At 39.1% G+C, this 279,513-nt stretch overlaps 5 protein-coding genes and 3 long non-coding RNA genes across 19 annotated transcripts; 4 read left to right on the forward strand and 4 right to left on the reverse strand.

Moving 5' to 3' along the window:
* Nucleotides 1–6,382: 6,382 nt before the first annotated feature.
* OTUD6B (OTU deubiquitinase 6B) lies at nt 6,383–16,952 on the reverse strand. Its single transcript, XM_086883044.1, has 7 exons — nt 16,802–16,952; nt 14,099–14,253; nt 12,959–13,054; nt 11,220–11,532; nt 9,692–9,753; nt 8,984–9,090; nt 6,383–8,474 (listed from the first exon to the last, which is right to left on the reverse strand). The coding sequence occupies exons 1-7, from the start codon at nt 16,890–16,892 to the stop codon at nt 8,390–8,392; spliced, it is 909 nt and encodes a 302-aa protein (XP_086739170.1). The 5' UTR covers nt 16,893–16,952; the 3' UTR covers nt 6,383–8,389.
* Nucleotides 16,953–16,975: 23 nt separating this feature from the next.
* PIP4P2 (phosphatidylinositol-4,5-bisphosphate 4-phosphatase 2) lies at nt 16,976–58,429 on the forward strand. 10 transcript variants are annotated; one of them, XM_086883074.1, is made up of 8 exons: nt 16,976–17,211; nt 37,432–37,586; nt 40,750–40,898; nt 42,299–42,405; nt 44,116–44,239; nt 49,763–49,815; nt 55,623–55,713; nt 56,842–58,429. In XM_086883074.1, exons 2-8 carry the CDS (start codon nt 37,523–37,525, stop codon nt 56,983–56,985), a joined length of 732 nt encoding a protein of 243 aa, XP_086739200.1. In that variant the 5' UTR covers nt 16,976–17,211; nt 37,432–37,522; the 3' UTR covers nt 56,986–58,429. The 10 variants fall into 10 exon arrangements, with proteins under 10 accessions (XP_086739200.1, XP_023776556.1, XP_086739177.1 ...); XM_086883069.1 differs by lacking the exon at nt 16,976–17,211 and adding an exon at nt 34,656–34,840; XM_086883092.1 differs by lacking the exon at nt 16,976–17,211 and adding an exon at nt 34,729–34,840 and having other exon boundaries at nt 40,753–40,898.
* Nucleotides 29,271–33,906, reverse strand: LOC111924561 (uncharacterized). The gene is made up of 2 exons (XR_002861712.2): nt 33,816–33,906; nt 29,271–30,354 (listed from the first exon to the last, which is right to left on the reverse strand). It is a non-coding gene; the product is annotated as an uncharacterized LOC111924561 (long non-coding RNA).
* Nucleotides 57,663–74,056, reverse strand: LOC147655394 (uncharacterized). The gene is made up of 2 exons (XR_015285049.1): nt 73,386–74,056; nt 57,663–68,768 (listed from the first exon to the last, which is right to left on the reverse strand). It is a non-coding gene; the product is annotated as an uncharacterized LOC147655394 (long non-coding RNA).
* Nucleotides 74,057–74,184: 128 nt separating this feature from the next.
* C1H8orf88 (chromosome 1 C8orf88 homolog) lies at nt 74,185–84,510 on the forward strand. Of its 3 annotated transcripts, none has more exons than XM_086883150.1 (6): nt 74,185–74,290; nt 76,325–76,416; nt 77,224–77,300; nt 78,895–78,979; nt 82,421–82,527; nt 84,232–84,510. In XM_086883150.1, the coding sequence occupies exons 2-6, from the start codon at nt 76,329–76,331 to the stop codon at nt 84,268–84,270; spliced, it is 396 nt and encodes a 131-aa protein (XP_086739276.1). In that variant the 5' UTR covers nt 74,185–74,290; nt 76,325–76,328; the 3' UTR covers nt 84,271–84,510. The 3 variants fall into 3 exon arrangements, with proteins under 3 accessions (XP_086739276.1, XP_086739259.1, XP_086739269.1); XM_086883133.1 differs by having other exon boundaries at nt 74,201–74,290; nt 76,311–76,416; XM_086883143.1 differs by having other exon boundaries at nt 74,222–74,290; nt 76,214–76,416.
* Nucleotides 84,511–86,136: 1,626 nt separating this feature from the next.
* Nucleotides 86,137–137,689, reverse strand: NECAB1 (N-terminal EF-hand calcium binding protein 1). Its single transcript, XM_086883170.1, is given in 13 exon segments — nt 86,137–86,507; nt 89,313–89,404; nt 90,412–90,489; nt 92,486–92,601; nt 94,029–94,082; nt 98,187–98,388; nt 98,786–98,880; nt 98,882–98,959; nt 111,040–111,137; nt 113,473–113,498; nt 125,796–125,904; nt 134,278–134,302; nt 137,563–137,689. Coding segments are annotated over 13 exon segments (1,095 nt in total). The 5' UTR covers nt 137,605–137,689; the 3' UTR covers nt 86,137–86,427.
* Nucleotides 137,613–138,890, forward strand: LOC147655395 (uncharacterized). Its single transcript, XR_015285047.1, has 4 exons — nt 137,613–137,958; nt 138,495–138,544; nt 138,695–138,743; nt 138,857–138,890. It is a non-coding gene; the product is annotated as an uncharacterized LOC147655395 (long non-coding RNA).
* A 28,012-nt stretch (nt 138,891–166,902) lies between these two features.
* Nucleotides 166,903–178,861, forward strand: TMEM64 (transmembrane protein 64). Its single transcript, XM_023921072.2, has 3 exons — nt 166,903–168,181; nt 173,717–173,872; nt 176,237–178,861. Exons 1-3 carry the CDS (start codon nt 167,414–167,416, stop codon nt 176,429–176,431), a joined length of 1,119 nt encoding a protein of 372 aa, XP_023776840.2. The 5' UTR covers nt 166,903–167,413; the 3' UTR covers nt 176,432–178,861.
* Nucleotides 178,862–279,513: the final 100,652 nt, after the last annotated feature.

A 279,513-nucleotide genomic window follows, 5' to 3' on the forward strand; every position in this document is an offset into this window, starting at 1 on the left:
GTTGCTCCCCATCTGCCCAAATTGTTAAGCAGATTTCTTTGCCAAGGAATGTGCTCACAACCACCAGGGTACACAGCTGAGAGCTCCAGGAGTCTCAAGAAACAACTGATATCCAATTCTTCAGTAACTCAAACAGTCCCCAGCAGAAGGAGATTACAGTCTCTGTAACTCTTCAGCTATTTTCCAACAAAATGATTTAACCAAAAAGCACTAAGCATGATAGCTCATATGAGAAAGGCAGAGTTAATAAGGATGGAATGAAAGACCTATCTAAAGGAATAAGTATAAGGGGACTTAATTCTACTGAATACAACACAGCAGTATTATAAATAGGCTGAATAAGCAGAAATACCTTTAAAGCTGTTCCATCTGTCAGCTGGCTCTGTCAATCAAAGCGATCAGAAAACACCAAGCAAACATCTCCCTCACTGTGACCTAAGAGACTGAGCCTGAAGAAACTGGAAAACTCAGCTCAAACTGGGGAAACCTTCAGATAAAATATTTCTGAGGTGGCCCCTTTGACTGGCATGGACACAGAAATAAGGGAGCTGCAGCCTGAAGCAAACACAGAACATGCATTTCTCCTCTGACCGTGTCTACAGAGTTCTCAGTTGCCTTCCCTCCCCTTTTTCCACATACAAGATGATGCACATAAAACAAAAGACAGAATAATTTGCCCTATCTGAAACTAGTGCTTCTGTGAGTTTCAGTCTGGAGGACTACCAGAGATCCCTAAAAAACTCAAATATTCTATGAAAATCATGCTTCATGTTTGCTCATTTGTTTTACACTGCATTTAGAAAAATTAGATCAGATTTTGATATTTTGTAAACCAGCTGTTGGAAGGAACTTGCTCAGTTTTAAAATGTGTTATTGAGGCCACTAATAACCTCCTCAAGTATTTTTTTTCCCAGCTTTGAGATCCATACCCCCACCTCACATCCACCACCCTGCTTTTTGATTTATGCTATTATAAAAACAGTTGACTATATTTAAGAGATAAAAAGTTATTCAACACATATCTTTAATCTTGGTGTATAGTTCATCACATACTTGGTTAAACTACCCTTGAAGTCATTAATTGAATGGAAAGAGTTTCATGCACATTGTGTGCCAGTAATACTTGGTTAAACCATCCTTGAAGCCATTAATTGAATGAACAGAATGTCATGTGCATTGTGTGCCAGTGATACATTCAGCCCTGACATCAGAAATTTGTTTAACTATTGCATTACTTTTGAAAATGAACTGAAAAAAGTACCAAATATGTAGAAAATATGTTTTACATCTATGTATTTTTTTATGTCCATGTGCACGTGAGCAATATGCAGAATCTTAGCTTCAAAATTTAAAATATAATTTGAATTACCCAGAATAGTTATGTATTATCTATTCCCTCACTTCAGTACTTCAAAAGGAAATGTTTGTGAGATGTACTATATGCAAAATTAGAAGTGAAGTTACTTTAATAATTTTTAAGGCTCTTCAATTAAAATTTACTGAGAGTCAACACTGAACAATATCTAATTACAGTACAATCTAATTAAAGTACAGTGCTTTAATAAATAAAAAGTAGGCTTTATACCTATACCAGTTCATTCTCTTCTTGGCCTGTTTACTTAGATTCTAATATAATTGTCAGTAGTTCTCATCTATTTTTACAGTGCTCAGTACAGGATGGGATTTTTCCTCCCCTTATTAAAATGCATATTTGATTTCAGTCCTTGAAATGATCATAGAACGGTTCGGGTTGGAAAGGACCTTAAAGTTTACTCTGTTCCTACCCCCCTGCCATGGGCAGGGACACCTTGCACCAGACCAGGCTGCTCAGAGCTCCACCCAGCCCGGCCTTGAACGCTGCCAGGGATGGGGCTAAGTAAAATGATTTTTTTATGTCTTCTGACTGCAAACTGGTGCATACCAGTGCATTTGAAATTTATAAAGACTATTTCAATACTCATGTAACAAGGTAATAGTAATAGTAGCTTAGTATGTGCATCAGACAAACTTTAGTGGTACATGCATCATAGTGATGTATAACATACATTGTTATGTATGTGAGAAGTGAGACTACCAGAAATCCTATACTGAGACTTGCTTTCTCATGTTGTACAAATAGTCTGTCTTGTGTGTTCTTCAAATGTGTAAAAGACTTGCAGAGAAAAGATACAGAATTTCAGAGACAGAATTTACTGAGATTTCATAATCAAATGTATTTACAAAGCAAAAATTTTCAAATCTAGTTTGCTTTGCCTTTTTTTTAGATTAAGGCTCTGGAGTTGGCCAGGGACCTGAAGCTGTGCAAAACACCCACACTATTAGTAAACTTAACAAAAATATGAAATGTGTTTGTTGGTGTGTAACAGGGACCCACTACAAGCCCACTTTGGCCACCCCTCTGATGGTGACCCATGAGCTAGGAACAGACCCAGCACCTGTCCCACAGACGAGCACTAAGCTAACCCTCTCCTCCTCACCTTCCCAGCCTGTCCTTTCCAAAGGGTCTGTAGCCACACAAACTATTTCACATTTCTTTTTATTTCCAGTGATGTCTGTGGCAAGAACTGTAGACAGAAGGCTCTCAGCCAGGCACAAGTAGGACATAGCAATTATGTGGATAATTATGACAGCATCAAAAATGTTTCATGAAAAATAAGAGAATTCCCAAATGGCAAAAGCCCCTTATAGTTTTTGTAATGTGTCCTTCCACAGGAAGGGGAATATCACTAGTTAAGATGGGGAAAGCTAAAGTTCTTTTAGAAGTGACAGCATGTATTCAGGTTTTGCAGATTCTATCAGAGGTGTGATATCCAGCTGTTTCTCTATTTAAAACAGACAAAAATTTTACTTGATTGTAGCAACTAAAATGTGCAACCTAAAATGTAAAGGTTTGGAAGATCGGCAGAATAATTTTCCTTAATAGTCTCTTCATTGTTTTTTTTTTTACTGAACAGCTGTTTTTCAACTTGGATTTAAAGCATTTTTGCATTACATTCTCCAGCTCCTTGCCCCTTGTAGTTTTTCTCAAAAAGCTCCAAGTTGACTCTAATTCTTCAGTTGTTTGCAGAAGTTGTGATAAAATGTTCAGAAGTAGATGGATAACACACACAAGCAGCAGATCAAGCAGACAGCAAGCACTACAATGGAATCAGCAACATTAAGCACAGCATGTCTAATACTGATAAATATACCAGAGATCAAAACTAAGTTTTTAAAATCCATTGACACAAGTGATGCCAGTGAACCTACGGAACACTTTCAGGGAGCTCACCAAACTCTGAATGTTGGAGGCTGCTGATTACTATGGTGCAACTGTTGGAAAGCAATGAAGTGTAAAAGGACACTCTCAGCTGTTTGCCTGGGGTTCCAGTCACTTCCCCCCAGCCAGGGCACAACGTGTGGCACAGCCAGCCACCAGCACCCAGAATATTCCTCAACACTGAATAATTTTGTGCATTCCATGCAGGCATCCCCAGTTCACAACTACTTTCCCCATTCTGTTTCTGGCTTTTTGTGCCCCAACATTCTGCAAGACAGCTAAAAAAATGGTTCTTCATAGATGCCACTCACTCTTTTGCAACTCAGTGGAGTGTGGATTATTATTTAGGATAATATTATTATTAGAATGATATTTTGATTTATTATTTAATTATTAGGATTTAATGACAAACTATTGCAATTAATACTATTGAGGTTTTATTCATATTTTTAGAGGATAATATATATATAGATTATATATATATATATATAGATAAATATATATGTGCAGGGAAGAATTATTAGTTTAAAATCTCTACATCCTTAGCTTTCTCAAAAGAATATTCATATACTTTCCAGAACGCAATTGCCAAACTGCATCTTCATGATTTATACAATAATTTCAAATAAGAGATCTTGCTCAATAGTTGTCATAACACTATCCTTCAAAAGAAAAGAAAAAAAAGGACAATAAAAAATAAAACAGCATTACACACATCTGGAAGGTTTTAGTTTCTGGACAAACATAGCACCTTCAGATTCTTAATGTGTATAACTCCTTTATATATCATGACAAAATATTTCCAGAATTGATGAAGTTCAGGGAGCCTTTGCAGAAAATATAGCTTCTAGGAATTTTTTTTAATCTGCTTGCTATATAAATTTATGCACTCCAATTTTTCTAACTTGTAAAGAGTATAAAGCTTTTCAATTAATACCTTGATGTATTTATTTAATTTTCAACACAAAGACTACATCAGTTTATTCTAAATTTTACCAAATATTTTTCTGCATGAATAATTCTTTCTATGCTGTAACTGTTTCTAACATACAGAGGTAATTGCTAAGGATTTTAGCTGTATTCAAAAGTACATCTAGTGATCAATCATAACCCATCTGTTGCTTTTATTAATTGCTCAAAACAAAGGACCTGGTGGGTTGGCATTCTCACTGGAGCCAAGGAAAGTACAGAAAATGCCTTCTGTGTTTCAGATCCTATTTTTAAGTCTGCTTACCTTCTTATAGATTAAGTAATAAACACAGGCTGCTTGTCATTCATAAATAAATCCCATGAGGTCTGCTGGGAGACAAAGGGAAGCAGGCTGTGTTTCAAGGACTAAAAATGGAGAGTTGTACTTGCAATAATTCCATGGCCAATGACAGCCCAAAGTACCCAGATGATGCAGACAGGACACGCTGATGGCCACACTCACCAAAGCTTTCAGGCCATCTCCAGATGTTCAGGAAGGCTGCTGCACCCCTGCAGACACCAGCACAGCTCTGCAGGGCCTGAGCAGGACTGCCCTGCACACAGCTCCATCACACACATCACCCGCACTGCCCACCAAAGGGACACCGCCTGCCGTCACTCCGTCACTGCCACATCACCGAAGCCGTAAGCTGCAAGGCACCCAGTGCTGCTGAGGGAGGAACTGGCTAAAATCCACAGCCCAAACTGCCTGAGGGAGTGCCCCTCCTGACCCCACCGACTCTACTGCCACCCGTGCATTTATCCAGTAATTCTCACTGCTGTAACTCACACCTTACACTCGGGCATAACTCAGATGCACCAGTCACACTGCTGCCAGCACATCGTTCTCCTTGAGTCAGGGTAGCAGCAAAGGGGATGTGCTCTGCATACACCCCAAGTTTCAGCACTGTTTTTTGTTTCCAGAAGCCTACCACAGCCCCTGTGCAATTGCCTGTTAAAAAGGGGAGAACAGAGCATGGAAAGAAGGCAAAAAGTGCTCCTCCTGACAATTCTGCCTCAAAGCAAGTGGCTTGAAACAAATTCCCTCTTCACTGGGTTTTACAGAATAACTAGGTTTGGAAGGGACTGCTGGAGACCATCCAGTCCAACTGCCCCGCCAAGTCAGGGTCACCCAGAGCAGGTTACACAGGAACCAGGTGGGTTTTGAATGTCTCCAGAGATGGAGACCCCACCACCTCTCTGGGCAGCCTGTTCCAGTGCTCTGCCATCCTCAACATAAAAAAGTCCCATTTTAGCTTTGCTGCAATATTTTAACACACGTAAACATAGTAAGTTATGAGAATTGAACAAATGTGCACAAGGGACATCAATGCTTCATTGCATTTTATATAATTTCTTTCTTTAAAAAAAAATCCTTGATCTAATTTCCTATCTAAATAATAAATTATTAGAAAAATTAATGTACTGTTGAAATAAATTTATGACAGGTCTGCCCTCCCTCTGGCTGCCACCCACCTCCCACCCCCTTCCTGGGGCTGCCTGCAGCCCAATCAACTGGACAGGAGAGCAGAGACTGGTACAGAGCAAGTGAAGGGGACAGGGACAAGCCACATGTAACCAAGAGCCACATGTAACCACTGTTTTCAACAACAAATATGTTCTTCCCTTTCAGAATATTGTACACAACTTATTGCAGACCACTAGACAGCTTCCCTTCTGTTTATGTGAGCATTCCTACTGGCAACTAATCTCAATCTTGAAAAAAGTATTCAACACTCTTTGAAAGAAATAGTGGCTGAAGAAACTGAATTACAGATAAAAGCAAAGAAAGCTACTGAAATGCACACTCAAAGTAAATAGTGGTATTCTGCAGAGAAAAATGTAATCTGACAAAGAAGTTAAAAGCTTAATTGTGAAAAGACCCCCTCTCATTTCATCTTTCTAATGCAAGGGGAAGGTCAACAGTATTTTCAAATAGTTTTTCAGACAAGCTCAAGTTTAACTGCTAAAATGCTAAGGATAAATTTTGTTCAGAAACAATTTCATATGGAGTGAAGCTTTGTCTGCCTGAATACAATCAGTTGTTTTAGAATTTATATTACAGTAGGATCCTAAAACTTAAATGGATAAGCTTATTCATAGTAGGAAATAAGTGAATTATTTGAGTACAAAATAAAACTGACCCCAACAACATTTGCCACAAATAAACCAATTTATTACTTTTTGGCAATTCCCATACAGCATAAGCAAGGATCTTTCACTCACTGTATTAAATTATTTAACTTTATACAAACTGTAAACATCTTTAACATGACAAACTCTCGGTACAGGTTTTCCCTGATTCTAGAATCTTCTCTCTCTCAATTAAACAAACTGAAACCCAAATAAACCAAAGAACTGCCTATCTATAAAATGCAGCATGTGCATTTTATATCACATCAATTCTAAGCAATGCAGAGAACAGTACTATTTATTATTTTTAGTGAAATTTGTAATGGTATTATGAATAGAAACATTTTTCCATGCTGTTGTATCCTATTTTTTTTGTTTGAAATGAAAACCATCATTTAATACAATCAAGGTAGTAAACCAAATTTTACAGTAAGCCAGCTGGTTTAGTATATAAACCAGATGTATTTGTTATACTATAACAGATAAATAAGAATGTAAAAACTCCTGATCTGGTTAATACTTTGTTTTCCAGCAGGCACCAGCCTAAAGAACTGCTTGTCCAAAAACTCCTGCTATAATTATCTGATTTTTCTTTACTCTCTCTCTCTCAAAGTGCTTTAAATCAGACATAATCTGACCCATAAAGTGATCACTTATCTCCTTCTTAAGAGCAAATTTTTCTAAGTTCCAGGAATGTAAGTCTGCAGGCTAGCTTTACTGAAGGACTACAAGATACATACTGTTAGGTCATAATCCTCAAACCAGGGCAAAGGTGTTTAATCTTTCCATGAACCGCTTTTCTCCAAATCAACTCAGCAGCAGTAAATACCGACAATTCTTTTATTGACTAAGGCTTTAAAAAAAATTTAAAAATTACTTTTCTTGTTAAAAAACATTTGCATTAAAACTTTGGTTTCTGTATGCTCCTAATTTTGAAGTCACATTTACAGACAACAATCTACATTTCTAATGTATAAAGTCAAGCCATATTAAAACCTCTCAAGTCTCTGTGCACCATAAGAAGCAATTAAAATAAATGCAATTTTTTTTCAGATCATCTTTAGTTACTGACAAAACCCAAGGTGGTTATTTCTACAGCTGTGTGCAACCAGCTGTTTCAAGTATTATAAAACATCACACTTTAGATGACAAAGTGCTTAGATCAGCAGATCCAGAAATTATGAGTTCAGATGAGTTCCACTACCTGAAGTGAGCTCTGTAAGATTTCTGATTCACCAAAATGCACAGCTGAAAGACTATGGAGAATGAACAGTGCAGTTAGCTTGCACTGACAGAATAATGTACAATCATAAATAACAATGTGCACAAAAGTTGAATTTCTACCCTCAGCTGCAAAAGAAAAAACAACCCTACATCAAACCTTGGTAAAAATCTTATATGAAAGTCTCTAAAAAGACTGTGCAATTCCTTCAGCTAAGCAAGATATTCTGCTGCTGGATTTATCTCCAGATCTTCTCTGCCTAAATAAAGAAGGGAATCAATACTATACTGTTGATATTAGATCCTGACAGGACTACAGAAACACTGCAGAGGATATTCCATAACCAAAATACAATCAGTTATTTCAAATGCCTGAACTCTTCCATTATCGTGAAAATTTGACAGAAATAATGGAACAGGGACCTTCAGGTAACATTAAATCTTCATCAGAAATGGAGATTAACCAAAACAGATTTTTATTATTTGCTATTTTCCCTGTAGAATTGGGAGGAAGCTTTATTGAAAAAAACCTGATCTACACAGCCACCATTTTACAGAAGATCTTCTAAACATAATTAATACCAACAAATTCAAAATACTGTTGTGTTGTTTTGGTTTGGTTTTGTTTCAAATCAAGACCTCTCTGATTTATAGGCAAGCCTTGAAGGTCTCTTTTTTTTATTTTTTTTTTAAATTTATAATCCATTCCATTTACTTTCCATTCTTACTGGGAACTACCTGGAGCCCAACACATCATGATGCAACTGTTATCCATGTCAACTGTTATCCATGTACAACTTTCATATGCTAGCTGCTGTTTTCTGTAGCAATGTCTGTTAGAACTTTCACAGAATTGTAATGCTCTCCTAATCCATAGGCATGCCTCATATACCTAAAAAAAAAGTTACAGAAATAGTGTTCAGTTTAACAAAAAAGTATATATCACACCAAACAGTAACAGCACTGGAAGACAATGTAAATAAAGCCAAGTTTTAGCAACAAAAATATATAGGATCATTACATAGAAAAGTATTAACAAAGACAAATTTTAATTCTGGTGACTTCCAGGCACAGTTTGACAAATACTCTGAAGAAGGAAAAAAGTTTCCTCCATCTTGTATCAATGCCTCAATGTCATTATTATTTTGTAATTATTTAACAGGCAAAATGACCTTGCAGCATTCTCTAAATCAGTGACTAATACACATCAGACACTGTCTAATTACAGTTTCTCCAAAGTGTGCCAATCACAAACAATTTCTGACCTGCACAACCATTACTCAAGCAGTGTTTCAACATCAGATGTGTAACAGAAAATAAAAGAGCAGGTGAGAATTAAAGATGAGTCCTCTGTTACAAAAATAAGTGCACTAAATTTAAGTGATAAAATTACATACTTACACAAGTGTTATTGGTTTGCCTGAATATTCTTCACCAACAATAATGGGAGGAGAATCCATTTGCACTACTTCAATAGGTGTTTGCAAAATATGTGACAAAGCCCTTAGCTTTAAGAGAAAAACTATTTAGTAATAGGATTAAAGACAATGGAGGCAGGAGACAGGAAGGCTAGGCATTTAATTTTAGCAGACAGTTCAAGCATAACATTAGAAATATTTTCAGAAAATAAACTTTATTAAAATAAGCAAAATTATTTTAACTTTTAAAACTTTAACTGAAAACAGATTGCCTTGGACTAATCATTGTTCAGAGGATACAACACTGGGCTATTTTCATTAATTTGCTAACCATTCTTTCATAAAAAATAAGACAAACTGAAATAAATATGTATTTTTTTGAAGCTCAAGTTCTCATTTACGTGACAACAACCTAACAACACTCCCCCACTCATAGTGTCAGTCCTTCTAATGATATTTATACCAAATGACTTTGCTAACTTGCATGCTGTCAAACACAACAGTGGTGCACCATCAGAAAATATACTATTTTGGGTAAACAGCCTATAACCAGAAGGAAAAGTTCTTAATAAGCTATTTATGACTATGTCTCTTTATGCCTTCAGATATTCCTTCTAAAGAAGCCCTTTTTTATAGGTATATTCACCCACTTCAGAATTTCACAAATAAAAATAATCAATACAATACTTACTTCCAGCTGACCACCCCATGCAGCTGTATTTGCTATATCATCACAGTATTTCTCAAATTCCTCTGCAGGAAAAGAAAGACAACTTTTAGTTCTTGTTTGAGAACAAGCAGCTGAGGAAATACACTGACTGTGCAATGAAGAGCTAGAGCCAGAAAACTACAAACATATTATAAAGGAAAATATGTACATTCACTGAAGAAAAGCAGACAAAAAGAGTTGTCAAAGAAAACCCCCAAACTCATTCTGTTTTAAAAAGAAAATTTCAGACTGAAGAGAGGGATAAAAAAAGAGTGTAAATAAACTACAGCTAATATTTTACTTTTTTTATTCAGAGAACAACAGGTAACAACAAACATGATTTTGCATACTGTTTTCTTTCTGTTAAGTTTCAGAGGATGTTTAGAAACTTTAGAAAAGAATGTGACAGTGTGTAGTGTATCTAGTTTTTACATTAGCCAGGTGTCAGGTATGTTTTAAAAATCTTGCAACTGCATGTAGTCAATCAGTTGGCAGGGGTTCTTTAAATTTCCATATTAGCTGCCTTATTTTTAACCTCTGAAGTATTTAATCTCAATAGTTCCTTTGTAAATAGCTAAAGAAATTTTTTTCAGATCATGTTCTACAGAAACCAAGTTTAAAATTTGTAAATTACAAACCCTCAAGCTTTTGAACCTTACAAACAGATTTTGAGAAAGGAGAATCTTCAGATTTTCTGAAGACCACTCAGAATGACTTTTCATTCATTTCCTTTATAACAGAAAAGCACAATTCCCTGTTGCTGTGCAGAATTTGATTCAGTATTCTCCTGGGACACATTTAACCCGTGACGAAAATCTCTGTCAACGTGGGAATGACATCACCTAGGGACCACATGAAATCCACAGCAATGCCTATTAAACAAATGTAGCATTAAATTAAGGAAATTTACACAGTCATTTCTGGGGTGTTCCACACATTATGAATAAATTCTGTATTGCTCAAATAAGAGATACATAAACTCTGTTTTTACTCAACCTACACCGTTGCTCCACACTACAGCTTCTTTATATTTTTCAGTTTAGCCTATTTGTAAAAAAAAATGGTTCCAAAATACTTTGCAGTGAAACAACAAGGTAGAATAAGAAAATGCACCTATTCAAACTACTATTAAATAATTTTTAACAGATTTCCTATGTACATTGAAATATAAAACTTGACAAGCAAATCACTCCAACGTGGTAGCCAGGCTGTTTATAATAACAAATCACATCCCAGAATGAGTTCACATCATCTAGAAACCAGCAAGTTTTGTTCTGTTTTTGTTTTTTTTTAATGGGGAATATTTCCTAGATTCATTTCAATATATACTAATTAGAGATATCCAGGTGTACCAAGTTTCATAGCAGATCATAATTCTGTATTACATGAAACACAATAAAGTAACAAAGTTACAAACACCATAAAAGTCCCAATTCAGCTGTAACTGAGACTGAGCTGTATCAGAAGCAGTTTTAACAGTTCTTAAAATCTCTTATGCTACAAGTCTTACCTTTGCTATACATATCTCCAGTATTAGGGTTTGTAAGAAAAGGCAGGAAGTCATCAAAGTGACTTTGCATATACTTTGCTGTTTGGTTCCTCAGAGTTGCAACAGTCCAGGAATTTTGGTGATCCTTAAGCTGATCTTCAATAGCTCTGTACATGCAATGGCCATCTGAAGGGATTTGCTTAATTTCTAAGTGTCTTGCTGCCAATAGGGAGGCAAGTTTCTGACTTTCAAGATGTCTAGCACCTGTTAAATTTTGTATCTCAGCTTCAGCTATTCTTTCTTCTCTTTCTTTCTCCAAAGCAGCTTTTTTCTCCTTAGATTAAAAACACACAAAAATTGCATCAAATATTAAAATTTAGAATATGCCTATATCGTTCTTGGCTTAGTGCTTGCTTCTAACTCTTCCAATGTTTTCTCAGCACATTCTTATCTATAAAATATTTGTCTGAATCAGTACTACCAATTAGAGACCTCCTAAACCCAAAGTTTAGCAAATGCTAAGTGAACAATATAACCTAACTGCCTCTGATGCCACACCCAAATTTATATGACAAGAGAAATCTTAGTTATTATCAACATGCAAAATAACACCTTACAACACTCATATAAAGGCAGCCTTATTAATCATAATCCTTTCTTCAGGATCAACTATTTCAACACTCAAGTGTGGGAATTCTAATTAAACATCAGAAAATACCACTCTTTCATAAGAAGTGTGAGATCTACCAGTTAAGTATATGACTGCATAATGGAGCTCATGCCATGTAACTGAAACTCCCTCAGGACAGGTACTCTACATCATAAAAGACTGCTCCTAACATAAAAAGATGGCTAAGAATGCATGTAGAGAATATGTGATGTAATAATACAATAAAAAAAAAAAAAAAAGAAAAATTCATTTCATAGAATGTTTCGTAAATACATGCTGATGTTAATAAAGGAGCAAGAACCAAAGTAAATGAGCAAGTAAAAGGACACAGTACAAAGAATGATCTTTCCATTTTCACACTTAAAATTCACCACAAATCAAGATCAGACTGGTTTAGGCAATAAGAATATAGGAAAACTAGACCAGCGTTCCTGGTTTGCCTAGACATAGTGCCATGAATTATGAACATCCTTTTAACATGTTTGTAGTGATCATGTAAGAGGGGATGAAATATGCAATAAAGCAGTATTCCCCTGGCCCTGACCCAATATGCAGATTCATGCAGGTACAAGAATGTTAATCCATCATGACATCTGATATTGAACCAGACAGATCTAAGCTTAACAGACAGGACACTAGATAGTGTTTCTTAACAACTCAACAACAATTTAAAAAGAATTTCTTCAGTATTGATATTCTTTCATTGTATGTGTAAAGTACTACTAGTTGCATAATTTCCACATAGTATTATGTATGTAGTATAATTACTTTACTTCTTTAATAATATTTTTAGTGGAAGTCTTTCAAAAATCATTTGCTTTACATCATTTCTTTTTTTATGGCTCACATTTTCTGACATTCTGATTCCTGGCTCATGGCTGAGAGTAGAAAAGTACAACTATTTATAAAATCCTTACATATCTCTAGACAGCAGTTTAACAGATTTTCAAGGCACCCAGTAGGTACAGCATCAATACAGAATTACCCAGTAATGTCCCCTACAAAATTGTTTGCCTTTGGCTGTTAGAGTTAAGTTTAGTTGAACATAATGTCAATCATTATTTGCAAAATGTTCAACGTGAAGTCATACCCGCCTCTTCTGTGCTTTTGATATTCGATGATGCTGAATCTGCTGTTCTACTCCTTCAAGCTCTATATTTGCAACCCCATCAGCTATGGAATCTGTCTAAAAAGAAAAAAAAAAATAAAGTTAAATGTTCTTATTAGTATAAACAACAACTAAGATACTCATCTTCTGACACAATTTTAAGTTCTCTTCCAGGGTATTTTTATGAAGTTTAACCACATAGATCTGTGTATAGCACAGAAGCCATCAGAGCATTTCATGTCACAAATTTCTTGCATTTCATTACTTTTCTGCAGTCCTGACAGAGTTACGTGCATCTCAAATTTAAGCTGTATGTTCTCTTACATGCTGGAGTGTGAGCACTGCTTACTGGCTTTAAGAAAAAGCTCTCCTCACCATGCCAGCCATTAGCAAATTCTGTGAAAATTAAAGCAGAAGTGTCCATCCTCTGTATCAAAGCATAACCAGCAATTGAAAAAGATAGAGCTCAAACTTCTCAAAAAAAATGACAAACTTAACCCTAATAGTAACTGTATGACTGTTGACCAAATTGCAAGACAAAACACACTGGACAAGTCACATACCTGTTGAAGGTCATCAATACTTGAGTAGCTTACCTAAAATAACCAGAGTGGCAATACAAACCACTACAAATAATAATTTAAAAAAATAATTCTCTAACATAACTGAATTACTCATGTAGCCCTAAAAGCAACACCACATACTACTTGTGCACCTTTTCCCCTACTCTACATTTAATCTCTGTTACAGCCTGGCATTTGTGAAATTATTTTCCTTGTATGCCTCATCCATGGATTCAGGAAGAGAGTAAATCTTGCCATCAAATTTGGTCATGCTTTTGTAAATTTATATTAAACCTGCTATTGAAATATAATTTTACAGTGATTCTTTAAGTAACCAAACCACTCTCACAACAGTGCTCAAGAACAGAAACCCCCCACTGTTACATGTCCCTTCTATCACTGCCCATTTACTGTAACAGCTAAAGCTTTCCTAAGTTGTAAAGAGTTACTAGTACTGTGAAGAAATACTTTGAAGTGTTATTTCATCGATTTTTAAAAGTTAAAAAGGCCCTAACGCAAACTGTACCTGTACAACTTCAGCTGAAGTTAGGGTACCTACCTTATTCTGTTCAAGTGAAGCTTCCTTCAGCTGCTTTAATTCCTCCTTGTGCTTCTGTTCAAGTTCTGCCTCTAGTTTGGCAACTTCATCTGCCAGCTGTTTTCGTCTCTTCTTATCATTCTTGGGAACAGCATTTTTCATGCCTTGAATTTTTGCTGTTAGAGAAGCATTGCAATAAAATATTATTTCTTAATATATGAGTGTATATATATATGAGTATATGAGTATATATGAGTATATGAGTATATGGTCATTGCAGAAAATGACTGGAAGTCACACAGAAAAACTAATTTACAAACATCAACAAATCAGTATAAGAGTTTAGCTGCGAGACTGCCAATTCTAATCCTCACATTTTCCAAATAGCTATATTTTTTCTTAAAAGATGCAAACTGCCTTCTCTTTCTTTCTCTAAAGACGAAAAAAACTTATGCCAGGTTACTAGTAAAAATACATATGAACTTCATTAATGCAGCAGACCAAAGTTGGCCTGTTGCCTTCAAAAAGATTATGTGGGCATCAAAATATCAAATCTCACAAGAAAGATGTGCAATTTTTAATCACATAAGCAGCAGATTAAAATTAAAAACCGAGTTTACCCATCCTTAAGACAAAGTTTCTAAAAGCAAAAAACAAAAAAAAATCTTAAACTGATTAAAGTCCCTAAGTATTTTGAGGCTGTAAGTCAATGTTTCATTTCTAAAATCACAGAATAGCTTGGTTAGAAATGGTGTCCAGAGGTTACCCAGTTCTACCTCCTGCTCAAAGTGGGACTCAATTCAAAGCTACATCAGGTTATGTTAATTGAGATGCACCTGAAATTTACTTGGGTGACTATGCAATCTCCAGGGACAGGCATTCAGCAACCTTTCTGGGAAACTTCTTTCCCAATATTTAATGATTCTTGCTATGAAAATATTTTCCCATTCTCTTCTCATGAAGATTTTTCTTGTTAATCTTCAGCCCGTGTCTCTAGTCCATTCTCTATCCTTTGATGAGTCTGGCTCCATCCATTACACAGTGGAAACTACAACCAGATTCATCCATAGTCTTCTCTTCTCATGTGGTCTTAAATGAACATTCCCCGCTACCTCTGTCACTTCTGTATTCACTGTTTTAGAGTTACAGCAGAAATTATTTAACACCCTGCCTGCTATTCATCACCTGTACATTTTCCTGTCCTTCACCCTTGACTGACACAATTGAGCTGAAGATGATGGCAATGATAATGAAACTTTTCAAAGGGAGGCAGGAAGAATGCTCATACTGAAAGATTTATGTTAAGCATTCAGCTCCAGATATGAATAAACTGAGTATGACAGAAAAGCAGCTTTGTTCATTAAAATTAACATAATAGAGGGGAAGGGAATCCAGAGCATAGAAGACACACACAAATACACAGCTGAGAGTATGGCTGGTGGAAAGGGGGAGGGGGGAGTGTAGAGACAAGTACCATCAACCAGAGAAGGTGTTGGATTTTCAGAGGTTGAGATGCACCTTGTGTTAAATCTTACAGAGAGTTTTGCTCTCTGGTAAACAGTAATCAATGCATATTCCAGGAATGTATTTTTCTAGTAAGCAAATATGTACCTATAAGTCACTGCCGCTCCCTACTAGGAAGATTGGGGCTCTGCCTTGTGTATATCCCCCCAACAACTGGTAGTGGAGAATTATCTTCTCCAGGTGTAAAACCACCTTCTCTAGGTGGAAAAACCCTCTGTTCCTCAGCCTCCTCCAGTTAATGTGGTTTTTTACCCCAGCTACCTATGTCAATGCTTGATTCCTACCCTTCTTAGATTTGAACCTAATCTGAGAGGAACAGGCATCTCAAAGCAGTAAATTCCTATAGATTTAGTGACAGTATGCAACCTGACTCCTTTCTTCTTTAATCCTCTGATAAAAGGTTACATATGAGCCAATTTCATTGTATACCAAAAAAAACCCAACCAAACAAAGAAAAGGCCGTATCAGTATACCAGCAATGAGAAAGGCTTAACAAAAATGTCATAATAACTATGAAACTCAACAGAATCTGTCTATCAGACATCCTTAATTATATTAATACATCGTAATACGGCAGGTCGAATGATGTAAAGTGTTACACTTTCATACTGAAGCACTGTAAGACCACCCAGGTCTTTTATTACACTGATAATTATATTATGGCTGGACAGGATATGAAAATTCGGTTCAGATCAACTGTACTTGGAATGAAGAAACGTAACAGGCTGGGCAGGAAGAGTCCCCATACAAGCTTTTCAGTCTAAAATGCCTTGAAAAAACACACCTCCTTCAAGTAAAAACCAAAGCAGCACAACGCGAACATGACGGCAATGGCTCAGCATTAAGCCGCAGCTCCCGCGCATGGCCCGGCTCCCGAGGCCAGGGCAAGGCGAGCTCCGCAGGCCGCCGGCAGGACCAGCACTGCTGCCGGCAGCACAGCCCGGCTGCCACACCGCTGCTCGCACGCACCATTTGGCTACCGCCGTGCTCATCCCCCTGCGAGGGCACTGCCTGGGCCGCTCCCCTTCTCCACAGCCGCCGCCGTCCCTCCCGCCCCTCTGAGCTACTCGCGCTGCCGAGCGGGGTTTCCTGCGAGGGAAGGCGGAGAGGGGACGCCGAGCCCAGCCGGCCCCGCGTGTCCCCGCCGCCGCTCCCCAGCCTTCTCCCCGCCCGCCCTGCGCCGGGCACGGTGCCCCTCACCCTGCAGCTCCCGCTTCTCCTTGCGCTGCCGCTTCACCAGCTGCTGCAGCGGCCCCTCGGGCCCCGGCTCCTCGTCCCCAGAGCCCTCCATGGGCGCCCGGAGCCGGCGGGCACGCCTGACCCCCGACCCCGGCGGGAGGCGGGAGCTCGGCGCGCTTCCGCCAGCGCCGCCCCGCCCGGCGCCGCCTCAGCCGCGGCGGGAGAGCCGGAGCGGCCCGGGCCCCGCGCCTGCCCCCGGGCCCTGCGCTCGGCTCGGGGGACGGGGAGGAATCCTCGCTTTGTTCCAGGGCTGAGAGCGTTCCTGTCCGCTGATGTCTGTGGGGTACTCGCTCCTGCCCTAATGGCCCGGTAAAGGACTTCTGTGGACAAGTCTGCACTAGGGAAAAACCGCATGTTTAACTCAGCTAGAGGTAGATACTGTTAAAACAAGGCGGTGAGAAAGCAATCGGTTAGGGTTTTTACGCAATTTAGCAAATAAAGGAAAAAACCCGGTATTTAGCCTGTTCACTTCTGTGCAAAATACACAGAGTGCTGCATGTGCTGCTGTGTGTGTTTCTCTCGAAACCCGAAAAGACCAGAAAGGCTCACGATTTTATAAGTTGCGGTGTTTGTGTGTCTTCACCATTGTGAAATTACTCCTCAGGCAGTGAAACATTTGACAGTAAAAAACCCCATTTTACAGTAAAAAGCAGACTTCGTGTTTGGGGTCAAATAAGCATGTCAAAGTGAGAACTACAAATTGTTGAGTAGTGAGATGCTTCTCTGTTCAGTGCAGACACCAACACTGTGGAACATTTGGTTGATATGGACAAAATACAGCCTATAAAAATTAATATTTTAATGATGAGTAAATTACTCAAACTGAGCAAAAACTGAGAGCAAAAACTGGTAATGGAACTGCATTTGTTCTTAGCTCTTACGGTCATTGCTGTTACACTTTTTACATTCTTATAAACAGAATGTCTACAAGAATGCCTCCCTGGAGGTATTTAAAAAACAGTAAATATGTTTCTTAGAGATATGAATTGGTTAGGGACTTGGCAGTGCTGGATTAACAGCTGGACATCATACACATCTTTCCCAACCTAGACAATTCTCAGTTTCTATGGAGTACAATGCCAAGTGTAAAGAAAGAACACAAGTCTAAACCAGAGTCATAACATGATATATCAAACTCTCTTGCTGTATAGAACCACTTATTTTTTTAGATCCCCTTTAGAATTATGTTGAAATGTAAATGATTTTCAGATTCATATGTTCGTACCTGAAAGTATCATTTTCTTTTACTCCCACCTGCTATTCACATCTTGTTAGAATAAAAGACATCACAGATCAGCTAGGAAGAGAGAAAGGGGACAACTGACTTTTAGCTAGTGTAGCACTGGAAAGCAGTAGGATGGCCTTGTAAATATTCTTCTAGTCCAGAATAGGGGCAAATCCGTGTTGGATTTGGTTTGATTAACATATATGTGCTCTGTATCAGCTTGTCTGTATCTGTATGTGTCTGTATGTATACATCTACATCTACATGTATATATATGTGTATATCTCTATATATATACATATATGATATAGATATAGATCATATCATATAGACATAATATAATATAGATATATGTGTATATCTACGTGTATCTATATGTTTCTATTATTACATTTACTACATGTTCTTGAATATACTGTCTATTTAAAAATAGAATACCGGTTTATACTGTTTGAAAAGCACCCTTTGCAGATATCTCGGTGTGTCCTGGCTGGGGAAAGTGGCTGGGGACCCAGGCAACAAGCTGTGAATGGGCAAGGCCGCTTTGGGGACCTGCAGCACCAGCCAGGGGGTGGCCGGTCACCACCAGGCTCTGTGGGACCTGATGAACACCGAGGAGACCCCAGACCAAAACCCACCGCTGGACCAAGAGCTGTGTGAAGTGCGGGCGCGCAGACTGTGAGGGAGTAAAACTCCAGTGATGTTTTTTTTGGGGAGGGTCCTTCCACAGGGGCACCCAGCTGCACCACGATTAAATAAGAGCACGTCTGGGACTCTGCTGTTCCTCGAAGAGCAGGCAGTAAGTGTGCAGGAGCATTGCCTGGCTGTAAACTGGAGTGGTAACTCGGCAGAACAACAGCCATCACGAGGCACTTTTTGATCTCCACAAATTAACTTTCCTGTGGCAATGTCTGGAAAATGGATTCCCAGATCACATTGTTATGTTTGGAACAGCTGTGCACAGCTGAGAAGTCGGCAAAGGGAAGCTGAACCGGCGGTGACGCTGGCAGTGGCAGGGGCTGAGCCCCAAAGCAGGAACCCTGGCACTCTTCCTGCCTCAACACTGCCCTGTCCTTTAAATACTACTTCAATACCGTCTAACTTTCCTCCTGTGGGGCTACTCCAGGTGTTTATCAAACACCCGTGGGGTCCAAATGATTTTGCATTATAGGGAAGTGAGATGCCAAGGCTGAGGGAAAATAGCAAGAAGTGTGCTCAGCTGTAATATATGTACTGGATATGACCCAAGCTGGGGGGACATGCCTGTGCTTTTGAAAGAACTATTGTAGCCAGGTGAAAGGGAAAAAAATAATAGCAAAGCAGAACTATCACAGGAGCCAGGAGGAAACAGGAACCCCTGGCCACTGAATGACCCAAATTGTAATAATACCATGGAAGACAGGCCTGCATGTCAGACAAGAGTTCAAAACCTTGTTGAAGCAATTTTATCATGAGGAATGAAAGGTTAAATGGACTAAAATAATGGAATGGAAACAGAGAGTGGATGACAATCCTTGAGATTTTTGGGGCTGCCTCAAACAGGTTTTGCTAGAATATGGGGGAATGACTTCACAAAACTTCAATGGTACACTTGCAATTAGTGTCTTTGTAGGTCAGGCAGCACCAGACAGCCGAAAGTATTTTTAGGAGCATATGCCAGGGTGGCAGGGAGTAAAATCCATGAGTTGCAGTATTCATGTGTGATGGGCAAAAGAAAAAAACAGAGGGCAGAGCAAGTAGAGGAGAGAAGGGAAATTGGAGAAAGTGGAAAATCTGATGGCTGTTGCCTTGACAGGAAATCTCCAGGGGAGAAAATGAAAGAGAGGAAGACCAAATACAATTAGTGGACCTAAACCAGAAAGCAGAAAGAGATAGAGAAGGGATGTGGAAATGGAGTGTAACTATTGTGGAAATTTAGGACATGGGTAAAGAGTGTGGCCTTTCCAACCAAGTGGGGGAGTAATTGTGCAGGGATAGATTGTCACGATGACTAGAGGCCAGCAATTCTACTGAATTTGAGGGAGCCATACAATTAGAAATATACAATTTGTGGAGAACATCCAGATCAACAGGGACATACAGTATGTGGGGAGTTGGTGTCATTGTTGAATTTCTGGTAGATACAGGAGTCACACTGCCTGACACAGTGCATGTGGACCTGCAACACCAGCCAGGCAGGGATAGTCAGTCACCCAGAGACTCTGCAGGACCCAGTGAGCAACAAGAAGACCCCAGACCAAAACCCGCCATTGGATCAAGAGGTGCCTGAAGCACAGGTGCACAGACTGTGAGTGTCTAAAATCCCAGTGATCTTTTCATTGGGGTCCTTCCCCCAGAGGCATGCAGCTCTGTAAGTTAATGCACCACAATTAAATTACTGAAAAAGAAAGGACATCTGGGACTCTGCTATGGGAAACCTGGGTTTGAGCTGATGAGGGGAACTTAGGTCTGAGTGTGGGGTATGCCGGGAATCAAACCTGCCAGGTCACTGGATCTACTTGCTGCAAAGGGGCTTCTGTCACAGCATTAAAATCTAAAGTGGTGCAACTGGGACTCCCAGATTGCCATCAGAATGGCCAGATGGGAGAGTTTCCTTAACATATAAACCTTCTACATTTCTCAATTTTTTTTTCCAGAATGTTAGAAATCACAGCAAAGTAAAAAAAAATCCTATTTTTACCATGTAAGACACTATAATTAGATGTTCAGACATATGACACACTGTCATTTAAGCAGGCTGAGTTCTGTTTTTTAGGAGACTACAGCCTTAAATCTTTCAGAAAAAAAAGGTAGCTGAGGTTCCTTCCCTCCAGCAGAACTATCCCTACTCAAAGGATAGTCACTACAGGGATCCAGTGAAGTCTCTGCAGTGACCACTGTTTTTAGTCCAGGCTTCTGCCATATTTTTAGGAGTAACCCAAAAGAATATAGAATAAATACCAACAACCAAATAAATACCTCAAGTCACCAAATGGACAGTGCTGGGTTGATTAAAGCTAGCCTTATTTGAACACCACTTAATATAACTGAACTCAAATTTACACAGGAGTGGAGATTTTAGTGCACACTAAGTATGAGGGAGTACATGTTTGGTAACAGCAGTACCATAAATGCTGCACAGCCAGCTAACGATGAGTTTCCTCTGCTGCCATGAAACCTGGAATAAATAAAAGCTATTAAGAAAAGCACTTCTGTCGTTAGCAGCAGGCCACAGGCTCAGTGCCCCAGTTCTGGCCTGCAGCATTTGTTATCAGCCTGTGGTGAGAGCCTGTCCTGGGAACTGGAGCTTTGTGCCAAGACGGCTGTTAGGAACTGGAGTTTAATGTGGGATAACAGCAAAGGCCTTGAAAATACTGAAAACAGTGCACCCAGCATTATAAACTAACTGATATCAAATTACTGCTTAAAAAAATCCACATCACAAGTTATGGAGAATGCTTTGAGCTATCAAAGGAAGCAGCAGCTGAGCTAGAGAGGATCAGCCAAGCGGCAGAGGAGGAGGCATTTGCTGAGACCTGCGAAAATGACACTCTCCGGTATCGCCAAGTGTGAGTATGCCCTAGCGGGTGGAGTCCAAAGGCTGCTGGCTGATCAGAAATCTCCTTATAAAAGGAAAAAAGTCTGAATTTGGGGAAACTGCCATCATGGGGATCTGCAGTCAAGACGTCTCTGTGGGACTGCCAGGGTGGCATGTGTGCCATCTTCTCTCCCTGTCTGTTCCTGCCCCGGCTCCAGGGGCTCTCCCTGTTCCTGCCTGCTCCCTGCCTGCTTGCACCAGGATCTCTGGTTCCTCAGGGACCTCTTGATCTGCCAGCTCATCAGATCATCAGCATTTTCCCCTCCACAAATTCTGGTTTTCCTCTCTGAAAGTCTTACAGCATCTAGCCTGAGCCTTCCTGCATGTAAACTCAGTTTATCTAGTTCTTGAGTAGAAAGGGTGGTTTAACAGGTAAGATCATAATGAAACATAATGGTTAGAAGTTGAAAGGAAAAACAAACAAACAAACAAACAAACAAAACTCTCTGAAATCTGAGGTAACTAATTGTGAAGCACTTTATCTAGGTTTTCTGAGATGTTTGCTGTCACACAAGTCCTTAAATTTAGACTAAAATAGTTCCTATGGATATATGTTAGCTCAGACCTAAGTTACAGCAAGCATGCAAGCAGCATTTACTGACTTTCAGAATTCAAGCAGAGTGGTTTACCATTATGGCCCTTTCTGGTATTAGAATTTATTTCTTCGTTAATCCATTCTGTAGGAATTTGAGCCTCCCATTGAAATCAATGAGAGCTAAGATGCTCTGTACTAGGCACAGTCTGTCTTACACACTGACAAAATTGAAACTTTCAGAATTAAGGGGTACTTTTGCAATGTGACTGAATATTGTCAAGTTAGTCACTGAAATCAATAATGTCATACCTGTGATATCAGCTGATTTGGACAGCGAATCAACCATCTGCTGTGTTCCCTTTCTTTCATATTTGTTTTTTTTCTGGGTAGGAAAGCATGCATGGCTAAAGTACTGCACTTTGACATCCTTTCTGTTATCGTTCTCTCAGTGGTGTCACAGTGTTTAGTTGCATCTGAACTTCAGGAAGGTTGTTTGTTCATTCATAAGTAAGCTGGGGTGGGACCCTTGATACTTCTGTTACTCTCCAAAAACCTTGATTTTATTTCTTCAGTTGCAAAGCCAATAAGCTGTCTGGGAGACAGTTAACGTGACAGCAGTAAAGACTACCCAAATCTTACTCAGCTAAATGATGTAAATCATTGGTCAAACAAAGAAGCTATTTTACTGCTTTTACATCAGCGTGTATCTCATTCCCCTCTATTATCTACAACATGTTTCTTGCAGAGCATTTAAGTGAATTATAGGCTGGTTACAGCTATACATGAAACTGCTGAAATGGCTCTGTTGTTTTGCTAAGGTTTAGTTGAGAGTTTTTTGATTTACATGCTATATAATCAGTCAGTCTGGGTTACCTGAGCCCAGATACTGAAGCAAAAGTAATTAAACTCTCATTTTCCTTATGCCCTAAAAGTGGCTTGCAGTATGGTTTGCAATTAGTCTACATGAATAAGGAGACCTTGCAATGAAGCCTCCACAGAACATTAATCTCAGTATGGCAAGTGCTCTTAGGCTCCTAAAATGTCCCAGCATGATATATACACTACAGACTTTCTGAAAGTTCACTTATATCAGTAAATGAACTAGCTGAGATTTTCCTATTGCTTGGTTGTGTTTGCTGGAAACAGTGCTAGTGGATTTTTGCAGCAGGACATCTGCAGCTGAGATCTCTCATCTGTGAAATTTTTCTAGTAATTTTTCAATCCCAATCTGACAAGAGTCAGGACCTAATGTATATAAAATCACTTAACATCTGTAATGAATCATTTATCAGTTAAAATAGTGAGGCTTATTTCTGATTTGATATTTTTGAGCTTACAAAGACCAATGCATTTATCTTTTCTATTTGTAAATTTAGAAGATGTGTAAAAAACCTTAGGTTTCCATTAATGCAAGTAGATTCAGGGTCGCTCACGCACAGTTGTCTTACTAATGCTGGGATACAGAGAAACTGTGACTGTTACCTGGAGATGTCCTTGGTTTCTGTGAAGATTGTTTTTGAGAAATGTGCCTGGTAGTGCTAGCACATTATCACCAACCTCAGCAGATGGATTGTGAGCTTTGCAGTGTTTTGTTTTCTTAAATTTTAGCAAGTTAGAAGGATGAAATTTCAAAAAAAACCCTCGAGTCTGGATTTTTAAGCAGCTTTCTTGGCTGTATGACTGAGACGTAGTCTTTGTTTAACAAGAGGTGACTTGAATGCATTCTAGATGCTCAGAAACAATAAGCAGAAAGTAAAAGCCCAGCTATAGCTCTTCACAGTGCTGTTCAGGAGGAAGAAATATTAAAATTGGACTTTTTGAGATTTCCAGTATGTAAGTACAGTTCCTTGATGCATTCAGCAGACACTATCAGTCAGGTTTCACAGGGCTAGCACTGGATGTCATCACATTTTGCTGGTGTAGTCCTGGAAAGAATCTTGGCCAATAATCCAGGCTCTAGTAAACCCCTGTCATTTTCAGGTGAAGGTGCTGTCATTTTCACTATGCTCTTTTATTTTCACTATACTCTTTCTTTACTTTCTACACTGTGGAGTTGCTAACTGTAGCTCATTTTATTGTTGTAAAACAAGGAAAGAGAGTGTCACATGTTAAGCAGCCTTTTTTTTTTGCCAGGTAATCTTCCCATATCTCATGATAATGAAAGAAAAGTCAAAAGGAACCCTAGGTACTCCTTAAACTGCTGAAATGAGTAACAGGACAGTTATTGCAATCTCTGAGACTCTCAAAGTAGCATTCAATAGTATGCATTGCAGCTAAAGTTGGATTTTACTTGTACATAGACTTCAAGACAAATATATGACTAAGTATGCACTGTGATTTGTGCACTATAAATTCTTATATCACTAAAATACAGTTATACTTTTGTATAATTTTTCAGCGTAAAGACATTTCCATCGTTTCTAGGTACATAATCACTGTCACAGCTCAACCAGAAATACTTGGCTATGTCAGACAACCTGCTGGCCAGAGATGAAGTACCAATCTAGGCCTACCCTCTAATCCCAGCCCTGGACTGCCAGAACTGTCCATAGGGCTGAGTACTGGAGCCCACCTCTAGTGCTCTCATCTCTGGATACCCTGGGTAGGGGGAAAGAAAGGAATCTGCCTGAGTGCCCTAAGGACAAGGAAAGACAAAGGAGTTTGGTGACCCTGGCACAGGACAAGGAAAGGGAAAACTCTGAGAGCTCTGCAAGGAACTATAGAGGTGATTGTTGGAGAGAGATATCATGGCTTTGACAAGAGAAAGGAATGTATGGATCCAATAGAGAAAATTGTAGAGAAAATGTTTGACAAAGGGAGAGGAGTTTGAGGGGAGTAAAACACTGAAAGGAGTTGCCCTGAGAGGTGGTAGATGGCCCATCCCTGGAAACATTCAAGGTCAGGTTGGACAAGGCTTCCAGCAATCTGATCTAGCAAACCATGTCCCTACTCATTGCAGGGGGTTGGACTATACAAATTTTAAAGATCCTTTCCAACCCAAACTGTTATATGAATTCTAAAACTGGGGGATGAACAATGGGATTAGAAGTAGTCAGAGAAGGAGGCAAAGAATCACTGATGCCTATCATAGATAGGTGGAGTTAGGAGATATCTGGCAAGAAGCAAGGCTGCCAGAGAAAACTGGGGTAAGCTGAATGAGAAACGAGAGAGGAGGACAAAGCAAGAGGTAAACCAGGGTAAGGACTTGGAGTTGTAAATATGAGTATTGGGGCAATGAAATGGTGATTAACAAAAAGTGATTTACAAAACAGAAGAACAAGCTCCAAAATTCTGCAGTCCCAAAGTGAGTGGGCCCCACACATATTCAGATTGACATGCAGACACATTGCTGCGTGCACTCCAAAGAAAACTATCACACCAACTCCAGCATTTACAAAGAGCAAATTAAGAAGTTGAGTCTGACACCAGACTTTCCTCACACGTGGTGATTTACAACTAAGTTGTGGAGAGGGATGAGATGGAGTAAGACAACAATTGATTTGAAATGAGAAAATTGGATTATTTAAAAAGGTGCAGAACATGTAAAGGATACAGCCCTCTGTAAATGAAAGAAAAATATAATGTACGTTTTAACAACAGGGCTGTAGGTACAAAACCACTACTTTTAATGTTTCAAACTTGTGTTGGTACTTAACCTCAGTCATCATTCCATCCTTATCTAAAACTGCTTCATGAATTTTTATCTCCAGATTAACAGAACCCATTAATAAGCAGTCAGACAGATCTTTCTATACCTTTGCAGTGTATCATCTAGAAGAAAAAACAGTTTCTTCAAATCCAAAGCAACAAAAACTCAAAGCTGATATGTATTTTCATTCTTCTTATTTAACAGTTCACAAAAATAATTTTCCATACTTAAAAGCAAGTGATACTTAAAGAAACAAATGTATTATTCCTTCTGAGTCAATTTATTTGGTTTTGGGTTTTTTGTTGGTTTTTTTGTTTGTTTGTTTGTTTGTTTGTTTGTTTTTTAGGAGGAAAGAAAGCTGCTTTCAGAGCTTGAATCTGTGGCAGAACTGAATTTTCCATTTCCTTGGAAATCCTAAACCAGTGCCTTTGTACTCCCAACTCTCCAATTTCCAATATGTATTCCCCAAAAATATGTTGGAGAATTGTGTTAATTCTTGCTCTGTCATCTGTTCAGTAATGTGCCCAGAGATTTAGATCACTGTTAAATGACAAGGACATATCAAAGAACATAGAAATGATACATTTCGTACAGAAACTATTTGGTTTCTTTGTGATCTATAATAGATGCCATAGTAGGGACCTCAAATGGCACAGCAGGTCATCTGGGAGGGGTCGTGAAAGGAAAGCAGAGGTGGAATTTTAACAGCTCCCTGCAGGAAATAAGGGAAGTGGAATCTCTCCAAACTGCTATATGCACATTACATAGGAGCTCGATACAAGGTTTTCCAGCTCTACAAGGAGAGAGCAAAATATTATAACTTAAGTAAGTAACCTGATAGCAAGTTCAGAAAAAAACAAAATTGTTGCTGGCTTTCAAAACTGATGTACATCAAAATAGAATTTGCAGTGCAGCAACTAAGTCTCATTTCTTTTCCCCAGATAAAAGATCACAGGAATCCTATTTCAAGCATTATGTGCTAACAATGAGCAGCCTCCATATTTATTTGCTCTTTCTTGGGGGACCTACTTATAAAGATACTGCAATGGCATGAAATACACCAATTTCATCACAGCTTTTTCAATTCCATGGGTCTTGAAACTTGTTTGTATGACTGGTAAAGTTTTTTTTTTTTTCCTATTCAGGAAAAACCTTAATTGCACTATTTTGCATTCTTTCTCCCTGTCAGTGGGACCTGCATCTTTTCCTGACAGTCTTAAGATTGATCAGTTGATAAGGATAAGCAAATTCTGGCTCTGTTTTAATCTTTCCCAGAAGGATATTGGGTTTTATATAAAAAAGCTTTAATATTCCTCTGATGAAGTTCACAATAACTATTGATATGATTCCCACATCTTTTCCATCAATGGGAGAATAATATTTGTTTCTGCTCTTCCCTTTACAATTGATGTACTGATAAAATCTACATAAAGGCAAGATACAGGCAAAAAAATTAAGTTCTGTTATTTCTATTCTTATAGCGGAAAATTCAGCTTTCTAGTAGCTGGAGACCTTCCAGGCCTCTAATTTGTCTGGTTTCTCATTGCTACAATGTTTTGTGGTTAATTACAAATTCTTCTTTATTGGTGGCTGTGATTAGACTAGCTGTTGCCGCCCTTGCATTCCATGCTGAGAGGCACACAATAAGACTCCATATCTGTAAAACTAAATTATTTCTTTATGAAAAACATCCATTGAAGAGATTCTGTGGGTACAGCCAATATTTAGATGCAAACACGCAAACAGTTTAATTTCTGGGTATCTAGAGTAAACTCATTCTGCCTCAAACTCTTTTCTTTCCCATCTGGTTATATGGAGCTTTTCTAACTCACAGGAGCCTTGCAGACCCCCAAGCCATAGTGGAGATGAGCTCAAGGCACCCAACACTCTTTAAGAATTTCATTCATACTTCTGACATCTACACATTCTTCCTGCAGCAACATCTTTCTTGGCAGCTCCCAGTAGAAAAGCTTACCTTGGAGACAGGCCATCACCAGGATTTTCACTCCCCTGGTCTGATCTCAGATGTTTACTTCCGAAGTGCTGGTGATTCAGAGATCATCTGTTCAGTATGACTGCTCTTGATCACATTTAATTAAATCGTAGAATCACAGAACATGCTGAGTTAGAAGAGATCCACAAGAATCATTGAAGTCCAGTTCCTGGACCTGCACATGACAGCACCAGGAGTCACACCGTGTGCCTGACAGCATTTTCCAAATGCTCCTTGAACTCCATCAGGTTTGGTGCTATGACCACTTCTATGGGGAGCCTGTTCCAGTGACCAACCACCCTCTGGATGAAGAACTTTTTCCTAATATGTAACCTAAATCTTCCATGACATCCCTTGATGCTATTCCCTTGGGTCCTGTCACTGGTCACCAAAGAGATCAGTGTTTCCCCTCCCTCTTCCCCTCATGAGGAAGTTGCAGACTGCAGTGGGGTCTCCCCTCAGTCTCCCCTTATCAGAAGGAGGGGACCAAGGGACCTCAGCTGCTCCTCATACAGCTTCCCCTCCTGGCCCCTCACCATCTTTGTGTCTGTCCTCCAAACACTCTATGTACTATGTTAACAAATGAAGATACATTTAAAGAAGAGCACTGTGCCACTTCAGTCGACACCATCCATATCTGTGTGGAACAGTCCTTGCAGTACCATTTACAGTGCGGTCATAAATCTACTAAACATTATCATCAAGGAAGCTACTTATCTGAAACAGAGCTTGGCGTTCACATAAAATAACTAGAGTGACAGGCCTTGTTACTCTTTCTTATTGTCCTGGCAAAATCATGAACTGTATGTTTATCACTTTATCCATTCCTGAAATGGAGCTATGCTTTAATGAACATGTTGCATGAAGTGAGTTCCAGTTGAAATTGAAGAAGGCTGCTCATTGAGACTGAAATTGCAAAGGGAATTCAAGTCAGACGCTTAATTATCCAAACTGGAGTTTGACCAAGATACTGCTATGCTTGTGATATGTGTCATGGGATAGCTCGTGATCAAAAGCTGCTGTAACCTTGACTTGAATTCCTTTTTATACTTAGTGTCCACCAGGTGCCAGGAGGGTACAGCAGCACTGTTCTTCCTCAAAGCAAAAGGTGCTGTCTAGTGAAGCACCACAAGTTACTTCAGATCTTTACCTGCTTTTCTTCAATGTATCTTATCCAGGTATGGACTGAGCCTGATATTGTTTGGTTTCATGATCAAAGACTCAGAGGTGTTTCTGGCTAAAAAGTAACTCCCCTGGAAACTGGAAAAAAAAAAGCTCAAATAAAAGTGTAGGACAATGTTTTCCTCATTCCACTCAAACTGCCCCTCAGAACTAAAAATCAGAGATCAAATCAAAATTTTAAATGATGCCAACATTTAGAATTGTCTAACAAATTTAAAACTGCCTAATTATTTCTGTAATATTAATCCATTCAAAAATAGAAAATAAAGTAAAAAAAATATTAGAAGTTTATTCAAATACCATTTGACTAACATTAGTAAACAAATGAAATGATTTTACAGAAGAAAGGGATCTACATATTTAGATATGATATAGATATTTAATAATAATATAATACTTATTGGGTAGCAACCTCTGACAAATAACAAAGGCAATAACCTTGAGTATATGTAATGTGATTGAGAGGAGATTAATATATTAAATAAAGATTTCTGAAAGCAGTTGGTGTCTTCAAGACAACCAAGGAAGTGCTTAACGGTTATGGTAATACATAGAGATGGAGCTGGAATGTAAAGGAATTTAAAACCCATAAACAATTTTCCTGCCAATAAGGATTATATTTTCCAATGTGAACTGCTTCTTAATTGAGACTGAAAATTCCTCCATTATTCTAAAAATAAGGTTAACTGGAAATAGCACCAATACTGTAAAAGAAATGACAGATGTGCAATCAGAAAAAGATGATAACATGAATAAGCCTTACAAGAACTGCAATTCCAGTTACAAATAACAGAAGACGCCTCCCTTTGTGTAAATGAAGACTTCTTCACCATTATAATTTCCGTCTGTCATAATCTACTGTAGTAAAATTAATGCAGCCCGGGAAATTGCAGCTTTGTAACAGCAGCAGCCCTACATAGATTTGCATGAGTACTCTGTAGTGACAGGAATAGAATATATGGCATAAAAAGTTACTAAAAATAGACTTGTCTAGTCACTGGCCAAATGCTACCCGTTGCTTTTGGGAATGGAGGGTGTCGGCAGGAGAGGCTGTCAGTGCAGCGAGCATGACCCTACCCACAGCTCTGGTGTGCTGTTCTCCTGCCTCCGTAGCCCTGCAGGTGGGAAGGAGTGGGTTGGAAGAAGGACCATTTTCTGCAACATTAGGTGCTGTCAGCCTCCTAAGTCATCACTGAATAACATAATGTTCCTTGTCTGTGTTTCGCCAGTGGGAGGGGTGACTTACACAACTGTAACGGGATGAGCAGTGTTGATGGGACTCAAGGTAAAATTCTTCTGCAGATAAGAGGCTCATATTTAATTCCTGCGCTCTGTAGATCTACTGTCTAATTTCTGCAGAGAAAAAAAGCAAGTAAAAAAAAATATATGAAATTGTATGATGTCCCCATTTTCATGGTGCTTGTATACTTTTGCATGTGAATAAATTACAGACACATACATTAAAAGAAAAAAATAAAAGAAAGTTAAACATTTCAGCATACTAACTATTCCAGAGATTGTCACTTGGTTGTGCATATCAATGCCAAGTCATGATCCTATCTGGATATGGAAGTTTGTGCTAGGTTGTGGCATGGTACAAAGGACAGAACTGAGAAGTATTTTCAAAAGCCTTGTCTATCATTCAAAACATGCTCTGAAATGTTATTCTGGATGCTGTAGGATGCTGTATCATAGTTATTATATTAGTTTATATTGCATTGCCTTACTTGAAACCACATATTCAAATCTATAGTTATTATTTTTTTTTTGTAACTGGTACAGGATTATTATATCCTGCATCTCATGCTTTACACAGTGATGTAATTACATTTCTCAGACTATCCATGATATGAAATTTTATCTTGTCATAGACTTGATCTTGTGTCACAGGATAGGTTTGCAAAGGAAAATCTTGAAAGAATTTTGTGCACTTTGTATATGCTATTCCTCTGCACCTCCCTGTATTACAGTTTTAAAAAAGAAGCCAGGTCTTGTGTTAGCTTATTGTGCCTCTCCCAATGCAGTGAATCTGAGAAAATGTAATAATTAGCTCTTTTCTTGCTATTTTTATTCCATATACTTGCCATGAGGAAAAAACTTGGTTTAGCAAACAGTCCCTTGACCATACTCCAATTCTTGCACTGTGAGTGAGAAGTTATGGGAATTTGCATAGCCCATATTATGTCTGAATTTTTGTTTTTATCTATTTTGTCTTTTAAACAAGCAGTGTATTCCTCTGTGTCTTTGAACAGCTCCTATCACAGTGGGTTTAGGCTTGCAGACTCTATGCATTATAATAAAACTAAAAATAACAGACAGATAAAAAATTCTTATTGGAGGTTTTTTGTTCTTATATATAGCACAGAAAATTACAGTGGTACCTGAAAAAGTCTGCACCATGCAAACAGACTCCCTGAGATATTTTTTTACACTTACTACTTATTAAAGAGGCAAGATTAACAAAGAGTTGTTTTAATATTGATGCACAAATACTTTTGCACTTGACAATGAGCTTCAACATTTTCACTGGTTGGTCTCATGCAAAAGTTGAGATTATTTTATCCAGGGAAAATATAAAAAAAATAAAAAATCAATGAGAATGATAATTTTAGAATGGAGAAAAATTAAACTTGAGCATTACCAAGCTTCTCAAAAGGTGTCTCTAAGCATAGGACATTAATAAGAATAGAGGAAGGAAATATGTTGTACTCTTTTCATTTTATCTCTCTGCTAAAGGTAAGCCTTGTCAGTAGCCAATGTGCTGCCTTGCTCAGCCCTAATTTGTTTGATACAGAAGTTTATATGAAACAGGACTGGGGCAGGACAGAGAGGTACAGGTGTGATTCTGTTCTGTGGCACAGGTGAAGACACCTTGAGAAACCTTCTGTAGGGCTGTTCTCAGAAGTGTAGCTGGTTCATTTGCCCGTGTCATTTTCAAAGCTGCACAGTAGCGTATTTTCAGTAGGAGGCATTTCCCATGGAGGCACGTGCTTGGATCTGTAGTCTGTATCATTCAGCCTTCAGTGCTGCGAGCCCAGGAGATGCCTTGGCAGCACAACCAAGTACCACAGCGAAGGCTGAGGCATGTGCAGCAGGTGCTCTGACTCGCCAGTACAAGGAGCCCAGGGGCAACTAGTGCACAAAAGCACCTGTACTTGTGCTACAACACTGAACTCAAGTCATTATGTGTCTTCTGGGTAGTTCAGGCACAAGCAGGGCTGCTCAGAGCACAGCATCCCGCCCACCAGAGAAGGCAGGATTTTCATAGCAGGAAAACTGCACAGCAGTTTAATTAAACATGTATTGTAAGGCAGTTGTGTCCAGAGGAAGAAGAGCAGGAAAACAGTAGCATGTTCTCACTGCCTAAGCTGTCTGCAGACAGACAGATAATCAGATAATAAGAAATTATCTGATGCTTGAATTTTTCCTTTAGAGCCTGACTAGCATCCAAGGAAGGCTTGTTACCAGCCAGGTGCATCCCCTAGTTTCCTGGTACACATTCAGGTACCATCTAGCTTTCCATGGATACAGCAGAGAGTGCTAGCAGATCTGCACATCAGGCTGCAACGTTTGGGTTGGAAAGTCCTGTAGACCTTTGACTACCCTTAAACTCAGGGACATGAAATACTGAACAGCAGAGGCAGATGACTGAACTAATACCTAATTTCAGCTATTAAGACTATAGCAGCTCAGGTGACTAAGGTATAAAGAACTCTGAAAAGTCAAGTCAAGGAGCTATAGGAAAGCTTTTTTTTTTTTTTGGTCCCAAATGGGTTCTCATTTAGATGACAGTCATATTTCCAAGAGTAGGTCAGCACGCTGGGATGCTTAATAACAATAATTCTCAGCTGCATGTGCAGGCTTGAGCAGTCAGACTGAGTTGTGACATAGCTTTCCCTGCAGGTCCCTGGGAGAGAGTTTGGGTAATTGCTGCAGGAGGCATTGGTGGAACTCAGTGCAGCCTACTTGGCAGCTTTAACAGTGTATGAAATCTTTTCTGTCTTTTCCCATACAAGAAAAATAGTAAAGAATCTGGTTGCAACTACCAGTTCCAGCAATAGGACTCCAAAAGAAAGCCTAACAGCTCTGTTCTTGTTGAAAACTGGGCATGTGATAGCAAAATCATGTGCTAAAGATACAACCTTACTGCTAATATTTACAACCTACATTTGCCCTGCCAAGATTGGCTTCATGGTACCTTATCAAGAAGGAGTTTGGGGCACAAAACACCTTGAACCTTAGAAATCCTCACAAAAACAAAAAGTATTGATTTGAGCTTGAGAGTTATTTTGAAGCTGACTGACCAGCTCAATATAATTTATACTAAAAAGGCATCTTGCAGGTTAGTCACTGCATTTTCTAATAGAAAAGCTGTTTTCCATAGCATCACTGCATTTCATGTGTGATGAAGATGGCTGTCATAACACAACCAGCTGCCTTGTAGAACCTTATCCCTTATGTCAGAGCTCACTCATATTCAGAGCTTATTTCCACAGGATAATAATGTTCAAAAACACAATTTTGCACTGAATAAGTAGTTGATTAATTCAATAATACAGTTATTAAAGTAATAATCATTGAAATCTTCAAAAAATAAACATCAGCCCTGATTTAATTTAATGTTTTGATTATTTCTCATAGATTCTCAAATACATTAATCTGTTTTGTAGAACAGTTTGATTTTCTAGATTTGAATATGAAAACAAGCTCTGGCAGATTTTCTACACGATGCAAGAAATCCTGTTTTATTTTATAAATTGTATTATTAGAGAAGGAATATGACCAGTTTGTGAACTCCCAGGCCAGGGTCTCACCTTTACCCAGCTCTTAGAAAAACATTTGCCTTCCTTGCAAGTCGTTTCGGGGAGTGGCTTGGTTCTGGTTAATCGCATGGCATGGGAGCCGGTGCCGCCTGGCAGCCGCGTCCACTTGTGTGCAAAGTGCTTATCTTCTGCTATTACTGCAGCCTGGCGGTCTGACCGACGGACAGCAGAAGGACACGACACAAGGAGGACAAACATCAGTTTTATCTCGGTATGGTCTGAAAAATTAATCAGGGAAGGCTATTTTCCCTCTTTGCCAGAGACTTCCAGATGGTGCCCGAGTGGCAGAAGGAAATTTAGTCCTTCCGTCCTGGGAGCTCAGTGGCACCAGGGGACAGACTTTCCCTTTGAGCAGCAGATTTGATAACACGCAGATTCATCTCCTCACGTTTAGAGTTCCCTTGAAGGTTCCCACCTCTATCACCTCGGAGACTGCCGCCTCAGTCCATCTGCATCCCCAGAGTCCCGGAAAAGGCGACTGGTTCCAGCTAAACCGACTATAGCACTTCCCTGGTAACTGATGTCAATATCCAAACACAGAGCTTAAAAAAACCTTAACAAAACAAACAAAACCAGAAAAGAACGCACACAACTCAACAAATGCACTCTTTCTCGGGAAAAATTAATTTACAGCAGAAGGTTGTTACAATTCTCATACAGCCACCGCCCCCGGCCTGCCCCGCTCACTACCCCGTGCCGGGGGGCCGGCCGGCCTAGCTCCCGCCCCGCCCGGCCGGCCCTCCTCCCCGCCCGGCCGGCCCTGCTCCCCGCCCCGCCGGCCCCCCTCCCCGCCCCGCTCTCATTCATTCCCAGCCCCTTCCTCTGCGCTCTTCCCCTTCCCCGGCGCCGCCGGCCCGGCCGCCTCCCCGCCCCGCGCCCGGCAGCGGGCAGGGCCCTCCGCGCCGCAGCCATGGCCGCCAAGGGGGTGGACGAGCGCTCCCCGCTGCTCTCCGCGCCCGGCTCCGGCAATGTCACCCCGACCGCGCCGCCCTATCTGCCGGACAGCAGTCCCCGAGGTAAGGCGGCCGCCGGCGCCCCGGCGCTGTGCCGGGCGGGGGGCGGCCCTGGCGCTGTGGCTGTGGCTGTGGCTGTGCGTGGCGGGGGCCGCGGCGCCTCCGCCCGGGCGCGGCCGTGCGGGGCTCCCCGGCCGGGCCGGGGGCGGCGGGGCCGGGCCGGGGGCCGCCGGCGGGGGAGCCCCCGCCCCGCCCCGGCGGGGAACAACAGGTAACGCCGCTCCGTGCCCGGCGCAGGCCGTGCTCCCTCCCCGCCGCGCTCCGGCCTGAGCGGCTCAGGAGGAAAAATAAAAGAAATTAAAATAATTGTTTGCAGGGGCAGAACAAGCCCGAACCGGTCTGCTTATTATAACTCGCTCGCATGCCGCAGCTTGCGTGGTAATTGATGGACTTGGGTTTCCCCATTAATTAGGAGCAGGATTAAGTGGAAGATCCGGAGCTGAGAGCGGCTCGGCTGGGCACAGCAGCCGCGGGAGGGGCGCAGCGCAGGAGCTCGGCGGCTCGCCCTGGCCGGTGACCATCGCCGGGCCACAGCCCAGGGGTGCCCAGGTGTGGCCAGCGCCTGGCCTGGCAGCCGCGCCGAAATACCGAGGAGACTCGGTGCGGTGTGGTGGTTGAGGTCCAAAACCATCAGGATGTCCTTGCAAACGCATTTCAAGGCCGTAGCTGGTTTTGGCTTTATTTTTGAAGGAAGTCCGATACTGCGGTTACAGATCTGTAGTCGTGGTATAATTACATGGTATTATCTTTCTTGTACATACTTAGGAAAAATCATGTTGTTGATCAATCCTGACTATTTAATTAGTAGGTGGAAAAAAATTACTTAGAAAATATAAGTCAGAATACTATCAAAGTACATGAGTAGGGTTTTTTCCCCCCTTTGGGTTTTTTTTTCAGCTAAACGTTTTAGATCAGAAATTGAGGTGTGGAGAAAGCTGAAGGAATGAAGACTAAATAAGATTAGAGTAGCTTTGCTAGCAGCACCCTTTAAAATTTAAGATTACAATTCTTATCTCAGTAGTTGTTGTCTCAGTGTGTTGGTCGGTCCTTAATGATTTATATTGACTGTATAGATTCATGCATGTAACTAGAATGAGTGAGCATCTGTCTGTTTTGAATGATATTTAAACTTGTGGAAAGCTAGTCCTCTTGTCTTGATAGGAAAATGTATTTCACTTAAGGCTGTAGCTGGTAGTGACTGTTTACTTTGATTTGAACTGGACAAAGGAATATTGGCTTAAAAATCAGCAGAGGTTGGATGCTTTGGCTTTTTATTTGGAGTTTATTTGCCATCAGTTTTTTATTATTGGTATTATTGCCTAAGTAAAAAAAAAATTCCATATATATACCTTAGTTTACATTCTGATGTTTGATGTTTTTATTCTTAGTGATCCTTATCCTATAACCATTATTTTTGCATATGTTTCTATCTGGTTTTGGGTTTGGTTTTTTTTAAAGTCTTTATAAATGTAAAAAGTAATGAAAATGCATTAGATTAGTGACTCTTCTTTGACCACAGGGTAAAACTCATGACCTGGAAATGAGCTGGATCCTCAATGCTCATTTCAGTTGGTAGCCATGTGCCTGCAGTGGGCATCTGTTACTTGAGATAACTGGTTGGGCACCTGTGGTGGGACTTGAGATAAGTGAGTGAGTGAGATAAGTGGCTTCTCCTCAAAAATGAGGAACATAGAGCTTTCTTGAATGTCAAATATCTCGTGTTTGATCAGTCCATGAGCAAACATACTAGGTAGCACTTCAGAACTGCTCGGCACAACTTCCAGAAGGATAGCTGTGGGACAGAATTTTGCAGAGCTGTGACATGGGGCCAGTAGCTCTACGTCCCTTGCTCTGTTGGCTTTCCTTAGTGGAAGGATCTATGCAAGCTGAACCACCTTTCTAGCTGACTGGCAGTCTTTATCTCTCCCTAGCACAAAGCTAGACTTAGCGGGAAGAAGGATTCCTGTGGAAAAATTGGGTTTGCTTCCAGAGCTTTCTTGATTAACATCACCTGAGTATCGTGGAGTGGCGAGGAAGGAGGAAGAAGCCCTTTGTGTCAAAACTACCACCTGAATGTACATTAGTAGGTTTAACCCTGTAATTATCTACTGTGCCCAATGTATTGTGCTGAACTTTAAATTAGAGAGACCATGGTTTGAAGGTAGCCTTCTCTTCCCTTGCTGAGCTGCAGCTGAGACCCAGCTGACCCTTCCCTGTGTAAACTGATGGATGGTTGAATCCTGCTAATGGCTCGGTGCTTGTTCTTAATGATGGAAGCAAGCAAGCAAAAATCTTTCCAGTGTGGATGCAGGCCACAGTATTTAAGAAACTTTTCTCAACATTGTCAAAGGGTGAAACTATCAGTTATGTTCCCTGTGGTAGGTTGGTTAGCCAGTGTTTTTTTGTTTGTTTCTTTTAGGTTTTTTAGGCTTTTTCCAGGCTTTCTTTGTTCTTAACAACCTATCTCTGACATCAATCACTTAGCTTTTTCCCTTACCAACCCCCTCCCAGGTCTTGATAAATAATGATTTAGATCATGATAAAGAGTTTTTTTTTTTTTTTAATCGAATAAAACTCATTTCTGTTTGACCCAGGTAAGCTGCAAGTGGTTCTCTGTGGTTTCCACCCTTCAACTACCAAGGGAGGAAAGTGCATAAGCACCACAAGGAATTTCTCAGGTTGCAAATGGGATATCTTCCATTGCATCGCTGTTCTGTAGGGGTGAAGAGGGAGTCAGATGTGCTGCATGGTAGGGCACTTTGCTAATCTTGCTGAACTAATAATAATTACTGTTTTGGGGTTTTTTTTGGAGGGGGTGGGTTTGGTTGTTTTGGTTTGGTTTTTTTGTTGTTGTTGTTTTTGGTGTTTGTTTGGTTTTTCTAAAGAAAAATTGATAATATAGCTGTAAACTGGTATGTTAGCAGCAGGGAATCCAGTATCTCATTAAATGTCTCCTGGTATGTATGTGAAGCTTGCCTTGACCACACAGTCATGTCCAGCATGACAGACAGACAGACCTTTATGAGCTGATTCTAGATATTATAGTTACCCTGAAATTCAAGCTGTCAAAAAAAAAAAAAAAAAAAAATCATACCAAAGTATGCTAATGTGCTTTGAAGCCTTTTCCTTAAGGGGTAATGAGCAGCTAACTCTGAGACAATGTCTTGATTTTCCTTTTCACCATGTCACACCCCCTTACCCTCCCCCAATATACTTTTCTTTACATTTAATTTTGGTGGTGCTGGTTTGTTTTTTGGAGCTCTTCAAAATGCAGGTTTTCTGTGAGCATGAAGGTTGCAGTGCCAAGATACCTCACGCTTTCTGCTCCATAGCAAATGTTATTTGCTGCAGCACAGCTCTGAAAAGCAGCCATTATTCGCTTGCTATCTGATATTTGCTGAGCCAGCAGGACAGGAACAGCGAGGCTGCTTACCTGGAAGCCAAGCAGCTCCAATAGGAGGCTGAAGAAGTGGCTGGCACTGTGTATAGGGGCTCACACACCTTGGTTAACCAGCTTTCAAACTCATAAGAGTTATCACTTGGAAATGGGGTACAGAAAATTAAAAATGTCTAGAAAGTATGGTTGTCAATTTTTAAAGTATTCCAGGATCATGGAAAGCTGCAATGTTGGTGGCTGTGTATCTCTTCACTTTCTGGTACCCTTAAAATTATTGCTTGCCTTAGTATAGCCACCCTATTCCCAGCTCACAGAATTGAGCTGCCACACTTTAAATGGAGAGGACAAAGTCAAGAACTTTTGTAAAACAATTGTTGCTTTTCAGAAAAGCAACCTTAAAGCTGGGAGTGAACTGTAGAGGTGTCTTGACAGAGAGTTTGGTATTTAGTCTTTGGACCATGCCTTTTGTTTTCTGGCTGCCTGTTCCCCTTGCCAGAAAGTGTCAGCTGCTCACTGCAGGAGCAGTTAAGCAGGCTGCTGACTGCCAAAACCCCCTTGCTGCAGCCTTGACTTTGCCACGGTGGTTGAGACACTGCTATCCCCATCATCTAAGTCTCTAACCAGATTTCTGGACTGCTCTGGTAGGCTTGAGCTTGTTTCTACTTGCCAAAGTGTGTGGGTTGTGGTTTTGTCTTGTGTGTGTTTGGTTTTTAATGTCTTGTAATGTCTCATGTCCTGCATGTGGCAGCCTTACTTAAAATAGGTTATCACAGTAGTGCAAAATACTGATATTTAATTTTTTTTTTCTGGATGCTGCATTTTTTCAGAATGTATTTCCTCAGACACAGAAGAAATAGCAGTACTGTTACCTGATATTTCTTAAGGATGTTGTTTTCTGTAACCAGTGTTATCAGAGCTGAAGGTGTAAAGTTCACTTCCTCAAGAAATAGAGCATCAGTTAGTGTCATGAATTCAGAATGATATTGCTGCATATAAGTTATTTTTGTTTCTCGTCTGAAATAATTCAAGGATATTGGATGTGGCTTTGAGATTCTCAAGATATCCATCTTTTCCCTGCTGGTTCTGTGAGTTAAAATCAAACACAGGTCTGGGTCATGTATAGACCAAGCAGCAAAGAGAGATAGCAGCATGGCTGTTCAACATGCACTTCAAAGGTGTGTGATGACTTTTGGATCTGAAGGGCAGGCAGGGTTTCTTATATCCCTCCAGATTATGACATTCACTTCAAAACAGAGTGAAGGAGAGATGAGTGCTTTCTTACAGGCTTAAATTTAATACTCAGGCTTGTCAGCTTTGATAGTAGCCTGTGATTTCCCTCACCACCAGCAGATACTGCTTTGTTGGTATGGGAAGTAGGCTGATCTCTCATTGTTTCTCCAAAGATTTTGTTAGCTGCTTGGATGTAATTTTTGAAAAACTTGCCAAAGCTCAAGGCTGCAGGGCATTTCAAACTACTAGTATTTAAAAAAGCTAAATATCAGCTACTGAATATGTCTGTTCTGTACTTGCTTACCTGAAAAGCCCTGAACTTCTTGATGAAATAAAAGCCAGTGCTATTATATACCAAAGAACTGTGGTGATAAGCTTGTGAAAGATTGCTGTGTTGAATTATTTTCATTCCATGGATTCTTAAACCTCAGAGAACCTTCAGTGTTTCCTCCCTGTTATTTTTTTTTTGTGGACTCAAGACTGACAAAGCTGCCGTCTGAAGACTGCTCTTCCCTGGAGGCCTGAGGCCTTTAAAGCCTTGCTTGTGTTAGCCTTTCCAAAGTGACTGAAGACCTTCTTGTGAATTGATACTTTGGCTCCTGGACAAGAAATATATCTGGAACCCTTAAAAGCAGAAACTCTGAAACTTCAGGGTTTTTTCTTCAAGGCACCATAAATTTCCTCTTGTACTCAAAAAAGATGTACTCAAAAAACAAACAAAAAAAAAAGCATTACATGCCACTTCCTATCCAAGATCTGTTTTCTTAACAGGACTTTTTTTTTGTTTATACCTGTAGTATCTTTTAATATATGATAAACCTTTGTCTGTATTTCAGTCTTATTTAGATATTTGTGAATGTTGCTCATGACTCTTCCTACCTGTGTCTTGTTTTATTTTCTGGGGTCTTTTTCTTCAAAAGCCAGTCTCTACTGATCTGTGGTAGGCTTGGGGTTTTTTAGTGTTTTTCTTCAAGCATTTTCTAAGGACTGCAAAAAGTTGGCTTGAAATAAAGTTGCATAGATTAATTTTGAATCTGGATTTCTGGGGTGTTTTACTGTGTGTTTGTGTTGTGTTACTGGTTTTCTTTACCTACAACTATGGATGGTGTTTGTGTACACAGAAGTTGTGGAGAAGGGGAAAGCAAACTTGTTTTTTTTATGTTTATACTAAACACTGGCTTGGAAGGTTTGGGGTTTTTTTTCGTTTTTCAGCCTGTGGCTACTAGAAATGATACTTGGTGGAAGCATCCTCTGGTTTTTCAGCCAGGATTTCCTTGTCTTGCAGCAGAGCTTCCCCCTCCATACACTGCCATTGCAAGTCCAGATGCCAGCGGTGTTCCTGTGATAAACTGCCGTGTGTGCCAGTCACTCATCAATTTGGATGGCAAGCTACACCAACACGTGGTTAAATGCACAGTCTGCAATGAAGCTACGGTAAAATGGGTTTCTAGCGTTTTTGTGGGGGGTAGGACTCGTGTCCTCACCTGGGCAGGGTGGGTCCCTGCCTGCCACCCCTGGGAAGAGGCCGAGCCAGCCCGGCTGACTGCCAGTGTGGCTGGCGTGCGAGCTCCAGGCTGCTGGCACGAGGATGGTCATGAGCAGTTAGAATAAATCTGTGTGGTTGAGCTGGCTGTGCAGGATGTCTCCTTCTGAGGAGGACAGAAAGCAAAGATGTCATTTAAGTAATTACTCTTCTGTAAAGAAGGATAAAATTGGTTTTGATGGGATGAAGAGCAGTGTAGAATTGAGTTGTTCTAAGAATGGGAGAAACAAAGTAACCAACCCACACCTCGCCCTGGATGAATGCTTTTCTCCTGAAATACTGAAATACTATTCAATCACTTGGTTAGCTTGTAACAGACAGTTATAAAACAACTTTGAAATGTTTAAGTCCTCGGTTCTTTTCCAGTGATCAGAGACCTATTTGTTTCTTTTCCTCTTAATTCAAATCTTCACTATTTGACCTCCTGCTTTTATTTTTTTTCCTCCTGCCAGTGTTAATTTTGGGATGTGATACTGCAGGGCTCCACAGCTACTGCATGCATTTGTATGAAAAACACTGGATTAGATTTATTATATGGATTTATTATATATTTGTTATATGAAAAGAACTTTAGATTCTGAAAACAGGAAGCTGTAAAACTGCAGGAAATTTTTTTTCCACTTAAAAGAAAGTGGAAAAAAAAAAGGACCTGCCACTGATAGTCATTTTCCTGTCCATTATATAATGTTTCAAGCCAAACAAAGCATCGTGCACCTTTTGATTTGCTGCATGAAAGGGACATTGAAACTTGACTCCCGGTTGGAGAAAGATAATTTCAGTACAGTTTTAAATAAGATTACAGTTCCGTGGTGCCTTCATACTCTCTTAGTGACCAAGGAGCAGACTGTGATCCTTTCACTGTTGAATAAAGCCATTGTACAAGGCAAGAAGGGTTGTTTGATGTTTTGACTGATTTTGGGTGGTTGTTTTTTGTTTGTTTTTTTTTTTTCTTCTTACTATATCAGTATTTAAGCTCACATTTAAAAAAAAAAAATAGCTGAACCAAAGCTCTGAATTGTCGTTGCTAAAATATGATTATTTTGTTCCATGTGTTTGCAGAATTTGCTTGTTCTAATAAGGAAATTCTCACTTCTTAAGAAAGAAAAAATTTCTAATTTTGTGTTGACTCTGAAGTTTCCCCTGTAAGAGGAAGTATATTTCTCCATTAGCAAGAACTTTTCACTGAGGTTGTTCTGCTTTGCCATTCTGTTATGTGGAAAAAAATGAATTGCTATAACTTCTGATGTGTGTTCTCTGGTGGTTGTGGTTCTTTGTTTTTTCTTTCGTTTAGCCAATCAAAAACCCTCCTTCAGGGAAGAAATATGTTAGATGTCAATGTAACTGTCTCCTTATCTGTAAGGATACATCTCGGAAAATAGGCTGTCCAAGACCAAACTGGTAAGAATAAAACACTGAGTGCCTTGAGATGGTTTCTTTTAAAGCAGCTGTTGACTTTGTGTTGACTATTTAAAACTAAAAGAAGTTCAAACCTCAGTCCCTTTACACAGACACTTAGAGAGCATTACTGAATTGCTGCTGACACGAGTAGTGCTAGTGTCCGTTTTGAATCTATTCTTTAAGATTAAAGAGGAAAAAAAGTTTCTTCTTTTAGTCTCAGATCTGTGTCCCATTATATAACTACTTTATAAGTCAAAAGTAATGTAAAGAACACTAGAAGAAAATCCACTTCTCATTTCTGGGACTGAACATTTATAATTTCTTAGGGACTTAATTATTATAACCACACAGAATACTCACTTTGCAAAGTTCAGAGTAGGGATTCAGAGTGAAATAGGAGATGGAGTAGTAGCTTGGCTTCAGTCTCCTTCTTAGTTACGCTGAGTTTTCATTCTCCTCTCAGCTTTCAACTTTAATGTACACACTTGTTATAAAAGAAGCAATTGTGATTGCCATAGTGATTGTTCCTACCATTGGGCTTAAGGTGTTAAAGATTCCACTGAGGTAGGAGGAGTTTCATTGTACGTGGTGCAGCTCTGACAGGAGAAAAGGAGATGAAGGCTGAGTCTGCAGTGGAGTTCTACCCCACCAAGTGCCCTAGTCACCAGTCTATTGGCTGTTCTGGTTTTAAAACATAGTTTGATACTTGTGGGAATTACTCTTTTTTGCTAATGCTCTGTTGGGTAGGACTTTAAAACATTCCAAATATTTTCTCAGAGTGCAAAAATGTTCATGGGATAATGCAGTTATAAAATATCATATTGGTAACTAAGCTAAATCAGAAATTCATCAATTTCATTAAAATAATCTCAAAAGGCTACATCTAAGCAGTTTTCCTAAGATAGACTATGTATTTGTCTTGCTAGAAATTGAGAAAAATTGGTGTAGTGTACTTTGGAGGAGAGAGTTTGGAGTATGTCCTAAATGGAACACTCCAGATTGAAGGAAAGCCATTCAGAATACAATTTTGGTTGTAGATGGAAAAGATGCAATGCAAATTAAATATTGTTTTAATTTTCCCCTTCGCTTTTTTTCATTCTAAGAAGTCTCATTCTCATTCTGAGTTGGCTAATTTGGGTACAGTCATTTTGGACTGACAAATTGTGTAATTAAACTGAAAACACATTGAACATAAAAGCAAATATTTTAAAGTAAATTGATTTCATTAAGTCAACCTAGAGTGGATTTCCTTTTTAGTTTACTCAATTTGAATGGAATTTTTACTGTGCAAGTATGGATATGCTTTTTATATTGACATGGTTGTCAGTGGTGTGGGAAGGAGAGCCAGGTTATGGAAGATCCTTATTATTTCAACGTGTTTCACATGGGTATGTACATTTCAATTCTCAGGCTTGCTCAGCCTGGGTATGAAGTTTTCACTTTTCTGAGGAGCGTGTCTGTCATATGCTTGCAAGTCTTTGATCTCTATAGGGTTTAGGATTGTATGGCTGATCTTATAGGGAAAGAGAATATTTTTAAAACTGAAAACACTTTGGAGAGCAACCAAAACTGGGTGCATCAGCTGTTTAACAAGTAGATTATAGTTTAAAAGTGTAATAATATTTGGTAGTGACTGAGCTAATTGCTTGAATGCATCGTCCTTCTCTTTTGCTAGCTTAATCACATGTGTTTGTAATGTTCTTAACGCAGTAGACGCATCATTACTCTTGGTCCAGTAATGCTGATTCCAGAAGAGCAGCCAGCTCAACCTGCCTTGCCAGTTCAATCAGATGGAACTAGAGTGGTGTGTGGGCACTGTGGAAATACATTCCTTGTAAGTAAAACATCAGATTCTCCTTCTCGCCTCACTGTGCTATCCCCAAGCTGTTTGTTGTAAGCAGTTTTAAGAGTGTATTGCCTCACTCTCTGGCATCACTGAGGAACTAAAACTTCTGTACTCATTATTATGGATGTATGGTCTGTATTTGGTTATTTTTATATGTGTTTCAAGAAAACTTTTAGCAGTCATTCTGTACGTGGGTAGATAAAGCCCAAAGTCTGTCTTACTGTTTCGTGATGTGAGAGTGGACAGTGCTGGAAGATGAAGTTGGTCTTCCAGGTTCTGTTTATCTTTGCAGTGGTGGCTGTGTTCTGCAGTGGCCAAGAGATCAGTTCCATCATTGCTGTATGAGCCCTGGAAGCTGTTGGTTATGGCACTTGCCATTGACATAGCAGTCGGTTGTTGGAGATCTGGAGGTTTGGTTTATATGCGAAAGTTGACAGTTGATTTTGAAGTCCTTTTTTGAAGTGGAAGGATGCACAAATGCTCTTCTGCTGTTGAACTCTCTTTAGCCTTCTAAATGGACAAGGTGCTGCCATGCTTCAGTTTTGATTTCATTGCACAAGTAAACTAGCTTTGGCTTCATAATCCAGCAGTGATTGAATCTCTCAGATTTGAGTTGTAAGAAATGACTAGGTAAGGGGTACAGTTAAAGAAAACAGTAACGAGAGAGGTGGTATTTTCCTGAAACAAAGGATTATAAAATAACATAAAGATCAGAGAATACTCAAGTGTATGTTGTGCAAGGAAAAAGGAAGCTTAGGGGATGCCACTCCACGTTGGCTTGTACCAGCAGAGAGAGAAGGGTTGGCTTGTGATAGGCTCTGTAATGGAATAGGCTTGTGCCTTCAAGTCTTTACTTCAGATTTATGGATCAGTGAGCCGCTTTCATGGCTTAACCCCAGCCAGCAGCTAAAGTACCACACAGCTGCTCACTCACTGCAAACACCACCCAGCCCACCTGCCCTGGTGGGGAGGAGAACTGGGAAAAAGGTAAAACTTGTGGGTTGAGATAAATAATGATAGTAACAAAAAGAGAGAGAGGAAGAAAACCCAAGAGAAGTTAAGTGGTGTTCAACACAATTGCTCACCACCTGCTGACCCAGCCAGTGCCCCAGCAGTGATCAGCATCTCCCAGCCAAGTTCTCCCTCCAGTTTGTGTACTAAACATGATGTTCTATGGTATGGAATATCCCTTTGGCCAGCTCAGCTGTCTTGGCAGTGCTCTCTCAGCTTCTTGTGCACCTCTTTGCTGGCAGAGCATGGGAAACTGAAAAGTCCTTGACTTAGGGTAAACACTGCTTAGCAACAGCTGAAACCTTAGCTTGTTACCAACATTGTTACTGAATCCAAAAGAGAGCACTGTACCAGCTATTAAGAAAATTAATACTCTCAGCTGAATCCAGGACAGGTGTGCTGTAATGTCTTTATTATAGTAGGTGATGGTTTTTTTTTCTGAAGAGAAATAGGAATATGATGAGGAATTTACAAGTAATGTGCTAACTGGAAAGCAATTAGAGAGATGCTCAAGAAATACTCTATCTACTAATTCTGCATATATATTAAAAATTACATCAATTCTTATAACCCTTGCTGAAGAACAGTAGTGTGAAACTGAAGGTAGCTGAAGTGTGTTTCTGTTTGCCTTTTCAGCCTGTCTTTAGAGACGTTCACAGGCATGGGTGTTTTACTTGTCTTGAGCCCCTATTAACTTTATATAAGGCAGTCCAATTAACTTTGTAGTTTACACTGTGGGCTACTTCAGGTGAATGTAAGGGGAAAAAACCAAACCCATAAAGTCTGGTTTTGCCCATAACTACTAGACTATGCTTTAAAAGGCTAAGTTTTCTTATTTGGGATTTGTGCATGTGACTTAATATCTTCTGGTTACTTTAGGGAACTGCTTATTCCTGTCTGCCAGGATAAGACCTATTTGTCACGTCATGATATGTTGAGAAGAAACTCTCTGAACCATTAGAAATTAGAAGCTGGCTATTTTTTTATGCTGAGTTATCAAGAAACAAACCCGTTTTTTCCTCATTTTACACAGCTTTCCCGCCAGTCTTTTGCTTCCACTTTTTTCTGTAATTAAGTCTGAAATTCTGAAAATAAATTTTTTTAGTTAAGAAAAATCAGGAAATTCCTTGGATTTGAATATTAGCAGAGAAGCTACAAAAAAGTGTTTTACCCAGCCTGGAAGCTCAGTTTCTGAGTTAGTATTTATGCCATTTGATATCTCCATGGTGTGAAGAAAATACATAGTGCTAGATGCATCTCTCAGCAACTCAGTAGGCAATCCCTTTTACTTTACTTGGCAGTTAAAAAATAAATAAAATAGACAAGCAAAGCTAGAATCACTTGGATGGAAAAGTCAAATTGTCATGTTCTGTGTTCTTTTAAGAGTATCAGCTTGTTCCCTGTCTTTCCAAGTTTTTTTATTTTTTTCCATTTGCAGACATAACTATGGGGCCTGTGTTTAGTTTGCCTCTGCACATGGGGGAAGTACTTTTTACAAATTTTGACGTGCACACTCTTTGCTATAGAGTGCCTGAAAGTTTCTCTGTCTTAGCTGGAAGAATGACTTGGTACTGAAGTGAAATTGTAGCCAAACTATTGATACTTCAAATCTTGTTCATCAGATTTTTTTTTTTTTCGTTTGGTAACCTGATAGGAGTTCTTTCTGTGTTAAGTTTTCTACTGTTTCTGGCAGGTTTGGACTTCACAAGTGGATAAAAGGGATAGAATAGGAGGACAGGATGAGGGTTTAACTGTGTTGGATCTGGTTCAGGCTGTTTTGACAGCTTTTGGACTTGGGCTGTGAAGTTACTGATTTAGACAGCAGTAAGTCATTCCCTGCTACTCCTCTCTGAGGGACATCTGCCTGCAGTGGTCTGTGGCTGTCAGAGGCTGAGTTACCTTTGGAAATGAGGGCAAGAGAGGGCTGTCCCTGCATCCTCCCCCTCTCTGCCATCTTCCTGCTACTGTCCTGTTTTTGAAGGGACATCAGGGACAAGAAGCCAGGAGCAAGCCATTGAAGTCACAGGCTGTAGGCTGAGCACTGTGCTTTTCCCATTTTTTTTTTTTTTTTAAACTAATCAAATATGATAATTACTTATATGATTTTATGTGTATGTAGGACTGTGTATGTATTTATGTACATATGCCTTTTTTTGTTCTGTTCTGGGCTTTTTTTTCTTTTTCCACTGTCTTGTGTTGAATGCACTGAGAGCTATTTTAGGCTTCGAAGGAGAATGTTTGACTATTCTTCTAGTCATTCCTTTGATGGATGTCTGGTTTTGTCCACAGTAGAAATATTGACAAGCTCTGATTTCCTCATCTCTTCACCTATGTTTCAGTGCATCTAACCAGGGATTTAGGCTGTATGTTATATTGCTCCAATTAAAAATATCATTGTATTCTCAGCAGAGAACTAAATTTTATGTAACTGTAGCTTCTTAACAACAAGAATTAATATTAAGTACTTTAAAACACTCTGGAGTATGGGTAAAAAATGCCAGCTTAAGCATGATTTAGAATGAACATGAACATAACCTTTCCCCACTGTGGTAACATGAGTTGAGTTCTTGCACTTTGAAAGTCTCATCACAGTTTTGCTCTTTTTCTACAAATCCTTCTGGTCTGTGTAAAAGGCATCATAGCAGTTACTGCTTCTTTTATTTCCAGGTAAGTCTCAATGAAAACAGATTATTGCTGACTCCTTTTTCCATCAATATTTACAACCCAAATGCATTTGAGTTTGTAGCCATTAATAATTTGGGCTAATAATTAGAAATCTTAAAATCCTGGAAAGATCATTAATGAGTAACTAAGGAAATGGAGTTGCCTACATTGTGATATAGAATAAAAACTGGCATATATAAATTGAATTGCAGTTAGGTAAAATATAGGTCCTGGAATTAGACTTCCTTTTATTTCTGGAATTGCACTTTAAAAAGCTGAAATAACTTCTCTGGTGAGGCCTTTCTCTATCCCCAGTACTGACAATTGCATTTTACCCCACTTTCACTGTGTAGAATTAAGGGAAATTGAGTAGGTTTTTGAAAAGGGTGCAGAAAAATACTTCCTCCTCTGCCAGGAATGTGGAAGTAGAATTAATGCTCTTAAAAAGCTTTGCTTGGGTGGGGAGTATTAGAGAAGTTTTATTAAGGAATAAAATAGAACTCTGCTAAATCCGTTTGGTCAAGTTTTGTAAATAAATAATACCAGTTACATAGTTGTTCTGTAAATTTGTAAATGGATACTTCAGAAAAAGAAAATAAAAGATGGTTTTCTTTTTAATGGGGATTTATCCCTAAGTAAATAAAAGTGAGGGAGGTGTTCAAGAGGTGGAAAGATTCTCAATAAATACCACAGTTTGAAACTTTGCTCACAGCAAAATCTCTTCATACTGGGAAGGCATGAGAAGACATATCTTTCTTTGCTCATAAAATCATAAATTTCTTCTGAGCATTTAAATGGTGCTTGCTGTAGGTTGGTGCTGTTTTCCATGATGATGGGCTCCGGTTTTGATTTGAGGTTGTAGCAGTTTCAAAACACTGTTCACTTCACTAGGAGAGCTTCAGATTTCTCACAGAGATAAGGCAGGGACTAATAGAGGCACTGGAGATCTGCACTGTGGCTTCTTCCCCTGCTTTTAACTTTGTGTGACTTTTGCATCGCCAAGAAAACTCCCAGCTAACCTCCAACGAGAAGGGCAAGGGAAGAGAACTGCAGTTACAAAATAACTGCTCACAGGGAGAAGAAAGAGAGCCTTATTCCCTTCATCAGGGCAAACATGTTTAGAATGCTTGTTTAATACTGTTATCACAGAATGAAATTTAACAGAACTTGCTGTTTTTAAGTGAGTATATCACTGTGTTATCTCCTGCTTGAGTTAGTTCTAGGCATTGCTTTCACTGAGGCTTTTTTTCCAATGTTTCCCACATAGGTTTTAGTCTGAGCATGGAAGGTGGTGACCCTACCATGTACAATTTTACATATCATCTTTTTAACAGTAATGTAAAGTAGCCACTAGTGTTGTCTATTTCTTTGATGTAAAACCATGATATTTACTTTCTAAAATATTCTTTAACACATCTTTCTGTGTACCCAAACTTAGCTTTCACAAGTGATGCAAGGCTTGGGAAAAGATTGGAAAATACTTCTGTCTGTAATTGTGCCAAAGAAAATACACTTATTTTGATTCAGGGCATATTCCTAGTCTTTAAGTAAGAGAAGAAAACATATTAATATTATAATGTTGCCCATACTACGCCAGTGGATGCAACCACATTACATCAAGAAAATTTTGTAATATTAAGGCAAGTCATGGGAAATGTTCACATAGAAATCCCAGTCTGACGTTGCCACTGACAAAAGGGCATCCCATTTATAGGAGAAAACAAGAAACAAGTCAAAGACTGAGAAGCAAAATATTTTCATAGTGACATTTAACATTAAGTGCAACAACCATTTTCTCAGGTTGCTTTTCAACCTTTTCCTTTTTTCTTTTTACAGTGGATGGAACTGAGGTTTAACACGCTAGCAAAGTGCCCACACTGCAAAAAAATGTAAGTTCTCTGAAAGCAAGGTTATGTAAATTACTGTGAAGTAGCCAGTGTTTCTTCTGTAAGTCTTTGGAGTAAAATGTGTCAGCTGTGCTGATTATTTTGCTGTGCTCATCTGAACTTCAAGGCTAAAGCAGATATTGTGTGCACGTGAATTCTCCATTCATTATGCAGAAATCAGTAGCTTTGACAAATCCACCTGCATTTATGAAAATGCTCTGATTAAATTGATAGGGGCAAAAATAAGCTGCTAACAATAAACAGGAATGGGTTGTTGAAATTACCATTTTATGTCCTTGAAATTTTGCCTCTTCATAGTAAAAATAAGTTGTCATCTTTAAAGGTAGAACTTGAATCACTATTGTATGGGGAGGAAAGGAAAGAATCTTAATTTGAAAGAGGGTTTACTTACACTATAAACACAATTAATGCAATAGCTTGTTTAATGTTTATGAATTACTGTGGAATAACTTATCTATTCATTTGTTATTACTTCAAGAAGAACACAAAAAATTAGAATACAAGCGACTGTAAGCTTTTTTTTGTTTGTTTTGGGTTTTTTTGGGCCTCTCTTTTTGAGTATTTGTTTGTCCTTTCTTGTCTGGAATTCTTCATTTGAATTGTTGCACTAGTAACATACTTTAAATTTGTGTGGGATCTCAGCCACAGGGTGTGAAATAAGACACAAATATTACTTCAGAGACCTTCATGTTCTGCTCATTTATTTAAATATTTGTCTTCCTTTGACAAGCAAGTGTGACTTCCAGTTAAAGGAGCAAATGTGTTTTCCACTGGGAATGGAGAACCTCAGCTGTGTTGCATGCTGTAGGAAAACCAGCAGGTCCCTTAGGAAGGAGAAAGCTGAGGATAAATGTACTGTAGGTGTGGGCATGGCCTGGCCTTCGATACTGACTGAAGTCTTTTTATCGGAATATTTGATAGAGAAGTCAATCTAGTGCTGTGTTGAACCTCAGGGGTGTGACTGACCCAGTGTGGAGTTGTGAATGTGTTCTAATTTGCTTAGGTTAAATAAACTCAGTCTTGATGGGATGCTGCTTTGCAGGGGTGTTTGTACTGACACATTAAGTCTCTTCAGTCCTTGAGGAGGGGTTGGAGTTTTGCTCTTTGGTTGATTTTAAAACTAATTGCAATTATGTATTATATTTTATGTCATCCTTGTTAGCTGACCTTGGCTTTTTTCTTGACTCTCCTTAGGTCAGTGTTATTTGTTGTTTAACCTTTTAGACCAAAACACACAGTAAAAACCAACCAAACAAAAAAACCCAACCCTAATAATAGCAGCAAAATAAACCACGCCCCAAGCAACAGTCCAAACTCACAGCATGTGATCTTTTGGTCTGTCTTCTGTTGATTAATGTTGCTTCTGTTTTAAATCCCAGCCAAACTCAAAGGTTTTCATAGTATTTTCCTCCATAAAGTGCAAAGCATGCTATCTGTATGTAGGAAAGTGGGAGCCTCTCTGCAGTGCAATTTGTGATAATTACAGCTTGCGTGGCAACTGAATTGCAGAATGCAAAACAAATTTTAACAAGTGGGCACGTCTGTCCTTGGGCTGAGGATGCAAAATTTAGCTTTGAATGAGTTGTTTGGTGCTTTCCCTCATTTGAGATGTGATGGTTGGGCGTTCTGCACTTGCAGCAGCATAAACATTTCTGATACATGGATTTAGGGCACAGCATAGGTGAGACAGAGCTTTGAGTCACGATCATGGAATAAATAACAGTGGTGACCTGCTTTCTGTTAGGTCTTTGTCAGAGATCATCATAGCCAAGTAGCTAGAAGGGAATGTAGGGTTTCATCTTATGAATGCAAAACTTCTTTCATTAGTAGCTGAGTAGTAGATGTAGAACTGTTCATTCCATCTGTTGAACAAGTTGATGATTGCACTGAAAAAGGGATAGTGTAGACTAAGGCAAAAAGGCACCGTGAGTCACTGCAACATTAAGTTTTTCAAGGAGACATAGGCTGACCCTTTTAGATTCATAATTTTGTTTCAAATGTTTTTAAAAGTGCAATGAATCTCTGCAAATATATTGTTTGTGACCTTTATCTGGTTGATGGATACTAGACCTTTATATTAAGAATGTCTTCTAAAACTGCAGGGGAGATCAGAAGTTATTACATGAAAAAGTTAATAATGAAACAGTGTTCAGGGAGAAATAAAGCCATCATGCTTCATAGTACCCAAACAAAGGAACCTCTCATATCTGAATGTAGGGGGAAATAGGATCTTGTCTGTTTTTAATCCCATCTATGTGCTACCATTGTGATACAATTTTTTTGTGACACACTTGCCTTGTCTTGTAATTTAACTTTGTAAATGTAGGAAATAAATTGTAAATAAGCATAAATTGTGCTGTAGAGAATAAAATCTTATTTGGTAAATGACCAAATCTCCTTGGAAGTGGACTATAAACCTGTCATGTCAGTATAGGTAAGGTGTTTGCAGAAGCCTTACTGATGGGTAATGGCTGTTCCTGACACGGGCCCTTACTTGCATTGGGAAAATAAATGTAGCTAATGAGGAAATTGTCATGATACAGTTTTATTTTATAGTGACACCTGGGAATGGGGAGGAGACTGTTTCTTTTTGCTGATATAGTGTTCTTCTGTATTTTTAAATACCAGATGTTTATCAGCTTGTTTTCCAAGAGTGAGACATCCAGGGAAAGCTTCCGGTATTTTTCTTGTTTAATGATGAAGAAGCAGGAACTGGTTTTTTGTTTGCTGTTCTCTTTCTCAAGATGTATATTAAATCATCTAGAAAATTCAGTCCATTAATTCAGTTTCTAGAAGGAGAATCGAATGGTACAAGTTATTATTTCAGAATGTCAAATCTATTTTTTTTCTGTAGAACCTATCTCTCTTACTTGTTAAGGTCTGCCAAGACTATGAACCCTAATGAATTTATAACAACTTAGCCCCATAAAGGACTTCTAGGAAAGAGAGAGATGTTGGAACCACATCAACTGCTGTGAAGGCTTATTTCAGCAGTGCCATTCAGCTTCAAAATATTGGCACTTGAATTTTCTTCTTAAAAGCATGTTTGAAATCCTGGTCATAATTCCTATTATTTGGAGCACAACAGACCCAGCCTTCCTTCCTGTGCTACTTCTTTTATAGCCTTTGTCCCACATGGCAGTTTTCCCCTCTTGTAATTACTCCCTGATTCAATATTGAATTTTGCATCTTTAATGTCTGCTGCCCAGAGTTCTGGCAGGTGCCTTTGCTTCCTCAGCAGCAGCTCAGAAAGAAGGAACTGCTAGCCCTGTAGAGAGTTCCCTCATATTCTCACAATGGAACTAATTGGATGCTTCTGTGATATGAAAAAGTTCTTTTGATCCCATTTTTAATATTACCGGATGTGCTTGTCAAATTTCTCACAGTTGATAGGTTTTTGGGATATAGTTTCAACTTTCTTTATTCTAAGTTAGTTTGTGGGTTTTATGTGTAATTTGGGGTGGGTAGAGGAAGCCTCACTATGTAGAGAGGGCCAGTGGCTAACATCACTGTTGGAAGGTGAAAAATGAATGATTTATTTGGACTCCTGGGTCTGGTAGGTGACTGTGTAATTTTAATATCTTTATTTAATCATTGCTTTCTGTGGAAAGAGAAAAGCAGCTAAACTGAGACATTCTTTACGTTTCCCTTTTGTGGTATTTGAATTGATGGTTTCTCCCCCAGCCTTTTTTACTGGATAGGAGAAGACATGAGAAACATGGATGCAAAATATACACAGCACCTGCAATATTATGATTACAAAACCAAGACTGTAAGTCAGCTCTGAAAGTAAAAGTCTCTTTCCCAGAAAGAACTTTGTCTCTGTGTGCAATACACAGCACAGTAAATATCCTGTATGTTTTAGGTGTATTGAACATGACATTTTTACTAGCTTATTTTATGGTATCCAGCTCTGTGATAGAATTAACTTTGAGTACATAGCCACAAAATCCTGCAAAGGAGGGAACCTAAGGTCAGTTTGGAAAACTCAGTCTCTTCCCTTTTCGCCTTTTATAAAAGTACTGTTTGGTTTTATTATTTTTAACTCATGTAACCTGGAATTGAAAAACATCCCCCTTTTCTAGAATGGCAGTAGAGTGGCGTTTGAGGGAGTGTGTGGAGGTGTGTGAGAGGGTAAGATACCATTATTTGCCCAACTGGGAATTCTCCTACCCTCCAATGGCACCCTCCAGTGTCCCATTTCACTATATATGACTTTCCAGTTCCTCTGAAAATGGCTTGTGAGTAGTCACTTTATTCAACTCCTGCCTTGAAAGATGAAGCTCAGTGTGTTAACTTGAGGACTGTGGTGGTGTTTGTTTTTGTTTTTTTTTCTCTTGGAGCATTTCAGAAATTCCTTGTAAAGAAATAACGTTGAAGTAAAGCCGCTTAAAGCAATCTATTTGAAGGCTTTCTAAGACAAATGCTTAAAAAATTTTAGTCACATGCTAAGCATAAGATCCTTGCTATGTGGTTAATTAACCAGAGCCAGAAATTTGGTCAGTCATATGATGCGTGTCTTTCTTCAATTGTTTAGCAGTGCTTTTTTCTGGTCTGCATTTATCTTGAATAGGTTGAACTATCATGAGATGAGTAAAAGTGTTACACTATTTCCAAAGGTGTCTTGATCTCCCAGAATGGGATGAAGTACTTAGCTAATGATAACATGCTTCAGGATGCTTCAAAACACCTCTAAGATAGATAATAAATGTTTTATAAAACCACTTCTGCTTCTCTAGTCCTTTCAACTGTTTCAATTGACTTAATTCATGTTCCTGTTTTCCTCAGTAGTAAGCTGTATGTGATTGCAAATGTGTGAATCAAGATGAATTTCCTAAGCAATGCTGAGGTTCTAGAATATTTTTTTTCAACCTGTAGTAAATAATATAATGTTTTAATTGCATTTTATATTCTGTTTGAATGAAGCAATGTACTAGCTTGACACAGCAGTTAGAGACAGACCCGTCTCTCCTGGAGTTCATAGGCTAGATGATGAGTGACAGAACTTCCAGAGGATTTATTTACCTTGGTTGTCAGAAGTGATTTGTGCAGCTCATATAAATTGTGGTAGAACTCTGAAAAAAATTGCAAAGTAAGAAGAATTTGTCATGCTCTTCAAGTTGACTTAATGGCCTAAAGAATTTCAGTATTTGGAGATGTTGAACATGGAAAAAAATTACATGTCTGTGACTAAAATGATCTGTATTTATCTTCAGAGCAGTTTAGTCACTGAACAGTATTGAGTATCCAAGAAATGGATAGAGAAGGTTGTTATTAATGACATGTAGGGGTGGTAGAAGTTATTTTCAGTTACTTAGATGCAGTGAAGTATTGAAGCCATATGCTAATGTACGGAAAGTCTGAAGTGTGTCTTGAAACCAGCATGGAAGCTGACAAGCAAACTTGAGTTTTGCCACCCAAAGGCTATCCAAGACAATTTATTGGGGTGCACTATGGGTACAGAAGGTAGACACACTCAAACTGTGGGTGTGGCACCATTTCCTTTCTTGTAAGCATCTAGATTTTTAGGTACTAGATAATCACCAATGCTTCCCCTCTAAAATAAAAATGTGAACTCTGTACAGGTACTTTGTAATGTAACTGTAGACTTTGCTTACAACTTCTATAAACTCAAGATGGTGTATATGTACTCTCTTTCCATCCCCCCACTGAGACTGACCAGTTACTGTTGATATTAGTGCTGGTTTTTGTGGTGGTTCTTACTTGGTTGGTTGGGTTTGGGATTTTTTGTTTGCTTTTAATTTACAATACCATTTATTTTCTGACAGTTCTTCTGTTGGAAGTGCACTGCCACGGAGGCGCTGCTGTGCGTATATCACAATTGGAATGATATGCATCTTCATTGGCGTTGGATTAACTGTGAGTGATGTCCCATGATAAATTTGCAACTGTGTGCAGGGGTGTGTGTGTTCAGAACAGTTCTCTTAGTTGACCAGCTCTTCTTTTCCCAGCATTTGAGTAAAACTTCCTAAATTGGTGTGGTTTTTGTCATTTCTATCAAAACAGTGGACTTAATCATCTGAGTAAGCCAGAAAAATTATTTTATTTTTTTTAAAAAAGGTATTCTGGCACTGTGATAATCTTTTTTCTCATGTTAAATTTTACTCTTCATCTCTAAAAACTTAAGTTTTATGAAAAATGGTTCAGTTCACTGTAGAAATATTGGAACATCTTGCTCTTGCTAGAGCTCTCAAAACTTCCCAGTTTCCAGAAATACATGTTGCTGTCTAGCCAGAAATATAAGTTCCCCTGCAACAGAGGTGAATGGGATTCCAAGCACTAAAATATGTGTGTGTCTTTGTAATTTTTACAAGCTGGAAAAAGTAAAACCAGTTGATAAACTATTTACAAATTAAAAGGCTCACTCTGTTGTTGCTTGGAAAGCTATCCAGCTTACCAGTATCTCATACAGGTTACCAGAGCCAACTTTCTACCTGGCAATCTCAGAAAAGTTCATGTGAATTCACCTCCAGTGAATTCATACATGTAATTCTCATTTTGCCTTTAACTTCTGTTTTAAATTGAATAATTATTTGTGAGCTTAAATAAGTTATGAAGGATTTTCCAGGTTTCATAATAGAAACAAAGCCAGAAATAACAACAGTGAGACAAATTTATTTTCCTTTTTTTTAATGACCCTGCTGAATTGGAAAATTATGTGAAAACATTTTTCCATGAGGTTTGTCCAGAACCTTGTGTAGCCTCCATCCTTGTAGTTATTTGGGACTTAGCTGGGTTAAAACCATGAACAGCTTGGTCTGACCTTGGGGTTGACCCTAGTTTGAATGGGGAGCTTGCAGTAGATGTATCCTGATCACCCTTTCAAGCTCAATTATCCTATGGTTATGTAAAATAAAGCTAATAAAATACACAATTTACCCATACCAGAGTTGAAAAGGTGCTGAAGCGTTTCTCCTTAATATAACTTGCTCTTCCCTGAAGAACAGATAGTGCTGTATGTTTGACACTACTGTTTTCTCTTTTTAGGTTGGTACACAAGATTTCGCCAGGCGATTTCACGCAACATATGTTTCTTGGGCTGTTGCTTATCTCTTAGGTTTAATCTGCCTCATTCGAGCCTGCTACTGGGGAGCCATTAAAGTCAGCTATCCAGAGCACAGTTTTGCATAGAGAAATTGTTAGGTTATAGATGAACATCTAGTAGTTCTGGATATTACATCTTGGACACTTTTAAAACCTTTCCTATAAGGATTCCATTCTGTTCAAGGTAGTTTAAAGACTGGGGGTCTCTAAGAACAAATGTTCATTGCACTACATAATATGCAAATAGTTTGTTTTGCTGCTAGATTCCCTAGCTCTGAATACTAAAGCTGTGTTTACATGTTCATAACTCTGTCTTTATAGGCGTTGAATTTTATTTCAACAGACAGTATTAAGTTTTACATTTCCTTTGTTAAAATCCGTCTGCCATTTTTCTAGATGATCGGTAAGAATTCAAAAGCAAGAGTGTTTATAAGTGTTTCTACAGTAGCTTCACATTTGTACCTAACATTTTAACTAGAATTATATTCAAGTGGCTTGCTTTAAAACCTAAGCAATAAGCATTATGCTTGAACTGCTTTACTGCATCTTTTGCCTAAGATCATAGTGACCTTATTCAGGAAATGAAAGTTGTGTGTGTTTAAAAGACTGACACTGTTGCTAGAGAGACATTTGTAAACACTGTATGCTTGGAGACTTTTCAGGTAGAGAGATACTATTTTGGTAGTCCAATTAAATTCCCATTTATCCGGGGTTTGATTTCAGTTAGGATAAATGCTTTCTCCTCAAGGATCCTGGGACTGAGGTTTTGGGTTGTTTTAGTTTGTTTTTTATTTTATTTTTTTTTTTAACTGGCAAATCCTAAAAGCCATGCTCGGATTATGGAACTTAACTCTGGTTATTCGTACAAGTTCCTTTACAGGGTCTAAGGGAAGCATTTCATGACTTGGTTTGTAATACTTCAGCGTCATGTAGATGACAATAAGACGGTGATGGGTTGCCTCTTACTTTCCTCTGATCACATCGGATTTTCCCTGCTTGGGAGAGTTATGACACTGGTCACTGCAAAGGGAGACACTGTAAATTCTCATTAACTGCTGTAATAAGGAAATGAGTAAACTATTACTTGGACCATTCCATCAAAGTACATCTAGTCAATTTAGCACTGACTTGCTAAGAGAATACGGAAACAGAAAGTTTTTTCAAATGATGTATTCACAAAGGATTGAGGGACCAGTTCTTGCACTGCCCATCTTTATAATTTTAAACAAGTTTTTGCTAAATTCAGAAGGAATGTCCTGAGTGATTTAGACAACTGTAGTAATTTAGATAATGGGGTCAGATGGGTAAATTAATATGGATGTTTCAGGGATACATGTAATTTAAATTATCTATGTTCCTGCTAAGTCAAAATGATATTCGGATAAGGATTTTGGAGCACAATAAATGTAAATGATCGAACTGTAAATGATCTGTCTTTGTATGATGCTAAATGTATAAAAGCAGTAGCTCAGGATTACAATGTACCTTTTACAAATAAACTAATAAATAAAGATTATTATTCAAACTTAAATGTATTTTGTTATTTATATGTATGTAAAAATGCGTAAGTGGACAAATTTCCTAGTATGATACAGGAACCACGAAGGTATTGCACACCAAAGGTGAGCTCTGCATGTTTGCCAAATGGCAGCCTCAGGAATACAAAAGAGCAGTAAGAAATTGTAATTATCTTAATATTTTAGGAAGAATGAGGACATAAATTAGGGACTACTATTGGGATTCTATTTTCTTGGGTCAAATTATTGATGGACTAATATGCTTCCTTCTTTTTCTAGTGCTTTTTACATCCCTTCACTGTTGAGGTTTGTTGTACTCGCATTTGAACCCATGAATACTCTTTCCTGGTACTTTGTGTTTCAAAATATTGCCTGCACTCCACACTGTGAAATAAAGTAGCCTGGGGCTATACAGAAAATCATCCACTGCTTTTGTAACTTCAGTGGGGGTGGCAGTGGGAGTTGGAGGGGGCTGGGTATAATGTTATTTTAATGAATCAAAGGAATTTTTACTTTTCTCCTGTGTTAAGCTGTACTTTATTTCTTGTCTTGCGTTTCTTCTTTTTGTTCTCAACCTTTTTCAGCAGAAAGGATAATACATGGACAAAGTAACTTAATTTTTCCATATCAGGGTACTAGCACAATGTTTGCTACTACTTCCTTTTGCAAAATAAAACACTTTTGTATAGTTCTTTCTATAAAATGTCATTACATTTCAACCACTGCTGGGTAAATAGAATTGTGATATTTTCACCAACTAAGAAATCCAATGGTGGAATCTGATGGGACATTGAGGAGCTCAAACGGATGTTGCCATTTGTGAAGTGTTTATAGGCAGTTGTGATGTTCTGTGCTGACCTACATATCAATCCAATAAACTTCTCTGAACTTTAAATTAAAAAAAAAAAATCCAGTCCTGTGCATACAGACCTCTAGAACAACTTGCAGGTTTTATAATCACTCATTGTTTTTCTTGACTTTCAGTAGTCTTTTCCTCAAGATATTATTTCTGTGTTAGGTATAGGAAGGAGTTAGTCAGATTCAGAATTAAGGACTTCTGCACTCTGAGGTTTTAGTTCCCCCCTCCTTTGCTCTCCTTCCACTCCTTTCCACCAGAGCATTTATACAAACTGTGACTTTGACTAGGAAACACTTCACACCTTAAACTGTGTTTAATTTTTTAATTATAAACCTACTGATGAATAAAATTTTACTGTTTTTTTTTTTTTTTTTTTTTTTTTGTACCCACCATACATGTTGATATGTTGTCTTAAGAGTTTAAGAGTGTAGTGTTTCTGAAAATTAGGTTATTGGGAGATCTTTGTCACAAGTAGCATGTTGAAAAGAGCTAAATCTTTCAAATCAGCCTGATAAGAAATTCAGCATGAAGTGCTTGGAGAAGATGCTGGAGCAGCTGTGGACTCATTAGTGGTTATTGCTGAGAAATGGATGTTGTCTTTCAGTGTGTGTCTTTATGAACAGAGGGTATGCCAGGGCAGCAGCTTCATATGATGAAGGGTTAGAAAATCTCTGTAACTAACTTTAGGACTTGAATAATAAATAGGTGAGTAGCTGCAAGTTGATTTGTCCTGTTAGATCTGTCTCACTGCCTTTTCCAACAGCAGAAGTTCCACACTAAATGAAGTACACACTAAAAATATCTTGGAAATGTTCTTCTAAGCAAGCTTGAGAAACACATCAGTAAAATTATTCAAATATAGTGATTAGCAAACTGGGAAGATGTGGCAATCCATGTATACCAGCTTCTTGGAGATACTTATGGGGAATAAAACAGAGTACAAGAGAACTGATAAAGGGGCCTAATATCTTAGGCCTGATCAAGCAGAAACCATGGGAGAGGTAGACATGGATAAGTGCTCCCTGGGCAGAGAGTGACCAAGAAACATGTGAAACTCTGTGATGTTACCAGCTGAAGTGACGTTATGAAAAATGTGTACCCAATTGGAAATTGTTACCAAAAATAGAACCCTATATAAGTGCCATACAAGTAAAACTCTATGTAAACATCTTGTATACTCAATAAAATTGGCTTCTGATCTCAGCTCGGAGCATATCTTCTGTTAATGGGCCATTGAGTCTCACTGCATGACTGATAAAATCACATCATCCCATTGTGAGATGCTCCACCCAAGGGGAGGAACCAATCATTCCTACCTGGATATAATCTGGGATAGAGAACACTGCAGTCAGCCCTTCTCCACTGGATTCCCAGAGGAGAGACAGGACCCATCTACACCACTGAACCTTCAGAGGAAAACTACACCCTTCTACAGGATCACTGCTTCAACAGAACCACATCTGTCACTCCAGGACTGCAGCCACCATTTAATCAGACTGCTGCCAACACCCTGACCAACAGGGTGTCAGGCTGTATTCTGACTCTGTCAGTATTTTTTGTACTACTGCATTTTATTGTAATTTTCCTATTAAGTTATAGTTGTTTTTGTGGGTTTTTTTTTAAATTTATACATACCAGTAAAGAACTGTTATTCCTATTCCATTTGAGGGGAGGGGGTTTACATTTTCCATTTCAAGGGAGGCTCCTGCCTGTCTTTTCAAACTAAGACAGTTAGTATGCTGTTTCTTTATTATAATGCCACCTGTTAAAAACTGAGAGCAAGTTGAGTAACTACGTTGTATTAATGCATCCTGTTTTCCTACTTAATTTCCTGTGTGATTTGGGTTAACAGTGCCATGGACTAAGTTTTCCCTTTCAAAAAATCTTGTGGAAAAATAGATCAGTGTTGGGGAAACAAGTATCACTAAATTACTTGAAATAGAATATTGTAACCATAATATTTAGAATAAGATGTAGTATTTCAAAGCTGGACTCTCATGGTATTAAATCCCCTGTCATATGAGAAGTTAGTCTCTTTACAGGGTAGTTACAAACCATATTTGTCTCAGTAGCCAGATTAAATTGTCCCCATTCCTCAGCCTTCCAACTGTGCCTATCCCTATCCCAGGACTCAGCAGTAGAGTTTTACTGGAGGAATATGAGCAACTGCACTGTGCACATTGCTGAAGGGAAGTACCTTCGTTGAAAAAAACTTTGCAAGTGCCTCCTTAATTCAGTTTTCTTTCCATGATTTTATTGGTACTGTTTACCTGCAGCAGATTGCATGAAGGTGAAGGAGCAAAGGCTGGATGAAGAAGGAAAGGGGAGAGAGGAACTTAATCCGACTTAAGTTATTTGCAAGATTTTTGTTATGGATATTTGCACCAACAAAAAAAGAATATCGAGGCTCAGTTTCCTACAGCTTTAACCACAAAAGGGTTTTTATTTTAGAACAATAAAGCTACTTGTTAGCTTGATTACCTAGCAACTCATCATGTTACACTTCAGTGGAATCTGGGGGAACCTAACAGGGAGGTATTCCTGTATCTGCTTTAATATTCATTTGTAGGCATTCATGTTGGCTGCTTCTGGGGAAAAAGAGGGGGCATGACCATAACAGTCTTGGATCTGGACCTGTATAGTGGATTTTATGGTTCTTTTTAATAGAAAAAAAAGAAAGAAGTGTGTTCAGCTAAATCTTGTGGACAAAAGTAACAGGTACGACCATGGATTGGAAATTAATCCAGATGACAAGCTGTATGCCATTGCAATAACTTAGTAAAATGATAATCAAGTGGATCAGGGAACACTTAGAAGCAGTAGATAAAAGATAAAGCTGGATGAGGTGCATAGGGTCATAAAGACAGTTGCTTATTAACATTTTATCCAATGACAGCATACCATGTAATGGAGAAACAACCATTTATTTCAAAATAAATTTAATAGGAGCTCTTTTGCATGCATTTATATAAATTTCTAATTATATGGTTATAATTCCACCTTAGATTCACATGCACTGTTTAATGTCTAAAGCCACCCCAAACAACTGGAGAAGGGACTAAGAGACTGACGTTAGAAAACACCTCTAAGGGCATGCTGGGTTTGGGGTTTTCTTTGCAATATTTCCTAGGAAAAATGATTTGGCTGATGGAATTTCAGGACTGATTTGAGTTAAATCAGGTTAGAAAAAATTTGTTGACAGGCTGAATGGCATACAGCATATTACCCTCACAGAAAGATCAGAGTCAATTTTTAGTATTTCCAAAGCAATCTTTAAATTTTTGTTGTCCATTAACAAAGTCTCTCATGTATAATGTCTTTCTTGTCATGCTTTCAATTTGTTAAAAAAATTAGTAAAGTTGCCTAGATGGGAAATAGGTAGAGAATTTTATTTTTATGTTATTGTCTGTGTAGTGTTATTGGTGCAGATTGGGTCTTTACTTTTGTAAATGTGATTATGATATTTTTCTTCACCTATTTTTAAATTTTATATCTATAATGGATACCACTCTGTGTTGTACCTGCCAGTTTCTCAAGTTAAACTTGTGAAGTATACCAAATTCCTGCCTTTTTAAGGAATGCTTTAACAACACACTGAACATAATTTCTTACTATATCAGAGAGATAAAACACAGAATACCTTGAAGACATGAATCTTTAATACAGAATTTCTGTTCAACAGTAATTTGAAAGGTGTAACACATCTCCCAAAAAGTTCTTCAAGCTTGGAGCCCTATGCCCTGAGCAGGCTGCATAGCAAGGAGCCCCAAACAGCCACCAGATCAACCAGCAGATAGCATGCAGGTTTTCACAAGAGTTTTCAGGCTGTGTTTCATTGAAAATGCAGTCACTCAAGGAGTTTTCCATGAGAAATCTGAGTCTGACAGACTGGCATTCTCTGGTTTTTGGGTTTTGTCCTTCCATCAAAAATTAGTCAGCTCACTATAATCAGTGTGGAAGAGGGCTAAAAAAGTCTATAGTGCTATTTATAGTTTGTGTACCTTTCTTATTTAGGAGTAAGAAAACAGTAAATTTCTTTTAACATAAATGCACATTATTTTTATTTTTATGGGCAGTTCAATGAACTAGAAAGTGTGCTTTAAAAAATATTTAACTTGCCTAATGTTTCCATTCTCTGAGCTTTAATTGTCTCTTATTTTGCTTTGATGCTTACTGTGTCAAATATTAATATTTTAGATCAAAATTTTCCATCCCAAAAGTTATGTGTATATTTTCTGTGCAGTTTCAGTTCAAACAGTACTGTTTTGTGAGGAATGAGAACAGGAAAATACTGTTCATGCTTAAATAAAACCACGTAGCTCCATACAATTCCAGCTACTCCTGCTCCCTGCTTTGGAGCAGTTTGGTAGGATCAGTTGGCGTTTCTAACTCTCCTGCAAATTGATCTGAAATATGGCCAAGTTACAAGACTCGGGAGAAATCTCCCCTGCGTGCTCTCAGTAGATATTTGTTAGAACTAGTCAGCTAAAATCTTCAGAATATCTGTTTTCTACTGGGTATCTCTTTCCTCTGAAGTGGTTAAGCTGGTGCTTTCATTCTCGAGGTCCAGGAAATAGACACGGCTTTCCTCTAATTCCTCCTTCTGTTAGCGTTCGAGAACACACATAATCACAGAACGATTATATGCAGGTGCTTTTATTAAGGTGCATGGGAACCAGGGGTATCAGCAACCCAAATCTAGCTCCATTGTCTTTGTCCAAAGTGCACATATTTATACAATTTCAGCTGTAATACTCATCACCAATCACTATAACAACCTTATCGATATTGCTTCATTAGAGCATGGCCCAAGCTTGTAGGAACATGTATGAATCTTATCTGTAGGTATCTTAGAAACTCCAAATACTGCTCTCCATTACTATAAACATTTTAGCTTGCTAAACTATCCTGAATACCAAGCATTCTTTTGGCCTAGTTATACATGATTTTCAGAAGTATTTAACCCTGTACTAGTACTTCTATCATATCTAAAAGAAGAAAGGACTACCTCCCCCAGTACTGCAGGCTATTTTATTTGCAATTGGGCAACATGAAGGAGGAAAATATAGTAATGGAGTGTCAAGATGAAGAAGGAGCATGGAGGAGAATACTGAGTGATGGAAAACTGAAGCAGAAAACACAACCCAAGAGAATCAAACCAAGGAATTGAAACAGAGGAAATCACACTGAAAAATGAGGAAGAAACACCTAATAATTTATTAATTACACTAAATTCTGCTTAAACCAACCTTTATGCAGACTGCTACATTTCTTTGTGTGTGTGTGTGTGGTATGCCTCTTGCCACAGTATCTAGTCCATGAAGGATTGCAGCACCCTTGCAAAGATGCTTGTAGTACTCCATTGTCCATGGATCATTATCCACATGACTTTGCAGCAATTGGATGAGGATGGAGAGAACCTGGGATATTAGTTGGTCTTCTGGTCTTTGACACCGGTGCTATCTGCTTTCAGTCTACCTTTTATCAGGTCATGGAAGAGCAACAAAGCTTTCCTCTTTGTGATTGAGCATACACTCCACGAGTTCCCTCCATCAGCGCTGTCCTGTGTGGCTGAGGGACCTGGCAGAAATGTCCTGCGCTTGACAGCACCCAGGGACAGCCTCTGTGTTCCAGGAAGAAAGAGCCCATATAAACTGTGGAGTTAAATCGTCACCTTTTGAGGGCTGAAACAAGAACTACAAGGGCAATCTTATTTTTTGTAGGTTTTAAATGATAAATGAGTAAATGTCACTTACAAGGCTGCTGTATTTAATGCTGTATTTAGATTGTCTTAACTGGCCACTAGGGAGCTAACGGAGCTAAGAGGAAAGGTTTAAAATGCATGCACAGCATAAAAAAAACCAAATTACAGCCTGCTACAAAATGGCTTAGATTTTCCGTCAAGATCTGGCTCTCATACAGGTGCACAGACACACACAAAAGCTTCTCATAATTTTTATGCATTAATCTCTTTCTAAGCTGGTTTGCAGTCAGCTCTCTGACATCCCCAGAAAGGCTGATGGGGCACTGGTCATTGTAAGCTACTGTCCTATACAGTACTAACAGGACAACCAAATTTACCCCCAATTCACAAGATTTATTCTGATTAGAAAAACACTAAAGTAGCCTCATTTGCATATTGCTGAACAGGACAGAGGTTGTAGGTTTCCTGAAAAATCATTTGGATCTGTGTTTCTAGTCCATTTCCAGTTTTGTTTAAAATGTCCTGTCACCAGTATCAGAGGGAATGGACTCCATGGACTGGGAGTCTTGCAGCAGGTAACACCTTTTCTGTCTGTTAACAGTAAAAAGAAGACACAACCTTAAAAATGTGGTTTTCTTTCCAAATTTGGAAAACATACTGTAGTGGCTGTTTTTGATAGTAAGACCCCTATGTTCAAACATACTATAATTTATTTTACAAAGGCAGAACTGGCAAAGTCATAAGATACTATATAGATCTGGTATTAAATTTGTAGTAGAAAGCTTAACAAGAATGCTTTTTTCCAGTTTAAAAAAGTAATATTAGTGAGAATAAACCTTTTTTCTTCATCTTTGTTTTAAAGTAGAATGCAGAAAACAAAACCTGTTAAATATAGTGATTTTAAGCTAATGTCATTAATTCAGAACAAAACTACTCTGCAGCCCTTCTGTTTCAATTTCATTTAAAACTAAAAAAATCAGTACAATTGGATTGAAAAAAAGGAAGTATTTATTTGTTTGTTTTTAGAAATCCAAAGTGAAAGCTCGAAAGCTATTGACTTTTCCCATGCTTTAGCATAAGAAAATAGAGCAAGTCAGGAGTGTGGAGAGCTCACTCTGATGCATGGCTGCACATGAGGACAGCAATTTTTGTCACGCACAGGCAGTGAGGCACTGCTGGGGTGGGAGACTGCCCTTCTCTACTGCAGAGAAGCAGCCTGGCTGTCTCAGCCAGCCCTGGCTACACTGACAGGAGCAGGACAGTATTACCATCACACAGTGAAGAATCTTTTTATGCCCACAGCAGCTTCTGTACTTTAATACAGCATTAAGTGTTGCTAATACTGATCTGATTTCTGAGAGTGGGCAGAGAAAGAAGGTAACAATAAATTTTACAATCCCAGTGTTTGTATTTGTGAAATGTAATTTAGTTCCCTACTAGGATTAACTGCTTTTGGTCTCACACTTGTAAGCTCACAGGCTGGCTGAGCTGGAAAACTTGAATGGAATTTTCAAGTAACAGCAGATCCTAATCTTGGCTTGAAGGAAAGCCTTGGCGTGAGTTGATTTAATGAGATATTTATGTGAGCTGACTGAACCCTAAGTTTCCTATTCCATTATTATTTATGGAATCTCTGTCATTCTTTAAGTCTACAGTATTTTCTAAATTGGTGAGAAATATATGCTTCAGTGAATATAACCATTTCTTTTTCTGACACTCTGACTAGAGTGATAGAACATTTTCTGTTTAGTACAACTACATAATGTACTTTCAACAATGCTAACTGCTTGGATTCAGGACATGAAGTTTGGATTACTTCTCCTGCAAAAAATGGTATTGCTGAGAGAGACACGGATACCACTGTGGAGTCCCTGAAGTCACTTTCCAGAGGTGAGGTAAGATGGAACGAATTCCTGATCCAGGGCAGCACATGCCTAATGTTCAGTGGGATACTGACAGTCCTGTTTAACTTCCCTGAGTGGAGAAGGTGGGAACAGGTGGAAAGGGTCACAGCAGTTCACATGATTCCTGATGGAAACTGATACCCTAGTGATAAGACTTCTCCGAAAAATGTCTGAGAAGACTCTCTCGAGAACTCAACCTCCTAAATGCTCTTGTGTTTAATTAAAACCTTTGGATTAAAAACAAAATAAATCTCAAAATAGGTTAAACTTGTTGATTAAACTGCAATTAAAGTGTTATTAAATAGATTACTCCAGAAAAGTAGTTTTTTCATAAATGCTGGGTATGATTTGCAGTGGCAGTTAAAAGCATGGAAAGTGAAATACTTGTTTAAAAATAGGGTTTTTATATTTACAAACTTGGAGGGAAAATGTCTTCTTATTTACATAGTTTATACAAGCAGACAATTTTTTTGCACATTGTTTTCACTACACTCATATGATAAACACCTAATCCAGATTAAAGCTCCATAAAAATACATTTTAAAAAAAACTTCTAATATATGCTGTGGTAGAATAATAAAAAATAGATAGATATGATGTAGTGGTATAAATTTGTTCCGGACCAAAACATATTATTAATGTAATACTTCTAAAGCTCTAGAAAGTAAGACTTATTAATTAAAACAAGGGAACACCTGTAACTGCCTTGTGGGGCCAAATGTCTGCAAGCTTATGCTCACAGACTAACCAACAAACAGTATTTCCTATACAGAAATGAGAACTTGATCTGATTTTTTTTGACATTTCTTTTTTATTTTTAATAAGGTGAAGTTAAAATCCTTTATGTTTTGCCAGTTAGGGGATCATGATGTGTGCTTATTCTCACAACCCTCAAAGACTTCAACTCTTCATTTTACAAGCAGTGGATTACTTTTTTTTCAGTTATTTTACAGAATCTGTTGCATATTCAGAAAATCAAATGAATTTTTCTTCCTGGGGTAGTTATAGGGCTTCAGTTCCAAAATGGAATTTTTAGATACTGCTTTTGCTTCCATGTGTGTGTTTTTGTTCATGTGCTAGGGTGTTTCTAATTATTTCTATGTTTGGTTAATGACAGCAACAATTATTTTGTTTCTGACTTGATGCTGTTCCTTCTTCTCATTTACTTCTTGGTGACCTTTGCTTTTCCCCTGCCTTTATGTTTAAGAGACATACAGTAAATGATCAAGAGCATTTGGATGAGGAAAAAGCATCTTCTTGGCCAGAACAACCTGCTGTCCTGAGATACCAGAGAGCCAAATTTTGATGGGTCTACTGCCACAATGAAGTGGCAAGCTTCTAGATAGCTGAGAGTAAGTAAACGATGGGTGCATTGGAGCATAAACTGTGCAGTTTCTGGCTTCTTTTAGCAGGATGATCTGCAGTAGGCAATGCCAAGCTGAGGCACACAATGTGCGCATTTTCCCTTAGTGCACCCCAGTGCAAGTGTTCTCTTGCCAGAGCTCTCCTGCTTCTGGCAATTAGTTTCTATCACAAGGAGTCCCTGCACAGGCAGGAGTTACTTCCCTGTGTCTATGAAACTGCTATTTCTGGCAGAGAAAAAGCAGCTGCTAAGCAGACAGACAAAACCTGCTAGCCTTTGTTCTGCACTCCTCTGAACTGCTAGTTCTCAGATTGCTTCCACGCACTATCTTGGTTCTCTCATGCAGGTTCACATGGGAAGAGATCACAGTTCCACACAGTGAAGTGAAGCACAAAATTTTGTTCTTTCTTACATTCTCACTGTCTTCAACAGCACACACAGCCCAGATTATCTCTGTGCAGTGGGTAGGTGTATGCTTGAAACTCTGTTTTAGGACAAGACTGAGGTTCATCCCCTGCCTCTTCTGAAATAGAGACAACGTATTTCATAATGCAGAAAGATCAATTGCACACTGAAATTAGACTAGCTGCTGTCTTATTAGTTCATCTTTGCAGGCAGTATACTAGATATTCACTGCATAGAAGAATAGTGAACAGATGTAAGACAGGTACTAACTCAAAAGCTATGGAGACATTAATCTTCCTTATGTAAATAAATAATTTAAATAGCAATATAAGTAAGGAACTTTATTCTAATCCCTTGTAAATCAGCCAACCTCACATCTAGCAAAAGCTAAATGAGGTCATAATTATTCAATTCCAATAGGTAGCAATGTGCATTTAGTAATTTTACGCTATATTTCAAGGTGAAAAAGCAAATTTTATTTCCCAGTGAGCATAAAAATGGATTAATTTATGAAGGATTGATTTTCAATTAGGTCATTCTTAATCTCGTGTATATACATACATCTGAACACACAACAGTTGTATTAACTTGAAATTGTATTCCTTATTTGGCGTGTAAACTAAAATTGTCAACAATTTTGATGACCATGTCACAGCTATGATGCAAACAATTATCTCAGTCCAAAGAATCATGAATGCATAGTTTTAATGTGTGCATTTTTTATAATCACTACTCTTTTGCACAGTTAACATATGTTTCCTTATGTCACATACCAAACTTTGGTCTTTTTTTTTTATTTTTTCTTTTCTGTTATGCTCCTGACTATTCTGTCCACATTCTACTGCATTTTTATTTATCAGTATAGGTTTTGGTGCCATTTGCTGAATCATGCTGATTAAGTCTGAATCTAAAGGTAGCAATGTCTTAGTAATAAGACTCTATATGTACTTGTGGTATTAAAAGCTATGACAACAATCTCAGCCTAAAAACTAAACCAAACTCCCATGACTGAAATACTGGAAAGCAGAATTCTTCATTGCACTGAAGCATGACCTGATTTCTCTTGAAGATTTTTTTTCAGATTCAGGGACTAACTCCAGCATATATAAAGGTCTTGTAATTCAGCTATGATATATGCATCTGGTGTAAGAATTCAAAGAAAAGGAATCTATGCAAATAACAGGTGAAGTCCTGGCCCAGGAAAAAAGTGCAGAACTTTCACTAAATTTATTAATTTCACTAAATTTATTAATTTATTAAGCTGTGATTTCAGAATTTCAGCTCTCCCAAAGCAAAATGAACTGGTATAGGAATATTATTAGTTATTAAAGAGTCTCTTTCCCTGTGAATAGCTAAAACCACACAAGAGAACTGCATGTGTGTGGGTTTTTTTTGTCTTTTGTTTCATCTATCTGCTACTAAGTGTATGTGGTAGATTATAGATTTATAGATTATAAGACTTTGTCATGAATAATAACAGATGAATTTTTATTGATTGATTCTAAGCAGAACCACAAATCTTTCCTAACTTCTTTACCTTATTCTTTTGTTAATAAAAAAAAAAAAAAATAAAAAATTGATACTTGTTAATAGCCTCCTTTATATATGAAGTAAGTTCATCAAGCTATTAGCTGCAGTCTATCAGTTTTCCTTCTCTATGCATCAACTGTCCCATGGCATCTTTTTCCACTCTCCAATGAAATCACATAGCAAACTCAAGCTCTGCATCTGAGCTGTGCTCTCCACAGTCTAATTCTTCAACAGAGACACCCTTTTGGTGTATCAAAACAGAAGGGCAACACTGATAAAGGTGCATTGCAGGTCCTGGCAATAAGTGCACACTCTGCTGCCCAGCTACTCCATGACACAGCACAGCCTACAGGTTTCATGGGCCTTTCTGCCTTTTAATCCTCCTGCCTCTGGCTTCTGGGATCCCTTTCAAGTAGCAGGACATGCAGCTGGTGTTTCAGAGCCTACAAGGTAAGGTTGGTTGAAACACATGTTGAGTGTCTGCAGTTACTGAGAATATTCAGTGCATGCTGAAAGCACCTTCAGTTCAAGTGCAGTAATTTACTCTGCAATTCAGTACTGCCACCCTTAGTGACAGAGATGAACAAGGCAGACCTCCACCAAAATAACAAATGTTTAGTTTTGATATATATTTTATTTATAAAATAATTTTGTCTGTCATTTAGGGAGTTTTTGGTACTTGCACAGTGCTTTTGACCCATGTTGTTGAGTTTTTTTCTCCACATTTACAGGAATCAGAAATTTAAAGAAAAATACTGAGAATCTGTTAAAATGAATGTTACCAGAAAATTAATTTTAAAGGAAAATACAGAATCCTAATTTGAGAAGTGTGACAGTTGACAGACTTGAGAGAATTTTTGCATGTGAAGAAAATAAATTTGGTGTATTATTTTATATAGTACTATATGCTGATCATAAACATTCCTCTAGTTACACATAGTAGCACAAAATTCATCAATAACTTCCCACTTTTCATTCAACAGTTTCTATAGTCAAAAAGAACTAGATTAATACTCATGATTAATATTCTGACTTCTCAACTCTGTTGAAAGTTGAACCTCAATATATTAAGTAGCTCAATTTCAGGAACAGTCAGGGGCTAAAAGAGTTTTTGTGTTCTTTCCCTGGGCTGCCTCAACAGGGCAAGTCACTAGTTTAGCTGAAAGTAACCACTTCACAAAAGTAAAACCACAATAATTCTGTCTGTGCATATATATATTTACATATACATACTCATCTCTTGGTGTTTGTTCTGTTAACTAACTTAATAAAGCACACAGCATTGGAAATAATGGTTTGGGGGGAGGGTTTGTTTGGTTTTTTATTTTTGCTTTCAGAGGAAATTATTTTGAAAGCAGCTTTAAGAAAAAAAAGTCTCACAAAAAAGCACTGCTAAATAAATCACAATTACATATGCAAATAGACTGATTACATTTGGCTGCACAACTGAGTATTAAATTACACTGAAAATGGCTTTTTAAACTTGCAGCTACAAGTCTGCCCTCAGGCTGACCCAAGAGTCCTTTCATTTCAGTACAAAGCCATTACTTTGCTGTTAAGTGCCATCCACTACAAACCTAAAATCACGTGCAATTACAATTACACGCTCATTTAGATGTGCAATTGCTCGTTTTTACACGTGCAGTACTGATACTGTCTTTAACAAATGTTTTCTGCTTTCCTGAGCCATATCTAGTACAGAGAGCAAGAGTGACTGTCACTTTCTGCAATCCACAGCCTTTAGGAGCACAATCACTACGTTAAAAAAAAAATAAAATTTCCCTGATTAGTTCACCAATAGAAAAACCAGTTGGGTTTGGGGTGTTTTTTTTCCCTACACATAAGCATTTTGTTCACACAGCAACACAAACCTTTAAAATTTATATTTTGTAACATTCAGTAAGTCTTTCTTGGCTAGACCTGTCATTGGCCCTTCAAATTAATTACTGTATATATCAGGTATTTTAGAGAACATTAGATTATCATCATTTAATGTAAGAAGATAAACAACACCAACAAAATTAAATAGAAATTTTCAGTAGTGTAATTGTCAGCACCAGACAATCTGGGAGACAACTGACAAGCTAGTGTTTTTTCTACTTTGTGTTTTCATTTCCCACAGCCAGAATTCTCTCTAGGCACAGTGAATTCGCTTAGGAGAGCAGGTTGCTGGGGTCTGTGCAGTGGCTGCAGTCCAGCGCTCCTTAGGCCAGGCATTGCCAACAGCGTGTGAGGTGACAACTATTCCTGCTGGGATGGGCAGCGCCTTGCAAAACAGCCATTACCAGCCCTAATATTCCCATTTTCCCAGCAGGCCCAGCAGCAACAAGCTTTCAAAATACCTGGCACACTCCTTTTTTTTTTCCCTATATTTTTGTTCCTGCTCCTTCTCCTTATAACCCAGCAGCCCTTATGAAAAACACACATGAGGCCTTTTACTGTTTAGTTCATCCTTAGCATATTTAAATATGCAAAAATAATACTGTAAGAGTACTTCTATATCTGTACATGATACCATTTCAATATGTTAAGAAGGGTAGTGTTGATTTTGTGTGTGCACCACCTGACATGCCTCTTTCAAAAAGCACAACAGCCCCATGAAAAACCGTATCTTTATTTTAGTTGCCCCATTGACTTTCCCATCAGTAACAGTTCTGGAGTAACAGCCAGAGACATTTAATATTTATGGCCACTTACAGATTAATAATTTATAATTAGTTCTTATGTAGCTAAGGGAATGGTTGATAATAGGAGAGCAACTGTTTTACATGACAATCTTGTGAGAATGGATGATGGGTCAGAAGAAACAGGACATGTCTGAGTATAAACTAATTCACTTGGGAGAAATTACTTTAAATCAGCAGCAAATGGGTTAGTGAGTATGAAGATGTGCTGCAATGGTGTCTGCAAAGAGAAGGCTGATAGCACATCATGCGTGAACAGGTCAGGAAACCAACTGGAAGATGATGTGTCAGGAGAGAAGACTGAGGAGCTGGCATCTGTTTATAATAGCCACTATTTCAGGGACAGTATTCATTTCTGAATACCTAAGTTAGTAAAATTCAGAGACTGCAGCACAGCAGAGCCAATATGCTTGATGGAAACAATAAAACAGTCTTTACAAACTAGCCAGAACTATAAATCTTAGCACTGGATATTAATAATTAATTACTTGTTATTTATGTGATTATCTACTTGATGTTACCTTCCTATTCTGAACTTCTGGAGTTCTTAGTAGTTGATAGGAAATATATATGTTAAATATACCAGCAAAAAAATTAAGGACTTTCAGTTAATACTATATACTTAAGTAAGGTGAAGTCTAACATCAGGGAAGTTTAGTGTGCTCCACTGGGAGTTAGCAGGGTGAGTTCATTGTTACTGTCAATAACATGTTGTGTGAAAAAAAATGATAAAAAAAATCTGAATTTCCAAACCATACAGGATGCTGTCACTTCCATAACTGAGAAGCCAGAGGCCGTTCTCTGGTCCCTCCTGCCCAGTGCCATGGGGCAGATCGGTGAGGGCACTATTCCAATTCACTGACAGCTTTCCAAGGCCTGTGAATTGCACTTTTCTTTTTGGATGAGGTTAGCTGAAGAGGCCTCAGAGTTGTGTTCAAAACTCTCGTATTTCTCCCAATTTCCACTGTAAGGCCCTGTAAGGTACACCTGTACCTGTAAGGTATATGACTCCCTTTGCGGGACAAACGAGGACACCACCTTTATCTATTTCCAGTCCCCCTCAGGTCTAACCCCAGAGGAAGCTGGGCACCTCATCTCGCTTCTCGTGCGCCTTGGCAAGGCCTCGTAGGACAACTATCAGGTGTACCCCGCTTCCCTGAATCCCAAGGAGGTGCGTGAAGGGGTGGGGAGCGAAGGGAAGCGGGTGGGGAGCGAAGGGAAGCGGCTGGGAGCGAAGGGAAGCGGCGGCGCAGCCCCGGCCGTGACCGCCCCGCGGCGCGACGTTGAACGGCCCGGCCCGGCACGCGGCCGCGGCTGAGCCGCCGCGCGAAGGCCGCCCCGCCCGGCCGCGCTGAGGGACGGAGCGGGCTCAGCGGGACCCACGGCCAGCGGCATCGCGGGACAGGGGTGCTGCCGGCGGCTGGAGGTGGGCTGGGCGTCCCCCGGCCCAAAGGGGAGCTTGAGGACTGGGCAGGGGGCTCTGGGCCGGATGGCGGAGGGAGGTTTTGTTTCTTGGGATCTGTGGGGTTCCCAGTGCGGTGCCATTTCGGGCGAGGGGGGACGGTCAGTTTCTGATTACTCGTGGGGATTTTCCACGAAAATAGCGTCAAATCCCCTTCACGCCTTTAGACACTTGAGATAGGCTCTTGGAGGATGGCTGCTGTCAATGCGCAGCTTGTTAAGATACTAAAAAAAAATTTCTGGGTTCTACAGAACTGTTCCTAGGCCTGTTTGCTGGTGCCAGAAGGCTTCCCTTGTGCTGGGCAGGTCTCCCACGGGGTGACCCCAGAGCAGCGGTGTGGCCTTGGAAGGGGGAATTCTTGGGATGCTGCCCCTACTGCAGAAGTCTCTCATGGAAGCAGTTTATTTCTCAGCTATTAAAACGAATCTTTCTCCACTTTCCTTGATACTGGTCAGAAGGAACATTATTAATTGAGCAGATTGGGCTAGATAACTTGTTGAGATCTTTTCTAGAGTCTTCCTAGGGGAGGGTCAGGGAAGAGTAGAAAAATGTGTTGTTTTGCTGTCACCACACAACTTGTTTTCATTGTCAGAACACTACAAAAAAATAGATGTGTGCTGCATTCTAGCAGCTAGCCAGCCTCTTAAACAGGTTTCCTGTTTTTAAAAAGCGTGCATATCATTTGTCATCAGGGCATGAACGAAAACTTGCCTGTTTTGTTGGTTTTTTTTCACTCTTCTGATGCAAACGTGTATTATTACTGCATTGCTTTCTGTGGAAATTCACTAGCTAGGATGACTGTGATTTATACAAGCATTCCCAATATGGGTAAAATTAAATATGTCATCCATATTTGTAGTCTTAGTTAATTCAGCTGCAGGAAATTTCATTGCTGCTTTTGACTGCAGCTTTGAAGTCTTCCTTTTTTAAGATGATCGGGTAGGAAAATTTGAGAATCAAACCAGATTTTTTTTTCCCTAGCTTTAGTTAAATTGTTCTAATTCAGACAATAACCATCAAAGAGATGTTTTCTAGACCTGGGTGGGCTCAAACTTCATGTGTTGGAAAATTGTTATTTGACTATGTTAGAAGCGTTAAAAAAATTATAATGTAGTAAATTCTCTGATGATTTTTAGTTTTCTTCCTATAACACAAAGACCAGCTAAAGTTGGGTATGATACTGGGTCTGATATCCTAGCTTCTCTTTTCCTGTTTCATACTGAATATGGAAAATGTAGTTGTAACTCTTGCAGTCATGATTATTTAATGAATTTTTTGTTTTGCCATAACAATTATTCCCTTGTCTTGTAAACTTTCTTAGAGAAAAAAAAAAATCAGTATAATTTTTATAGTGGAGGTTGTTCTTTCTGGGATTCTTATCCTCTAAAAAAAGCTGAATCATAAAAAGCATAAAATCTCCCAGTTGACAAAAGAGATGGGAATGAGAAGGAGATACATAAAGATACAGGTACTACAAATGAACATTTTCCAACTGGTTGCTTATTTAAAGTGTGAGATTTTTCAGCCCAGCACCACCTTAGCTAATTAAGTAGCTATTAAAAAACAGTCCTGTAAATCTATATAGATATGTAAGGAACTCCTGTGCAGACAGCAGATTGATAAGGGGCATGCTGATGCTAATTAATTAAAAACTCACTGAACTGAAATGTTAGAAACCCCCTTATTTCCATCATGTCCCCATCTCCTTTCTCCAAACATGCACAGAGACATACAGGTAAAGAATCTTCTGGAGAAGAAACTAGGGTAGCTCAATTGGAAGGAAAAATGAGAGAAATGTCTGATTCTGTCTTCATGCAAATTTTATCCAGCATGTTCAATCATCTAAAAAAATTTACACATCAGACCTTTCTGCTTTTTCCTGCCCAGATATAATATTGCCTTGTCAAATGCAACTAACAAGGAGTAGGTAGATTGCTCTTCTTGCTTAACATCTGTATGTGAAACTGAATGCTAATGATTTCAGCTGCTTTTTTGAAGTGCGATGTTTCAAAATGTTACAGAAGCAAAAAAGTTTATTGGTAAATCCCTTCAGCCAGCACGACCTGCACATCAACTGTCTTCTAAACAAGGTGAGTAGCATGGCTCAGGTGCAGTTCACTTTACCAAGGTTTGGATTATGGTTTAGGGAAGTAACAAGGATTGTTTTGTTTTGTTCTGTTTTTAAATTACTTTGTTAAACTACAGTGAGTAAATACCTTGCTGTGTGTTGATCTTACTACATCATCTCTGTGATAAAATCTGAATTTAAACTATATTAGGTTTATGCAGAGCTCTTTGGTACTGCTCTTCTAGCTTGGCATCTGAAATGTAGCTTCAGAAAGCGAGATCGGGCTTCTCCATTAAATTTGGATTTCTTGGGGTAGCTGACTCCAACAATTGAAAACATAAAATACACATAATTTAACAGATTATTTAGGTTTTATTGCAAGTACAGTGCACTGCACTGCATTGTTCTTACCTAGCTTTCATACAAATTCAAAATGATAAAAAACCCCACAAAATTTTAAGAAAAAAAATCATGCAGTATTCACGTTAGGTGTGAATATTTTGGTTTAAATTTTAAACCTCTATAGATTAAAGCCTAGATATTGCAGTATTACAGTTGTTATTATTGTTAAGTTAGAAATTTTTGGTGGTCATAAAATCATCAGCTGTGCTGATGTGGACTAAAGCTAAGTGACATCATAAATTTTTACTTTGTATAAAATTTATGGAAGAAATGGAAAAGGGGTCTTGTGGTGATCTAGAGCTTCTAAGCTGTGAATAAATGCCCATATAGTCTCTGTGCAAGAAGGAGTGTTCTTGGGGCAAGTATCACAAAATAATACTGTGGAATCTACTGAAATTGTTTTTTCCTGATGTTTTATGCTCATCAGCATCACCCATTGCTTTAAACATTCGGACTGAATTACCCAGCAGCACTGAAGTATGTTTGCAGAGTAAGGTTAACTGGGTGAGTATTGACTAAATATATAATTATTTATAAATTGAAGATCAGCTGATCTGTTATGTAACCAGATGAAAACTATTTCCATCCAGGAGTGTCCTTGACTCTGAATGTTTTAAACCAGCAGTGTCAGAACTGTTAAAAAGTATTATAAGTTTCAGGAATGCTTTTCTCTGGTATTTGCAAGCATTAATATCTGAAAAATGCAGCTTAGGAATTTAAGATTCTTCTGAAAATCTGTGGCATTTCTTTAGTCCTCACTGAATTTAAGTCAGCTCTTTTAAATTTAGAATGTATGTATTCTGTCTTCACTTATTATGTGTAAATAAAAAAATAGGATTTTTTTTTGTTGTTAGCACATGCACAAATTCATTTGAGACAGCAAACATCATAAAAGTTTATGCTTTATTGGTGGAAGTGCTTGGCTTTGGACATGGTATGGATATGTTTTTCAGACTTGAAATTGGTTGTAGCTGTTTCCTGGAAAATGAAGTTTTAAGTCTTCCAACTGGAATGCATCATGTTTCATAGCTTGAATTTGCCTTTCTGTTGATTCTGATTTAAATGTTTTTTCAAAGCATTGATAGATAAGGGGTTTTGTTAGAACAAATGTTCCTTAATTTTTACTTTATTTTTTTATTATTTTAGAAGGGTTTTAGTAATTCTGTAGTCCTTCTTCATTGTATTAAGCTTCTGCAAGCTGCCTTTTACTTTAAAAAAATAATAAAAAAAAAGTCAAGGTCTTGCAAGCTTATCTTGAGTTGTCTCTTGAGCAGTAATTACTGAGGAGAACAAACTTCTCCCTTTTAAATAAGCCTCTGGTCATCAGTGTTGTAATACTCAGTTTCATCAGTGTTTAGCTACATGTAGCTGCATATTGCATTTGTTTGATATAAGTATAGATGTATTTTTTATATTTTTTAAAATGTCTTCTTTAATATTGTATACGGAAAAGAAATTTTAATAATAGTTTTGACCATGAACTGTTTCATGGGTACCCCAAGTATCATCTGAATAGTCTCCTATCTTGATGAGCAATTTTCAGTTTTTTCCCACTTCCCATCTGACTCAAAGTGATGTTAATATTCTTCAAACCTGTACAACCTTTTCAGAGCTAAGACAAGCTCTTGAGGATAAACTGCTTTTCAACTTTCCAAAACACGTTCTTCAAGGTTTTGACAGCTGGGAAAAACTTGGCATTATACTGTGGATATTCGGTCTTGGTGCTTATGAAGCAAACCTTTTTGCTAAGTGAGAGAATCCAAGTCCATCCTTGGGTCTTAAGGTCCTTCCTGCCTGTATTATTCCTGAATGTAGCTTGTGACTGTGTTCTAGGTGGGATAATAGAAAAGGAGGGGATAAATGTGTTTATTTTAAAACCTAGCTGTAGCACTGTAAAATTCTGTGTAAAAAATGTCTCTCTGGTATGTTCAGACATATTGTTTTATCAAACTATTTCCTTATTGTTTGCAGTCAAGAGTTACATTCTACAGGTTCCAATTAAGCTGTGCTACAACTGTTACTTTTAACTAAGAAACATATATCCTTGTTTTAGTATGCTTTAAGGAGATAAGCTTCATCACTTTCCTTCCTGTTTTAGTCATCGGAAATGACTGAAGTGAAGATCTTAACTCAAACTGTGATGCTCTGTCAACCAAAACAACATGAATCAGGAGCAAAAAAAGGTAAAATACTGCATGGGGAGCTGTGTCAGGACTGTATTTTCTGGATGGAGGACAACTGAGCTTTGAAGTGATGTGGGCTGCACTTTATGGTTTCTGATCAGCTAGCACATTAATATTTTGGAGAATATGAAACTTTTCTGCTTTTCACATAACACTCTAGGGAGTGTAAAAGGTGTAAAATTTGACCATAACTGAGGTGGAAAACTGGTAGACTTGCTTTCATATAGGGGTATAACTGTCTTAAAAAAAACCAAACAAACCAAACCAACCAAACAAATAAAAACTACAACCAACCCCCTGAAAAAACAGACTCCAAACATAAAAAGATTCTTCACACAAAATCCTTGGTTTGTATAGATTGCCTGTGTGTGTAGAAGTATGAATTTGATTTGCATCCTTTAGCCTGTTGCAGGGCTCAGTTGTGGCATACAGACGAATGTAATCAAGTTAAGAACTCAGGATTTCGGCTTTCTTGTAAAATAATAGTATTTGGGTGGTTAGATATTAATTAAATTTTTATTATTATTAATTTGGTTTATTGTTAATTTTTATTATTATCCTGAATGATTTGTTTTTGTGTCAGTACTGTCCTTAAGGTTAGCTTCTAATGGTTTTCTCTCTGTGATGCATGCCACTGTACTCATAGAGAATTGGTAGTTTAACCAAGTCAAAATTTTACTCCTTTTTTTCTTCATTAAGGGATAATCTCAGATTTCAAATGCATTCTCACAGTACTTCCTGCTTCTTACCTAATTCTTCATTCTTAAACATATCACAGAAACGGCATCAGTGACCCAGGTTAGGTAGCCGGTTTATTGAGAGTTTCTTTATTTTGTCCATGTCTGCCTGTAATCAGGCATCCTTCTGTAATCTCCAATCCTTAAGTAATCTCTGAAGATGTGGTTTGTTCTTTTATTCTTCATACTCAAAATTTGAAAGAATTATATTAAGTTTTAATGAGGCTTTTGTATTTTTGTCAGTCTTAGGTTCCCATCTCTCAGGGTCTTGAGCATTAGTTCTGTTCTGTTGTGTGTTACTGACTTGAAAATAAGTCTTCCATGTATCTCCTTTCAAACTCAGGTTAATTTCTTCTATTTTTGATCTTGATAAATAGAAGAAAGTTCGGGTTTTTGGATCTAGTTAGGTGACAGACTTGTCAAGTTCTATCGGTCTGGTGGTGTCTTTCTGATCCTTTCTCATCAATTCTGCTTGTGGTGGGTAGAGATTGTTTTGTTCTACAAGATCTTAAGCAGGTTCTCATCAGATCCTGGTCTCTTGCATAAGCCGTCTCTTTGGATCAGTTTTTCAGTGGTTAATTGTTCTGTGATGCCTCCCTGAGTCTATTCCACAGTTCTCCGCACTGTTGAACTTTTTATCACACTTTTTTTCAAAGGGCTTTTGTTTGTTTGCTGATTGTTGTAATATTTCCTTCAGAGTTACACAGCTTTAGAGGTCCTACAATTCAGCTACTGCTTACAAACAAGTATTTTGTTTTCTTCTTTTCCTAGCACAGTAAAATTTCTTCTAGAACTCTGTTTATGTTCAGCTGTACTTCAAGTTCCAGATAATAATTTCCATTTGATATCTCTTCAGCAGTACTGTGCTTTGAATTATCTGTCTCTGCAGTTCTTAAGTGCAGCATGGGGTTCCCATGGGCCCACTTCTTGAGCTTTTCCAGGTCTCTCTGGATGGTATCCTGTCCTTCAGGTGTGTCAACCACACCACTCAGCTTGGTGTTACCTGCAAATTTGCTGAAAGTGCAGTTCATCCCACTGTCTGTCATTGATGAAGACACTCAACAGTACTGGTCCAAATAAGAAACTCTGAGGGATACCATTCATCACTCACTGATCTACATCCAGACATGACCACTACTCTTTGGATCATAATATGGTTTGGGTTGAAGAGGCCTAAAACATCATCAGGTTCTGCCCCTCTGCCATGGGCAGGGTCACCTGCCACTACACCATGTTACTGAAAGCCCCACCCAGCATGATGCTGAACACTCCCAGGGATTGGGCATCCGTAACTTCTTTGTGCAGCCTTTTCAAGTGCTTCACCATCCTCACAGTAAAGAATTTCATTTTCATATCTAATCTAAACCTACTGTCCCTCAGCTTAAGGCCATTCCCCCTTTTCCTATCACTACATGCCCCTGAAAAGTCCCCCTCTCTATCCTTCTTGTAGGCCTCCATTAGGTACTGGAAGGCTTCCCCAAAGTCTCCCAAGAGCCTTCTCTTCTCCAGGCTGAACAACTATCTAAGCCTGTCTTCATAGGATAGGTGTTCCAGCCTTGTGATCAACTTAGGGACTCTGCTCTGGACTTGTTCCAACAGGAGATCAGATGCAGCAATCCAACCAGTTCCTCACCCTGTGAACAGTCCCCCGATTTAATCCACATCTCTCCAATTTAGAGAGAAGGATGTTGTGGGGGATTGTGTCAGAGGCCTTACAGAAGTCATTGTCTTCATAGGTTTTTAATAAAGGAGAGGAAACTACAAGCCATAAGTTTTGCACTATTCTTGTATTCTTTAAACTGTTTTTTTCAAAGTTCCTCACATGCCCTCCCTTAGGTTCACAAGTTACTGCATTGTTTGTGTTCAAAGGCAGGAAAAAATTCATGTCATAGTTGACATCAGTCTCTTTTCATCATTCTGCAGTCTGAGAAACAAAAACTGTTGTTCATCAAGTGACAATCTTGTAGGAATCCCATGATTCCTAAAGGAATAAGCATCAAGGACCAGAGATAAAATTTGTTCCTTCTTTGCCTAATTCCTTTCCTCTTGTTTCTTCTCTTGTTTGAGAATATCAGTTTAAATACAGACATTGCTAGACATACTATATACAAAGCTGTGACATAGTAGAAATAGTGCTATAAGCTCAAATGAGAAACCTGCATGTTCTGAGCAAAGGCTCTGACTCTTGTTGATACGGTATAATCCCTCAAAAGTATTTCACTGCTATAAATCTGTTTGCCATTTTACATGCAGCAGATCTCATCATTCCTTCTAGGTGTTGAAAGACATTTAACTGACTAGCTCCAAGAAAGGAGACAGTTATCTGTCCCTCAGAAATAGGTGCCACTTTGGAGTGAGTTATAAACATATTTTCTTGTGGGTTTCAAGACCAGTTTGTGGTGTTTCTGCTAATTAGAGCAAGATACAGGGAGTCTGTCTGGTGTATGCTTGGATTCACCTTTTTTCTTCTTTTGTGTTGATTTACTGTGTCAGTTTGATACAGTTAAAGTGAAATGCTCTGTAATTTACTTCAAATTTTCCTCATGCCAGATAAGACCTAAATCACTTCTGTTTTTAAAACTGATTTTTATATTCCACATGTAGTATTTCTACCATTTTATAAGTAACCAAATAATTTTTCTGAATTCCCAATCTTAATCCCTTAAACAAGAATGTTGAACTTAGTGATTTTGTATATTCACAGAAAGGATCCAATACAGCAGAGATTTCCTTCTGAAGCTTTCAAATGTTTCTCTCTCTCAGAAGAAACCAGAGTTTCTTCCTGATCACCCAATTGTACTTGAAAAGCCAGTAAGTGCATTTTTTTGTAGTAAGTGAAGTTATAAAATCATCCATGGAGGTTTTGATAAGCCTTTTGAAAGGAAACATTTTCCTTTAAACTGGCCTGCTGAATTGGTAAAACCTTCAAAGGACAGATTGTGTAGTTCAGCACAACTTTTGTATGTAACTTCTCCTGTTGGTATTTGACATCTTACCCTGGGTACCCCTTTGCCATATAAAGGAAAAGAGTTTTTAATTTGTTTACAGGAAAAAGATCAGATATACTTCCATGTTTTCAAAAGAAAAGAGAGCAATCTTGATAAATTTCCAGCTTGGTAAAAGTTTTAATCCATGTTGGAATTGTTTATGCATCAGTGTCCACTACAAAACAATTAATGAGCTCATTGCAGTTTGTATTATCATTATCTTTGGTTTTGGGGAGAAATTAATAGAAGTGAATGATGACTGTGAAGGATATCCATGTGTGCTACCTTTATTTTTGTGATGAAAGAGTCGTCAAATACTTCATACACTACGAGAAAACTGGATCGCATTCCAGTCTCCAAGTGTGGGAAAATCTTCTATGTAAACATCATATCAAATTAGGCTACATACTAGGTTGCTTTTGAGATCATTGAGATGTAGTCCTGTTAGAAATAGGATTCCTGTTATGGAGAAGTGTGTCCACATGATGATTGTGTAGGCCACATTTGGAAGCATTTTTAAACTTAAAATTTCTGTCCTTTGAAGAAACAAAAATTAAATAACATAGGACCATAATCAGCTTTCCCTGATCGTGCTTTTTATGTCTTTCTATTTACCCTCAAGATGAAAGCTTTATTTGTTTGAAAACCTGACTTCAGATTCAGAAGTCTTAGCTCTTTAATTTCCTGATTTCCTAAGGAAATTTCCTAATTTCCTTTTAAAGTTTAATTTCCTTTAATTTCCTAACTTTCCCCCACTCCTACCACCTGTATTTCTTAGAGTGGCAAATTTTGATGATCTGTTTGCTTTCAGATGTTTACATTCCTAGAAAAGGGAGGGTCCCTACAGAAATCAGTGAGATCACCTAGTTCATCCAAAATTCCAGCCTGTTGACTGATCACATCATCTATTTTCCTGCACAGAAACCAGAGGGATTGATGAGATGCATGTGTAAATTAAGTGAATTATGCTTAAAAGTGTCAGAAGGTGGCCTGCAAATAAATTTCTAATGATAGACAATCATACAGCGTCAGTGAGCTTGTATTTTGGAGCAGGTGGTTTTCTACAGTTTGCTGCTGAGCTGGATATTCAGGCAGTTCATGCTAAAGACTGGCCTAGTTCTGAATTTTTGAAGCCACTGCTGAAATATGTGCCCATTTATGAGTAACAGTTGTATTTTCAGATGAAGAAAACTTCCTAGAATTACTTGTACGAGGGAGATGCAGTTTTTACAGTTGAGGGACTGTGGACTGTATTTGTCCTGTAGGACACTGGGGTTTTTTGAGATGTGGAGATCAGGGCTACCAATACTTAGCTCAGCATTTGAATGTATGTTACTGTGTTGACACACAACAAGAAAATTTTAGATGAAGTCTCTATGATTAATGAAAATAGAACAGTTTCCATAATAAAAAAAAATCTCAATTGTGGAATGTACATGGAGTAGAAAAGAGTTACAAGCAAACTGAAATGAAAACTTGAAATGACCTATTATAGCTGAAGTAATTTGAGGGTTGGTTTGTCTTACAGGTAAAGAACAAACCTTTCATTGACATCTGTAAGAAGTGACATGTTGTTTGGAGGATCCAAAGTCCATAAATGAGGGAGCTACATTTGATGTAGGTCTTCAAGATTTTTGCAGGCACTTGGGTGCCTGCAGATGGAAGTACGACCCTGTGAAACGTATGAAAATGCCTGTTTCTTCCTGTAATTGCCTGAATGCTTTAAGAGACAAACCTTTAATTTGTAATGCCTGAAATGGTAATATGATTAAAGTGAAAATAAATAATTTGACATATTGGTGTGGCAGAATTTTGTCATTGAATTGTTTCTTTTATGTAGCCATATATTTTGCCTAACCATAAATTCTAAATAAACACTTGACTGGCACTTCTTGCTTGCTCCCAACTCCCTTCCTCAGAAATAAATATGGAACAATGAATACTGGCTGTGTCAAATCTCAATGTCTTAGGGTATCTACTCCTTAGTTTTTGAGGTTTGTTTGATGAAACTTGATTTGCTGCTTCTTAATTTGAAATCTTCATCTTGACACAAGATATTCCTTAATATTTTGTGGATACACATACCTCCTTTGAAGGTATGAAGACTCTTACTAGTAATAGTTTCACTAACAAGAGAAATTTTCTCTCATCCTGGATCAGAACAGGAGACCTGCCTATGCATTGCATTCCTTAAATTGGAAGGGTCTCATAAGGATCATCAAAGTCTGATTCCTGGCCCTGTGTAGTGCCATCCCCAAGAATCACACCATGTACCTGAGAGCATTGTCCAAATGCTTCTTGAACTCTTGGTGCTGTGACCACTTCCCTGGGGAGCCTGTTCCAATGCCCAACCACCCTCTAGGTGAAGAACCTTTCCCTGATAATCCAACTTGCCTGCTCCCCTGACACAGTTTAATGCCATTCCCTCGGGTCACTTGTCACTCTCACCAGAGAGAAGAGATGGCTACCCATCCTTTCTCTTCTCATGAGGAAGTTGCAGACTGCCATGAAATCTCTTCTCAGTCTCCTCCAGGCTGAACCAACCAAGTGCCCTCAGCAGCACCTTGTATGGCTTCCCCTGTAGGCCCTTCATCATCCTCATGGCCCTTCTTTGGACTCTTAAATAGCTTTATCTCTCTTTTACACGGTTGTGCCCAGACCTGTCCCCAGCACTGGAGCTGAGGCTGCCCCAGTGCAGAGCAGAGCAGGACAATCCCCTCCCTAGCCCAGCTGGCCATGCTGTGCCTGATGTACCCCAGGACAGGGCTGGCCCTCCTGGCTGCCAGGGCACTGCTGGCTCATGCTCAGTCAACCAGGACCCCCGGGCCCCTGGACGTGAGGGCAGTCTGGCTGCAACATCTGTCACCCCACTGATGACCAAGTTAATTGAGCTGACCGGGCTGGCTCGGTGGATGTCCCCTTTCCTCCCTCAGTGCTCCATGTACATCTCTACCAAAGCTGCATGCTGGTTGAAAAGGGTGATCTCCCTCATGGACATGGTGCTGTTCATCAGTCAAGGGTATACAGTAGCCCTGCACCCTGCTAGAACCAAACTCGAGGTTTGTGGCTATTTATGCTGTAACTGCAGTTTCTCTAACAATTTTGCAGTGACCTGCCAGAGATCTAAAAAATATTTTATGAGTGGTCAGGACATAGAAGTTGTGCAATGCTCAGTCTGGGGATCTGTAGTGACAACAGATAGGCAGATATGTTTCCTCCTGTGAGGGTAAGGGCTAAGAGTCTGTTAAAAGAAGATAGTACTGCCTTATCTCTTTGTGAGCAGAAAATATCCTAGGGGAAGTTCAGTATTAACACTAAGAACTGTCCCTATGTTTATTGTTTTCATTAATGGCTTACAGCTTCTCCACAGACATATGAAAATGTGTGTTCAGGTTCATACTTCTTCCTTTTGTAAAAGGAGACCACAGCAGCATTAAGTAATAGTTGTTTATTAATAGAGTAATAAAACTTTTCACAAATATTTAGTCATACATTCATAACATTCTTTCCTGTGACAGTTTGGACTGTCACAGAAATAAATAGTTTTTCGTATTTGTCTTATTTCAGTTTTTAGAATGCATCATTTCACTGAACTAGTCACAAGAAGAAAAGGGAATAAATGCACAGTTTTCCAGATTTTAGAATGGATAAAATTGAAAAGATCCCATCCATAATAACAAACGTTATCACATCATAAATTCACCTGTACACTGCAATATGAATGTTAGTGTAATGAAAGATAATACAACATTAACGTTATTTGGAACCACGGCTTGTAGTTGATATTGAGGACCCACCACGATGCTGAAAGAGAGCAGAATTTATTTATTTGCTAACATAAATTGCATTTCTTTTTTTCCCTCTGGTAAAAATTCTAAATAAAATACCTATAATGTGTATAATGAAACATTCATTTATATATGCAGCTAATACTGGTGAGAAAAAGATACTCAGAATACTGGGAGAACTGGGTGTAAGTGGTGGGAAAGCAGCTTTATCACGAGAATTATATCTCCTTTTGATAACATCCAAAGAAGCATTAACGTGTCATAGGCTGCATAGAATTAAGTGCCCAGACCCCTGAGAGTAAACTAAATAAATCCTCAGTCCTGTGCTGCTGTGTGTGTCAGTTTTTAAGACAAGTACTATGTTCCCTGGGTGGTTATGTTAGCTTTAATGACTTGCTTTCCTGGTGACATTATTCAAATCTGATGGGTCTTTTATACAACTCTAGGAATTAATAGCTTTTTGTCCTTAAAAGTAAGAGAATTGGTGGACTTGTAAAATATCATTCACATAAAAAGTTCTGTAATCACCAGCTCATAGGCAATGCTGGGGTGAAACCAATCTGTGTTTCTTCCCCACAATCTCTAGCCTTTGGCCTTTTGAAATGGAACCTTATGCAGAGAGGAACCACAAGATTTATGGAGAGAGAGATGGGAAGGAAGGAAGGAAGGGAATTGTGACTGCATCTGAGATGCTAAATGCCCTTAGTAGAGGGGTGTTCTAGACTACATAGGTTTCACACTACACAAATTCATTAGCAGAACTTAATTTCTTATGTATTAATTCCATTATTGCTATTTTAATCAAAATTATTATTAATGAAGAAAACATATGAGAAAATACTCAAGAGTCCTACCTGAATTCAGGCTATTAGTTAGTAGTCTCTAAAACATCAGTGGATTAATGCATTTCAGCCCCCCAAAATGCCCAATTTAACTATTTATTTCATGGGTTATAGTGTTCAGTGGTTCCCCCTTAGCTTGTTTTCTTTTCCCAAAGGTTCTCTAGAGTCCTCAATTCCAGATATTGTGTAAAAATGCGACTTTCACTGAATATGAACTGAGTGATTCATTCCACCCTGGTAGATTGGCTGAAGCAACTGGGTGAGTTAACAGGTGCATGAGTGGTTATAATAGCTTGTGGTTCCTCTTAACTGATGGCAAATTAATTTTCTTTAGGATAAATACTGTGTCATGGTGAGAACTTATCTTCCTGATTCATTTCTTGGCCACAAAAGTATCCTTATTCAGATTACAATTCGCAATTGATTCAGTTCTCAGCTACCCAGATGTGTAAAAGAAGTTGGGAAGTTTAGCTAGGGTAAATTTATTTTTAGAATAGAGCCTATCTGTGTTCTAATTGCAGATAGGGTTTAGGGTTTTTTCCTTCTGATTTTACAGTGATATCACTTTATGGTGTCTAAAATTCTTTTGTAAAGTGTACTGGTAGCATTGCATCCATCATTTTTTACTTCAAGATCATTTTCTGTCTTTCAAATACAAATATGATTTGTATAGATCAGCTGTAGGAAGCTCTTGCCATGAAACAGAGTTCAAATCATTGCACAGATTTCTAAACTACAGGTAATGTATAAAATTGTACAAAGAACTGTGAATGCATTAATTCCCATTGCCTCTCCCCCTACAGCCCCAGCAAGGAGTGCACAGTGAGAAATGCTGTTTCTATGGTAACTGTCTGCAAGGACAAAGTGCTGCAGACTGAAATCCTTCTTAGCAGGCAGAGTAAATGCTTTAATGAGTACTTGGAATCCAATTTCAGACACTTCCATATTTAGGCACGTAAAAATTATGTTTACATTTTATGTTAATTGTACTTTACCTGTGAGTAAACCACCCTGGAACAGTGATGGATCATGTGCAGTCTCTTGGACACAAAGAATTTTGGAAAAAGGCTTCATTGTTTCCTGCAATCAAGTTTGTCTTAAATCCAGCAGCATCCCAGTAACATACAAGATTTACAGAGATACTTGTCATTAATTTTGATCTCCTGATTCTGCAGGAATCCCTGACATATAACTTTGTGTCCACATCAGGCTCATGAGGTCTGAAGATGTCTTGGCTGGTTTCTTTTAAGGACAAACCCTGGGTACAGGACTACTTTTATTTTTCTATTGAGTGGGGTTTTAATATTTTAAATTTAGTCTGTGCTCAGACATAGAAACTTAGGACTTCATTGTAATAGATCTGTGTTCCCTAAAATAAAATAAAAAAAAAAATAAATTACTGTCCTCTCTTTGTAAGTATGGGAGTGATGCTTTCACTCCCATATGCTTTTTTGCTTCATCCTGCACCTGCACTGTGTCTTTTAACTCTTATTTCTAGGAGAAAGATGTGGCATGCTGATTGCTTTGTATTAAGAATAATAATTTGGAATCATTACCACCTTGCTTTCTTGTAACATAGCAGGAAGTGTGTACAAGTTGGTTAGTAAATATTAATTATTTGTAATTAAGGCTCCCTTAAATGTAAGTAGGAATAAATTGAAGCCTTAATCAGAAAGCATTTTTTTCCTTGAAAAGCTTAAATGGTGTCTATTTTATCATTCACAGATAGTATTGTTTATTCTAGATATTTTCTTAAATATTGTGTATTAGTGTAACTTCACACTGTGTGAAAGTACTGTGGGTCTTCTCCTTGCTGATGCATTTTATATTTATGTGGTTAAAATAAAAACATTTGGAATCCTTTTCTCCTCTACACTTTATCAAAGATGATCTGAATAAGGGTGGTCTTGCATATGGAACACACTAATAAAACCTTTTACATGGAACAAAAAAAAATAATGTGAAAAGTTGGTATTTACCAGGGACTAGCATTGTTGTGATGAGCTCTGGAGTTTCTAAGAAATCCACATTGCTTCTTTGGAATTCCTTGCCATAATTCATTTGAAGGTGGCTGAATAATTATAAAAAATAAAAATGTAGCAGGTTTTTTAAAGAGGCTCAATTTTTTTTAATGAGCATTAGAAATTTCACAGTTAATGCTGTACAGAGATTCTGTGCTTCAAAAGTTAAAGTTATAGTGGGAGAGGAGAGCAGATAAGCTATGAAGTGCCTGAATGTTCTATTAAACACAGGTTTTCTTCTGTGCAGCTCGCTGTCAGTCTGATGCTCATCTCTTGGTTGTGACCCAGTACAGTGCTGACATGGGTTGCCAGTGTTCTTGAGTCTTTGTGATAGGAAATCCAGTAAAACTGGGGCTGTGTTTGAAAGGAAGGCAGCAAAGCTGCAAGAGACTTCTCCATCTCCCTAAGAGCAGGCTCTCTCTACGGATTTGGGATCATGGGGTTGGTTTATTTAAGAGTTTTAGCTAAATGTAGATAAGGACAATCCTTTTGACTACTCAATTTCTTAGTCATCTGCTTGCTGGAGGCAAGAATTCAGCTGGTAGGATGTTTAATAATTTCTATTTTGGGCCCAAAAGAGATGCTCTGGGAGTCTGTTGGATGGGTTCCTTTGATGTGGATTGAGAAGTATTGGGAGAGCTCCCAATAACTACTTGCATGCTGAAGTGTGCTGTGGGCTGGCACATCTTCTGTTTCAATAATTGTGTATTTTTATTTCTTTACCATGAAACTGGTGATATTGTTTTCTTCCTGGTTTTCTGTCTCTGATGAACTAACATCCACCTAATGCTTTATCTTTATGTACTCACTTTCAGACTTTTTTGAATAATCACCATTGTCTTTCTGGCATTTTAATTTATATTTCAGTATATACAAGTCTTTTGCAGCTAAAGTATTGTTCTGAAGTATGAATTGTGACATATTTAGCAAAAGATCTGTTAGCAGTATTTAAAGTAATTTGTACTCAGTCCTTCTACACAATTGGTTTCTAACCTTCAAAACTTCATGAATTACCAAAAAAAAAAAAAGAGAAAACTACCAAAGTCCTGACACTTACCTATTCCAGGCATTGCTGTTTTCCCAGAACTCATAAACAATGAAGTGGAAATTACTTGGAAGTTTCCGTATGGAAACACTAAAAATTTCACAATAAAACTAATTTAATGAAAAACAAAGTTATTCGACATATACATTTTGGTCCTAACTGCTTATGAGTAGGAACAAATGCAGTGATTTAAAAAAAAACAAACCCACAGAACAAAAAAACCAAAAACAAAACCAATCCAATTAGTAAACTTAACAAATGAGTGATCATAATGACCATATACTGCAAATATCTGAGCTTTTAAAAATAAAGCCCTTGTATATTTATTTTTATTAATTAATATTTTTTATGAAATTAATTTTTTATATTCCTCCAACAGCAAAATTTCTCTATGCAAATGCTAAACACAAAATTAATCAAACAGCTGTTCAGGGAAGATCATCTAATAAGTTAAACATTTGTATGGGAGATGCATCAAAGTGTCATAGAATTTAGGTGCTTTGAAAGCAAATGGAGTAAATGAAGTATATGTATAATGGAGTATAAAGCCAGATAGGCTGATATGTGCTGCAGTTATGCTTTTTAAATAATATTTTGTGTACTAGTTACTTGTTCTTAAGTTATTCAAGTAAGAGTTTCTCAAGAGTGAAAAATGACCCATGGAATATCTATTGATCTTCTACACAGAATCATCCTGTTTATTATCCTGAACATAAAGGCTTTATAGCCTGTAGGGTACTTACTCATTTGGGTACTCAAATTAGTGTTTAGATAAATAGCACAGAACGTATATATACAGATTTTTCCATATGCCCAAGTGTGAGATTGCTGACCTCACTAATGATGGGCTTGAAAACTGGTCTCAGTTTATGCTTCAGAATGTAGTCAGCAATGTTTTATGATTTATTGGTTTTCTTCTGCTGTATGTGAAAGTGCATGGTAAAATGGTAAAAATATCAAAAGCTGTTGGAAAAAACCAAGTTGCTGTCAATTCCAGCTACAGCAAAACCCATCCATTAGGTGGCATAACAGGCTTGCAAGCCTGTAAGCTTGGCAAAGAAACTTTCTGCCACCGTTTGTTAACTTGCACTCTGAAGTCATGTAATCTCTCTTCCCTGACAAGTCTGCAGTCACCAGTCTCCAGTGTTTTGCTGGATGTTCATTTCTGGGAGGAGGCTGGGAGGACTTCTCATTGGGGATTTTTCCATCTCTTGGCCGACAAGAGAATTTTATTTTCCTCATCAGTCTGCCTTAACAAGTGAACCACTACAGAAAGATCACTCTTCTTCCAACTTAATTTTTCTGGTCTATGTGAACACTATTGATACAATCCTAAATGTGATAATCTCATAGCAATAAGACTCATAAATTAGGTGTGTGATAGGCAGTCTTTGAAATATATAGGGAGTCTCTGAATATATAGGAAAATCGTGTATTATGTACACATTACAAAAATATCTTTCCCATAACGGTCTGTTGTATGTATGATAGATCTCTCCACTATGATAAATTCAGAAACTAAGTACAGTGGTAAACCACTAAAATTTATTCTTAACCCAGCCCTAATGTTTTATTAATTCTAAAAGGAGCAAAGCAAAAGCAAAGTTTCATTGAAAATTTTGCTTTTTAATTTTTCTAATTCTTTATTATGAATTGAAATTTTACAATGACAGCCTAAAGGGAAGATTCTGAAAGCTTTCAAGCAGAGAACTGGCAAACAAATTGATAAATTGCTCCTTCTCCAGGTGAGCACAAATGAAGCATGTCAAATGAGTTTTCCAATAAAGAGTATCAGCCTAGGAGCTTCCAGAAGTCATGGACTGATGACCTGCAGAGCTAACAAGCCTGAAAAGGTTGTTTATCATCTTTGGGATGTACTGTCATTTTGTGACAGGACCTAAAATCTGCACATTTTGACTTATCTTTCTAGTTCTAGGTGTCTTTGAAAAGCTCTTTGAGAATCTTACACACACACATAACCCAGCAAGAAAGGTGTCATACGTATTGTCTTCATAAATAATCTGAGTTATTAAGGAAAAAGACTCCATTTCTTCCCTCAGCCCAAAGACAATAACATTGTACTTACTGCAAGCAGCCACCTTGAGCAGAAGCAGATTCCATGTACTGCTTCAGAGCAAGACAGAATTCCTTCACTTTTTCTTCTATCACCGACATTTGATGCTGAACAATCATTATGTGCTGCTACAAAATCATTACAATATTACTGAATATTACTGCCACATCTTCCTCTGAATTCCTTATATTTTAAACTCAGAAAAGCCTATCATGAAACAATACAAACCACAATCATAAAAGAAAACCCACAAAAGATCCCTTGAAGTTTGAAGTCCCTGTTTTAGTGATTTGGAGGTGGAGAAGCAGAAATGCTCAAGCATGGCTCTTATGTCTAGGCGAGAGTGTCCACTTCAGACAGTTGACCTAACTCTGGAGGAATCTTTTCAGAAGAGGGCAAAGCAAAAATGTGTTCAGTAATAAAGTCAGTGTGTTTCCTTGGATGAATCTGTCTGCCAGCAGCTGTGAGGTTTGGGATAGGAGCATATCCCCACAATCTGCACTGGATGCATTGTTGTTTTGTTAAGGGGCTTTGGTAGTTTTTACCTTTTAGAGCCCTGACCCTCACCTGAATGAGATGCCTAAAGTAACCCATGTTAAGTGATGAATAGAGAGGGGGGTTTCCCTCCTTAATTCTGCAGGAAAATGAACAGTCTTTATAAAAGGACTATGGAAACAGTCAGCAGTGCAGAAGACCTACTTATCCTGAATTAGTATAATTATCATTTAGCTCTTTCAAGTAGTTTATTTATTGATTAATCTATTGAAGCTTGTCAACTTTACTAATGGAATATTTAAAGCAACACTTTGTGCTGTGCTTCTTAAGGAGTACAACTTAATTTCTTGTACAGGTTTTTGACTTGGTTTCTGCCTTGATTATGAATACTCTTATATCATGGATTATAGGCAGTCTGTGTAGCAATGCTGCATAATCTCATTTAAAAAAAAATCTAATGCAACTCCCGTGATTGAATATTTTTTCATGTACATTTGTTTTGCATTTTGTTAGGTTCAAATGAAAGAATGTTAGGTTCATGAATTTAATATATCAATCTTGGGACATAAACTTGTTTAACAGTAAGTTTATTTTTGGTCATGATTTTGCTTTTGTAGGTTGTAATGAGCACAAGATATTCTTCCATTTTTCCTCTTAAGATTTCCTATAGCAGTTTTGGGAGGGAGGCTGTACAACAATGGTTAAAACATTCATGCGGCACTTGGAGCAGAGAAGCTACCACACCATAAACATTGCTGACAAATTTGAAAAATCTTATTAATGACACATTTTTCTCCTTATGTGTGTTAAGGTTTTGGCTCACTCCAGCCTTTGAAAACAATACAGAAAATTAATATAAAAGCTTTTGCCCACATATTCTAATTTTTTGTTCTGTTGACTTTTGCACAGTGTATTCTGCTAAGTAAAATGGATTCTTATCACTGGAAAAAGTGAGGATAAAGATTTTTTAAATTATTTTTTAACAAAAGAGACCAGGTGTGGTCTCAATGCCTGGTGTTTAAAATAAAATGTCAAAATCATTATCTCGAACAGTACTTACAGATTTTTCATTTTCTTCCAAAACTTCCTCTTCAAATGGCTGAAGCTTTAGGTCCTTTGAGACAATTGAAAATAAGATAGGAATTGTAAGAAGAGTCAATACTACAGCTGTGTTCTGCTCTTACATTTTTTAACAAAGTATTTGAATAACTAGATTCTGTTCTACCTCAAGAAATTAAATCCCTTCTTTATTAGTTCTAAGTCAAACACAAGTGTTTACAAGATCTTTCATTACTCAGTGGTTAATTCCAGCCTAGGCTGTCTTGTAAAGTTTTATTTATCGTGCTTGGCAGGTGATTTTTTCATTTTAACAAATCTGCTTGTTCCCAAATGTATGTTGGACTTAACTGAGGAAAGACAGTCATCCTCTGAAATTGTCACATGGGCTGTGGAAATGAGCAGTAATGGTAATTTGAAATGAACTATCAGCTACTATTTTGCAATCATAAAACTTTACACAGAAGAAACTTCCCTGCAGGGAATCTGTAGTTACAAGGGGCTGTTTTCTAGCATTGAAAGAGATATGCATGATGGTCCAAGTCAGGTTTCTGAACTGCTGCCCTTGCTGTGAGGACAGGCTTGGGCAGCAGCAAAGAGTTGTGTCTGTGAGTTCACCTGGTACATGAACTGGGTGTGCACTTCAGGAATCAGTGATTCACACAAACAACAACCAGTAGCACACACAAAATCATTCTTTACTTGCCAGGCACATGGCACATGCAGTACCTCCTGACCCACTGCCATTATGATATTCTGAAAAGTACCCATATGCCTGAAAAAAGCCCTGCAGATTGATTTGCAATAAGCAGCTGGAGCAAAACACACTCTGTTAGTGGTGCTTCACTTCTCGCTGAACACAGTTCTTGTGCAACAAAGAGAAAAATTTTCTTCCCCTCCCAGCATGGGGGAGGATTGATTAAGCTCAGGTAGCAGCTGTTCTGCCAGCACAGATGCTGTACTCTCTGAAAAGCCAACAAGAGATGTGCAGGTAGAATTCAAATGAACAGAGCACCTCCACCAGCAGCAGGTGGCAGAGCAAGGCAGGACTGAAGTATTCAGAAACTGCTGTGTAGTTAAAGTCATGTAAAGTGTGTGTGAAGGGAAAGACAGACAGCTTTATTGTAAGTGCAGACACTTTGGATTAAAAGACCAAGTGAAAAATGTGTATTCCTGAAGTGAGAGTTCACTTTCACTGCCATTTTTTTCCTCAGGAAACATATGAAAAAGAGGAAAAGAATGACTCAAGGAAGTAGTGCAAAGTTTCTTTAAATGTAGCAAGAAAATAATTGTTTTCTTTGCCAGTATATGTAAATTTAGAACTTGAGTGAAAATAGATAAATTTCAGGACTGATTGATGATTAAATTCCCCTTTGACAGAACACAGCAGAAGACTTAGAGAGCACTGAATCTACCCTTCATCAGGTAGTTTTCCAGTAGGAACACTGACTGATAGCGTGCTAGCCCTCTTTAGGAGTTAAAACTAATCTCTGGTAGTTCTGCAGTAATGTTGTATTGTCAGGCAGAGCGTGGCTGCACACTGGGTGACCTCCAAGTGTGTGAGCACTGGCACATGATCCCCATCTGTGTGGAAGGAGGGCTCGTGGCTGGTTGGCTTGGCTCTTGAGCCTAGTGCAAGTAGCCCAGTGCAGAACAGAGCTCCTGCCAGCCCCATACCATGCAGCCTAGAAATAAAAATGATGCAGCTCAGAGCTAGGGCTTTAAAATGCTTCTGCAATCCTACTTCACCTCAGCTCAGAAGTGGTGGCTTCTGAAATTGCTTTTTAGCATGGTTGTGCAATCCTTTCTAATCTGTTTCAGGGCAAAGTCAAAAAGAGGGGTTTTAGTAGCTGCTGAAAGGCAGCTGATATTTAATGTCTCTCGCAGTCTGACATGGCTGTGAGATACAAAGTCAAGCAGATGCAGAGTTAGGCAGAGGTGGATATAGGTTGTTAGACTTTTGTAATTGCTATGTTTTATTTATCAAGCTTTGTATTGACAAGGAGGTAATTATGGGAGGTCTATGTCCTGTCACTGATTGCTTTTGGCACCAATTCCTTTTCAGACTGAGGTTCTCTGTCATTTTTCTGTAGGACATTTGATCATCTTATAACATCCTTGTTGTAAGTTCATTTACCACAAAATGTTTGTCTGCTTTATGTAACATTTGCATTGCATTATTGCTGTGTGCCAGGTTTACTTATTTTTTAAGCAATATTCTTTTAAATGTTTTCTTTTGGCATCAGGCAATCAGTCATGTGGCAACTGTGGCAGAGCTGTGAGCTGCTGTTTCCAAAGCAGAGCAGGGAATAAAGCCAGACTTACCTTTCATAGTGGACTTTGACATTTCAAAATCCAATTTATATCTATTCAGAAAAAGATCAAGTTGCTACTAAAACCCCATTAATGCGGCAGCTGCTGTGTAACTGCCTTTTCCCTGCAGAAATGACCTCCAGGGGGAAGTGGTTGGATAGAGACTCACAGGTATTCCCTGGCCAGAGCTTACTGGACTGAGCAGACCATGAGGAGCTGTGGAGCGTGGCAAGGAGCAGGGTGAGAAGCTGACAGAAGTCATGGACAGTGCCACAAGGAATGGCCAAATTTCATGGCTGGTTAAGGAGAAGTGATGCGAGAGTCTGTCAGACTGCAGGGATAACCAAAGGGAATGCTGGGCTCCTTTAGGAGCAAGGCCAGCAGTGCTGGGGGTGACAATACGCAGCTAATCAGTAACAAGGCAGAGATAACAGAAATACCAAACTGGGACCAAGGGGAGAAAAGTAATCAGGGACAGTTTTTCATTTGTGAGGGAGGAATGGCAGAGAAATGTCAGTATGCTTCTCTTGCTGAGCCCTGTGCCAAGTCACCAACATTTATTGGGGTTTTTTTTGTTAAATCCTTACTTAACTATTTTCTGTGTATGTAACTTGTTACTGGACTCAAGTTGGACTAGTGGTTGAGTAACAGGAGACATTTTTGTGCCATGACCCAAGGTCTGAGCCAGTGCCTGGGTAAGGAGTATGGGTCTAACCACAAATACTAGATGATAATATTCATGGGGGAATATCCCAGTCAGCTAGAAAGAAAGAACAGGGTCAGGCAATTTCGTGACCCTGTGAGTGCTGCCTGTGTGTGGGTGCTGGTGAAGAGACCCATGCCAATGTCTTTGGTGTACAGGCAGAGTCCCACTGCTGGTGAGCACTGACCTGTAGGAACAGGATCGGCTGCACTGGGACTGGAGCTACTCCTGGGTCTGAGAGCACTTCAGCCCAAAACCTCACCTCTAGTGGACAAGGAGAAAGAAACATCCTGGGTCTCAAAATCCACTGAATTCAGCCACTCCCCTAGTGCCTACCTGAAATTATCTGTCTGTCCTTCAATAGGGAAACTTAATGCAGAGAAAAACTCAGGAATTTACAACCTTACTTAATAACCTACAACCTTAACCTCTGGTGCTCTTTCTTCTCCAAAAAAAAAAAAGTCATCACACATAGATTATAAAACAGCTTTTGAACACCAGGGTAGCAATCAAGTCTGAATAATAATCAAGAACAGATAGTTTCTGTACTGACTGATGTAGCTCAGGATTTTACAAGCACTGGGAAGCCCTGGTGTTGCTGGATCAGATGGGTTCTTTGTCAGACTCCTGGAGGACTCTGCTTTGGTGTGGGAACCACAGGTGGCTCTGGGGGCTGCTGCAGCCAGCTCCCAAGAAGGATTTGCATCAGATTTTGGTTGAACTGTACTGACCAGGAAAGCAGTTTAATCTTTATAAATGAGTATTCTCTGATGGGAAAGGAGGAAACAAAACTTTCTGTCAAGCTTTCATGGGAAAGCTTGGAGAGGAAGAGGAAAATATCAGATCCTAAAAGGGGAAGGTTGTAGCATGTTCCCCCAAACAAATATAACTAAACACATTAACATTCTCCAGTCATAAAATAATACATTTTTTTCACATCTTTATGAATCTGTGGTGATGGCAGGAGGAAAAGGAAGCATGTAAAAACAATGTCATGAGTAGGAAAGAGGAAGGTGGAAGAAAAATGTAGGCATTTAATGGGTGTTAGCTCTCTTAGGTAATGTTGCTGGGGCACTGAAAATATTTATGTTTTAAGGATTTCTTTACTGAAAGTGAAAGAAAAAACAGGTGAAAAAGCCCACACACCTTCTTTTCCAGTCTATCAGTTAGCTTCTGGAGTCTGTTTATCTGGATCACCCATTGGCTATCTTCCTCAATCCAACCTTTGGAAAATATAAATTATAAACATTTATGAAATGTTACTAAGCTGCTGGTAGACTGTTTATTACTGTATTTTATATTTCAAAATAAATTGCTCTGCAATTTATTTGGTTTCTCAAAGATTATGCTGCAACTAATATAATGTTCATTTAGGTGAAACTAAATGAAAATGGAGATCACTGTGCATGAAAAAAAAATCATAAAGCTGGAAAAACAAACAATACAGTCAGTCATCTTAGTAATTTCAGAGCTTTTCATATTGCAGTGGTTTGGTTTCTACATTTGATATTAAACTGCCCTTGGATTTAAAAAGAAGTTGTCAGAGCCCAGCATGTACCAAAATTATTGTCTTACAGGCAGCCCACCATATGATCATCTGGACATTCAATTTCAGGAAAACTCCTATTAGTGAGTTCTTATAGGGAATAAAAAGTGTATCCTTATTTCTCCTGTTACTCCCCATACCAGATTTCTGGGTGAAATGTAAAGCAGTCATGGAGGTTTGCAGTGACCTCACTCCTCACCCCCTTCCCTCAGCTGAAGAGGGGTTTGCTCACCTCTCCTGCCGGGTCTGCTCCTCCCTGGTTTCCATGGCACACTCCAAGATGCTCTGGAGGGATTCATTGCAGCTGGTTCAGTGTCTCCCTCAAAAGAAAGTGAATCACAAACTGCTCCAGGTTGGAAGCTTCCTGATAGTCCTAAGAATTACATGAAAAAAACCCCAAAAGGTCAGGCTCTGCTCACTGAGTTAGAAATACACGAGGGAAGGTTCAGGCTCCATACAGAAGGGAAGCAGGTTGGGTGTTTCCATGTTTATACATGTAAACCAAGTAAGCAGCCTTTGTTGACAGACAAAAAAACCTCTGAATTTCCAAGTGTAGACACAACTCCCACTCAGACTGAGAGGCCCAAGTACACAGTGACACAACACATTTTCTACTCAAAAAGACCCTTTTCTTTACATCATTTACTCCAGCTGATGGCAGCACCACATTACTTCTGAAGTGTGGAAAAGACAAAATAAGATTGACAGCTGCAGAACTGAATTTAAAGTTTTAATTCAGACACACCCTTATGAAAATGTGTTTCTCAAGCCCAGTGGCCTGTCTCAGACACCGATTATGAGAATAGTCTTTGAACAGGGCACATGCTTAGGATACTCCCTTGAAAAATCCCACTAGCACTTGGTTGAAGTACTGTGCAAGAGAGGTTGGAGGTTGCCTTCTGAATTTAACACTCTTTGACTCGTTTTTGTACCTTTAACTTGTTCAATTATTTTGAAACCATATATCTGTATATTTCACGATTTCATTAAATGCATCTGAATGTTATTTAAACTAGAGTTTGGTTATTATAAAAGTTTTCACCTATACTTAGCAATTTGTAGTGGTTCTTTGAATAATGACATTTCCAATGTATTGTATGTATCAAAATTATTTATGCTTTTTTTTTGTTTGTTTGTTTTGTTTTTTTCTTTGTGTAGATAATTTAAGAAACCAATTTTTATGCCTGTTCTCTCCCTGGCCTAATAAGTAATATTTCCATGGCTGGGGTCAAATTTGACATTTCTGGCTAGCCCAGATCTGCAAAAACCCACTGTGTTCCACCCTTCCAACCATGCCCATGATGTGATTTTGTGAATTGGCAGCTCTGCAGTAATATGTAGGTGATGCTTTGTGAGAGGGGTCACCTTTACAATAATATAAACACCCTCTTTCTTTTTTTCCCATTAATAAATGTAACAGAGAGGCTAGAACAGACCCCTAGAGCCTCTGCTTACTATGTTGAGGTCACATCAGGAGCAGAGATAGAAAATAGATTTACATCTCTTAAGTTTGGAATGAATTTGTTGTCTGCTCACTTAGCTGATCTTGAAAACCTTTGGGAATAATTCTGTCTAAAACAGGTTCATAGAATATGAAGTACCCCCAACAAGAGATTTCTTTAGTCACCACATCTGAAGAGAGATGATGGTGCCCTACCTCCAAGCTTTAAAGAAGACCTGTCACTTCAATGGTGCTGCCTCCTGCACTATCTGAGAACCCATTTGAGTATTTTTGGTAGTGCATGTGGATATTTTTAAAGTATTCCATGTTCTTTCCAATGTGAATTACAGCTGAAATGCCTTTCTGATTTTTAGACTTCTCTTAGAATATTTCCATATATGTCTTTGCAATGAGAACACAAATACAAGGTGTTTTGAAATTCGAATGTTAAATGAAAGATTGTCAGATAATAGCTTTAAAAACATTTTGCTCTCAAATGAGTGCAATCTTTTCACAATATATGTTAGTAAGTTAGTTTTTGTTGGGAGACTTCTGCCACAGGAATCTCAGTGGTGATGTTAAATGCCCCCATGAATCATCAGAAGCTGTTTATGTAGCCAGAAGCTTTGTGGTCTTTTACATTTACTTCTGTCTGCAGATTAATCAGCTGTGAGTCACTTTCCAGCAAATAATTTTTCATTGGTGCAATTTTAAAATAGATGCTCAAGAGAGATTGTCTGTCTACCTGAGGGACTAACACCAGTCTATAAATAATGTTTATGGCAACCATCTTATGATTACTTAATCTTTTTGTGCAATAGGAAAGCTGTTATTTTATTATTCTTCTAAACTGTCTCCATTGTAATTGATTTAAAACTTCAGTGAACCTGACAGATCATTTAATTTCCAAAAGTTTTGATTCTCTGGCATGTTAGAAGAGCATGTGTGAATCTGTTCAACATGGACAGATAATTAAAACCCTTCAGTAGAAATCAAAGCTATATTTTAATTTTTTTTTAAGCTTTTGTCATTGCTCTTGGAAATAAGTGAACAAATCATCCCAGAACTGACCATTTCTTTTAAGTTTTTGAACTGTGTTGTAAAATTCTGGGCATCCAGAAAGTAAATGTTGCAGATATGTCCACCTTGCTTCCTGCTGACACTCATGGTAAATCATTATGAATTACAACATAAATGTACATCAGTATTGTTTCAATTTGTAAACTGTTCAGGTGGGCTCTCACAGATAGGTTATTTTATCATATAAACATTAGCTGTGTAATACCTGCTGCTGTCTGAGGCTACTGCTTTCTAGCTCCTTCAGAAAAAAAAAAAAACCCTAAAAAAGTTTTCCTGCATCTGAAAGTTAATAAGTTTTTTTTTTTTTTCATTAGAAGTACTACTAGTTTTTGCATTGCACTGGGATTTAGACTTTTTTTTTCTTTATATACCTGTCCCATAATTTCTATATTTGAAGGCTTCCCTATGGAAGAGGACCTTGTGAGCTTTGGATATGTCTTAGAGTTCCCTTATCAGACTTACAGGGCTATTCTCATAAAGATGGGAAAGGTAGGCAGGATGCTAACATAATTTGTGGCAGTCTAGAACTATCAAAGTTTGGTTCCTTATGTATATTTAACCCAAATATTAGTGCTTACAAGTATTCTATGTGGAATTACTTAACTCTCTTAATGCACATAATTGAGCAAATAATTACAAATAATTTACTGTTTTCTTTAAAGAATTGCTGAGTCAAGAAAATTTGAGCTCACAGGATTGTTGGACAGTGGAAAATAACTACTACCTGTCTTCCTAGAGTTCTTCAGAGATCACAGAAGAAGGTATTCAGCATATGTAAATGATCTGAATAATTGTAATTTAAGTCATGGAGGAAAAAAAAATTGTCCATTACAATTCAATTTAAACCTCAAGCCCAGCTCTCAGCACTGAGGAAAAGTACCTTATCTTGTATTTTACTAAAAGCACACTGGTGCAACTTTTTTGTATCCATTTTAAAAAATATATTATTAAGTAATTAAATGAATAAAAATAATTTTAACTTTAATTTTATTTTTAATATTGTATTATTATAATATATTATTATATCTTAATTTAAATTATTATATAATTTTAAATTATTGGATATTATTATATAATGTTGTTAAATTAATAAAAAATAAACATTATTTATTTATTTACTTATTTGATATTATTTATTTATTATACTATTTATTACATTTATATTATGGTAGAATCAGCTTGAGTGGCATGCCCAGCATTTGTATTGCCAGTGCATCATGCCACCAATCAGTAAAGGGACCCAAGGGTGGTGTCTGTACATAAACTAGAAAAATGGCCCATTTCTTGAATGTCATTAGCTGTAAGTTGCTGCTCATTAGCATACACATTACACTGCACCACAGGCTGGGCAGTCCAGATGAAAAAAGTCTGTGTTAACATATTGTTCTGCTTGTTAGTTTTACTGAGTGTGAATGAATGAGGGTAATTTTCCACATCTTCCTCATCAAGAGGAAACTGTGACCTTTGTGAGCAGCAAAGATTTGTGTTTTCTTTAATGCAACTGAAAATGTACATAATTAGTGATTTTGCTGTGGAAAAGGTCACTGTGGTCTTTAAAAGTGTCTAAAAGCTATCTTTAAAAGTGCAGAAGATGTCCTCCTTTTATAAAGGCAGAGGAGGCAGGGTTTAGGAATCTCCTAGTCCCCATCTCAGGGCTACCAAGGTTCAACAACTCTTGATCCTCTCAGTCTCTGGTGCCAGCCTCAGCCCCCTCCCCTGGGTGACTCGACTGTGCTGTTCCATTTATCAGAAGAGCAGCATCTTGAGATGGAGAAGGAGTGGGACACTTCTTACTAATATATTACTTAGCAAATATTCTGTTTCCTATCTATATGTCATATTAAACATAATTTCACAAAAATATTTATGCTTATATTTACAGAAAATACCCTCAAGTCAACTGAAAAGCAGTTATCACTGAGTAGAACTCAGTAAGGAATAATTTATTTAAATTTCCCTTTATTATGGAATGTCTCCTGCCCTGTATGTTTAGATCCCAAATAAGAGGGACAATGCCTTGGGTTACAACTTTAAACTGAAGATATATAATTAGTCAGAATAACTTCACTAAAATTAAATCCCTAAGATCTAATTCTTCAGACTGCAGGAAAAAATCAAAACAACATCAGAATAAAATCATAATTTCACCAGAAGCCATACTGAGAGATTCTCAATGTATTGATGTCACACAAATGTAACCTTTACAGCATCCTCACGGTAAAAGTGATCAAAGGCAGGATGTGCCCAATTATTAGATTCAACTTTGAATATGGCACAAGTTTTACAAGTTTACCCAAGTACTGTATTTAGAATAAATTATGTGTTTAAATTCTACATAGAGAATTGGAGCAGTGACAATTTCTACAAACCATCTGCAGTGATAACATACCAGCAATGAAATAAAATAGGCAGTCATGGCTGTTTAGAAAGAAGATTGTCACACATTTGTAATAGCATCTCTCAGAACAGTCTATCACTCTCCTGTACTGGGATTACTGAAGGAGCAATTGTCGTTGCAATAATAGCATGCACAAAATCCATGCATGGATAAAAAGTAGCTCCTATTTAAGTGCTGTTAGGTGCATCACATAGCTTAGAGACAAGGAACTGTTTTGGCTGTGTTTGATATTAGCAGGTAGCAGGGAAATGTGTAATGCCTTTCCTCCAGGGAGAGGTTTGCAACAATACATAGAAAACATCAAAGCCACTGGAGGTTCTGATAGTTATCAAGAGGAGAATGGCTAGCTCAGTGTTTATTTTTCTGCTGTGAAGTAATTTCTATTTAGAGGTATGAATATTAAATTAAGGGGGTTTTCGTTTTATCTTTATTTCTGACTAAACACATCTTCTCTGCTACTGGCAAAAATTTTAGCATTGTGTCTTTCTGACCCAGTAGGTATAAAACTTCCACAAGAAAAGATCAAAGAAGTTCCCAAGAGTTTTCATTATTCTGATAAGGAGCTAGAAGAAGAATCTCTGAATCTCTGGAATATCCTTGCATGACTCCTCCAAATTAATTGCTTGCAGCTTTTTCAATTTATCTTACTTTGATTTGACTTGCACTAAGAGTCACAATTTTAAAATTAAACAAAAATAAAAATTCCAAAGTGTTAATTTAATAATGTTCCCGGATAAAAATAGCATTTCTTCATGGGGTCCTTTCTGCCTTGCAGCAGCTTGGAACTGGTGATATATTTAGCATTATCACCAGTGTTCCTCTCTTCAGTTGTGAGACAGGCAGTTCAGCTATTGACTGGGGCAGGCTTCTCAAGGAAGTGGTGGAGTCATCATCTTTGGAGGTATTTAAAAGATGTGTAGATGTGTCACTTGAGGACATGGCTGAGTGGTGGATTTGGCAGTGTCAGGAGGTTAATGGTTGGACTTGATGAATTTAAAGATTTTTTTCCAATTTGAATGAGTCTAAGCCTTAAAGATTCTATGATTTTTTGATTGACATAAAAAAAAATAGCTATAAATCTAAAGGAACAAATGAACTGTTTTCCAAGTCAGTGCATGAAAATTAATACTCAGGATAAACTGAGCAGTACTTGTTATTCTTGTGCAGCAGCTGTTCATTGCATTAATTCTGTGAAAGGTGCATTTGTAAAAAGTGCAATTACAAAAGAACAAGACTAGATTCTGTGAAAAATGTTAATAAATTCTAACCTCATGGAAAAATGGCTGCTAGCCAATTTAACACAGTTTTTGTGAGAACAAAAAAGCAATTTAAAACTTTATTTTTGCTCAAACAGAATGTTAGTTGTGGAATACCATTGCCAACAAAGGCTTATCTAACTTTATTCCCAGATAATTTGTTTTGAGCTAAAATTTACATAAATGCTACTGTTACTATTAGTCAAATATGCAAGTAAGAAAAATCTAGGTATTCTGGTTTATAATGACTATCAACCCTCAAGATTGCAGTGATTTAAATAATTACCATAAATGCACCATCACTAAATTTCAAGCCCTGTTACTCTCTCAGCTCCTATAATCTTTTATTTTACTAGCCCCTATTTTTAGATTATTCAAGTAATAATAAGGCTACACTGAATTTGCTTTGGGGTTTTTGAGCAAAGCAGAAAAATGAATGATTTCATAGAAGCAGATAATTAGACTTGCTGTGTTGATCCAGCACCTTGCTGTTGCACACCACACACTCCCCTTTCTATGTTTTTGCAAGCAACATGTGAAAAGATGTTAGGGTTTTTTTCCCCCAAAAAAAGACTTGGGAGGCTATTTGAGAACTTTGTAGCTCCACTGAAGAATTGTCTTGTTTTCATCCTAAAAGTAATGCTTGTGTCTTGCCTATGTAAATGCTGCATGAAAACCAGTCTCAAATAAACCAGTTTTGATCACTGCTGCTCAAATGCATTTTGCTAGTTCACCTAGCCTAGGTCCCTTGCTATCACAGATAGATTGTTAGGTATCTTTCATAAAAGAGATGTAAAGGAGGGAAGAAAATCCCTCCAAAGCAAAGAATCAAGACTTTTACAGAGTTCTGAAAAGGTGAAAATTTGTAGTGTCCCATCTGTCTTTTCCCGTGCTGTCTGCCATTCCTTTCCATGCAAGCCTGCTGTGCTTTTGTCTCCAAAAGAGCTGTACCACAGTAATTACAGGAGCAGTGTGCACTCAGAGGTCATCACTTTGAAAAAGTGTGCATTAACTGCTGTAGCCAAAGCACCTTCTGGCTTTAATCTGTGGAAGAAAGAAGTGTTTTCCATTGGCTGTTCAAAAATCCTGCCCAAGTCTATCCAGGAGATTGCTGTTGCGTTGTAGACATTGGATTTACACTTGAGATTAAAAGTTATATCAGGTCAAAGTACACTCTTACTCACTGGATCAAAGTTTCACCTTTATTAGCAGTGCTAACTGTAAAAAAAAAACCTGTAAAAAAAACAGTTTCAGGTGTTTTGTTTTGTTTTTTTTTCTTAGAACCTATAGCACTGTTTCCTTTTGAAATTAAATGAAATTTAATTACCTTTTTGAAAGTAATAAATATAACCAATATAATCTAAGTAGCAGCTCGGATATGAAGCTTATTGTTGCTGGAGGCTGGATCACATTTACAAAAGCTGTGATGGTCTTAAGTCACTTTTGAGGTAGGTCCCAGGCTGAGTGAGTGTGAGTGCTAAACAAACCCTGCACTTGCAAGGAAAAGAAACAACTACGTGGTCAGTGGTGTTGCTGTCCTGAGGAAGCAGCTCTGCCACACTCAGTGATTCCCAGTTCCCACCACTTTACCATTGTGCCAGTGCCAACAGCCTCAGCCCCAGCTCCAGTAAGTTAAGAGCTGACATTCTCTGTGTCAAGACCATTGTCAGTGCCACAGCAGACCAGCAGGTGAGGCTCAAGCCAAGAGGCACTGAAATGGTGGAGCAGGGAGTGTGTGCCATCCTGAGATCCCCCTGGCACAGTCACTTGGCCACCAGCCCTCCGTGGTTAGACTTCACCAACACAAACTGAAGGCAGGAGTCAGGCAGAGAGGGGCGTGCTCTTCAGCCAATGAAAAAGTGAACTTCAAATGGATGCAAGGACTGATAAAAGATACTGTAGGATCAGGGTAAGCATCACCAGCTCTTCCTCTGAGAGATGGCTCCTCTGGGGTAAAAACCCTTCAAAGGTCTCGGTGCTATTCAAGTATCTAAAACTGGAGTTGGTGCCCTACAAAGACCCACCTGGTGTCCAGCTGCTGCCCCAGGAGGAGGTCTCATCCTGCCCCTGGGTCTCCTAGAGGTCCTTTGTGCTATTTGTCAGACCTGTGGAGACATCTTGGACATCCCTGAATATCCCAGATCTTCTAAAATAACTTTAGATAACCTTTAAGATAAAAATAACTTTTTAGATAACTGTTTAAACCCCTAAATATTTTTATATTGTCAATTTAATTTCATATGGAAATTAGATTTTCAGTGATTACATGGGCCTTTGCTACCTTTATTGGGTACAAAATAGCTCTCCACCAGCAGAAAGTTACATTTGCAATAAACTATAGCAATACCAGAAATAAAAATTATAGAGCAAAATCTTGTTCTTACCAAATAGCTGACAAAGAGCAACAATCTTACAGCTTGGTAATTTAGGGAAGACATGTTCTTTAATATCTAAGTTTCTGATTTTTAATATTCACGAATCAATCGAACTGAGATGTCAAGCACTTTAAGCAAATGGTCTATTTTTATCTATCTACATCATTACTCAGTGACAGATTTTATTTTCAGAACTGTGGGTTGCAAAATGTTTCTTAATTATATTTATTTGTGACTGCAAGCTAGAGAATGTAATAAAAATGCAGCTTGCTGGAAGTGTTATGTTCACGTGGGTAATAAAAAAGATTAAGTATTTTAACTAAATGTGCTTTATAAAAGATGTCAGGAGAAAAAGGCCTAAAGAATGCATTTGTAAAGTTTTTCTGAGTTTTTAACTTTTAATGCTTCCTGTATGTAAGATGAAGAAATGCAATAAACAGAACTATCCAGGTAGTACTTTGATCTGGAAAACATCAACTTGGCAGGAGCAAGAAAACAAAGGAACACCAAAGATTAACCTGTCCTCACTACTCCAGCATAAGCAACTCATCCAGACTCTCCATCCTAAGGAGAGAAATGATCCAATATCAAATGCCACAAATCCCTCTAAAACTCCTCAGATGTTTTTCCTTCCTGCTGAAAGGATAAAACACAGGGAAAACAGTACTAAAACAGAGAGACTGTAGCTCCCCAACCATCTTCTGGTTAGATGGGGTTTGTATTGAAGTATATTGCTTGTAAATGCAACTCAGTCTTTTCCCTGCTGAAATATGTTCATGGAGAAATTGATTTCTCTGCATTTTTAGCTTATCACCCTTCCATCAAGCAATGGAGCATGAAAGGTTCCTACACCCTCAAGGGCTTCCTGTCTTCCCAGGCACTGTTTGGTGTGGTTGGCAGGAGGAATCTGGCCCCAGAACAGTGAAAGGAAGTCAAAGCTTCTTGAACTGCACACTGGAATGTTTTCTGCCAGACATGATGATGGTTTCACTTTCAGATAGCAGAGGACTGGAAGGCTGGAGAAAACTCAGTTCAAGAAAGCTGTGCTGACAGCTCTTCAAGCTACAGAGGGCAATAAAATACACAGAAATCATGCTGAAACTGCCTTGCAGGAGCAAGGCTCCTGCTAATCTGTGGGGAAAAATACTTAGACATGGAAATCATTTGGAGCAATGGGGACAATTTTGTTGATCTTGAAGAGTTTTTCTAGGGCTTCAATTCTGCAGCTGCCTCTTGTGCAAAGTACTTACTGGATATGGGCAACTTTATCTGATAGGGATTTTCTATAGGAAAGACTAAGAGGTGTTTTTTTTGTCTGATTCTAAAATCAATAAAAGTACCAAGTTGCTCCTTTCCCCACTAAATATTTAAGAATGAATGAGCTCTCCACCTGAAGTGGAACACACTCTGGAGAAGTTTAGCGGAGACTGATGGTTAGAAGTGCTGAGTTTTCTTTAATCCACAAAGTCAGAGGGGATGGAAAGCTCGAGGCAACTCTGAGGGCTAGGACTGTAATCAGTTCCATGCTTTGCAGGGTAGAGTTCAGATTCAATCTCCTCAGTCTTTACTCTTTTTTTTTTTTTTAATAGGACAAGTTAGTCCTTGGAAGTTTAGTCTGAGTCATTGGAAACTGACTCAGCCACTGTAGATACACCTTGTACTGGTGGGTCTTGCAGTGTAGGTCTTCAATTCCAGACTTCTTTTCTATATATGAATTTTCCAACTAGGGCATCACTTAGAAGACAATAATAAATTTACTACTCAGTGGCTGTTCAAGGGACTCAATGGCTGCAGTGGCAGAATGGTGACAAAGTTTGATGCTGCACTAGGAGAGGAAACCCAGGTCTTGCCTGGGATGCATGTCAATGGCCATTTAAAACCAGACCAACCATTTCTGAACATATGTTTGCATGAGCAAGAATCAGCTTGAGCTATGAGCTGCCTCACATCTTGGACATCACCCACTATGCTATCTCAGTGTGCTAATTAACCTTTGCTGCACCTCCAGCTCTGATTTTAGATGGCTGTAGTGCAGATTTTAGACCACAAACTTCAATAAAACTTGAATTATTTAAGAATTTTAATATTTGCACTCCAGGTATTTATCAGGTAATGAGATTGCATAACATATCTGTTTCCTGAGAACTAAGTTCTTGTTGAAAACAATCCAAATTTTGAAATGAAAATTTAATTTCCATACAAAGCTGTAGTGGCTGAGCATATCCTCGGCAGAAAGCTCTACTTTAGAATATTTTTTGTTCAAAAACCACCTTTTTTGTTTGACCATGTTCACACACAGTTTCTATTAAATGGAATTTAAAGTGCTTTTCCAGTATTAGCCTTGCTCTATTTCTGCCATCTCTAACAAATAGTCAGCTGAAGGATTCCTGAAAGATGGAAAACCCATTAGGCTTGAATCTTCAGTTAAGAAAATAAAATTCAAAGAAATTGTGATTTGATTATATTTTAGATGGGTTCTTCAAATAGACAAATGAAACACTTATTAATATTGCAGATTTTCTTGTCCATATTTCTAGTCAGGCCAGCACATACATTTTATAATCTCATTACTTTGCTGGGACTTCTCCTTGTAATTAACTTCTGAAGTAATTTTTAAATACTGTCTTATTTACTTCAAGTTGTTGTGAGAAGACGTCCTGCCCTTCAGCAGCAGTATTTTATACACATGGGTATTTTTAAAAAAATGTGCAATCTGTTGCTTTTTAATATCCAGCTCAACAAGACAGTGAGTCAGTGCCCATTCACTTCATTCGGAGTGGAAGATGCACAGCATGAATGAAGAGATTTTCAGCTTCCTGGTTCAGGCTGTAAATAATCTACATAATTACAAACAAGCTACACTTTTGGGTTTTTATTTTGGCAGGTTATGTAAAATGTATGAGTACTTTACTCCTGCAAACACCCAAATACCAAAGATAGCAGCTTCACTGAAGAAGCACAGCTTTCCTCACATTGATCTCTCCACTGATTGACTGAAAAAGAAAAACATCCCAGGGTTTTTTGACCCCATGGGGTCTCACTGAAAAATTTTTGCTGAAATTTCTGGTTTTGATGACTAACTTGGTGTGGATCTGTGGCTGGGTTTGGAGGATCTGAGTTCACTTCCCTGTTTTGTTCTTTCCCTCACCTTTTGAAGCTGTTCCACCTTGCACAGGATATTTAAGCGTTCAGCCAGGGAGGAGGAGTGAATCACCCAACGTATCGAGGCACTTTTGGTCAGGCATAGAGCTGGGATGTGGTCTGAGCATGGGAGCAGTGCTGTAATGAATTGAGTGCCAGGTGGATTGGCTGCCTGGCGTGTCCTGCAGCACAGCCACATTCCCAGTGAGATGTGCGTGTGGAGAAACCAACCTTCCTCCCCTGAGAAACCTCTCCTCCCTCCAGGGTAAAGGTCCCCTTGCTGTGCTGGTGGGAAACAGCCCTGACACCTCCTCTTGGCAGGCTCTGTGACCACTGCTTTTGTTTAAAGTGCCCCAAATGGAAATGAAATCTTGCTCTTGGCCAGGAGGTTTTGCTCAACCCACCACGTTAATTTTTCAGATTTGGTCTGTTTCCAAATGCTGCTGCTGATACTTACCCACGTTTGGCAGAGGACATAGAACCCTCTTCGTACAACAATGCAAAGAACATCCTTCAGACCATTCACTGAGACAAATTTGTCTCTGTGAATCACATATCCAAACTGCAATACTTTGCAGACAAGACTTTAAAGATTTCATATACAACCATTTTGACAAACCTTTTCTGACTGGATTTTGCTACAAACATGTATATTTGGAAGAACTTAAATATGAACTAGTAAACTCAGATAAGAAAACTACCAAAAATACTCCAAACAAACAAAATATACAATGTAAAGAAAATTTCACAATTTTTACTTACTTTCTTTGTTTTGTCCATTGCCTTCAGTATGGTTATGTTTAAGTCTTCCAAGACAGAGAGAACATTTTCATATTCTTCTAAATGCTTTGAAAAATAATCTGAAAGAAGAAAAAATCCCCCATCAAATGGCCTACAAATGGCTTGAAAACCAATATTTTGTTAAATATCAGTTTTATCAAGTCTGAATTCAGTTATGGCATTATTGAATATCTAAATACAAAATGAAAGGAATTACAATGAAAAGAATAATTTTGGTTTTAAATTTTGTACTTTTCCTCTGCAAAATCATTCCTGGTGTACTTAAAATATCTAAATCAGTATCTCAAAACATTTTCTTTCCATAAATGTGTTACCAAATTCACAAAAAATGTAAATATCAATTTGACAGCTGAAGCAAACTTATTTCCAAAATATCTATATCTTCTCTGTAAACTGAAATTGTAGTCTAATTTTCGTCTAGTTTAGTCTTCAATTACTAGCAGAAAATGAAGTTTTCATATGTATGTGGTATTGAATATATTGATACAATTGAATATATTGATACAAAAATGAGTAATTCTGGTAAAGCCCTTAGAGGAGATAATATCAAGTGGGGCTGTTATGAGCCAGGTTTGGTTGAGAGAGGTTGTTTCTCTGTGACATGAAGAGACCATGAGTTGGGACTTCTAGTCCCGGGTGCTGAGGTATTTTCAACAAATATGATGTATGCAAAATTGTTTTTAATGATAATCATGGAAATAGCAAATTTCAGGGTGTCTCAAAGGAAAAGATTTCTTAACAGAAAGAGCTGATGTAAAATCAGAGGGATTACAGCAAGAGGAGGAAGCAAAGATGGGAAATCATGACCCCAGTTCCCATTTTGTTGATGTGGTGAAATACAAAAGAGGGAAGCACAGGAAGGAAGCAGTGTGAAAAAAAAATAAATAAATAGAATTTTGTTAAAGCTTAGAGATGGTGTTAGACAAGGCATTTAGACATTACCTGGAAGAGCACAAAAATCAGCATCTAAATGGCAGGCGGGAAGAAGAAGATTAGATGGAAGCTTTTTGAAATAATAAATAGCAACTCTTTGGAGCTTTTAAGAGGTCAGCATGAGCTTCTCAGCTGAATCATGAAAATAGAAGTTGCCAGGAAGACTGTGATATGACCTGGTACTGCTGAGAGGATGAAAGAAATTATTTAGAATGAAAACATATTATTAATTAATACGCTGGATGTTTTTTAGCTTCATTTCTGATATGAACTGATATTACTCAGAAAGAGCTGTATCTCACAAGCTTAAATATGGATTGAGTAAATTCAGCACCAGATTCATAGCAGCAACATTTGAAAGGTTTAAAAGGCATTTGAAGCAGCCTGTATTTAATTAAAACAGACAATAAACAGAGCCAGTGCTGGACTGACACCCCCCAGCCAGCAAGCCTGTGCACCTCCAGTGCAACATCAACTGCAGTAAATCCCTTGGGGGATTTACAAAACCACCTCTCTTCCTTAGCCAGGTTTACACAGTTTTGGCCAGCAGAAGTTGTCACAGCCCAGCTCACTTCAGATGAGCCTCTTGTCATCTATTTATAAGCCACAGGGTGAGGTGTTTTTTGGTGGATTCTTGGCCATGTCACCCTGTGGGTGAGTAAACAAGCTGGTATTCAATTTGACAGTATGTTCAGCTTTTAAAGGTCTTCAACATTGTTGACCATTGGAAAACTTATCAGGCTGCCATGTTTCACTCAGAAATTGACTGGTGTTGACAAGTGTGATTTTTTTTCTGACACTTTGTGGGGAAACCTGCAAAAATATTTGTAAATTGTTTTCTGCTGCAAGAAGCATTCCTAAATCAGGTGCTGTAAAATAAGCTGGAGAGCAAACAGGGTGCTGGGGGAATGACTCACAGCTCAGAATGAGGTACAGAAATGGGTAATTGGGCCAAAATCTAGGCCTTGCAGGAGTTTTATTGTGACAAAGGATCATCAAACTTGTCAAACTTACTGTTCTCCCTGGCTCAAGTAGGAGGAAAGTAATGAATTTTCTTTTAGTGGGGTATATGAGAAGCATTAAATTGAGAAACTAACTAGAAAAAGTATCTCACACTAAAGAGAAATAAAATGCAAGTCATCTATCATCCATCTGTCTGTCTATCTATCTATCTATCTATCTATCTATCTATCTATCTATGTCAGAACAGATCTTGAATCTCAGAGAGTGTGAAATACTGATTAGGAAAAATATTTTCAAAGTAAATTCTGCACATAGGGGATAACAGAGTCTGAAAAGATTATAAACCATCTGCATTTTCTCAGGAGTTCTCTGAGTGGAAATTATTTTCTGTTTGAGCTACAAAGATTAAACAGAAAAAAAACCCAAACCACATTGCATGTTTGTTTGCACAGGGCTGCTGCAGGCGTAGATTATGCTCTTACCCAAAAAAGAATTTACCACAGAGCTCTTCTGTGTCAAGATTGCTGGAAAGATAAGAGTATAAATGGTTAGTGAGGTTAGTAATGTTTTTGTTTTTGTTGTATTGGCAAATAGTGCAACTCAAATATTAGCCTGAAAGGGATATGAAGTCCCCCTGCTTGGTCTGCAGCAGGAGGTGCAGGTGCCTGGCTCTTGCTGGCCTTGCTGTGCTGCCTTTCTGAAGCTGGTTGCAGGTGCAGCCTCCCTTCCTGAGCACGTTCCCACTGGCACCTTCCTGCTCACTGCAAACTCACTCTGAAACCCAGCCTTTGTCCATCATGATGCAGTTGCTGCTCCCCAGGCCCTACACATTTGGCTTCAGTTCTGGCAGGAATCCATCTAAACATCAGAAATGGCTGGTTTGGGGTTTTTTTCTCCACCTTTCTGCCAATACTCCTCTTCTGTGGCTGTCATGCTGACAGCTCAAAGAGGCTCAAAGAGCCTTCCATGCTAAAGAAGAAAACACCCAGTAACTTTCTCCAGTTTGCAATCCTTGCTGTGCAAGAGTGTTCTGTGTGTACAGAGTGTACAGGAGGAGGATAACACCAGACATAGCCAATGAGCACACAACTCCTAAGACTTTCTGGCCATTTCACCACCACTAACTCTGGCAAAATTAGTGAGGGGAAAAGTATAGATGTACTGCCATATTCCCATGCCAACACTGTATAAATGCATAAATACAGGGAAGTATTTTTTTCAATTCAAACCTGTTTGCTTGAAGCAGATTTCATCTTGATCAACTTTGAAGTGATTTTTCTCTCATAAGCAAGGCCTTAATAGTTAAAAGAAAAAAAACAAAATTGACCTACCGCTCATTACAGAAAGTTAACATATTGCCTTTCTTCCAAGGAGGAAAAGAAATAGAGTGTTAAAGAAACTTAAAAGCATGAATGTCCTCTTTGAATCTTGCTGAGGGGTGCATATTGAATGGCTGAATGCACTTAGCATTTTTTCGCTTATCTTTTTAACGAAATTTTTTAATTGACTTTTTAATAAAATGATGGCACAGTACTACCTTAAAATCACTTTCTCCACTGCTAACTTCCGTACATCTGGCTTTTATTTCACAAAGGAGATAAACTGATAGAAATCCTGGATTATCACAAACTTGCATACTGAGAGCTACAAAAACCTCTGAACAATTTTAATTGATAATGCAAATGAGATTTTCACACATTTATTAATTGAAGGTGATTCCTATCTGCATTCAAACTTGCCAAGTTAGATGGCTGCAAGTGAGACTTGCACCTGATTTCTCCAATGACCTTGGTGGCAGGTTTAAAGGAATGCACAGTCTTTAAGAATAGGTGCTGAAGCTATGAAACTCAACTCTTAGGTAAACAAACTATGTGATGGGGAAAAGTGTCTGCAACTCCTTAAGGCTGTTTACCTGTATCTATGATCAAATGTGTCTGACCAACACTTCTGCAGTTCAGCAGTCCATTTTGGAACAGGCCAGATGTTCACCTCTTAAATGTAAACTGAAACCCTGAAAGCTGGAAAATTGCCTGAGTCAAAGAGCCTTGCCAGGATATGATGTGGTTAAATGACAGGAGTTTGCTTTATAATGCCTACTCTTTTTTCATCATCCCTGAATAATTTTCTGCTCCTTACCATCATCTGCCCTAATGACTTAATGTAAAAGACACTTCTGCATTTCTTAGTGCACAGCTTGATAACTGTGTTTGAAACAGCCTTTCACATTGTTAACCAGTCAAATTCTTACTCCCTTTTCAAATTTTATATTTAAATCCATTCTGGTCTGTGTACTTTTGTACCATGTTAGTGACATAGAGAGTGGCTCAGAGGCTTTCAGTATCCCCATTTTCAACAGGCTGTTTGTACTGTTGATAGGAGGGTCACAGCTGCAAATGGACCATCAGTAAAAATGGAAGAGTATTCAGGTTCTGAATCCATTTTCAGTTAGAACTGGGCACCTGAATAACCAGAAAATATTATCAAAACCATTTTTTGCAGCCTGCGAAAAAAGCACAGAAAAGATATTAAGAGCATGGATTTCTGTCTAGCAAATTCAGTATTTCCTTCTGTTATAAATACCCTTGGAGGCTTCAACTTTCTTGGCATCCTGTTTGAAGGGAATGCTGTTCTAGGCAGGGAAGCTATAATTTTGTGTCAGTGATTACTTTGTTCTCTCTGAAATAATGACATGCCACTTCAAAAACCGTTGTGAACAAACCTAGGAATTCTTTTGCTGCATACAAACAATTTTGAGGTCTCTGCAAGATGCTACAGAAATAATTAAAGAAGTCTGGCACGATTTTGATAGTACAGGAGCGAGGTGCACACCAGAGGACTGTTTCTGTAACTCAGTACTCAGGTTTGCAGCAGGCACCTGTTTCTATTTCAGTGGCTACATATGTCAAGGATGCTTCTGCTTAGACCCATAATCTGGCAATGCTGAACGTTATTAACAATATTTGCTGGATGACTCACATCCAGCCACCAGCCTCCACTCATGATAAGCAACCAAAGCATAGCGTGAGGCAAATGCACTCACATCATGTCAGACTGTAAATTCTCAATTTGCTTTCTGACTACTACATGCAGTCCTTCTACCTGTCCATATCTAAATGTTCTCTGCCTAAAAAACATGAGCTATTTTTAAAAGACTATTACTGAGAAGTCTTGATCATTGAAAAGTTGATCATATTTATTGGTCAGTGACAGAAAAATAATCAAATTCACTTGAATGAACAATGGCAAAAATGCTTATTTGTGGTACCTCTGGAAGAAGTCCAAAAGTGGTCCAAAACATCTGTGCTCTTGTTCTGGCCACTACAGTTAGCTGTGGACTGTGGGCAGCCAGGGAAGAGAGGTTAAAGCTATTCCACTCATCCACTGCTGTGGGTCCATGGATCCATCCACTGACCTGACACACACTGTTCTATGGTACAGAAGGCACCTCTAGGAAGAGGAACCAGCAGAAGATCTACATATTTTCCCTGGACCACAAGAAAAGGCAATATCTTACAGAGCATGGAGTCTGAAATATAAAACAGTTACTTTATTGAAGAATTCAATACTATATGAAAGACTTTATGAACTGCGTTAATTTAGGCAAATCATTGTCATGAATTAAAACTAGAGAAGGATAACACTTTTTCAGATCTCTCTTCATTCTCAGATATGAGAAGGATTTATTTCAAAAGCTTGAACTAACTATCTTTTCAGTCCCATTTGCATGACTTTTTTAGGGATGAAAATTTGAAGCTAGTATCACTTATTTTTAAGTAGAACCATATAATTTTTGAGCTAAAGGAATTAAGCGTTACTTAAACTGGGCAAGGGTAACTGTGAAGGCATCCATGGACAATCTCAGCCAAAAAGGTCTCTGCAACAAGAAAGCTGTGTACCATCTCACTTTAAGTCAGCAAAGTGAGGTAACTGCTCCAACACTACTGAGGGTGTTTTGCAAAGGAGATCGTCCTATGTGTGCATTTCCATTTTTCTGCCTCACAGCTGCTTTGCAGCAGCAAACAACACCTTTTATTCAGGTTTGTCCAAGGTTTCTTACCAGTGGAGGCAAAACTGCTTCCAGTAGGATGCAGTGCTGCAAGAAGGTCAGGCCTCTGCCTCTGGTCACAGAAAAGGGAGAGGAGGAAGAGGGGGCAGAAGTGGGACAAGGCTTCTGTCCTGGGGGAGACAAACTTCCTGCAGCCCTGAGGACACTGCTGCTCTTCAACCTCAGATCCAATCTGGACTGTGCACCCTCTGGGCTCCCAAAAGCAGGAGCCAGCTTGGCTCTCTGGACTCTGACACTGGCAGTGAGGTCACAGCTCTTTTGCTATCTCACATTTTGCTTCAGTAAATAAGCAAATTACCTAGTTTGCTTAGCTCCTGGCTAAGTGATAACTTCAGAATCATCACTTACTGCTCTTCCTGTGGCAAGACTGAAGGAAAGAATAAAGGGGTTTTTTTCCTGACTAAGAACTCATCTGAAAAAAAACCCCTCTAGATGTTTGCATTCAGCAGTGATTCACAGAGATGACAACATAGCTGACAAGTCACCTTAATCATCCCAGCTGTAACAGTTTTCATGTTGGTAAAAGAGGTTTAATAATACTATTAAAACTTATGGTGTATAAAATTTGTAGAGCACTTTACAAGGGCTGCAGAGCTATGGTTTTTTTGCAGTCTATATGACATAAACCTAAATGAGGAAATGAGATGCAGCATCACGGTGGTTCTTTTGCCACAGAGAGCAAATTCCAGAGTTTTCACCCCATAGGAGAGGATAATGTTTCAATTTCTGGTTTTGTCACAAAGTGATTTTTTAAAAAACCAAAACCCTTTTATTCTTAGACAAAAAAAAAAAAAAGTTTACTTTGGTTACTTACACTCCTTGGAAATGCACAGGAGCAGGCAATTCCAAAATTCCAGAAATCAAGTGAACAAGGCAGAAGGTCAGCTTTGCTGAACAGGTATCCTCTTTTGGAAAAGGAAGGTGTATGCCTAGTGTAAGCAAGGTTAGGTGACCTGGAAGAATACAGAGATGCAGCTTGCTAGTGTAGGAAGAAAATTCATATAGCCAAAGATCAACTGGAGTTGAAGCTGCCCAGAAATGTGTGAGAAAATAAAAGGATATTTTAAATATATTGATGTAAAAAGGCAACATAGAAATAATATCAGCCTGTTACAGGATGAGGATGGGCACCTCACAAAGAGGGACATGGACAAGGCAGAGGTGTTTAATGCATTCTTTGCCTCTGTCTTCAGATGATGGACCAAGGGGGTCTCAGTGCCCTGAGCTGGAGGACCGTGGCTGTGAGAATGTTTGACTCCCAGCAGACCCTGAAATTGTGTGGGATCTGCTGCTTCAGCTGGAACCCTACAAATCTTTGGGGCCTGGTGGGAATCTTCAGATCTATCTGATGTCACTGTAACACCTCTGTAGGTGATTTTTGTGTAGTATTAAAACTCTCGTGGTTCTCTGGGAAAGCCAGATTATGGAAAGGTGTCCTAGGTTGCAACTCAAGATGTCTCTTCCACGACCCATCCTCCCTCCAGGGGGATATCTTCTGTTAATGGGCCACTGAGTCTCACTGCATGACTGATAAAATCACATCATCCCATTGGGAGATGCTCCACCCAAGGGGAGGAACCAATCATTCCTACCTGGATATAATCTGAGATAGAGAACACTGCAGTCAGCCCTTCTCCACTGGATTCCCAGAGGAGAGACAGGACCCATCTACACCACTGAACCTTCAGAGGAAAACTACACCCTTCTACAGGATCACTGCTTCAACAGAACCACATCTGTCACTCCAGGACTGCAGCCACCATTTAATCAGGCTGCTGCCAACACTCTGACCAACAGGGTGTCAGGCTGTATTCTGACTCTGTCAGTAGTTTCTGTACTACTGCATTTTATTTTAATTTTCCTATTAAGTTGTAGGGGTTTTTTTTTATTTCTACATACTAATAAGGAACTGTTATTCCTACTCCCATATCTTTGCTTGAGAGCCTCTAAATTTCAAGATTTTAATAATTCAGAGGGAGGGGGTTTACATTTTCCATTTCAAGGAAGGTTCCTGCCTTCCTTAGCAGACCCCTGTCTTTTCAAACCAAGACAAAGGGACCAGTTCTCCAAACTCCACCTTCCATTAGGCAATGAGCTTACTGCAGGGAAGCCAATGTTATCTACTGCAGAACTGAAATGAAGCACTTTAAGTTCAGTTCCATTTAGTTACAGGCAACTGAAAATAGTCATTACTGTTTGATTTTTTCGCTCCGAGGGATTGCCATTTGTTTCTGCAGAAAGCTTATTTTCCCATTAAAAATAACCACTCATATGGAAAACTTCCAAGCAAAACAGAATTTTATTTGCAGCTTGTCTGTCTGAGCAGAGGATCTGTTAGCATCAGAATTTTGTAAATCATTCTTGGTGAACTTGTTTTTATCAGTTGTGAAATGCTAAAACAGATAATTGCCACACTCTGAACAGTATCTTGCTTTTGTCTATGTGCTTCATTTCCAACTGATTTCTATAACTATGGTCTTGAGAAATCTGTGTTAAAACCAATAGGTGCAATTACATGTCTTGGATATTAGCAAACACATCTTTTTGATTCCAGTGCTGCACCGTGTGCCTGAAATTCTAATTTAATCTAAAAGAATCAGTTTTAAAAAAAATTGTCAAATCACAATATATTATTTTCCTCTTTCAAGTTTGAATTTAAAAATTCCATTTAAAAATAATTACCTGCAGTTCACCTAATTAAGGATCCTGTTTCTATGTCATATTGTTCTTAATATTTTTTTTTATTTTCCTGTTTTGCTTAGAAGATAATCTTATTCTGTGTACTTGTATTGATCTGTGAAAGATCAGCAATAGCATGAGACTGAAATATGCCTTCCAGATAAAACAAAAGGAAACCATCCAAGGCAGAGATAATTAGTACACTTAGAGTACCCTTAAACTACTGAGGACTTGTCATTATTTAACATTATTCTTAACATTATTACCAGAACCTTGAAGGAAGCATTCTGACCCATATAAACATGCCTTCCATTTTAGTTTCAGCCCAGCACAGTACTGGGCTCCAGGCTGATGGATTCCCACAGCTGCAAGGATTGCTAACCAGCCTCTTACTCTCAACATCCAATTGTCACTTTCTGGAGTTTACTGCTAGGGTAGATGATCTCAGCATTTCTCTTTTGACCCAGGGGAGGAACTAGGGCTCTGTTAATGAAGACCTGGTCAGGTGGGAGGAAGGTTTATTCACTTTGGGGATGAGTCCTAAACATAGATGTCCATATGTGCACTGACTGTCCAACCTCTCCTGCCAGGCAATGGAGCCCCAGTGTATTCAGTGGGGTTGAGGGGGTTTAATAGACCAGCTAGGAAGAGACTCAGGCAATTTGATACAGCACAGGTATCTAGTGTTGCTTCAAGTGCTCCAGCATTTCTCCCACCACCCACGTCCCAACTAATTCTCCCATAATAATAGAATAATGTTATTCTTTCCACCTTGCGCTGATTTTCAAGTGTGAGCATCTTAAATGCCTAATGCCTGGGTAACTGAGCTGAAGCCCAAGTGAACAGTATCACATCTCAGGTGCCAGTGATTTCCCTGCCCATGAGGGAGCCTCAGACACCCTGCTGACACACAGGCATGCGAGTGTAGATGTGTCTCCACACTGCCATGTCCCATCCCTACACCTGCTGTGCATGCAGGATGACACACTCACCAAATGCCCAGCATAATCTCAGTGCTGCAGGGGCCCAAGGCTCTCAGTTCCTCACCAAACTCATCTCTAGCTTTTGGACAGTTTAACTTATGTCACACACAAAGATTTAATGGGGCCTCCCTAGCTTTGGGAGATTACCTGTGCCCCAGGCCCTCAATAGTTCTAGCATCCCTCCTACCTTGTAACTAGGGTCCTGACTAAGGGCTTCATTTTACCAATGAGTAAAGAGAGAAAAATTAGTCTGATTATTCCCCACAGGCTCCTGTGAGTCAGTAATCAATGAAGCATTTATTGCACTATCTCTCCAGCAGATAGTCTGCTGTGCTGCAGACTAATTCCCCTTGAGACCTTCTGTATATCTCCTAGTTTGTAACTTAGCCAAATATTCTCATTATCTTCTGACACCTTTTCCCAGAGGATGCCATTATGCTAAAACAATTTCCATGTAAGTCATGAGTGTGGGGAGGGAAGGGTAGAGCATAAAAAGGAGGTTACATTTGCATTGACTGTTGTGAAGACTTATTTGCTAAACCATTAACCATTTGAAGGATTGCTTGCTCTGCTGAAACACAAACTCATCAGAACTGACATTAAAATTAAGTAGGAGAAAATTTACCAAAGAAATGAGTTCTAACAGTCTGCACCCCTTAAACCACCAATTTCAAACTTTTTCCTGTATATTTCTCTCCATGTATAAAAAGACCTGCACTTCTAGTACCTTTCTCTACTTTCAGAGCAATTATTCATGCAAACAGCACATGCAAACAAAGCAGCTGTATTTCTGCAGAGCTACCTCAACTGCTTCAACACTGTTTTACATGAAGGATGTTTTGCATTCAGTTAATAACCAGAATGCTCTGAGACAGCAGAGTATGTGGGTCTTCAGCTCTGAAATTACTTCTGCTCCAAACCTGCAGACCATGACCCTCCTGGTCAGCACAAAGAAAGTGTTCTGGTGTCTTTGCAGCACTTGCATTTGCTCCAACACCCTTCCCATTGTGCCCATCAGCCCTGCAGAGCTTCACTGAGCACTGTAATTTTTACTATTTTTGTCCTTCCTCTGAGCTTGGAGCTCTGGGGGAGGAGAGAGATGTGAAGACCCACACTGGGTTTCCTTCACCCTCACAAAAAGGTTAACTCAGATTTCCAAGCAGAGTGCATTGAGATTTTTTTAAGTGTTAGGGCAAGTACTGACCAGGTCCAAACTGACATTACAGATGTATAACATGGATGTCATGTCAAATATATGTCAGATCAGGACACAAAGCTCCTCCCCTTCCCTGCTCACAGACATGCACTCATTTTGGTCTAACTCTTACCCTGGCTGTGTAAGAAGAAACTGTGGGGATCTACCTTTGCCTCTTAATAGCTTAAAAAGAGACCAAGGTGTTGCCCACATGCTTAAAGTGTGTTTATACTGGGGCTACCTGCAAAATGCTTAAGCTATAATGAAAAGTGGGAGGAGAATTACTGTACAAACTCCAGGTTGAAGCTTAAGTCACTGCTCTTGATTTTTTGCCTATATTTGTTTGGTTGGGAGATTTTTAAGGGTCTTTAAATACAAGACACTACTTTGCAGTAGAAGAAAATGCATGCTAGGAAACAAGAACCTGGAGATGTGGCTGTTAGAGCCTAGACCTGATCTCTTCTGCATCAATGCAAAGCCTTTCCTTCCACTGGCAGAGGGAGGGCATCTGAGTGTGGACCCTCTGTAACCATTTCTTTATACTATTTAATAGCATGTGATTGCCCAAAGGTTTCATGAGATCCTGGAAAGCACAAATAGAAGTGACTCTCAGTGGCTTTCAGCTTCACTCTGCTGTCATGACACTACTGGAAACAGCACTAATAGGTTAACTTAATGGTTGACTGCTACCCCCCTGAAACAGTCACTTTGTACTAATTACATGTCAGGAATGCTCATTGTATGGCCTAATCAAAGCTTACCTTCAAGAAAGGTAAAATATCATAGCACTACTAAAATATGGAAAAATAAATTCCTTTTTGCATGGATACACTATCTCATTTGGTTGTCTAATGCATTTGTTTCTGGCTGTATCCAAAGGGAAAAGGAATGGAAGTTAAAAAATTTAGGCAATCAATTTGTACACTGTGTCTATAGTGGTATTTATTTAATATTTCAAATGTTATAAAAAAGTAAGGTATTTTTTTTTTAAATAGAAAGAAAAAATAGTACACATGTAAGTACATTCATAAACTGCAAAATATATGTCCAAGTTATATACTGAGGAAATACCCTTAGCTAATGCAAATTTTCAGTAAAAGCAATGATCTGTCCTGAATGAATAACTTGTACTTTAGGGTCTCTAGAAATAATCCAGTCATAATAAACTCCTATTCAACCTGTGTCTTGGAAACTTTATGTGGCAGTAACTAACTCTTACTCATCTGTTTTTCCTGCTGATTATGCACTAATTGACTCTTTTTTTACTTTGTGAGAAGAGAACATTTGACTGCTTCAAATACCAAGGTGCAGAGATCCTAGTCAGTCAGGCAGACACAACCTGATTTACTGGGAAGTTAAACCCTCTGTTATTTGCCCTGCTATCACATTGGAAATGGTAGTTACTCATTTCAGCAGTCTTCCACAGCCTATCTGCTTTTGACATGCGTGTTGCTTTAGCTTGGACTGGTCTTTTTAAAAGTTAATAATCTAAATCTCACTTCAACAAGACTGACATTAGGGCCTGTGTAATAGTGGGGTTTAATACCTGCTTAGTTTAGTTCCCTTAGAAGTGTTAAGCCAGTATAAGTCTTTCATGCTTTGAATATTTTATTGAAAAATTGCTGCAGCATAGACGAGAAGGGAATTCAAATTGCCCGAGTTTGTGGTCCATGGCTATCACCCCAAGGCCACATCTCCTTTCACATCTTCAGGCTTTAAAGTACAAGGACTTGTGCACACAAACAGTGAGGTTTCGAATGCTGGCAGAGCTAAAGGGTTTAACACAGGTGAAAACAACCCAAAGTCTGCTCTTGTGACAAGCTGGTTACGAAATCTTGAGATACTCCAAGAAATGAATTAAGGGATCACGACATGCTTCCCTAGACATCTGTCCTGGGCATTTATGTGCAGTGTAAATCACTGCAGAATCTCAACACTTAGGAAATATTTCTGGGATAGGGAGCTACAGTCTGCTATTTGTATATAGTGAAGCAGAGAGAAGATAAAAGATTTTCCCAGAGTTTGACAGTGTCTGCATTTTAACTGGATAAGAGAGACAAAAGAATCTGTGCAAATCTCCTACTAGCTACAAAATCGAGCAGAGTTTTTTGCCCTCCTCCACTGAAAACCAGCTATAAAATACTACTGAGTTGCAAAATTTACATTTCATTCCCTTGGATAATTTGGAAGTGAAAGCATCTAAAAATAGATGATTTGGGGATTGCTTGATATGTACATGATTCTCCTTATGCTTGCATTAAAACACTTCCCAAGGTTCAATGAACATTTTGCTTCTTTTCTTAGCTAGCTTGTTAATTTGAGACATTTTACATAACCTGCCCATTTCAGGAAATGCCAGTGAGTAAAGTTTTTGCCTCATTATATCTGCTCCATGTGATGTTTTTTTGAAAACTATGCTAGCAAGGAAATTATATTCTACTGTCCAAGCTGTCTCTCTTTGCTATATCCATCTGATGTTTGCCCTGTGACATCTTGCTGACAGGTTTCTCAAAAGCTTACAAAGGGGTAAGGGAAAGCCTTTAAAATTTATTTGCCTCTGTTAAATATCAGGCCTGGTAGAATACTTTTCAGCTGCAAAGTCACCCTAAAGCCTTGTATCAGTTAAAGATTCCATGAAAAAAACACTCAGAAAGCTTCTTGTTGCTGTTTTAAATCCAAGCTTCAAGTTCAACTTCTTACCCATATCTAGGTTCTCCTCCTGTAACAAATGTTAAACCATCAGTTCAGAGCACCCTTTCTTCTGGCTCAAAAAGGTAATTTAGTAGCTTGTATTAATCTTCCACCTGCTTCATTCCCTGAAATACATGAAAACCGAGCCCTTTACAGTATGTATTCTGCAACTTTTGTGCCTAGATTTTTTGCCAGGCTTTTTATGGACAGTGAGAATGATCTCTCTCTCAGATGGCTGCTATGACAGTTTAATTACCTGATTTCAGTTAATAGCGGCAGCCTTCAACAATTGCAACAATTCTTCACATGTGCCTATCTACCAGGAGGAAAAACATAATGTTATCCTCACTCTTCTACATATTTTTCAGATTTATATATTCTCTGTTAAAGAGAATATATGGTGCACAAATAATTAAAATAAAAATATTTTGCATATTAAAAAAGCTTTACAAATAAAAAAAAAAGAAAAATAGATGTGGTGACTCCCCCTCCCTGTCTCCATCACCCCATCCTGATAAAGGATGATAAAGCCTGTAGTATTTTTTATTTCTCACAAGTCCAACAGATTTAGTACCATTTCTTCTGCTTACTTTTGGCACAAACTCTAAACTCTTGTGAATTCTACTGCAAAACTACATTTAATTTGATTCCATTTCCCACAGAAGCTGGGAGCTGTTCCTCCCCAGAAGCAGACTTTGCATTTCTCCTTGCTAAGCTTCATGAAGTTCCTGTCAGCTTACTTCCCTGTGGCCTTGTTTAACCCAGCCATAATGGGAATGTCCCAAGGGACCACACCAGCACAAGTACCATGTCACCAGACAGGGTGGCTTTTTCAACTCTTCATTTATTTTATTTCCTTCTCAACATCTGCTCCAAGTATTCATCTCAGTATGACTCAGTGGAATTGAGAATTGAGGAATTCTTTTTTAAGCCTGAAGGAGGCCACAGTTCCTTTTCTTTCCACGGTGGGGGAATACAGAAAGCATCCATTTTCCACCCTGTGTTCTCAGTACCCAAATTGAATTTATCGGAACATGCAAATATTTCAACAAGTTTTCAAAACACTTCACTTGTATGGTTTATAGCCATATGACATACACATTGAGCAGCTTTCTACATAAACTTGTTCCCTAAAATCAGCCTGAGGTCTGTTTTCCATTCACAGGCACAGAAAGTGGCACTGGATTTGTAAGAAGAGGGCACTTACTCAGTAATGTGTGTATCAATGCTGCGAAAAAGTTCATGCGGTTCTTCTCCACTCAGAACTCTGTCAGCAAAGTAAGCTTTGATTTCATCAAAAGACAGTCTCCCATCATCTGAAACAATGAAGAAATTGAAATTTCATTCACTTTTTTCCTTGTTTACTTAATGCAGTAGAAGAGGAAAGTATTGAAAACCTCTAGGTCTTCAGCTTAAATGTAGAAATTTTACATTTCAAATGCAAGAGGGATAATCAGCAAACAAAAGTCAAATAAAGATTCACCTTTTCCTGTTATTATAAGAAACTTTAAAGATTAAACTCTAGTTAAGTAATAATTTATCTAAATTGATTGAGTCCTTTCATGATGCATAAAGAATATTTTTATGGCCTAACACTTCATAACTCTATTTTATGTAGCACGAAATTTAAGTTCACATGTTTCTTTCCCTTCCTTCAGTAACATACTAAATCCCTCAGAGGGCACTAAAAAATTGTAGAGGATAAGACTAAGATATCCTAAGCATCAGACTAATCTACAATGTATTGTGACTTAATTTTATAGTGATGAGGAATGTATTATAAAAGCAATATCTAAATATTGTAACTGCATGCAGTACTACTGCAGACAGATTTGAAGAGCAGAGCTGAGAAGTTTCCTTCTTCTTTAACTTGCTATTATTTAATAATTTTTTTGACTGGGACATATGGCTTCAGATATCTTGAAGATGTTTCAAAATTGTACAAATTAATCATCTGCTTTAACATAACCATTTTGAAATGTTTAAAATGAAAAGACAGACTGTAGCTGGAGATGATCATCATAGCAATCAAAATAAAATGTCAAGATCTTCAAGAGCCAGAAACCAAGATGACACAAAACTGCAATGATTACCTAGCTGAGAATCTAAATACTTTTGCCACTTGGCTCTGGTTACAGAGAAGGAATATCAAATACTGAGTGTGTTGCACTGAGTGTTCTCACAGCTATGCTCCCTTTGGCTCTTACAGATACAATCAATTGCTTAATCAAACCACCTCTGCAGCTTTATCCTTAGCTGGCAAGGCTGATTTGCATGCAACTTACACACATACTCAAGAAACTAGTGCCTTTTGGCAACTTTCCTGAGATAAACATATGAGTTTACCCATAGAACAGCCTGGGGTATGACACAAAATATTAAACAAGTCTGTGGTCCTTCAGGATCATTGGCTTTATCTCAATCCAGAAAATCACTGATCCACCAACAAATTAGGTACCTAATTAAATAGCTAAAATTTTAGCTATTTTCTTTAAATTTTTGTCATCCAAGAGCAGACACTGTCTTTTGGTTCATTTCTGTTTATTCTTAATAACATTATGAATGTCATTGATATTGAGTGACAAATCACTGAGATTGTTTCTGGCAAAACACAAGGGCTTTTGAATCTGTTTGATACTTACAGATTTCATACAGTTACTTTTACTAAAAAAAGGCTCTAATTATCCAGAGCATTTCTCTGATTTTGTACGAGAGCAACTGCTTTGCCAGGGCAGCTGGGGAGGGCTCCACTAGTGGTGGCCATCCTTGTGCTTCCTCAGTGCCCAGATGAAGCTCAGACCCAATGCTAAACAAGTTCTCCCTGTGCTGTTAAACTGAAAATGCATTTGCCTAGACAGGTGATCTGTGGTTTTGTTTCATTTTGTTTTGTTTGGGTTTTTTGTTTTGTTTTTATTTTATTTTTAATTTTTTTTTTAAAAAAATTATTCCCCCAAATGTCAAGAATAGCTTTTATTTGAAAGGTTGTGTCATGTGTCCTCAGCACCACTGCCCTGGGTACTCCTCTGGGCCCTTGGAGTGCCCAGATAAACACTATCTGGTTGAAGTGCTACAGAGGAGCTGAGCAGAAACCCCTATTAGAGATCCTTCAATCCTTGCCACTGGCAAAGTGACAGGAGAAGAATGAGTAATAAAAGGCAAACTTCTCTGAAGCTATGCATCCATCAGGGAAATCAACCTTCAGCTGTATTTGCCTTGGCAATGTTGTTTAAGAAGTTGTTTTGCCAGACTTGCTTGCTTTTGTCTGTCTTCTCTGGCATCTTTCAAAAGAAGGGCTTCTTCATAAACAGGCACAGTTGCCTGTTCTCCTTCGTCTCCCAGCTGGCAGACAAATAAAATGAAAATATAAACAATAAAATTAATCTCCCCACGTTGCACTTGCAAATTTAGAAATAGATTCACACAGTGGTTTACAGGAGCCTTCCTTCAGGTTACAATTGCATTCTCACATTTATTCCAGTAGAATTCCCCTGTCTATTGAACAGATGTTTTTCTGTGTAAAATATGCCCAAGGGATATCCCCCAGCCAGTCTGCTACAGAAACACTAGTATAATCTCCAGGATGTGCTTTGGATAGCTGATGACTTCAGCAGAGAACAGCATTTCTGGCAGAGGAAAGTTGCACACACTCTCTGAGCTGAAAAGTGGTTTCAGCAAGTCAAAAAGCATCAAGTGAATAATGGACAAGGGCATGGACATATTTGGAGCTTTTGTGCACAAAGACAATGGCAAATGGTGAGACTACAGCCACTGAAGGAAGTTACAGTGATGTAGAGAAGAAGGATGTCTCACAAATGATGCCAGCAAATGCTAGAGGAGCTAAAAGAAGCTAAACCACTTCCACTATCCCCTGTTTTGGGCATCCTGTTAGGATTGTGAGCCTTTCTTAGCAGTTTAAAAACCAGTCTTTTCATAGCAGGGACCACATCAGGTGGAACTCCTATGGCTGAATGGCATCCCTAGGGCTTATGGCACTTGGAAAAGCCACCTGTAAGAGTTTTTGGAAATCAGAGGGGAAAACCACACTTGGATAAAGCTCATCCTGGGGTTCACCTCAGAAGGATGTGATTTGGAAAGTTGAGCCCTCAGCACTGTCTTGGCCAAATCAGACAGTGTCTAACATGCCCACCACCAGGGCAGTGAGGTTTACGGTCTGGGGCTCTGTGAGCACAGATCTCTACCCTTGTAGGCCACCAATTAGCAGAGGAAGAAAAGATAACAAGTGAAACCAAAAAATAGAATTCCCTGTGGCAGAAAGTCTTTATTCACCAGGAAGGTACAACAGGGACTAGGAAATGACAGTGCTCAAACTGAAGCAGTCACTTCTGCTGTGGGAAAGCCAAGGGCCAAAACACAGCCCCCTCTTACAATTCTTAACGGGAACTCAGTTTCTAAATCTCTTGTGGGTATTGTGACAGCCCTTTATGGATTTTTGAATCCATCTGCCTTTATAGAACCTAAAGGGAAGTCAGTACAAACGTGGGTCTTCCTCCCAGCTCACCTTCTCCTGGGGACCTGCTGTGGGATTTGTCCTTTGGAAGGAACTGTCAGTCCCCAAGTCCCCACTTGCTGTAAAAGGTTTGGATCAGACTACTTGAGTGCTATAAGATATTGCCCCATACACAGAGAAAACAAGGTAGTGTGGGTGGGACACATCACAACAGACATAGATAGACTGAACTAGATGCAAAAAGATGAAACAGCATTCTTTGCTTTGGTATAACTCAGATTTTTTTCTTGGAAACAAGTTTAAGTCACTAAGTGGCAATTTTGAGAGCCTGCAGGCCAACTCTGACAGCTCACTTTAGGGAAGACTCAAGAGGTCCCTTTCCCAAAATGCTTTCTCTGCCTCTCAGAGGCATATTCCCTTAATCCTCTGGCACAATATAAACTAGCACTCTGGTAAACAAGCTAGAGCCACTGAGAAGTCACAGTCTGAGGACTGCTTCAGTGAGGAAGCTTTCAACCTGCCAGAGCTCACCTACAGACACATGAGCCCATATGGATGGTAGAACTCACCTGAAAAGTCAGTGTTTATTCTGCAGTGGCACTGTCAATAAATAATGAATAGGAAAACACCCATTCTGATCTCTGCAAAACTGACTCTGGAATAGGCATTGCAAGATTTCCTCCTGATGATCATCCAGATGCAGTTCAGAGGAGTTTTGGTTATCTTCTGTAAATCTTGTTGGGTCACTCAAAAGCCTGTGATGTGAGAATCAATCACTTTGGTCACTGACACCAGTGAAAGGGACAGGGTGCTAGTGCTGCACTTACACTTATTTTAAAGAATCCTTTATTTATGACCCACAGTTTTTGTTTGGCATGGTTTTACACAGTTTGTTTGCCTGATTTTAGAGCTGGGCTGAAATCCCCAGATTATTTTAATCAACATACTGCATGTATTATCACAACATTTTATATAGTTTCAGAATCCTACATTTAAAAGACTGGTGTCCCTGCTCTGTATCATGGACATCAGGGGTACTGAATGAAGGTATATGTCAGAATGCAAAGATTAGTCTCATCTGACTACTTTTCATTTTACAGTTCCTAGTTCAAATACAGCAAAAAAAGATATATGTTTTTAGGAGGGAAAAAATCTTTCAGTGAGTGCTTGTTTGAAATGTCAGAGGAAAAAAAAAATAAACCAGACATAAATGCGGTGATTCTGACATTAATAAGATTCTGTAGCAAGTCTGCTGGTTGTTTGATATTCAGGTTTGTCAATCTATGGAGTTTTAGTCTTTTGTTTAGTCAGTTTTAAAATTTTTTCCTCATTTGTTTGCAGTCATTCCTGACTGCCTGAAGCATACTGTTTATAGTATTCCTTATGGTTCAGGCTTTTTGGGTTTTTACAAAAATATCTGCTTCTGTAGCAGATACTAACAATGATGTTTTCATTGGTAACTTAGCCAATCTTCCTCTTAGGAGCTTTAACAATGTTTAAGGTATAGGTTTTACTTGGTTCTTTTTCATAACAGCTGACTTGTACTAGCAAATCAATGAAAGCATCTATATACAAACCATCTTTTCCTAACCTGTCATATTAGAGTTGCCCTCCTTAGGGCTTAGAGGTATCCAAGAGCCCGGGGGCAGGAGCTGTTAAATTTGGAACGAGGCCATAATCCAATACCACTTCAAATATTGTGGAGGACAGAGACAGCTGGGAGGTCCTCCTCCTGGGGGACAGGGCTGGGAGTCACTCCCTCCAGGTTTGACTGGGTGGACACTGAAAAGTACCAAGGGGAGTCTCAAATGCCAGAGCATGCCATGTTTCCAGTGCAGGAGAGGAGATCCAGAGCTGGAGATTACAGACAGACTCTGGTAAAAGACAAAGGCAGTAGTCCTCTTTCCCAGGGGGACAGGAAGAGAAATGACCCCTACCACAATGCCAGCAAAGGCAGGGCACTTTTCTCTAGTTATTTTGTGGTGCTCCTTGGCTTTGCTCTGTGTTGAACCATCAGTGTTGAGGCACCTTCCCCATGCTGAAGGAAGACTGCTACAAGATCAAGGGCTCTATTCTCAGTAGATTATTACCTTTTTTTTTTCCTTTTTTTTCCCATCTATTTTGAAGTCAGGCTGCTTGTGATTTGATTTCTGCAGTGTAGTCTGTATTTGAAATTCCATTCCCGTGCTAAGAGAATTCTGGTAGGAGGCAATTCTAATTGGGCACATGTCAGAGCTGCATGGTCAGGAGAGGCCCCTGGGTGACATCCACCACCAACTGATATAATTTCACTCGACTGCAGGTCACTGCAAGGCTAATGGGTGCCCCATTTTATCAGGAGATAAAAGATACTTCATGCAAACAAACACACACAGGTGCTGCATTCACATCTATGTGAGGCAACCACTGTTGCCTGTGAGATGGGGGAAGTAAAAATTTGGTTTTGGTTAGGAAAGACTGCATTTAGCAGTTCCAGTTTATCATTTTTCTTTGCTCCCTCCGTTGCAGGCTTGGGACAAAATTTTACTTTTTGAGAGGAATTTAATGAATTTGATTTTGTTTTAAGCAGCAAAAGAAATTAAACAAATTAATTCCTTTTAACTGGATTTTTTTTTCAGATTAGTTCTGTGTGAAACCCACATGCTTTCCTTTGAGCACATGTTGTTCTATAAAGTAAACCTGACCAAAATTTCATTTTGACATACAGACCTGAAACTTCTCCTTTCCAAAAAGGTCAATATGCAGCATCTCACCTTTGTGAAATTGATTGTTTTCCCTTCAGGATTTTCTGTTGCTTTTCTCAACATTATGAACTATATAGTTCTTAAAAATCCTTCTCTATGCCTTGTTCTCCCATTAAAAAAATCACATGACCTCTTTATTTATGGGAGATATATGGATTGGCTCCACAAAAAGCAGAGCTGCACAGCCTTGAAGTAAGAATTACAGACAGAGTTTATGAAGCTGGTCCTCTCAAGGAATCTCTGCATAGCTGATATTTCCAGAAACAGGACAGTAACAGAATGATATATGTACCTGGGCTGGCAAAGAAAGAAGTCATTTGTATGACTTCATTCACATGCTAAAGGACCTTCTTAACTGAACACAGACACCATAAATTACTGTAACATTTTTGAATACCAGCAGTTCAGTGGAATTTCTTGGCTCTTTAGATCTCTCATTTTATACTGCCTTTGCAAAAAGATTTGTCTTTCCTTGCTGTGGAAAGCTTACCTGAAGTCCCATAGCCCACGAATTCATTGTAAAAATGCTTATACAATACTCCTATTTATCACCTCAATCCACTTTTTTGATGTTTTTTTCCTTGTTGTCTAGCAAGAATCTAGTAAAGTTTTGGACAATGTTTTCTGTGAAGGTATTTTAATCTCACAAATGGAATTAATACAGCAGAGAAGGTTCTATTAAAAGTATATGTGAGAATTTAACAGGGCTGTGTCATGGACAGTAATGTAGTATTTGTTACTGAAAGGCAATAGCAATATTTCCTGTAGCACAGAAAGATGACTCTGAAAGTGTAAGTAGACCTGTCATTAACAAAAGCTAATAATTTATGGTGACAACAGTGTAAACATTTTCAGTAAGTGGTCACATATCCAATAACCTTTCTGAAAATGTTCTTAACTTTACAGCCTTGAAACAAATCTCCCTATCAATGTGGCACAAGCCTGTGCATTGCTAGATTAGCAAAGTGCAAGTCCCATGGGCAATTGATGGTTGAGCAAACACAATTAAGGCCTAAAAGCTGAAATAATTTCCAGTTCATGGACTTAAATTAATAGAACTGAAGTGACTGAACTTAGCCACTTTTCTCTGTCAATAATATGTCGTAAAGAATCCATATACAGGTAGGAATACCAGTGACCAAAGTCTCTGGGGCTGATATGGTTTTGTATTGTTCTGGAACATGCAGATTTGTCCCTGATACTGAGAGCTGTTCCCACTGTTTTCATAGCAATGTATGGCAATGAGTTGTGAGGAAACCCAGGTGAGAACTGAAGTGTTCCTAACCACTGCAGTGCAGCAGATCCAGCAGGGCTGGGACAGCATGAGCACAAAGTCCTGGGCAGGGACACAAAGCTCTAGGGTCTCTTTTCGACTCCAGGGGGGTGATGAGTTCTGCTCAGTGCCATGTGCTCTGACCCTCATCAATCTTCAGGGCAGACACACACACATTATTCCAAACACCACAAGGAGGTCTGAGAGGGATGCAAGAGAGCTTTGCTGTGGTTAGCTGGTAACTAAGCTAGAGATACACCACTGAAGGTGCACAAACCTCCCCATGCCAGCCCTCACCTTGGAATTCACCTTGCACCATCACTGCCCATGCAAACCACTGGCAAGCTGACTGAGGGAGATAACAAAGATAACAAACACCACCAAAAAACTCTTCACAGTGATGGATTCTGTGGCTCCTGAGCTCTCTAAAGGAGCCTACCATGGTCTTGTGGGAAGTGTCAGCTGCTGCACATGAGCTGGGGCAGGAATAGCAAGCAGGTGAGATTGATATGGAGGTGAGATTTCTCTCTCAGCAACAGTAAACTGTTATTCAACATGTCCAGTTATACCACCAAGCTGTACAGTAGCCACTTTCTGTCCAAGAGTTCTTCCTTTTAAGTTATTATCACTGATTTTCTCAGTGGTATTCATTTGCCTTCTCTTTATTGAATTCACACAGTATCTGCTTTCTGAGGATTGACTGGACTGGGGATTACTTGTCAGAGTTAAACCTGTCTGATCTGTGGGTTTGACACTGTTCAATACTTCTCTTGTTAATAAAAAACTTATGACTTCTGTGCTATAATATATGAGCTGGATCCAAGGGTTTATTCTTCCTACTGACACACCGAACAAATACAAAACTAAGTCTGATTTCTGGATGTAATCTACTGTGTCTTTAAGAAGTAGTGAGATGGAGCTACTAAGAAGTATTTCAAGTCGAGTCAGTATCACTAGAAAACACCCGCGTGCGCCCAAAGTGCAAATCAAACACAAATGTCAAATTGTGAAAGCAAAAGATATGTCCTTAAAGAAGAGATCAGAGCACAACATAATACATGGCACTGAATCTGCAGGAAACATAAAATGACATGAGGGTTGTCTGGTTTTTCTGTTAGGATGTTTAAAACATGACTTAAAATGCTGAATTAATGATGGATTCTTTTTCCCAAAGGAAGGGAGCAAGACATGCGAGCAATCTTACCATTCTTGTCTGCTCTTCTTAATATCTAAACAAAAAGAGAGACAGAAAGAACACAGCCAATTTCTTCTTTTGTATGGGTTAATAACAAACAATGCTTTTCTTAGTACACATTTACAGTTTGGGCTCTACATCATATTTTCACAAAACTGCATAAAACTTTAAAGTTCTTACTGTGTCTGCATCCTTCCCTCGGAGTATTGCTCTTTTTTAACTCCTCCCTTGTTGTGTGCAATAAAAACCAAGACTGTAACAGGAACCAGCTTTATTTTCTAGTTGTTTATGGATTACAGGGATGATGTTCAGGCACAAAACCTAACACTGTATGGCTACCATGATACTGGATTCAGGTTTGAGATGGGTGGCTTAAAGAAGCAGAGCAGGAATGATGGCTGGGAGGATGTGCTGAGCATCTGAGCTGGTGAGAAAGACTCGTGGTTTGTGTGGGTGCAGGAAGCAAAGGGATAAGTCAGGGGAGGAGCTGCATGGCACAAAGGATCAGACTCAGTGTCACAGGCTACTTCAGCCTGAACTGCAAGGGGGAGTCATCTAGGAAATGCTGCAGCGAGGACTGGCAAGGGAAGAAAGCAAATCTTCCAAATGTGGTTTCTGCTGCTGCTGTGAATATCAGTGAAGTGTTTCAAAATGGGCACATATATTTGTGAGAGCTGACAGCAGTGGAAACACTCTCTGGTTTATTAAAATGTTAGTAGCATTTAAACAGCTTCTCCAGCATGTGCCATGACTGCTCTGCTCCTACAAGTGAAACCAGACAAGATGGATCCAAGTGCCAAGCTCTGCTGGAGCACCTTCGTGACTGTTTTGTGTAGGGTGGGGTTGGCAGAGAACCAACAGAGTTGTGACCCACATCCAGGACTTCCCAGGTGGTTTCTAAGCTGAACTTTGCATTGGCCCAGATTTACAGCACATAAAATATGAAATAGACTTATTGAGATGACATTTCCCCTCCTATTTATCCAAATAAATCATACACTCAGTTTTCAGTTTTCAGTATAAGGATTGGACTTTTGAAGGGATGTAGCACTGGAGTTTCAATAAAATAGAGATGTCTCATGACCATGGGTCAAGTGGCAAAAGTTCCTGCATAAGTAATTTTAAAAATTGATGTAAAATAAAATATTTCATGTATTTATTATTTTTATAAATATTTAAATTTTATATTAATTTGTTTTAATTAATTAACCCCCCTGCCCCCAACCTTAAAGAAATATTAAAATTCTTTAGACACTTGAGAGGGGTTTGGTAGAAGACCAGGGAGGAGGTGGCTTTAGCAATCATGTGTCACTCTCATTAGGTCTCTTTCTCAGGAGAGAGATTATTTATAAGAGCATTTAGTGACAGGACAATGGGGAATGGCTTCAAAATGAAAAAGAATAGGTTTAGATTAGATGTTAGGAGAAAAATCTTTACTGTATGGGTGCTGAGGCACTGGTACAGGTGGCCCAGGGAGGTTGTGGATGGCAGTGCTCGAGGCCAGGTTGGATGAAGCTCTGAGCACCCTGGTCTAGTGGAAGGTGTCCCTGCCAGTGGCAGTGGGTTTAGAACTGGATGGTTTTTAAGGTCCTTTCCAACCATTCCATGCCATTTTATGATTCTATAATCCTGTTCCCCATTTGGATCAGGACCTCAATGCCTTCTCTTTCTGTGCAGTCTTACAACAACCCTCTTGCTGCCTGCTCTAATTTAAATGTGTTTATATAGTTGGGGGTACTTCACTGGGGAGTAATCATACACCTACACACCCTCAAATATCTAAAATATCTTTAACATGAATGTACTCTCACAGCAGGAAGGGCCCCCAGGGTCCAGTCCCTGCTTTGAAGCAGGCATGGTTTGGATTTAAGGTTTTCCTCCAGATATAAAAGAATCACTGAAACAGCCTCCCTCCTCTTCACAGGTTTGTGAAGGGTATCTGCTTTCCTATAAATATGAACCTGATACTGGTTTAAGAAAATGCTGAAAATTAAACAAATAATTTTATTTTGAATTATCTTTTCTACTTTAGTGAAATCAAAAGTTTTCAGTTTATCAGACAATCTGACCATGTGCAGTTTCCTAACCCAGTGTCCTGAGTTAAACTGGAGAGTTGGTTCCATTTAATGTTTTTTAACTCTTTCCCAGCAACTTAGATTTTTCTCCTGTTTTTGTGATGTATGACTGTAATTCTCCCATTTCTTTTACAAGTGGTATCTCTGAGACAAAAAAAAAAAAAAAATCTAAAAAAATCTGCATTTTCAATATGCACTTGAATTGAAATAATAGAAGTCAACAAAAAGTCTAATTTAAATGATTTCCTGTGGAGGCTAGGGAAATCAGGAGATGAGCAGATGAGAGTTGCTGGATATTTGGGGAATTGTTGGGGAAGTTGAAGTGGGCATATTAGAGAAAACATCTAGATAAAGATTCCTTTAATACAGGACATGCCACTTTCAGCTGATATTGTGAAATAACATCAGTACAAGAGCTGGATCAGAGTAGGTCTCAAGATTTGTAGGTCTCACCAAGGTCAGGGGCTGCTTTGAAGAGCTTTGTGTGGGAGTTTGCCTTTTACAAGGATTTACCTTGGAACAAAGAAATGCTCTGCGTGGTGCAAATTTAGACAAAAAAACTTTACAGCTGCACCTCGCAAGATGCTGAGCCCTGGTGACACTCTAGCACAGCATCTCTCAGGGACTGCATGGCCAGATGCACATCAGGGCACCTCCCTGGGCTCATCCTCAAAGGACTGAGGGGTTCAAGATTCTCACTGACTTTGAGCACCTCAAATTCATCATGGTCTGAAGGGATGAGAAAAACCTGCATGGTTAGTGAAAAAAACCCACTTTCATAGGGTGAGAAACTAGCAAAAAGTGCCCTTCTCTCCCTGTCCCAATAAAAACAATAATGCTTGAAGCAATTTATTTGGAAAGGTGACTGTTTTCACCCAGAACCTCTCCCAGCCACCCCCAAACACTGACTTGCTCTCCTCACACATGCAGTCATTAAAGCAAAAGAGGAAGAGGAAAGGGGGAAAGATAAGGGGAAGGAGAAGAGGAAAGAGAAAGAGAAAGGGAAAGGGGAAGATCCACAGTCTCTCTGGGCTTCACCCCCTTTCACCGAGGGAGGAGGTAACAGCTCAATGAAAAAAAAAAATTAAAATAAAAGCGGGGAGGGAGGGAAGTATGGAGAGAAAAAAGGACAAGAGAACAAGGCAGAACACGACAAGCCACTCTCAGCCGCCCTGTGCAGAAGGATGGGTTCCGCTCCGGGAATGTGTCGCGTACTCACATGGCGGAAGATGCGCAGCCCCGCTCCTCGCTCCGCCGCCATCCGCCCGCCTCAGCCTCCGCAGCTCCCGCAGAGCCTGCCCGGGCCGGGCCCGGCTCCCTGCCCGGACCTGCCCTGCGGGGGCCGAGCCGCCAGCCCCGCCTGGAGCCCGCCCCAGCGAGGGCCGGAGCGGGGCGGCCGCGGCTGCTGCTCCCCGGCGGGCCCGCAGCGACACGCACCCTGGAGCATCCTCAAAGCGTGCTCTGGCCACGCTCGCTTCCTCTCCATGAAAGAAACGTGCGTCTTGCGATCTGTCAGGCCACCTTTGCAACCTCGTTTCGGCTGCCTTCCCCTTCAGCACGGTGACTTTTGGAGATCTTTCTCCAGGAAGCGGCGGGACGCCGGAGCGAAGACGGGGTGAGGGGGCGGCTCTGCGCTCCCACTGCGCCGCGGGGACCCACGGCGCTCGGGCTGGCAGTGAATGAGTGCTTGAATGTGATGGGTATTCACTGCGGCCTGGCCAAGCACCGGGACAGCGGGGACGCCTAGCGCTGGTGCTCCTGCAAGGGAGCGAGGGGAGCTGAGGGATGGGGCAGGAGCGGGCTGCGGGTCAGGACAGGAGAGGAAAAGGGTCCCGGGGTGAGGGAGAAGGAAAGCAGCACTGGGGGCAGCTCCCTCCGGGTTATTTCAGACCCGCTATTGCATGGACGTCGTTTAACAGGGGCTTTGACTTTGTGCTCGCACCACACACCACGAGCAGATGGCAATTATATATCCTATATTGCAACAGTGTTATATATTATATACTACAGTTATTGATTACTATATATGATACTGTGCTTCTCAACAAATACTAGAGTGAAGTTTTTGTTTCAAAACACCTTAATGGATAAAAAGTCTCAGCCTCAGACTTGAAATTTTCTGCTTCTCTCACCTCCCTTTCCACATTTCAGAGGAAAACCTGAGAGAACTGATCAATTGGAAAGACAAGGTATTTCACAGGGTGAGCAATTTTTATCTCAATTCATAAAGATGGCTTGAAAAAGAGATGGAAAGATCATCTCAGGCTATTTTCACTTTTTAATAACACTGAAAGGCTTTTATTTAATCTGATTTTTATGATGGAAGTATGAGAATATATTTTTTTTTCCAGGGAGAGGAAAGAAGAAAAGATTGCAAAGGTGGTTCCAAGAGCCAGGAGGGTGAGTGGAAATAAGACCGAGTTTCTTTAGGCTATAGAGGGGCTTGTTTCTCTTAACTTTTATAACAACAACATTAATAATTTACGTATTTAACTTTTTTCACCAATTTCTAGCTTGGAATAAAAAGACCTTTGATGAAGAACCAGTATCTTTCCTTTTTGATTAGACTTAACATTCACTAAGAATATTTTGTTTGTCTAGAGAAATCTTCAAAATTGTAAGAAAAAATATTGTGCCATCTTGATATTTTTAGGGTAAAAATTAAAACATAAGAATCAAAAATGTCTCATAGGACTTTTATTATATGAGAAAGTTGTGAATAGAGTATATGTGAAATTCCCTGATGATAGTTTTTATACCACTTTAAAATTACCTGAAGCAATATTTCAATTTTAACTGCACCACAGTTAAATTTTAAGCAGAACCACAGCTCTGAATTTTACTAGGTTCCATATTCATTCAATGATCTCCCTCTGAGCAAGAAGATGAGAGGAGAGGGAAACACAGGCAGGGGTTTGTGACCTGCCCAGGTGAGGTTAGCAAAGGTCAGCACTCAGTGACATGCAGCCACAGACCTGTGCTGCTCACCATCTGTTACAAGAAATAAAAGTTGTTTTGTGTGTGCCTGAGGATAAAATCTAAAAGAGCCTGTTTTTTTCTTCCTGTGTGTCAAATAATTAAACTTTTATTTAGAAACCAGCTACTTTACTACATTGCTCATGTGAAATGGTCAGCCAGTGTGTAATGATTTTGCCCCTTAATCTGGGAAAAGCAAACAAATGAAAGCTGGCAGCAAGAGCCACCTTCCACTTACTGTGCAATGAACTGTGATGTGCAACAAGAGCCATCGATGCTGAGATAGATAAACAGCAAAATTTACTTTTTACTGAGGAAATGCAAGCTGTCCAAGTGTCTGATTGAGTTACCAAACCACTCCATGATTCCACACTCTGTGTGTGTAGCTTCTAACTGACAGGAAAAACACTAAGTAATGCTTATGTCAAAACAGAACCCTTCCAGCAGAGGAACAATACTATTTGCACTTGGCTGAGGGAGTGGATCTGCTTTATGGTCTTTTTTTCTCACTGCAGGAGCTGACTGGTATGTATTCAAAGGGTCAGTATTATACAGAGTCCCCCTTCAGTTTTCAAAACTTGTTGTTTTGTCATGATTTGATCATCTGGTCTGTTGATCTGTAGGCCAGCCCCAAACCAGCCTCTGGTTTGGGTACTCAAATGCTGCACCTGTAGTTGTTCCCTCCTAATTTTTCTTGGCCATTAAGTAACACAGAAAATTCAGATCTAGTATGTTTGTTGCCATGTCTTGTAATATGAGCAGAAACAGAAGAAGCAAGAGGCCACCTTTCTTTTCCTTCACTCTGTGTCTCACACAGGGACTAATCTGACCCAAGTGAGAACCCAGTATCTTTAGAACTTGGTGTTCTTAAGAATTGGACTCTGATGATGAAAAAGTAAGTCTTCCCCTATAACACATTGTGCCAGTGGCAGCAAGGGTAGATGTTTGAAATCCCAGGAGTTTTGGTGTGCCTGGAAAACCATTAGGTCAGCCACCTATGCAGGAGCGTGTGGCTGGGTATGGTTCATCAGATGAAAATCACCTCAAGGTTCCCAGCTCTGGGAGTTCTCTTTATCCTCACTGTGACCCCTCCTGGAAGAAGGCCTGACTCTGCCCTCCTCCTTTCCTTCTGGCCCCATATCCACTAGGGGGTGGAAAGGAAATCCAGACAAAGGCCATACTGGAGCCCCAGTGCAGTTCAATGGCAAACCAGTACACACAACAGGGATAAACATCAGCAGGTGAGCCTGAATGCAGTCTGCGTGGTTTGGAACTCTTTCCTAAACCACCAGGAAAACAAATAGAATGTATATTTATTTACATTACTCGTCGTGAGAGACTGAGACGTTAGTGGTTAATGACTCAAAACAATCAGCCACGTGTGGAGGCAGCAGGGTGCTTTACTGAGGCTGGGTTTGCACCCCCTGGCCAAGGAGGAGGAGGGAGGGCACCCAGCAGCGACTATGGCTCATGTTGAGAAAAAGCCTGCTGTGAGACTGGATGGATAAGGCAGATATCTACCCATAAGAGCTAAGAAAAAGAATTAAGGAGAGGATCCAAGCATAAGGGTCAGAAGCAAAACAACTTGAAAGCACAGTGAAAAATTTGTACCTTTATTCTTTGTATTTGCAACGTTCCCCCTCCCCCCCCCCCCCAAAAAAAAAAAGTTAGAAGAAAACTGCTATAGTCAGTCTGCAGCTAGAATGATTTCATAATGTCTTTGTTCTGGCCAGGACAGGGTTAATTCTTTTCAGTATCTGGGAGGGGGCATGGCTAGGGCACTGAGGTTATTCTGAACCACATGTTATTGCTGGGGGCAGGGGAAAGGGACACTTGTACCGAGAGAATGGATTCCTTCCAAGCGAGAAAACATCGTGTTTTCTATTATTTGGGTGTTTTTTTTTTTTCCCCATATGAATTGTTTCTTTTCTTATAACCTCTGCCATTAGTATTGCTGCTCTTACTGCTCCTGTTCTTATCTCATTTCTTTTTCCAGTAAATTTTTCTTACCTTAACCCATAATCTTTGCTTTTTGTGCCTCTGATTCCCATGCCATCCCAGTGAATTGGGAAGGGGAAGGGCAAAGGGGAGCGGGTCTGTGGTTTGGAGAGTCTGGGAGGGGACAGTGAATTGGAAGTACCCTTTGTAAGCCATGACATATATTTAATCCAAACCCAAAGAAGTTCAGTTCACAGTACCTGCCAGGCTCAGGTATAAGCAATGGTCCTGCCTGAGCAGTCCATACACCCTGCTCTGCTCCCCCTAAGAGGGGAAAACATCATAAGGTTATTGGTATTGCAAAGCTTTAGTCATTAGTTGTTTATCAAGCCTGGAAGAACACTTTCCCACACAGCTGAAGATGGGAAAGAGCCTCGCCCAAAGAGTTAATTCCAGTCTTAAGTGTCCTGGTCTATGAGAGCTCAGAGGGAGCCATTGACTACAGAGCACTTTTAGGAGTCTGGTTAATTTATTCAAAGGCTTGAGGCTAGTTAGAGTGTGTAAATAATTACAGTTTCTTCCATGCATCTGTGCCCTCCTGCCAAATGGCAGCCTGGATGTAACATATTTTGTTACTGTGTCTGCCCCTGAGAAAAATGCCAAAGGCCTTGTGCCTCACACCTGGGCCAGAAATGAGCACAAATATATATATATAATAGACAGTACAGCAATCTGGGAGAGTGTCTAAGACCTGTGACATGGAGTCATGGTTTTGACTTCAGTGCCTGAGCTCTGCTTTAGGTGCTCAGATATTTTTCTGGGTATAGGCCATTGTCCTTCCTTCCTGTTCAACTGGGATTTAATTACATGAATCAAACAAAAAGATCATGGATCTGAGAAGGGTATCTCAAACTCATTTCTGTATCTGGATTTGAGATTTTTTTAAAAAAGAAAAATTGTATTATTCCAGTGGTTTTTTGAACTGAAGAATTTTCTCCCTACCTTTCCCAGGCTGATCCTCAGATATACATCTCCCATGAAACAGTACATCATGTGATGATTCCAGCTCTTTTCTTTGCTCTTCAGTTTGAAAATCGCTGTCAGTTGTTGAAATTCTGCTGTCTGAAATGACCCCCTGGCTCATACCAATTCAGTGATTTCACCTCTTGCAGCCAGGCTGACAGCTCAGAATATGCAGGCAGAACCCTCTCCCCAGTGCTCACAGCCTAGTGGAACATCTCCTGGTACTTCTTACCTCAAGGAAAGCAAAGGGCTCTTCAAAGCCCTTTTGGCTGATGTTTTGATCATATTGCTACAACTGTAGATGAGACTGTTTTGCTTTCGGTGGGTTTTTTGGGGGAACTGAATTCTTCCAGAAAGTGCAAATACGGCACCATCTATTTAAAAATAAAGTCTCTAGCAACTTTATACTGGCAGAGAATTCAGTGCCAAGCCCTGTCTGCTCTCCAGCTGTTATCATAGGTTAAGGAGAACAATGCAAGTTAATTTAAAAAAAAAAGGAGGGAGAGATTTGATTTTATCTGTTGTTGGTTTTAACAATAAGTAATACAATTAATAGTTAAATATTTAGTACAAGAATTAACAGATATCTACTTGAAATAAAAAAAATCACTTCTGCTATTTGACAGAAACAAAACCTTTAATCCAAACAGAGCGTATCTTTGGAGAAACTTCCATCCAAATGCAACTCTGAATGAGAAACTGAAATAATACCTAGTAACAAATGTCAAAGTTTTGGCTTGCTTCTGAACATTGTGCTTCTTTGGAGAAATTCTACCTAAAATACTCCCAGAGAATTTTTACTTATAGATGGGATTTGAGATTGAGAATAACAGAAAGTGATTTGAACAGACATATCCCACAAATGCTGCCATTATCCTGGTGCCAGACTTGGGGACTGGGCTCTGGTTCAATGCCCCAGTGCTAGCCCAACCCAAAGACAACTAGGTTAAATTCCTGGACATATTCTGTGGGGTCCTAGACAAAGAATTTAGGAGTTAATTGTTAAAGTTTCAGATCTCATTAAAAAAAAATAAAAAAAATACTTCTTATTTTTTATCACAGAAAAGACTTCTGTGAGTCTCCTCACTGTTCAAACCAGAGAATAGTTTGCCTATATGAAACCTAGCAAATTCGGAAAGGTCAGTTTTTAATTTGAATGCTAATCAGGAATTCTGATTTACTACAGAACTGAATAATGAAGTTATTATTTTTCCTCTCTTTGGATATAGATTAGATGACTAAATCTAGATATCTTTGGCAGATATATATATATATGTATGATCTATCTATCTATCCATCTCAGTATTTAAATTATTTTATATTTACATTTTGATTATTCTTCCATAAAGGGGACTCCCCAAATCCCTGACATTTATGAAAATTATTGACAAACATGGCAGCACATAGATAGAAAGAAAATATTTTTATTGCAGATGTCCCTAGAAATCTTAACCATGGAATATCAGTCTGCTATGCTAGATATGTAACAGCTTCAAGACAAATGGCAAAACTCACTGGTGAATAATATAAATCACATAATTTTTGTTTGAAAAGTCCATATCAGAGATATAAGGAAATTCTTCCTCCCTGCATAGTTCCTGATATATGTCTGCTTCCCTTTACCTCAAATAATGTCCTCAGGTGTTAAGGGATAATAACAGCAAATCTTATCCTGGAGACAGTACACTTGCACTGTCCAGTCCCTTGTGACACACTTTCAGAGTACTGAATCTGGAACCTATAAATCAATATCACTAGCTTTATTGTATCATAGAGTGCATTCGTTGCCTTGTGGTTGTGTCATAAAAAGGCTATTTTCAAAAGGTCATTGGTATGTGACATCTGATTAGGGATTGTTCTCAAACTCTTTTGCTATTAAAAAATTGAAAATGGTTGCAAATGGAATTGTCTGTAGGATAGACAGGCTTTGATGGTATTAAAGAATTTTCCAGCTTAAGAAAATAGATCAATAAAAAGCCATTCTATAATGATTGTACCATTTGACTGAAAAGAATCTAAAATCACAAGATTATGTTAGATCTCAAACAAAACTGATTACCTTGTTCAAAAGTAATTTCTGCTTTCAGTTATTTCATTCTAAATATATAAGCAGTTGTTTCGATAAATGAAAGATTTCAGCATTGTTGTTGTTTATAGTATCAGAGAACACTGTCCTTCCAGTATAAATTAAAGTTTTTTTTACCAAAATAGGACGTTTTTCATTCCACTCCAACTCCAAATTGATATTATACCCTATCTTAATTTTTATTTCTAATCTGTTCATGCAGGGCTGCCTTATGCAGTTCCATATAGCTACTACATCTGTGCCATCTTGTGGTCTACACAAAGCTTGTAATGATTTTTACTTTAATCAGAAGTGCAATGACTTGTCTTCAGCCACAGCCAAGGGGGATGGCTCAAATGGCACCCCCTTAAGCCGTGGTCCAATTGCTCTGCTAAGGAGAGGATGCTTCACACACAGACACATGCCCAAAACAATGTTTCAAGTCTGCAGGCAACTGGTTGGCAGGCACAGAGAGCAAGGAATGTCAGGATGTCATTGTGGTAATGACCAGAGATCCTTTCATCTTCAAATTGCGTTCATTTCCTACCTGGAGTTTCGATAGCTCATAGCTAAAGTATATGTAAGCTTTTCTATAAGGTCCTGTGGTATTTTCCAACACAGAGGATTTATAACCAACCTCAGCCATTGCAATTCATCTTCAGCTGTGGATCTGAATATTGGCTGAAGTTCCTTATTGTGGGCTTGCTGCTCCTCTTACCATTCTTTTTGTTCTTTGCTTTCAGGAGCAGGAGTAGATGGATGCAAAAAGGGCCAGATAGATATGATTCCAGTTTCACTTATAACCCCAGAGCCATGGAATTGCTTGCCATCATGTAGGATTGGCCTTTTAATTCCAGCATTAACATACTGCTTTGAGAGCAGTCTCTTCCATTGAGAGATGAAGTAGTTTTACCCAACTGCCATGCAATTTGGTATCCTTTTGGCTTCTGTATGTCCAGATGCAAACTAGAAATGCCTTTAGACTAATCAAGTTTTCTTTTTCCTGCTGCAGTATGGTGGTGTTCCAGGTGTCTCTTCCATATTCTTAGTATCTGTTGTCCTAAAATTGTAGACACTTTTTTTTTTTTGCCTTTATTGGGCAAAATTTATACAAGTAACCAATAGGGGAGTAGAAGTTGGACTAATGAGCATAACAGCTCCAAAAGGCTCTTGGGAGGAGATTTCAGGCTTGCCCTGAGTTAATGTTTCTCAAGGCTTAGAGCTGAGGCTCAGCTTATCAGCGGTGAAGTCTGGCTGACCCTGTGTCTTAGTCAGGCCCACTCCCACACCTACCTGCACTTGCTGGGTACTGAATCCCTTCCTGGAGCACACTTACAGCCCAGGGGAGGGTTTGCCCAGCAGGAAGGAAGAGAACAGCCTTGTAGCATTGGCTCCCACTGGCTGAGTAATGCTGCTCAGGGTCCAGGGCAGCATTGCATTCATTTGCTGTGCAGCCCTGGAGCACCTGGTAAGAAAATCCCTCAGGAACCTATCCAGTTGAGAGGGGAGTAACAGTACAAGTGCTGTTACAGAAAAGTACTAACCCATCAGAAACCCACAAGAATCTCCAATACTAACCTCCTTCAGGCATAGTAATTTTCTTTTCAACAGAATCAGTTTGTCATCTGTCTTGTTCCAAACTTCATGCATTTTTCCATTTCTCTTGTGAGTTCCTTTACCATTTATCTAGCAGATATAGTCCCAAGTGACAGCACATTAAATGTTTTCCTGTAGTTCAGATAGATGAGATCTGCATTTCCTATTCAGATCTCTCAGCACATCAAAGAAGCTTGGTCTGGCATGATCTACCACTGGTAAACACAAGCTGCCTTTGATCTCATTTTCTATTAACTTCTGTGAACCAAAATTATAAGAGATGTGCAGTGTTTCTAATTAGAAATCAGAGTTCCCACAAGTCTCATTTTTTATTTTTATTTTTGTTCCCTTCACAGTTGCTTATACACTCATGAGTAGCAATGCAAGTGTAAATAAGTATACATATCATGTTCCTGAAAAGCGGGAGATTAACAGCTGAGATTGCTGAACTCCATTAATCTACAGATCAGGTACAGCACAAACCACAGCCTTAGGAAATGCTTCTTCTCTGGAGAAGTCAGGACAGGAATAGCTCATGCAAAGGGTCTGGAAGTAGGGCTCTCCCCTGCCCAGCTGGGTGGCTTGGGCACAGGCTGTCCTCTGGCCACAGGGGCAAGTGCTCTGCACAGCGTGGGCCCTGCTATGGAATTAGGAACAGCTCTACGGTTTTTATTTTCAGTAGCTGACTCTTGTCTTAATTTTCATGGATCTGCTATTTGTCTCCTTTCATCTGGTGCAATTTTGCTGTAAAAAGCATACAAAATCCTAAAGGTTTTCACCTTTTAGTAAAATGACCCAGGCTGCAGGCACATTCTGCTCTCCTTTTTGAACACAAACATGACATGGGGCATACACTCCTTCATCATTTTAGATTTTATTTTTTACACTACAGCCTAATACTAACTAGAAGCTTTAGGTTATTTTCCCCAGTCTCTCTAAATTAAAGTTCTAGAACAGGATATTTTCAGCAAACATGCCTTCTGCTGGCTGTCAACCAGAATTAGTTGAATAGAATAATTATATTTGAATAATCTTTCCCACTTTCCACATTAAAGTATTTGCTCAGAACTAAACAAGTAAATCATCAAACATGTTTATGAATAATGATTTAACAAAAGTTTTAAAACATTAAAATGACATTGACAAATACTTTAACTTAACATGTAAAAGGGACAGAAAATACATGTTACTTTTTTTAGAAAACAGAGTTTATAAACCTATTAATTATATTTTGGAGTACAAATACGATACCTATATTAATTTTAACTCATTTTGAACTTCTCATATTTAGATAAAAATCAAAATTGTCATATGATGAAACAGCATGAAGGTGGTTTGAATAACATCCTTCAATAAAATTCTTCTTTGTTTTATTTGCTTTGTTATTGCCAGTGAGTTTCTGACATGGAACACTTCACAAATTCTAAATCTTGCCTAACAAGTCATTAAAACAAGAGATTTAAAGCTGTGCAAAGCTAGTCTCCTATTTCCCTCTGCATGACATTCAGCAATTTTGTTTAATCTTTAGAAAGCTGTGGTGCATGGAAAGAGGTTTACTAGTCACATCTGGTCCCCATCTTATTTTCTTTCCCTCCATTTTGTATTTCCATTCCTAAAATTCAAAGGGCATGAACAGGTTAAATGAGAGTAGGAGAAATAAATGCATACATGTACAAACTCCATCTGCACAAAGAACATTGCCCACACTAAGCCTTTCTCATGGATAAGAATTTGGGAATTAACAAGGGTTAGTAGTATTTGTCATGTATTTGATTAAAGCATGGAAGCTATTAACAGGATGATGACCTAAGATAACTACTAATGGGCTATCAATTTCTGCAAACCACAAATTAAAGCAGGGAAAGTGCTTACAGAGAGAGAGAGACAGGGGCAGTGTTTGCAGAAGCTGGCACGGTCTGTTGAACACTCCTGTCTGCTGAATAGCACTCTGTGTTTAACTGCAGCATCTTTAATAACTCAAAGCTGGTAGCTCCCGATTCTGTTTCTTAAGGTAGAAAATGATTTATTTTCCAATGAGATTACAAGGACGGAGCTTTAATTTTGATGAATTAAAGATTAAATCCTGTGATGGATGCAATCCATAAAAAATTACAATTATGGCAAATTTAATAATTTCCCCATTTGTCTTTTCTCAGTTTTTTGATTTGTCAGTATGATTATTCTTAGGCAATTCCAGTTTCTTGACTGAGCAAGCATTTAATGTCTGAAACCTTTGTAGAGAGAAGAATCTTTATGAAAATATGTAGCAGATGTATTTTTGCCCTTCTATTATTATTTTTGTAAATACTCAGAGAAGCCCAGCTGATGTCTCTTTCATCTCTAAGAGACAAGATTCTTGTAGCCTCAGGATCTTGGTCCAGAGAAGTCTCTCCCTTCAGTTGCCTCTGCAGTTATGCTATTCTCATGGCAGCCTCCTTCCCACAAACCTTGTTGCTTTGCACTTTGCAAAGCACTGGATGGTCCATCCTGGTGCTGCCTATCCTGCCTGCCTGCTCAGCAGACATAAATGGAGAACAGGAGTCTGCCTGGGAGGTGGCATGCACTAGAGGAAAATCAATGCTGAATTTAAGGATAGCTGGTGGATGAGTTATATAAATTCTCCTTTCCTGTTCTGTAGCTCACACTCAAACAGTCTGCACTGCTCTCCTAGCTTCCTATTGCACGTGGCAATAAAACAGGTATTTATGACAGAGTCCTTGACTCCCAGCATAGCCTTAATTAACAGCTAAGGTTTACCCCCCTTACTTGCTTTGTCTTGCCAACAATGAGGAACACAAGGCAGCTGAACAGTTATCAGAGGTATTTATCCAGTGGATCTCACCTGAAGAGAGTTATGTGTAAGACATTTCAAAGACACCAAGGCAGTCCTTAGAAAAGGAACATTACCACAGCCTGTTGCAGCCTGGGAATAACTCCCTTGCCAACTCTGGACTATCTAGAGTAAGGGCAAAGGTGAATCCACAGAAGACCCAGGACCTGGAGAGGGTGTAGCCATGTCTCACCGACCTGGCAAGGTTCCTGAGCTGCACAGAGTGTGTGCACCCTCTTCTCCTCCCAAGGACAATGGGCATTATTTGCTACACAGGTGACATACTCCCAGAATGTGCTGCTCTCTGCATTATAACCCCAGAGCACCTCAGCCCCTGCTGCTTCTCTCACTGTCCTTCGGGGGAAAGCCACTCTGCCCACAGTGTGCAGTGTCTAATTACATCTCCTTGCCAAAGGTCAAATTTTCATATGTGTGATCAGTAATAAAAGTCACTAATCTCTGGCAAATAAGCCTTAATTCTCGTGCTGGTATTTGTTTTACATTTTTTTTTTCCCTGTCCTTCAGAACATTTGTTGCTTTAGAATCAACCAAAACCAGCCTGACAAATATTTGTCAGTAGTTGCCTATTTGACAGTTTCCCACCCACAAATCTTTTGCTTCAACTCTCTTTGGCCCTGCTGTGTCCTGCCTGTCCTGAAAGCTGAGCATTATTTCTTAGTTCTTTTCTTTGTGTTTGTGAAAATGGGCTTCCAGCTAAACCAAATCTCCATCCACTTCAATTGTAAAAGCAGGCAGGGAAATTACACAACAAGTCTGCAATGCGACTCCATCCTCTGTCTAATTCCCTATTAACCTCAAGAGAACCAATTAATTTTTTTACCATGCTTCAAGTACATCCATTCTTTGGAAAGCTTTTTCTTGTTAATTGAGATACTGTCTATGTATTTTTCAACTTCAGGCCTTCCCCCTCCTTCCTAATTTTTTTTATATAAGCTTCTTTTCCTAATCTACCCATTTCTCTCTGATCACCTCTTTAAAAGCAGAAGGGCCTCATTTATCCAGCACTCACTTCCAATATGAAAAACTAGATTAAAGCTGGGGTGTGCTGTAAGTTTATAGCATTTACAAGTATATTTTGGTATCAATATTTAACCCTTAGAGAACCTTCCATTTGTAAAACACATCAAGCTGTAATGTCTGTCTTGTAATACACTTTTGTACTGACAGATGGAGTAAGAGATTCATGCCTAGAAACTGTGGTAGTGGTGCAAGTGTCTGTCCAGCATTTGTATAATTGTGTCAGATGAACAGGGTATAGAAAGCAAAGGATAAAGTTAAAAAGGTAGGAAAATTTATCCTTTGGGAAATGAAACTTCATTAAAAACTGAATCATCTGGAAAATGTGCCGTTTTTCAAGAAATTCTATGAAGAAAAGAATTGAAAAGCATTTTAACAATGTCAGTGTGATTAATTTGGATCCTTTTCAGAATAAATTGTTTCATGATTGAAACTCAAACCTCTTTACTAGTTGATTATCTTAGGGTAATGCATTAAATTTCCTGAAACAGCATCTCCTCTAGAAGCTGTCTTTTAAGAAACTATAAAAAGTTGATTTTGTTCCCATTCAGAATGAGCACAACTTTCAAGGAGTCAGAACTTCCCTACAAATTCTAATTGGAATGATGTTATAGCAAAAGTAATTTGAGAGCCTCAGTGGATACTAGAGGAAAATTCAGAAATTAATTCCAAGCATTATGAGTTAGTACCTACATGCTTCCATCACTTCTGCTTGTATAAAATTTTGTGGGAAAGGTAGTGCTATGCTTTTGGTTCTGTGTCTTTCCAGAAGAAAAGCCAAGTGCTTTTGATTTTTCTCTCTCTCTTGCTAATGTCTTAATACTGATGTCAGTCTAGATCTATATTGTAAATGCTGACTGGACCTGACTGTGTTGTCTTATTTTTAATGCTGGTGACCTTCAGGCTACCTCACAGGAATGTGCTGGTGGTAAATATGGTAAATGGTAAATATGTACCACTGGAATACATTACTGGGACACACATTAGTTAGTTCATCTTACGACCTACAAGTCACTTCTGTCATGTGTATTGCCACCAGTCAAAACTTCTGCACCTGGAAATCTGCTGATTCTGGGAACTTTACTAGTAGGTCATGGGACAGAGTAAAACACTGGCTAGTTCTGCTGCCTATACAGTTTTAACAAATGAGGTTAAAGCTTTGCTTTGTTTCCAAAATAAGCAAATTCAAGCAAACCTATAGAGAAGAAGGGTATGATTAGTTGCTGATGATACTTGCACAAATTTCAGTTGGGTTAGCACATCCCCATTTACACTACAGTCATAGGTTTAGACAATTAACTTTTAATTATCAAGATGGTAACTGTTTATTCATTATCATTATATATCAAATAATATTAGTGGGAAATGAGTTCTCCTTCCTATTGGACATTTTCTCTCTCCTTCTTATTGGACATTTTCTCTCTCCTTAGCTCAGTGACCCTTTCTTTCTGCTCACTTTACTGAGCATATAACTCACATGATGAAACATCAGTGTAATGCATAGTGAAATTTTCCCAAGCCAGCCAAATCATTTGGCAGCTGTACTGGTTTCAGTCAGACTTATAGGTCTAAATGCAAGTTATTGCTTTGGTTTTGTAGTTCAGAAACAGCAGTCAGAGGTATCCTTGGTGCTTATGTTTTCCCCAAATAAACTCTTTTCCTCTTCTTCCTTCCCCCCTCCTTTTCCCAGGTTCCACTGACAAATTCTTTGCCTAACTTGAAGATACATATTAATCTAACTAGTACTAATTAACATCTCCATCTTTAGTCTGAAGGATGAAAGTGGTTCTTGATTGGGCAAGGAAGTGAATATGAAGAAAGATCATTGCATACAAAGTTAGGGTCTGAGGTTGGGACTGGGAGAACCTCTACACCCAGGTACAAAAATGGCTGCACATTCTGGCTTGGTAAAGTTTACTTCAAAACTAGAGGGATGGGATTTCAATTCATCAGCAAAATCCCTTGGGAGTTAAGTCACTGCATTTTTGAAATACTTAAATTTAGCAGAGGATGAGTTTGGCAGCTGTAGAAACTTAAAAGAACAAAAGAATTTTTACTTCCTTGTTGTTCAGACAATTTTGTCATCAAAGCAGACAAGAGACTTTTATTCCTCTCTGCACTTTGCTTTTGTGTGTATCTTGAAGAAACTACAGTTTATAGTCTCTCAAATTGTCCATCAACACTGAAAAAAACCCCATGGACTGGTTGGTTTGGCAGAGGTTCTGAAAAAAAGCATCAGTGGAAAGGCATTTGATGCACATTTGTTGGCATAGCAGTGAATATGAACAGAACTATGCATGGAAACATCTGTGAGCAGGGCAACAACATTAAGATACTGTTTCCCTTAGGACTTCATACTTCATCAGGGGCAAAATTACAGAAATATTCATTTTCTCCCTTGCTAAGGATATGATCAGCGTGCAGCCATCCTCACCTTTTGGCATGCTTGTGAGACTGGTTCTTCCCATCATTTCTGACTTAGCAGCTCCTGAATTCTCTCATGTTTGTGGGCCCAAAATTCTGATCTCTTGTAGACTTCAGGTGTACTTAGAAATTATAAACACATTGCTGATCATTCTGAGTATTTATCAACAGAGAAAAGCCTACTCTCTTGTCTTTTTCTCCATGGCTTCCCTTTCCAATACCCTCTAGCACAAAGAATAAAGCTTAATAATTTATTTTTAACAAGCAGCAAATGGAACATTCCAGGTGCTGAATAACCTGAACTAATCAGCTTATTTTAAAATATAAATGGTAAGAGAATCTAGATAAAACACAAGCACTTCTTTTATTGGATATCTGTATTTGCACTGCTCTTTCTCTTAGGCTGTCTGGCTTTAAGTGTTCCTATTGCCTTTTCCTTCAGTCCCTGGCCCTCAAGCTGGCTGTAAAAAGCTATAGATCCTATACAAAGCTATAATTCTGCTAAATTATATCTACTTAGAGTGAGTAAACTTGATAAGAAGTATCTGGAGATGGACAGAAGACTGATGGTTTTTTGTCGAGGTCTCACTCGTGGCTATGTCTGCTCACCATGGCCAAAGTCTCTCTGGGTAATGCAATTAGAGTTGCTAATTCCTGAAGTTTTCCCAAGAGGGAACCTGGCCTAAATCAGGAACTGATGGAGCTCCACTGGCAGAGCCAAGGGAGGGAGTCTCACCTGCTGCAGTGTGTGCACCCATCCAACTGCAGGCCTGAAACCAGCACAGAGCTGGTTGCATGCAGGGTACTGTAATCCATGCAATTTGCACTTCTTTCTCGGCAGTTATTTGTATTTTCCTTCTCCTGAGCTAAGGGAAATCACAATGGACATCTTCTCAGTCTCAGAAGATACTCCCACATTGCTGGGCTGTGGGAGTTCCATAAAGGATGAGTATTTGACAGGATCCTGGGCTCATGTTGTATACAGTGCAGATAAACCAAACAGTTTGTTATAAAGGGCAAAGATTAATAATATGCTCTGTAGGAAAATCTGATTTTCATGCTGGTATTCTGAACATGAGATGAGGACAGACAATACACATCATTGCAGGGTCATGATGGTCCTAAGCAGATTAGTTTCACTCTGAATCTCTCCTAAAAGATACATGGCATCTTTAGATTGACTGGCTTGTAACATTTTTAAAGGAGCCTTACTACATGCTGAAGATAGCTGCCAAAGAGATGGCCTTCAAATGTATCTTTTGATTTTTGTCCAATTGTTAAACAAGTATTTTTCCAGGAGCTAGCCTGTGCTTGCCATAATAAATACTCAGGAAGTAAAAAAAAAAAAAAGAAGAATTTCCTGGTTTATTTTCAACATTTCTCATTCCTTAATTAAAATCTTAATGATGATATGGTCCTTATACATTTATTTTTATTTATATATTTTTTTACATAGTCTGAAAAGTGATGTCTGAAGTAAGCACCAGGAATAATCCCTTTGTGGCAACTCCCCTTTCCTGAAGCTGCATAAGCAATTCAGAGTCTATTTAACGTACTAACTTTGGTCTCCTCTTAAACACTTAAAGCAGGACTGTTTAGTTCAGTTCAGTTCAGTTCAGAAGCCTGATGAGATTATTTCCTTTACAAGGAGCTCTTCTGTCTTAAAGTCATGATCATTCTTTTAATTTTGAATTGTGTTGCTGCAGAAATATAGGAAATAATCACTGTGGTAGCAACACTAGCCATGCTAGTACAGAGTATGTTTAATTCCAAAATATATGAAAATGGAGAATCATGTTTATGTGATAATCTGTATCTTAAAGGAGAGGACTTAATGTGGTACTGCCCGTGCATGTCAACAATGAGGAAGAGCCAGAAAGTTTACCCATGTCCTGAGTTCCCCTAAAGCAAAGATCTGTTAGAGACAGGCTGCTTGGCTTCACTCAGGGTGGCTTTCTCCTGATGCTCACCCCTCCCCTCCCCTCCCCTCCCCTCCCCTCCCCTCCCCTCCCCTCCCCTCCCCTCCCCTCCCCTCCCCTCCCCTCCCCTCCCCTCCCCTCCCCTCCCCTCCCCTCCCCTCCCCTCCCCTCCCCAGATGAATCCCACAGCTGTTTCCAGGGGTGGCAAACACAGCCTCTTCACATTCCAAAAGAAAGAAGAGCTTCCTGTGCTCTGAAAATAACCTCATCAAAATTGTGCACATCGAAGCATATCATAAAGATATTGGGTGCTTTTGTTAAAAGAAAAAAAAAGAAAAAAAAAGAAAAAAAAGAAAGAAAAAGAAAAAAAAAGAAAAAAAAAGAAAAAAAAAGAAAAAAAAGAAAAAAAAAGAAGGTAAAATAGAACACCTCTTTAGAGGTCTCCTTTTTCTGAAGTTTCTCTCTCCTGTGTGCTTCCTTGGGACTTGTCATTATTTCCCACCATCAATCAATCATACTCCCCAGTGGATCAGTTCATCCACTCATCTTCATCTGCCTGCAGTTTCCCAACGAGGTTAGAAACAGTAAATTGCTGTAATGTTAAGTAATAAATCCCAACCTTTTCATGACTTGGCTGTTGCTTATTTTTCTCTAGTGGATATCAATAAAATAGAAAGAGCTCCCTTGAGCAGCACATCTGAGAAGCTGGAAAGCTTTTAAGTGTGACAGGTTAGAAGAGGTCTTTAGAAATAATCTCTGGTACTCTCTAAAATTAACTCCTTGGGGAAATCCTAAATAATTCTTCATAATTAGAAACCTTATAATTGTACGCAGCAGAGTTACAACTACTTTATCACCTCTGTTGTTGAAGCAGCCTTCTGTTACACTGAAGGCTAAGTAAGCCTGACTGCTTCTGTGTCTCCTATTCTGCTCAAGCAAAATCTCTGATGTCAAGGAAGATAATTCCTTCTATAGCTATTGTAATGCCCTATTGAATCAGATCAGGTTTTCAGCTATGTAAGTACTTGTTGTATAGAATTTTATTAATCTCCCTTCTCCATTTTATTACCTGTTTAAAGAAATAGTTCCTAATGAGAGGACAATACCCTGAAGGAAGAAGCAGGGAGGGGAGACAGGTAACATGGCCCTTAACCTTCTCCTGGTGATGCCTTAAGTTTTAGTTTTCATGTTTCCCAGATTCTGTACTGCTTTAGTGTGTAACTCTGAACACAGAGGTGTTAGCAAGTTCTCTTCACTGCTTAGTTAGACAAAACAATCATCCTGCCTGAGTAACTCAATTACCTTGAACAGACTCAATTTGTAATTTCTGAGATAAAGAAATAACAACAAAGATGGGAAAGGGCTGCTTAAACATAAATAAGTAAAATGCTAATTAAAAATCAAGACAATAAAAATTGCATGCTTTGTGGATTCCAAATGTCAGTGAATTGTTCCTCAATTTGGTGTGTCTCTAAAGGGTAAGTTTGCAAAAAGCTTCCATGAACGAATACAATCCCAGTATCTTCCTAAGAGAAGATACTGGGATTGACTTTATCACAACAAACTACGTTTATCATCAGTTGTCTAAATTCTGAAGCAATCTCCAAAGGTATTGCCTAAGAAATGTAATCTGCCTTCTGCCCAGCGAGTTTTGGTCAAATGGATAAGTGGAGGAGTAGTGACCAATGCAGAAACATGAAGCATCTGAAAGGTTGAAAGTTTAAAGTGCATGACAAATTTTAAAGAAAGGGGAAACTAGGAAACAATAGGGTGAAATCATAAAGACTAAAGGTGTTACAGAGACCCAAGATACATAATCTTTGCTCTCAACAGAAACTCAACACCTCACATCCAGTTTTCTTGCCAGTTTTCTGATTTCTTTAAAGAATTGCTTCATGAGACTCTTCATGAGACATTTGTAGTAGGGAGGGGTGGAGGGGTGGAGGGGTGGAGAGGTGGAGGGAGGGAGGGAGGGAGGGAGGGAGGAATAGCTACTGCAAAACAAACCAACCACAAAAACATGAAAACCCCAAATAACTTTTTAATGCTATGGATTCAAATAAGAAAGATGTGATCCTTCTTTACACTTGTCAGCCTCTGTTAGCATATTAACCATGTATAAGTGAGACAAGTAGTTTGCATTTATAACACAATTTTCCCTGGAATTAGCACATTAAATTACTTTACTGTCATAGTTTAAGCCCTTCTGGAAATTAGGCACCATGCAGCTGCTTACTCAAAACCCCTTCTCTCCCCCCAGCCCAAGTGGAATGGGGTGGAAAATCAAAGTAAAACTTGCATGTTGTGATAATAACAGTTTAATAATCAAAACCAAAGCAAAGCACAGTAATAATGGTAAATGGTAATGATAATTATAATAATAATAACAATGAAAAAGGAAGAACAAATGATGCACAAAACAATTGCTCACTATCCACTGACTGATGCCAGATTTCCCCCCCACCCCTTCCTGCACCCTGACTGGCTCCCCTTCTGTGTGACTCCCCCAGTTTGTATACTGGGCATGACGCTCTGTGGTGTGGAATATCCCTTTGACCAGTTTGGGTCACCTAGCTATGCTCTTTCCCATCTTCTTTTGTGCAGCTCCTCGCCGGCAGAGCATGAGTGAAAAGAACCCCAAAACCAGAAAAACCCAACTCAACCCACCAAAAAAGCACCACAAAGCAACCCTAACTGCCTCCTCTTCCCCCCAACCCAAAAAAAAAAAAAAACATAAAAAATCCAAAACCAACAGAAAACCCCATAAACAACCAAACCCCAAAACAAAAACCCATTAACAAAATCAAAGCCCTTTACTAAGGTAAGCACAAAGTAGCAAGAACCAAAACATCAGTGTGTTCTCAACACCATTCTCATTCCAAATCTAAAACACAGCATTTTAACAGCTTCTGAGGAGAAATTATGAGTTAATCCTGATATAAACCAGGACAGTTATCTATACTGAACTGAGTCTTCACAGGCTGGGATCTCTGCACATTTGATGTGAGTGCTCCTCAGGGCTGTACAGGTCCTCAGGGACAGCAGGTGCAGTTTGTCCATGGATTCAGGCTAGAGATAATTTATCTCTAAATTATCTCTGTCATTACCGGTGTGCATGTCTATCCTTGAAGGAGATTTAAAAGGAAATTCCTAACATCTGATTTTGTGGGGACATAAAGGCTTCTCCTGAAATCCAGCAGTTCTCTTGACACCTTAGGTCTAGGTGTGTGATACAGAAAATATCTGTAACTTCACAGGTCAGGGAAAAAGGTACCATAGCCCTTTCCTTATGATTGCAATAAGTCACTGTGGAATGGAAAGACTCATACAGAGGTGCCATGCTCGTGCCAGAGTCTTATCCAGACATATTAATTCCTTGTCAAATAATTATTTTACAGAAACTTTTGTGCACTGTAGAGGGGGTGAGGTAGAATTTACAATTTAAAATGCATGTATTTCATAGCAAAACTTCTCAATATTTTTGCATGTCCTAGTAGCTGTGAGACTAATTTGGAAGATCTTGATGCATAAAGAAGAAAATTAGGAATATTTCATATTAAGGCAATTTTTTTGCTGGAGTGATGTGGAGTTTAATTAAAAACTCATTAAAAATTGTGCATAATAGCTCTTCAGTATTTCCTTTGCTATTAAGTGATTTTCTTATTTGACAAATATCAATAACACACATAAGAAGTAAACTAAGTTTTTTGGGAAAAAAATAGGTGATTAGGTTATCCTGTTTCCAGTAAGGAATATTATGGTGGTGCTGTTGTAAGGACAGAATGGCATCTCAGCTGGTCCTGGATTAGGACTGGTGCCTGCTGCCCATCTGGCAGTAAAATGATAAAGCAGTAACAGCTGATGAGAGGCATGAAGAAGGTAATTTGAAGAGATCTGCATGCCTGAAGCAACTGGTGTAACTGCTTGATAATACATGCCTGTTACTCCATGGCCATAGGCAGAATGCCAGGAAGGAGACAGAGGAGGAAGAGAAAACAGAGGTGCACCTCCCACTGTTACTGACTGGAAACAGAATAAGGATGATGTTAACTGTTATCACTTGGACCATAGAAAATGACAGAACAGTTTTCCATGAAGGAATACAAGCAACACTGAAAGAGTGATTTCAGAATATGTTAATAAAATTGTGAAAAACATGAAGGAAATTTTTGGAACTCTTCCTGTTGCACAAACTTACTTTAAAAAAATATTCTTTACATCTTTTAAGATAAAAAAAAGGACTCACAAAATCAGAAATATGTATAATAGGAAAAGATAACTGTTTTTTATCCCAGTTTTGGCACTAGTTCCCTGTATTTAACCCTTTAGTTTTATTTCTGATCACAAGAAGTGTGAAGAAAGCAAACACTGTTAAGAGGTTTTATAAAGATAGCTGGTCCAATGTTGTAGAAAGATTTTAAGGTGCTCTTTCAATGAAGAAGAGGTTCTCTGGTTGAGTCAGGACTTCTGCAAATGATATCAAACCCCCCCAAGATTTGAGTGGCTCAAAATCTGAATCAAACTTTGCAATTTGTTTTTCAGTTGTTACTCAGTAGCTCTAGCTGGACAGTTATGATTAAGCAATTGCATTATGAATGTTGTATGCTTGGCTAATCTTTTGTTTTAAGAAAAAAGGAAGACAATCCCAAGATGAATGGGCTTTCTGGATGAGAGCCACCAGGAATGAAGTCAGCAGAACTCAGCAGTAACTGGGGGAAAGGCCATTCTGGCAGTGGCAGATTGTGACCATCAACTCATTGACCACCTACTTAAAGCAGACCCCAGATTCAACTGGAAGGAAGAACTGCACAAGTTGACTAATTAGCATGAGGAGCAAGAGATAGAACTAATAGGAATTAGAATACTAATTAGTAAAAAAAAAAAAAATGTAATCTGTAACCAGATGATTCCTTTGTTTGTTAAAATGTGTAGTCTTGATGATCAAGGAGCCAGTCTTTTGTGGGTTATCTCCCTACTTTGTGCAGACAAGAATAAAAAATTGAAATACCTCAACTTGGTGTGTGAATTGGTGCTGCACATCAGGGAAGGAGCAGCACAACACAACAGTTCACATCATCATTTCTGTTATTGTGGGAGCAATAATGGGGAAAGACTTTGTTTTGAGGCTGAGAACACCTTCCTGGGCTATCTTTGATATGCTGCCGATGTGTTCATTTCCTAAGGCTGTTGCCTGGGTGTGCAGACTGCCTGTTTTGCCTGATGACTTGGAAAGCACTCTAGAGTAGGTCTATTCAAAGGGACTATATGTTTGATTTATGGTATACATATTTTATAAAGGCAATTTAAGTGCTTCAAGGGATAGATGGAGGCAATATATCCAACACAAAATGCTTATACAGTGTTTTGAGAATGGAAAGGACACAAGAGCCAGACAGTTGAAAAAAACCCCACATTGTGCCCAGTGAAAATTGATAAAATTGAAACTATTATAATAAAGATTAAGAAGCAATGGTATAGATGGCTCCAACTTCCAAACAAACACCTTCAGAAACAAACTCTAAATCCAGGTAAAGAACTGAAGAAGAGATGAGCTCTAGAGCATATCCATGGAAATCTCTGTACGCCTTCATGTTTTGTGGATATCTTTGCCTGGAAATGTCTACCAGTGACATGTCTACCTTTTCTGTGCTTTTAAAAATGCCGTATGCAACTATTTACAATATTCCTTTGGAGTTTATTGGCTGTAGAGAGAACAGTTTTGACCACAGTACAGTCAAAGAGGGAAGACCAATGTATTTACTTACATGACTAAAACCTGTGTGCTGTCTTTGAAAGATCAGGTTTGGAAACCTCTTTCTGAATTTATCTAATGATATCATTTGAAGCAGGTTTACTACATAACCAGTTTAAACACATGCTTTTGAGCATCAATATATGAGCATTTAAAATCAGTCTCAAAGTCAATAAATAGCTTCAACATGTCTAAATATTTTTAAACACAGCTATTTTGTCTCTGTTGAACCTGGTAAGAGGTACCATTTGGAAATATTTGTTTTGAAAAGTCCAAAAGGCCATGCACCTGGACTCCTACTTGCCTAAGCTGTGTGCCCTATAAGAGAGATCTGCTCTCTACACAGACTTTGTATTTAGCAAACACACTAATCTTAATTACTGTGTGCAAGGTCTTCCTTGCATCTGATCTTCCAGCATCACAGGTTCCTTCTTCCTGTTATGAAAAAGCTCCCTTGAATGCAAGAAAGGGTGCATGAAGGCTGCTGTGGATGGAACAGGTTTGGGGTCAGAGGGGGCAGGCTCCTTCATGAACAGACCTAGTCCCTCTACCTTGTTCCTCATTCCTTCCTCTGTATAGCTCTACTCAAGTAGGACTAGAAGGTATTTTTATGTTTACAGCAGCTCTTGTGACTGGAGGAGAGAAGGAACAGGACCAACAAGAACACACAGCCCTTTTTAATGTGATTCCCTATAAACACTAATGTTCTTCAAGTCCTGTCAGCCCTTTCTATCTCATCTGATCATTCATATATTTGTATTCTATGTCTCTCTCCCAAGATGCTTGATACTGAGCACCTCTTACAAGTTCCCGAGTGCCCACCAAGCCAGCTGAGGACTACTGAGTGCTTCGAAAGAAAGACAGGACACTCCAAGCTTTTGGCAAAATCTTTGCTGTAAATTTAATAGGTTGCTGTTATTGCAACTATGCTGTGTCCCCAGCCTCAGCTGCTGGAGTAGGGGTGCAGACACCAGAGCCTAGAAAAAGCAGGCAGGAAGTGGAGTTTCCACTTCACAGTCTTGCATGTAGGGGGCGAGACCATTAAGAAGAGACTTTAACAAGTCCAGTATATCCTCATCTCCTTTAAACTACACAGTAGAGAAGAGCTAGGCTGTCTACTGAACTCTGATTTTTGTGGCTTCTTGTTAAAAAGCTCTTTTGCCTGGAGCTAGGTTCATAAGAGTCAGAATGGGAAGCAAATTAGATTTAAAATCATGTTTTCACCAGTGTTTAATAAGAAATGTGAATGTTCTCTCAGAGGCGTTTGTAACTCATCAGTTAGTCTAGCTGGGAACTAAGAATAATAAATAATTTAGTAGATACACTACAACAAGGATTATAAACATGCAAACTGATATAAACAGCGCCTGATATAGGGAAGTACTCAGATAAGCTCTGCCTTTGATTTTGGAAGAGATCTTTTTCAATCCTCATGCTTCTACAGAGGCATAAACCCCTGCTATGTTCAATGCCTGCCATCAGTTACCATATTGTAGTTTCTCAAATAAAGAAATAAAAACAAAGATGAAGAAGGACTGCTGAAACTTTTCTGAGTAAAAAAACAATTATAAACCAAGAAAACATGAAGAAATTAATTCATAAGCTTTTTTATTTTTTTCTGATCTAAGACTGCTGTAACTGATGGCCTGCTTTATACCCTCAAACTTAAATACATGTTTGTTTACCCAATCCACAAACTCAATTGTCTGCTTGAGAGCTGACTTGAAGCTATCCCTAAAGCTGCTTGATAAAGCCTAATAGTAAAACTCAGTCAAATGTTACTGTGCTGGTTAAAACAGACCATGGATTTTGGGTTAACCTTTCCTGCTAAATACTTTCACAAAATCACTGAACCAAAAATATTAGGTGAAATGGACCTCCAATCCATAACCTGCTAGGACTGTACCCTTGCCGTGGAAAAAGTGAAAATTCAGGCTACTTTTCTCTGCTTTGCAACTTACTGTAATATACTTTAGAAGTAAATATGTGAAAGAGATAGTTATAGCTTTTAGATATGGAATTGCAGATGTATCAAAGGGAATGTGAAAACTTGTTGAAGAATATCAAATTATATTGCTAGAAAGACACAGATGTGTGGGAACTGATGAAAACATGACATTAAGAGTATGCTACCATTTCCATTTACTTACACTCCTCCCATTAAAAGTGCCCTGAGCATGGTATATATTTAGCTGCAGTTCCTCAAGTCACTTCAAAGCGGAGGAGAATCTGGGTGTAAACAGCCTCAATAAATGACTTCACCAAGAGAGTTTCCTGTTCCTCAGATATGCTTTTCTCACTGTATTTTGTATCATGTTACCCAAAATTCCTTTTGAAAACATACTTTCTAGATCTTAGTGCTCCCAAGACTTGCCTCAAGCATTCTGTTGCATGAAAATGTAGATTCCTAATTTGTAGTCTTGGTAAAAGTAAGTAATTACCTGGCTAACAATTTGAGGTGCATCTAACGATTGCACTGTGCAATTCAGGAGGACACAATTAATTTAATACTTGGACTTTTTCCATAGTCTGCTGTTTCCTAGGGCTACCAGTGTTAGTCTAGTCCTCAAAAGGAATTTTGTAACTTTCAAACTTCAGGCTATTCTGTGTTACACCTGACTAATGCATTTTTTTGGCAACAAAGTAATCATTTCAGGGAATGAAAAATTGGCAGAAGTTTCTTCTGGCAGCCAAAGGATATCCTTTTCCAAGGAAGAATTCCATGTGAGTCTTTCAGATTAATTATCTTAAGTTTTCCATTACTGCAACAGGTGAAGGCAGCTATAGATATACCAAGTATGTGGCTGTATTTTTGCTTTATGGATATTTGGATATCCATATGGATATATGGATATCCATATTAAATATGGATATTTAAGGTTTGTCATTTCCTCTATCCTCACCTCTATTTAAATGGACTTATTTTAAATGTGTGTTACTATTTACATAGTATGTCATACCAGAGTGATGTCTGAGAATTTCCTCTTCAGTGTAAATATTTCAGCACATTGATTACTGTATTTAATTTTTATTCATGCCTTACATAGAGCTGTAATCGAATTGGTTTGAAATGTTTCTTGTAAAATCATTGTATAAACTGTATTTCTTAAGTAGAAGCATGTATGAAAATAAACAGATTTATTATATATGTGTTTATGATAGTATAGCAAATCCTTCACTGTTTTTAACATGATTATGACACTTACCAGGGAAATTTGGATTATATATCAAGTAATAAAGTTTCTGTAGACACCTAATAAACCAACTTGCAAACTAACACAATCTGATTCGCACCCCAAAATTTAAAAACTCTTTCAGGAATATATTAAATGAGGTTTATGGGTATTTAATTTTTTGTGTTTGTATCTTTTATATAAAGATCTTTTCTGAACTAGGTAGCTCCTGGTGAAAGTAACACAAAATTTGTTAAATCTTGATAGATATTGGTCCAAAAAATTAAAATATTGCATGATCCCAAGTTGCTAATTGTGCCCTTTCTCCTCTTACACCTCCTGCTCCTGATGCAGTAACTTCAGAGCTATCACCTTTCATAGGGAATTCAAGCAATGTCATAAAATGCTATATGATACCTTGTTTTCCTTCAGCACACTTGTCATTCACTTTGACAAAACTGTGAGTGCACATTTATTTGAAATACAACAATCCAAATTAGTGGGGCCCAAGCTATGGCTTGCAGACCTACCTTGGTCTACCCAAATAATTTCTCTGGTCATGGATTGCTCCTTGCTAATACCATCCCCCACATCTTTGCAACTCATACTCTGTTTAACAGCAAAAATGTGTATTCCCAGCATGAGTTTACACATCCCTTCCTTCAAGTGGATGTAAAGGAATCTATAGCAAGGAAGACTGCAGGCCAGATGGAGGCACTTTCAGTGAGCCTGCTATGGCCTAAGAATCGTTACTCCTGACATAGATTAGTCAATACTGCACTTCCATCAAAGGATCTTCACAGTAATGCTGGCAGAACTAACAGATATCTAGAAGTACATTGGCGTTATGGTTCTTAATATCATTTTTGCAAAAACACTCCTGCTTCTCCCTCCCAAAGAGAAATTCAGAAACAACTATGGCAAGTTTTCAGGAGCTTGAGAATTATTTTAGGTCCTGTTTTGTGGCTTAATGTATCCTGCTCATCTTCAGGGTCCCTATTCAGTGTGGACCAGTTGCATGGACCTAAATGAGTCATGCCTTTCATTTCAGTAAGATGACTCACATGCTTAGATGGGTGTGTTTGCATGATAATAGTCCTTCAAATAAAAAATGAGACAGAAGAATCATAGCTTTAAAACACAAAATAGCATTTCTCAGTAGCTTGTGCCAGGACAAGGAAACATCCTCAGCCTACATAGCAGGCCTTGAAAAACTACCTGTCTGGCAAAAATTCTTCAATACCCACTACCATTTACATAATTGTGAGAGCATCTTTCTACAGAAACACCTTTTCTTGAAGCAGAACAGTACTCCAGCTGTGCCTCTCAGGTTTTACATGTATTCATCGAGAAAGACAAAACTTAAATATAAAGATAGATAAGAAATCAGCTCAGGTGATAGATGAGATAATGAAAATCTAAGTGATTAGATACGTCTAAGGAAGTAGAGGAACAGTATTAGTTGATAAAATGCAATAATTTAAGCCCATATGAAATAACTTGTAATTTTTATTCCTATTACTTCAAATAATTTCCAAAAGTAACCAAAGTAAGAGTTGTGCTTTTTAAAAGAACAGGTTAGGCAGCATTTACTGCAAATTATTCACTAAATCAACTAATCTACCTGGGGAGAGAGGAAAAACAAACAAAAATCACTATCTTTTTTGGAGAACAAAGTGTTTGTCCAGGAGCTGTGTGCTCAAGAGCTTGCCTAGTTTTTTAAGTGTAGTGATTAGAAAGATAACTGCTTTTCCCTACAGATCTTGCCCTGCTTATATCCTTGCAACTGCATCATCCATGGTACAGGAATATCCTATGATTTACTGACTAGTAAGTCTGAAAGGCAGACGGTTTTGTCCGGCATTTTGTCTAGCAATGAGCCAATTTGGCACATTTTCAAGGGTGTGTGAGGCTGGTTTTTTTCTCTTCAGATGGTCAGAAGGCTGGGGAAGGCTCGCAGGAGCCAGCTGACACTGCCTCTCATCTCTGTAGCTGGAGCCGCTGTGCATGAGGGAGCAGCTACCTGCTCCACCCAAGTCTTGCTGAATTCCTGCGGCCTCACTTGGATGTTTATACAAAGATGCTCCATGACCATGGGCTGTGTCACTCAAAATCTGATTGTTTGCTGTCTTTCCTTCCTGGGCTATTGCTCCAGGGGACAGAAGAATGCCAGGATTAGCTATTTTAGGGAGCCCAGGTGATGGATAAGGTCAAAGAGTTTCAGCCTGTAGGGACTGAAAAAACATATCCACTAATTAGTTAATTTTTTTTTTTATAGGTTAGAGTGTAATAGCAAAACTGTCACTTAGATGGACCATTACGTTCTTCATACTCTCTTGTCGTCACTTTTCAAATACATTTTCTGCCATCATAAATACAGAACCCTGTAGCTTTTAGAGTGAGAGCCGGAAATTCATTCCAGCTCAGAGTACAAGGTTCTGCACTTTAAATACAGCAGCAGAGGGGCAGTGTAAAGCATGTAACTCTGTTAGACATTTCCACCCAGACTGTTTCCTGTTTCATAAAAGTAACTGCATTGAACAAAAATATACACAAGCTGAATCCACATCAAAGACATATGTGTTCTTAGTATAGAACCAGAAATTAATATTTATTATTATTATTAATATTAGAAGAACTTCATGTTCTTCTACTGAAGTTCCAGCTGCTCTGTTTGCTGAAATATAGAAGCATGCCCATGATCCTCTAGAAGCTCTAGTGCAGGGTTTTCTGACATTATTATTATAATTCTGGATGCCTGTGTTTGCATCATAAGCAAAGACTGCATACAAAATCAAATGCTCACATTCAGATACAGGTAACAGCAAGAAAGTAGGTTATGCCAGAGACATTTATCTGCAATTTTCCTGCTGTACAGAGTCCCCCAGGATTATTTTATTCTGCTATTGGCTCTCAAAAATATCTGTCATTTTCTTAGGCTGATTTGTTAGATTGCCCAGATTATATTGTTTCTACCATTGTATTTTGCAAGTGCATAACTGCAGTTTTTAAACTACAAGTTTTTAAGATACGTTCTTCATTTTGAGACGTTTGTTTCTAATCGCCCTTTAACCTTTACAACCTACACGTATTCTCGTTTTACATACGCTTGCAAATTTCCCAGCAGGCGAATATAACTCCACTGGAGCACGTTGTGTGTGCAAGCGTTTTAAAGAAAACAAACCCTTTCTGCACCTTGCCATTAGTAACGCCAGAGCAAAAATGACTACGAAGCTATCGAGCCTCAGCGAGGCTCCCAAGAAAACACCCCTCTAAATGGAGCTCTCACTGTATATCCAGGCTGTTTCTTTCTTTTCTAGCAATGACTCAAAATTCAACCTCAAACCGTCCCAAAGTGGGTCCGAGCGTGCGGGGATGTGAGCCACGCTGAGCTGGCGGGGAGGAGCCCGGGCATCGCCTGTCGCCCCTCGGCTCAAACCCCGGCCACGGGCCGGGAGAGGCGCGTCTCGCTGCTGGACACGGAAAGCCGGGCTGTTTGCGGTACAAAGAGAGGGAGAGCGCCGACATGTCAAGGGAGCTCAATTGTAACCGTAGAGTCAGCGGTGCTTGAACCCCGCGCTCCCCTGACGGAAAACAAGCCGCTTTCCAGCACGGCTCCTCCAAACCCTGCGGGTTACGGCTCTGCCGGGAATGCGGGCTGCCGGCACCGCTGGGGGTGCGGGCACGGGCAGCCCGGAGGGGAGCAGCGCCGCTCAGCCCCCGGGCGAGGCGGGCGGCGGGGCCCCGCTGGGGCACACCCGGCCGGCGCGGCGCTCCCGGGGCGGGGCGGGAGGCGGAGCCGTGGCGCCGCGGCCGAGCCCCGCAGCGGGGCCGGGCGCTGCTGCTGCCGGAGCCTCGCCGGCCTCCTCCCTCTCGGGGTTGCCACATCGGCACCGCCGTTCCGAGAAGGCGCTTCCCGGAGCGGAGCGGGAGCCCAGCGCGGGGAGATGGAGCCCCGGTGCTGCCGCCGCCGCCGCTGCCGCCGCCCCCCGGGACTCGCGCTCCGCCAGGGCCGCTGCTGCCGCTGCCGGGACGGAGAGAGCGGCCTCGCCGCCGTCTAACGCCGCAGCCCCGGCGGCGCGGCCGAGGCGGGAGGCGGCGCGGAGGCCGCCGCGGCCCCTCCGCCCGCCGGGCGGCGGCGAAGCGCGGCCCCCTCCTCCCCGCCCTCCCCGCCGCCGCTTCCCCGCCCCCGCCCGGCCCTCGGCCGGGCTCGGCAGCCGGGCCATGGCGGGGCGATGAGGGAACGGCCGCCCCTGCCCGCAGGCTGCGTGGGGAGGCGGGGAGCGAAGGGGCTGCGCGGCTCGGCGGCTCTGGAGCCGGGCGGCGGGGCGGGGGGATGCGGGGCGCGGGGGCCGCGGCGCTGCAGCTCCTCTCCCGGGCCGTGAAGCAGGCGGCGGCGCAGGGCGCCCGGCAGGACCTGGGCCGCTGGCTGTCCCGAGCCGCCGGGACGGCGGGAGGCGGCGGCAGCAGCGGGGACACCATCGGCTTCGTCCCGGCGGAGGCGGCGGGGGCCGGCGGGCTGCTGCTGGGGCCCTGCGCGGAACAGGACGGGCTGCCGCCCGCGGAGCTGCTGCTCTGCCAGCTGCCCGAGCCGGGCGGCGGTGGGCATGGGCTGGCCGAGGCCCGGGGCTGGCGCTGCTCCTGCTGCCTGCTGGGCACCTGCTGGTGCAAGAGCTGCCTCAGCCTGTGCGTCCTGGCCGCCGTCTGCTTCGCCTCGCTGGCCGTGGTGCGCCAGTACCTGCGGGACCTGCTGCTCTGGGCCGAGAGCCTGGACAGCCTGGCCGGCGTGCTGCTCTTCACCGTGGGCTTCATCGTCGTGTCCTTCCCGTGCGGCTGGGGCTACATCCTGCTCAACGTGGCCGCCGGCTACCTCTACGGCTTCGTGCTGGGCATGGGGCTGATGGTGTTCGGCGTCCTCGTCGGCACCTTCGTCGCCCACGTGGCCTGCAAGCGGCTGTTGGCCCGCTGGGCACGGGCCAGGATCCAGGGCAGCGGGACGCTCAGTGCCATCGTCCGTGTCGTGGAGGGCGGCAGCGGCCTCAAGGTGGTGTTTCTGTCGCGGCTGACGCTGATCCCCTTCGGGGTGCAGAACGCCGTCTTCGCGGTGAGTCCCTGCCCGGGCTGTGCGGCCAAGGAAGACAAGTGCTGGAAAGATGTCTTTTGGCATAGTGCCTGCTCTTAGTGGTAGAAGTTGCCTCCTTTCCTGGGAACAAACCGTGGTTTCTCTCTTTTTTAACAGCAGTGAAAACAACCCTCTCTGCTTGCTCTTCTGTGCATGCAGAGGGACAGCAGGCAGATATTTGAGATGCCTTGTTATGTTAGAGTTGCTCTCTCGTCTTTCAAGACTATGTTCTGGTGTTAGAATCACCAATGTGCTGCATAGCAAAATCTGTGGAGAGCTCAACAGTTATGAAGTGTCTGTGCTTTTTTAGTGATCCACTTTAAAACCTGGCAAGAGTTGAGGAAAACTGTTGCCAGATCTCCCTAAACTACTTAATATAAGTAATCATATTGGAAAGAAAGAAGTGGACAGATTAAAATTCTTTCTCGGTGTGGCTGGTGTTTGTACCATGCATCTGGCAAATCCGTACATGATATTAAGTCCGTGCACGTAAGACAGGTTGCGGGTTTTGGGCAGAGGAGGATGTAGCCTCAGACCTGAAAAGGGACTGTGCTTTAGAGTGGCACTGAAAGTTGGTTTAAACTTGAGTCTGGAAAAGGGTTAGTCTTGCTTTTCTTTCTACTTTCAGGTTAAGATTGGTCCATTAGTTTGGTCTCTTTGATCATCTTAAAGGAGAAAGTGAAGAAGAAAATGGAAGTTTTTTGAGTATTGTCACGTTGCTGATGACAATTTCAGACCCTCATTGCTTCCCGAGTACTTTGAGGGATCTGGCTTTGGCTGTGTTGTGCCTCAGTTGTATCTACAAACTTGATGAAATCTAAACAAAGCAAACTGGGTTGTGACATACTTTAAGTGTTACCAGTAACTTGTATGTTCTTTAACTGTCTAAATACGTGTTTTGGTCTGCCACTTTCTTCTAGCCCACCTTCCTTTCCCTGTCTGCAGTCCCGATCCTGTACCCTTTTGAAGCACTTGCTTAATTTTGACACAATCATCTGGCTGCAATTAATAGGTCACTGAATACCAAATTTTTTTTTTTTAAGTAAAATTTAATCCACACAGTTTTGGGCTGTAACATCCACACCAAATATTTTAAATAGCTGTGTATAAAACTGTGTGTACTGGAGCATTCATCTCCAGAGCTGTAACCTATCCATAAGAGCTATAGCAACTTGTAATTTCTTTTTAAGCAGATCCTTTAACTGTTTCCTTGTTAAGAATGAGAAACTGAAGGGCTGAACCTTTGCTGTTTTATTTGTTAACCTATATTATTGCAGGACTGAAGAGGCTAAGTCCTGTTCAGCTGGGAGCAGAATCCCTCCTGGAGCCCAGGGTCCAGTGTAGCAGATGAAGCTTCTGCTGTGCTGTGACCCTCCTAAGGTGGGGAGAGCTGTTGTGCTCTGGCTGCTCACAGCTTCAGGGTGTCACTTGCAGTAGTCAGCAGATGATATAGAGTAGTATTGGATCTGAAGAACAGACCAGAGAATTACCAAGTTAAAATTATTTCCTTCCTGGCATAACCCTTCTGTTAGAAAAACGATTCAGCAGACTTATTCGGGCCAGTTCAGTATTAAAATGGTGCTGTAAATCATTGTGGTTTGTATTCTCCATATTCTGCAGGCTAAATAATTTTGTTTCCAAGTGGATGGTTTCAGTGTTAAAATAATAGATAGGAAATGAGATGAAACCAGATGCATGAGTTATGCCAAGTAACTTGGATTTTTTTTTGCTAATTTTAGTTTGGTTATGTTTATTAATCCTGATTTACTACTTTATAGCACAGTCAAATAAGGCACAGTGTATACCAAATTTTTCATTGAGAACAGTTAATATGAGCTACTAGATCACTGAAAAGTGATGTATACAAATCTAGGAATTCAAGAGTTTCTCATTTTGAGTCAAGTTTAAGTTATGTAAAAAATACAGTTTTCAGCCTACACAGACCAAGCTGTCATTTCTCACTTATTTGAAAACTTAACACTCATTTTAAGTTTAAAATGCATTTCCCCATGCTAGCAACTTCAGCAATGAATTTGAAAAAGACTAATTTTTAAACAACAGTGATCTTAAGAAAAAGTACACATCTTTAATTTTCCAGTGGTCTAGTCTATGGATGTTTCCTGTGTGGATATTTTTATGTAAACTGGAGATACTGAGAATACTGAAATGAGACGGAAGGAAGTGACACCTGAGGTTCAGGGAAAGGCATAACCTTGGTGTGAGCAGGGTCATCTGCAGGACTGGGATTAAATGATTTCTACAGGCACTTATTCGGTGGCATATACCATCTGCTGTGGGCTTTCAGGAGGTTGACTTATGGGGGGTGTAGAGAAAGATGAAAGGGCTTCTTTAGGATTTGATTAGTGAGGTCATATAAATTCAATCATATAAACTGAAACAGCACAAGAAGAAAATTAACATAAATTCCTTAGCATCTCACCAGCCAGACATGAAGATCTTGCTTCTTAAAAGGTTGTTCTGCTGCTAGTAAAGGGGTGAGGTAATGCGTTTGCTTGCGTTTCTGGAATATAGCACTTGCTAACTGAAAGCATGTTTGTATTTCTCTTTTGAGTGAGTTTTGCTTAATTATCACTTCTGATGCCAGAGTGGCCTGCTCCTGGGGTGGGTTGAAAGCTCTTACTGATGTGTTTGCCCACGCACAGCTCTCTCACCTTGGCAACTCTGGAGTGTTTTGAAGGCAGGTCTGTAAGGAGGCCTGGTATGCAGGTTATCATCTCCTTCCCACGAGTTTGTTCTTGGACTGAGATTTGTGCAAACTGGTTATTTGTAGTGCCAGATGTAGGTTAGATGGGATTTCATACTTTTTCCTACTTCTTTAAGGGGAATATTCCATTAAAGAATCTGATTTAAAAAATCTGAGTATTCAAGTGTGCACCTCTGGGTTCAGAAATGCATACAATGACGTCAGAGTTGAAGAAATGGTACCAAGAACATGCACACTGCTTCCTCCATTGGAAAGTTGGCAGCTAGTTTGGTTTTTTTGTATTTACTGGGGTTTTTTTTTTGAGGAGGTGGTATTGGCTTTTTTTTTGTGGGGGGGAGTTTTGTTTTGGGCTTTTTTTTTTGAGGAAAAAGCACCAGAGTTCTCTTTTACCCTTGGTCACTAAGCCCACCTGTTCTGAAGCACAGGGATTTGTAAATTGGGGGAAGAGAAATTGTACTGCAACCCCTAAAGGCATGGGAGCCCCCAGAAAAGTCGTGACAGAAGCATTTATTCTTTGACAGTGCTGAACCAAAGGTGCCAGCTGCAAAGAATGCACAAAAGTTCCATGGGACAAAGTTCATCCAAGGCTTTATGGGGGAGTTTCTGGTTATTGTTATCAGTGCAATTAGGTAGTTCTTAATTGCATTTGAATACAATTTAAGTGCATTTCTGTTATGGCCCATAGCACAATTGCATCCATGTTTGGTTTTTAATTTTTTTTTTTTATTTTTGCTGGCTTGAGCTTTTAACAGAAACAGAGCCCTGGTATGCTCTTTTAGGAAGCCTGGCCATGCAGATACCAGTCTGGCAGGTTCATAGAACAGGTTAAGTTCCTAGAAAGAAAGTATGGAAATCTGTAAGTTTTATTTTTTTCTCAAGTTTCTTAGTCAGGGATGCTGTCCACTTCCCTTGCATTCTGGGGAAAGGGATACAAGTGTAGCTGTAAACCTACAGTATAGTTAAAAGGACATCTCAAAAAGTTTTCTACCCTCTCCTTAGCTTTCATTGCAGTGGGAAAACAAGCTGCAATTCAGTGTATCCGCTGGGGCAGTCTCCCCTTCATTTGGAAACAATCTCATTCATGACTCAGGGGGTCCAGTTGTTTCAGGACACATCCAGGTGTGCAGACATGTTGTTCTGCAGCTCAAGTGTCCTTAATACAGCTACAGAAATGAGAGAGGTGCCAGGAGTGTTAAAGCAATCTTTGGGAAGTTTCCCAGCTCCATTAGATGTAATGATAGTGTCCTACTTAGCAAATCTTGCCTCTGCGTTAGTATTTCAGAAACTTTTAATAGCAGCTCCTTCATTCCCTTGGCAATATGGGAAGTTCGGACTGTGCATTCTTATTACATGGCCCAGATTACAACAATGCTTTAAAAAGTCTTTTGAAAGTATTGGTCAAATGTGAAGTCCTGACATAATTATGTAATCTTTTTTCATTATAAATCTAAATTAATCTTGTCTAGAGAAGGAAATATAATATTTGTGATGCTGGTATATATTTCAGTCTGTGGGAAGTATAATATGCAGTGTGAAGTTTGGAAATGGCTTATTGGATCTTGTTCCAGTGAATTATTCTTAATCTTTATGCTTCATTGCATTCTGCTCCTCCATTGCCCTTCCTCCCAAAAACTTTCCACTGATGATGCTTAGTGCTCTGAGAATTCAGCCCTCTGACTTTCACAGTAACTAAAGTTTATTTTAAGAATAGCATGATGAAATGAGTAACATTGCTGCTATTCTTTGGTCTTCAACATTGTACAAAACTGGCAAGGTCAATAATTTCCATGTAGGCTCTCAGTGTTGTTCCATGTAGGCTGTTCTTAATTAGATCTGTTATTATCAACTGAATTGTCTGGAAAATTTGTTGGACGGCTTGTTTTCAAAATCATTGTTTTCATACTAATTTTTGACCCAGTTTCCTCTTGTTTTCTTTTCTCTTGTGTAAATATCTTTTTCTCTCATGGCACTTACCTTTAATATTTCCTGATGGCTGCTGATACTAATTTAGCTGGTACTGTGTACTTTGTTGCTGTGTAAGCTCATACGTCCATCTATTGACGCAGTACAGGAACTTCACAGCAAAGAAGAAAAACACCAAGTATTATTAGTATTTTCTCCAGAGAAATTAATAAAACCTATAGCTGTGTGTACTGTTTTGTTCACTAATTGAAGTGAGATGCAAAATACCTTTGGTAGACAATGATACTTATATATATCAGTATAGATATAGATGGATATTGCTCATAGGGATCACTGAAAGACTTGTATCTTAATAAACTCATAACTTGCCCAGCACAGACAAATTGTATCTGCCATTCTGTTTACCTGGATCATATTTAACACAGTGACATTTTGACCAATTACCTCTTGTATTATTTACCATATACATAAAATGAAAAATAGTTATATTTTTGCATTCAACCTTCACATTCAATAAAGTAATTTCTTCTCATAAGTAAATTCTCATAAATCCAAGGGCTCTGTTTACCAGGTAAAAATAAATATCTCCTGTGAACAGTGTAATTGCACCCCTAGTTAATGACTGTTGCACAGAGATGTTGCGTAATGAAAGGTGAAATTAAATCAAACCCAGTAACTTCAAAAAAGCCAGATGAAAACTAGATACATACTGTTTCATTCTATTGTCTTCCCCCTGTGCATGAATCAAAGTTTCAGCGAAGGAATGTAGGATATTCTTTCATGATTTTGCAGAGATGGTTGTGGGAAGTGGTAGTTTGGTTGTTTGTGTTGCAGCTCCTTTTGATTTCTTACTCTTGCTTTTTACTCAGATTACAGATTTATCACTACCCAACTACCTGATGGCTTCTTCACTTGGGCTGCTCCCTACTCAGCTCCTGAACTCGTACTTGGGCACTACCTTGCGCACCATGGAGGATGTGATTGCAGAACAAAGTGTTAGTGGCTATTTTGTATTTGGTTTACAGGTCAGTTAAAATAATTGCTTTCATAGAACTTGGTAATAGTACTGTCTGTCTCTGGGATTTCTGTTGATTGCTAGATACCAAGAAACATGGGTTCCTAGTGTAGTGTTCCTAGATTTTGTTTTATGCTCTGAGAAAAGTGTAATTCTCTCACACTTCACCATAACACAAAGCAGAACTTACTCAGTGTTCTCTTTTTCTGACACAGTTTTTGGTAAATTTTCTTCTCTTGCCTTCTAGGGTAATCTTCTGCTGAATTTTAGACTTGTCAAGCCACTCCTACACAAAAGCTTATGTGTGTGTAGTCCTAACACCTGTGCAGTGTTCACTGATAGCACTCAGCATACCCAGTTTGCATGGATATTCAGGATTAAAAATGCTGTAGAGTACTATTGCCTTAAATCAGATTGCCTAATTCAGAATATCCGAATTTTACAAGTGAGTAAATTAATGAGAAGTATATCAAGTACCTTTACATGACCTTAGCTCTGGAAATAATTATATCAGTAAATACTGGGTGTAAGCTTTAAATGTGAGACCATTATGAGCATAGAGGCTATGGGTATTTCAGAATTACATTATATGTTAAAAACTCCTCTGACAGTGCAGTTCTTCAAGCTATGATTGTCTAACAATTACCATGGTTTGCAGACTTTTAGTAGGTAGTGCAGTAATTTCTGGTTCCTCAGATTTTACAGTCATAAAGCTGACGTTTAACAATGCTAACATAGAAAACCAAGTCTAAGATCCTTTTGAACATACCTTCCCCCTTGCCCAGAAAATTGTGTGCTTCTAAATAGGACATATAATTTATAGCTGTCATGGAACATGGTTATGAGTATTAAAAATGCCTTTGTAAGTGTGGCATAGATAGTCTTGATAGGTTAAAGAGAGCATAAATGCTTTTCTTGATCAGCTGTTATTTTAGTCATGAAATGTTATTTACAGGGTAGTAGTTTTTAGTGGTCTTTTCCTTTTTTCCCCCATTTATATATATATTTTTAACTGACATAGACTCTCCTTTGCAGATTATATAGGTTGTAACATAATTGTTACACAGGTAAGTGGTGGCTGGATAGCCTGAATGTTTTAAAAGGAGTACTAACCTCCTTGAAACTAGTCTTTGGGATGTGACTGAATAACTGAAGGGGAGGCCTTTTGTGGAGAAATTTGCATTCTCCTGCTGTCTCTGAGGCACCTGCTGACTGCTTTACCTGGATGAGCTTTGATGAGACTTTGATTTAGTAAATAGCTCTGAAATTCCTTCACATTTTATAGTTGTCTATGTATATATATATATTTGATTATTTATCTAGGGAAGTAGGTTACTGGTAGTAATATTTCTAAACCAAATAAAATTTAAATATTTGGATAAGCTTGTAGAATAGAAATTTCCTATCTATTAAAAAAATTAGTGTCTATAGTATCACTGTGAATCTTATATTGGCTGGCTTTTGAAATGTGTAATTTTAATTGGTGAGGAATCTCATTTTCACCACAAGGGTAGTCAATCACTGGAGCAGCGTGCCCAGAGAAGTGGTTAAATCTCTATCCTTTTACCATTTTCAAGACCTGACTGGACAAAAGTTCTGAGAAACCTCTTCTTATCTTACAGCCAGCCCTGCTCTGAGCAGCTGGTTGAGCCAGGGTGCCTTCCAGCTGCAGTTGTCCTGTGCTCATGCTTGTCAGTTGCCTTAGTCAGTGATATTCCAGCACCATCTGCCATGCTGACAGGTGTTTTAAGCAATAGTCCTCAGTGTTAAAGAGAACATAGCCCTATGGTTAGTAACAAAGTTCAGGTTTCAGACTCAGAACTCAAGGTTCTGTTGCAAGTAATATAACTTCTTTGCCTTTTTGAAAGGAAGTTGCAGATTTCAGCTAGTTAAAGTTCTTTTAAAAAGGCAGAGGAACTTTGCTTCTTTCAAAGGGACTCTCACTATGAGACACCTTGATTTTTACTTGAAGATTCTGTAGGTTTTTTTTCTAAGGAGGATCTCAGCTAAAAACTTGACTGGTGTTCAAGAAGAAGGTGAAAGGATGACTTTATAACAAGTATATGGATTTTAACAGAAAGAAAGAAACTTATCTTTTCAATTTATATAAATATTTTAAGTTCTTTGTAATGTTTGTGTTCTGGTTTGCTGGTTACATTGTTAGCAACATATGTAGGTTTAGTTACATATGTAGGTTTAGAGCTTCTCAGGGGCTAAGTTCATCTCCCTTCCAGTGTCTTCTTGCCTGTGAAGCTTTGAGTCAACAGATGCCTTCATGAATGTTTGCACTGACAACTCTGTTTCATTCAGATCACTTGCTTTGTATTAATTCCCACAGCCTTTGCAGTCTACAACACTCTTGTTTTATTTGCAGATTGTCATAAGCATAGGACTCTCGTTTTATGTCGTTCACCGGGCTCAAGTGGAACTCAATGCAGCTATTGTAGCGTGTGAAATGGAAATGAAGACATCACTTGTTAAAGACACTCAGCCAAGCATCAATGGCTCAACCACATACTGCAACAAGAGGACAGTAGCATTCTCTGGAGGGGGTGTCAATATTGTGTGATTTCAAGTATTAATGACTAAGAAAGGTTTTGTGAACCTGAACTAGAAATGTCTTGAACCTTGCCTAGAAATATCTATGGACAATTGAAATAGATTTTAAAAAAATTACAAGTGATTACAGGTTGTACTGTGGCACAAACCAGCTGACCAGCTCTTTAATTGCACATGGGGTGACTTCTGGCAAGACAAGGAAGATGGCAAAGTAACTTAAGATGTAAATGCAAATTTGGCTGCACCTTTGGTCATTTATTATGCCTGTCATGGCCTGTAGTCTGCACTTTAGTTTTTTTTTTCCTTTGCTTCTATAAGCTGAGAAATGCTTCTATAAACAGAAAAGTAGAATTTACAGAGGTAAATATTTTTCTGCTTTGCATTATTTATAAGGCTAAATAATTATATACAGTAAAATTTTATTACTGATAAAGGTGATTGAGAAAGTATGCAATTCAATGTATGTTATTCTTGAATGTGCTTTTGCTTTGGAATTGCTTCCAGAACTTGGAGTGTATTATTTAGCTAATGATGGGACCATTTGGCTTTTTCTTCATTTTTGATTTTAAAAAAAAACCAACAAAAACCCTATATAAAGTTTTGGTTGAATGTATTTTTCTAAGTCATTACAAATGTTGCAGAGCCATGCAAATGTATTCACACAAGCTTAAATCCTACATTGTGGGACTGAAGTGCTCTTAAATTACATTTTAAGTTACACTGTGTAATATGCAAAGTACAAGGGAAAATGCAGAAGTTAGATTACAATGACTATTTGAATGACACTTAATTGGTTTTGCCACCTTGGTTGTTGTAACAAAGGGCTGTTCCACGTTAGTCCTATATATGATATTTTTAATTGTTAAAAGGATGAAGTTTTTCAGCTCTCATGACTGCATGTGATAAGGCTTCTAGAACAGGGAGCTAAATCTCTGTTCTAAGCAGAATGATGGGATATTAGCTGTACTAATTTTACAAGAAGGTGGCCTTTATTTTGTAAGTGAATCCCTTTTCCCTTTAAAAAGCTTTAAAAATTCACTTTGGTTGGCACATCTTTTGTACTAGTTTTACATTTTTTAAAAGACGCAATCTATTACAAATTTCATCGGAGTGAAGAAACAAAAACTTAGAGGTTCTCCTTGGAAAAAGAAATAATCCAGTAGTGGAAAGGACAGCAATGTCTCTGAGACTCAGGAATTCTGACTCCATTTTTGCAAGACAACACTGTATTGGATACTGCTCCTTTTACACCTGCTGTGGACTTTTTTCACTGCATTTAAATAGACTGGATAACCTGACAGTAACTGGTGTGTGTGTCTAAAAGAAAAACAACAATAATGCCTGAACACAATGTTCTGTATGTGTGAGTTTCATGTAGATATACATACCAATGTTCAATGGCTCAAACACACGCAAGTCATCTGATACAAAAATAATGTAAAGTATGGCTTTTGTAGTTATTTTGTGTGAAAGGATGCTTTCAGTCTTCAAAATTTTATGTTATTTTCTAACAGTATGACTGTGCCTCCTTTTTGTAAGGTTGGTTGTAGGGTCCAAGCATTTTTGTCTTCTTGAGAATAGTGGGTCTTTAAGGCCATTTGGAAGCAGAGATGCGAGAGCCTCTAACAGCCTTACTGAGAGGATGTGTGGCACTCGTTTAACAACATCTGCGCACTCCTTCGTAGTGGGAGTTCCATCTTGTATCCTTTGCAGATTGGTGTTCTTGGGTCCTGCAACCCAAAGAACTGAACTAGTTCAATGAAAGCAACAAAGTTCAGATTGTCTCCTTTCTGTTGTTTTGGCCTTGGTTTGGTTTTTTTTCAGTTGGGTGTTTGTTTGGTTTTTCTTCGGTTTTGGTTTCTGGCTTCATTTGGTTTTGGGTTGAGTTTTGATTGGTTGGTTGGTTTTTGAAAAGGCAATCTGTATATACCTGGAAGTGTTCATTTACACATCTCTGCCTCTGACAGCTCCTGTGTGAAAACAAGAGAGCCAGATAACTTCTCGATGGCGTTATTTGTCATCATAGTATAATTGAGTCCTTTCTTAACTAAAGAGGTTTTTTTTTGTTAGTTTCTTGTAAAGAACAGTCCTTCAGTGAACTGATCTGAACTTTGCTCCATCTTGCCAAATGAAAAATTCTGTTTTGAAGAGGGTATCTCTTTCTTTGCATTTTTTAACTAACTTAAGGTTGCGTTGTTTATTCAAAACATTTCCCAAATATGTATTTTGAAGTGCTTTTATTTCCATGACATTTTGTAACCAGAGTAACTTCACTATGTGAACACTTTTGTAGTATGAAATTAGTTCTTAAGACTTTTGCATTTTGCTTGATACTTGTAATATTTGTGTACAAGTTAATGGGAAATGTGCATTAAAAGGAACTTTTCTGTACCATGCCAATCATAATTTTATACAATAAATTCACTCAAATTTCTTTAAAGGAATATGTATGAAATGTTTAAATTGCTATGATGTAGTTGGAAAGAAGGTCCAGTGGAGTCTCATCTTTATGCAGCCATACAAAGATAATTGTCTGCATCAAAGGAGAAACAGGTTAGACTTTAAGGATGAATTCCATGGGTGGGGAGTCACTGGCAAGGGAAATATACTTGATTTTTACTTTTGTTTAACTAAATACATGCTTAATTCTATTAGACACTTCAGAGGTTTGGTACTTGCAACTGCCTTTTTGATAGAGGAATAAGAATACATGTGCTTATGAGAAACATGCTAGAAAACTGCAAGAGGATTCATATTTCTGAACATAACAGCAGTAAAAGTGATAGAATTATTATTTTTTCAAGATAGGCTCCCTGCCTAGTCTAGTTAAAATCCACAAAGGTGGTGAATCTAATTTAAGCAGTATATGGCAAGTCACCTTGAAGAATATTTTCTGAGTTGTCACTGTGGTGACATTTCTGCATTTTGTATATGAAAGATACCTAAAGGGCAGGTTGTAAAGAATCTCAGCTGCATGGCACCGGTTTTCCTTCTGCCTTGTGGTAAGTGCAACTGCGCAGTAAATTTGTCAAAATATAACTTATAACTAAGCATCTGTGAGAAAAACCTTTTTTAGTCCCAGAGCTTTATATACTATTTTCATACTGATTTTTGCACAATAACTTGAGCAAGCATTGCTGAGGTCAAGTTTGAAGAATGGAAAAGCTGCTCTTAGATGGTGTGTAGCTTTTTTTCCCCATACCAGATCCTTTGCATCCATTTTCAGCTTTCTTCCTGAGGCTGATACAATTTGAATTTTGACTGAGATAACTGGAGTCAGTTGTCTTGCGAGTTATCAAGGATACAATGTGTAAGATTGCAAAAGCCTTCCCATTCGCACTGTGGTAATTTTTAAAGGCACAAGGAAAGAACTTGGGTAGCTCTATGACAGGCTTTCTCACACTAATTCAAGGTTGGTACTAACCTGTCTGCATAAGATGATGGTTTGGGCATGAGGGGATAGGAATCAATTGCAGAAGAGGAGCTGATGCAGATTCTGGCTCTGCTGTGCAAAGCAGCTTGTCTCTGTCCTCTCCAGTCCTGGAGAATTAGTGATGTGCCTGGCAACACAGAGGTGATGAATCCAACAAATTCTCTCTTCATGGACATTAGCATTTGTCTTGCACTACCCTGCTGTATTGATTTTTAATTCATATTAATTTATTAGTGATAAGTAGCAAGAAGCTGAGTCTGCAGTGTCAACCCTGTCCCTTTCCTAATACAATATATCATCCTGGTGTATTGCTAAACTTAAAATTACATTTTAATCAAGTCTTAAGTTCATTAGTGTAAGTTAAATCCTCCTTGCTAGCCAAGTGACTAATGCATAGTTGGTTTGCTCTGGATTCTCAATTCATTTGGGAAATTAGCTGGGCCAGATTTGCTGTTGTTGAAGTGAAAAGTCCTGTAACTTTCCTTCTAATTATTTAGAGTTTCAGATGCATTGCTAAAGAAATTAGCAGAGCAGGCTTAATGTACTGGGGGTTTTGCTTTGTTTTAGAACAAAAGTCATTGGCAAGATAGCTGAAGGGTTTGTTTTGCCTGATCCTGAGACGAATATTAGGTGTCTTCCTTTTTGGGAAGCAGTGTTTCCAAGATGTAGCCCACATAAGCTTATGTCAGCAAAGGTAATTAAGTTCTGGCTTTGGTGAAGAGGATGTAAAACTTGGATCACCTAGTCAGTGTGACAAGTCTTTTTTTATCATACAGTCTCCAGCCCAGCACAGTTTGGCTTTGGTGACTGCAGTGCATTGCTTCCCATCCCTCCTCTGCAGGGGGAAGAATTTAGAAAGCTGCAAGTTGTTGAAGCTGAAGGGGAAGAAATAATCATCTGAGCACAGTGGACACAGTTTGAAGAGTTAAATTAACCATAATGTTGCCTGACCTTTGAATACACCTAAGTGCCTTAGTTTTGTAATTGCCAAATCCTTAGGCAACTTCTGCTTCTTTCTCTTCTAGAGAATTCTAGCATGCTTTGACTTTTAGACCTCTTAACTTCTGAAATAATGCTGACTTTTCTGTAAATTAGAATGGTTTAGTTTGTCCCTATAACAGGGTGAGATCACCTGGGATACGAATCTGTGTACCAAGCGGCGTTCGTGCGTGAGCTCCCTTTGCTGAATGTGAGGTGTTACCCTGTGTTCCCTGTAAGCTGCAACTGCTTCCCTTCAAGTCCATGGGTGGGTGGGTGGGTGGGAGGAAGGACGGAAAAGCCTGTGGTGATGAAATTCTAATAACAAATTTTCACTGTGCTTTAGAAACTTGATTGCTTTAGATGTGAGAAATGGTAGGTGGTGAGAGGAATAGACTAATGAATTCTCTGATTTTTGTGAAGGAGTAACAATTTGCTTGAATAGATGATGAGGTACACAGATGATAGAGGGTTGTTTTTTTGGGGGTGGCTAGGGGTGGGGGTGGTACTACTAGATGTAAATAGCACTGAAATGGCATCAGTATGAAGCTTTAAACCTTGACTTTTTATGCCTGTTTCAGATGTCTTTTACAGCTCTTGGGGATATGCCTCAGAAGAAGCTGGAGTAAACACTCAAAGAAACAGTGTTTCTTAGATTCGGGAGAGTTGCTGGATGCACACCTCTGCCTCCAGGGCCTGCTTTTTTAACTTGAGCTAGAGAAGTCCAAACCAGAAGCAATGGCTAGATCTCATCAAAAGTGGAACATTTATCGCTGTCCTTTTGATGTCTTATGCAGCAGCAGCACATGGCAGATGGTTTGCCTGCCTTTTTTCCAAAGCTTTGCTCTGCTTTGCCTGGCACAGGTGGTGGCTGGGGGGAGGAAGAGCTGTGCACTTGCCATTTGCTTTTTATCAGCTAGGGAGGCAGATTGCGACCTGAAGCCAGAGGTTGCTCTGTGTCTTGCATCCCCAAACCACTGTGAGTAGCTTCCTTTCCCTGTGATTAAAAAAAAAAAAAGACAAAACCAAAATAAATAATAAAGCCACCAAACACTACCACTCAAACAAGCTTCAGAAATGGTAAAATTAATACCAGTAAATGAATATTCTATATATTCTCTCATGGATGTAAGTTGAGTGATCTCTTCCACTCTCAGCAGCTCCTGTGTGAGGTTCTTCACTCGGTGAGCTTGTGAGGGACCGTACTGTGGTAGCTGTGCAGGGATTTCCTTGCAGCTGAAATTGGACAGAATCACTGATTTCCTACCATTCTCATGTGGCACTGAATTTTAGGGTTTCACAGCTGTGGAAGCCATAGCCATATGCACATGTGCAGCTCCAAGGTCATATAGGTTGGTGCTTTTCAAGCAATTTGTGTTGCATTTGTGCTGTGTTTTGTGGGAAGGCTGCAGTGGTTGTAACATGATGTGTGTCTTTCCAGGTTTTAGCCAGTATTTCTCTGAGTACAGCATGCCTCTTTCCCCCTGCCCCCACAGCAGCCACAGCAGTTTATCAGATGTGCTGTGGTTATCATTTGGTTTGCAGGCCAGTAGAGGACTCTGCTATGTATACGTGCTGGTCCATCATTGAACTGATTTTTTTTTTTTTGGTGGATGTCTCCTTTCAGCTGAGGAATCTATCTGTCTTTTTTCCACCTACATCACTCAGTCTAATGACAGACATTCTGTCTTCTTGCAATGGATGCTTCCTTAAATTAAGTTGGGTATGGCAGTGTTCTTTCAAACAAGCTTGGAGGTGGGAAAATGGCAGGGTCTGAAGAAATAACTCTGGACTCCTCAGAGCCCTGGCATTTGCAATGGAGAAAAGTCTTGTAGTAATGAGTTTAAAAAATGTTTCCATAAAGAACACACATGCTGCAGCAGTTTGAGAATTTAAAATTTAGAGGAGGAAGGGGAAAGTTGCAATTAGTGAAAAGAATATTAGTATACTTAGCAGGAGGTAAAAACCCTGGCAGCTATAATTAGAGGACTTTTTTCTCTCCTTTTCAGTGAGTCATTCCATAAAGAATGTATTAAATGTATTTTTTAAATCCTTTTTACTTGTTAAAACCCAAATAGGAAAAGGAAAGGGAGTCAGAAGAATATATTAACAATGCAGGAAATGCAGACTCATGAAGATTATTGAATATTAACCTTGAGACAAGGCAGAAGTTGGTTTTTTAAGTGGCGGGTATGTTGGTACAAATCTACTTTTCTTCATTATATCTGCTCTGATAAACAGTAAAGATATAGGAAAGCTAGCCATGTGTAGAGTTGTATCACATGGATTATATTCTCTTGGAGAAAAGTCCTTGAGTATTCAGGTATTCATGTGTATTCATGTGTTCAGGTATCCACAGTATTCATGTGTAGAGCAGAAGTATCTGGTGTTCTCTTCTATGCTCCATGCTGCGGATGAGCCACTTCAGTGTCTCGAAATTGGCCAGATGTGTAGCTATGGTAACATGGCACAGGCCTGAGCAAATAATCCCTCCCCCTTAGCAGCAGCTAAGAACTTGATAAAGAAAAGCTGGGAGATGCACCTGCATTTTCTGATAATAGATGTCATTGTCCTTAATGATATTTCCAATGTTTGAGGTTCCTCTGATGGTTCCTCTTTACAGGTGTAGTGTGTGATTACATTTGCCTAAATAAGAGATGAGTGTTCTCCTAAAAAACCAAACAATAAACCACCTCTTATTTCCCCCTATATTTGAGAATTAACATATCCAAGTTGGGAACTTACTCCTTGAAATGAGATCATTTTGACCAGCTGAAGCTCCAGAAGAGCAGTTTGTCTCCAGGTTTTAGCCTTATAGAATAATGAAGATTGGAAAGGATATCTAGTCTAGCCATTGCTGAGGTCATATCCAGTTAGATCTGCTCTTCTTAGGTCAATATCTGGTCGAGGCTTAAATATCTCCAAGGGTGGAGGATCCAGAGGCCTGGGTGACCTGATCCAATTTTTGACCAACATAATGGCGAAAGAATTTTTCCTCATACTTGGTTGGAATTTCTTGTGTTGCAGTTTGTGTCCATCACTTCTGTTACTGAGCACCTCTGGGAAGATCCTGGCTCTGTCTTCTTTTCCTGCTCATTAGGTAGTCAAAGACAGCAGCTGAATGGAAGCTGGGGGCTACAGCTCCCTCAGAGGCACTTGTGCAAGAGCCCAGCAGGAATGAGCAGGAGATACTGGGGGTTAGTACAGCAGTGAGGAAATTTGGGCAGAGAGCAGAGGTGCAAAAGGTCCTGCTCTTACATTCAGCCCTGCAGGTCGAAGAAATGAACAATTCCTTGGATTTGTTGTTCCTCTGTGACTGTAATGCAATTCATGCACTGTGTATATTTATGCTGCAAAAGAGTTATTGTACATGAAATCATGGGTGAGGAGAAAGGCATCTCCAAACGCTGACCTGGCTAAGTTACAGCTAGAGAACAAAGAGGAACATGAAATTCCAAGTGACATCTCAGACTAATTTTGGTTTTATTCAACTGCTGAATATGCATTTTTGCCATTTCAAGCAGTAGCTTCTTAGGCATGTCCCCAAAACTTGAATTTTTGAATTGTTGTATTTAAATGCTTAAATTTAGCATCTACATAGTATATTGTTTGATTCAAGATTTTCTCTTAAATGCCATGGTAATTATTAAAGTGTACTTTTCAAAGTGTCAGCTTAAACTAATATTGGTAAAAATGATACCAGAATATCAGCTATTCAGAGCAGAGTGTTTTTCTTCCTAGAGGTATCTACAATAATGACAATTAAAACAAATGTCCAAACACAAATAAATGTTTTAAGTACAGTGAAATCACTGTGAGTCATTTTTAGATTTATGCTGCCTTGGCAACTGTTTTATTTTTCCTATTTTTAATGGTAGTGGGTATTTAACAGTAGCAGGGCAACACTAAATGCTGCCAAGACAAGAGAAGGAAATAATTTATCTGAACGTCAAAGAAGTCCTGTTATACATAATAAGTATTAGATATCCAGAAAGCAAGTTCTCTAAAATAGTTTTGTGCCTAAAAGATGTCTGAAGCCATGTGCTAAAGGTCTCCAAAAGCATTTCAGCACCCAATTCCACTGAACACTTCTGAGGTTTTCCAGTGGTTTTAAGGGGCAATTTGTGACCTCCTGCACCTGTATTACTCAGTCCAGTGTTTGGAGAGGCACAAGAGGATCAGGATGGGAGTGCTGTGGTATCTTGTGCTAAGCAGCAATTCTCTGATCCTGATTTGCACTGATTTCTGAACTTGTCAGCTTTTGGGGATCTTCACTATCGATGAATCAAGACACTGTGATTAATTTGTCATGCCTCTTGGAGAGGTGCTGTCTCTTGTTAAGTTGCCTCAGGCATGCTTCCCTCTAGTCTGGAACAAAAAAATTAGAATTTTATATACTTTCCTTGAAATCTTGCGAAACCCTGATCTACCTAGATGTTGTCATTTAAATGCAGACTGCAGAGCAAGCTCAGAAGTACACTGAAATAAATAACAAGTGAAGGCTGTGACTGTATTGAAATATTGGACAGTGAACCAGACCTGTTCCCTAACATCATCTTAAATTACTCAACCTAAATCATGTGGAGGTTGTTAGCTGGAGCTGCAATGTAATTCAAAGCACAAGCACTGCTTGCTATATACGGTTTCACTTTGCTCTAGAGATCACTCAGCATATGTCAGAGATGATCCTGAAGAAAGTAGTGCTGACACATTTTGCTTGTACTCTTTGTACTATGTACAGGAAGAGAGAGGAGGCATGGAACAAAGAAGTCAGGAAACTGGTTGCTCATATATATATATATATATATATATATATACATATATATACACTTATATATCTATGTGTATATATATACTTGAGACTGCAGATTAAATAGGCTCACAGCTTTGTGATCTCAGACATACAGGCATTTTGGACTTCAGAATCCATTTCTTCTTAATCTGAGCAAAGAACCTCAGCAACAGTGCAGTTTTAATCTAAAAATTTTGCAAACAGGGTTTTGTGGGATGCTGTGTCTGTGTGCTTGCTGGTCAAAAACCACTTCTCAAAATCTTGTCTTTGCAAAACCATCCCAAAAGAGTCTGACCTCTGAGAGTGACTTTGTGAAATTAACTCTGAGATGCTGCACTAGTTTGTTGCAGGGAGGAACACCAAGAAGCCCTGATGCTAATTCAGAAGTCTGCAGCATGCACAGATATTCTTCAGCTGCCATTTGGAAAGGCTGGAATTTTGCAATAAAAAATTAGTAGCAATAAGAAAGGTTTCTTATCTTGTGTCAATATTATTACAATATTAACTTCACATGGATTCCAATAATTCTGTGTTATATTTAGATTTGTGTCCTCCGATGTATGCTTAACAGTTTTGGGATTTAATAATAAATTAAAATACAGATGGCACCCACTCTGGAGCTAGATGGATTATCTCATTGTAAGATACTGGAATGGGAGAAGATAAAAGTGAAACCTGTTGTACTTCACAATTACAGTATACTTTAATCTTATATAAATGTAAGGTTTTATATCAGTATGTTCCTATATAGATGCATTAAATCTCTAGCTTTCATTTAAGTAATCTCCAATTTTCTTAAAGGCTTAAGAATATACTTAGATTAAAAAATCAGTATGCTAAATATTTCAAACGGGAAGGATGAGCGAGAACTCCCTCAATGTATCTCCTTTTCTCTGGTTAACTAAAACCCCCCCCATTTTCCAAGTGTACTCATGTGCTCAAGGGTTTTAGAGCTCAAAAATCTAATAGAATGCAGGAAAACAGCTTAAAAGTTTTCCTTTACAATCATCTTCATAGGTGGCAATATATTCAATATTAATAATTAATAACAAAGAGTTCTAGAAAATAATGCCATGTCTCTTCCTTCAGCTATCCTCTCCTTTGAATACATGGAGGAAATTCCAGGTAGCATTTCTGGAAAATTTTAAAGTTTTGACTAAAAATACTTGAGGTCTGAACTTCAGCAGAGAGGTCTGTGTAGCAAGGTAAGTTCCTGCATCTTCACAGAACAATGGCTTAATAAAGTAGTGCAGTATCCCCCTAAGAAAAGTTTTTTCTTACATGGTATGTTAAATTAAACATTTTTACTCATTTTACTATCAGAATAATATTCACTGGAGAAAACTGCTTGCAAAACTACAAAAATATGCAGCGTTACATTGTAGGTTACAGAAAGTGAATCCCTCTGTCCATCTCTTGAAGAGCAGCATGTTGCAGACTAGATCAGAATAAATTAAAGTGTTCACTTAAAATATAAGGAAGTTTTTTGGGTGGCATTGAAGTAAATAGGCAGCTTTTTGTACAGCACAGATTTTGAACATCTCTTTCCCCCTTTCCTCTTCTCAAAATGGATTCTTTGTGTTGGCAAGGTCAATATCTGGGTTTTGGTGGGGCTTCTTTTGAAAGGGACAGTAATTTCTGAGGATTAGGAATCTTTTAAAACTCCCATGGCAGCAGGAGCTGTTCCCATCTCTTCAGTGAGCTTCTTCTCCTCTGGCAGTTTCTTTTCCTTTTGTAATGCTGTTTGCCTGGCTTTTCACTTGAAGCAGGAGAAAAGGCAAAGATCTGGTCCGCTGCCACACACACATTTGCCTGCAACAAGAAAACAACCTGATTCGAGACTGACAGTGGGGGTTTATTATGCTTTGGGATAGAAAACTGCTTTATATTCTGTCTGTATTCTTTATATTAGCTTGACCTATTTGTGTGCACATCAGTAATCATCTCTCTTTAGCATTAAAAATAAAACTCTGTGTCTTGTTAGGAGCTTCCTCATTTTGCTAACTGAGTTTGGCTAATTAACAGGAGAGATTGATTGGTGTGCTCAGGATGGGGAGTTACAGTACACAGTTTGTAGTCTCCCTGACCACCTCTTCCCAAAGAGGGATTTGTGAAGGAAAATAAGTGATTATTGAACTTGTGGTCTATAGCAGATGCAAGAAATAAGGGGAATCACAGCAAAACTTTATTTTCTGCTCTTTGATCTTTTCTGGTTATGATGTATTTCCACCAGAGCTGAAGAGGAGCTGAACAGTTTGGCAAGGAGGCTGATAGGTCATAGTTACCAGAAAATTAAGCTGCAACGGTACTAATAAATTATGTCTGGGACCATTCATTGGCACTGAGACAGAGTGTTGTGAACAGTCCATGTCCATACAGCTAAACCTTCTTTTCCTCTGACAGTGTGGAGATTCCCAAACTGGATGAGTTTCCCAGCCATACCAACTCCCAAACACAACTTGAAAGCTTTTCCAAAGAGTCCTGGTTAGCTTGTGACTGAAAGGCCACAGGCTTTTTCACCACACATCCAAAACCTCTCTTCCTGCCCCCTCTTTGGTGCCAGGGTCTGTTTGAGCCTGGCAACTGATAGCCCTGGGGCTGTGGTTTCCACCCAGAAGGTGCTAAGCTTGATACCTCTCTGAAAGCATTCTTCTTCCCCCAGCCCAGACCTGAGTCATTGTGTTATCTTCATAGCTCAGGGCCTCAGTCAGACAGCCTGTTCGGGGTGTGGTGGTCTCTACAGTTTTATACCGCTTTGCTATGAAAAGCAAATGTCCTTCATGAAGATGTTTAAGCCATAAATTATAACATTCAGTCTCTGACACATTCCCATGATGACACTCACAATAAAGCCACACTCCAATACTCTTTTTAATGCTGACTAACTCTTTATGTCCCAAAAGGTCTTACCGCTCAGGGTGCTTCAAAAATTCACATTCCCACAAAACTGAGATGAGTTTATTTACAAGCAAGGAGGCCCATCCTTCTGGGGAAAGAAGGGTGGACCCAGAGTAAATGTTGTACTGAAAGAAGGAAATCTGAGGCTGAGCCGTGTTTTGGGGGAAGTGTCTCAGCTTTTGTTCCGCATCTGTGAACAGAGATTATTTCTGTTTTCTGTCGTGCTTATGCTGTGTGCTTGTGGCAGCGTGGTCTTGCTCACAGCATAAACATCTACAGTCCCACTCTGGAGGGATTCTGTAGCTGTGGGAGGACTCCAGGCACTGTAAGAATAATGAAAAATAATAACAGGTGTACAGAGATCTCTGGTTGACAGGGATTTGGTGATTTTCAATTCCTTAGACTACATAGAAGAAAACTCTCTCTGGAGGAATAAGGATTTTATTTATGTTTCATTCCTTCTGTGTGCAAGAAACCTTCTCTGTTTTTAAGTAAGGAAGGGATTGATGCTAGATGTTAACCTATGACAAAATTGCCTGTAACAGCAGGGGTCTAAACTCATGTAAAAGGATGTGGCAATCCATGTTTAGTCCAGCATGACTGTGATTTTGCTGTCTGTGTTTGTACACAGAATGTAATCTCTGGTCTACAGCTCTGCAGCACTGCAATCCTGCAGAAATATGGTATTTGTACTGCCTCAGGAATGAGATACCAGCTCTAAATGCATGCTATAAAATATTCAGCATGCCTTGCTACCCCAGGGAGTTTGAAAGGCTTGCTGCTAACACCGGGGTAACAGTGTCTCGTTTGATTTCGCACTCAATACGGTTTGTGCCAGATGAGGATGCCACATGGACAGCTGATGTCTGTCAGTAGTGGCTTGGGGACCTAGAGTGCTGAGTAAAGGTAATTGAAAGAGTAATTACATTCTAATTAGTAGCTGTTAAGGCATCTGCTTTCTGTAGCTTGTTTTTTCCTTGCAGTACTGTGCAGTCTTCCTGTGTGACAACCCAGAAACTGATTTAATAAGTGCTGTGTGTTTCAGATGATGAAGCTTCACAGTTCCACGTTTTGTTGACTTTTTCCAAACAAAGGGATTTTGAGTTTTGGCTGTGACACAAAAAGCACATAATGAACAGTGTCAGCCATGTGTACAGCAGAATTCACATTGATGGTACTAACACCTCTCACATTGTGCTGTTGTTTATGTAGTCACAGGAGTATGAAGGGGAAATGCAAACAGGTGCCCCAGCCTGCCTGGTTTCCTGCTGTCAAAGCTCATGGTGTGTACTCTGTGGCACAAGGTGCATGTGGTACTATCTGCAGGCCTACTTCTGTATTACCTCTCCAGCCCTTTTCTGACCTTTCTGCACACACCATGGTACTAATTGTTCCTGTAAGACATTGGCTGGTTTTAAATATCTCTAGACTTAATGCAGGTGAAGCAACCACTTTGGGAGGTCAGATCCACCATTACAGTTTTTTCTGGGCATGTTGTGTACATATATTGCAAACTCCAGTGCCTGAAGAAACAGGGCATCTTTGTGCTTATATGTGAGAAATTTCTTACGTAAAACACATACCCTTCATAATGCCATTAATATTTTTGTTTTCCAAATGTCTGAAACACCTTGAGGTTCCTGCAACTTCCAGTGCCCGCACAGATCAGGATTAGCAGTCTAGCTGTCTACTTTTCTGGCTGCAGGGTAGGGGCTTTATGTTCTTACTAGTTAAACTAAGCCTGTGCTAAGAAGGGGTGTGCCTAACCCTCATGTTGTTTCTGGGCAGTACGTAGCATGTTCTAGGGCCTGGCTTGCTGCCCTGGGCTCAGCTGGGCTCGTGTGTGTGTGTGTCTTCCATGAGGGAAGTCACTGCAGTGACCCTCCACACCATTACTCTGAGCTCACCTGACTTCAGTTGTCTGGTTATTTTGGTTCCCAGCAGAGCCCCAGCAGTGGAAATTCAAGTGCAGTTCATCTGATCTTAGAGAAGGTGTCTCCTTCAGGAGGTAACGAGGGAGTCCCTGACCTGTTCTTGCTGTTCCTGCCTGGCTCCCTGCTCTCTGTAGGACTCTGGAAGGATCCTATGGTGACTTGGCTCAGAGGTGTGCTAGACATAGCTCACACCTGATTCAGTGAATCCCATCATTTGCTGTCTGGAGCTTTGAGATCTGTAGAGTAAACTTTTTAATTGACATCAAAGATGTGACATCTTGTTTCTGGGCTTACCTGCTGACAACACAGGGTAAATGTGCCGCTGGAAATGGAACCAGTTCTGTTTCCTCTTTAATCTGACTGATTCAACCTAATTTCTACCTACATTCCTGAACCCTGTCTTTTCTGCCAATAGCCTTCAGCAATCTGAAAGACAAAGTTAGACTGCCATCATCACAAGCAGGAACTCTTTGATGTTCTAAGTAAATATGTTGTGCTGTTTATGTTTCACTAGTCTATTTTAAATAGAACCAATGTCTGTAACAGAGCAAGCTGTCCTGAAACTTTACTAAGCAGATATATTGCTTGGCAATTTGTGCAATCTCATACACACAGATTTCCTAGTCACTCAGGATAGAAATTACCCAAGAAGTAAGCACATGTGGAAAAAAATCCCCCCTCGTATGTGAAAAGGAGAGTAGGACTAATCCAATAATAATTTAACAAAAACAAGCAAACAAAAATTTTTCTAAGCATTTTCAAGAGGATTGTAATGGCTTTCTTCTGTGTGATAAGTACGAAATTTCTTTTTTGGTCATTATGAGACTTTTAATTTTACCCCTCTATTTCTGTAAATACAGCCTTATTCTGTTGCTTTTTAGCTGCAATGACAAGATAAATATTGTAGCTAAATGTATGGTTTGCCAAGAAGTTGTTCTTGCAGGAGAAAACATTTTGTAGAGTCCCTTGGGTCTCTTCCCTTGCTTGGATAGCTTATCAGTTCATTTGATTCTGTTTTTTATCAACTTTTAAATCTCTGCAGGTCACATTCTTGTAATAATTTCAGCTTCAGCTACCCATAACCTGTAATATTTAGCTATGTTGGTATTCATAAAATAAACATGTCTGGGAATGTTCTCCAACACTGAGACCAGCTAGCACAGCATAGCCCATGTCCAACTGTTAAACTAGTTTAACCTCCAAAAAAAAGGATGACTACATCCAATCTGCCTGCAGGGAATAATCATGGTAGGAGCTAACTTCTGAGATATTCCTGTAAATTGTTTGTGAAGGCGCCAGTTGGTCCAAGTCAAAATAATGCTTATGACTTTCCTAATAGTAAAACATTCAGAAAATTGAATTCTATTGCCTGGAAATTTTTCTTGATACTGTTTAATAAATGCCAGTAGACACATAACTTTTGTTACTGTCAGTTTTGTTGGGTTTTTTTTCAAACTACAACTCTTTTTCTTTCCACTAGCAAGGTGGTATCTAGGTTGGGCCTGGATTTTGTTGTGTTTTTTTGGTTTTTTTTTTAACTCAACTGTACATTGGATACTGTTTTGGATAGTATTGTGAGAGCCTTTCCCAGCTCTCATCTGGGAATATTTCTGGCTCTGGGTTGTTTTTGGTTTTGTTTTCGTTTGGTTTTGGTTTTGGTTTGTTTTTTTTTGTTTTGGATTGGTTTTTAGTTTGTTTGTGGTGTTTGCCTGTTTGTTTTGGTTTTTTGTTTGGTTTGTTTGGGGTTTTTTGTTTGTTTGGGTGCTTTTTTGTTTTGGTTTGTTGGCTGTTGTGGTTTTTTGTTTTACTTGTTTTCTGATTTGTTTCTTTTTTAAGGTCACTTTTAGCACTTTTGATTCAAAGTGGTGAAGGTCAGACCAATATCACACCTCTTCATTATCTTCTGTTTATATATAACTTTTGCTTATTGCTTTGGAAAGCATAAGATAACTTTCACTGTGGATTAAAACAACATATCAGAACTTTATTTCACGCTCATGAGACTAACTCTTTCAAAAATCTTACCCATTAATATTTTTATACACTGTAGGAATCCAGTGGCCTGCTTTTTTCATTTCACATGATCTCCATGTCAGTAATTTAACTTTTTTCTCAAGTTTAGTCTTTGAGTATGCAACTTTGGTCCTTTATTTCAAGATGCAAGTTTTAAATTGCCTTTTTTCTGCTTTCAATCTTTTCTGTTCAGCTCTTGTGAATCTCCAGCAAGTACGGCTTCATTGTTTGCATTCTCCACTCAGCATGATTTCAGCAAGGCTGTTACAGCCCAGTTAGGATAAACGTCAAAGATCTTCTCGCAGGGAGCGGCAAAACTCCCTGAGTACTGTTCCTGTCTTTGGGTGGCTTTTAAAGTCAATATCTGTGAGTGGTTTTCAGTATGGGTATGCCAAATGCTTGGGAGATGGAATAGGTTTTTAAAAATTACTTCACCTGGAGATCAAAACAAGTGCTTCTAACTTGCTCATATTAATATTAAAAGTTTTGAAACCAAAATTTAAATTAACAAAGTATCTGCTGTCCACAGTAGGTTTTCTTGGTTTACATATGAAGTAGTAAGAGCCCAAGGCTCAGATTCTAAATGGTGTCTAGTTTCCAATCTATTGGAATCTAAGCATCACTGCAACATGAATATTTGTCATGGTTTGATGCCAGCAGACAGCCAAGTGCCATCCAGGAGCTGACATGCTCCTCCCACAATAGGGGTGAGATTCACAGAATAAGCTGACTTGGAAGGAACCACAAGAATTGTTGAGTCCAGCTCCTGGCTGTGCACAGGACCACCCCAAGAGCAGCACCATGTGCCTGAGAGCATTGTCCAAATGCTTCTTGAACTCTGCCAGGCTTGGTGCTGTGACCATTCCCTGGGGAGCAGCTCCAGTGCCACCCTCTAATACCCAATCTAAACCTCCCCTGAGACAACTTCAGGCCATTTCCTTGGGTCCTGTCACTGGTCACCCCAGAGAAGAGATCAGTGCAGACTGATCCTCTCCTCACAAGGAAGTTGCAGACTGCAGTGAGGTCTCCCCTCAGTCTCCTCCAGGCTGAACAGACCAAGTGACCTCAGCTGCTCTTCATTCAGCCTCTTCTCAAGGCCCTTCATCATCTTTATTGGCCTCCTTTGGACACTGTCTAGGAGCTAAATGTCCTTCTTATATTGTGTTGACCAAAACTACACACAGTATTCAAGATGAGGTTAAAAGTGTGAATTGAGATAAGGACAGACTAAGAGGTAAAGCTGAAGCTATGCCCAAAAGCAAAACAAAACAAAGAATTAATTTCCCACTTCCTGTGGGCCCTCAGATGTTCAGCCATGTCTGGGAAAGCAGGGCACCATCGTGTGCAATAGTGACTTGGGAAGACAAATGCACAGCATCATACATGGCATATCCCTTTGGCCAGTCAGGGTCAGTTGTCCTGTGCCCTCTCTCAGACTTGTGCCCACCACCAGCCTGTGGGGCAGCCTGGGAAGCAGAAAAACCTTAGTGCTGTGCAAGCACCACACAGCCATGGCCAAAGCACTGGTGTGCTGTCAACACTGCTTTAACCACAAATCCAAAACACAGCCCCGGACCAGCTGCTTTTCCATCCCAGGAAAAAACAGTAAAATATTTCTTAATATTCTGCATAGGTAATAGCATGAATGCTCATGATGTATTCTCTGTATTAGCATCATGCAGAACAAAACTTGTCTGCCTATGGATCAAGGCATTCTGGTGTTACACAGTTTTCTCAATGCCACAATGTAATTGTCATCATCTAGGGAACAAATAAGGATGGAGAGTATGACTTCTTTATGACATCTTCTTTTATAACCTCTTAGAATAATCCTTTGGCAGTCTGAACCAAGAAGGTTCAAGAGAAAACCATGGCAGATTAAAGCAGGCAGGGGGGGATTAGGTAGCTCCATGACAAATATATTTGTGTCTATGTAAGTCAGGCATATTAGGAGAAAGAAGTTTTCATATATGGACTTTTGGAGTTTGACTTTTGGAGTGAGGTTGAAGTCAAAACATGAACTTTTTTTTTGTGTAGTGATTCAGAGAGCCACTGTTTCTGTCAAACTTGGAATATATGATTGATATATTTTTTTCCTGGACATTTTCAGAGTAGTGATTTTCAATTTTTTTATTTTCAGACTAAAAACTTTTGGATCATTATGGAGTAAATTTAAGCACATTTGCCTTCTCTTAATTAAAGGTCATGCATTTTTTTAGAATGGTACTTGGATGTCACAGAGTCAAAAACATTGTTCCAGCTCATTGCCTCCTGGCACCTCTGGAGTCAGGGTGTTAGTACATATATTTTTTATCTGATCAGTCTGGTCCAGTTTCTTTAAACTACAGACTGCAACTTTTAATAGCAGTTCCAGTCTATAAGAGAATTTTTTTAAGTTCTTATAAATTTCCCCCATAGTTTTTGGGATAATGATCAATTTAGGACACCAAAATAAACAGGAAACCCAAAACTTCTGTTCTCATCTTCTCTGATAAGTCTTTGGGGGAGGTCTAAAACAGTAATGTGAGTTAAGAGTACTTTTAATTTTAATTTTGGCTTTATTCATAAGAACAAAAATTCTTTTCTTTCTTGACCTCCAGTGGGAACATGCTGACTTAGAGCTGTATTGCACTTGGTTTTGACCCATCTCAGTATCAAAGCCTGAGAGAACAGAAAGATGAGCACTGGGAAGGATTCCCACAGTGCAATTTCATTCTGCACAGAGCTAAGTTGACTAATCAGTGGAACAAGGTGCTTGGCCTTAAACATATTGCAAGTATTTGCAGGATCAGAATCTAATACAGATTTCTGGAAGGCATTCTTTGATTAAAGAGTGGAAAACAACAGGTAAAACAAAAGACTACCTGCCTTTTAAGGTTGATTTTTTATAAAAAAAACAACTCTCCACTGATTTATGTTTATGCAAGTAATTATGTTGCTGCGTTCTCTTCTCTGCTGCATGAATAAATATGGGCAATGTTTAAACACTTTAATCCAACCATTGATACCTTCCCTGACAGAATAACTGCATCCCTGAGAACTGTTTGTGCCGTCTATATATTCTGTGGAATCAAAGCTTGAATTTGTTTTCTAAATATCAATCTCCACAAAATGGAAAAATAAACCTAAAATGAGCAGAGAATTAGGACAGATAGGTAACTGTCAATAAGAATTATGTTGTTGATTTTGCCATTTCCTCTGCACTTGTCATTGTTTCAAAACTCTAATGTACATTTCTTGTTACCTGAAAGACATACTAAATTAAATTTATCAGTGTGTTTCATAAGCAAAATTTTAAGGTTTGCTTTCCAAGTAGTTTCACAGTCCAGTGAGTTGCAGAACATTTACAATGCATGGTTCTTTATACTGATGCTGCAGAAATCTGCTGAAGCAATACCTGGTTGACATTTGTATGAATTGTATTCCTGTACATTTTTCCAGGTTGAGTTACCTGCTGTCATCTCAAAGAAATATGGGAAAATGGGAACTGTGTAGTGAGAAGCACATCTTCTTACCTCTGCAGTCAAGCTCTTTCAGTGATCTGCAAAAATTGCAAGCTGAAGGTCACTCTTTAGCAGTCCATGTAGGATGATACAAATTGATATCAATTAGAACAATAATATTACAATTGGGATGTAAAACTGGACTAAATATTCTTTTGCATATTGCTATATTTATTTTGACCTGCCTGATGTAACTTATGCAACACTAAATTAAATCTCACCTGGGATGAAATCTTGAGTTTAGTTTAGGATATCTCTTGAATTCTCTTCAGGTATGTTGTATGAACATCTCTAGCAGAGAAAATCCTAGAAATACATCTCAAAGGCAGTTCTTGTGCTGAAAGATCTCAGTTCAAAATACCAAAGAATCAAGGAAATAAGCTAATTTACCTCCTAAGTTTCTTCCATCTTTACTGTCCAACTCTTTATTAATGATTAATTTCTTCAAGGTACAAATTATTTTTGAGCAAATAATTTTTCTTTCAGTTCTCCAAAAAGTTTTGTCCTTTTTTTTTTGTCTTACAGAATAGTATTATTTTGTTTATAACTTGCTCTTTTCTAAAACTGTTGTCTGCTTTAATTTTTTTCCAAAGGGTCCTATCTATGTCTTTTGTCAAGTTTTTCTCTGTTCCTCTATTGCAATTCATTTTGCATTGCCTATGGTGCTGTTGGCTATATAAACCATGTGATGTTTCTGCTGACTGCCTGGAGAGAAGCTAGTAGGAAAATGGAAAAGGGCAGAAGTGAGGAGATAGGTTTGTGCAGGTATTTCTAAGACCTTATTTTCATATTTTTGCTAACAAAATAAATTACTTTTTCAGAAATAAAATACCCCAGATACTGTTAAAAATGAGCTCACTGAGTCTGTGGAAGAATATTTACTTCTTTGCCCAGCTGCTGGAATTTAGCTACTATTGTTATGCAGATGCATACTTACGGTTTATGAGGTAGGACCAGGAGATTTGTCAAGAAAATTGGGGGAACAGAATAAAACCCTAAATGCCAAGATGAACGTGTTTTGCTTTCCCATTCTTTAACCCACATGAATCATATTTCAAAATTGTTACAGCAAGGTTTATCAATCTCACCCCATTTTGACCTTGAGATCTTTATACAGGCAAATAATCTTCTTGGGTAAGATTTTCATCTCTGCTTCTTTAGTCCTTAAAATGCATAAAAAAATACAACAAACAAAAAGCATGAAGTTGCTCCAGAAACATTTGTTCCAGCTCTAAAGGGGCAAGAGGGAGGTATTTCCCCTAATGTAAGCACTACAGAAGGCAGCTTTGTAGCTTGTCTTCCAGGTATCCCCTTGCAAGCCCTGTGTCTGTGGGGAGGCAGGTGGCACAGCACGCCTCCCAGGGCTCTCTGCCTTCTGGGTTGTACTTGCTGGGTCTATTTGTAGGTAATTCAACTCCATGCCTGTGAGAACTGAAATAGCAGCAGCTGTTCTAACTTTTCCACATGAACAGAGTGTGATCAAAAGTTATATTTGTCATCCCTAAACTAGTCTGGGGAATGCCAAGATTACAGTGTTGAATATTCATCCCACATATATATATATAGTTATGAGTACTGGAGAATATGAGTGGAAGCATTACATCTGGAGACTTGGATATTTGGATGCAAGGCAGATTAGGCTAGGTTTGGAGGGAATATGCAAATGCATGATGCTGTTATAATAAGGCTTGCTAGAACAAGGGCCTAATTTCATTCCCAACAAAGGCCAGTGTTCCCTCAGAACGACTCAGTGTTACCTCAGACACAAAGGTGCTGGTGAAGGTAAAGTTGTGTAGACTTCTCTACAAAGTGAACAGCTGGCAGGAACATAAGCACTTCTATGTATTTAATTTTGGCACCTCTTCTGCATTGCATTTTGGAAAGATTTGCTCTTCTCTTTATTAACATTAGGAGAAGACCAGCCTCCTAGAGCAGGTGGAATGTTCTGAGTTACCAAAAGCTGAGTAAGGCAAGGCTCCTTCTCACTTGCATTGTCATAATCCATCAAGCTGGCAAAAGACTGTGGGGCCCTTGGCACTGCTGGGACTGTGCAGCAGTCAAAGCACATTGCAGTAATTCTCCTGCTGGCAGAAAGAAATTCAACCACTGACGGCACAGTTTGAAGGTCTAGCGCAAAATGTCTTTGGAGAGAGAGGCCATGAGGCACTGAGCATCACTGGTCATCCAGGACAGCATGCCCTGGTCATTGCCTCTCAGACAGGCAGGTAGACTGATGGTCACCAAATCTTTGCATAGCTTATCCTGGAAGATTTAGTGTTGAAACTGCCTTTTTTGCCACAAAGGACAAAGCAAGAGATGGGTCCCAAACCCAGACAGAGATCTGCAGGCCTGTTCTGCGCTGGTGTGAGGAGTGCTTTAGGAGCACCCTGAGGCTGAAGCACCAGGTGACAGCATCAGTGCTGTTGTGTCCTTGAAACTGCTGCTCTAACTGTAGAAATATAGAAATAAAGAAACAAAATAGGTCACTGTAAATGACAGAGAAACTGTAACCATTATTGCTGGAATTGCTGGGTATGTTTCTATTCACTGATTGCATTCTGCTTACAGAAATTCCCCTTGCAGCTGTCACGAGAGAGGATCCTTTGCATCATGACACATACTGCTGTGTAAACTTAGTCAGTCCCGTAAATGACTGCTGTGACTGTCTTAGCTGAGTGACTTGACAAAGAAAATAGAAGAAAGCCAAAAACTCCATTAGCACAACAAAGGAAAATGCTCAGCAAATGCTGTTATACAACTGAGCTCATGTATGCATATTATAACTCTCATAAATTATTCTTTGTGTCAAGTACTATAACAGAAATGATCCCAGCAACAAGAAAAGCAACACTTGCAGTAATTCTTGTAGAGTGTCTGAGAAATGGTGTTTCCACAAAATCAGTAATTTCCATCCTTAAATGTACATGGGAGTATTTGCACTTTATCTGCGTTATACTCCAAGCACCAGAGATGCTGTGGTAATAAGTTACTAGGATGCTGATGGTGCCCCAGACCGTGTTCCTCTGTACTGCTGTGCATGTCTTACACAGTGTATTCAAGTGTGCAATGTGGGCTCATTCACTGGGTTTGATTTTGAATTATTTGTATGTAAGTACATTATTCTGTCTTTCAGGAAAAAAAAAATCAGAGTAAATCAGAAGAGTTGGTTTCTCTAATTTCTTGCAGATACGTATGTGCCATGAGAGACCAGTTTTACCATGTTGTTTTACCTGATCTACATTAGCCTAGGACTTCAGCAGGTTTTATTGTTTGCCCATGGTTTGTGGCCTCTAAAGGGAGTTCTGAGTTCCCTTTAAATTCATCTTGTCTCAGTGAATATGAAGTTATATATCACAGTATTCCTTCAATTGCACATCTCTTCTTTTTGAGCTTCAAGTGGACACAGTCCATGGCTGCAGGGAGTAACCACTTTGGCACCAAGAAGTCTTCTGGCTTTACAGCTTGTGGGTCTGGTACAACTCTCACTGGTTTTCCAGATTTCAGACTGTGTAAGTATTGTCCTCCCTCTCTGCCTTCCAATGTGCTAAATCTCAAATGTGGGTTGTACTCATAACAAGGAGGTCCACAGTGGAGCAAAGATGCACCTGCAGACTATGGAGAAGCCTATGCCACAGCAGGTGGATTCCTGAAGGTGGCTGTGACCCTGTGGGAAGTCTGTTCTGGAACAGGCTTCTGGGAGGACCTGTGGAACCCTTGAGAGGAGTCCATGTGGAGCAGGTTTGCTGGCAGGACTTGTGATCCCACAGGACACATGCTTGGAGAAGGCTGTTCTTGAAGGACTGCACCCCATGGAAAGGGACCCACATGGGGCAGTTTGTGAAGAACTGTAGCTTGTAGAAGGGGCTCACAGTGAAGTTTGTGGAGGATTGTCTCCCACTGGAGAGATCCATACTGGAGCAGGGGAAGGAGTCCTCTCCCTTAGGAGGAAGCAGTGGCAAAACCAAAATGTGACAAACTGTAACACTCTCTCTCCCCGCTCTGTTGGCAAGAAGCAGTAGAGAACTGGGAATAAAGTTTAGCCCAGGAAAGAGGGAAGGATGTTGGGAAGGTGCTTTTAAGATCTGTTTTACTTCTTATCCTATTCTGATTTTGATTAGTAATAAATTAGAGCAATTTCCCTAAGTGAAGTGTGCTCTGCCCATGATAGTAGCTGGTGAGTGATCTCTCCCTGCCCTTTTCTCGACTCATGAAAGTTTTATGTATTCTCTTCCCTACCCATCTGAGGCCCTCCTCAGGGGATAGATCAGCTTGGTGAGCACCCAGCAATCCAGCAAGGGTTAAACCTCCCTGCAAACTAAAGCAATATGAACTACGGTGAGGATTGAAACAACAAACAGGAGCAGTCAGCATGCATCAGCCTCAAGCAAGAGTGCCAACAAAACCACATTTAAATATGATTCCAGAAACAAACACCTTAAACTTCCTATTCATGTAGAAGGGAAAAATAACACAGAGCCAGCAGAAAATCAAATAAGACTTAGACAAGAGGTCAGAGGGTCGGAATACCATTGTTCAAGCAGTGGCAGAGAAACAGAAAGTGATGCCAGTATCAAAAATTTTGGTGTTCTTGTTCACAAAGGTCAAATGGTTTTTGCTCCTTGATCACTTCACTGGGAAGTGTTGATGATTTGCTGTTGAACTAAGGCAGTTTTGTTTTGGGTGTTTGGTTTGGTTTTTCTCAGTGGAATTTTAGCTACAGTGGGAGTTGTGCAGCTGATTAAATAAAGTTTATTTGTATTATCTCACAGAACAGCATATCTCTGGAGTAAAGGAGAAATTGCAACAAAGATAATCTGTGACTTCTTAAAGCAAAAGAAAGCTGATGTGCATTTCAGACAGCACTAATTGCATGTGAAATAGGAGCTTCATATTTCAGCCTGAATTCAGAATGTTCAGGTGACTTTCTGTCGGTGTTATCCCTCAAGATAAAAATCAAAATATCTGTGTGTTTCTAAATTGGCTGAAAGCTGGAAATATTTCATGGTTCCAGCAGTAAGAATGTGTTGGTGTAGATAAAAGAAAAGCTCATGCTGCTTGCTAAGCTCACCAGGAGGGCTTGGACTGTAGGGGGTTGAAGCAGCTCACTGATGCCACCGAGCTGAGGTTGGTTTTCTCACAGATATTTGAAAATTACCAGTAAAATGGGAACAAAAAATCCCTCCAAACTATTTTCTCAATCATGGATCATGCCTACAGGAAATTGTTTTCCAGTTCTTTAGAAGAAGTTAAGAGCAATGACGAGGCTGTAGACATTTTAATTGCTCTCCAAAGATTCCAGACTAATTTGGGATTTGTTTTCTTTCTGAGGGGGTTTTTATATTAGTTGTAAGAATATATTTCCAGAATATAATTCAGCCCATTATTCACAGGCAGTTACACTGTGATTGTGCAGCATGTTAGCATGCTGGGATTGTGCAGGGTGTTTTACTGACCCAGGGCAGTTTGGGCAGTAAGTGTTGAAGGCAGGCCTTGAGGCTGGGTCAGCATCTACTGATGCAAAGTATTAGCTGTTCTTGCTTTGGAGAGTTGACCAAAAATGTTGCTCCTCAATGCTGTGGTGGAAACTTTACATTGCCTTTTCAGGTGTGTGTATTCTTGGAAAAGGCCTGTACTTTCAAAGTCAGCTTCCACCTTCAGCAAAACTTGTTTTTACTCAGTAGCTATAAATTTGCCATTGTGCTTGCCTCTCTCTACTGGCTCAGATAACACTCCTCCTCAGATTTAGGCAGTTGTTAATCATCAGTGAATTGATCCAATCAACTCAATTTATGGCATTGTTATATGTGGTGGAGGACAAGGAAAAGTCTGGAAATGTTGCTGTTTGTACCCCTGATTCCTTTTGATACTGCATGAGAATGCCCTGGGTCGCTTGGTGAAGCTGTGGCTTCCCAGCACAATTCTCCAGGACCCCACTAAGAAGGATTTAATCTCCTTCCATTCCATAGAATGCATTTTAAAGAATTTCCTGAGTCTCCTGGCCCCACTCTTGATCAGTAATACCTACAGTCAGCAGTACTAAATGCTCTCAGAGAAGGCCAGGGTTGAGGATGGACACGCTACCATGCCTCAGCCTAAAGTCACACTGTATTCTGTCCAGAACACTGGCTCTAGACCAGAGTGTTTGTGAGTGGTGTGTACTGACTGGATCTGTCTGGGATCTGTTTGAGGGTTAGCTCTATGGGTCCAGATATGTAGTATTTTCTCTTTAGTTGTTTGACTGGAAGTTTCAGAGAGGATGAGCAATTCTTTGCTGAGCAAGTTAGGGTCATGAGACCAAGACCTGCTGATATCTTGAAGGAAGTTTGTTAAATCATCCTAATACAGAGACAGGGACTGGGCTAACAGATAAACTGTGATGGTTCAGCTTGGACCTAGGGAACTTCTGCACAAACAGTGCACAAGCACACTGTGTAAGTGCCAGACACCTTGTGGCACACAGGACTGGTAAAGGGAGCTGTCCTTTGCCTCATAAAAGCATTTCACATCAAGGCATGAATGGTGTAGCACATGCTAAAAAGTGTAAAGGCCCACTCAGTCTGCAGCTTTCATAGTTTATTTAGAGACCTATAGAGGAAATTCCATACCTCCCACTTTGCACAAGGAGACAAATATTTGCAGATGCATGATCTTCAGTATTGTGATTTTTTGAACATGGTTACGTGTCAGAAAATGCACACATGAATGCTTAAGGTAGGCTTTAGGGCAATACTAGCTCTAAAAATCAAAGAAGGAAACTACACATGATTTTGTTCCAACAGCATGGTCATTCTGGCACAAAAAATGAATTTGAACTGCTGAGAACAGAAATGCACCCACAAAGTGCTTTCAGATAAAGAGCAACATGATACATTTTATGAATTAAATGGTAATACACCAAAGAAGAACATGCAACACAAGGTTGCAGAGATTCTTCAGACAAAACAAACAAAATCCTGAAAGTAAGAAAGTAACTTAAGCTGGGAAGCACTAAATAGATTTTTCTGAAAAAATGCCTAGTCCCCATCACTAGTAAGTTTTGGAGAACAAGCATAACAAACAACTGGTGGAGTGTATGGATTCTGAAAATTATATTCATGTAACTGTTCCTGACCTGGGCAGAGGAAGAGACTAGTTTAGATTAGCTGAGAGAGTTCTACCAGCCTCTTTTTCAAGCCTATAACAATGATTTCTTCACCACCCACCTTGTCAGCACTATAATCAAGTCACCACTCAATTGGTACAACTAACATCTGTGAACAAAGCTGGCTGTGTAACTGCACTTTGAATTGTTTTTGTTTAGCACAGATTTTTTACCTAAATGGAGCCAAACACATGGCTGTAGAGAGGAGGTGCTCACTAACCTGCTCTGGGCTTGCTGTGTGAGCAGCACAGGTCTGCGGAGTGGATTAGATGTGAGTGTCAGGTTGTTTCTTTTCCTCTGTCCCATAAAAATCCTATTATGCCCTTGCTGTTGTCTCAAATTATTCTATCCTGTGACACAGTATGAATGCAGGAAACCTTATCATTTTTTATTTTTACTGTTTGACTCCAATGGCCCGAGGAGGAAGAGAGCCCTCCTGTGTCAGAAGGCAAACACTCATCACAGGTGACAGCTCCTATGTAAAATGTACATCAGAATGTGGAGGAAATCCACATTCAGATGCAATAAGCTATGGCAGGAAGCAGTGCTGAGATAATTACATGTGCTTGTGCCTGTTCCAAGTTTAGAAGATTTAGGTATCTCAGCTGCTACAAATTAAACAAGAGGGTTAAACTGGCCTGCCAGCTCCTTTTTAACCTTAGCCCAAAAAACAGTCCTTAGTACAGACTTTGGTTTTGATCAGTTCACAAATATAGATTTGCTTGAAGTAAAACATAAGCAGATAAAATGGCTAAGATGAAATGGATTTAAAGAGTGAGCTGTTAGACCTTACAGTGGAGATGTACAGCTAGTACCCTTGTGAAACCATTGGACTTTTCCCCTGGAAGTCTAATTACATTAATTTCTCATCAGCAGCTTGAGAAGCTGAGTAACAGCTTATGAATATGAATAACTCCTCAGGATTAGATCTGTGGTATCAGAGCAGAGACACCAAAATCCATCAGTTTGTCGAAGAGAAGGGGAGGGCTAGATATGCTCATTGCTTCTGACAGTTTTGATCTTAGTGGCAACTCATTTCTGATCATAAGGGGAATAAAGGTAGAAGACTAAATGAAGAAACAACTGCTTTTAGTGAGAAAACTTTGTACTGAGCTTGCCAGTGGCTAACTGAAAGGTCCTGAGCCTGAGCAATGGTAGGATGGCAGCAGCTGTAAAACCTTTTACCAGGCTGAGTAGTATTGAGTTGTTCTGCTCTGGAGGCTGCAGAGCTTCCCATTTCTGGGTTGTTTTATTGGACAAGGTTATACATGGATACATAGAAGTTATAACCTGCCTCAGCTGGAGCAGGGATTCTCCAGATTCCTTGCGGAGGTTTTAAATAACTTTCTAGGGAATTTTTTGCTTCACCTGTAACAGCTGGCTGTAGAGTTTTAATGACTTGTCTTCAATCACACTTTCTGAATTTGAGGTTTTGTGAGGGCTTTTTCCTCATGGTCCTAAGCAATTCTTGGCCCTGTTTGTTTGTCTTGGTCTGGTGGGGTTTTTTGTTGTTGTTTTGTTTTGATTTTATTTTGTTTGTTTGTTTGTTGTGGGGTTTTTTTTTTATTTTTTTTTATGGGGGATGGTTTTGGTTTTGTTTTTTAAATCTACATTGTTCAATAAATATATCAAATAGTAATAATAATAATAATAATAATAATAATAATAATAATAATAATATGAAGAAGAAGAAGAAGATGAAGAATAAGAAGAAGAAGAAGGAGAAGAAGAAGAAGAAGAAGAAGAAGAAGATGATGATGATGATGATGATGATGATGATGATGATGATGATGATGATATACTTACTGGCTTGGTGTAGTGGTTTAACCCCAGCTGGCAACTAAGCTTGCTCCCTTTCCACTGGTGGGATGGAGGAGAGTGCTTCGAGAGTAAAAGTGAGAAAACTTCTGTGCTGAGATAAAGGCAGTCTAACAGATAAAGTAAAAGCCACATGCAAAAGCAAAGTAAAACAGGGAATTCATTCACCACTTTCAGTGGACAGGCAGATATTCCCAGCCATCTCCAGGAGAGCAGGGCTCCATTGCCCATAACAGTGAATTGGGAAAACAAGTGGCTTTGATCAGTTGGGGTCAGCTGTCCCAGCTATGTCCCCTCCCAACTCTTGGTGCACCCCCAGACTCCTCAGAGGCCAGGCAGTGTGAGAAGCAGAAAATTCCCTGTTGCTGTGTAAGCACTTCTCAGAAATAATAAAAGCATTTTTGCATTGTCAACTCTATTTTCACCACAAATCCAAAACACAGCCCGGTGGTTGTTACTGAGAATAAAATTAACTCTATCTTAGCCAAAACCAGCACCCTCAAGGAGTACAGGTCAGTGCTGTGTGAATTCACTTTCTTCTTGGCAATGCATTTACACAGCAAACTGGCATCTGTCAGTAGGGGGATTAGGAGGGTCATGCAAACTCAATGTAGTCTAGCACTAAAGAAGTAGATGAGAAAAGAGGTTGCTACCTCTTTATTTATGTGGCATGAAAGGTTTCAACTTTAAGGCTGGAATAAAAGCTGAGGAGATTTTACCTTAAACAGATGAAGTTCTATGGCTGTTCAGTGTGACAAAAGGGGAAAAAAGTAATTGTGTCTGTGCTAAGTTATTGGGATTTAAGGGTTTGTGTTCAAACATCTCCCTGCAGAAGAGCAGAGAGAGGCTTGTGCATGCCCAGCACTCACCAGCCTCCCACCTCTGATACAGAGCTGGGAGCTGCCTGGTTGTGCACCCAGACACTGAAAGAGATTTCGGGTTCTGCAGCCCGAAAGGCAGAAAGAAGAGCAGACTTCCCTCCTTGTCCCATCTTGTACTGTATGCAGTCTCCTAAAACAGAGTAATCTGATGTGGGATACCTGATACAGCTGACTTCATATAGCAGTGGGGGGCAAGGTGAGGCCCTTTCTGCATGGTTTGGAATTGAATGAGACTGGGACAAAGGAGGAAAAGTCAAACACTGGAATTGTTATTTTTTTTTTCATGTAAAGTGTTAATGTTACCAATGTCATCAGTTTAACTGTTGGTTTCCCAACTGTTTTATATTATGGAGCACTGGCTCCTAAGTAAAAGGAGCAAAACCAGTCATTGTATCACTTTTTATATCACTTTTAATCATTCTCACTCAGCCTAATAGCAATTTTATAATTAAAAGTGCTTGAAATCTGATGTTTATATTGCAGCATGCATTTTTCTAGTGATAAAATGTTCGAGTAATGATTTCAAAATTAAATACACACTTAGTGAGCAGTACCTCAAATTGGCACACGATGGCAGGATGATGACATTTTAAAGCAAATATCCTGAAGTACATTGTTGGTAGTCATAGAAACTAGTTTGGAATGCAGTCTTTAAATATGTTTTGCAGAGGCATATATTTTTCATTTTGCATTTTGAGGTGCAGGTGATATTACCTTTTCTTTTTTTTAGTTAATCTTGAAATCAGCTACATATTTCAGGTCTGACATTCTGTTTGATGAAGAAAAAAAGCAGTTAAGAACATAATAGATGGAGTTCTCATCACAAGCCCTTCAAAACATTTAATGGAAATCACTGAATATTTTCTAATGCTTGTTTTTTTGTTTCTTTGTTTGGGATTTTGATTTTTGGGGAGATTGTTGCTTTGTTTCTTGGGGCTTTTTTCCAAGTCCTTCTTTCCAGGAAGCTTTATCCTCATTATATTGCAGCAGAGTTTTGCTTCCTCATATGAAATCAGACAGCCTGAGTTCATCATCAGTGCAGTTGGGAATAGTGGTGAGAAGTATTTTTCATTTGCTTCTATTGAAATTGTCTTACGAATACAAAATTTTTGAAATTATTATGCAGAGTTTTTGATGTTTCTGAGTATCCAGACAGTGGCAAACTACTTTGAGAAATGAGTTCTTGAAACAGTCCAAGAACTTGATGGACATCTTTATATAATGGTGTTTTGTTTTCTGATATTTTGTTTTCTTGCATTCACACATCTGTTTGGTAGAAAAATAATCCAGATACTCTATTATCACAGCACAGAGTCAAGAAAGAGCACAAATTAATTTTGCTTTGGGCCAAAACCAGTGGCAGGGTCTTCAGAGGAACCCAGGTGTCCATCTGCATTTATTCTTGTAGAGAATGGTTCAGGACTGAGATGTCACTTGGCAGAAGCTGAAGCTATTGAGGAAGGATTCAGTGTCACAGGATACATTCATCAGTGCAAGGGAAAAGAGTTTAGAGCAAGCTTACAAATGTGTGACTGTGGTAAATTCAGACATTTAATGATGTCTTATGATCTCAGGTTGTTCCAAAGCACACACTTCTAGTGTCTTCACTTGAGGTGACTGGAAAGCATTTAAGAGCTGCCCCTCATCATCTGACACTGATGATTCTGCTCTTTCAGAAACCTGAAAACATCTGCATATCTCAGTGCATTCAGAATGCTTTGGTTCACTTTCAGTTTGAGAGGGAATAAAAGGAAGATTCTGAGTGAAATTCTATCTTCCCCTTCATCTCCCTTTGCCCAGCTGCACTAACTTTCACCATGTAGGAGTATTACACCAAATATTTACGCAGGGACAGATTATCCTTTCCCACATGGGCATGTTGACACTACTTTTAACAAACCCACACATCTTCTGAAGATTTATTTTGAGATTAAAATGTTATGATTTTGGGTCTAACTCTAACAAAAGAAGAAAAGCAAATGGAAAAAACAAACCCAGCCAGCGTGTACAGAATAGCTGGAGTGGAATGAAATATCTTGCTTTTTAATGGAAGTCTTCAAATCTGTGTATTCAAACAAGCTGTAACAGCTTCACAGTAAAGTTGTTTTGAGGTTTTGTTTTTAAGTTTTCTATTACCATCATACATATGCATAAAACATTTTTGTTATTCAGATAGTAATTTACATGAACACCAAGGCTTTATCTCAAATGCTCATGAAGAAGGCTGTTCTTATGTTGGGTCAACTGGAAGTTATTCTCCTTTACTGTAGGGTTTTCCATTAATTAAATTTAAAAAATCTGTTTAGCTGCTAATGCCTGTTATACTTCAGATAAGATAAGAAAAAATCCAAAATTATTCTTATGAAAGTCGGTAAGAAACTGAGAAAATGTTTGGTTTTGTTTCTTTGTTTTTTATATGTTTTAAGGTTTTTTTTTGTTACTTCTCTTCCACTTTCTGATTGCCTCTTTGGTTCTGCTAACTGGAAAAGATGCCCTAGAGTGGCCACTTTCTGACTTTAATTGTATTGGTATAGAAATTCAGTTGGAAAATATGAAAAAAATAATATGAATATCTATGAAAATAAGATAACAGTTGTTCCAGGCATTTGAAACTGATACCAGCCAGAGATCCCTAAATGTCTGGCAGTTCTGTATAAGTCAGAGCTGATAAATGGGGATATAGCTGAATAACAGTGGAGGAGCTTGTATTCTATGGTGTTGTTACTATGTACACACTAATGGTCCACATTGCTTCACAAACATCTTCCACAAATTGTGAGACTCCCAAAAGGACCTAAGCTAGACCTTGTAAGACTTGTAAGACTGCTACTCAGTTTAAGAAAAGGAGTAGCAGAAGCCCTATTCTTTAAGATATTTAATAATGTTCACTCTATCATTGGCAAATATCTTTACTTTGAATCATAGAATCATAGAATAAATTTTCATGAGAGAGGAGTAGAGGGGGAAGATCATTGCTTATTTTGATGCATCTCAGGGTATGATTTGCTTTCTGGCTTGCAGCCACACATTGCAAACTTAAGTCTAATTTTTAATCCATCAATATCCCAAGGCAGGGGTGGTCTCAAGCATAAGTCTTTAATTTTTCTCAGGGTTCTTAGTATTCATATTTTGCTTTGCTTTAGATCTTCCAAAAAGATACAATAATATTTACAATTTAAACAAATTTTTATACATCTTGAAATCTTTTGCAAAATGAATGATAATGCAAAAGGCACCCAGGGTCAGGGAGTGAATTTGTACAGATTTTCATAGATCTGAGGACTTGAAAAGATTGAATTGCTGTCTTTGTTTCAAAGACAGAATTTGAGACATTGACTAGGTAAAAGAAAAGAGATTGATGGGTACAGATAGAGTTCAGGAGATATGAGCTTGAAAGCCTGAGGAGGAGAGAAAATTTGAAGAGAAAAAATATGATATAATCCAATTGAGCAGAAATAGAGAACAAAAAATCATCAAGAGACTTCCCTTAAAAGAGACAGTAGAACTGGGATATATTTTATGGATGCTATATTGGATTAAAGGAAGCCTAAAATGAAAAGCTGTATGCAACAAAGGCATCTGTCAGATAAGTTTCTTCTTATTCTTTTCATGGCTGAGGGCTTCCAGCCCTTTTCACATTTCGTTGATTGCAAAGTATGAAATCTCAGAGGGTCACAGTCAACTTTGGCTTTTGTTGGTGAGAGGTACAAAGCAGATCCCATTGCGTGTTGCTCCTGTTATAATAAAACACCTTTCCCTTAGGAAGAGTAGGTGGAAAGATACACTGAGTGCTTTTATCCAAGCACGTGGTAGAAATACAGGAGTCAGAGTAGATCACTTTCTATCCAGTGGGCCAAATGCACACTGGAGTTACACTGCAGATTTCAGCCAGTATAAAGTCTGATGCAATGCTAATGCTCCTCTTTCCTGTTACTGTTTTCTGCAGCAAACTTCACCTTTTCCCTCCACATTTCTACAACATCATTAGACCTGATCTTTTGAAATGTTAAAGTATCAAAAGTATTACATCTAAGTGATGCTCCAGACACAGTTGTGTCGTGGCCCTTTAGAAAGCCAAGCCTGCTAGGCAACCTGACATGGCTGGTTCCCCCCAGACACTCAGATCCTCAGAGGGTGCTGCTGCCTGATGTGGGCAGCAATGTGCTGTGGCTGCAGCTGAAAAGACATCACAGGGGGGGCCTGAGCCATGGGCAAGGCACCAAAGAACTAAATGAGCTATTCCAAATCACTTCTGCCAATAACATGAGGTTTTAAATTGTTTCCCTAACAAGAGTTTCTCTGTATCAGAAGCAAACTTCATGCAGAGGCTGATGGATCCAGCACTCAAGAGTTTATTTTTAAGGGGTGAGAGCAGTATGGCTACTAAAATAAAAATATCTTTTGCTTTTTTAACCCATGGTACAAAAAGTGAAGTCAACACAACCCAGAAATGTGAACGCATATCCCAAAATACCAAATGTATCCTGGGCTGCATTCAAAGCAGTGTTGCCAGCAGGTAGAGGGAGGGGATTCTGCATCTCCTCTCTGCCTTTGTGAGACCCCCACCTGCAGTGCTGCACCCAGCTCTGGACCCCCAACATAACAAGGACATTGATCTGTCGGAGCAGGTACAGAGGAAGGGCACAGAGGTGCTCTGAGGGCTGGAGCACCTCTCTGAAGACTGAGAGAGCTGGGGTTGTTCAGCCTTGGGAAAAGGAGAGTCCAGGGGACTTTGGAGCAGCCTTCCAGTCTCAAAAGGGAGCTTGAAAGAAATATGCAGAGGGGGCTTTTTACACGGACAAGGGGAAATGATTTTAAAGAGAGTATGTTTAGATTAGATGTTAGAAAGAAATTCTTTACTGTGAGAGTGGTGAGGCAGTGGAACAGGCTGCCCAAAGAAGTCATGGCTGCCCCATCCCTGGAAGTGTTCAAGTCCAGGCTGGATGGGGCACTGAGCAACCTGATCTAGTGCAAAGTGTCCACGCCCATGACAGAGGGGCTCGAACTAGATGATGTTTAGCGTCTTTTCCAACAAAGACCCATAATTCTAAAGTCCTTATTTTTTTTTCTAGGAAGCATGGAATTTGGACCAATATTGTTGCAATCTTTCTGAGTTTACTTCTAAAATCTTTATTGTAAGCCTCTCTTTACCATGGCTTTGCACTTTGCACTTCCACTAGCAATCTTCACAATCAGCTGGAACCTGACTGAGCTGTACTTTGCCTCTATCTCATTTCTCTCTTCTGTCTCTCCTCTGACTACTCTGTCCCTGTGTTTTTGCATGTTTGCAGGGATGCTCAATGCTTTTTTCAGAACCTCTGTCCTCATTCTGTTTCTTGACCTCTTTTGTGGTGTTCTGTACAGGATGGCTGAGACAAAAAGGCTGGAACAGAGCATAGCTCCTTCACTCTCCTGTTGGAGAATTATTTATTCCAGGAAACCTGTTCTATTAGTCTCACCTATCTTTGTTGTGTTGTTTAATATCAAGCACTTATCCAACAGTGTGAATTGTAATTAACATGAATTATACAAATGACAGGTTTTGTCCTGATTTTCTCACATTTTCATGACTGCTGAGCTGTAAGCACACTTTGTCTTATAGACTTTTTCCAAACTTCAGAGTAGGTGCTTTTGAAAGCCTTTCATGACTAAGGACATAAGATTTTTGAAGAGGGATTGACAGTTCATAAGTAAAATTTACAGTTTCTTAAAATCTAGCCCTGACTTCATGAACATTTCGATGTTCTGCTGTAGCTTAGGTGTGGGTTGATGAGGGGCTAGAAAAGGTATGAGTAGTTAAAGAAGAGCATATGGAACTTTCTGGTTCACAAAGCTGAAACCCTGGTGCAGTTGTGATTTTTCTTTCTGTTTGCATTAGTCAGAAAAAGTTTTAGGTAACATAAATATGTCAGGACATGTATCTTGTCTGAGTTGTAAGTCATGTCTCTGTCTAAGCATTGCTTCTATTACTGTACATTACCACATGCCCTAGAAAACTCTCTTTAAGCTGCTTTATTCCAGTATTTGAAGTTCATTTTCAAGCACACATTTTTGAATCCTAAGCTGGGCCAGTATTTTCCTTTCTTTCTTTGAGGAGTACGCATTTAATATAACACACATTGCAGTTCAAAACCTCCTATTTGTTCCTGCAATAGCTGAGATAGTGGTGCTGTTCCTGGTCCCAAAAGCCATTACTGATGTAAGAAATGTGCTCAGCCCTGGCCTAAATGATGTTGCTATTTCATCTGGAGACATCTTTCTCTCCAAGCCATATAAATCCAGACTTCTAATGCTTTTGCTCTCTTCAGACTTTAGCTGCTCACTTATGACAAATGTCTCTTGTATGTTGTCTCTGAAACCAGTTTGTGCAGCAATTGGTCTCCTTTCAGAGGAGGAGTGTAAGTGATTAATACTGTCATTAACCAGGGACAAAAAAGGATGAAAATGTGCATATATATATATTTAGTGCTGGTAACCACACTGTTCTGTAAGCCTATTTAAATATTATCAATTTGGCATAATTGTTGTTAGTTTTAGGCAAGAACAGATATACATAGTTTTTCTTCTATTAGTACAAATTTGATACTAGTTTTTAACTTAAGGAGGGAGGGAGTGAAATAATAGGTTGATTTTAAAAAGAACAGTGACATAAAATAGAAAATTAAGATAATAGAATCATAGAATGGCTGAGGTTGGAAAGGACCTTCAGGATCATCTAGTTCCAACCTCCCTGCCATGGACAGAGAAACTTTTCACTAGAACAAGTTGTTCAGAGCTCCATCCAATCTAGTCTTAAACACCTCTCCCTCAGGAGGGGAAGTGGAGGGGTAAGCACAGGTCTCTTCACTTTTGTGACAAGAGACAGGACTGAAGGAATGGCATGAAACTGAGTTAGGGGAGGTCTAGGTTGGGTATCAGGAAAAGGTTTATCACCCAGAGGATGGTTGGGCACTGGAACAGGCTCTCCAGGGAAGTGGTCACAGCATCAGCCTGACAGAGTTCAAGAATTGTTTGGACAATGCTCTTGGGCACATGGTGGGACTTTTTGGGGTGCCCTGTGCAGGGCCAGGAGTTGGACACAATGATCCTGATTGATGGGTCCCTTCCAACTCAGTATATTCCATGGTTCTATGATCCTATGATTCTATTTCTAGGGATGGGATAATCACAGCTTCTCTGGGAAAGCAGTTCTGTTGCTTCTACACTCTCTTAACCTAATGTCTAATCCAAACCTAATTTATTTGAGTTTGAAACCATTCCCCCTTGTCCTGTCACTACATGCCCTTGTAAAATCTCCCTCTCCATCTTTCTTGTAGGCTTCCTTCAGGTACTGGAAAGCTGCAATCGATCTCCCTGAAGACTTCTCTTTCCAGGCTGAAAAAATCTAATTCTCTCAGTCTTCTCTCATGGGAGAGGTTCTTCATTCCTCCAGACACCTTGGTGGCTCTCTCTGGATTTGCTCTAACATCTCCATGTCCTTCCTGTGCTGGGTACCCCAGAGCTGATGCAGCACTACAGGTTGGATCTCAGCAGAGCAGAGCAGAGCAGAGCAGAGCAGAGCAGAGCAGAGCAGAGCAGAGGGACAGAATCCCCTCTCTCTGCTGCCCACGCTGCTCTGGATGCAGCCCAGGACACCTTTGCCTATCTGGGCTGTGAGTGCCCATGGCTGGGTCATGTCCAACCTCACATCCACCAGCACCCCCAAGTCCTCCTCAGCAGGGCTGCTCTTAATCTGTTCAGGCCTCGTACTGGAAGCTGTCCCAAGCAATAACTGATTACATAGAGGTGATACTTTCTTAAAGTAACAAACAGCAGTAAAAGTGTACCTGCCTCTACTTCTTTCATCTGCTTTTACATTTTCCATCCTGAAATCCCAGAAGCTTAAAACCATAATAGAAACTGTTCATAAAAAAATCTGTCAAATCTGTCTACTTCTACAATAGGATTATTCATCACCACGTGGATTCCCCATCTGGCAGTAAGTGACCAAAACGCTGAGACCACCACCGTCTCAACTTGCAAATAGTTTCACAGTTTAACCAGTCACACTATTGAGAATATATGCCTCCAGCTCAATCCAAATTGTCTGCAATCATATTGCTTCCTTTCCCTTGTTATCCTGAGTAGTTCCTCCCCACCCACGTGTTTAACCTCTCTGAAATATCTGAGGATGGCAATCAGATCCCTCTGAGTCACTGCTTAGCTAAGCTGTACGCATTTTGAGCTTCCTTCTTTTCCCATGTAAGTCTTTTCAGACATTTAACCATTTTTCTCCTCTTTCTTGTGAAATTCTCAACATTTACTGAAGGAATTAGAAAAATTGCCACTGGCTGAGCGTGGGAATCACTGGCAAGTCTTCCACAGATGTTCTCTTCAGTGGTCTGTGTGTAGCTGGAGCTGTGCTATGTTTTAGCTACATAAGGAAGTGAAGCCTCAGCCCCATTAAAAGCCAATGCTTACTTTCTTAGTAGCTGCAGCATGGCCCAACTTAACCACCCAGGGCATCACAAACAGTGAATAGGGAATAATGTGTCTTTCAGACTTCAGTGGCTGAACAATAATTTTCTTTAGATTACTGGTCTGAGGAACTGTGTGTGATTAGATACACAAAAAACTTTTTCTATTTTCAATTTATTTACATTTTGATTTGGAAAAACACTTTGAAAATTATAAATATTCTGTGGAATAGAAAGGTTTTAGCATTTTACCTTAGGAGAACTGATGTAAACCAACATTTTTTAAAATTTTTGTGGGCAGGGAACTGACTCTTGGCCAAAGAAGGAGCCCAGGAAGCCTGACAGCTTTTCAGCACTTTTGACTGCTCCCTTGCCAATGAGGCTTGTGACCAAAAGTCTGTCCATCCTTAGAGCTAAGGAGCTTGGAAGTTAAGACAGGTCACACCAGCCTCCCTGCCTGCTTTCCATCAACAGTTGTGTCAGGTCCCCACAGAGTGCTGTTATTAAATCAAGTCAGTATTAACAGCCAGAAAATATCTGTTAGAATATATTTTTAACAGGTTTACTTTAATTCTTCAGTTGTCCTTTATGGGTAATTTTTCATTTCACTTTCCATTAAAATGTTTTCAGTTTGACAAGCCAAAATAATCCTTTCTCTAAAAAAAAAACCCCAACCAACCAACCAACCAACCAACCAAAAAAACAAGAAAAGAACCCAAACCAAAACTTGTAATAAAGCAAATTAAAATCACTTATTACCTTTTGCTCCTCCAAAACTAATTTTAAAGGAAGAGAGAATATTGCTTAAGTGCCTAAACAAATTAGAGAGTTTCTAGAGCAGTGCAACTCAGATTAAAACAAAACAGCAAAAATAAAAAATTAAAAGAAACCCACAAAACCACATTAGTAAAAAACACCAACCAACAACAAAAAAAACCCAACAAAACCCCAAAAACAACCCCAAATCCACAAACCAGCAAAGAATAAAATGCATAAGCCAACTGCTTTGTTATCTGTGATTGCTGTTGAAGCTGAATTAGGAGAAATAACACTGCCAAGACTGTGTCAGGTAAAGCTGCAGTAGTGCACATCAGACCCTCTGGCCTCACTATCCTTGCAAGGTAGAAGCACCAGGTAAAGCACCTGGAGAAGATATTAGCACAAATTAGCACATCTAATTGGCCTACATTTCACAGCAGTCCTAGCTCTCATAAAAGGAGCAAATTTCTTTCATATTTCTGCCTTGTTTTTGTTAAGGAACATTGGTGAAGTTTTTGTTCCCAGTTTTGCTCAGAATTTCTCATAGATCTGGGATAAGAGTCCTGCCCATGGCTGGCTGGGACTAAGGATATTTGGTATTGTAGGAAGACAAGAGGAAGAGGACAGTGTCCCAGTGTAATGGGGCCAACACTTATAAATGGAGAGATGGGGAAAATCTTCTATTTGTTTTCATGAGTCAACAGAATTCAATTTTTCTTTTTACTCTTATATAGAGAACATAGCATTGATGAAATATTGCAGCTGCAGCATTTTATGTATGTCTAGATTTGTTTTCATGTTTCTTTCCCTACATAGTTTACAGTATTCTGGCTCCTTGTGCTGGTTGTGACTGGGGCCCTACATCTGTGGTCCAAAGGGATTGTGGCCCAAGGATGAGTGTATGCTGAGGAAGGAAGGTGCACCTTGGAGGAGCCTTCTGCAGAATAGATTTATCCACCCCTTGAGGCATCAATACCTGTCCTAGAGCACCTCAAAACACCTGAGTTACACGTTACAGAATTTTCAGTGGCAGGAACCACCTGAACCACTGGAACACATATCTTACAAGGCAGTGCAGGTGCAGCAGTGACCTGACCTGAGCTGCTTTTGTGTCCAGTAACTCCACATAACACACCATCTCTCCTGCCCTGAGTCCCCCAGTAACATCTGGAGCCTGAAGGCATGGGCTAAATTAACTCAATGGGAATTTTGTGAATGTTAGTGGACATTTTGCAGGTGGCCCATAGACTGAGGCAATGTTGTCTGCATATTTTACCAAAGGATAGGAAGGAAAGTGGTGGTTGATGAGGATGTGTGGGACCTGAACCTGAACATCGTGTAAATGGTACAGAATAAGGTGTGGAGAATGTGCTGGTTTTGTCTGGGATAGTTTTTTGTTTCCATAGTAGCTTATAAGGAATAATGTTTTGGATTTTTGCTGGAAACACTGTTGATCATGCAGGGAAGTTTTAACTGTGGCTGATCAGTGTTTACACAGAGTCAAAGCCTTTTCTTCTTCCTACACTCCCCTGCCAGTGAAGAGGCTGAGGGTGTACATGGAGCTGGAGGGGACAAAGATGGGACAGCTGACACAATTGACCAAAGAGATATCCCAGACCATGTGATGTCACGCTCAGAAATAAGTTAGGGAAAGAGGAGAAAACACTCAGAGTAAAGATCATTTTGCTTTCCCAAATCACAGCTACAAGTAATTGAACTCTGCTTTCCTAGACACAACTTAACGCTTGTCTGCTGATGGAAAAGCAATTAATTAATTCCTTGTTTTGCTTGACTTGTGTGGGCAAATTTTACTTTACCTATTTACCAGTCTTTATTTCAACCCATAAGTTTTCTCACTATTACTCTTCCAATCCTCTCCTCCATCCCACTGAGTGAGTGTCTGGGTGGTGCTTAGTTGCCAGCTGGAGTTAAACCATGACAATTTCACCCACTTCCATCATTACAATTTAGAAACCTCTTAATTAGCAAGAGTAGCAGGAAAGGCTTTGGAGTGCACTTGAAGGAGAGGACAGGTGCTGTTGTCAAAAAGCAAAACTGGAGGATGTAGCTATGGAAAAATGACTGCATCAGGAGGCGTGGAGTCATTTCAGCTAAAGTAATGGGAGGAGGGACAAATGGAAAGGGAATAACAGAGGAAGTCCAAGGTTGTGGGTGTCTGTGAGCCTTTGTGGAGGCTGCAGCCGAAGAAACCCTCTATCAGAACCTTTTCCAGATCATGCTCTGTTGTTACGGGATGATTTTGTATGTTTTATAATTATATATATATATGTGTGTGTGTGTATAATATTTATAATAATTATATTTATAATAATAAAGTGAAGTGATGTCCAAATTGGCAAAAAAAACCCAAAAAACTGATATTGACACTGCTGTCAAAAGCACCAGTAAATTATATGGCCTAAATCTTCACAAAGCCCTTTGTCTAAGGAGCAGCAGTTTGAGGCTGTGGAAGGGTTAGGTCTTGGTGTTCTCTACGGGTGGGAACTGAAAGTGGAGTTCTCTGTCTGTCAGTGGGGCATGGCACATAAAAAATTCAAACATGTCAACACAGAAATATGTGTTCATATAATACTCACTTCCAAAGAAATATTTCCTGGTTTATCAGAACTTTCTGTGGGTATGAATTATCGCTCAGTAATGGTCTTCAGTGCTGCAGGCATCACTCAATGAAATGGGTCTGCTTATGTGGAACAGCTACTGTGAGGAAAGTCAGGAGAGTTCCTGCCTTTGAGTGTTGCTGCTACAGTGAAAGTGGTAGGTCCTTCTAGAGGATGTGTATGGTAGTCACTCCTTCAGAGGCTGGAAGCTCTGCCAAATCTAGGACTGTGAATGCTTTGAGGTTATCCTGGTAGAAACTGAGGTTACTGTTGGCCTCAGGCTATTCAGTGAAGTGTGAGCTGGCCGGCCTTGGGCTTAGAGTGGCAGTCAGGGAACCTGACCCTTCCATTATTCCAGTTTCAAGTTCACACACCATGCATCGAGCTCTGAGTTACCAAAGTTCAGTTTGATTCCTATGTTTCGATGCAAAGTATGAAAGTTGCCTGGAGAGAGAGAAAACAGAGGCTAAAAATGTGGAAGGTACAAAAGTTCATGCAAAAGTCCTAAAATCTGGCTGGTTTTAGTAAGTGAAATAGAGGACATATTGCTGTTTATTTTACTCTTCTCCCCACTACATGTGAGCTTTTTTTCTTTTTCCTGTGCTACAAATGGGTGATACCTCTCCAGTTTCTATACATAGGCTTGTTTAGACATTTTTCATTTTGTTTGCTTACCTGGGGCTGCAATAATGGGGATTCAGCTGTGCATGGACCTCAGTATGACACTCTCATTCAAAAAGTTTCTAATTGTAATATTAGTAAATGTGTTGTCCTCAGGGCACCAATGCCATTTCCTAAGAATGGATACTTACTGCTCACAAACCCTGGACATCTTTAGACTGTTGAATCCTGCTGCTATAAAAACCCCTAGCTCCTAGTGCATAAACATGTCTCCCTAAATTAGTTGAGACTGGATTCAGATTAACAGATACTTACATTTTTAAAAACATGTTAAGGAAACCCTGATTTCAGAAGCAGATGTATGCTGCTCCTGAACCTTCCTGCTTTTTCGTCTCTGGATAAACCTGAAGTACTTAATGAACATAGAGAAAATTGGAAATTAATTTTAATCTGTACATGTTTTTGTGATAACCACTATAAAACTGTATGAATTTGTTTGTGTCCTTTACCAAAATCATCTTCCTTTTCTTATAATTTCAGAAGTCATAGTTACTGAAGTATATCTATACACTCTGAATAATCTAAGTGTCTTTTTACTACATGTTCACAAAGATATTCAAGAAATACCAGCAGATGTGTATGCAGATTAGCTGAGGGAAGCTGACATTTAAAGTACAGCAAATTACATAACAGCTACTAATATAAAAAAAAGATTATAACTATGATGAATGAAGAGCTGTGAATTAACATTTAGAAATTCAACAAGGCTGAGGTTTCTATGTGAATGAGTATGAAAGGTGAGCGAGATATTTTTAAAAGCTTTTATTGTACGTCAGCAGAGTGTGTGTCAGAAAGAAATTATTTTGAGGATGCTTTAATATCACAGTTGCAGTAATTAGCCTTTAGGTAGATAGAAAGGATTGAGGCGTTTTTTGTTTTGTTTTTATTTTTATTTTTTCTTAATGGGAAAGTTTTCAAAGCTTCCTTTTTGATGCTTCTAGAAACATACCCTGAAGACAAGAGAAGGGAAGATCATGGATCACTTGAATCATTTTATAAACCACTCAGTTTCTTGAAGTCCTTCAATGCAAAAAACAAGGCTGTGGTGTGCCACATAATTGTAAGTTTGTTTTGAGGTAATCATGGGTGGTTGTAGTAGAGAACCACATATTTTGCAAGGGCAGAGTCAAAAACTACTTCTGAAGGTAGAAGCTATGGAGGCTTACAGAAATGCAAACTATTATAAAATAAAATTAATATAAAGTTTAACATAAAAGACTAAATGAGTTAAGTTATATCTACTGTGCTGATTACAATAGCTTCAATTTTGTCCGGGAGGATCTGGTCACTTTTGGTGAAGCAAAGGAAGTTTGCTGCCTGAGGAATTGGTTCATGTGGAGATAAGCCCTAAAGTCACTCATCCTTTGGTTTCTAGCAATACTAACACCAGGACATGTCTAGGGGCAACCATGAAGCAGACCTAGCTCCATTCTGTAAAGTATAAACCACTACAGCTGAGGTGAATCAGAGTGAGTGGGCAGATGTTTATGTAATGCTGTGTAGGGTGCAAATCATATCTGGAGAAGCACACAGTCTTTACTTTCTGTAAGTGCAGTAGGAAAAAACCACCTTGCATCTCTGCAGGTGCACAGCAGCAATGGGGTGACCATGGGCCACCTTTCCAGACTTTGAAATGATTACTCTAGTTATCATTCACAGATCCTCTTGACCTTTTTTGGGGATAGTGGATGTAGGTCAGGGTAATCTCCCCATTGGGACATTCCTGTAAAAAAACCCCAATTCTATCATTTTCTTTAACTTAGTCGGTAATGTAGTGCTTGTTAGCAGAGGAGATTCCTCATTACTGAGCTGACTTGCATCTGAGGGTTTTGTATTTCTCATGTGGTAAAATAAGTGGGAAAAGAAAGGGTGGACAAACTGCCTGATACACTGCAGTTTCGTTCACTGAGCCATGTTTAATATCTCTTACATGAGACACAAAAGCACCAGTCTTTGAAAAATCACAAGCATTGCCATCTACATAGAACTTCTCTCTTCTCCAATCCACTGACAAAGACTTACAATCCAGAATCTCCAATCCACTTAACAAAGACTAAATAATGCTGAGTGAGGCCTCCATGGCAACAGATAAGAAAGCTTCAAATATTACTATGCAATGGCAAAAAAAGATAATAAATAAATCTATCGCTAAAGAAAAAAAAAAACAACTGAAAAAGAAGAGTGACTAAGAAAAATTATGCCCAACACACAAGCCAAGAATGGAGAAAGAAAAGCATGTCTGGGACTTGTGGTCCTAGAGAGATAATGAGTGAACCAGTGTTCATATTCACTCCCTGGTACATAAAATGAATTTATGGTGTGGGGAAATGGATAGGTTGGTATTATTGGTACTATTTTGGTAAGGGAGGGTGAACTGGGAGACTGAAGAGATACCAGTGGGAAAAATTCTCTGGTCTTTGTATGGTTCTGGGTGCATGTACAACCTACCTGAGTGTAAAAGTGAGGTCTGAAGCAATTATGTCCAGATGCCAGTCCATCAGGCTAGTAGGTGTCCAAAAAGAGACACTAGTCAAGGATGATAATAGAAGAAATTGAAAAGAAGTCCAGAACCTAAATTTTTTGTCACCCTTCAAAGCTTAGTGGTACTAAGTGTTATCAGTGAGTAATTCACTTAATCTCTGTGGAAAAGATAACCATATGTTAATATTGACAATTAACATTATCTTTGAGGTAGGAGGGGATGTGCTAGATGCAGTTTTTTTAATTTTGAGTACTCTGAATTCCATGAAAAAGAGTCCTTCAGAAATATCCTCTTAGTCCAACTATTATCTCTGGCTGAGCAATGACTCACTTGCACTAAACTGAAACCAAACAACAGCAAGATAGCTGCTCTCTTTCAGACTAAAAGCAGGGTCCTGACAGGTTCACAGCAGCTTTTTTCTTCTATTAAAGACAAAAAAATATCATCAATGGCAACTGTGCCATCATCCTGTGCTGCCATTGCCTAATTTGACATATTTAATGTAACATTTCTAAAATAGGCTGAATGTATGAATCCTGTCCATGTGCAGCAGTGGCCTTTCATAGCAGGAGGAGCAGGGGAATAACAACTGCTCTGCTCTGGTCAGGGGGATGTGTAGGGGCAGAACCCAGTACTTGGCTTTTGGGGTGTGTGGCATGCCTTCTTCAGGTATTCTTCAGAAAGGGGCCTGTATCGCAGGAATGACCCACATGCTTAAATGTTACCTGTGATGAATTGTTCTGAGAAGACTCTGAACATAGTAGCCCTTGAGGGGGAATAACAGCAATATTTAGAGGATATATGTTTCCACTTTTCTTTCTTCCCCTTTTACCAAACAGTTTCTTGGCATCCAGTACTTAGAGAAGTAACTTAGTAAAAGAGAGTTTCTTTTCTCATTTTCTCTTGAGCCATTTATATTCAGTTTTTTTCTCGTTCTTAAATGTCAGGTGCACACAACATGCACATGTTCTTGGTTTTGGGTTTTTTTAAAGAATTGATGGACATAATTACTTCCCCTTCATAAACCAAACCAAACCAAACCAAACCAAACCAAACCAAACCAAACCAAACCAAACCAATCCAAACCATACCTTCTTTACTTGCCAATTTACCCTAAAACTCAGCTATCCATTGTAGCAGTGGTAGCAACCACAGAAGAATGAATCTAGCTTGAGAGAACTAAGAAAGAATTCAGTTCTATTTACTTCAGGAATGTTCAATAGCTCATCAGAAGCTTCTTGTGAGGAAAATTTCTGAAGAGCAGTAACACAATGAATATTCTACCTGAGGAAAACAGTCTTTTGAGCTAGTTGCAATGGCTGTTAACATAACAATGGCTGTGCCTAAAATGGGTGATTATTTAATAAATGAGCTGGAAAGCAGATCTGTATCAGTAAGAGCTGATCCTTTCTCTGTTCTTGAAAGCCATACTGGTAAGAAGCTGTCTAAACTTTAGAGTAACCCTGCCAAAAAAAACCATGATAAAACATTCCTTTTCATCCATTGTTCTCGTTGGATAAGCCATGAGAGAGTAGATAAGGTGTGATCAAGGGACTATGAAATATGCAGAATGGAAGGAATTGCTGTCTTATACAATCAAAGAAACACCTTAAATTATCAGTGTCCTAAATTCAAATTATTGCAAGCTTCCAGTATCTTGTGAAAAGAAACTTGTGTATACTTAGATGATAATGGGGCAAGAACTCATCAATAAACAGCCTGTGAGAGAAGCTACAGGACTCAGTGTAACTCAGTGAGGAACTGAGAATTATGCAAAGGCACTGACCCCAGTTGTTCTGCAGAGCTGCAAGTCTAGATCAATAAAAAAAACCCCAGATCCATTGAGGGTGCTTAGAGACTGTGGTTGTACTCTTTTATGGATATAGGTTACTACTAAAGTTATGATAAGAGAGATCTTTTTTGAAAGACATTTTCTCTAAGGCATGGGAAAAAATTTTGCAGCCTTCCTTAATTCTTATCATAAACTATGAGTACCAAGAATAGAAATTTAACCTGACATGTTTTGAAAGTGATTGTATTTATAGGTCAGTGATTTAAAGACCTTAAAAAGCTAAGTCCCAAATGCTCAAAGATATGGAGTTTAGATGCCTAAGTGCCCTTGAGGACATTGGTTCTATTGTTCAATTAAGTTACATAAGCTCATGTAAACTTAGGTAAAACGCATATATGACATACATATTCTTTGTAGTGTTTTTAACTGAAAGAACATTTCATCAAAAGAAAGTCCTTCAGAGTGCATATTTCAAGATTAATTTAATATTTCAATGTCTATCTATAAAGGTTGAAGGGATAAAAAAGTGGTCATATTAGTATTCCTTAACTAAGAATTGTAATTTCATTCTCATATTGTTGTTCTGTGGCTGATTTTTTATCTACTTACCAAAGAAAATAGCAGATCACTCTGGATGAAATTAAAGCTTGAATGAGGTCAGCCTCCTTAGAGAGAATGTCATAAAGCTATGGAATTTAGAAATTTAAGGATTATTAGGGATATGAATTATATTAATTGAGCAGATGATACCAGTTACTGGGCTGGATTCACTACAGCCATCAGAATTTCTTCTGTGAATTGAAGGTATGTCTCAATGGCATATATACATTTAGGTAGTTTCCATGCACTTCCAGTGAAGGCTTCCTGTGTTTGTTTGGATGGGAAAGCAATATACATTGCTCACAGGAACGTTTGTGGTGTCCTTATGTTTGAGTCTACACAGACTCTATATTAACAGGTTTTTAAACTTTATTTTTTAAACTTTTTTAACTATGTTTTTTTTTAACTTTTCATTAACTATATTTTTCATGTTACTATAATCCCAGTTCTCAATATTGAGTAGTTTTAATGCCACACTGGAAAGCACAAAGAGATGGCAAACATTTCCAGTTCTATGTTTCCTTTCTGTGAACTGGGATCCCATTTTGTGCTAAAAGAAGTGACTAAAAGCAGACAAAGCGGTTTAAGGAAGCCAGTCTGCTAATGATTGTTACTGCTCAGAATATTTTCTCTTAGCTGCTAGCTGAAGTGCTGCTCATGAAGCTGCAGGAAAGCCCAAGGAAGCCCCCAGGCTGCTGCTGCCTGTTCAAAGGCAGGCAGTCACCACAGCCACTGGTTCCCCATGCTGCTTCTCCCCAGGGACACCTTCCACTACACCAGACTGCTCCAAGTCCCATCCAAGATAGCCTTGAACATTCCCAGGTGTGGGGCACCCACAGCTTCCCTGGACAGTCTCTTCCAGTGCCTCACCACCCTCACAGCAAGGAATGTCTCCCTAATATCTACGGTGAACCTACCCTCCTTCAGTCTGAAGCCGTTCCCCCTTGTCATACCACTATTAAAACTCCCTCTCCAGCCTTCTCATAGGCCCCCTTTAAGTATGGTAAGTCAGCTGTAAGATCTCCCTAAAGCCTGTTCTCCAGACTGAACAATCCCAAGTTCTCACAGCTATTTGTTTTTAATAAAGCAGCTGGGGTGATTCTGGAACCTGAAGAAATTCACTCCTTGACCTAAATCAGTAATTTAAGAATACCTACAATGTGACATAAAATGAATTATGCTGATTTACTCAAATGTTGGAACCTTGCAGTGTGGTTCTAATTTCCAATTATCATCCAAATATCCCAGTCTGTTAATTCTAAATCTAAATTTCATATTTTTATGTATCATACACCATATTTCATTGCTTCCATGCTGTGGTATTGAAAGCTCTGTTTCTGTACTTTGATAATATTTTGAAGCAGCAGTTTCAAAATCACCCCAAGTCAATTTTATGAAATCATTATTGCATGTTTCTTCAGTGAGTAGAAACAAAACCATACTTCAGGAATGTATCCATACTTCATCCATACTTCAGGAATGTGTGAGGTGTAAAACAAAAACCTGTGCATGCTCTAGCTGTCAGTGTTATTTGTGCAGTTTCAGATGTTCAGAAAACTTTCTAGCTTTGTAAAATTCTGCCCTCAGGAATTTAGAGGAAGAGCATGTTAATGTTGCAATTTTATCTGCTTTATGAGTGGTCTAAAATATTTGTAAAAATTTGTATTTCTGTACTGCACTGCTCTACAACATTGTCCCATTCATATCCCACTCAATATTTCAAAAGCAGTGCACAATTAACAGAAAACCTGGAAAGTGTTAGTTAGCTCATGAGAAGGATATTATGTTCCCCTTTTTTTTCAGCTAGGCAGATAATTAACTCAGCTTGGTACAAGTGGGAGATTAATAAAGAAAAGAGGGAAAAATGTGATTCAAAAAAGACTGAGAAGAATTTTACGTAGGGATTTGGGTTTGACTGATGGAAGAGCTGAAAAATAGGTCATCACATCAAGGGCAGTTTTCAGCTTTTCATATGTGTGATGAGCACCTGTTTTTCTTAACCAAATAATCAAAAAATTGAAATTCCTCTCAGAATAGAAGAAATAGCTTACAAAGTTATTTCTGGGCCACTACAGGCAACAGAATAATAATGAGCTTAGAAAGAGTTGTATGATAACAAAAGGCATCTATGTCTACAGATTTATGCATGTTTGCCTTCTGCTTTCATATAATCAGACAAAAATAGGGACTGTATAAGCTGTATGGAACTGGTTTTTAGTATTGATATAAAATATATAAAATTATTTTTGTGATCTCTTAAAGATTTAAAGAAGAAAAATTGCAAGACATAAAATATAAATGATTTTACAGGAAAAGAGAAAAATATGTTAAAATTCAAAGAAAGCTGTAATATTAGAATGTGGGTCATGTTACTTAATTCAAGGGATTGAATTCAATTTAATTTAATGTTACTTAATTCAAGGCAAACAGAGCCACCCAATGATCTTGCACACCTTGGCATCCCCAGGACACCCACAGCTTTGGAAATATTTTGCAGGATTTACAGTAGGGCCCCACACTCCTGAGGAGGTAGTTGGAAGCCAAATGGCATAGCTGGTAATGTCAAATATGCTTGTAGAGAACCTTGCTGAGATTGCTTTGATGCTTTGGAGTTAGATGTCTCAGTCTGACATTCTCAGTCTTAAGGTCCTTTCAGGGTGAGTATGAAGAAATTGAGATATCCTGAGCTCAGATTTTCTAATCCTAAAGTAGGCCAGTAGTATTTCCATCTGAAACTGCCTCTTTGATGATAAGGACAATCCTAGAGTGACTAACTCAGACACTTAGAGGTGTGGAGGTCAATTCATTTCCCTGCCCTGAATCAGTGAATGATGTGAAATGTCCCAGAAGCCCAACTGCTGCCCTAGAAGGGTCCCTCCCCTGGCCCTGCCAGCCAGCCTCAGGAAGCTCCCCTGGCCCTATGGCAACATTAAACCTTTAATTTAGGTGAAATTTATCCCAGCCCTAAGAGGTTCTTTTAACAAAGAGAAGTATTTTGCAGCCCTAATTCCTCACTCCCAACATAATTTATGCCCCTGCTCAAAGGAGACAGGATCCAGAATGGAAGATATTGCAATGGCTACTTGAAATGGTGCAAAGTGAATGAGAAGTTGTTGGTGTGCCAAATAGCCCTGGACTTCAAAATGGGAGTGTCTGTAGCTGCCACACTGGCAGAAAACAAATGTTGAGAAAGATGTCAGCAGGGAAGAAGCAAGGCTAGTGAAGAAAGTGTTGTGGCCAGTGTGATACAGCTTGTTTTGACTGAATGTGTATTTTCAGCAAGGCTGCACAGTTCAGCCAAGTTCTGTGCAGTGTGAGCCACGTAAAGCTGCCACCTGGGTATGACTAATCACTCACTGTAAGGTAAATAGTGCAAACATTCCCTCCCATACAGTTAGATGCTCCCATCCTTTAGATGCTTCCTGAGCCTTTTGAAAGTGAAGGCAGCTTGGAGAAAATGGGCCAAAATGGTGACTGAGCTGGGATGGCAGGCTGCATTTGGTTTATTGGCCATTCTTTGGCCATCTCTGGTCTAATCTACATCTACAAAGCTATCACAGCTGTTTTAGCTCCCTTGCTGAAAATCCTCCAATTCTCACCCTTTATTTAGGGAAAATTTATAGAGTTTATTGCAAATGAATGCTCATTCATTCCAGAGATATTTCTTAGGAAGGGGGCATATAGGATTGCACTGGGGCACTTCCTGCTTCGTGCCTCAATGCAGGACGAAAGTTAAGTATAATAAAATTCCAAAGATAAACTGCAGATCAGGACTTTTCAAATGTTTTAGTTTATTTCTTTATGGTCTTTCTTCTGTAGAATCTTAGACCTAGCTTCAGCAGAATACACAGACTATCCTTTTGGGGACTAGTTGTGGTTTCACTACCTGTTTTGGCTTGTTACCTTGACAGTCTCAGCTATGGGATGCACCTTTGAGCTTTCTCTAGGATACTATGGTCAGGAACCAGCAATTTACTAGAGCCCTGCTCTCAGAATAACACATTACACATCCTTTAACCCAATGGCACAAAATATTCAAACCAAAGGATAAAATCAGACTATTCAAAAGGACTGTGAGCCTTGGGCCAGATTTTCAGTTTGAACTTGTGGTGGGGAGAAAGAGGTTGTGCAGATCATAGCTGGCTCAGTATAATACTGGACTGAGTTCCATCCCACAGTCCTCAGCAGACAAGGAGAGCACTTGCAGGTGAGTGTTTTTGCTCACACACACACATATCACACCCCTAAGGCACAACACACTGTCGCTCTGTGGGAATGCTGCACGGCGTGTCTGGTTGGCTTGTAGAAGCTGGGAATGGATGAAACACAATTAGAGCAGATGGTGTCTCTGGAAACTGCCAGCATGTAAGAAATCTTTAATGACTACACTAAGATTTTTCAAAATCCTCTGGTTTAGTCTAAATTGGGTGGATTTTCATGGGATTAAAAAAGAGCACATTCCTGACACCATGAGGCTTCTTGTCAAATCTCAAGTACTTTAATCTACAGACAACCTTGATATTTTTGGTAAACATTCATGAATTTTAAAAACTTAAGCTAAGCCTAACCTACTTCCTCTAGCTACAGCAATGATTCCATCCTTGTAATAAAAACCTTTCCAACAAAATCAAGACTGAGGCAGGGCCTGGTACAAAACTTCTGAGTCTGAACAGTTCAAGTTTGAAACAGTATGAAAAAAAATACATTACTAAATGAAAAAAAAATCAAGTGAAAAAATAAAAAATAGAACAAAAATAAAAAATAAAAAATAAAAAATAAAAAAATAAAAATAATAAAAATAAAAAATAAAAAAATAAAAAATAAAAAATAAAAAATAAAAAATAAAAAATTCAACTATGGGATTCACTATCAGCAATATTCATAAAAGTATTTCACAATTGTTTTAAAAATGTACGTTGATAGATTTTTTTAATTAGGAAAATGAATATATTTCAGCATCTGGGAAAACATTTAAGACATTAGAAAACAACAGTTGATTTTTTGTGTGGATTATCAAAATACAAATTACTTTATTCCTGTTGAATTCCCTCCTTCAGCAAATTATTTCCATTAGGAGTAAGACCTGAAATGCCCAGTAGCCACTTCTCATTCAAACTTCTAATATTCTTGCACACAAAACTTTATGAGGTTAAATAATAAAAAAAATATTCCTATTATTAAAAAAGTCTCATCTCATCAGCAAGGATTTTGATTGTTCTCTGCATAGGCTGTTATCAGGTTAACCTTGGGTAAACCTTTGGGATTTAAAACAAATTATACTCCAAAGTTATCAGGAATAATTTTGGTGGATATCAAATCAAGAAAATAAAGTAATTATTTGATTTCATCAGGAAGCAATATGTCTACCTACACCACCTGCAAAGCATGAAATGTTTTGTCTCTTATCTCTTCAAGGTTTTCCTTTCATTGGCTGCTGATTACATGACCTCTGGCAATAAAGTATTTAATAGTATTATTTCCATCTGTTCACCTGGACCAGATTCGTAGTGACATGTTGGAGTTTGGGGGTTTTTTGGCCACAATTTAAATAATGACCTAATTTTTCGTACAGTACACACTGAATTTTTAACTATTTGGAAATCTCAAATATAACTTAAATAATTGATCTTACTTTATTGCTTCTACTAAAAGTCAACATAAGGTCAACATAAACAATTTGATAGCATTTTTACTTTCTTATCAAAAGTTCTGTAGACTACAGAATAGTGATTATCTTATATCTTTGTAATTTTTTTTTTTTTTCTGAAAAGAACCAAGGTTCCTGAGTAATTCTGGAACACTATGAATTCAGAGCTGCAATGAGCCTCAAAAGATGATATATCTCACCTTTTTTCCCCAAGGACATTTCATTTGCCTCTGAACTAGTGGCAGGCAGATGGTTGTGCAACACTTTATTAAAAACACTTATGATGTATATTTCACAGGCTCTGCAAGCCATAATTTCAGCATTTTACCATTTCAAAAATGGGAAAGTTTTCCCCTGTGGTTCATCTAAATCCATTGATTAATACCAATTGATAAACACAGCCTTTATTTTGTTCAGGTGGGTTTTTTTTTTTAAGTATTTCCATTAATATCTTAGAAAGAACACAGGTCTGATAGTAGTAAATAGGGGTTTCAGGGGGCCTTTTTCTTAATACCCTCTTCTAGGAAAATGTTCTTTTCTTAGTAGACTTGAAATCTGTAACTTTTCATCTATGAAACTGCTTGCATTGTGTTACTATGATAAGAACTGAAGGAAATAATTCCCATATTTGTCAGGTAGCTACACACAGAGTAAGTAAAGTAACCATTCTGAGTTTTTGTGATCCAGGCCATGTATTAACTGTGTACTGGTCTTCTCTTTTTTGTCCCGTAACTGGTGTCCTGAAAAAAGCACTCTTAGTCCAGGTGAGGTATGAGAGACTTGTGTAGCTAATCTGATCATATCATGAAACATGACTTTTCTGAGTACTGAGGTGAGAAATTTTACTTGCAGCACTGTAATTAGAACTTGTTCCTTTTTTGTTTTCACTACTTATAAAATATGGCTACTCAGTCAAAACATTGTCTCTATACACACTCTTGCCATTTTCAGTATTTTTGCCATTAAACACCTGCTAAATTTTCATGACAATGGGGTTGCTCACATGCTTGGGAAACTTTTCTGGACCAGTCATTTTCTCAACAAAAATTTTCATGCATCTGTCGTGGTTTGACCCCAGCCAGGAACTTAAAGCAATGAGCCACTTGCTCACTTCCCTTTGGTGGAATGGGTGAGAGAATTAGAAGAGTAAAAGTGAAAAAACCCTGTGGGTTGAGATATATTAGCAGTTTAATAGGTAGAGCAAAAATCACATGCACAAGCAAAGGTAAAAGAAAGAATTCATTTGCCATTTCCCAGGGGCAGCCATCTCCAGGAAAGCAGAGCTCCATCAAGCATAGCAGTGATTTGGGGAGGCAAACACCATCACTCTGAATGTCTCCCTCTTCCTTCTTTCCCCAGCTTTTGCTGCTGAGCATGGTGCCATATCCCTTTGATCAGCTGGGATCAGCTGTCCTGATTATTTTCCCTCATCCTTCTTGCTGGTGGGGTGGTGTAAGAAGCAGAAAAGTCTCTGATTCTAAGAAAAACTTAAAAATAATGAAAATACCCCTGGATTATCAACTCTGTTTTCAGCACAAACCCAAAACATAGCCCTGTACTGGCTACTGTGAAGAAAATTAACTCTGTGTTGATCAAAGACAGCATGGTGACTAACTGGCTTCTTAGCTGATAAGGTTTCTTGGCAAATGTAATTGAAGGGAACTATGTGTGTGGCCATAGAGCAAAGCTCATACATTCCAGGTGGGATGTCCTTTAATCTGATTTCTGATATGTGCCTGAAACATTCCAGGTAAGCCTACTCTTTTTCCTTAAACCTAAGAAGTTCTGCTGAAAACCTATTATTCTGTCCTGAAATAATGTGTTTTATATTCAGATGGAGAGGGATAGGATATGCAACATTATTTTGCACCTTCCTTCTTCAATTCTTCCATTGCTTTGCACCTTCACCCACTCTGAGAAATGGAGTTCTGTCACAAAACCAGGGTATTAACTTTTGAGGATAATCATGGTATTTCTATCAATGCCTATGTCTACCAATGCACACTTTCCTGGATTGTGCAGTTCTTAAAGGACAAATTTCAGGAACAGTTTGAGTGTTCTTTTCCCTCAAAGACTGGTGATATCATTAAAGAACAGAGAAGTTTCCATACAAGGCCATGTAGGTGCTGTAAGGTGCATTTATTCTGGTGTCATTTATGTAAGGTGAAATTATTCTGGTATCAGTCATGGATGCTTCAAAAGAAAACACACAAGTTTTGTTGTAAACAGAGGTAGTAAATCCTGCTTTGTCCTGATCTAAAAGAATTAAAAGTTTGGTTTAAGAACTGCATCATGAAGGCTACTATTTCTTCTAGTAAAACTCTGTCTGTTAGCAATAAAAAATGTTCAGGCTTCTTCCAAATTCAATTAAATTCCCGTATGGAGCAACTTCCTTCAAGTACAGGTTTCATGGATTATGCTTTTACTGTGGGTAAAAGTATTTTCTCATACCAATTTTGATTATGCCATGCTGGAAAGTGATTTCCAAATACAGGAAAAAAATGCAGCTCTAAAGAGCTCACATCCTCAGCTAATAAAAGAGATGATAAACAAGACACTACAAATTTCTGTTTTCTGAGCAAAAGTGAATCACTTTGAAAAGGTTGCAGTTATGTAGAGGAGTGGAGGATAGGAACAGGACAATACATTGACTCAGAAAATGCAAAATTAATCATTATAAAGGAAAACAGTGGAAATATGAAAGGTGAGCTGCTGTTTGATGTGAAATTGCAGAGGTTAAAGCTTACTGTCTTGTTCTCGAAACAATTAAAAGGTACCCTTGAGTGTGTGGTCAGGAGAACTGAGAAAATAATTACTATGGCTGACCAGCATGCCTGTTTTATATTTCCCCAGAATTTGTAATTATGTCCTTAAAACTGTAGTTGACAGGAGGTAATTTGATGGCAGGATTTAATGTTATACTAGAGGTTTGGAAACCAGAGCATGATTATCTGTAACCAGCAGTCTCCAGAGGCGCTCCTGCAGATTGACAGCAGTTAAATATCAGAATCTAGCCTGGTTCAGCTGGTTCTCTGTATGAGCAATGTTGTTTAAAAATGTAGCACAGTGATGGTTTGTAAGGAAGGCAATAGTTTTGGTTTTTTTTTCTGCTTGATGCTTAAAAAAGATAAAAAAGAATGATGTCTTAAGAGGCAAAAAATGAGTAAATGTAAACCACCAGTATAAGTACATTTAAGAAGACATGTTGTGTTCTTCTTGCAGCTGTGGAAGAAACCAGAAATAATTATTTCATATGAAGTGTGGGAGTATAATGAATTATCCAACATTTCACAACAGTTAATTATGCTTTCTCTTAATAACAGTTAACAAAGTTTGTGTCAAGGAGGCTTTTCATGTGGAATCAGGGTTAAGAGTATCATATAAAGGGTTGAAGAATGTGTTTTAATAGATTGGATTTTGGGTAACTAATATGATATTAAATATTTTTTTCACCAACTTTTACATCACAGATTAGGTATGTGAGTGAAGTCAATGGGACTTCACACAACAAAGAGATGCATGACCACAAACCTTAGGGAAAGACCAAGTGAAAATAAAAGCAACTAGGAATATGATATAAGTATTTTTGTATTTTCTGAGCTTTCTTTAACATACCAGATCTCATAGTTGACCCTGCTTTGAACAAGTGGCCATTGAACAAATGGTTGGATTACAGATCTCATGAGACCCTTTCTAACTTGAATGACCTGAGAACTGTTGAGCCCAAAATGTTCAAAATTTTTTCTTTTCATATGTGTTACTTTACATCAGACAGAAATGTTGTCTTGTATTACTCTGAAATGTTGTTTTTCAGTAAGATTCACATGGAAAATTGTTAACTCATGCCCACAGTTTATTTTTTAACCTATTGCAAATATATGTAATCATGTACAAAATGTTGTGGATTATGACCAAGACCAGCTGGAAATACGTTGCTTCCATATAACTCTATTACATATTCAACTAATATGCTTAAAATGCAATCTACTTATGTCATTACATCTTTTAATTAATATTTCTATTTATAGGGAGATCACAGATTATGTATGAATGTTTCAGTCTCCATGAATGGCTCTCTGGGATGATGTAACCCAGTGATAAATGAAAGCACAGCTAGTCAGACACTGTGCTGACCTTTATTCAGCTTTTCTTGTATGCTGGCTAGTTCTGTAAAATTTCTGTGGAATACTACTTCTATCAGGTACTACTTCTATGAAAAAACTTGTTGAGTACCACTTTCCACTCAAACACTGCACCTTGGAGAGTATTCTGAATAATGTATAGTAAGACATTTTAAACTCAAATTCCAAAACAACTCTTAGGAAAGTTGATTTCCATTTCTTAACCTCTTAAAATTCCACAACTCTAAAAATTCCAAGAGAGCACTGATCTCTGAAATCTACAAGCATAATTTCACATTTCTGCATTATTTAGCCTTATTTATCTGTTTTGTCCAAAAGAGTGCTAGTTCTGATTTCCATACTCACAGCTTGTATTGAAAGCACAGCTAATTTTGCTTTTGTGATATCTGTGCCTGCAGTCACTGACCCTAACTGGAGTTGCAACTTGTTTCTCATAGTGAAGATTTTAGCCTTTTTTATTTGATGCTTTATTCCAAGTCTTTACAGTGACATATATATGAGCACTTCTTTTTTGCCTCTGGGGGACTACCCTAATTGATGCTGACTGAAATTTTAATCTTTCAAAAGCTACGGGAGTTCAGAATTATTTTAGCAGAGTAAACAACTGCTAAAAGAATTATTGGGAAATTAAAGTAACCACAGTAATACATAATTTTAGTTCCCTAATTTCATAAATTAGTTCTTGCACAATTATTTTTTACAGTCTTTACAAGTCTTCATAATAATATCTGAAAAAGGACTCCAAAATTAAGAAATAAGAAACATAATAAAATCAATAAAATGTTGTGGTTCATCCCCATGGCAGGTCTTTTTTGTGTGAGGAATCCTTAGGGAATTAAAAAATTTCTATGTGAAAGATGTTCCAGCCTCATATTCACTAAAACATTATTTTGATTATTTAATTTCTTTTCATGCAGTCTAGAGAAAATTCAGAAGTAGAGATATTTTCTTACAAGAGTTTCTCTTCACAGCAGCTGCTTCTGCAACTCCACTGGACATACTCTGGGGGGTAGATATAAGTCTGTACAAAGCGACTGAAAAGGAAATTAATAAGATTTATTGATTTGTCCTTTTGCTCTGAGGAATGAAACTGGGAACCTTAAAAGTTTCCAGTCCTCCTCAGCTACAATAAGCCAAACTCTGGCCTTCAGAGAAAAAGCCAGAGATTTTATTCTAGCAAGTCTTGTAAGTGAATAGAAGCCAGTTTTGGAGAAAAACACAAATAATACCTTGGGCTAAGAGTAAAGCAGAAAAAAAAAATCTTTATCAAGGAGCTGGTTTCATTGCTTTTCAGTACTTTTAATTCTGTTTTCATGCTATTCAATATTCAATAACAAGTTCTTGACTTTTTCAGGCATTTTCTACCATGGTTCAGGTCCCATTATGGACAATGATTTGCTCTAGTAAGACATACTTTAACAGTGAGTCAGACAGCTCCCACTATTCTGTGTGCAAGTTATACCTACCATGTTAGCAATATCTGCTTAGCCACATTTTAAACACAATGCTTAAGGGGAAAAATTATTGGAAGAAACCGTTGCCTTTAAAAAAGGCTTTTTAAAAAACCTGACCAACCACAAAGACCCCAACACACTCATGCAGAGAAAACAGAGGAAGAAAGAAGGAAATCTTGTAGGAAGACAGTCCTGAAATAGAGTTGGGTCACAAAAAGAAACAAGAAAGCATTGGATAATTCTTTCCCAGAGAGTCCCTGTGGAAAGCACCAATAAACCCTAAATTCTGTTGGACATTTTTTGACACAGCTTTGTTGGAAAGCTGATGACTCAGCTTTATTCAGACTGCAGAATACTTTCTGTCTAGGTGCTAAAGGTGTTTACCAGAATGGTGAAACTGCATCTTGAAATTCCCTTGGGGACAGGAAAAAAAATGAGTCAGGCTTCCAATTTTTTGGGAAGCTTGCTACAAGCAGCAGACTATTATATAATGGAAAATCATGGATACCTCACTATTAAAAAAAAATAAAAAAAAATTATACACCTATATATTAATAATATATTATCTAGGTTTATATTTAATACAATCAAAATCAACAGAGTTCAGTTTGGCTTGTTAAAAGAATGGTTAGCCCTCTCTTGAATGGAGTCACAGCTGTGATGATTAAAGGGACAGGAGTGCTTATTCCTTGAACTGCAGGACTTGTCTGTAGCAACATCATCCTGTCACTATGTGATCATTTTGATTTAGAGCTCTTCTGGTTCAGGGTACTGGATGCTATGGCTCTTATGCTGAGCTAACCTTCTCCTATGATATCATGTTCTGTGGGAAAATCTGTAAGGTAAGCTTCTTTTTTTTGGACATTTTCCACACATTAGATACTGCAGCACCTGACCTAGAAAGCTCTTTGTTCTTTAGTGGATCTGAGGGAACTTGGAAGATTATCCACAGGGATATGAAACAGGAGGGGAATGGGAACAAAATTAATTATGACTGTGTTCAGTTCCTGTGCAGTGCTACAACAAGTGGAGTGTTGAATTCGAATATACAGAACAGCCTCATCTGTCTCTATAACTGGTATCTATTGAATTGTTTGAGTCTGAACTTACATAAAATGAAATCCTATGATCTTCTCCTATTTTGTATGCACTTTTATTCCTGTTCAAATACTGAAGCAACCAGGAGGCTGCCCTAGGCTGAGAACCAATCAGAATCTCCAGCAGTCTTTCTGAGGAAGGAAATAGTTCTGTAGCTACAACTCTAATTTTGTCACATATCCAGCTGGGAGAGGATGAGAGACTCACCTGAATCCTTCTCAAAGAGAAGTGTCTTTATAAGAAGAGAGAAAACAAAATTCAAGAAGAGAAAGCCAACAGTTATGCGTTTGCAAGGTTGGTCATAACTTTTGGTTTCTGTACTGTTTCAGAACTGAGAATCCCTTACCTCATCTGACACCCTTGTGGAAGGAACTCTGCTTAGTCAGAAATACCATGTTTCAGATGCTGAGGTGTTGTTATATTTTCTGAGGACATAATTTCTTTTGTTGTCTGGGACAGCTTTGCCTGCTTACCAAATGGATGATAGTGTGGTGAAGTGGATGTGTGGCTTTGCTCACCTGCTTCTCAGGAAGCCCCAAAGCAGAGCAGACATTTTCAGCAGACTGCCATTTGTGTATCATTTGGCTTCACAGTGAGAAGAGAGCTATTTCTGAACAAAACACTTCTGGCTGCCTAATGGAGTGACTGATTTGCTGTCTGTCATTACTCACAGGATAACAGACTTTGGGATAGGGTAATGGGGTTGCTGTTCTCCTTGGCAAAGATAAATGATTCTGAGGAATGAGCTAATATCTGTACTGCAAAATTGATTTTCTTGTTCCATAACTGTCCAAAAGTAGGCACTGTCACATTGCTGGGAAGGCTTCTAGCCCCACCTATTGTCTGTCTTGCTGGATATGCTGTGTAAGATTAAGATCAGACAAGACTTGGTCAAACTTTCCCTTGAGCTGAAGTTTCTTGCTATGTGACTCCTCAGATTGATTATATTTTCTTTTAAATTTCAGCCAAAATATTTAAACTTTTTAGTGACTTAGAATATTATTTAAAAAAAAAGGTGGGGGGAAGTTTATCACAAGTAAAAAAAACCAAAACAGCAAACTGGGTTACCAGCTCTTTCATCTGTCATAGGGGGTGGATAGCTGGACTTTCCCATCTCTTGAAAATCCCTCTATTTCTGGAAGAGGGAAGAGGAGGGAGAATACAGGAGAGGAGAATGTGTTTGTATCACATTCTCTTACATAAGCATGAGCACAGTGGGGCAAATCTTAATCCTGGTATTTCCGCAGCTTTTAATAACTGATTTGCAAAGTTAATAATGTGCTTTCTGTGTGATTTTTGTGCTGACAAACCCAGAACATCACAGGAGCTAAGTGTGTGCAAGGGCAGCAGCAAAGCCCTATAGACCTCATATTTTAACAAAGCCACAGCAGTGACTGATGAAAAGGTGAGGAAATGCCTGTATAATTGGAAGAAAAGTGGAATGTTCAGCTTTAGGGCATGATAGGTTTTCTATCAAGGATAAATGAAAGAAAATTGTTTGCTTCCTGTACTGCTTCTTTAGAAGTAAATTTTCTTTCAGTTGTGGATTAATTAAAAAATGCCATGAAAATGTTGAAGAAAGAAGCTTCAACAGATAGCAATGACTGCTTAGTACAGATGCATTACTAATAAACTGGCTTCAGGCAGCCACAAAATAAATTTTGAAGGTTTGAATAGGGAGGTAAACCATTGTTCTGGGCTCCTTTTCTATCAGATCTGAAGGACTTCTTCACTGAGAACAAACCTGCTCTCCAGAGGATACTGTGGCTTACTCACAGCTCCAACCACTCCTTAATGTTCCATATCAAACCTCTCAACAGGAGCTTTGAAGTGTCTGCCTCCTTGGAGAAGGTTCAGCTATCTCTGAAGGACCACATATCCTTTATGAAATCAGCTGCACTTCCTACTCCAGATAGGAAGTATGAAAAATATGAAGGATGAAAGTGCAAACCTTCAACAACTGACTGAGAATTTTCCTTTATTCCTAAAGGGAAAATGACCCGATGCTTCAGAGAGAACACTACTGATAGGCACAGGGCTAAAATGTTTGTGGTATGGAGCGTCAGATAAGTTGCCACAAAGCCAAATGTTACCTTCCTGTCCACAAGACAACTTCCATCCTATCACTTGAAGTTAAAAAGCAAAACAGCAATCTTCTGTCTCTATTTCTTTGCTTTTGTATTTTCTTCTTTTACACTCCTCTAAAGGTCTGATTTAAATTTCTAAAACCTGAGCACTTCTAACTTCTTTGCTCCCAGCTTTGGATATAATGATTCTTTCTTACCTGTGATGTCCAAATGTGTGCTAGGCATGTAACCAAATGAATGTTTCCTCTGTTTGGGAAGAATTCAGTGTGGAACACTGAGCAAAGAGCTTATGCTGTGAGAATTTGTTCACATCTACAGAGTGCAGGGGGGGCCAAGCTAGAAATTCCCTATGCAAGCAATGGAGTAATGTGGCTTCCTGCTCTGGAGTAAGATTTATCATCTTGTCTGCACTCCACTACTCGTAGAATGGCTGTTATTCATGCAATGAAGACAATACAAGTCTTCTTGAAGTTACAATATTATAATTAATGTTCTATCTTTATAAATGCTGAAATGGGTTTAACAAAAGTTTTCTTAAAAGAATAATCAGGGAGAAAACCTTTTGATGCAGTGCAATATTTGGTACTGATTTTTCCCAATTTCATATTGCTTTTCTTTAGCAAGTTTACATTTAATATAATTCAAATTAGTCAAAATCAGAATGAAACAATGCAATATTTCATTTACCCAATATATTGTTTCCTGATTGTTATTTTGTACACAAGGCACATTTTGTTTGTGGATTTATTTATTACTTTCATTGTCTTTAAGAACCCAAAGTATTTTCTCAGTCTAGGCACAAAATGAAAAAAAACTTGCAGGAACCGTGCTTTTCATTTTGCAGGTTGTGCTCAAACCATATTCTGTTCCAAAAGGACACAAGAGGAGAGGTGCCTGGGGATTATCCAGCTGCACAGGAGGTTATGGGGGCAAGGTTAGTTGTGTTGGCTGGGACTAGGGCAGCTAGAGTCAGAGGAGGTGGCTGTCAGAGCTGTAACATGTGGGATGTGCCACTGAGCCCGGTGCCCCGGTGGTGCCTGCAGGGAGCTCTGTGAGCTGGTGAGATGCAGGTCCTGCTGCAGCAGCACACCTCCAGTGCACACGGGTCAAGGCTCATGTGTGGACTACAGGAATTACAAATTGGCATCCTGCATGATCTTGCCACTTATTGATCTGTTTCTTCTCCCCATCTTGCTAATTCACATGAGTGGAACATCTGTCCTTCTTTGTGGTGTGACATGCAGGTCTCTGTTGACTGGTGGGTCCCTCTGGGTCCCTGATGAGATGGGAGAGCAACAATAAAGTTCCAGAGCAGTCAAAAAGTTGAAACAAAGCCCCAAGGCAGCAAGAATGAAATCTAGCATCTCTGCATGTTGTTGCCCATGTCTTGATTTCAATCTGCTTCTCCATAAATATTGTGATGCAACTACATAGCAGAGGGGTATAAAGTGTCACCATGTCAGCAAGTGGCCTCGTCAACTGTGGTTTTGTGGTGTACACTGCATCACAATTCTGTCCTGGGGACTGAAACAGGCTTGAAAAACTCCCTTTCTAATCCTAGTGCCTATGTCAGACTCCCTGAGCCTGCAGTTCTACATTGTTGCTTCATTATTTATAGTTTTCAGTGCTATAGCCCTGTTCCCTAATTCTGTTTTCTTTTTCATTCCGCCACTACAGAATTCCATAGGATTTTTCATCCTACACAAACTAATTTTTTTTTCCACTTGAAACTACCCTATAGCTCCTCTTTTTGTCTGATTAGTCCCTGAACTGGCAGAGTATCTCACCCTGAAGGTGTAAGGGTGTTTGAACAGTCAGTGAACCAATCTAAAGTACTGCTTATACAAAACCGTGGTTGTAGCTCAGCACTTCATGGATCACCCACTGAGCTCCCATGTTGGCCACACAAAAGGAAAGATCTCATTCCCTCCCTCCTCCCTTCCCTGCTGTGGGGGGCTCTGGGGCACATGGACCGCTTGATGTGCACCGTGTTACCCGAAAAGCCTTGTCATCCCTGTGACTGGGAGCAAGGTCTTCCAGCACAGACCAGTGCTACCCTTGTCACACACCACAGCATGCAGTAATGGTTGGGGTTGAGAACTTGAGATGAAGGAGAGGTTGCTTTAAAGTGAAGAGTGGATCTGGGTTTTGGTTTGGGCTCTGGTGCTACTGACCCAACGTGATGAAATGTTGCACTTATGCTGTATGTACAAAGACAATATGAAGTATTTTTACTTTAGAAGAGACACAGAGTTGTTTAGCCTGGAAATGGGAGGGCTTGGGGACACCTTACTGTGGCCTTTCAGTATATAAAGAGGACTTAAAAGAAAGACAAAGAGAGAATTTTTACTATGTATTGAGAGACCGGCAGCTTTTTCACCAGTCTTCACAGAAGTAAACATGAATGCCATTTATTTCTATCTTTAGCACACTTATATAGGGTTTTACAGGGTCCACAGCCCAAGCAAGTTACTATTGGCTAATGCACACAGGTTTACATTTTTTCTCCTGTACACAAGGATATTGTTTTGCGTTACTCTCTCTTCTGCAGGAAGGTTTCAAGGACTTTAGCCTTTAATGTCATGACTTATTTCAAAGACTGGTTTGTGCAGACAAGCCTTTACTAATATATAAAATATAGCAACAACCATGTCTTGTAGTGACAGGACAGGGGACAACAGATTTAAACTGAAAGATGGTTGATTTAGAAAGGAAATGAAGAAATTCTTCACTATAATAGTGATGGGACGCTGGCACAGGAGGCTGTGGATATCCCAGCCCCAGAAGTGTTCAAGGTTGGATGAGGCTTTGGGCAATCTGGTGTAGTGGAAGATGTCCTTGCCAATGATAAGGAATTTAGAACTAGATCTTTAAGACATCTTTCAACTCAAATCATCTGTGATTCTATGATATTAAGAAACAACTTAGTTAACCCCTAGAGCAAGTTCAGGCAATCCCTTATTATTGTTTTGAATTCTTTGTGGCATTTCAGAAATCTGGGAGAGAAGTTTTACCCAGACTTTCTGACATACAGATCTACTCTAATTTGATTTTGTCTTTTTTCCTTTTAAGGCCCAATGTATTCAGTTGATATGACTGAAGACTTCTTTTCTGTGAGGTTTAATCCAATCAGAGCTTTGCATATAAAGGGTGAAGTGTGAGGAAAAGACAGTTTGGAGGTATATGTGGATGTATTGGATGACAAAAATTACTAAAAGATAAAATCTATTAAAAACAACCAGAAAAGTCATAGTAACCTCTTATGTACACAGCCATGGGTATAGGATTGTGTTTCTAGAATTTATGGTTTGGTTTATGAGACTAACACAGACTGTTTTGGAATTAAGGGAGCCATGAGTCTTAGTTTGCTGTTAGATTTCCACTGGGAAATCTAACCCCTGCTATTGATTGCCCCAGATACTCAGCCTTTATTTTCAAGCTAGATATTATACAGCAGCATTTGCAGTCTGCCTGTCAGATAAAAATCCCTTAAGATCACTGAAACTTTTCTTCAAAACACAGCCACAGTTAGGCCTGGGAGATGTGCTGTCTGCAGGGAATTTCCTGACTCTGAACACAGATCTGTTCAACCACTAGAGTGACTCTGTGAAATCAATTGTGTAATTATTTACATAAAACAACTTTCAAATAAACTATTCCAGGATATTCTGCAGAATTAAATAGTATAACTACACATGACGAAGCTCTGCTGCCAGACAGTCTTGTGAACCAGGCATTGATTACAGGTGAACAGTTTGCAGTCCAAAAAATTTCAATACATAAAAAGGTTAAAAACACAGGGTAGAGCTTTGGCTTCTGTCTGTCCATCTACAAGATGGAAAGTTGCAACACTGAAGCCCAGTGTTGCAAAGTAAGGACATACTTTGTGGTCAACAAGTTTTATCATTTCAGACCACCACTCACTTCTACTGGTCTTGTTCTCTCACGTCAGTGTAGTTGACTCTTCCGTCTGCCAGCATAGTCACAGAATCATAAAATTGTTTGAGTTGGAAGAGATTTAAGGATCATCCAGTTCCAACCACCCTGCCATGGACAGGAACACCTTTCACTAGACCAGGTTGCTCAGAGTCCCATCCAACCTGGTCTGTCACATTCCCAGGGATGGGACACCTGCAGCTTTTCTGGGCAACTTGTTCCAGTGCCTTACCACCCTCACAGTAAAGTATTTTTTCCTAATGTTTAATTTAAACCTACTTACTGCCTCTCAGTTTAAAGCCATTTCACAGTAACATCATTTCACATAACATCACAATACACCACTGCTTAAAATTTATTCTTGCATTTCATCACGTCTTTGTCTTCACTTCTTTCACCTCACTATTGATTATTATTAATTTCTTTCCATTTATGCAGAGGCCTGCTGTGTTCACAGCTCCAGCCCTCACTTATACTTTGCTATTCAAGACTGTTTATGACATAATCTTTTTAGTGTTCTCATGGTCTTGCTGTTGTGATGTTCCCTGTAATGGTTTTGGTTTTTCTTTTTATTTCCTCTTTTTGTTTGTTTGTTTGTTTTGGTTTTGTTTTTTAAGTAATTGTAATTATTTATTACTATTTATTAGTTTCAAAAATACTTTTCTTTGAAGCATTCTTAATATCCAGCATCCTGAAAAATGCATTCTAGATGAGGAAGTTAGGTTGCAAACTTGCCTTCAAACCAAGAATTCGGGCAGTCTAACTTCAGGTATCAAACCTGGGCAGTAGTATTTAGATCCTCACCCCTTCTGTAAGGCAAAAAACTTCCATGGGGTCTTCTGAGACCACAGTGGTTCACGAGGAAATGTTATGAGTATGAACACTTAAGTTGCATTTGAGTAATACCCCACAGCCCCTGTGTACTTCCTGAGGGAATATTCCACACGTTTACAGTCTTTAGGGGAATTTTTTGGTGACTAAGAACAAGGACTCTACTTCTGCTCATGACCCTGCCCTACCCTGTCCATTTGGCCTCCTATTCCTTGAACATCCTGTGAGTGTGATAGTGATTTAAAAATGTGCTGTAAAAATAAATTCAGTAACCTCTGTGAATGATCGTGTTTTAGAGTGGAAGGAGCCATAAATCAGATATGCTGATAGCTATGGATTGGTTTAGAGACTAAAATCAGAGGCTACCTTACCTGGTGAAATAACATCTCCTTTTAATCAATACTGTTGAAAAAGCAAGATATAGTATCATGAAGAATTTTTGCAGTGACCACTTAAAATACCAAATGCGTTTCACTAAAATTTATTCTCTGACATGTTTGTCACGACTATATTTAACAAAAAAATCACAATTAAGTTGTGACTGCCTTTTCAGAGCGATAGTATTATGATGACCAGTAGAAGAGCCATCTAACAGCAAACATATTCCTTAAGCACAGCATTTACAGAATGGAAGCAATGTCCAAGAATCCAGATAAAAAGGAAACTTACCCAATTTCATACAGTTTTTTGCAAAATTAATTAATGAAATTATTGGTATATTATAAATATGTAGATTAGACTGAGAAAAAAAAATCAAAACAATCCAAAAAAGCAAAATCAAACAAAGACTAAGGAGAAGTAAAAGATTTTGAGTTTCAGCTTATCTTTAAAAATTAAATATTTCTTATTCTTTAATTTTCCTTAGCTTCCTGAAAGGAAAGTCAATTTTTTTCTCTAATTAAAGATACGGCTGTTGAAAGTAGAGTTTCATTGGTCAGCGTGTGCTAAAAGGTACTCTGGTTAAGGATGTTTTTGTAAAGTTTTAATGGGGACACTAACTGGAGGTTATTTGCCTCACCTCTCCCGAAGCCAAGTAGCCTGAGCTTTTTTCCCAGGCTTAATGTCACATTTATGATAGAAACATAAAACTCTGTTGAAGAGCATGTTATTCATCTTTGGGATTGCACAGCATTTCTGGAAATGTCAATGCATTTTCAAAGGCTTTTAAGAGTCCTGGCAGTTCTTCAAGAAAATACTACTAAAGGCAGAAACACAATCCTGTCCCAACAAAGGAGGATAAAAAATGAGCTAGGAGATCAGGTTAGTTAAACTGTGAACTCTTCATTGACACCTAGACCAAGAAGAGAGACTAGAGAGTGGAAACTAGATCAGAGCACTAAGGATGGATACAAAAAGACAAATTGAGCAAGTAAAAACAACATCAGAAGGACAAAGTATGAACAGTGCCATGAAGCAGCAACAGGGATGATTTGGAATTCTCAGAATTTTCAATCACTATATTAAAAGGAAGAGGAAGACAGACCAAAGTCCATACTTTTCTGCTAGCTAATGGACAGGAAATGTGAATAACAAAGACTGTCAAGAAAGCAAATTGTATTTATTGTTTTGAGACTGTCTTCACCAAAAAGGTCAGCTATGACCTAATACAGCTATGGACACAAAAAGGGGTAAGACCTCTGAATGCAATATGGAAATTACAAATTAGAGAGAAAGCTAGCTAAATTAGATGTTTTTAACTCACCTGATCTGACAAACTTTGTCTTAAGACAATGCATGAAGACCTAAAGGAAGGAAGCCTCTTGGAGCTGGTAACATCTTTTTGCCCCCAGGGCGAACGGATTATGTCTTTAGTAAAGAGAACAAAAAAGGATACAAGACATAACACAGTAATTATTCTATTGTCAGTTTTACTTCAATAACTGTGGGGAAAAAAAAAGAAAAAACAAACAGAAAATGAAATTATTAGAAGCTGTGGAAAAGTAACTAGAGACAGGCAGCAGCAGCAGCAGACTTGGGTTTCCTGAGAGCAAATATGTCAGACCAATATAATTTTCTTCTGTAGCAGCAGCTGGCTTTTTGGATAGAACAATAAAAATAAAATCAAATATTTAGGCTTCTGTGTGATGATCACCTAGGAAAGTTAATGATATCTGCTTCCTATTACAGAAACTGACAGGCCTGACAGATTGCTGGTTTGTTTATACTTAATTTATGCTGTTCTTTGAAAAGCAGCTGTTTTTCTATTTAATTTCTTGGACTTTTAATGTTGCCCACAGAGCTAAAAATGCACTATCAATTTGAACTAATAAAAGTAGTGATCCGAAGACTTTGAAAAGATTTAAACCCACATTTCAAAACCATTACAGGCAGGGGGACTGAGGCTATTTTCAGAGGATGTGCAACAGGTGAAGAAGCTCAGGATTGGGTTTGAGAAATACTGAACAAGCCACAAAAATCACATTATATAAAAAAAAAAATGTATGAGGATTAGTTTTGATGAAGCAAAGGAAGAAGTTAATTGCCTTAAAACAGAAATAAAAAATTTTCTTCTGAAGAAACAGAAACTCCTCTGTATCCCACTTGTCTGGATTCAAGATGCACATTTTTGCCCTTTACGGCCATTTCTTCTTTTAAGCCTTATTGCTTGGTGTTTCCATGGCTACCAACCATGAACTGAAATCGCTGTGTAATATAGTTTATTTCCAGCCAGAATTCTGCTCTAGCAGACAGTTTTGAGCAATTAAAGGAGACAGGCTATAAGGTGGACTTGGCAAAAGCCTCTAAACCTATGGGTGGTAAAATATACTGGGTTTATGGGCTGCTTGTTTTTGACTTACAAGGTGCATTAGAATCATTACAGATATAGCCTAATGTGGAGTAAGTCTGATTATGAATGATGTCATTTCTTGGTGTTAAATTTGCCAAAATGCTTCACATTTTGGTGTGAAGAAAAAGGGCAGAGAGACAAACCCCATCCTTGAAATACACACCCCTCAAGTCCTGAAAAAATTAACTTGTCTTTCCTATTTTCTTAACTTGTGTTTCCTATTTTATTTAAGTGGAAGTCCTTCATCTGTTTTGGCACGTGAATAAAGTATTTTCTGCTTCCTCAAATATTAATTCTAACCTCCACACACCAGTTGCAACCTGCCAACTGAATGGTACCAGGTCAGCAGGAAATCTAGAAAAAAAGGGAACACACACACTAATAGACAAGTAATTTTTGTGTTTTAAGGAGGCAGAATTTATTTTTAATTGTGATTATTTCCTGTTGCACAGGTCCAAATTATAGCATTATTCCTAATATATTTGGAGTGATATAGGTAGGCTAGCTTCAAATGGGGAAGACATTACCTCTTACTGTTGCCCTGATGACTTAAAGGGTTATCTAATTCCTACCTTCCTGTTTGCCTGTTTTGGTAACAACAGTCCCAGGCAAAGGGCTTCATAGCAGATCAGCCTGTGCTCTGCTCTGAGAATAAACATTGTCAGGCTAAAATAAGTCTGCTCTGGGACACCAGTGAGTCAGCAGTGTTCCTCCTGGGTCAGAAATGTGTCAAGGCCTCACCATAACCTGTTGATACAGTGGGAGAGGCTGTCCTCCAAGTGTGACAAAATGCACAGGGAGACTTCCTGTTAAAAAATCAGGATGCTACCTGCCTGGCCAGCTACTCATGTGGGTGACACACTGTCCTGCTCAGCTGACTGTGCTCTGAAGCCATCTTCTTGTGTCTGTCGTGACTTACTGTTAAGTGATAGCATCACTTACTGTTTCCTGCAGCTACTTTCCTACCACAAAGTTGGTTTTGATTCAATAGAGGAAAACCAGTTTTCATTTGAAACTTGCTTCTCTTCAGAGAGCTGTTGTGTAGCTTGAGGAGACAAAGATTGTAAAAAGCAGGCAGATTCTAAGCTGAGAATTAGTTTATATTTCACATTTTCTCATAGTTTTATTGTTTTTTTCCAGTGCTCACATTTATGCCTGGTAGATTTTTTGCAGTTGATTGAAGAGATTTTTGCTCTCCAGTATAAATCATGGCAAAAGAAAAGTAAGTTCATACAATTAGCAGGATGGAGACTGTTCTCACTTTAGTACCTGTGAGTTATCTGAATGTGAGGAACTGATTAAAAAAAGGCAGTCAGAGCCCCACTGTACAAATGAGGTGAACTCTAGTTTTCCAAGCCTCAGTGAGCCAAACTTCAATACCACTTACCCTCTGTGCATCCACACTGCTGCATGCTTGGTTCCCAGAGTAAGTACAGGAGCCTCATGATTTCAGTACTTTACAAGAAGATAGAATTCAGATTTCTATACCCCACCCTTTTAGAGACATTTAGAGGCAAACACATCATCAATGCAACACTGAACCTCTTAAATCACCTTAAGGATGGGGATATATACTGGTACAAGTGGCTTATATATACTCATGTAAGCATCTAAGAACTGGATGTCTAACTCTAAGCTGGTTACTCTATGCTGTCTTTACAGTTTCTGGAGAAAAATTTACCTAGGAGCCACTGCCCTCCAAGAAATGTGTCTGAGATCTGTTAAGCAGCAGAATTGTTACTCAGCTCCCTACAAAGAGTTCTCTTGTCATCCTCCATCTCTCCCAGACCTCTGCTGTCCTTTGTTTTGCTGTACTGGCACTGACCCTGAGCAGACGTACCACCTCTGAATTGCCTGAATTTGTTCACCCAGAGCAGGTGTTTTCTTCTGGTTTAGTTCTCTGCCAGGCTAAGTGAAAATGGCTCATAGAAACGACTCACAAGTGCTGGGTTCAGAACAATGCAAGCAGTGGGAGCTCAAGGATGGATCTGTGAGCTGATGGAGACCTCAGAGTAGCTCAGTCAGTCTGGTTCCCTGCATTTTGAACAAGCAGTTGCTGGGTGTGCATTTAGGGGCACATCAAATTTTTTTCTGTTGCATTCAAAAATTGGCCCAAAGCCTGTACCTGTGTAAAAGCTTGTGCCAAAGTCTGTGAAGGTTCCAGGAAGATTTACTCTTTTATCTCAAGATCTGCACTCAGAATACCATGAAATTCCCTGAGTATTTTCACTTACCACTGATTGCAGTTCTCCTGGGAAAGAGGCCACCTGAAGAGACTTATTTAACTTCTTCAAGCTGTCCTCAGAGAACTGCTGGAAATCCAAGTTAATTCATTTAGCTTGTCCTTCCTCTGCTCTGAAACTCCAGTGCCACTCACTGTTATATGGAAATCCTCTTGTCTCTATGAACCTTCTTCCTGCTCCTCTGTCCTGTGATCCACCAGATATTTCCAAACTGGTTATAAAAATATATATTTGTATATGAATCTTGCTCTACAGTTTTTCTAAATGTTTTCAAAGCCTATCTTTAAATGTGTCTTACACCACTGGTTCTCTGCATGTCTGTATTTGTTTCTGGGAACTTTTAAAGCCTCATTTTGCTGGAACGGAGCTGACATAAGATTAACTGGCTCTCTGCAGATTCAGTGAAAGGAAAATGGACCACACTCCTAACTGGCCAGTGCTGCTCTCAAGTCACTGGTCAGAGGTAAGCAGAGGGCCTTCTGGTAGATTTGGAAGCTTGTTGCTGTCACACCTGACTGCCTGCAGACCTACCCATCACCTGCTGTGTGAGTAGTCAGAGCTGAAATTCACCCAATGCTTTGCTTGAAATCACTCTGGACCAAATGCCATCTGGACCTGCCCTCATGTAAGTCTAAAGCAACCTTAAAAAACAAAGAGCATGTTTTTATTCTAGCAGAGAGACAGCAATACTCTCATCCTTCATTTAAAATAACATGTCATGTATCCAAGGAACATTTTATAGTAACTACGAAGGAAACAGCTAATCCTGCACACTAGAGGACTAAGCTATCATAGAAGAGGTTTCTGCTTTCCTAATTACCTCATAGTAATGTAGTCAGCTTCAGTTCAAGTTTGGGGCTAACATTTCTGACAAAACATAGAATAAAAAGGTAATTTATTGTATTTTTTTACCACAGCCATTTTGACATTGAAAATTTTAAGCTAATTACTTGACGACAGGGATCAAAGGCAAATCAGTTAAGTCACTTCCCAAAGACAGCTTTTGATAATGCTCTTTTCAGTGTTGTTCTCTGATTAAAAATGTTAATAAATTTGGTTATCTAAAGAGAAAGGGGAGGGAATCAGTGAGGAGATGAAAGATATTTTAATGCAGATTGGCTTTCATTTATGTAGATTGAAGGTAATTAGGGAAAATAACTAACTTTACGTTATAGAAGAAATCCCAGACTGCCTGCAGATAATGTAAATTTCAGTTTTCCTTCTCTGGACTAAAAGCCACATTTAACAGCCAGGGTGATATGACACTTCCTTTTCACATGTAAGTTTAACAGTAAAGTCACAGCATCATAGAAGCCATAATTCCATTCTATTCTAGAATTTTGATGGGATCTCTGGGGGTCATTTGTTTAACCCCAAGCTTAAAGCAGCAGCAAAGGCCTTGTCCATCAGAACGTTGAATACTTCCAAATTTGGAGATTCTACAGCCCCTTTGGAAGACCTCTTCCGGAGTTGAACTGTCCATGGGGAGAAAATATTTTCTTGCACCTAACCAATTCTCTTTTTTTTTTATTTTAGTATTTTCTTGCACCTAGGAAATTCTCTTGCTGGGAGCTGTTCCTGTTTCTCCTTGTGCTTTTGCTCCTTGCGCTTTTGCTCCTTGCCTGCAAGAGGAGTCAGGTCAGTTTTCTTTGTAGCAAAGTTGGAAGTTACTTTCACAGGAAAGCTAATCCATGTCCCCGTTCTCATGAGAACTAAAAATCCTGTTATTCTCCCTGGCAAAGATTTCCTGAGATTATCTTTAAAACCTTCAGTAATGAAGATGCCACAGCTTAGGTAGCTTATTGATGTTTATTGATCTTTGTGTTAGGATCACACTCCATAACATCTAAACTATATCTTGTCCTTCAGAAAATTAATTTTTATTGTCTTTCACTCTGTGGAAATGAAAAGTCATAGATCACTACCCTTTCACTATACTTTTGATACTTTTCACTATATTTTCCTTAGTGAATTTTTACCATGTTCTTCTCGACTTCTTTTTTATTCCAAAAAAACCCTGAATTACCTCTGCATTGATGGATAGATCACATTTTCTAAATGTCTCAGTATTCCTGTTATTCTTAGTGTGGCTGCATCTCTGGTAAAGTTTAGTGCCCCGAGCCACATAGAGATGAAAAGATTAATTGCTTCATAAGGTCTGCAGAAGACAATCCTGTTCATTTGCTATGGTGATTTGTTTTGTTTATAACAGCTCATTGTAGTCCTGTCATACAGTTTGTGGTCCACAACAGAGTTTAATACTCCAAGGAATTCTATCTTTTTTTGTTTGTTTGTTTTTCCATATATATGTTTGTGAAGTTGCTTTTTTCTCTTACCGGGTTGGTCCTTACTGTTCATTGATTTTTAGATTGGGTTTCTGTGTTGCTACTGTTTTCAAAGCTTTTTTTTTTCCTGTCTCAAGTAATTCTCTTGAATTTTAATCCTGTCCTCACTGGTGTTTACAGTCTGCTTTGTGCCTTGATATCTACACACTTTGTAAGAGATTCTGTTCCATCAACTGTCCCATTAATCAAAGTATTCATTGGCACTCTAGTGGGTGCCCTGATAGGTCTCACTTGGCATTCTGTGACAATTTGGCATGATCTACTGATACCTACTCTGGAATATTTTACTGAAAAGCCACCTTTTCACTATTTTATCTAGACTATTTTTCTCCCATTTTTTTTAAATGATGTTAGAGAACATGGGCACCTAGAGCAATATTTGAGGGAAACCTAGAGAGTGAGCTCCAAAACATCAGTCTAAACATTTCTCTTTGCATTTTGAGACTACAGTGTTCCTGAGCTCCTGGATCTTCCCATTTTCAAACACACATTGTGCAGCTGAGAGCTAGCTAATACCTAAATCCATTCAGGATCTTGAAACTGTACATAGGGATTCTCACTTTCTGAGGGGCCTACTGAAACAGTAGCACCTGCATCAACAATTTTATCCCAAGATGATTATCTGTTGGTCAGCATAGCTATATCCTTTCCCTGCACAGCAACAGCTTTGTGATAAGCTCTCTTCCTTAAGCATCCCTGTGTCTTCACTGTGGATTTTGCCAACAGACCAGTGTCAACTCCGTGGGTGATTTTCTAACACCTCTAGACAATACATGGCATGCCAGCAAAATCCTGTGGCATTCTTCAGTTTCAAACAATGTGTTTGCTTTTAAAAGCCTCCTCCCTTCCCCTTGGCTCTAAATTTACACTTGTCATTTGAGTGGTGACTCATACCCTTCTGACTCAGCCGCATCTAATCAGTGGCCTATTGAAAAAAATATTTTTCTCTGACTTTGAAGAGCCATGTGTCAGTTTGCACACTAACCACCAATTCATACGCTAACAGCCAACATGAAGAACAATCTAGACAGTCAGCCCTTCATCTAAGTTCCGAATATATAGTGCCCAAATGGCATATTTGCTCTGAGATTGTCCAGTTCAACTAGCTTTATGGCCCTGAAAAGAGTTTTATTATCTTCCAAAGGCAGGAAGGAAAAATAATGTTGGCATTTTTTTTGCTGAGGGCTTCCTCCATGCCAGGCCAACAGATTCAAAGAAGAAAGAATGTAGTGCACATTTGGGAGCAGGGCCCAGACAGTGACGATCTCTTATCTACCAGAATGGAAGATAAACTCTAGGTGTGCACCTATTTCACTACTAATAGCTGCTAATACATGTACACCCCAGGGAAACACGTTGGAGACCCTCCTGAAACACATAACATGTTCATACAAAGTGTTTCTCTCAACAGATACGTGTTGGGCTACACTACTGGCCAAGGGAGACATAGTCTTTGTCAATCGCAGCACAATTTCTTCCCACCCATCTCCAAGACCCTTAGGCATTCTTACTCTGTCATCCCTGGAAGTGTGTTCCTGCTGTTTTCCTAGCAGTGCATTGAGGCACTGCTGAACAAGTCTTTCTCAGGAGCTAAGTCATAGAAAAGTTATGTACTGTTCTTTATAAAATCACTAAGTCAATGTTAATTGTTTTCTTGAGGTCCTCTGTATTTCCTTTGGCTTTTTTGTCTCATACTGACTGGTTTGGGTTTTTTTTAAGAAGTCAAATAGCTCAAATGATTCTCCAAAACAACTAATTAAACTGTATTGTGTATTAATATAATATCATATATCATATATAATATATCATTTTATATTACGTATGTAATGAAACTTTGTTACAAACTTTCTGTGTTTTCAATTTGCTTTTGAAGTCTATTAAAATGTGTTCCTCTCATACATTGTTCTTTAGGTGGAGCTCTGGCGTTTTCAGCACCAGTTAAAGGAATCACAGACACTTGCTCCTGAAAACACAGAGTTAATGAGAAACCATAAATTGGTAGGGGAAAAAAAGCCATCTTATTTTTTACTTTTCTTTGGGTTCTGGAAATGATCGTCTGTGATTCAAGATGAAATGCTCTTTTAACATTCTCATGTTATCCTCCCTTTCAGAGAGTTATAGTTCTGGTAGGGCTTTTCCTTGCTCCCACTTATTTTTACATTGAAAACCAAGCGATATTCAATAATCACAGAGATTTTCTTTCATTTGACATCTAAATTTCAACCACTCAGCCTTGTACAATGGAAAAATTCCTATTGTAACGTTCATTCAGCTTTAGCAGCTCTTTATTCCAGATCCTTACAGCTAATTTATCCTATACAGTGCTCAGGAGCTGAGGATCCTAAGTCAGAGAATTGGATTTTAAATTCCAGGCTGCCAGATTTCTAGTCACGAAGGAACACTGGATAAGAATTAAAACCTGAAAATTGACCACCTGCTTCTCATAAAAGTCCTTGAAACACAAAACTCTTCCTCTTGGGCCATTGAAGGAAAGGAAAAAAACTGTTATTCAATGTCAAATAATTAAAGAAATTATTGTTGTGCACCCTTTTCCATAGGGTTTTGAAATATGTATCACAGCTTTACAAAAGAAAGGTGTTCGAATTAGCCAGAAAGGAATTGACTTCATTGAAATATCTATTTTAAAGTGTGTCCATTTAAAACAGCAGAAAGGGATTTTAACAGTTTCTATGCTGGCCTGCAAACAGATCACGACCATAAGAATTAATCTAGACTCTGCCCTTCATTATGAAGAGGCCAACAATGGCTTCCTTTTGCCATATTCATAATTTCCCAATGCTTATAGGTTGCTTTAATGCAAATTTGCAGAATTTATGAAATATGGCAAGAGAGAAGGAATTCATTGTATTGCTAAAAAGGAGCCTGTTCAATGTAGGTATGTTGATCAACCTGTGCAACAGTGAAAGAACTATTTACTTTCTGCCTAAGGAGGGTGACAGTATAAGTGTCTAGAAATTCTGTAGTCACTTGACAACATCAGGATTTCCTGCTCACAAAAAATGTAAACAGCCAAAGAAGAACAGTGATAGCATCAATCACAAGCAATGATCTTGATATAATTTCAACATATCATTGGGAGCACATCATAAAATACAGCAGACTAAAAACAATTTTTTAGTCTGCTGTAATTTATATTAAAAAAAAAAATTAATATCACTAATTGTTTAGGATTTTACATTTCAAAAAACTTTATGCAGAAAAGTTTTGTGTTGAGCTCTATAGTTACCAAGTTTTTTTCCAACAGTTCAGCTTGCTCTTTCTCTTTTACTTTTAAAAACTGAAATAATTTTCTGCCTATAAAAGCTCCAGGAATACTTTGCCAAATAGAAATTTTGACATGTGTTCTTATGAATGTACAGGCTTTTGTTTTTCTGACATCATTATTTATTTCCTTTAATTAGATGTTCTCAAAAAATGTGTTCTGACAATGTACAACACTCATTGGCTAATACTGAGACATGAAGAATTTCAAGAGAGATTCTTTCCACCTTTGTTATGGGAAACTGAAATAATGAAGCAAAGAGAGATATACTTATGACGGCCTTTAGGGTCTAAAGATGGATTTTCTATCCTTGAAGTTCTTAAAAATTTCTTGAAATGATCTGTGTTCAAACCTCAGTTATTGTAATATTCCATTTTTTTTTTCCCTAAAGGACAAAAATACTGAAAAATATACTTTTCCTTCTCAGGCTGAAGCAAATTCTGGAGACTATGCAAACCTCATTAGAAGACAAACAAGTCTTTTCCATTGACTTCTTACCTATCAGCTTGTCCTAGAGTTGTGCAACTCTCCCTGATTGTTTCCCTGGGAGCCTTGGGTCTTATTTGGTCTATAATACAGGAAAAATGAATCCATAGCCCTACTTCATGTGGGTTTGATGAGAATGGAAGGACTGCAGGTTAAGAAGCAACATGGCAATAAAGTTAGCTCAATAACTGCAGTAATTCCATGAAATATCCTGAGTTCCTGCAATAAAAACATGCCTACCTACTTGCTCAAACATTTCTGAGTAAGGTCCCACAGGGACACAGGGGAAGTGTGAGCTTCATCTTGCATTTCATGAGCATCCTCCCCACTTCTTTCACCTGTCTGAAGACAGAATCCTATAACTGGACTACTGAGAAAGATGAACAGGTTGTTTTGGTTTTCAGTCATGTGGAATGATTCAAGACAGTTTTTTCAAACAATTCTCGTTTGCTCAGTCAAAGGTATGCAGCAGTATTAAACAGGGTAGTGAAAGGTTTGTGTGCCAGAGTTTCGTGCTGAAAACTTCTTAAACTGAAGGTGGGGATTGATACAACTGCCTGGGCTTGTTCTCCATCACTGGGTCTGTTCTCCATCATCTGGTCTTCCCAAACAGGCTTACAGCCTTATTCACTTACCTGCCCTCCAGGAGAAGTCCATTAGCTTTTCAATGTTCTTTCTGTATCAGGTCTTGACAAGCCATATTACTTTCCTAGTACCTGGTTAAAAAACAGTTTCCAATGAATGTTCCACCTGTGATTGTCTTTCTCTCTTGGAACTGTTTACCTTATGACTACCATTTTTCTTCTTTTGTTTGCTTTACAGCTCCTCTGTTTTGACGTTCCTGTGACAGAATAAAAGCAAGTGATGGACTAAATTCAGTTATACATATTATTCATAGAAATGATACAGCTATAAGACTCTAGCCTGTAATTTTTTCTTGAGTGATGAGAGGGCATGCTGTGGTTAAAACCTAATGTGCTGATAAATAAATTGCAACTGTCATACTTTGATGCCGTGCAGATATTGGCAGCATTTTCCAAAAGCAAAAGTAAGGCTATTCTCAACAAGTTATTGAAGGGGGAGGATTTTAAAGGATCACCACAAATCAGATAGAAAAGATGGAAATTGGTTTTGTTGATTCAAATATAGAGGGTATGATAACAGAGTGTATGTCAGAGGTACTTCAGTCAGATAATCAGCCTTTACATCAAAGTGCAGAGGATATTTAAAACTCAAATAAACAGAGGGAGAGAAAGAGAGAAGGGAAGAGGGAAGCTTCTTTCCTGTGGCCACCCAGGAAGAGTAGAGTCCCAGGACACTGCCTCTGGGGAAGCAGAGGCTGTCCAGTGCAGCAGGTGGTAAGCATGAAGATGACAAGATAATTTTTGTCATGGTTTTCCCCTAGCATTACATACTTTTCATTCTGAGCCACCACCCATTGTTTCTACTTCTGGTGCTATTAGCTCTGAGGGGTGGATACTAAAGGGTGTGAATTTTGCGTATTAGCTACTGTGCCCTTGAATTATTGGATAATATTGCTTAAGTACGTAATTTTCTGTTCTTTATTTTGTTATTCAATGTTTAGTTTTCTCCAATATGGTTCAAGGTCTACAAAACAAGAGTTAAGGAGTGAGAATAAAGAGGAGCAATATGGTAGTGGCTTCCCAGGAGACCCATGAGAACTCGCCCTGAAAACACTATTGGAGTTTCAAGGTGCAGGGCCATGAGGACAATACAAGAATAAAGGAAAAAAAGGATCACTATTGAGACTTAAAAATGCATGTGAAAAAGTAAAACTGAGAATAGCATAAGGCAGTATGTGATATCAAGTGCCATTTTATTTCATGTATTTCCTCACAGGTTTTCTTGTGAAATATCAGCTAAGTCAATAAACATTTTTATTCCAGTTTCACCTGAACTTTAGAAATTGTCTTTAGCACTTTTGATAGCTTGACAGCTATCATTACCAACTTCCCTAAATGGCCATTTCAGCCCCAGGTGAATGCACAACCTCACATACATGAATGCACAATCTCATATTTGCTATGTGGCTATAGAAAAATTGCAAACATATTACTTCCACAAGATTTTTTCTGAGTTGTTTTAACCTGTTGTTTTCTATTGTCCATATGTCTGTTTTCTGTAACCTATTGTTGTTCAGGGTTTGTGGTGTTTTTTGTTGTTTTTTTTTTTTTTGTCTAAACTTAGAAGGCCCTTCAGGCAAGGAAATTTTTTTACTGTGCATTTGCAGAGTACAATCACACCCGAAGAACCAGGAAATAAAGCAGCAAAAATAACAAATAACAGAATGTGTGTCACATTTATGAAAGTTAAAGCACAGCAGTCCAAGTTTACATGGTTGAGTATGTCCCCCTCTTAAACAACTCAGCCAGTCTTTTCCACCATTATGTACCTTTTTTATTAACATGGGTCATGGATGAACACTGGTGGGTCTGCTCCACACAGTGCAAGAGCAAAATGCCCCACCAAAGCACAAGGAAATGCCTTTGCATCTTCTGGGCTATTATTTGGTCATGGCAAATAATCTTAGTCAAAAAACTGGCCAGTAGACACAGTGGCTTTTGTGAGAGGCATAGCACTGAAAACTATTGGGAAAACTGTAATTTTAATTAAAAAACCAAAAAAAACAACACTTAAAGTTCTTTCTGAGATTCCTCTTGAAAGTAATTAGACTTCTGTATAAGTTAGCATTCCATGCCAGAGCTGAGCTGTTGGATATGATTTTCATAGAAATATGACCTTTCATGACAAGATCTTTGAAGAGTTTGACATTTGAAAAATAATAAGGTTCAAGTGAAAGTGATGAATATGGCTCAAAATTAGTATTTGTTAAAAGGTTTACCTTAAAGGAGTGAAATGAATGTAAAGATATGCAAAACTATTAGCAAAACAAATCCAGAGGAGATGAATTAGAGTAAATTAAAATATAGCTCAACATTGTAAATAACCTTTCAAAATTTCATGAGTTATTAGTTAGCTTGATAAAATCCAACTCTAGCCCTGAAAATCAGCAAGAGTGAAATTTTACACTCAATTAAAATTTTGCAGACTTCACAGATTTAGAGGAATTCCTCTGACTTGGTAGAGTCCACATGGAAATTGGTGTAGGAGTATCACTCATGCTGTCTCTTCCCTTCTAGTGCAGTCACTATAACTCCAGAAACAGCCCACATCTTCCTGTTTATGCTCTTTTAAAAAGCCCAGTCATTTAAAAGCCTAATCATTTTTCAAGCTGGTTGTTGCTACCGGTAGCAAAATTGCATGTTTGCTGTGCATCAAAGCAGAAAACCCAAACCTAGCCTTCTTTCACAACTATTTCTTTAGTCAGAAAAAAGTCTTACACCCTGTAATCAGGGATGAATATTATATAAAGACTAATTACTTCCACAAAATAAGGAAGAGGACATGAATGGGACACTCTAGAGAAATTTATCTCAAAAGATACTAAAGTACTTTATATATTAAGATTGTTTTTTTCAAGGCATCTTAAGATGGTTCATCTGATGAGCCTGAAGAGAATTCACATGGTTATACAAGGGGGATTGGAGAGGATATGCACTAACTTCAAAACTAAACAATAAAATTCATATGCTTTAACTTTAAAATACAGCAATTGTTAAATTATATTATGCTCACGAAATGCTGCAATTCAGTTTTTGTGTGACCTTGTCCCTTGGCTTTGCTCTACATCTGCAATTGGTTCCAGTCTGCTCCATACTCCCCAAACAGTCCTGGGCTTGTAACAGCTTTGTTATTTTAATTCCTCTGTGTTGGATTTTTTTTCCATTTCATTCTCTTGCTTTGCAATCTTTTCCCTGTGAGGATACATCATTTTGCTGCAGTCAAGTTAGGTCTTCTTCCCATCTGTGGCACCAGTAATTAGAGCCTTGCAAGCTTGAAAGAAGGGTGGTTCTCTCTGAGTTTTGCTCCAGTGCTCCATGCAGCAAAGGGAAGGCAGGGTGAATTTTACACAGTACCTGCAGCCCAGAGATGGCCCGTGCTCCTTACAGGAGGTGCCTGCAGGATTTGCCCATTCAAATCAAATTCTGGTCATGTTCTATTGATGCCTCGCAAATTTAATAAAATGTTGTGGATTTAGACATTTTCTATTGGAAACAGGAAGACAGCTGACAGCAGAAGAGTCCTCCTAGAAAGACTTTTAAAATTCCTGCTCCAAATCTAGAAATGTTCTGTTAAGCTTTGGTAAGGTTTCTTCATTCACAGTATCTTGTTCAAACCCCATACTCAAGTAGAATCATCTAGAGAAATTTGCCCATTTGTGTTTGGAATATCTTCATGAATGGAGCCTCCACAACATCTTTCAAACTAAATACATGTTTCCATGTGCTCAGAGGGAGTTTTGTGTTTCAGTTTTGTGCCCATCACTTTCTTCTCTTGCCAGTGGGCACTAGTTAGAACAGCTTGACTCCCTCTTCTTCATTGCTTCCAATCAGATAGGTATTCACATGGACAAGGTCCGTGAGCCTCCTTTTTTTCCAGCTGAATAGTCTCAGCTTTCTCAGCCTATTTTTGCATGCAAGAGAATCCCTTAATCTTAGTGGCCTTTCTTTGGCTCTGCTTCAGTAAGGCCATGTCTCTTCTCAAGTCCATGTCCAGTCTCTCTGGGGTGCCAGGACCAGACCTGGCACTCCAGATGTCTGTCCTCAGTGCTGAACACTGAGAGAAGAATCACCTCTCCCCAGCTGCTGGCAATGTACTTTCTAATGCAGTGCAGGCTGGTGTTGGCTGTCTTTGCCACAGGGACACACCAGTTCAAGGTCAGCTGCTTGTCAACCCTCATCCCAGGTCCTTCTTTCAGAGCTGCTTCCCAGGTAGTCATTGCTCAGCCTGTCCAGGTGCCTGGGGTTACTTCTCCCCTGATGCAGGACTTAGCATTTTCTTTTACTGAACTTCACAAGACTTCTGTTGCTTTGTCTTTGTAACTTTCATTTCTCCACTCGTCCAGGTCCCACTGAATGGCAGCACACTCAGCTGGTCTATTGTCCACTCTTCCCAGTTTTGTGTTTTTGTTGTGCATTAGGCACCAAACAGGAAGTTTCTCCATCAGAAATAGCCAGATTATGTCAAGTGAAACTTAAAAGGAGGTCATTTGGAAGCAAAACGACAGCATGGAAAACTTCCACCCAAATCATTAACAATCTGAAAAAAATTAAGCAGCTGAAAATACAACAGGAAATATCAGGGTCATCATTATTACCACTGGAGCTACCTGGTTCATTTATCATATCCTGATCATCACCACTGGCAGAGGCAGCCAAGCCAGACCTCAGCACAACCCCACATTGTGTTCCACCAGTCATCTCACACTGAGCCTGAAAAAATGGGAATGACATAATTGAAATGTGCAGCATTTCGGAACAGATAGTCTTTTTGTCCAGACATTTCTTATCTTTGACGGTTTCCTCTCTTCTCTCACTGTCTATTTTTTGCCATGGAAGGCAACAAGACATCTGAAAATTTAATGTAATATTATGACATGCCATGCACAGAGAGCCCCAAAGTATTAAAACGACACATTCATTCACTCTCATCAGCTCTGCCTTGCTAATTTTAAGAATTCAGTCAATGAGGTAATTTATCCCTTTCTGAAGAGGCTACTCTTAAAATGAATTTTTAGAAACATAGGATCATTGAGGCTGGAAAAGACCTTTAAGATCACGGAGTTCAGCCATTAACCCCACACTGCCAAGTCCATGACCAAACCCTGTACCTGAGCATCACACCTATGTGGCTTTCAAATACCTTCAGGGGCGGTGACTCCACCACTTCCCTGGGCAGTCTGTTCCAGTTTCAAAGGATTGTTCCAAGACCACCTTTTCCCTGAAGAAAACTTTCCAAGTATCCGATATAAACATCCCTCAATGCATCTTGAAGTCATTTCATCTCATGCTATGCCTGTGTTCAGAAGGAAGAGCAATGAAGGTATTTTTAAAGGAAGATGGATATGCTTCATCCAGAAGTTATGCTTTGAGCAAAACACAGCAAGAAACTGAGCAAGGTGGGCTGGAAACTTAAGGAAATGCTGAGCTGGCTTTGAGTTGTGGCTTTTTAGATGGTGTAATGGCACCATGGCAGATCTGACTGCTGTGCACTACTGCCTCATGCTGGAGAGGCCCAAGAGATTTCTGCCTGAAGCACAAAGACAAAGCAGAATATTTTTATAAAACTTCTCGAAGTTTATTATGTTTTAAAGAGAAATCTCCCATTTTGCTGTTGGATACACAATTCTTGCAAAGAAATCAACAGTATCAGATTGAACTTTAAATCACTACTTACTCCCAAATAGACTTAAAACCTGCTGATAAATATGAAACGAGAAACTGATTTCTTGCTTTTTTTTTTTCATAGGGATAGTTTCTGGAGCTTGTGTTTTGCAAAGGAGTCACAAGTGAAGCATAGCAAATTGTGAGGAAATGATGCCTCTTTTACGCAGCACTGATTATTTGTGTCTGTGTGTACATGTTATGGGTGTCTGTGCTGCTCCTGCTCTCTGTCAGCTGATTTCAGAATGTTCTGTGTGCCCCTTCATCTGCCTTATGAAACAGAAAAACCCATTTAAGCTCAAAGAAGGATTAGAGTATATCTTTCCCCTGTCAGTAACAGCAGTCTGTCTGTCTTTCCCTGTCTGTCAGTAACAGCAACATAAAGATAGGGATACAAACCCATGAATGCCAGTTCTGTTTCCTTCTAAAAAAGACCTCAGAGAAGCATGAAAAAAAACCCCATAAAGTTGGGGAGAAAAGGAAAAGGAAGAAAAGGAAAATAAAAAAGGGAAGCCTTGTGTTACATGAGTGTCTGTCCATTACCTGTTCCAGGAGGGACATAACTGACTTATTAGACAGAGCCTTGTGAGGATTCTGAATAAATAGTGGGGGTCACAACTGTGTGTCTCTTATTTGCAGCACAAAGCTACGAAATGATGGAGTAGCAGCTTCCTTAACTGGTTAAATTCTTTGAAAGATTTGTTTTTTTCTTGATATAGGTAAATAGTCTCATCTAATGGTGACATTAATAAGGTAGGGATATTAGGGGTTAGATACTATATTGACAAAACCAAGACTGCAGGGCTGGAATCCTACTATTAAAAAGATGAAATCATTTCCATGGTAACAGTGCATAAATTGTTCTGTGAAAAGGAAAGAGAGAAAGGAGTGTGACTCAAAGCAGAACTGCTCAATCCATCTCATAAGTGAAATAAAAAGCCTGCAATATTTTAAGCAGGAGAAGACGGAAATATAGCATATGGAAAGTGTCTTAAAAAGCTTCCTTCAGAAAACTTACTACTTCTCTGTGTCTGTAATAGCCATTTTCTTTCTTTTTTGAGTTTTCTTCTTGAGTCCTTTGGTATATCAGTCATCTCCTCTCTTCCTCTTATTACAATATTTGAGATAGTTGGGAAAGTAGGCTTTTTGGTTGATTTTTGGGGGTTTGTTGTTGTTTTTTTTTGTGGGGAAGGGGACATTTAGAAGAACATCCCAGACTGGGGCCTTAAATCGGGTATATTTAAAATCTCAATGATTTTAAAATGACAGCCATTCAAGCCAAACAACTTATGACAACTGTGGCCAGTTCAGCTGACTGACTGCAGTGGTCCCTTCAGCTTCCTCTGAATTCATGTCAGCTGTCAGTGTTTCAGCACTGCCACAAAGGGGATCAAATAGAGAAAAAAAACCGTTAGAGATTTTTAGAGGCATTTTTAGAGATGAAGTTTCACTTAGGCCCACAAAACACACAGATTTTGTCTCTGCTTGCCTGTTCTTACTATTTCATCATCCCTCAGATGTAATGTTTTCTGGGATAACAGGAACAGTCAAGTGTTTTCCCACTTAAATTACCAGCATGAATTAAAAGATTAAAGAAAAGGAAAAATAAGTTTAAACTTTCTAAATGTGTTTAAGATGCTGATTAGGTTCAAGTATGAGGAGAGTAAGGAGAGATGCAAAGCAGGAGTGTATCATTTCTTCTTCAAAATTAGGTTATTTTATCCAAAAAGCTCTTTTATCACATTAAGCTAAATAGAAACTCCATAAATGGGGTTTTTTTTCCTCAGCTTTCCTGAATTTCCAAATGAATTCATGTGACAACAGCAGTGCCATGGTGCCACATGGTGCCTCTCAGCCTGCCCTTCTGGATGGATGGATAAATCTGTCAGTGGTGGGAACAGTTCACCCAGGTTTGGTACCTATGAGCACATGATATTTGTTTTAGGTGAAAGCCATGATTTCAGAGTTTTTTTGATGTCTAATCATCCACTCTGCATCCTTTCCCTCACTGTGCTGTGGCTGAGCACTTCTAAGCACTGCAATGGCCATGCTACCACTGAATTTGATGCTGATTAGTTGAAACTTAGTGTGTTCACTTATGTACTGTAGCCTACGTTGTACATTTGCTTTTATGTGGCTGCTGTTGCTTTGTCTTTGCACCTAGTGCCAACCTGGTCTTACCAACCATTTACTTTTAGTTATTTTTACATTATTTTGAAGTTCTTCCTGTGAGTCACTGCTTGTTTTCTCAGTACATTTTCATTTGGCTTTTCTTGTCTGTAAACTTTGACATAATGACTTCCCTGGCCAAGAGCAGCGTCAGCCATAGCTATTGTAAATGACTCAATATATTGAGAATTAATGATTAGAAGTAATTTTTTTCCTTCCCCAAAAAATCTTCCTTTGGTTATAATTTCCTGGTTTGTATTCGTGCATTTTGCACATACTTGGTTCTGCCTTTCCTCATAAATTTTTGATCTTTGCTACTTGGAGAACTTTTTTTCTCTGCATCTGTAAAAGAGTCTACTCATTAGGTTTGCTCACATATGTATCCTTGGAGAGTCTGTGTGTGTTCTCCACACTTTCATATACAAACCCTTTGTGCCTTATTCCTAATCCCTTATGAAGAATTTAATCTCCCAAGAAGTAGGAGCTGCATGAATTGGTGATCAGTGGTGTTTGGTGATGTCAGGATATAGTGTTTCCACAGATCTTTTATTATGTACCTTGATACAATCAAGCACTTTTCCTGGGCCCTTTCTCTGCTGTCCATATAAAACATTGTGGGTAGTGAATGTCATAGTGCAGTTGTTCTTACTGTTTTGTTCTTTTCTCCTGGCCTTTTCCCATTTCCATTTGTATTTGATATTACATACTATTTCCAACTGTATCCCTATTCTTGTCCATTTAATCAGAATATGCCAGCATATCCTTTTTTTTTTGTATTTTCTACATTCCCCTCTCCTCCCCCCCACTCCCATTCTTTTTAGTCTGATTATAGGTCTTGAAAATCCTGATAGATTTTAGTTTCTGAAATAATTGTAGTGTTTTAATTCTGCAAGTGCTGAAAGATATGAAACATCTAGACCTTGTACAACACTAGATGTTCTTTCACAGTAAGCAGCTGCTGAAAGCGCTTACTGTTCAGTGCTGCTAAATTAAAACACAAACCACAAACAGCTTGGCAAACCTTGAGATGTGAACCTGAAAACATCTTCTAATAATCAAATCCTCTTGAACATTCCTTGCTAGGGTTTATATAACTATATTATTCTTTAGGCTTGTTCATAAAGGCTGTAAGCACAAGTGTCTCTCTAAACCATTCCTGCCATGTCTTTAGAAACAGAAAGATCCTGAAATGAGCTGCACAAGCCTCAATCTGGGTGTGACTCTGTAGACCTACATGCAGACTTTCATAGTTCAAAAACCAATACAGCAGGGCACAGGGCTCCTGATGTGGGAGAGTGGAGGAGATAAGAGTACCATTCTATTCCAGAGGTCACAAGGGGAAGAAGGTGCTTCATAACATACAGCATTACCTTCTTAAATGGCATTTTATTTCATCAAAAATTATATTATAAGGAATAACTTGATTGCCTACTGAAAATTATGAAACTGAGGATTCATAATCATTCACTGATGATTGATGAGCATATATATTCCTTGTTGATGTTAAAACAAAACCTCACCCTTCAGTCAACTTCGCAAATTATCAGATTATTTAACATAGTGTTTGAAGCTGCTGCAATATAGTGCAAGGATCATTAATTTCAAAGTCTTTCAGAAGCAGTTGTGATTTCCCAAAGGATCAAGCAATTTAGGAGCTTGCATCCCACTTTCAGAGGCAACAGGCATATTGAAGCCTTAGTTCCTTGATTTACCATGCCATGTTGCTGTTTGCTACCATTCTTGGAAATGAAGCTTAAACTGCATCATCTTTAGCCACTATGGCACTGAATCTGTGTGCCCATGCTTTTCCCATAGTTGCTGGGGTCCTGGTAGAAGTTTGGCAGCTGGTCCAAGATGCTTGCAGCCATGTGGAAGAATGGATACATTCTCTCTGGACTGAAACATGTTCTGATAAAGGCACAGATCCCCTTTTGAGGAGGTGTGTCTCTCCCATTAACTGAAGCTGCTTTCCAAATAAATAGTTTTGACCAGAAGTTTTTACTAAAGTTAAGAGGAATTGAATTGTCAGTCATTTTCTTTTATTTCCCCACTACTAAAATCCAGGTATTCCACCTTAATTACTGAGGCTGGTGTCACTTCATTTACCAACATCCTCCCCTTGAGCTGGTTATTTTTTTAATGCCTGTTTTCTCTACATTTAGCCACGGAGGCATATAAGAAGAGTGATGCATCATGTCATCTGGGCAGAGACTGGCATTACACAGCTTGCTTTGCCGTAAAGATCAAGGCAAGAAAAAGCCATCTGCAAACCAAAACAATTGGTCAGAAGGGCATGACAATGTGTTTCAATGGTCTCCTGTTTGGATATTGACTTTCACACTACCTGTGAAGGCACATAAAGCATTTGGAGAAGGAAGCAGGCATTGATTACCTTTCCACAGCTCTGCAGGTTGTCCACACAGCTATTCATCTTGTTTGGCAAAGGATTTGAGAGGGCTGTAGCAGGAACCTTTGGGGCCAGCCTGGCAACGTCAAACGTGAACACAGCTGATAGGTACCGACAAGAAACACTGAACTGGACATTTGTGTTTATTGATCTTAAATACCAAGTGGTGTGGGGGAAACTGTAATTTGTGAGATGCTGTAACTATTTCCTGCACCTTCCCAATTAAGAGCTCAGAGGGTCCTTGGACCTAGTTAAGAACTCTGAGGTGCTGTACATTTCTCTGCAGATTTCACTTTGCCTTCACTTTCCTCTACCTGCACAGACAACATGGCAGTGCCTGTGCTACCATAGCTACAGCTGAACATACTGTGGTATCTTAGCCATGCTAAAGAAGGGATAACTCACTCTGTCATCTGCTGCTGCACAGGATGATGATGCTTGGAGCAAGTAAAGCTCCCAGGGAGTCCACTTCCCCATGTAGCAGTCATGGGCACACAGGCACACGTACATACATACATACATACACATATATACAGCCCCCTGCACAGCACAAACTACAAACTGCAATTTTAAATGGCCCTTTCCTGCACAGAAACCACCTACTTTATAGCATTGCTCACGATCCTTCCCCAGGAAGTGACTGGTGCTCACTGATCACCTCACGAGGTTAAAAAACATGTCAGAACACCGTGTGTGCTCCAAGCAGTTTCTACTCCCTCAAGTAAGCTTCCCTGTCTTGTTTTAGAAATTATCAGAATACACAGCAATGCACTGATGTGTCTTAGCCCAGAATTTGAAAAGTACCAGTGAAAAAGTTTATTTGTACCCCTTTCCCACCCTGGAGATTTCTTCCTGCTGTTGCTGTTGTGCAATGAATAAGCACAACTGTTTGCAGTTCCACTCTCAAAGTTCAGCTCCAGCACCTGTGATCCCCCTGGAGCACGGGCAAGAGTAGGAATCTCATCAGATCTTTCAGTTCCTGACCAGCTCCAGCTGTAACCTTTAAAAAAATGCCTTGAGGTGCAATTAGGTGCTGTACAGTTTGGTTTGGTTTTGTTCTAAGTTGCCTGAGACTTCAAAGTGTAATAGACCTTCTGACTACAGGCATGCATTAAGAACAAGTTTCTTGACCTTTTAATCTTCTTTTAAATCATTTAATGGAGCAGACTTCTACTGAACTTCTTTAAGACACCAAAGTCTGCTCTTAATTTTTGCACTATCATCTATGTATCAATCATACATGATTTAAAATTACTTTAAACTACTACAGACAGGGTCTTTAAAGGAAATCTGCAATATGGCACAAAACTTCTAGTAACCATCAGAAGATAATATTAGAACAGATCATGGGTAAGTTTCTTTGGAGAAGAGGAGATGATGAATCTGTACATTAATGTAATCAGTAATTAGTAGCCACACAATAATTTATTGCTTTTGTAGGGGTTTGTGGGCAAAGGCAGACATCAACAGGGAGATTCCCAACCCAGGCAGAGATTCATTGTGACAAAAACCACTGGAACAATATTTTATAACTGCTCAGTGTCATATATGGTTTCTCTTGGATGTTCCTATCCAGGTGCTTCCCAGTAACTGAGGTTTCTCCATCACAGCTTCACTGCAGTTAATCTTATGTGATCATCATGATACTAAGGATTTATAGGGTTCAGAAGACAATTTTGCAGAGATCAAAAAGTGAATCCTGCTGTAACAGAAGCTATAAAAAAAGTAACAAAAATTACTGGGAATTCCAAGTACCCAGCATAGTCTTATTTGTTTTAATAGGGGTCACTGACCTTTCCTTGAAGTCATCTTGTACCTTTTTGTATCTATCACAGGAACAAGGCCTCTAGCCTCTACATTAGGATTAAATTTTCCCCTCAGCAAAGTTGATCCTTTACTACAATTATCAAAGGTGATTCTTTACAGCAGTAATCAGATCTGCAGCTATGACAGCTCAAAAAGGAGAATACAGAGATGACCTTTATGCCCTTTTAGCCTTGATTCACTCTGTGTCTGGAAAAAAAAAAAAAAGACTTCTAAACTAAAATTAGACTTTTATTGGCCCTCTGTTCAGAGCTGAATCTCCCATCAGGCAATGGAACTCTAGGGATAGTGTCATATGACACTGATGTCCTGGTTTACCTTTTTTAAATAGGAAATTTTTTATCTGTATTTTAACTTTACCTCCATTTTGATTATCCCTTTGGGTAATTGCAACAGAAAGGCAGCATGCCTTTTCCTTAGACATTTCTCCAATCTCTGGGTATATGAAGCGATACCAAATATTAGCATCAATTGCTTTTACTGAAGTTCAGAAGTTTGGTGATAGTTCTAAATGTTATTAAAAAACAATATAATCTTTTTTTACTGATGCAACCAAGATTAAGCTTGGGTGCCTTCAATTTTAAACTGAATCTTTACAAGAAGCCTCAGAAAAACTTTTATCTATCAAAATGCTCTAAAAGAATCACTCTAGCTTCACTGTCTTAACAAAGGAACCACTCAAGAATTCTAATGTTAGACCACTGATTTTCTTCCTTGCAGACTGATGAAGAACCTTAATGTTATATTACCATCTTTTCCAATTTTCCAGCACTCATTGTGTACTCAAATAAAAAATAAAAAGAAAGAGATCCTGCTGCTGCTATCTGTCCCACAAACCCCCAGGGGTGTGGCAGGAGCAAAGCCTCCAGTCTCTGGTGGCTGGTTTTGGCAGTACCATGTAGACTCTTTTTGCTGCAGCTCCAGTTGTGTTTAGAAGAAAACACTTCTTTGTTTTCTTGCTGAATTTACAGTGGTTCCAAAGCTTTTTCAATAAACCTGTCTGATTTTGGACACAGTCCTGAAACTTTTGTGCCTGAGGTTCTGTTGTGGTTTGTTGTCTGTAATGAATTTGAGGAAAAAACCCACAAAACAGCTTGATATTTTGCTACTTTCAAGTTGAGGAACAGATGGCAGAATAGTGAGATTATCCAATTTTAATTCTCCACATTTAATTTGTAAGCTAATGAATATTGAGCAATGTTGGCTCAAGCAAGATGCAATGAATATACTTAATGGGAAAGACTACTTACAGGTAGTAAATACAGCTAACACAACCACAGGGTCCCATCTAAGTGGCATATCTGCCTGTACAATTTCTCTTTTTAGACATATGTACTTGCAGTATCTGAGAAACACCAAATTCTATTTCATATACTGATCAGTGTGTTCTGTATGAGGGACTATGATCAATTTACATTGTGTCAGCATCTGTGTATAGAGAACTGATAGAAGAAATCTTCCTCATTACCCTGTCTCAGTAGCCCCTGCATAGAAGCTATCATTTTGTGAATGTAGCAAAATGGCTCTTCTGAGCTGCAAGTGGAAGCATCTTGTAGAGAACAAATGTTGCCATTGGGCACCTGCTGGCTGTGATCCCTGAGCTCTGCTCAGATCAGAGAGGAGCAGTGGCCACATCCAGACCTTTTGGATGATGTAAGTATGGCCACTGACCTGACTTCAGAGTGAACTGGTGTCAGCAACTAATTAGATATTAGCCATAATCCCTATCACGTTTTTGACATTAGAAGTTCTTTTATACATGTGTTGGATCTTTCAGTCAGGTGCTGCCATGTCCACTGTGAGCAGGCTACCCTCAGCAATCTGGAGCTTTATCTACCAAAATCGAAGGTGGGCCATGCCACAGGCCTTGGTGCTGCTTGCAGCCTCAGCCACCCTGTGTGAGCCTGGTTTCCTGGAGTCATGTCTCTAATCATCAGCCTCTGACACAGCCACCGGCAAGAAATGAGTACAAAAAACCATTTCTGACAGCCCACGGGCTCATCTGGGTTGAAGATTTAAAAGTTCTCCTTACACTGAACTGATGATTCTGTCACTAGCTACACTGAGGCTCTTGAGACTGTGGTCAGTTTATTGTTTCAGAGACTCTGGCACAGGGTAAATTTCATCATGGTACCTTCTAGTTCCAGCATACAGTGAATGCCACTTGCTCAGAAATGCTTCTAGAGATGATGGAAAGGGATGAGACCCTCCAAGATGTGATTGACCACACCAAAGTAGAAGTGTAATAATGCCAAACTGCTTCCCTGACTGCAATGAACTCTTTCCCCATGGCTGTAGAAGAGTCCAGAAGATTAGCTGGACATTCAGTTTTCCAGGTGACTACAGGGAGGTCAGAAGTAGACAGAAAACAGACAGCACCTCTGGGAATTTCTGACTAGTTTACTCCCTACTGAGCACCCAGATATCAGGAGGACCGACCACATCATGAAACCAAAACGTGATGCCTACACTGGTGCTTGCCTGAATGCTCAGTGCTTTATCTAAGGATCTAAGAAGCAGAGCTCAGAAGATGATGCAACTCCTCTTCCACAGACACCATCTGCACCATTTACTGGCGTCCCATCAGATGGTAACAAGAGTTTCTTTTGTTGTAGCAGGGCCTCAAACACCCAGTGCACATACAGACACTGAAATTTACTGTGGGCATGATCTCACCCCGCACAACAGCGCTACAAAGGAGAAGGAAATAAAATAGGATCCAATATAAAACTGAACCTACTAGAAGCCAAAAAGTCCTTTAATTATATATTTTGCTTCTTACCTAACTTTGAACTTTGCTTAAAAAATAGTATTATGCAGGAAAAAAACTGCCAAGAATCAGGTTTTAGCAGTGCTGTGTGATAATGTCTCATCCAGAAAATGGAATAAACAAAAAAGGGTCACACTGCCCTTTCCCTGGCATCAGTTCAGTCTATAGAATAATTTCCACTGAAGTTCTAGAAGAAAATTCTGTTTTCCAAAACATCAGTTTTATATATTCTGCCAAATCATTTTGTCTACTTTCCTTTTTTCTCATTCATGCTGTGGATTCCTATGTCTTATTTAATGAGCTCAGGTGAAAGGCCAGCCAGAGAAAACACAGCTAAGCTGAAATTGATAGTACCTTTAAAAGTCATCAAAAAAATCACCTGCAGTGAAGAAGAATCTGTCTACGATGGTAAACTACCATAAAATCAATTGCAAAAAGAGGGAAAAGTTTTCAAATATAAGTTTTGCACAAATATCTGTCTTTAACCCATTTTTCCACCCTTTGCTCCATATTTGGTGTCTGTCATGTACTATTGGGCATCATTTTTTCCAGATCACATAAAACTATACCATACCAGGTTTATTTCTATTATATCATTATACTGTAAACAATTTCTCAGATCATGTTGCTTGTCCTAGAATGTCACAGTGTGACTAAACTACAAATGACTGCTCCTCCCAAGAAACTCATAGCAATATATATTATTTCCAGATGGAAGATCCACTGTGGATTCATACAGCAATTTTCACAGTGTGAAAAACACAGCAAAATATCATGGACTAATGAAAGCAAATACATGTAGGCAGCATTGCCAGGCAAAGACTACCACCTGTGTTTGACAGATGGGGAACTGTTCACTGATGCAGCTATTTTTTGACAGTGTGTGTGTTTTCTATGCTGTTTGGGTCTGAGGCAAGTAAAACGCCAGGGTTGGGGTTTTTTTCCACTGAAGAGCATCTTTGTAAACACTGAAACAGGATGCTACAGATTGTAGGAAAATGAGTTTACAAGGGAGAGTGACTTCAAGTAGCAATTATCTCCACTAAGCTATTTGAAGAGGAAAGGAGCAGGGGACATGTGCCCTTGCAGACTGAAGCTAAAGCTTTTGTGCTTGCTGTCCCAGCATTTCCACTGCCCACTAGAGTTTTTGTTGCACTTGGAGACAAAAGTCTGACTGGACATGGCTCAGATAAATCTGCTCTCAGGTACATCATTCTGCCACTGTTAGCAGCAGAAAGTGCTTAAAGTAATTTGCTTGCAAGTGTTTGAAGCTTTCTGTATCATCGACTGAGTCTGAGGTGGTAACCCTTGGAGGAGGAAATGCTGCATCTGGGGTGGTCCTTGTGAGATGTGGACTGAATATGGGTCACAGCAGGTTATTTTGACAGAAGAAAAACAAGGTGTTACTGCCATCCTGCAAGGACTGTGCAGAGGAGCCATCAGCCTTCAGGAGGTTTCATTTCTCTCTCTATGGGATCAGGGTTTCAGACTCCAGACAAAAACCAGCGCTTTCAGGAAGGAGCCTTAGCAAGTGTCAGGACCTCCTTTAGTGTGCTACAATACTTTTTATCCAAGGGAAAAGAGTTAACTTTTGCTGTACTGCAGCTCAGTTACCAGGACCAGTGTCTTAAAGTGCTTCACGGATGACATGGTTGGTAATTAAAGGGATTAGTGCCTTTACCCTCAAACTTGACATGGAGATACAGATCAGCTGATATTTGGCCATGCACAATTGGCATTCCCTTTTCTAAGCTCAATCCTTCTGCAACCTGTGCTCCTGCTCCTTGGTCATTTGCTTTGCAGTTATGTGAACCCACTGAAAGTGATCTTGGGGTGCCCTTGAGGATGTCACATGGAGACCTGCCTGAGAGGCTGCAGGCCCATCCACCTGCTGAGGAGAAGGGGGGACACAAGATTATGGGCAAGTCTTTGCCTGCCTAGGGCCAGTCAGTGCTTCTGAGCATTCTGCCAAGGACCAGTCTGCAACCAAGGCCAAGTACATAGCAGGATGGTCCAGAAAAAAAAAAAAAAATAGGCTCTTTTAGTCAGTCACACACTGCTCTGGCTGTTGAACATCTCTCAGGGCTGAATCATGTTTGTAACCATGCACTCTTCTACTTATAAGTTCAGGCAAAGTGTTACCAGTAAAAGAAGTTCTTCATGATTTTCATTTTGTACCTCTGTAGAAATAATTTGTCTTCACCATAGCATTTAAAAATTTAAGACATTGTAACTAATGACTAACTCTGAATTAATATTATTAATGATCACATTGCTAAGAATTTTTTTCCAAGAGAGAAAAATTGAAATATGTTGTTCAGATTTTCTATGTCAAATATGTGTTTATTTTGCTAGCAAACTGAATGTTTTATGCCAGAGATAGAAATATTTGTTAGTTGTTGTTTCATTGCTGTCATTTTTATTTCTTGTTTTCCTTCTCTCCTTGTAGAACTTCCAGCAGCACAAAAGATTCAGCACAATATAGATTTTTTTTTCAATTTTTGTTTATAGGTACTGGAGATAAAAATCTCTTACCTATTATATCATAAAGGCTATTATGAAAAAAAAAAATTGGTAGAATACAGACATAGAATATTGTGACCTTTTGTGCTTTATTCTGAGGTATTTAAAGTCAGGAATGTCAGTTACAGTTTTAATTAAGTATAGTTTGATGGGAAGCTTAGATTAATTAGGTAAATATCTGTCATGGCAAGTGAAAAGGGGATCCCAACCTGAACAGAAAAAAAGAGATTATTTTTAAAAATTTTGGTGTCTAGTGAAGCCATGTTTCAAAAGTTTGCTTATAATCATGAGATCTATTGAAACTCTCGTGTGAAGTATCACTGCAAAGAGGATGAATACACAGTAAGTAGGTTTTTAAAGAGTTTAGTTGATAGTAAGCTTTTTGTGGTGTGATCTCAAGATCTTTACACTAGAAAAGCAATAATTTATACTGGAAGATTGTAGCTTTACCTCGTGGAAAGTCTTGTGATTGTAAATCAGAGAGTTCACACGCTGCAGTTCAGGGTGTTCTACAGGAAAACCATCCAGCAATACTCCAGGATTGCATGATCTACCTGGAGAACAGCCTCCAGGAGCACTGTATGCCTACCATAATAGGATCCACCTGTAGGTAGATCTGTGAAAAAGTGATAAGAGGTAAACAGTAGCTGTATGCAAAAAAGTTATGTATTCAACCCAAGGAAGCAGACTGCGGCAAGAACGACTTCTCCTGACTCCTCCATCTATCTTCCTTCAATTGATACTATCACACTAAATGTTTTCTTATCACTTGAAATCAATGGGAAAAACCTCAGGCCATTTCCCTCCCTCTCTGTATTTACACTTAGCATCTTTCTGGGCAAGACCTTCAGTTTCTGTGATTATATTCTTTTAAATGACTCAACAGGAAAAAGTGGTTTGCTCAGAAAGAAGCATATGTGTGTCCAGCCATGCAATCTTTCATAGCAGATTGAAGTAGAGAAGGAAAGCCATTGCTAAGTCAAGCACTGACCTTTACTTCCTAAAGCTTAGGTGAGGTAGCTGGTTATTATTCAAGCTGAAAAATTTAGTATTTCCAGTTTAAGAACTTGATTTACCAATATTGGGTTGGAAAAAAAAACCCCAAACCAGTGAATACTGGAAGGAAGGAGGGAAGCCCTTGTTATTTCTGACCCCTGCAGTGGTCCCTATGCAGTCACAGGGCCAGCAGCCCTGGCTCTGGGGCACTGGCAGAGAAGGAGCTGGTTCCCATGGAGACTGTCTGCATTCCTTCAGGAGGAAGGGAAGGAGAAGGGATGGAGACAGAGGTGCTGTGAAGAGCCAGAGCAGCCTGCATGCTTTTTCACCCGTGGTCATGTCCTCTTTGTGGGCCATCCTGTGTCTCAGACAAAGCAAAGCAGGGTGTCTGTCTCTTGCTCCCCACACCTGTGCTGGATTTACCTGAGTTCTCTGCAGCTGAGGCTCCTTGGAGCGGGTTATGCCCAGCCTTGCTTTTCCTAGTTCATATGAGCCTCTCCAAAAAATATTCAATTTACATACTAACCCTGGGGATAAATTGAATCACAACTCCTTTATTTCCAGGTGTCACCACAAGAGTTAAGTGAGGGCTTCACTTGAACACAAATACAGGACAGTTTAAAATTCCCTGTTTTCTTTGTGTTAATGATCCATCTTTAATTCATTAACTTCTATTAAAATGAAGGGATTTCATGAATTAATGTTTTAAATTCACTGGTTTATGTGTCTCTTACATTTCCTCTCATCACTTTAATTAAAATACAACAAATTGTGGGATTTAAATTGTAAAAATGGAAAAATTATCTACATTAAGTATTTTGAAGTTAACTTTTCCATATCTGAAATGTGACAGTTGAAAATTCTCCTACAAAGACTGTTTATTTTAAATGTTTTTATAAAATTCTCCTACAAAGGGTGTTTATTTTAAAAGTTTTTTATTTTTAGTGGTTAGTCACTGTGGCCCTAAGACTTCATTTTACAGAAGAGGAAATTAGAACATTGTCAGGGTCAGGCTGTATTTGTGGACACACAAAAGTTACCTGGACTGTGTACGTTTGAAACCTAGTTAGGAAGCTTAACTAAATCAAATTAGTTAGGAAAGTAAAGCTGGAAGAGATTATTTAGTTCAGTTTACCAGTATGAGGCAGAAACAGATCATTTATGCACGATATTGTCTGTCTAAAAGGGCCTCAGTGGAGGAGACTCTGCACCCTCAGTAGTTACTGTCTGCCTGAATTTCAGGGCACTTATAGGTCATGGAATCATAAAATGGGTGGACTTGAAAGGCAAATCATCTCATTCCAACTCCTTTTCAATAGGCAGGGAACCTTCCACTAGATCAGCTTGCTCAGAGACCCATCCAGCATGTTCTTGCACATCCCCAGGGATGGGGACTCCACAGCCTCTCTGGATAACCTGTTGCACTGTCTCACCATCCTAACAGTAAAGAATTCCATCCTAATTCTAATCTAACCCTTCCCTCCTTCAGTTTAAGGCCATTCCCCCTTGTCCTGTCACAACATGCCCTTGTGAAAAGCCCCTTTCCAGTCCTCTTGTAAGACCCTGATCATTAGGAATTTTCTGTATGCTAACTTTCCAGGCAGCAAAATTCCTTATAATTAAACTCTATTTTAATAACACCAACAGAATTTTTTATTGGTCTCTGAAGAAGGCTCATAAGAAGAAATCTGATTTAAACCAATTATCATTTCCATTGTTTTCTCAGTGTGTGCTGTTTTGGTTTTTGCACTTAAGAAACTTCACAAGTGTTTCAAAGATGGAGCTGCAATGAAATACTTGTCTTTAATCAATGGTGTTCCTATAACATGTACCTCAAAATCTTGTTGGAGGGAAGATAATCAAGGGAATACCTAACAGTATCATTCTGTCTCATTCTATCAGGTTGCCAGAGCAGGCTGTACTAACGAAGGAGGGTGATGAAGCAAAATTCAAGTGAAGTAAGGTGAATTCTGTAGAAATATGAATCTTGACTCAAAAGTATTTTGCCTAAGTAGGAACAGTTTCTACAGTACTGATCACACAACCAAAATTGTGACACAAGTGCTGCAGCATGGTAAGGGAAATGAGAGACTCTGAAAGCAGAAGACAAGATAATCCAGAAAAAAACCCAAACCAAACCAAAACTAGAAGAAAAAACAACCCACTTTTTTTTCCTATTGTTTTTGTTTGGGGTTTTTTTGTTTTTTTTTTTGAGGGAGAGTGGGTTTTTTTTTGTTTTGTTTCTGTTTCTGTTTTTTTTAGACATCATCAATGATGGAGCTATAAAGGAGATGATCAGAAAGTCTACAAGAAGAGAAGTACATCTTTTGTATACTTTCAAGCATTGCATAAGATCTGGTTCAAGATGCAACAACAGAAGACAGGACCCATTTTATCAAAGTGCCCATCTCTGTAGGAAAAACAGAAGCCAAAATAGTCTGACATGGACATCTTTTAAAAAACAGGGTCTGAACAAAGACAAGAGCACTTCTGAAAATATTATGAATAATGCAGAGAAGAAAAATGGTTGAAAGAACCATGAAGAATGGTTAATGAGACCCAAATGGTGATCCATAACTTATATACACTCTTAAAATTAGGATTTCACAGAGACCAAAGACATGCAGAAAACCAACTCAAATGCTAAAAAAAGATACCGCCTTCAAAAAAAGCACCTTCAAAGAACACTAATAATTATAAAAGGTAATGAATTTTGTATATAATTGTACACAATCAGTTACATCCCAGAAAATATTTCCAGAAACAATTTTCTAAATGCCTATAAAAAGTAAAAAGCTTTTAAAATATCTAAAGAAGAAAGTGTCCCAGACTCAGTGCGGTCAGTAGAAGATGGAAGTGTAAAGTGGAACTGCAAAAAATTTTGCACAGAAAATCATCATTCTGCTTTGGTGCAACTTTTCTAACTAAATTACTGGAAGTGTGACTTGTAATTTTCCAGGACTTCAGCCTCCTGAATTTACCATCACTACTTTGGAAATTCAGAATCTCTGCCCTTACAGGTAATAATGATCTAACAATTTTACAAATGGCCATTACCTTTCAAGGTGATTATTCCAAAATGTAACATCACAAGAAGATATGTGAGTGTAGGAGATAATAGAGGTCTATATTTTCCAATGGGAATAATAAGACTGAATTCAAGTTAGTTTTCAAGCTTTCAGCCATCTAGGTAAAAATAAGGTTCATGTGTGCACACAAGTATATGCATTTTACCTTGTAGTTCCTTTTATTTCATTCCCAAGAAGACTTAATTGAAAGTGCAGTTGGATAAGGCTAATGAAAATCTTGACATTTTATTTGCACATGCTACATTATTTATTCAGTAGTTATAGAACAGCATATCTACTTTAAATTTGTATTTTTTTAAACATCTACTAAGTGATACCAGCAGTCCAAAAATGCATTACATCTGTTTGAATAGGATTCAACGGTCAGTAAAAATAAAAACAGTAATAGCACTCCTTGAAAAAGACAGTTAATTACAGTTCTGTGAAGAAGACCCCAGAATAAGTACCTGCTACATTAGCTGTCTCATTTCACATGTATCATGCAGGGTCCTTATGCAGCTGAGCAGGAGTACTTCAGACTAAATTGTCTGGAATTTATTGGCAAGAATCCTGCCTTAATACCAGCTCCCTCCCTAGAGTTATTTCTAACCCTTATCTGTTTTCCCTGCCTTCATTTTATTTTCTTCTGTAGGTTTACAATATGTGATAAAAGCACTTTCATCTGGTATTGTTTAGCATCATTGTCAGACCTTTGATGAATTAGAACAAACAATTACGATTCTCAGAATACAGGCAGGAGGTAAAAATTGATTCTAAAAATCAGCAAGACTAGGTTTTTGCTCTCAGGAAGGACTCTGGCTGCTCACATGTCACTGTCAGAAGTAAAATCAAGAGTCACATGGAGAGATTATTGTCCCTGCTCTTTTTTCCAAATACAACTGTGACACCAAAATCTAAAGACTGCAGGCCCTAGAGCCTTTCTGAGCCATCCCAGGTTACCAGTGTTCTCCCAAACTGTTTCTGGGCAGATTTGGGAGATCACATGTGTGAGAACATCTCTCAGTAATAGTCTGGTTGCAGATGGACAGTGTGGAGAACGTGGAGGCCATGCCAAGTATGCAGCTAGGGTGAGGAGATGGGTAGCTCACCAAATCTGCATGCCAAGTGGAACAAAATGTTTCAGTACTATTAAAATGAATACAAATATTATATATAGCTTCAAAGTATGAAATTTGGTTTAAAGATAATCCCCCTCCCCAAACAATACACCTTTATTTCCTCTTAGCTCCTGATTTCTGAGTTACAGGTTTTACTTCCTGCAGCATTTTCTGTAGTCACAGAAAAGACAGAAGACAGAAACTTGTTTATGCAACTCATAAATGCAAGCTGAGACTCTTACATAATTACAGGTCTCCAAACAATATGCATACAGGAGCTGGCAAGGCTACACTGGATAATCAGTTTTAAGACAGAACAGCCTTTGAAACAAGCAGAGAATCTCATTACCCAGCTGCATAAATCCATGGTTCAGTCACATCTTGAACTGTTGTGGGCAGTCTTCATCCCCCAATCTCAGAAAATATAACTGGGAAAGATCATGAGAAGTGTGACAGGTATATTCAAAACGATACGTTTCAAAATAGTGTAATAAAAATATTCAAAAGCTGGAACTATTTTTTGAAAATATGGGGCCTTTAATAAGTAAACATCAACTGGGAGTGAGGAGTAGGGTAAAGTGACACATTTTAAAAGAATGCAGAGAGGTACGTGGGGAATGGCTGCTCACAGTCTCTGGCAAAGAAAGAACTACAGGTTAACAGGAGTAAGCAGATGGCAGACTCAGAGAAAATGAAAGAAATTAATATTTTACATTCTGCAGATAAACAGTTTTTTTTTTTTTTAAATGCAAAGCATCTATGTGAGTTCAAAAGATGAAAAAAAATCAAAATAAAAAAAAAAAATCAGGACTGTTAATTACAAAGACAACATCTCAGACTCAAGGAGTCTCCAGAGCCAGGAAAATATTCTAAGGAAACATCATTATATTTTTTGACCTTTTCTTTTTCTCTTCTTCTGGGTATCTGCTTTTGTCTGCTTGGTGACAAGATATTAAAGAAAATGGATACATCCATCCCATGCTGTGAATACAAAATCTTTAGTTTGTGTTTTAGAACTGCCAAGAATCATGAAAATTAGAAACAATCAAAATGCTCCTCAAGATATTTTCCTCCACATAACAACTCCAGAAGGTATGATGTGGATTCTGCTTTAGTTTCCTCCCGTTATTTCTGTGAAAACCACGAAGTTACCTCCTGGGCCCTGAGAGTTTTTCTCCCCAGAAGGCTCTGAATGTTGCTAGGGGACCCTTAAGTGACAAGGCAAGCTCAAGTGCAAAGGACATACAAGATGTAAAGCTGCTTTACAGTACTCCATTCCCAAGGTTTTGCATCTATGCCAGAGAGTTTGTTCTGAGACTTCCTTGTTTACAAGGGTACTGCTAGCTCCAATGCAAAGCTCACAGGAGCCCACTTTAAGCCATGCCATGGATCCCAAACTAATTCATGCAGCGTGAGCATAGCTCCCCTCCTCCTGCCTTGGGTGGGTATCCAACCTCTGCCTTGGACCTCCTGATTTTGTGAACTGAACGGTTCCTTCCGTGATGCTAGGAGGAAAACTACCTTTTTACAGTCTGGTCCAGGCACACAGCTTTTGATTTCAGTTTTGTGAGGCAAATAGGGCCAGAGCATTTGTGTGGGGGAGAAAGAAGGCTGTGAAGGATGGACTCGATATTATGCAGGCCAGCAGGGATAAAGAACAACGTCTGCTTCTGGAAGAGTGGGCTGAGGGATCAGCCTAGAGGTGAAGCTTCTGTTTGGGGAAATTAGCAGTTATTCTGAATGAAGAGTAATGCTGAGACACCCATTTACACTGAGAGGTGTAAAATTAGGAAGTAGCATAAAATCTTTCATTTCTCTCTTTAATCAAAAGACTGCTTCATGACATTAAGGAGGCAATCAACCTACAAATGATGTCTCTGAAGGAATAACTGCATGATGCTCATGATAACAAGTGCATCTTCTGTGAAAAATTGAAACAGTAATCAATTGGCACAGAAATATCTCCACTGTTATTTGTAAGGGGGAGTTACAGAATTAAGCCAATGTATAGTATATCTGACATAAAAATTGGAACTTATCTCAAAATATGTAACCTCTGACTGGCAAGTAAGTAAATAACCTAGTGCTTAGCAGGGATCTCTATTCCAATACCTCCTCCATCACTTTGCAGTGCACAATTTTGCTTTCAGTGTTGAGATCCATATTGCTTTGTTTAAAATTAAGTCCCCTGATTGTCTCAGTGGGTATCTCAGGCAATATTTGAAGTAATTATGTCACTTCAAATGCAGCACAGGAAAACAATATTGTGCCATTTTATTTCTCTTCACAGCTGTCCAAACAATGTTAAATGAATCAGAAGTGCCTTGCATTTAGAGCAACAATATAAATTCAAAATCTCTCCAGCACAGCAAGAACCATTGAATAATTAGCAGGAGTCCTTCTGACTAAATAAATATACTTTGCACTTCTGAAGCAATCCAGCAGGGATACACACTACCAAGTATGAAAAAAATCCCCAGCTTTCAATAGTATTAACATGCCATATAATACAGATTATTCTATAATTACTTCAATTTTATATTTTACAGTAGAGATATGTTTCTAAAATTTAGCACTTCCAATGCCATCCTACTTGGCCTGCATGGAAAATCATTCATATCTTCTTTAGGTTTTTTACTTGACATTTATCATCTTTGCTGTTTCAGTGTCCTGTGTCATGCTCCAGGTATCTGCTTGCTTAAAGTAGGGTCTGGAAATCATACTTAGGTCGAATGAAACCCAAAGATAAGGAGATCTTAAAACGTGACCTGGCTCCACACGTGTTTAAGTGCA

This window comes from Cyanistes caeruleus, chromosome 1 (genome assembly GCF_971803275.1).
Source record: "Cyanistes caeruleus chromosome 1, bCyaCae1.hap1.1, whole genome shotgun sequence".
Lineage (NCBI taxonomy): Eukaryota > Metazoa > Chordata > Aves > Passeriformes > Paridae > Cyanistes > Cyanistes caeruleus.

Excerpts from the sequence above, each read along its gene's own strand:
- OTUD6B (XM_086883044.1), bottom strand. The coding sequence starts at position 16,892 with ATGGAGGGCTCTGGGGACGAGGAGCCGGGGCCCGAGGGGCCGCTGCAG. Across the intron at positions 14,254-16,801 it reads GGAGAAGCGGGAGCTGCAGG|CAAAAATTCAAGGCATGAAA; the intron begins GTGAGGGGCACC and ends CTTCTCTAACAG. Across the intron at positions 11,533-12,958 it reads CAAAAGCACAGAAGAGGCGG|GAGAAAAAAGCTGCTTTGGA; the intron begins GTATGACTTCAC and ends TTTTAATCTAAG.
- PIP4P2 (XM_086883051.1), top strand. The coding sequence starts at position 34,735 with ATGGCCGCCAAGGGGGTGGACGAGCGCTCCCCGCTGCTCTCCGCGCCC. Across the intron at positions 34,841-40,749 it reads GCCGGACAGCAGTCCCCGAG|CAGAGCTTCCCCCTCCATAC; the intron begins GTAAGGCGGCCG and ends CTTGTCTTGCAG. Across the intron at positions 40,899-42,298 it reads CAGTCTGCAATGAAGCTACG|CCAATCAAAAACCCTCCTTC; the intron begins GTAAAATGGGTT and ends TCTTTCGTTTAG.
- C1H8orf88 (XM_086883150.1), top strand. The coding sequence starts at position 76,329 with ATGTTTCAAAATGTTACAGAAGCAAAAAAGTTTATTGGTAAATCCCTT. Across the intron at positions 77,301-78,894 it reads TGCAGAGTAAGGTTAACTGG|TCATCGGAAATGACTGAAGT; the intron begins GTGAGTATTGAC and ends TTCCTGTTTTAG. Across the intron at positions 78,980-82,420 it reads TGAATCAGGAGCAAAAAAAG|AAAGGATCCAATACAGCAGA; the intron begins GTAAAATACTGC and ends GTATATTCACAG.
- TMEM64 (XM_023921072.2), top strand. The coding sequence starts at position 167,414 with ATGCGGGGCGCGGGGGCCGCGGCGCTGCAGCTCCTCTCCCGGGCCGTG. Across the intron at positions 168,182-173,716 it reads TGCAGAACGCCGTCTTCGCG|ATTACAGATTTATCACTACC; the intron begins GTGAGTCCCTGC and ends CTTTTTACTCAG. Across the intron at positions 173,873-176,236 it reads ATTTTGTATTTGGTTTACAG|ATTGTCATAAGCATAGGACT; the intron begins GTCAGTTAAAAT and ends TTTTATTTGCAG.